Source organism: Manis pentadactyla, chromosome 10 (assembly GCF_030020395.1).
Source record: "Manis pentadactyla isolate mManPen7 chromosome 10, mManPen7.hap1, whole genome shotgun sequence".
In the NCBI taxonomy this organism is placed as follows: domain Eukaryota; kingdom Metazoa; phylum Chordata; class Mammalia; order Pholidota; family Manidae; genus Manis; species Manis pentadactyla.
In genome coordinates this window covers 75,035,296-75,278,989 of record NC_080028.1, presented here as the reverse complement: position 1 = coordinate 75,278,989, position 243,694 = coordinate 75,035,296, and the positions used below count along the sequence as shown (strand labels likewise).

Genomic DNA, 243,694 nt, shown 5'->3' with positions numbered 1-243,694 from the left:
TGGAAACCACCCTGTCCCCTCTGCAGGGTGGACCTTCATGCCTGTGATATCCCTCCCACTTGTGGGTTGCCAGGAGTCGGGGCTGGGGGTTTTGGTTCCTGACCATGTCTCTGCTGCTCCCACCCTTTTCAATATGGCTTTTTTGTTTTATATTGTTAGCTGTGAAGAGCTGTTCTGCTAGTTTTGAGGTTGTTCACAGAATGAGTCGCACTAAGTAGTTGGAGCCTTGCGTGTCCGTGGAAGGAGGGAAGCTCAGGGTCCTCCTGCGCTGCCATCGTTCTGAGTTCCTATGGTGTGCTGGGATGCCTGCTAGCTGGGCTTGAGGGGGCCATGGTGCAGGGGCTGCCCACCTCTAGCCCCTCCTTCACCTGCTGTGGTACAGCCCCAGGTGCCCCCATGTGCCTGAGCCATGACAGATGTGTGTGCTGTATGGGCAAGAGCCAGGTGACCCACCAGCATATTCTATAGAAAAAGGAGTTGAGCCATCTGTCTTTTATAATGCTCTAAGGTGATTTAGGCATCAGTTAGGGAGAGGGAACAGTGGCTTTTACATGGACTCTTCTCACTAAAGGCCCCTCTGAAAGCTACTCGTGCATGTAAACGCTAAGGCACTGCTGCTTGGTGAACAAGATCGGATTTTAATGCTCTGACAATTCCCTTCTTCCTGTCAGAAGAGTCTGGGTAGAGATCAGAGCTGAAACCCATTTGTATATGTGTAAAAATAAAAGCAAAGGAGCTCTTGCTGGACTTGACGTTGGAATGCTGGGGTCAGGTCCTCGTTTGCAGAGGGAGCCTGAGGGCCAGCTCGGTCAGGTGACCCATATCTGGCTGTTTGCTTCGCTTCTTGATGTACTCCAGAGTTTTCACCTAGGAAGAAAAAGAAAAATCAATCTCCTGTCTGGTTTTCTTGGAGCCCAGGATGCCAATGAATTGGCCATACTGTGAGGTTATACTTTCCTCTTAGCAGAGAACAGGTAAAGCCTTTTGAAGGAGAAAGAATAAATCAGCAAAGTCTTCAAATACAACTTTGTAACATCAGACTTGAGTGTGACCAGGAATGACTGCTGTTTATTCAGAGGGAATAAACTTACTATGCAGTGTTCATATATTACACTAATATTGGCTAAAGAAAGTAACCCTGCAGCAGTCTTGAGCCTTTCTAAAAGGGTGACTGAGCCTGAGGTCCAGGCCCTGAGGCTGTGTTGAGGCCAGGCTGGTTAAGGAGCCCTCCAAGCACCTTACCATGGTCCTGGTGTCTGCACAGCCATGCCTCTGTGCCAGATGCCATAGGTTGACGGAGAGCTGGTTGAGCCTGTTGTTGCGCAGGTCCCCGTGGGCCAAGATGCTGTTAAAGAAGGAAAGGCCCAACGAACTCTGGCGTTTCAGGGCCTGAAACAGAAGACAGGTTACTATCTGGCACTGGGGCTCTGGCCGGGTTCAAACACCAGCTCCTCCGTGGTTCTTCTGGTGGGCAAGCTGCTTAACCCCCCAAGTCCCAGCTTCTTCATCTGTAGGAGAATATGGTGGTTCTGGCTCACAGGGGAAATGAGGACTGAATGAAGCAACGCAGACAAAGCCCTCTGCTCTGTGCCTCCATGTGGGCATTACTCATGAAGTGGAAGCAGGAGTGGAAGCAAGTGATACTTTCATGAAACTCGACACTCAACAAGATCTAGGAATGAAACTACCCAGCAGTGATAAGCCTTCCTGTTTCAATCCAAGTGCAACTGACCCTTGAGCAACACAGGTTTGAATTGCATAGGTCCCTCAAACAGATTTTTTTCTTTCAATAAATATACTGGAAAATTTTTTGGAGATTTGTGACAACTTGAATAAACATTCTTATCTCTACTTCTATTAGAAGAATACAGTATAAATACATACACAAACTGCATTAATTGGCCGTTATCAGTAAGGTTTCTGATCAACAGCAGGCTATTGGTAAAGTTTTGGGGGAATTACAACTGTGCAGGGGTGAAAACAAAGGTTAAAATGTGTCTTTCAGATTTGTCCTCAAGCCACCCCAAGCTGTGGTCACACCATGGGTGCTGGTAATAAAGACCAAATGACAGTCCCATGAATAACTCTCCATGCTTGGTGCCCACGCCCAGCTTTTACAAGAGCCATTCTAAGCCACAGCACCCAATCTCTCCTGTTGCTCAGTAACCGGATGAGAGGTACCTGAACAAGAAAGGTCTAAGACGTGACGGTAAAAACGAAAAGGAAAACAAATCTCCAAAAGGCACCAGCAACAGGCCCAGGAGAAGGGACACAAGTACCAAAGGTAAACCAAAGGAGGCAAAGTGAACAGGTGAGCCTGGCCAAGGAGCCAGGTAAGATCCTGTGTATGTGGACCCCGGAGAGCTGATGGTCTAGTCCTTGCTGGATGCTCTTGGTGGACTGTAGAATGTCCCTGCTGCCAGGAGCCTCATGCATCTGCTTTATTCCCCAGCCAGCTAACAGGTATGGAGCCCTCACCATATGCCAGGTGTTAAGGTGAATGGCCTTGAGATAATCCTCGATTATCTGGGTGGGCCCAGTCTAATCATGTGGGCTCCAAAAGACATCTCTCAGGCTGGAGTCAGACAAGTAGCAGAAGAGGAAAGTAGAAGGGGAGATGAGAGAACTCAAAGCATGAGAGGATATGATCCACTGTTGCTGGCTTTCAAGATGGAAGAAAGGAGCTTCTAGGAGTTAAGAACAACACCCAGCCAGCAAGAGAATGGGGTCTTCAGTCCTGCAACTGCATAGAACTGAAGTTTGCCACCACCCAGAATAAGCCCAGTGCCTCCCTGAGTGCCCAGACCGTCAGTACCTGGATTGTGGCCTTGTAAAACCTGGAGCAAAGAACCCAGCCCAGCCAACGGCAACTTCTGACCTACCAAACTGAAATAAATGACGGTTGTTTTAAGCTGCTACGTTTGTGACAATTGGTTAAGGCCACAATAGCAAACTAATGCAGAGGCAAAGCTCAGAAAGCTGCAGGAACCTACTCAAGGACCACAGCTAGGAAGTATAGAGCATGAATTTGAACTCCAGCATCAACTCCAGAACCTATGCTCATACCCACACCTTCCCCTGTCTAGTTCTAGTTTAAACGTGTTCATAGCCAGTGGTTAGCACATGAGGAACCCCAAGTCTGAAGAGGCGAAGAGATCTGTTCTTCACAGCTTGCCGACTGCAGCTGCAGTTCTATCCTGGGAAATGGTCTGATTGGTTTAGACCAAAGCATCATTTTTCTTGCTTTTCTCCACTACTCTAGGCGGACAGAACCGAACTACTAACCATCCATCTATCACTCCAAATACTTCACACGGAGCCTGAGTGCCAGGCTGCTAACCGCTGAACCAACTTATTCACCTTCTCCCAAGAGAGAATTTAAAGTCTTTCAGTGGAGGGAAAAACACACAAAAAAACCCACAAAGCAGCAGCTCTGAGTGTCAGCTAGGTGAGGGTGGCTGAGTGACAATGAAGAGACTCCCCCTCCAAACTGAGCCTGCGTTAGCAACAGCCTGGACCAGATGACAGTCTCAGAAGCAGCTGAGCCAGCGTGGGGTCGTGCTATGCAGTACACAGGCCTACAGGCGCAAGGAGAAAAGATGGCACCTACCTGGCACAGACTCTCGCTGGCACTGCCAGCTTTGGGTTGCCTTCTAATCAGAGGAACTGAGGCAGAGATCACCACTCAGCAGTCAGCCCAGTCTGTGAGCCTTTTGAACTGGGCCTCGTCTGATACCCCAGAGAACAGGAGGGCCCTATTTTCTGCTTAAATCTAGAGGACCAAGCTAAAAGAAAGATTGATTTCAAATCCAACTAAATAAAGACTACTCCCCAGAGAGGCCCTTTAAGTACATTTCATTGAAGTGGCAGAGATTTTTAGAAGTCAGACAAGAAAGACACTATCTAATTGGTATTTCTACATTCTGTATTTCCTCAATAACCATGTTCCCCTAAAATCTCAATCTGCTTGTGTTTTAATTGCACAAGCCCATTAAAAATGAAATCATTAGAGACTGGTCTGAGGGATGAAAAGGCATGCCAGCGAGTATTCACAGACCCAGAAAACCATGCCTATGTTATGAGAGAACCAAATCAGGATCTTGAGACCCCCTCCTCTCTCCGGAGAGGTTTTAAATAGAAAAGAGCTTCTTTTCATTGTCATTTGAGAATTGTCATTTTCAGGAAGCTCCAAGGGTCTGGCATGCATACCCAAACAACTTCATAAAGCTCCTGATTAACACGGCTGGCTCCTTACTGTGGATTCACAGACAGTTCTGGAAGAGAGGCTGCACCAGTGCTGAGAGACACTCAAGACTGGCATGAGGGTTGGGGTTTTCCAACAGCATGAAGCTTTGTTCCTCACCAGTTGGAGAGAAATTTGATCCACTCTTTCCAAGGACCAGACTCTAGAAGATTCCACCTCCAGGGCCCCTAACACTGAATTTCACAATGCATTGTTAAAATGAAGGAAGGACAGCATGTTCTATTTTGCTCGATCCACCCATATTTTTCTAATAACTGTGCATATATGGACATATTTTCAGTGACTGTCCCTGGTATTTATATGAGGTATTCATTCTTCAGAAACATTCCAGCTTTGCTGTTCTTTCAGAATTCTGTTTCGGAGTCATTATCACCATCAACACCCTCTTTCCCCAAGAGAAAAAGAGACATTCATGCTAAATAAAGAGTTCCAAATTATAGTAGCCCCCCCTTATCCATGGGGGGTGAGTTCCAAGAACCCCAGTGGATGCCTAAAATCATGGATATAGTACCAAGTCCTATATATACTGTTTTTTCCTATATATACATACCTATGATAGATTACCAATAACTAATAGGACAATTATACCAATATACTATAAGGTCTCTCTCAAAATATCTTACTGTACTGTCCCCACCCTTGTTCTTGTGATCATGTGAGATGACAAGATGCCTATGTGATAAGAGGAAGCGAGATTACATAGGCATTGTGACAGGCATTGCTGGCCTTCTGGTAAGTCAGGAGGAGGATCATCTTCCAGACTGCAGATAACTGTAATAGAGTTCTCAGCTTTTTCTTGTAAGCTTAGGGTTCTAGGCTATCATCATTTAGGCTGTCTATGGCTATCTCTGATTAAACCCAGCCTGTTGCATCAGAGTGAAGAAATGTATTTTCAAACCACGTGGCAGATTTTTCTTGGCTGCAACTTGTTCAAACAGCAATGCTCTAAGAGGTCTGTATTTTTCCTCTGCCCTTTGGACTGCTGATCTGAAGGCTGGCCCTTCAGGCAGTGCTCCTGAACTTGGCAGAGCCCATCAGGGAATGCAGTCCAGAAAAAATTCCATTCTCTGGCCAGCACCTGCTTGAATACCCTGCGGAGAATAGAAGCCCAGGTATATCATGCACGTATACACCCACAGCTATAAAATATTCTTGTGGTTTTTTGGTTGGGTGGGGAGGGGGAATCAGGGCAATGGTGGTATTGTATACAGTCCTAGAAATAAGTAAAAAACTTAAAATACATCTTGATCTTATTTTTATCTTCAAAGGGTTTGGTGGGGTGGGGTTATAGGAGCAAAACCTAGGAATGAGAGAGAATCCGGGAAGGGGAGAGCGTTGGGCCACTGGGAACCAAGCAGTGTGAAGTCCATCTTAGGTCTGGGCGAGGGGGCTGATGGGGAGGACAGTGAGAGGAAGTGGGTCTGCCCGGATGAGATCGGGAGTGAGCCATCAGGTTGTCTTTACCAGGTGGGAATGCTCAGAGCTTCAAGCAGACAGCTCAGAGTGAAAGGCAAGACTCCCAGGGGGCAATGTGGAGGCTGGAAAAAATCAGGTACCAGCTCTGACTCCTAAGGTTACATTACCAACCTTCCATGCTCCACTCTGACTAGGCACAGGAATCAGCCTCAACACAGTAACAGAGGTGAACATAGATCTGAACAGCCAAACCTGAGACAGAGCCTCTATGATCCATCTGTCAGCCTCATGTTTGGGCTGAAGCTGCCCAGTGGAAAATGGAAGCTGGGGTCAGCGTAACTGCGGAAGAACCAGATAGCTATTTAGATTGGATTATATGGAAATTATATCAAAAAGAGTCATTTAACTATATGGAGAATATGGAAAAACTGCTCTAAAAACACAAAAAGATGCAACATCTGATAAAATAACATTTATTGGGTAAGAGCATGGGTTCTAGAAGACTTCCTTGACCACACTCCATAGCTGCCACTCTCAGAGTCAGTTTTCTCATCTATGAAGTGTTAGGGGGATAACACTGGACTTTGTGAGAATTTAGTGAAATAATACATGCAAAGTTCTCAACACTATACTTATGTATAATAAAGGTTGGAAAACAACTTACTGTTGTGGTTAGACAATAACTAAAAACTTCCTAAAAGATGAGTGGAAAGGTCTTGTGTGCAGAGAGCAACACAGTGGTTAGGAGTTCAGGCTTAGAGATCTGGGTAGAGACCTATCAGCAGAGGAGACCAGGGGCTCTGCACAGTCCTCTCTGAGCCTCTGTTTCCTCTTCTGTCTGGGGAGAGAAAACCAGCACCTGCTCCTCCCCAGGCTGTGGGCAGCGAAAGAGCTACCGTGCAGAGAGAGCAGAGGCTGTGATTTATTCAGCAGCACTGACTGAGTGCTGGCTGTATACCAAGCTCTCTTCAAAGTGTGGGGATGCCGCAGTGAGTGAAAGATGGACCCCAGGGACCATCTCAGACACAGCCAGGTCTCCAACACTCACACCTTGAGGTCCTGGCTCCCCATGGAGCTTACATTCTGGTGGGGAGGCAGGCAACTGACAAACACACAGAGCATTTCAGAGAATGATCAAGTCTGGCAGGGACAATACAGAAGGACACACGAGGGCAGTGGCTACTGGAGACGGAGCCACCAGGGGAACCCCAGGGAGGCACACAGCAGGCAGAGGAAACATCAGGTGCAAAGGCCCAGAGCACTCATAAACGGTTTGCATACAGACACATTACTCATGTGAGCTTCCTTTCCAGAATGAACCGACATTCAAGAACCCCGGACACTTGTGCTCAGAGTGAGCAGTGGGGGCGGGGGACAGGCAAGGGGCACCCACCTCATCTTTGGCCAGGGTTTTCAGATGTTCCAGGATCTGAGCCATCACTGTCTCACACAGTTTGTTGTTTTCAGCCAGAAACTTGGTATCTCCCCCGTAGAGGCTGTCATTGGAGTCAACTGCTGGGACAGACCAACACAGTAAGACATTCCCAAGCCCAGGGCTATCCTAGCTGGGAAGAGGCAGCCTTGTGGCAGGCGGTGTTAGCAGGTGGCAGGAAATCATGGCAGGGAGAATGAAAATGGCCACATTTCCCACTGGGCTTGGGGCCTTGGGCATTACAGAAAATACATGTACCTTCAGGATAGTGTGAGCCAGGGACCAGGGGTATGGAAGTCATGCCCACCCTGGCCCCTGCTGGAGGGGGACAAGAATCACAGTGACCATGAGCTGCTGCCAGTATGGGCTGCCTCCCGTGTGCCAGGCACCAGGCTAAGCGCTTTACATGCATTGCTGCAGTATGTGTGAGGTGATACCACCACCTCCCTGTGATGGCTGGGCAGCCAGGCCGGGAGGTGGTCCCAGCTGGGACCCCAAGCCGGGAAGGCTTTCTCCAAAGCCCAAGCTGTTAAGCTTTGCACCCAGCTGCCTGCCCTGTCACCCCTCCAACCTCCTTCAGATGAACTACCATGTTCTCTACTTGCGAACTTAAATCCCTCTGATGTCTCTTGCCAAAAAGTCCTCCACTCTTTGCTTGGCACCCCCCGTGACAACCACTGCCTAGAGTAAGACCAGCCAACTGCGAAAAGCCCGAGTCTGACCTCCCTGCCTCCTCTTTCCTATCAACTAACCTTTACACAAAGCAAGATCTACTCAGGGTAAGGAAGGAGGGAGACCATATGGTGTGCTGTTCTGTGCTTGGCTTTTTCATGCCGTGATGTACTTGGGCCATTTGCATACCCACATACACAGATCTGCTGCTTTGTGTTAACGGCTGAACAGGATCCCACTGTGCGATGGACCAGGAAGTACTTAGCTGGTCTCTGCTGTGGGTACTTCCGTTGTTTCCTTTCTTTTCTTTCCTGTTTTGTGGAGATGAGGGCCAGGCTGCTGTGAGTCTTAGCGTCAGTAACGAGCCAGCCTCTGCCTTGCCATGGATTCCTTCCCTCCACTCCTTCTGGAGCCTTCCCCCATTTCCCTGCCGCATCCTTTCTTGGCTGCTTTCATCCCAACTCCCAAATGCCAATTTGTATGTGGTTGAGCACAGTCACTCCAACCCGGCATGAACAAGCTGTCTTAGGGGCCTGACTCAGCAGAGAAACCCTTGGAGCACCAGTGGGGCTGAGTGATCATGATGAGCGGAAGTGCAGTGGCAACTCTTGGCTGCTTCGGAGCTGGCAGAGGTCCAGCACTGGTCACTGGCATCTAGGAAACCAGGGGCCACGCGGTGCCTTGGAGGCTGTGGCCATGCTCATGTGGCTGCATGCACATGGTGCTAAGCCACTTGGTGCTTTAGGGGCATTTAATAAACTGGGTCCAATTTAGCTTATCTGCTGGACTAGAACTTGCCATGCTTTTCTCACCCAATTACAGGGCACTCATCAGTAAGTGAGAAGGATGTGGTCTCTCAGGTAACTACAATTCAAAAGAGATGGTATTTATGAGAACATAGCAGGGCCTGTGAACTTGTGTGATGTGAACAAGTGGTGACATCACAAGCAAGGGACACACAGCACACAGTGAAGCTTGCAGGCAGGTGAGGCTCGGAGTGCCACCGTGGACAGTCCCATCATAGTCAAAGCCAGAAGTTACCTGTCAGAAGCAGTCATTGGACCCCTGATGACAAGCTACAGAGCAAGGGGATCACATTCAACAGATGCCCCCAAGACAAGAAAAGCTAAGGTACAATGTGTGGGGACACCCTCTGAGCTTCTAAGAAAGTGACTCGGTTAGGGTTACTGATGGGAAACTGGTAAATACATCAACAGTCAGGGCATCAGAAATACACTACCTGGGCCATAATTTTATGAAAAGAGTTCAAACTTCACTAGTAATCAAACCACAGAGAACTAAAACCACAGACCTTTAAAAAAGAATCACCTATCAGAGCAGCAAAAGTGGAAAACAAGGAGAATACTTGCTTTTATGTAGACTTGGGAAAACGACTGGTGGGAATGCACAGTTTGGAAATAGTGGGGGAAGCCTAAAAAATCCAGTGGCCCCCTCACACACATGAGGAGAGCTATTATTAAACAAAAGGGAAATAATATTAGTGAGGATGTGGAACCCTGAAGCCTTAGGCACTGCTGGTGGAAATATAAAATGGTACAGCTGCTGTAAAAATGGTGGTGGTTCCTAAAAAAGCTAAACGGAATTACCCTATGATCCAGCAATTCCAATGTTAGTTATGAGCCCAAAGGCACGCAAGCAGAGACTCAGACACCTGTACGTGAGTGTTCACAGCAGCATTATCCACAACAGTCAAAAGGTGAGAACAACCCAAATGTCCACTGACAGATGACTGGATAAGCAAAATGTGGATGGAATTATTCATACGATGGAATTTTCAATCATAAAAAGGAATGAAATTCTGATACATGTCACAACATGGATTTATCTTGAAAACATTATAAGCAAGATATGCCAGACACAGAAGGACAAATACTGTGTGATTCTACTTATATGAGGGACTTATAATAGGCAAATTCATACTGAAAGAACAGTGTCCCCAGAGGCTGGGAAGGGGGGAAAGGGAAGTTAGTGTTTACTGGGTCTAGACTTTGGGGTGATGAAAATTCTTCACCACCCCCCAGCTGTTTATTTGAAAAATGTCAAAGATACAGAAAAGCAGGAAAAATAGTATACTGAACACCTATTTCTCATCTAGAATCACCAATTTATACCATTTTGCTACTTCTGTGCAAACTCTCTACCACACACATACACACACACACACATACACACACACTTTTTGGTTTTAGCTGAACCATTTGTGGTCAGGTTACCACAAACATACTGCCTAAGAGTAAGAACAACTGGTCCCCTGCTCTCCTGCTTCTTGGTCCACAGGTAATCTCGAATCCAATTCTGAATTGCCCATTTATGGACACACTTTCAGGGAATTCTTTCCCAGGCCAACTATTTGCTTTGCAATTGCTTGCTGGACACCAGGTTGGTAGTGAAGAGCCCTGGGCCACAGGGGTTGGTCCCAGGATTTCTACAATGGCTCTGCCAGATGTGTTGTGACTGCTATCCACCATGCAGAAGATGAGTTACTCTTTTAAAAGTGGAAGAATCTGATTCAGCTATTCACCACCACCTGATATTGTAGGGCAGCAAAGTACAGCTGGTGAAGGAATTTCTCATGTCTACTGTTGAGGATCAGAATGGCTCCTGGCATAAATTCCCAGTCTTACTCTGGTTGGAATCTATGCTTATTCTAAGTCTAGCACTGGAGAGAGAAAGTCTAGACTGCCCGTGTCCAACCACCCAAGCTGTAGGCTTCCTACCCAGGGAGGCTAGAGGTATGCTCAGAGCAGGCTGCTCACTTGCTTGTGTGCATGAATACCACCCAGCCCATCCTGGGTGAGGGCCAACTCTTGCCAGATTCTGGGCTTAGAAGCTGGGGCCACGGGGAACAAGGCCAAACTGGTGCCTGCACTTAGAGCTCACATCCTCCTGGGAGATGCAGACCAGCCATCAGGCCGTCACTGCAGTGTGTGCTCAATGTCTGCAGCAAGTGGGACGGGGGCCACAGTACCCTAAAATCCAGCTTTGGGATGGAACACTGGAATTAGCGAGACCAGGCAGAGCCCTACGGGTTGAATTCACTAAAGAAAGTGGAAAAAAGGGTCAGGAGGTGGGAAACAAGCTTACATGCTAACACTGGGACAGAGGAAGAGAGGAATTTGAGAATGAAAAAGAAGTTGGGTCAGGCCAGAGCATACAGTGGACCTGAGAGTCCAAGGTGGCTCTCATGATGAGAAATAATCTCCCTGGAAAATAAAAATAGCCCATCCCTGCATCTGTCTGGCCCTGGGGGTCACAACCCCAAATGCCTCAAGGGCCTGGCAGGTGACATGGAAGAGTTGCAGGGGCTACGCTGGCTTCCCAGCAGCATCCCGGGCTGTCCTATTCCAACTAGATATGCTGTTTGCATATTAAATAAACCACCACCATACAGTACTGTCCATCCCTCCCACAGCAAAGCTGCTCATTCCCTCCCAGGCTGGCAGGAAAGCCCTGGAGTTCATACTCCAGGTAATTACAGGACAGTCTCTTATTCATATGGCAAGAAAGCAGCAGATGCATCCTTCAGAAATGCAAAAGAAAATTTGACCTCAGTTTTTCAGAGGTTCTAACCTGTGTCAACACTGTCTAAAAGGCTGCCTAGAATAGAGTAATGGGAAAATGGAAGGAACCCCCAGCCCCCGCACAAGCTTCCTGTAGCCCTGAGCCTCTCTTCTACTAAGACTCTATCTATCTATCTATCTACTCTATTCTACTATCTACTACTATCTACTATCTATCTACTCTATTCTACTATCAGGTCACAATTGTGTGTTGAAGTCTCCTAGAATGAATGCATTGCATTCTATTTCCTCCTTTAGTTCTGTTAATATTTGTTTCAGGTATGTTGGTGCTCCTGTATTGGGTGCATATATATTTATAATGGTTATATCCTCTTGATGGACTGAGCCCTTTATCATTATGTAATGTCCTTCTTTGTCTTTTGTTACTTTCTTTATTTTGAAGTCTGTTTTGTCTGATACCAGAATTGCAACACCTGCTTTCTTCTCTCTGTTGTTTGCTTGAAATATCTTTTTCCATCCCTTGACTTTAAGTCTGTGCGCGTCTTTGGGTTTGAGGTGAGTCTCTTGTAAGCAGCATATGGATGGATCTTGCTTTTTTATCCATTCTATTACTCTGTGTCTTTTGATTGGTGCATTCAGTCCATTTACATTTAGGGTGATTATTGAAAGGTATGAATTTATTGCCATTGCAGGCTTTAAGTTTGTGGTTACCAAAGGTTTAGGGTTAGCTTCTTTACTGTCTTACTGTCTAACTTAACTCGCTTGTTGAGCTATTATAAACACAATCTGATGATTCTTTATTTCTCTCCCTTCTTATTCCTCCTCCTCCCTTCTTCATATGTTGGGTGTTTTGTTGTGTGCTCTTTTTAGGAGTGCTCCCATCTAGAGCAGTCCCTGTAGGATGCCCTGTAGAGGTGGTTTGTGGGAGGCAAATTCCCTCAACTTTTGCTTGTCTGGGAATTGTTTAATCCCTCCTTCATATTTAAATGATATTCGTGCTGGATACAGTAGTCTTGGTTCGAGGCCCTTCTGTTTCATTGCATTAAGTATATCATGCCACTCTCTTCTGGCCTGTAGGGTTTCTGTTGAGAAGTCTGATGATAGCCTGATGGGTTTTCCTTTGTAGGTAACCTTTTTTTTCTCTCTGGCTGCTTGTAATACTTTGTCCTTGTCTTTGATCTTTGCCATTTTAATTATTATGTGTCTTGGTGTTGCCCTCCTTGGATCCCTTGTCATGGGAGTTCTGTGTACCTCTGTGGTCTGAGAGGCCATTTCTTCCCCTAGTTTGGGGAAATTTTCAGCAATTATTTCTTCAAAGACATTTTCTATCCCCTTTTCTCTCTCTACTTCTTCTGGAATACCTATGATTCTTATATTATTCCTTTTAGATTGATCACTCAGCTCTCTTAAAATTCTTTCATTCCTGGAGATCCTTTTATCTCTCTCTGCATCAGCCTCTCTGCGTTCCTGTTCTCTGTTTTCTAGTCCATTAATGGTCTCTTGCATCTCGTCCATTCTGTTTTGAAGTCCTTCCAGAGCTTGTTTTATTTCTGAATTCTCCTTCCTTAGTTCTTGCATATTTCTCTGCAAGTCCATCAGCATGGTTATGACTTTTGTTTTGAATTCTTTTTCAGGTAGACTGGCTAAATCTATCTCCCCAGATTCCTTCTCAGGGGAAGATGTAGCAGATGCCGAAGCTGTCTGGGTTAGTCTTGTCTGGATCATATTTTTTTGCCTTTTCATGTTGACAGGTGCTATTGACTGTCAGCTGGGAGGGCCAAAATTTTCACTTGCTACTGGCCTTTCTTTACTGGGGCAACTGCGACCCCTAGTGGCTTGTGTTGGGTAATTGCGTGTAGAGTGGGTCTTTGTGTCTTGCCTGGCCAGGAGAAATTTCCCTTTCTGTGGGCGGAATTTGTCTCAGGCTGCTTCTCTGCTTTCGCAGCGCCCGGTGGAGTAATGGATGGGGGCCTGCTTGACTGTTTGCCTCCATGAGGGGTCTCAGAGCTGTTGCCCAGGGGGTTAGTGCACCCGGTTTTCCCTGTAATTTCCAGCTGCTGTACTGTGACCTGGGTTGTTTCCGTCAAGCTTTTAAGTCCCTGTCCCTTTAAGACTTTCAAAAAGCCCCCGCTTTTCTTTGTCACAGGGGCATCAGCTTCAGCACCCGCTCAGAGGTCTTACTCCCTGTTCCCCCAGTATCCAGGGCCCCCTGGGCATGTACTGTGTCTGCGCTCTGGCCCGGGTGGCTGGGGCTGGGTGTTCAGCAGTCCTGGGCTCCGTCTCCCTCCCGCTCTGCCTATTGTTCTCCCGCCGGGAGCTGGGGGGAGGGGCGCTCGGGTCCCGCAGTCCGGGGCTTGTATCTTACCCCTTTCACCAGGCGCTGGGTTCTCGCTGGTGTAGCTGCAGTCTGGCCACTGTCCTGCGTCTTCTGGTCTTTCTTTTAGGGCTAGTTGTGTTTGTTGTATTTTCAAAAGTATATATGTTTTTGGGAGGAGATTCCCACTGTCCTACTCACGCCGCCATGTTGGCTCCGCCTCTATCAGGTCACAATTGTGCATCCAGGGTAAACACAGCTGGGCCAAGGAGGAGGAAAAGAAAACCCACCTTCTGTTTTCACCTCTAAAAGCTAGAAAACTAGGCTCCCGCCTGTCAAACATGGTCACCCTCCCTTTGCTAGGCTCTGGCGCCTGCAGTCGGCCCTGGTGTATGGCTTAGACTGAGGATGAGCCAAATCTCCGTGAGGAAGAGAACAGGCGATGGCTTGCAGAGTCACTTCCATGCCAGTATCTGGTCCTACAAAGTTTCTCTGCTGTTTAGAACCCCCAACAAGAGGAAATGAAAATACCAACAAACACAGGAAAGGTGCTCAACCTCTTTAGCCATCAGAGAAGTGCAAATGATGCTCCTCAGAATAGCCACAATGAAAAAGACTGGCCACACCAGGGAACAAATGGAACCCTCTTTCATGTGGGGTGTGAGTGTCACTTGGTATAACCACTTTGGAAAACTGAGGCAGTAACTACCCAAGCTGAACAGAAGCAAATCCTCTGAGCCAGCAAATCCACCCAGAGGCATATACCCAAGAGAAACGTACACCAAGATTATGTACAAGAATGTTCACAGCAGTGCTACCTGTAACGGCCCAGAACTGGAACTGGAAACATGCAAATGTTCATCCGTAAGGGGATGAGTGAACTCTGGTCCACTCACACAATGGAATACTAGACAGCCACACCAAAGGATGAACTACAGCCACACACAGCAACGCAAATGAATCCCACAGACATTAGCAGTGAAAGAAACCAGACCAAAAAATGCTTGCTAAGTGATTCCATTTACATAAAAGTCTCAAATTAGCAAACACATCTGTGATGGTCCAAGTCAGGAAGGTGGTGTGTCTCTGGAGAGGAAAGTGGTGGTGCTGACTGTGAGGGGGCCTGCAAGGGATGCTCATGCACGGGACCTCTGGGAAACTAGTAAGGTGCTATTTCTTGACCTGGCTGGGGGTTACCTGGGTGTGTTCACACTGGGATGATTCACTGAGCTTTATAGTTTATTGTATGTATGTAATATGTTATCCTTTAATTAAAAAATTGTTATTTTGTAATCAAGGAGGCAGCATGCCCCACCATCCAACTTAATTCCACTTCCATCACAAATGGCCACAAGCCCTTGATTTAACCTCAGTGTCTTTCTGAGGTTTCTGAGTATCCCCCTGCTCATATGTAAAATGGGGACATGAATGCCTGTCTTCACTGCAATGCTGTGGGGAGCAGAGGAGAAAGAGGCCATGGAGTCTGGTGTGGTACCTGGACTGCAGCAGGAGCTCAGGTCGAGGGAGCCACATCATCAATATACTAACCAGCCTCCCCAAGTCACATCTCTACTTTTAGCTCCCAATTCCCTCTACAGGAGCCCCTGAGAGCTGAGGTAGAAGGCCATCCCTTAGCACTGCAAATGTATTCTCTGAAATTTCCAAATGCAGAGACAAATTGCTTAAACCCTAAAGTATACAATTACTGGCCCAGCACTTTTTACAATAGGGCTGTTTGTGGAAACCAACAGTGGAAACTGAGGGTCTGACAAGCAGGAGGAAGCTTAGTCCCATGTTATGGGCAAGGACGTAAGAAGGCTGTTCCCAAACTCAGAGCAGCAAATTCACAATGGATGGCAGCACATGGTGTAGCAGGGCCAACTCCTCCCTCCCGAGCACCTGAACCAACGGGTCACTGAGCCTCAGCACCACCTGAAGAACTGGGTAAAAACACCCACGCTAGGGTCCCACTTGAGACTGTGGCTAGGAACAGGCCTGGGGTGAGGCTGATGCCTGTGTGTATTTAACCACTTTTATGAGTGTTTGTCCAAACTTGTGTGATTGTTGCAATGATCATGGATGCTTATTAAAGATAAAATTCTCAGGTCTTTTCTTGGGGACTCCAATTCAGAAGGGACAAGATGTGACCAAGAATCTATTTCTTAAGAGCTGCTCCAGGTAATTCTTTGGGCACATTTAGCAAGACCCCAGACTAGAAGCTGCTGGTAGGTAAAACACAAGAGGGCTTAAATAAAAGAAAATGAAAACATTCACAAAATTCAAGCCCAGTGCAGCTGAGCGGGAAGGGACCCTGCTACCTTTGTCTATGTGGTAGAGGTAGGACTCCTGGCTCATGGCAGATAGGAGGTGCAGGACACAGGTGTAGATGTGGACTTTGTCATCACTACTATCCTCCCAGGTATAGTCCTGGATCACGTTGAGGAGCTCTCGGACAAGAAACAGGACTCCATGTTCGGGATGATCCTAGTGGAAAACCAAAAAAGGATAAGTAATCTTTGATATGAAGGAGGAAAAAAACAATACGCAATAAAACAAAAACACGGGTCCCTCCCTTTAGCAGCTGTAGAGAAATTTAAGTGCCAGCTACTTTACAAAGGCAAGCCCACTCATAAACCTGGTTAAACAAGGACAAATGACCAAATGTTCATCCCACCAATCAGCACGCTCCAGTCGGGGGACACAAGCTTTGAGAGCTTCCCTCTTTAGGTCTGAGGAATGAGAAGGCAAAGATATCTGTCAGCTTAATGGCCTGTTTCCAAAATTAAAATCTTATTCTTACATGCACAGGAGTAAAAAGCCCTCTTCCTCCAAGTATAACAGCAAGATTGCGGGTCTCACAGCAGATCCAACAGCAGAAGCCACCTACCTCGGGTGAGCCCCCATGATCACTGTCACCACCAAAGGCACAGACTTTAAATATAGCCACACTCTTTAGGGCTTTCAGTGATATTAACAGCTAAATTGAGGATGTGCTCTTGGTAGAGGAGAACCCTGAGACAGCCACAGAGTTTGTAAGTGTTCCTCAGATGCTAAACTGAATGAAAAAAGAGAGAAGGACTCAAAAAAGTCGGCAGCTTCAATCACTCCAAAGGCTACCTGCGATTGTGGCTCCCCTCCCTTTACGCTCTCCAAAGGCTTCTCCTCCTGCTGGAATACATGCCCGGCACTCCCTGCTGAGCCGCCCACACAGCTGGCCCTGCACTCACTCTAGCCACACCGTTATGGCTCCTGGGACCAGCAGGGCCACTCAGGGTGCTGCCAGCACACGGAAGGCACACTCAAACAGGTTAGATAAGGATGGCTTTGTGAGGGATTATTTATAAACTCGGGAAGAGTGAAGAGAACTACTGAGGAAAGGGAGGCACCCAGAGGCTGGCAACAGCAGGAAGCTGTTACCACTGTGGCTGCAAGCATGGGGTTGGGAGTGGCATGATTGGACCGGGCAAGACCTACAGCTGGAGCAGCCGCTGCGAGGAGCTGTGGCCTGGGGTGGAGGAACAAAGCCATGGTCAAATCACAGCCCGGTGGGCGTTGGGGAATGACCCCATGCCCTCGGCCAGCCCTCCAGTCCACTGCTGGGACATCCCACTGGCTAAACGAGGAAGCCAAAAGGAAGGAGGCCCAGGTGACACAAACCCCAGAGGCCAGCAGCCCTCACAGATTGGCATGCAAAGGCAGAGAGGATGCTATGGGGGGTGAAGTGGGGAGCGGGGTGGGGAGGCAGTTCACCTGCCAAGGATGTTCTGGCTTCCTGTTCGCTCTGACTGGAATCTTCACCTCCAAGAGTTGGCTGGCCTGGCTCCTTGACCATCTCTGGATCTCATCTTACATGTTAGTTCCTCAGCGAGGCCTTCCCTGATTGTCCATTTGGAATCCCCTCTCCCAGTCTCTCTCTATCACAGATCATCCTCATTTTTTCAGAACAGTTCTCACCATCTGAAGTGCTCCCTCCAGTTATCTCTGGATTTAACCAACCAGTAATCTCTGGGTTTATCTATTTCTCTCTTTCATCCTAGCCTATAACCTCCAGGGGGGCAGGTACTTCATCTGTCGTGTTTGCCAGTAAACTGCCGGAACCACCCTGGGAACACAGTGGGGACGGCGCCCCCTCCACCACACTGCTGGTACGTGGGAGAACCAGGCTCAAGCCCTGGCAGTCTGGCTCCAGAGCAGACATTCTTCACTACAAGTATGCTATTTATATTGCCTCTCTGCAGATGAATTAGGCATGCCTCTGACTTTATGGAGCTGGCTAACTGGGGGAAGGCATATACATGTAGTCAGCTATTTTGAAGACAGGCACAGAGTACAAGAAGTGCTAGAACCACAGTGGGTGGGAATTAACAGCCACCCAATCCAACGTGTGCATATACAGCAGAAATATTTTCAGTGGGTGAGAAGGAGGGTGGAGGCGTATGAGATATTTTGTACAGTTGCTAACATCTACGGAATGGCTGTTAATATACTGGCAAGAAAGACAACACATGATGCTCAGAAGCCTGGATGCCTCAAACTCTACACCTTAAAACTACCCCTGCCATGCTCTGCCTTCCATTTACAGAGCCAATCTCAGCTGGCAACTTACTACTGCCGCCTTTGTTAACAGCTGTTTCTAACTAGGCTATTTTGTTCTGCTATGTGGATGTTCAAAATATATCTTAAAGGATCTGCTTTGGAAAGACACAACAATCTGAATGGTTCCAGTGACATAATTTCAACATAAATGCTTAACTCTCATGGGAGCCCATTGAACACCCTTTCACCAAGGTGAAAGTGGGGGTAACAGAGACATAAAGGTCCACAGTAAGCCATTTCTGTGAGCTTTCGCTCATAACTGAAAAGATGAGAGATTATTTCAACCCTCTGTTATCAGGAAAAAAATTTCCACATGATATCCATGCTTCAGTGGTTGTAACATTTTCTTTTAATTGTACTTTGATGGCTCAGTGCCAGTAACTGAAGCAAAACAAACAGACTTTTCTTTTTAAAGATGAAAAAAAACATCCTGGATCAGTTGGCAGTGTGAGTGGGAAAAGTTCCCCCTGGTGTCCTGGCCATGGCTGCCTCCCAGACAGAGCAAATACTTCTGTGGTGGCTTCCACAGGGCACTTAAAAGAGACTAAAATTTCTCCCCCAGCGCTGGCTGGGGGCCTGGCCTCCGCTATTCACAATACCCCTTTCAGTTTCCAGTTCACAGGAATCCTTCTGTTAAATGTCACTCCTTGGGAGAAGCAGGAATACCCCACAAATGACCAACTGCCCAGGGGGAGCTAAGGTGAGAGGCAGTAGAGAGTGTGCTGAGGACACACATCCCGGCTATCAATTCTGTCTTGGCCACTTACTTAGCTGGTGACCCTGGGTGAGTCACTTCACTGCTCTGGGTCATGGTCTCCTTTGGTGAAAGGGTATTAGTAGGCTTGTTTGGAGTGGGTATTTGTGAACTGCTTGCTGGCTGGCTCATCGTAAGAGGTAACTAAATGTTGGTTAAATAAACAATAGTCCTTTAGAAAAGGAGCCAGAACATGGGAGAGCTGGGAGAAGAGCAGGAAAAGGAAGAAGGGCACTGGGTGGGGGGAATGATGGGCGGGAAGGCAGGAGGCAGATCACCATGGAGATGGGAGGCTTCGGGAACCATCTTACTGTCTGTGGAGCTACCTGGCCCTGAAGGAAGGAGCCAGCCGTTGATCCCACCAGCATAAGCCCCTGATGTCCCTCAGCGTGCCCATGCGATAGTCACCACGGCCCTTTTCCTGCCCCGCCCCTCTCACCTCTAGGCCTTTATCCTTGCTGTCCCCTCCACCCAGAATGCCTCTCCTTCCCCCTCTGTGCTCAGTTAACCACCAGTCTTCCTTTGGCTCTCAGCTCCAGGGGCACTTTCTCAGAGAACTTCCCTGACCTACTTCCCCTCAAACCTGAGGCGTTCAGAGGGCCCTGGGCTTCTTTATGGCACTTTGCACAATTGCAATTAAGTGTATATTTGCTTGGTGTCTATCTACTGAGTGGGAAGACACATTTCTCTTGTTCATGCCTCAATTCCCAGACCAACAGTATTTGCCGAATAGACAGAATGAATGAAGCTTAACACCTGGACATCATTTATGCTTATCATTGGACCTTTCACAAGGATAAGAAGTAGAAAAGACATACCCCTGCTGTGTCCTAGGTGACTAGTGCCAGAAAACTGAAGGTAATAATATTTGCACTGCTCACAAATTTCACCTGACTCAAAATCAGTTAACACTGAACTTGTCCAATCAGTTCTACTCTACTTGTCCTACCAAATGTCAACAGAAGAAATGCATTACAGGCAGGCCACAGGGACATGGCAGGCTCAGTTCCAGACCACTGCAATAACACAAATATCACAACAGAGTGAGTCAAGGGAATTTTTTGGTTTCCCAGTGCATACAAAAGTTATGTTTATCCTATACTGGAGTCTATTAAGTGTATGGTAGCAGTATGCCTAAAAAAACAATGTATAAACCTTAATTTAAAAATATTTTTTTGCTAAAAACTGCTAACCATCATCTGAGCTTTCAGCAAGTCATCCCTGATCATGGATCACCATAACAAATAGAATAGTAATGAAAAAAGTCTGAAATATTGAGGGAAATACCAAATTGTGTCACAGAGACACAAACTGGCCAACTGCTGTAGGAAGAATTTGCTCAGTGCAGGGTTGCCACCTTCAATTTGTAAAAAATGCAGTACCTGTGAAGCACAACAGCGAAGTGCCTATAGTTCAGTTACACAAAGAAGACTGTCCTGCAGTCTACTGAGAGGCTGACTGCGACTAACACCAAAGCAGAAGGCTTCAAAACGCTCCCAAAGGGGCACTGCTTGCTGAGGACAGAGGGCTGCCTGGGAGAATGTTTACTTCTGCATTTATAAGGATGAATAAAGTGGGCTAGGTATTTTATTTGATCAAAAATGGTTTTCAGGGGCTCTCTTGTCCCGTCCTGGCATGAGCCAGGAGCTCTATTCTCTCACTTTATCTCTAAATAAAAGCCTGTACCTTGCTCTCCTACCTTGAGTGTTTGTGAAGCTCATTCTTCGGCTTCGTGAACAAGAAACCCAGCATCATCTTTGGGGGCTCATCAGGGATAACTTCGGAGATATATCCAAATTTCCTTATGTCAACTGCCTTACAGTAAGCTCTCATCAGATCTTTAACCACTGTCATTTAAGCCACAAAACTGCAAATAGTTAATAGAAATGGAACCTGGAATAGAAGTGCCCATCTTCTGAGGCCCTCTCAACTGACCACTGATGGAGACCTAGCTGCACCCCTTACTGCGCCCCCTCTCGGCATGAAGCAGCCAGAGAGGTCATCCCCCTCTTTCCCTAGCAGCAGCTGGGGTCTCTATCTGTAAAGGGAGGAATGAGACAGGGACAGTGGATGTAGTCAGAGTAGGGTGAAGGCCTGCGGAGGGGGCAGGGCGGGGATATTTGCAGTCAGAGCAATGTAACTACATGCAAGGAAACCCCCCTACTAAAACTCTTATGTTAAACATTAAGCTCTAGTATCATTCTTCAGTGAGATCAGTTAATGTTCCCCAGATAAAGAAGAGTAGTAATGTTTTATTATGCTAACCATTTATAATCATGTGTAAGATTCACTTTAGCATACTAAAAGGCCCAGGCCTATGTGCTGTCTTTCCTCCTTCAGATCTGATGAAGTGATTTTACAAACTGGGCAACTAATTTAGCAAGTAAGCCCAGGCATAAACAACACAGTAAAAGGCAAGAAGGATTACACCTTAAAGATAAGATTGCATTTTAATGCCCAAGAAGTTAAGACCTTAAAAATTCTTAACTTACTCTTTAGCAAACAATACCTCGGCCCACCTTGGGGGGCTGAGCAGGTGGCCTTGTTTTATATGCCCCCAGACCAAGATGCTAGTATCTCAGAGAGAAATCATCAGAGGAAGTTGCTTGTGTTAAGTTAATTCTCAATATTCAGAGACCACTTAACAAGTCCATACCCCTAAGCTTTTTCATGTTCTCGAAAAATCCTCAACTGCCTATGAAATCCCCTAGACAACGCACCACTAAGGGCTCTCTTGTCCCCTCCTGGCATGAGCCAGGAGCTCTATTCTCTCCCTTTATTTCTAAATAAAAGCCTGTACCTTGCTCTCCTAAAAAAAAAAAAAAAAATGGTTTTTGGTTTTTTTTTTTGGTATCATTAATCTACAATTATATGAGCAACATTATGTTTACTAGACTCCCCCATCACCAAGACCCCGCCACATACCCCATTACAGTCACTATCCATCAGCATAATAAGATGCTGTAGAATCACTATTTGTCTTCTCTGTGTTGTACAGCCCTCCTGTGCCCCCCCCACATTATACATGCTAATCATAATGCCCCCTTTCTTCCCCCCACCACCACTTATCCCTCCCTTCCCACCCATCCTTCCCAGTCCCTTTCCCTTTGGTAACTGTTAGTCCATTCTTGGGTTCTGTGAGTCTGCTGCTGTTTTGCTCCTTCAGTTTTTTTCTTTGTTCTTTTACTCCACAGATGAGTGAAATCATTTGATACTTGTCTTTCTCTGCCTGGCTTATTTCACTGAGCATAATACCCTCTAACTCCCCATGTTGTTGCAAATGGTAGGATTTGTTTTCTTCTTATGGCTGAATAATATTCCATTGTGTATATGTACCACATCTTCTTTATCCATTCATCTACTGATGGACACTTACGTTGCTTCCATTTCTTGGCTATTATAAATAGTGCTGCGATAAACATAAGGGTGCATATATCTTTTTCAAACTGGGCTCCTGCATTCTTAGGGTAAATTCCTAGGAGTGGAATTCCCGGGTCATTAGTTTTTTCAGGAACCTCCATATTGCTTTCCACAATGGTTGAACTAATTTACATTCCCACCAGCAGTGTAGGAGGGTTCCCCTTTCTCCACAACCTCGCCAACATTTGTTGTTGTTTGTCTTTTGGATGGTGGGCTTACTTTTTTTTAACAAATAAAATGAATCAAAGCTTTTCAAACCCATCTTTTAAAAGCCTTGTACACTGTTAGTGGGAATGCAAAATTGGTGCAGCCACTATGAAAAGCAGTATGGAAGTTCCTAAAAAAATTAAAATCAGAATTACCATATGATCCAGCAATCCGACCTCTGGGTACTTATCCAAAAATAATTAAAATCAGCAACTCCGGGAGTTATTATCAGCACTCCTATGTTCACTGAAGTACTATTCACAATGGCCAAGATGTGGAAACACCCTAAATACCTATGGAGATGAATGGATAAAGAAAAGGTGGTACACACACAATGGGACACCATCCAGCCTTACAAAAAGAAGGAAATGTTGTCATATACAACAACGCAGATGAACCATGAGGACATTAAGTGAAATAAACCAGTCAGAGAAAGACAAATACTGCATGATTCCACTTATATTAGGCATCTAAAATAGCCATGTTCATCATATCAAAGAGTGGAATAGTGGTTTCCCGGAGCAGAGAGAAGGAAAGTTACTAAAGCAGAGAGAGTTACTAATCGATGAGCTTAGAGTTTCAATTAAGCAAGATGGATTAACTCTAGAGACCTGCTGTACAACACTGTGCCTAGTCAACAATACTGTATTATACACTTAAAAATGTGTTAAGAGGATAGATCTCATACTAAATATCCTTACAATAATAAAGTTTTTTAAAGTGTGACATGAAAAGTAACAATTTGAACCAGGTCAAAGTGGGATATGGGATATGGGAGTCCTCTTCACACTATACCTACTTACAGCAGGCATGGCTCACATGTGGCCCTCCTATGGCCTTGAGCTCACTTGGCCCTCAGCCTTGGCTATTCAGACTGAACATCTTCCAGCACCCGCCAAGCCAGTCAGTAGTTACTGATGCTGTATCCCACAGGAGGGCTGGAGGGCTGTTAAGACTCAACCACTGTGAGGCGATCATGCACACTGCAGATGCTTGAGGCTCAGATCACGCAGGGCAGGCTCTGCACTAACACAGAGCTGGGTTCAAATCCCAGCTCTGCTGCTCATCAGCTGTGCAACACTGGGCAAGTTGCACAGCCTCTCCAGCTCTCGGTGTCCGCACAAGACCACTGATTTTGCGGGGCATGCGAGAAGAGTCCTAGACATGGAATTTGACAAAGGGCTCCAACACAGTACAGGGCACCTGGTAAGAAGTCACACACTATAGCTGTTCTTCATTTCATTGTCTTTCCTAAATCCCAGCTAAAGCATGTGCACTGATACGAGGAACAAGAAAATATGCTCAGACCAGGGGACAGTCCCACGAGTGCCTAAGGGGCCAAGAAGGCAACAGCAAGAGGTCAGGGAACTGGACAGAGTACACATGCCCCCCACCCCAGGATGTGCCAGCTGCTCCCAGATGGGGCCAAGGCTAGGGTGGAGAATGCAGGTCCCACATGGCAGAACCTGATTTTTCAAGAGGAACCAAAAGTGTGGGTTTTTCTGTGATCTACCAATTTTTAAACATGGGTATTCATTCCAAATGTTTTCCATCATTACGTGGCCAATAAGCATGTCTAAACACTGGATTCCACCCACTGGTCATCAACTCTGTAACACCAGGGACAGATCTTCTGGTGCACAAAGCACTTTCTTCCATATTGATCATGTCATTCACCTTCACAGTGGCCCTGTGATGTGGGCACTTTGATGGCATTTAGAAAGGCGACAACTGAAGCTCTTTATCAAACTTCCCCAAAGCCACAGGGCTATCAGGTTGTTTGGTCTGGACTGAACACAAGCATAGGTTTTTCATCAAAAATTTTTAACATAAAGAACATCACCATCCCCTTCTGTAGTGCTTCCCATGTGCCAATGTGCTGTTCCAACCATGTATGTGCATTTGCTCACTTAAGCCTCACAACAATCCTGAGATGTAGATACTATAATTTTCCCCATTTTACAGATGAGGAAACTGCAATCCAATAATGTCACACAATTGCTGAAATGGCAGAGCCAGAAGGAGGGGTGCTGGATCCTGCCTCAGGCATCTTGGTCATGATGCCTGAGCCCTTAACGACTAAGTGACACCCCTGGGACTGTCACTAAACCTCAGTATAGCCAGGGCACAGAATGAATGAAAAGTCCACTGAAAAATTCAAACATCTAACTAGAAAACACACAGATATAGATAGAAGATGCCCACACTTTTAGGGCTAAGAATATATATAAAGCAGGTCAAAAACAGACATCACCTACAGCTCTTCTGGGTAAACGTACCGGAACTATTAATAAAGTAGAAAAGAAATTGCAGAGGAATTCCAGAAGGAATGATTCTGACGGACGCATCTTCCCATCGATATTAATCATCTTTGGAACTTCTGGAACAAGGCTTATGGCAGCTTTGAAAAAGGCATCAGCTGCAAGACAGAAGGAAAGTCCGTGTGTGAGAACACTGAACATTCAAGGTCTACTTTCTTCTCCACACACACAGCCTCAGGGCCAGCCCTGAGAGTTACCTGGAAGCAAGGCCTCATTGAGAGGCCCCAACATGGGGGGCAGTCCTAGAAGAAAACCGTAACTGAAACCTTTCTGCAAAATCTGATTCACGTGGTACAACATTTGGTTGAAATGGCATTGCTGTTGCCTCCCATCTCTCCCGTATCCCCCCTTCCTTCTTTGAGCAATTCAACTCAAAGAACCTCAGTCAAATTGGCTTTAGAATAATTATGTGAAGAAACCAAGTGGCAAATTTTTACAGAGAGCCCAGAAATCACAGTCACCCAGGCTGAGGGTTCAACCTGGATTGGTTCCTTGACTCCTCCTACTCACCACCTGAGGAAAACATTGCCATCAGGCCCATGTCACAGACAGGAAATGAGGTGCAGAAGGTGAAGGCATTGGTCCTACAACAGTGTCTGCTGTGTGCAGGAGGTTCCAGAACTGGTGGTGGAGCCGGGGCTCAAACTCTGGTCCACCTGAATCACTCCAGTGCACACCAGATTCATTAAAGAAACAACAACTTAAGTGTCCGGAGGAACATGCGGTGTGCATGTACACACACACACACACACACACAGCTTTAGAAACTTGTGTCTAGGTGATAGTTTCAGTGACTTGTTGAGTTTACTGAATTGGGAAATGAAGGTATTTTTTAAATATGAAATAGTTCATAAAACCAGAAGACTTCAGGGGGAGACGGAGGAAGGAAAGGGAAGAAATGGGGGAATCCAGGGCAGAAGAGGAGGGATAGAGAGAAAAGATGGGAGCAACAGAAGGTCAGAGACTAGGAGGAAGGCTGGGGGAGAGGGGAGGACTGTAGGTGGGGGCTGAGATGGAGAGGGAGTGAGTTCTTTCTAGAATTGCCAAAGTATCAACCACGCGAAAAAGCCTCGAGGTCAGAATAGACAAAACACTGACCTGAGGAATAAAACTTTAAACTACCCAACAAGATCAAATGCTTGAATGGTCCAAATGTACTTCCACTCTGGAACGACTTCTGGTGACACAAAGAGAACAGTACACTGGTATACAGCCTCCCAAATTAAAGCTGGAGCCCCATCCAGCTCACCAGAGGAGCAAATGCAACAAGAAATGCCTACCCTCCTGAGAACAAAGGCTTATCCTTAATGAGAAGAGCATGTGCCTGCAGCTGGAGAGTGCTGTTTTGCCTTCCCCTCCTTCTTCAAAGGAAAGAAAAACACATTACAGAAAGACATTCTTCTCAGAGCTTTCTGCATGGAGTTACCTCTGCTCCAGAAGCTTCCTTCTCAGGCTGTCTCTCGAACTCCGAACGCACCTAGGCAAAACTGTTAAGTGCCAGCTGTGAGCAGGCGCTCTCTAGGACACTGGGAATAAAGTGGGGGCAAGAGCTGATAATGTAAGTGTGGTGCTGAGACCAACCTCACCACATTACTTAACACCTACTTACTGGGAGCCTGTTTTGTGCTTTGGTCTACGGGACAGGAAGCAGCTAACCTGGATCCTGTTGGGCAGAGAGAGACTATAGACAGGGGCTCTGGGAAGACACCTGATACTGGCTCTGGGCGATAAACCTCCAGAGTCAGAGGCTGCTGGGTCTTCTATCTTGGCTACAGAAAGTAGTAAAGGCCACTGTTCATGAGAACCAAGAAACTCCTAGGCTCTGTATTGCATATTCTTACTCCTCACGCAGTACTATGGGGAAGGTACAAGTATTTCCATGCCCAGATAAGGAAATGAGATAAAGAAGTGAGTGGCCTGGTTAAAAGACAGTAAAGACTGAGTTGAGTAGAATTTAAAGGCCATCTCCCACACTGAGCAAGACAATCAGATTTGTGTTTTTAAGGAGAAATACAGGTTTGGAAATCATGTATCTGTTAAGCTTATACCCACATATATAAAGAACTCCCACAACTCAACCACAAAATAATCCGATTTAAAAATGGGCAAGGGACTTTAACAGACATTTCTCCAAAAAAAAATACATAAATGGCCAACAAGCACATGAAAAGATGCTCAAAATCACTAATCATTAGAGAAAAGCAAGTCAAAAGCAAAATGAGGTATCATCTACACCCATTAGGAGGCCACTAGGGGAAAAAACCAAAACAGTCTGTAACAAGTATTAGCAAAGACAGAGAGAAATCAGAATCCTTGTGCACTGCTGATGGGCATCTAATGTGGTACAGCTGATATGGAAACTGGTTTGGTGGGTCCTCAGAAAGTTAAACAAAGATTTACCATCTGACACAGCAATTCCACTTGTGGGTGTATACCCCAAAGAAATGAAAGCAGGGACACGGATACTTGTCCTTGAGTGTTTACGGCACATTATTCACAAGAGCCAAAAGGCGGGAACATCCAGGTAAAAGCAGCAAAATGTGGTCTATCCATACAACATTCATGGGATAAATATCATTCAGCCTTAAAAAGGAAGGAAATTTGGACACAGGCTACAACATGGATGAGCTCTAAAAACATGATAAATGAAATAGGTCAGACAAAGGATAAATGCTATATGGTTCCACTTACATGTGGTAAAGTAGTCAAATTCAGAGAGAGGGAAAGTGGACCAGAGAGGGGGGAATAGAGAGCTATTGTTTAATGGGTCAGAGGTGGATTCAGTTTGGATTGATGGAAAAGTTCTGGAAACAGATAGTGGGGGACAGTTGCATGCCTTTGTGAATACACCTAAAGCCACTGAGTTGTCCACTTAAAAATGGTTATAATGATCCACTCATGATAAATACCTCAACAAAATGGGTATAGAGAGCAAGTACCTCAACATAATTAAAGCCATATATGACAAACCGACAGCCAACATCATACTTAGCGAGAAGCTGAAAGTTTTTCCTCTAAGATCAGGAACAAGACAAGGATGTGCACTCTCCCCACTTTTATTCAACATAGTACTGGAGGTCCTAGCCACTGCAATCAGACAACACAAAGAAGTAAAAGGCATCCGACTGATGAGGCAGAAGTCAAATTGTCACTATTTGCAGATGATATGATACTGTACATAAAAAACCCTAAAGAATTCACTCCCAAACTACTAGAACTAATATCTGAATTCAGCAAAGTTGCAGGATACAGAATTAATACACAGAAATCTGTTGCATTCCTATATACTAATGATGAACTAGAAGAAAGAGAAATCAGGAAAACAATTCCATTCACTACTGCATCAAAAAGAATAAAATACCTGGGAATAAACCTAACCAAGGAGGCGAAAGACCTATACCCTGAAAACTACAAGACACTCATGAGAGAAATTAAAGAAGACCCCAATAAATGGAAATACATCCTGTGCTCATTGAGAGGAAGAATTAATATTGTCAAAATGGCCATCCTGCCTAAAGCAATCTACAGATTCAATGCAATCCCTATCAAAATACCAACAGCATTCTTCAATGAACTGGAACAAATAGTTCTAAAATTCATATGGAACCACAAAAGACCCCAAATAGCCAAAGCGATCCTGAGAAGGAAGAATAAAGCAGGGGGGATCTCGCTTCCCAACTTCAAGCTCTACTACAAAGCCACAGTAATCAAGAGAGTTTGGTACTGGCACAAGAACAGACCCATAGACCAATGGAACAGAATAGAGCGTCAAAATATTAACCCAAGCAATATATGTCAATTAATATACAATAAAGGAGCCATGGACATACAATGGGGAAATGACAGCCTCACAGCTGGTGTTGGCAAAACTGGACAGCTACGTGTAAGAGAATGAAACTGGATTACTGTCTAACTCCATATACAAAAGTAAACTCAAAATGGATCAAAGACCTGAAAATAAGTCATGAAACCATCAACTCTTAGAAGAAAATATAGCCAAACTCTCTTGAATATAAACATGAGCAATTTCTTCATGAACATTATCTCCACGGGCAATGGAAAAAAAGCGAAAATGAACAAGTGGGACTATATCAAGCTGAAAAGCTTCTGTACAGCAAAAGACACCATCAGTAGAACAAAAAGGCATTCTACAGTATGGGAGAATATATTCACAAATGACAGATCCGATAAGGGGTTGACATCCAAAATATATGAAGAGATCACGCACCTTAACAAACAAAAAACAAATAATCCAATTAAAAAATGGGCACAGGATCTGAACAGACACTTCTCCAAAGAAGAAATTCAGATGGCAACAGGCACATGAAAAGATGCTCCACATCGCTAATCATCAGAGAAATGCAAATTAAAACCACAATGAGATATCACCTCACATCAGTTAGGATGGCCACCATCCAAAAGACAAACAACAACAAATGTTGGCGAGGATGTGGAGGAAGGGGAATCCTCCTACACTGCTGGTGGGAATGTAATTTAGTTCAACCATTGTGGAAAGCAGTATGGAGGTTCCTCAAAAAACTAAAAAAAGAAATACCATTTGACCCGGGAATTCCACTCCTAGGAATTTACCCTAAGAATGCAGGAGCCCAGTTTGAAAAAAACATATGCACCTCTATGTTGATTGCAGCACTATTACAATAGCCAAGAAATGGAAGCAATGTAAGTGTCCATCAGTAGATGAATGGATAAAGAAGAGGTGGTACATATACACAATGGAATATTATTCAGCCATAAAAAGAAAACAAATCCTACCATTTGTAACAATATGGGGAGATAGAGGGTATTATGCTCAGCGAAATAAGCCAGGTGGAGAAAGACAAGTACCAAATGATTTCACTCATCTGTGGAGTATAAGAACAAAGCAAAACTGAAGGAACAAAACAGCAGCAGACTCACAGAACCCAAGAATGGACTAACAGTTACCAAAGGGAAAGGGACTGGGGAGGATGGGTGAGAAGGGAGGGATATGGAGAAAAAAGGGCATTACAATTAGCACACATAATGTAGGGGGCAGGCACGGGAAAGCAGTATAGCACAGAGAAGACAAGTAGTGATTCTACAGCATCTTACTACACTGATGGACAGTAACTGTAATGGGGTATATGGTGGGGACTTGATAATGGAGGGAATCTAGTCCCCACAATGTTGCCCATGTGATTTTATATTAATAATACCAAAAAAAGTAATGGTTACAATGGCAACATTTATGTAATTTTTACTTAACCACAATACAAAATAAAGAAACAGAACTGCACCTGCCCCTACAGTTCTACAGGCCGTTTTTCAGTGAAAACATGAAGTCTTTAATGAAATAAGGCAAAGGGCTTCTCTCAGCAGAAACTGAAATGCTCAGAACTTGAAAGACCATTTATTCTATTTATGTATTTGTTACCAAGTGGCCCCAAGAAAAGCGTGCATTATTATTGCTCATTAAAGGGGAAGAAGCTCTGTGCCAAGCGCCCTGCCCCACTCAGTTCCCTTCCTGACGGGGCAGCTAAAGTGAATAGTTATTTAAGGGCCAGGGCAGGCAGTGTTCCAAAGCGTTCTGAAGTAGATTTTAATTTCTATCCTCAGAGGACTTGCCCCACAGATACACGCTTATCTGGGAGACCTCTCGGTTCTGTCCTAGTAGTTAGAACTCAGATCCTACTGTATATAGAAACAGTTTTTCCTCATAGTTCAGAGTTCAGAATAATTATGTCACTATCATGTAACACTTTTCTGGCTATTAAAAGCTATGGAAGATGATTCAAGATAAAATGGATTAGATAGGTTTTCTTTTTAAAGTAGAAAAGGTAGAAACCGAATTCCACTTCATTAAAACTATTATGTTTGTTCCATTGGGGGAAGGAAAAAGCAAGCCTATGCACCAGCTTCCCTTCCCTACACTATGCCTTCCCCCATCTGACTCTTGTGAGGTTTCATGGGACAACCAGGTTTCTTGCCTGATCCCACCTTAAGGAAAACACCACCACCACAAAAGACCCCACTCAGGCCTGGCCAGCCCCACTCCAGAGTTCATACTGCGTGAGGTCCTTCTTCTGGGGGTGCTGACTCCTTCCCAACGCAGCACTGTTGTTGTTTTCCATACAGCGATCAGCATGTCCTTCAGCACTGCCAGGTTCTGGGTGGCACACAAAAACCACCACTGTCCCTGCATTCATAGCAAGAGGGACTGAACTGCTCTGAGTCAACATTTTCCACAACGGCTTTATCGTAACAGTCATCAGAATCTTTGGTAAAAGTACAGGTTCCCATGCCCCCGCACATTGCTAATGGGAATGTAACATGTATGGCCACTTTGCAGACCACTGGGCCAGTTCCTCCAAGTCTACAGGGACGGTATGTACATATATACCTATATGGATAAATCTTGAATCATTACACTAAATGAATCAGTCATAAAAGACCTATAGTGGAGGACTGCATTTATATGGAATAACCAGACTAGGAAAATTCATAGAAACAAGTAGTACACCGGTGGCTGCTGGGAGCTTGGGGGAGGGGAAATGGGGAGTGACTCCTTAAAGGGTCTGCAGTTTCCCTCTGAGGTGAAGAAAATGTTTTAGAACTAGTGATGATGACTGCACAATTGTGTGAACGTCCTAAAAGCCACTGACCTGTACGTTCAATGGAAAGGATGGATTATATGGCACAGAATCAATCATTATCTCAGTAAAGCTGTTATTTAAAAAATATTATGGGTTCCCAGGCTCCACCTTAACTGTTGTACTGATAGAGTTAACATCCTAGATATCTAACTTCTAAAAACTTTTACCTATGACTAGGTAAGAGTTCCATGATTAAAAATTCCAAAGGTAATGCTCTGTTTCATTCCTGCTCCCACCATCTGGTTCCCCTTCCCAGAGGCAAAGAATGCTATCTGTAGCTTCATTTTCAAGTGTAGAGCGGCAACTACATTTTCTTGTTACTGTTTCCTTCTTTTTATGCCAAGTTAACATATAACAGACATCATGCTGCTGCAACTCCCTCCCTGCCTGCCTCCCAGCATGGCTTGGAGTGGATTCCATGACTGCACATAAAGTACATCTTCATTTTTTTTTTATAGCTACTAAGTGGAATCTAGATCATTTGCTTTCTTTTGGGCAGTAAAATACACATGACAAAATTTACCATCTTAACCATTTGGTTAATTTTTTTAAACCAGCTTCTCTAGCGAATTTTGTAATTCAACAGGTTTAAAAACCACTGTCCTATAGGCTGCAGATACAGGCAGAATCTGACTTTTTCACAGTGAATGATGAGCTCTGAACAATTTACTCTCTGGACATTCAGCCAGAAGCAAACAGAAGCAGCCAGCAGCAAAGAGAGTCCACTGGAGTGGGCTGCCTCATCATTCCATTATACGTAGCAGTGAAGAGCTAGGGATGCTTATCAGGCAATTATCAGAGAACTTAGGATCATTTTCCACCTGACACTGCAAGCTCACCTGTGTTTCAATCTGGGCAATTTCAAAGGGTCTGCAGAACACCACAGGAGCACGATATTCCAGAAACCTCTGCAAGGACATGGAGAAATCAAACCCACCCAAAACATAGAGCCACTAAAATTACAGAGTGGTCACCAAAATATATGTCACTAGCAAACCCGGGGAGGAGGGGAGATGTGAATGGAATCTGCAAACAAGAGTTCAGCTGAAGCCACCAGGTAAACTGAGTTTGGATTACCTGTGCTGCCTAGCTACTATAAATAAGTGAGACAATCGGATGAAGGTACCTTTACATCCCCTCCAAGCTCAGTACAAGAAAAACTGAAAACCACGCAAAAATAAGGGACTAGTGAAGGAAATTGCCGCACTGCCACATGGTGGAAATGTGTAGCAAATAAAGACAACAAGGTGCAGCTGTGTACTTTGATGTACAAAGACATATGTTAAGTACAATACCCTATACAGCTGTGTACATACATACGGCAGGATCCTATCTTTGCAAGAGAAAAGTGTATACACTTTTGCAGATGCATAAAAGTGAGGTAAGATAACGCCAAACCATTACGTGTGATATAGGAGAGGTGGCTGAGGGTGAAGGAACCCAGGATCTTTCACATACTGCTAGGTTACTATTTTGGAATTCTAAATTTCTAAAAATTATTTTTCTTTAGCATACAAAGGTAAAATACAAATTGGTTGTAAAATTTCCCATCATAGAAATGCACAAACCGAAAGTGGGGCCATAAGGTTGACAGGTCAAAGGGCCTTTCCAAGGGCCCCCTTCCTACTTTCCCAGAGCAGGGCAGCGGGGGCCGGGAGCAGGGAAGCACCCTACTGCTGGGAGCTCTGGCATCCCTGCCGCTCTGTGGAATATCCACCCTCCTTGCCCACATAAGGTGAGGCATTATGGGTGGTGCACACCTCTGGGGTCTGGGGTGCTGCTCTGCAACCCACAGCCATGTGCTGGGAAGGCTCCTCTCTTCTTAGCCACTCCATGAAGTGAATTGTACTTCAGGGTTCAAGCTCTCCAGGCAACTCCACCCGCATGGATTGTTCTCAAGGATTGAAAAGGTCTCACCACCCTGTGCTCTGAGGCCTCCTCTAGCTCTTGAGGATAAGTCAGGGGCTGGCAGCCTCTCACAGGCCCACCCAAAACCCCACTGCTATTTTGCTCTCTGCACTGAGGCTCTGCTTAGGACTCTGTCCAAACAACAGTGCTCCATATTTTAAGAGACCAAAATATCAGTCAACTGGACAATTGGCAGAAAGCTTCAGAATGCTTGGAATTAAAATTCACGTTGTTCACTGTCTACAAGAGCAAAAAACTGGAAAGAGTCCAAATGTTTTTCAATAGGAATTTGGGAATAAGTGGAAAGGGGGTTGGGGAAATAATTTATAGTCCTTCTAAAAAGAAAACAATGGAACACTGGACAGTCATTACAAAAAACAGGATGGATCTGTATGAAGGAGTGGTGGGGAGAAGGGCCAAAATTCACCAGTAAGTGAAAAAAGCAAACTGGGAACATTGTAGAAGACAGACACAATAGCATTTCCGGGGTGGGGGGAGATGCATGTGTATGTAAGAATATAGATAGATGGGAAGGAAGGTAACAGGTGGGAGAGACAGAGGGCATATGCGAAGGAATATTTTTAAGTGGATATATAAGAGAAACAAATTAAGAAAAATATCCAAACTGTTAACAATGGACATTTTTGGAAGGGAGGAAACAGATTACTGGTGATTTTTATTTGGGGGCTTTTTGCTTTTTTTTAATCTTACATTTCTGCACTGTTAGGATTTTTTCAAATGAGCATGAAGTATATTTATAATAAAAATCAGTTAAGATTTAAAACAACATACAGTTTGTCTGTTTTTCAACAGGAAACACGATAGTAATCCCCCAAACACCCATACACGATAGAATAAACTCCGAATGAACTGTGACCTCTGAGAGTGCGTTCACCCCTTTGTGTCCTTGGCATTGTCAATATGGAATATGATTCAGCACATGAATCTTAAGTGGGAGTCAAGAAGTGATAACTCCAACCACCTTCACAGATAGCTTTTTGTGTTTTAAATAATGCATTAGAGGTCAGGGCTAATGGAAATCTTTACTATTTGTTAGTGTTGCAAATTCCCAGAGTCAAATAAGACCTCAAAAACAGTAACTCCACTCTCAGACAGACCTTCCTTCAGCAGTCATGTGCCCTCCTGGACAACTCAGACGGACAGACAGCTCCTAGCCCAGGAACTCTAGGAAAAGAAACATCACAGTTTCTGAAGACAAAATGTTGCAAGGGGTTGAAAGACTCTTCCCGCCCCTTGCATATACTTTATCATAAGTGAGGTTCTGGCTACAAGAATTTTTCCCTCTCTCAAGTTGTATCAACATCTGTACCAGTCTTCAACATTTTCTAAACATTAAGTGTAGGTTTGCAGTGATGATATCAATATAATGGAAACCACTGTATAAATGCAACATGAGGACATAGCCTACTGCCTCCACCATTATCTGTGTTACAGACAATAGGTTTGTGTCTCCCTCCCCTCACCCCGACCCCTTGCCAGTACTGAAACCTAACCCCCAAGGTGGCCTTAGGAGGTGGAGCCTTGAGGGTGCTTAGGTCACAAGGCTGAAGCTCTGATGAATGGGATTAGTGCCCTGATCAGAGAGGCCCCACAGAGCCCTGTCACCCCTTCCACCAGGTGAGAAAACAGCGAGAAGACATCTGTAAACAAGGAAGTTCTCACCAGACACCAAATCTGCCAGTGGCTTGATCTTGGACTCCCAGCCTCCAGAACAGATGTTTGTTGTCTTAGCCACCCAGTCTCTGATATTTTTGTTACAGCAGGCAGAACTGACTAGGGCAGGGAACCTGTACTGTCACCAAGAGATAGGGGCGCTTTCGGGTAAAAACCCTCCTAAGTCCAAAAGGCCAACTTAGTATCCACAGCTAATTTATCCAGAGATTTATTTATTATCAAACTATGTTTTTATAATAGGACTTGTTATTACAGCAGTTAAGTTTGGGGATTTAAGGGCCACTCTTTTGATAATATATACCAAGAGCAAGATTTAAAGAAACTTGAATGCCTAGGGACAGTTAAATACTTCACTTTTTAATACTTAAGTATTGTCAATGACTGCTAAATCTAACATTGATTTTGCCATTAGAATGTCCTTTCAATTCACTCTGAGTATCAACACTTAATGTGAAAACTCCACTGGGGAAATATAAATAACTTTTTAGCTCCAGCAGCGCCATGGAGGCGCCTGTCTGCTCTCCCTCTTCTGTGTCTGAATTGTCCAGGGCTCTCCACCAAGCCAAGTACACTCAGCCCAGTGTTAGCAGACTCATCTCTGGGACAACTTTGAGGAGGTTATGAAAGGTCTCTTTGTGGATATTAGGCTTGGATTTCCCCAACCAGAAAGGATTAGGCATGTCTTATCTTAATTCTGGTTGTTTCCTAAATAGGTTTATCTAATGTTCATTCTATAATAATTGGTCTCTAGCAACCATATGTACCCAAAGTTAGAAATACAACTTCATACTGTGGTTCAGAGGAACTAACCTAACTTCAGGAAAGCACATGGGAAGACAGAGCATTCGAAGTCAGGTCAGCTCTCTCATTACCTGGATGCTCCTGGGCAAATCACATCACACCTCTGAACCTCAGTTTTCCCCTTTGTCAAAGAACATACTGAATAAAACTAAATAATAATACATACATACAGAATAAAATGAAATTGCTTTGCTAGAAATTCAGTTCCCTCAACAGTTAGGGCCCAAACTATATTCTTAACTTGATCTCCTACTTATTCCTTCCAGATGCACGGTTTTCTCAGCCTCCAGGCCTTTGCTCTATTGCCTCAGCCTAGCATGCCCTCTGCCTCATTTCAGCATATGCAGATCCTCCCTTACCTTCCAGGCTTTTCAATGCCACCTTCTTTATGAAGCATTTTTTCCCCCCACTCTTCTAAGCCAAAGGTCATTTATCTCTCCTCTAAAATTCCCTGGCACACTTTATGAACATCTTGCATGACATTTATCACATGTTGCCTTGTATTAAATGCAAACAGATTCGTGCCCCCTATTAGCATGCAGTCTTTCTCTGAGTGCATTCCTGTTCCAGCACAGTGCTTGGCACAGTGACTTGCACGTAAAAAATGGCCAAGACATTTGGCAGAAAGAAGCAAACTGTAGGTTTCCTAATACAAGGAGTTGAGTGATCTTAAGAGCGAGGCCCACTTCTGCTCCACTTCTGTGGGCTCATCAGTGGCTGCCACCCATCCTGGGGTGGTTCATGCGTGTTCAGATATGAATGTGGGTGACAGGCTTCATGCCATCTGCCCACCTGATAACTGTTCCAACAAAAATAACCAGCTTTGAGGATTAAAGATGGCAGCATGAGAGGAGAGACAAAGGCTTCCTCCTAAAACTGGATACAATTAGAAAATATAGTTGGTGCAACTAATCCTGAGAGAGCAACAGGAAAGAGGACAACGCCAGACTGCACACACCTGGAGAAAAGAGCAGACCTCACCGAACGGGGAAACATACCAGAGCTGTGGCTCCGCGGGACCCGAGCCCCTCCCCCACCCCAGCTCACTGGTGGGAGGAAGAGAAACGGAGCAAGAAGGGAGTGGAAGGCTTGGGACTGCTGAATACCTAGCTCCGGAGATCTGCTCTGGGAGCACAAACCTACATTTTATCGTGCTTTCATCATACTCTTATGATTACGGGGTTGGAAAGCCGGGACAGGCGGAGTTCCTGGGGAAACTGGGATTCTGGCCACTTGTGGAAAGCAGGGATCCATATCCGGCTGCTCTGGGACAAAAGCTTATATCTGTGTGATCGGCCCACTGAGTCAGGCAGTGGAGACAGGCACAGCAACCGGGAAGCGGGGAACAACTCTTTCCTCCCCCCAGGCACCAGTACCGCTCCCCTGTGACCCCCGACATTGCTTCAGGGGCTGAGCAGCACCAGAGGAAAGCTTCTGGACACTAGAGGGCGCCATATACAAACATGAAACGCCAAAGGATCCTGGTCCAGAGTAAAATTATTAATACAACTCCCGAGAAAGATTTAAATGATATGGACCTCGTGAATCTTCCTGAAAGGGAGTTCAAAATAAAAATCATCAACATGCTAATGGAGGTAGGGAAAGACATCCAAGATCTCAGGAATGAATTCAGGTCAGAGATCCAATCATTGAAGAGCACGATGGAGGGTATTAAAAGCAGGTTGTATACTGTGGAGGAGACAATAAATGAAATAGAAACTAGAGAAGAGGAATACAAAGAAGCAAGGCACAGAGAGAAAAAAGGATCTCTAAGAATGAAAGAATATTGAGAGAACTGTGTGACCAATCCAAATGGAACAATATTCGCATTATGAGGATACCAGAAGAAGAAGAGAGAGAGAAAGGGATAGAAAGTGTCTTTGAGGAGGTAATTGCTGAAAACTTCCCCTGTCTGGGGAAGGAGATAGTCTTTGAGGCCATGGAGATCCACAGATCTCCCAACACAAGGGACCCAAGGAAGACAACACCAAGACACATAGTAATTAAAATGGAAAGATCAAGGATAAGGACAGACTGTTAAAAGCAGCCAGAGGCAGAAATAAGATCACATACAAAGGAAAGCCCATCAGGCTAACATCAGACTTCTTAGCAGAAACCTTACAGGCCAGAAGGGAGCGGCACGGTGTATTTAATGCCATGAAGCAGAAGGGCCTGGAACCAAGATTACATTACCCACTTTATCCAGCAAGATTATCATTTAAATTTGAAGGAGGGATTAAAATTTCCAGATAAGCAAAAGCTGAGAGAATTTACCTCCCACAAACCATCTCTACAGTCTATTTTGGAGGGAGTGCTATAGATGGAAGCGTTCCTAAGGCTGAATAGCTGTCACCAGAGGAAATAAAACCACAGTAAAGAAAGTAGAACAGCTAATTACTAAACAAATGCGAAATTAATTAACTATTCCCAAAGTCAATCAAGGGATAGACAAAAAGTACAGAATATGATACCTAATATATAAAGAATGGAGGAAGAAGAAAAAGGAGGAGAACCAAAAGAATCTTTAGATTGTGTTCATAACAGCATATTAAGTGAGTTAAGTTAAGACTCTTAGATAGTAAGGAAATTAACTTTGAACCTTTGGTAACCACGAATCTAAGGCCTGCAATGGCAATAAGTACATACCTATCGATAATCACCCTAAATGTAACTGGACTGAATGCACCAATCAAAAGACACAGAGTCACTAAATGGATAAAAAAACAAGACCCATCTACATGCTGCTTACAAGAGACTCACCTCAAACCCAAAGACATGCACAGACTAAAAGTCAAGGGATGGAAAAAGATATTTCATGCAAACAACAGGGAGAAAAAAGCAGGTGTTGCAGTACTAGTATCAGACAAAATAGACTTCAAAACAAAGAAAGTAACAAGAGCTAAAGAAGGACACTACATAATGATAAAGGGCTCAGTCCAACAAGAGGATATAACCATTCTAAATATATATGCACCCAACACAGGAGCACCAGAATATGTGAAACAAATACTAACAGAACTAAAGGAGGAAATAGAATGCAATGCATTCATTTTAGGAGACTTCAACACAACATTCACTCCAAAGGACATATCCACCAGACAGAAAATAAGTAAGGACACAGAGGCACTGAACAAAACACTAGAACAGATGGACCTAATAGACATCTATAGAACTCTACATCCAAAAGCAACAGGATACACATTCTTCTCAAGTGCACATGGAACATTCTCCAGAATAGACCACATACTAGGCCACAAAAAGAGCCTCAGTAAATTAAAAAAAGACTGAAATTCTACCAACCAACTTGTCAGACCACAAAACTATAAAACTAGAACTAAATTGTACATAGAAAGCAAAAAGGCCCACAAACACACAGAGGCTTAACAACATGCTCCTAAATAATCAATGGATCAATGAACAAATTAAAATAGAGATCAAGCAATACATGGAAACAAACGACAACAACAACACAAAGCCCCAACTTCTGTGGGACGCAGCGAAAGCAGTCTTAAGAGGAAAGTGTATAGCGATCCAGGCATATTTAAAGAAGGAAGAACAAACCCAAATGAATAGTCTAATGGCACAATTATCAAAATTGGGAAAAGAAGAACAAATGAGGCCTAAAGTCAGCAGGAGGAGGGACATAATAAAGATCAGAGAAGAAATAAATAAAATTGAGAAGAATAAAACAATAGAAAAAAATCAATGAAACCAAGAGGTGGTTCTTTGAGAAAATAAACAAAATAGATAAGCCTCTAGCCAGACTCATTAAGAGAAAAAGAGAATCAACACACATCAAAAAAGTCAGAAACGAGAAAGGAAACATCACGACAGACCCCACAGAAATACAAAGAATTATTAGAGACTACTATGAAAACCTATATGCTAAGAAGCTGGAAAACCTACAAGAAATGGACAACTTCCTAGAAAAATACAACCTTCCAAGATTGACCAAGGAAAAAACACAAAATCTAAACAAACCAATTACCAGCAAAGAAATTGAAGTGGTAATCAAAAAACTACCCAAGAACTAAACCCCCAGGCCAGATGGATTTACCTCGGAATTTTATCAGACATACAGAGAAGATATAATATCCATTCTCCTTAAAGTTTTCCAAAAATAGAAGAGAAGGGAATACTCCCAAACTTATTCTATGAAGCCAACATCACCCTCATGCCAAAACCAGGTAACGACCCCCCCAAAAAAGAAAATTACAGACCAATATCCCTGATGAACGTAGATGTAGAAATACTCAACAAAATATTAGAAAACCAAATTCAAAAATATATCAAAAGGATCATACACCATGACCAAGTGGGATTGATCCCAGGGATGCAAGGATGGTACAACATTCAAAAATCCATCAACATCATCCACCACATAAATAAAAAGAAGGACAAAAACCACATAATCATCTCCATAGATGCTGAAAAAGCATTCGACAAAATTCAACATCCACTCATGAAAAAAACTTTCATCAAAATGGGTATACAGGGCAAGTACCTCAACATAATAAAGGCCATATATGATAAACCCACAGCCAACATCATACTGAACAGTGAGAAGCTGAAAGCTTTTCCTCTGAGATCGGGAACAAAACAGGGATGCCCACTCTCCCCACTGTTATTCAACATAGTACTGGAGTTCCTAGCCACAGCAATTAGACAAAACAAAGAAATACAAGGAATCCAAATTGGTAAAGAAGAAGTTAAACTGTCACTATTTGCAGATGACATGATATTGCACATAAAAAACCCTAAAGACTCCACTCCAAAACTACTAGAACTGATATCGGAAGGAATACAGCAAAGTTGCAGGATACAAAATTAACACACAGAAATCTGTGGCTTTCCTATACACCAGCAATGAACTAATAGAAAGAGAAATCAGGAAAACAACTCTATTCACAATTGCATCAAAAAGAATAAAATACTTTGGAATAAACCTAACCAAGGAAGTGAAAGACCCTTACCCTGAAAACTATAAGAGACTCTTAAGAGAAATTAAAGAGGACATTAACAAATGGAAACTCATCCCATGCTCTTGGCTAGGAAGAATTAATATCGTCAAAATGGCCATCCTGCCCAAAGCAATATACAGATTTGATGCAATCCTTATCAAATTACCAACAGCATTCTTCAACGAACTGGAACAAATAGTTCAAAAATTCATATGGAAACACCAAAGACCCTGAATAGCCAAAACAATCCTGAGAAGGAAGAATAAAGTGGGGGGATCTCGCTCCCTAACTTCAAGCTCTACAACAAAGCCACAGTAATCAAGACAGTTTGGTACTGGCACAAGAACAGAGCCACAGACCAGTGGAACAGAATAGAGACTCCAGACATTAACCCAAACATATATGGTCAATTAATATATGATAAAGGAGCCATGGACATACAATGAGGAAATGACAGCCTCTTCAACAGATGGCCCTGGCAAAATTGGACAGCTACATGTAAGAGAATGAAACTGGATCACTGTCTAACCCCATACACAAAAGTAAATTCGAAATGGATCAAAGACCTGAATGTAGGTCATGAAACCATAAAACTCTTAGAAAAAAACATAGGCAAAAATCTCTTGGACATAAACACGAGCGACTTCTTCATGAACATATCTCCCCAGGCAAGGGGAAACAAAAGCAAAAATGAACAAGTGGGACTATATCAAGCTGAAAAGCTTCTGTACAGCAAAGGACACCATCAATAGAACAAAAAGGTACCCTACAGTATGGGAGAACATATTCATAAATGACAGATCCAATAAAGGGTTGACATCCAAAATATATAAAGAGCTCACACACCTCAACAAACAGAAAGCAATAATCCAACTAAAAAATGGGCAGAGGAGCTGAACAGACAGTTCTCCAAAGAAGAAATTCAGATGGCCAACAGACACATGAAAAGATGCTCCACATCACTAGTCATCAGAGAAATGCAAACTAAAACCATAGTGAGATATCACCTCACAGCAGTAAGGATCGCCACCAACCAAAAGACAAACAACAACAAATGTTGGCGAGGTTGTGGAGAAAGGGGAACCCTCCTACACTGCTGGTGGGAATGTAAAGTAGTTCAACCATTGTGGAAAGCAGTATGGAGGTCCCTCAGACAGCTCAAAATAGAAATACCATTTGACCCAGGAATTCCACTTCTAGGAATTTACCCTAAGAATGCAGCAGCCCAGTTTGAAAAAGGCAGATGCACCCCTATGTTTATTGCAGCACTATTTACAATAGCCAAGAAATGGAAGCAACCTAAGTGTCCATCAGTAGATGAATGGATAAAGAAGATGTGGTACATATACACAATGGAATATTATTCAGCCATACGAAGAGAACAAATCCTACCATTTGCTACAACATGGATGGAGCCCATTTCATTCATATGTGGAGTATAAGAACAAAGAAAAACTGAAGGAACAAAACAGCAGCAGAATCACAGAACCCAAGAATGGAGTAACAGTTACCAAAGGGAAAGGGACTGGGGAGGATGGGTGGGAAGGGAGGGATAAGGGCCGAGAAAAAGAAAGGGGGCTTTACAGTTAGCATGTGTAATGTGGGGGGAGAGGGCATAGGGAGGGCTGTGCAACACAGAGAAGACAAGTAGTGACTCTACAGCATCTTATTACGCTGATGGACAGTGACTGTAATGGGGTTTGTGTGGGCAACTTGGTGAAGGGGGGAGTCTAGTAAACATAATGTTCTTCATATAATTGTAGATTAATGATAACAAAATGAATAAAAGAAATAAAATAAAAAGTGAAAAAAAAAAAACCAGCTTTGTTCACAATCACCAGAGAGGCCTCAAGGTTTGAGAAAACAGTCATATCAAACATATTCTTCCAATGGTCTGTCAACCAAACTGGTATGACCTTAAGCATAAACCCCAAAGACTCGGGAAACAGATGGAGGCCATTTTTCTCCATCACAAGACAGTCTTTACCCTCCAGGAGGAGGTTGCAAAGTTGTTTTTCTCTTCCACACTATTGTGCTGGCTGCCTCCATTAGTGGTCACAGTTCCCAGCAGCCAGCCAGCTGCAGCCCTTCCTCCGTGCTTCCTCGTGCTCCTCATGTACCAAACCAGCACAATGGCTTCCTGCAACATGTCCGTGAGCTTTGGCATTTGTTTGAACCTAACCTGTTTTATCTACAAATATGAAAGTCAATTGTTTAAAAACCTACTATAAGGGGGTTTTGATGGGGCTCTTTTCAGAACAGCAAGGCTAGTTAGTAGTTATGTCCATACTGTGAAAAGTCTAATACCATTTTAAATTTATCAATGTTGTTAAGAATGATCAACCATTCTCAGATGGTTACCATTCATTCATTGTTTACTGAGTACCCATGTGGTAGATAACATACCAAGAGACAGGGATGCAACATCCGACAAGACAGGCAGGACCTCATGGAGCTGACACTCTAGTGATGGGTGTCGGGGGAAGCAGACAAGTCTTTACATATTTACTTGTTAGACAGCAATGGTGATAAGGACAATGAGGGTAAAATGCATAGTAAGGATAATATGTCTTACAGGATAACATGACTAACCATTTGGGAGTGAGGAGGTCAAGGATGGTTTTCTTTAAGACACAGCTCATGAGCTAAGCTCTGAGGATGAAGATGCAAAAAAATCAATTAAAAAATGTAGAACTTAAAAGATGGGTGAGAGAATCTATAGGAGGGAAAAGCATTATCATTGATAAGAACACAACCATTCTTTTTTACCACTATTTTGCTTTAATTGCTCCTCCCATTGTTTTATCTTAGGAGAAAATGCAGATCTGTTATTTTCAGGATAATTTAGCAGGTTAACCTTGAAGCAAAGATCAGCTTTTCTGCAGATTTCTCAAGGTTTTGTATATGTGAAATAAGCTGGCTTTTAGAACTCCAGAACCACAGAGCTGTCATGGTACAGTCAGCTTCTAAAACTCCACTGCACACTATTTACTGAACAGCTCCCGCCTGCCAGAAGGCCAAGTTCTCTAAAATCCCCAACCAACAGGCACCACGGCCTTCAACTCCACTTTACAGCTGGGGAAACCAAGACACAAAAAGCCCTTCATCCAAGGGCACCCATCTCGTAAGTGGCAGAGTCAGGACTGGGGCACCGTATCTAGGAGACTTGACAGTCACCATGGCTCAGTGCCTCATCCCCACATCCCGCTGCAGCCAAACAAGCCGTGTAATTTCACACCTCCCCAGTCTCTGCCTTCACCTTTGTAGGTGTCTGCTCTTTCTAGAATGCCGACTGTTCAGTTTCCCCTTCCCACATCCTCCTGATAAATGTATGTTCTTAAGGCCCACCTTAAACATTACTTCCTTTATAAAACACCCTGCTTTCTGAGATTAGAAGCTGCAAAGAGAAAAAAAAAAAAAAAAGATAAAAATAAAGGCAAATAAATCTATTCTTGTTCTGATCTGGTAATATCCTTCCAGAAGGAACCACTGACAGACAAAGGTAAGGAGTTATCTAAGTGAAGTGGCTGGGAAAAAAAGGGGTTAACAGGTACCTCCAGGCCACCTCCAGGTAAGAAGCATGTGACCATACGTGTGCGTCCTTGGCTTCTCCAAAGTGCTGGGGGGTAATGGCTGCCTGCCCGTGGGCTGGCCAAGAGGTCACCCAGCCCCAGGCCTGGCAAAGCCACAGCTTGGGAAAGGAATATAACTGAGGCTGGACCAGGGAGGCCAGAAAATGAATTAGGGGAGGGGATGTTTTATAACCAGCTAGACAGAGGGTGTTTAAGGGAGGTGAACAAAAGTAGCCCATTTCCCTGAGCTTTAATTTATATTTAGCCTTCCCATTCTTAGTAATTGACTGCATTATTTATTTTGGCCAGCAATTGCTTTGTGTGGCTTTCAGAACAATAATAGGCTTTTAAGGTTTAGGCCACAGCATTAGCAACTCGAGTAAAACTCATCAGGTAAATTATTAAACATGAAGTAGACGCCACAGTCCTGTTCTCCCTGCAGTAGCTTCAAGTGTGGGGTGAAGCAGATGAAGTGGCCAGGGCTCTAACCCCGAGGGCACCACCTGTCCACATGCCATTTACTGGGCTGTTCTAATAACACTTATCTCTCAGTGGACCGAGGGCATCACAAGAGGGAAAAAGCCCCACCCAGCTCTCCTTAGAGAGTTCTTTGGAGCAGCAAGTCCCTGGTGCTAGGAGAGCCCTTACTTAGTTTGAGAATTTTTAAAATTATTTTTATAATATGAATATAGCATGAAACCCTATACGGCGTCCAGTCCTAATAAGCTTGCCAGGGATGTGGAACACCAAGGTCATGGTCCTGAGTTTATAAAGTTGGCAGAAGAAAGATGTAGCCTTCCAGAGCCTCCAGTGACAGTTTGGAGCTGTTATCTGCAGTTCACAAACTGTTCCTAATGGTTCAGGTGACACCAAACTCAGGGGTGCCCATGTGGGTCTTCTATCCCTGAACTTTTTAAGAGGGAACCACTGTATAATAAGATTCTCAATTTCTAACAGCAATCTAATTGAATTAATTAATCTAATCTTCACTTTGCATAGCATCAGGCTTTTTGGTGGTGGCTGTTAATTTTTGTTTTACTTTGTTTTTTGCTAACCCATCATCTATCTTCAACAAAGCAGGTACCAGGAGGAAGTTCCACATTCACCAGCCTACAGTGAGGACAGATGCCTGCTTTTGGGGGCCCTGCACTCCTAGTGGGGAGAGGGGATGTCCAGGCAGTAAATAAACACACAGTATGAAAACGTCAGATAGTGAGTGTCATGATGGTCATGAGTCAGGTGGTGCAGAGCATGACAGCTGGGGAGATGCATTAGCCAGAGGGGACAGCAAAGGCCCCACTAAAGGGGTGAGGCTTGATTCTCATCTCTTGTCTGTTGTTTACCAAAAAAAGCAAATATCTGGGGAAGATCATCCTAGGAAGAGGGAACAGCAAGTGCAAAGTCTCTGAATCAGAATACAGCTTAGTATGTGCAAGAAACAGAAAAAAGCCGATATGGCTAAGTGTGGTACCCCCTGAAGACAGAAGGCAGGCAAGCACCGCATCATGTGGGGACTTACAGGCAAGGATCTGGCTTAGTTACAAATGTGCTGGGAAGCTACTGGCGTCCCCAGGACTCAAAAATTATACTAAGCCTCAAAGGTTCTTGTGCCACAATTATGTTTGAAGATCTTGGTGCCCAGAGCTGCCCCGGATGAATCAAGGTACAGATGAACACACCAGGACTGCCACATAAAGGGCTAAGAGAACAGGGGATGCTCACTCTCCAAGCACCCCAGAGTACTTGTCCCACCTATGGCAGCGAGCAGTGCATCTGTAACCCAGGCAAACACTGTGGTATCAGGTGGGGAGACCATCACTGCAAACACCAGCCCACCTCATACAGGGCTGCAGGACCCCCAAATGATGCACTTCAGCTTCCCAACTGTTGGCACCATGGATTCTGTCTGTCACAGTGTAAGAGGGCCTGGCCTTGACTCAGACAGCTCAGGGGCTGAGAGCTGGCTCAGTGACCCCACGTGGGCTACTTAGCCACTCCCTGCCTCAGTTTTCTCACCTGAGAAATGAGGCACAACCACAGGGCTGGCCTTGGATGGCTGCTGGGAGGATGGAATGAGGCCCTATGGGCAAAGGCCTCCCTGAGTAACAAAGGCCCCAGAAATGCTACCAGGACCTCTTTTCTCCTCACGCTACAGCCTGATATAACCTTGCTGCCAAGGCTCTGCGGCACACACCTTCCCAGGAGGTGACAAGGCTGTTCGTGGCAAACACTTGCGACTCAAAACACTGCATGGGGGCTTCTCTTGGCTAGAGTGCAGAGCAGGCCAGTGTAGCAGGGAGCTAGTGCCCCAGAAGGAGTGCTCAGTCAATGACAGATGGAAATAAAGGGGGAGTGGCCTGTCCTCCCTGTCCCTCAGGTGACATAACACCAAGGCATTTGCCACCCCCTCCCAGAGGTCCCCAGCAGGGATGCATATCAGCTGCCTACAGCAGTACCCTCTACCAGCATACCCTCTGGTGGCTCCCGTCCCTTACTAGTCTCACCTCCCCATCTCCCCCCTGACACTCAGGGGATCGCCTCCCAAACAAACTACATGCACACTTCTTTGCATCCAGGGATGCCTCCTATGCCTGGTAGAGAAATGGGTCTTGAGCAGAATTTTTATCCCGAACAGCAAGCTGTACAGAGTATTCATTCTACATTTACTAGATTTTACTCATGTGCCTCTGGAGTTTTAAACGAACACCAACAAAAAGAAACATGAATCTGCTCTAATGAATGATGAAGGAGCCTGAACTTTAAAATTCTCTAAGCACGCTTAGTCTGGCAGTGTCTGAGCTGCCTGAGCTGGCCTGTCTGAGACAGATTTAAGAAGATCCTTACAGGAAAACAGCCACACTGTGTAATCTGCCTGATTTTATAAATGTGTGTGTGTCCAGTATGCTTCCTACTAAAGAAACAGACTTAAAGCTCATCATTTATTGATCAATTCTTTTTTTTCTTTCCTCCTTAAAGGCATCACACACACACACACACACACACACACACACACACTGGCTGTCCTGAGCGGCCGGGCAGTGAAGCAGAGCAGGGGGAGGTGCTGAGAAGAGAGGCACTTACCTTGGGACAGGCACTGGTTGGCCAAGGCAACCTGACCGGAATGCAAGTAGAGATTGAGGCGGGTGAAGATTCCGGCCAGGGAGGGAATGGTAATGAAGCAGTAGGCGACGCAGGCCTGGAAGAAAAGGGAGAAATGCAGCAGGTTACATCGGCAGTGCCACCATGGTGGGTCAAGACTATTTCACCCATCATGTATTTTCAAGTGAAAAACACTTAAAATGATTAACTTCCCACTCTGAGCTCCAGTTCTGCCCTCTTGCCTCTGCTGTATCTGACTATGGGGGGAGGAGGAAGAGAAGGAACAGGTGAGGATCATATGATGTACGAGAAATAAATGCTCACCCACCATTGCAGGAGGTAAATAGGTAATACCTAATATTGGTTAAAAAAGCAGCCTTTAAACCTATTACTTAAAAATATGGAGATAATTAGAAAAAGAAATTGCTAAAAAGGAGTCTGAAGTGGTGGCTCTAAGCAAAGAAGTTTCAGGAGAGAAAGGGTAGGCCTGGGTGCTTAGGTTTCACTGTCATCTTTTTGCTCCAATTTCATTTTTAAAAACATGGATAGGAATTGCTTTGATAAATTTTGAGTAGCATACTCCAATTTTTTTTTTCTAAGACAAAATCGAGAACTTAACAAGGTGGAGGAAAAGGTATTAGGCCCTCCAGCTACAGGCACAGGCTATACAGAAAATTCAGCTGGCAGATGAAACTGCAAGTCCTTCTCTCACCCACCTCCCTGTAATGCATACCAAAGTTCAGACTCTTTTGATCATTTCTTTTCAAAACATTGAGAAAATTGGTCAGTCCATAGATATTCAAGGAGAAATTAATCTGGAAAATCAGTACTGAACCACCCTTATGACACACCTGTCATTTTCTGGAAATAGCAATTTAGAAACTTGCAAATGAATGAACCCACTGGAGTTCAAAGTCTGTTGAGTTTTATCTTTAGAACATACCCGGACAAATGCAGCCGTCTTTCTGGAGTGATTTCCTTTCATTACTTTTCTTGTTTCCATTGCCAACCGGTTTACACTCTGGATTTGTTGATAAATAAAGAAATGGTCATAACATGATGGCTGACTCAAATTAATGTCTTTCATAGAGATTTGGACATTGACTGCATGCAAGTCTAAGAACAAGCTAAGTGGGACCAAGACTGGCCAGCACTGGACACTGAAATGCTGAAGGAGTCATTGGGCCTGATTCAATCTCAGCCTGTACAAACAGCTCCAAGAGACAGAACAAAAGGCACTCAGAGTTAATCATGCCTACCAACCGGCATTAGAAATGATCACTTTCTGGTTTAATGAACACCCAGGGTTCACTTAACTCCATTTCCAGAAATCCCACACACTAAGCTTAAGGTCTCAGAGATCTTAAGAGAAACCTCCAAATCAGAGAGCAGACTGTACAATCCAGCTATGCTAAGCTAACAACAACATTCAACAATAACTGTAAGAATTAAGAACAGGAATAGCAGCTGTCACACCATCAGTTACAGCCCACCTGGTGCTGTTCTATGAGCTGTACATTCATTAGGTCATTAAATCCTCACAACCCTACAAGGTGCCTTCTATTATCTCCCTCGACTCCACATTTCAGTCTTAAGTTTAATAATGCTACTAAACACTATCACCTGATCAACAACCAACAAATATATAAAAGGGTAGCTCCTTCAATTTACATGAAGCAAATAAGGAGCCTTAAGAGAATCTGTCCTAATATGGAAAGTTTGGACCTATGGCTCCCAAACCATGTACCAAGACACCCCAGGGTGTTGCAGCAAACCCACAGGGACACCATGATTTTTTTTTTTGGTTTGTTTTTTTTAGGAAAACACAGTGATGCTCAGCTGTCGAATGCTGTGCAAAGCACCAATGTGAGACCAGACTGCATTACAGTCCCTGCAGTGACATCTTATCTTTGCAAAGCTGGGTTTTCAGCAGCTACTGTGATAAAAGACAAGTACTGTAGAAAAATCAGCATGGAAAAAATAATTGGTATGAACCAGGAAATAAGGGCAGTGGTGTCCAATCTAGTTCTAAGGTTTGAGACATTGTTGTAGTGCCCAATGGGTACACACACTTCACTAGTAAGTAATTATGGCTAAGAGTGAAATAAAAATATGTTCTTTTTCTTTCAGTTTATATATATTGTTGTTTCAAAGGGCTATTGCATGTTAGAGCAAAAATACATTGTCTGAGCCCGACTCCTTAATAGACAGAACTGTTATTTGTGTCATTTGGCCTGAGTGCACCATGAAAACTCATTGAAAGAAGCCACAATTCCAAGGTGGAAGTCTGGCCAGGCAATAAGGAGCTCTGGGTTAGCACTTCTGTAACTATCAGCACGACTGACTTTGCTGTTGGCGCACAGGAAATCAGAGTATGCAAATCTCACAGAAAAAGAGGTCAATAAAAAGCATCCAAAGCCTTAAGCAAAGCTCTGGATTTTATTACTTTGAGAAACCACCTTCCATACCCTGAAGAAAAGGGGCAATATGGGGCCAGAAGAATTCCAGATTAAAATTGGCATCTGGCATATAATCAATGAATACTGAGAGAACAAACAAATGAACGAAAATCCTTACGTGAATCAGCTGCACCAGAACAGGTTCCAGATTGCAAAACATTGACCTGGCCTCAACATAAAAACTCAGCTGTTGTTCAAAGTCACGGCCAAAAGAAACCTAGAGACAAGGGGAAAGAGGCTGACAATGTTCTCTCTGGGCATTGGTGAGCACACAATTGAGAAGGTTGTTCCTGAGCTTTGTGCGGTGGCAAAGGTGCTATGATTACAAGTCACCAAAAATCCCACAAATGTGAATGGGTGGAAATTTTTCATAGCTACGCAAGCCGACACACACACACACACACTGGATTATATGCTAACCCAGCATATAACAAACAGTACTAGTACCACCTCATCTTTATGACATGGGCATTGGAGGAGAAAATAAAAAGACCAAAGGGTATAAAACAGAATCTCAAAATGTAAATAGGATTCCCCAGGCTAGAAGGAAACCACTAGGAAAGAAATAATGGAATTTTGTTTATCAGCTGTGGCTTTTTCACAGAATATCAGTGTGATTATTGGGAGACATCTGTCAGAGGGAGCTCCCTAAAAAGAGCCACACCTCTCTGCTTCCTGATGGGGATTCCAAACTCAGCAGTTTGCTGGTGGCTGCTGGAGCCACAGTTGGAACTTTCTCCAGCAATAAAAAATCCCCTCTTCTCCTATTCCTTTAAATTTATGAACAGCTGGTTAGTATGACAAGCTTTACTGCTACGGCGATCATTTTTGCCCAGAGGAAGTTTAGTATTCTCTTTACAGTTCTCAGGTTTCACAGCTTATTTCCTCTTATTCTTTTCCATTAAAACTCAGTGGCTTTCAGACAAAACCATAAAAAGACAATTTTTATCATCAGCATATAAATCAAGGGCACAGGAGAGTCACCTGGTAAAAGCTATAGGTACATTTCCTAACTTGGGAATTGCAAAGCTAATCCTGAATGTGCATCAAAATTGATTTTACCAGAATCAGGGGGACAGTTAAGTTGACCCCGCTGGTGTATGAGTCATATTTTCAAGGTCATGTAATTTAATTTTGACCAGCTTTTATCTTGACATTTCTATTAAAACAATGGATAATGGCAGCAGCGTTGGTATTTTAGTTCTGTGCACCAAGAATTAAGGCAAAGGTTGCTCTGCTCGTATGGAATGGTGGCTGTTCCCCAAAGAGGCTGTCAGTCCCTTCCTCTCTGCCTGTCCTCTCCCAACATCCCTGTGGATTCTCCCCATCCTGAGGAGTCTACTTTCCATCCCCTCCAAGGGGGTGGCCCTGTGACTTGCTCTGACCAACAGAATTCAGCAGGGTGCAGTGCTGGTCACTGTGTGGTCCGAATCTCTGCCTCTTAAAAGGCCCCACAGCCTCTGTTCGTGCCACCGCCACCTAAGAGCTCGGCTGAGAAGACAGGGGGGTGAGAGAACAGTGGAGAGCAACAGGTCAGGTGAGAAATGAGGCACTGCAGCTGACAGCCCGAGCCCAGACCCTAGACATTGAGTGAGGCGGGCTTGGATCCTCCTGCCCCACCAGCCACCATCACATAGAGCAGTGTGGTGAACCGCCAACCCACAGAATTATAAGGATTAAAAACGCTGTTATTTAAAGCCTAAAAACCAAGTTTTGGGGGTAGTTGTTAAGCAACAATGAGTAAGCATAATGGATGGTGAGCGGACTTTGGTATTCTGCCCCCGACCCCAGCATCCTTTCCACCACCTGGTGAGCAGCACGCTGGGTGCTTCACAGAGTCCCTTCTCTCACGCCCGGCCCATGTGATCCGAGCTACCTGGGGGTGCGTATGTCTCCCAGGCCTGGCCTATTGGTATGTTTGTTCCCAAACAACAGCAGACCATTCAAGGATGAGCGGATGACCCAAATTAATCCAGAAACTCAGTCCCAGGACGTTCCTACTGGGCTGTAGAACCGGAAGGAATGGAGCCTGGAGCTCTCGCGGGGAGGGAGCCTGCCTGGGAGCATGCCAGGAGGACAGAGCCAGAGCCAAGGACACACACAGGCCCTGAGACACTCCAGAGTCCTCAAGTCCAGCTGCTGCTTTGCAGCACTCCATCCCTGGACCTCTTGTCCTGTGAGCCAGTGGGTCCCTAACCTCCCCCTTCAGCCAGTTGTGTCTGGCTCTCTCTGCTCCCTGGGAGGTGCTGGCTAATGTAAGATGTTTTCTCATTTCATCTCATCTTAATAAAAATGAAAAGCACCAGGAACATAACGTTAACTACTTTTGCCAGAAAAAGGATAAACAATTACATCACATTTCCAAGCCCACTGAAATTTCTTTCCCAATACTTACCATTTTTATAAATCCATTAATCAAATAGGCCAGCATTCTTTTCTCATCCTCAAGCGTGAGTGCACTAAAATCAATAATTGTATATAATTAACACTGAAATAATAAATGAAAGTTTCTAAAGAAAAAAAATACAGAAGAAGTTAAGCAATTTAATAGGTAAGAACATTCTGCATTTTCTAGATTAAAAAAACTCCCCAACAGTTTTTTGGATAAACATATGTAATCCAAAGTAACAATTTAAATGTGTTTTTCATCTCTCTCAAAAGATGCTGTTCTCAAGATACATTTATTAACAGCAAAAGAAGGTAACTTCCTCTCCTTTGGAACTGGGGTAGCAAAGCCCAACTTCAAATTTTGTGCTTTAGAGAAAGTTTGTTCAACATTACAAAAAATCTCAAGCATGCAGCAAAGCTGAAAAAATTTCACAGTGCACACCCATAGACCCACCACCAAGGTCCTACCATTATCATTTTACAATATTTGCTCTCTCACATAATTATCCATTCCCCTCTCCATCCACCAATCCATCTTACTTTGGGGATGCATCTTTACGTGAACCACAGATCTTAGTTGCCTCTATTTAACAGCAACTTTAACACAAATATAAATAAGAAAATGTCAAGTCTTCATAGTTCTGATTATACATGTGAAGGCTTATAAATAGTTCCTCAAATGTATTTTGTCTTAAATTCTAACAATGCAGAGGAGAAAACAAGAACCAAGGCTTTTGTCTTGTTGGTGTGTTCTAGAGGAAAGCTAGTATTAGTAAGACCATCCTGTCCTCCCATATGCAATGTCCCTTTCAATTCTCTAACACTTCCCAGCTCCTTTTTTAGCTAGGTATGGCCATTTGACAGTTTTGGCCAAGAAGAAGTAAATGCAAGCAATGTATAAGCCTTCCAAGTTTTGTCCCTAAAAGAAAACTCCTGTCCTCCAATGTCACACAGGCTGTAGTAGACACAGTCAAGGTAAGCGAGCCTCCACTGGGAAGCCAAGGACAACACCCTTGGGAGACAGTAGAGCAGTAAGACAGAAGGAACACAGGTCCTTGGCTGATGTTCCAAAGCACAACTACCCTCACCCCTACTTTATGGTCTCACACTTTTAGCAAGAAAGAAATAAACTTCTGTTTCATTTAAGCTAAAACCCAATATCCTACAAATAAAACCACCTTTCAGGATGTATTTCGTGCCTTTATTTCTGTTTTTATCCAGCCGAAGTCTATCAGCTCCATTATGAAAAGTTTTGATATTTTCATTTTTATCACTACCCATGAAGTTGACAGCACAAAGTCATGAACATAAAGATTCTAAAATTCAGAGAAAAAAAACAGAAGAGAAATACAATCCATCTTGTTGATGGTTAAGTTCCAAAACAATTTTCTCAATTCTTCTAACATTTTCCAATTGAATCAAGCTGCTGTGTTTAAAAATACTTTGGGGACTAAAATTTTAGCCACAAATAAGCAGGGATTGTTTCAAACACAGTAAAATGGAAGAAAACAAACAGAAAGCAAAGGAGTGATAATTTGACCTTTGACCTAAAGGTAAGGCCTATGGACAGGTCAGAGCCTCAAGTATACAACAAAGGAAGTCCTTCATGTAAGGAATACAAGCAATTTCATTTGAATTTCAAATAATTGGCTAATAATAAGGAAGACATTTAAAGGCTGTGTTACTGGATGAGTGAACTTGTCATTACACTATCTGCTGCTCTCAAATCTCTAGGAGACATGGAGTTTGAGTTCACTTGCATGAAGCCAGCCTTTTTCTCCCGACAGAAATCCCCCTGTGAAAACATCTACCATCTCATTTTCTCAGGAAGATTACCCTCAGCCTTCCTCCTCTCCTGGATTGGAATGTCCTCATTAGGAAGAACCTTAACAGACCCCATAAAATAATATTATTCACAGTGGCATCGTAAAGCAGCAATTCCCTAATGTACTATTTATTATATGGCATTAAGACCCAATCCATGTTATGTTTCAGCCTGAGGCCGTGACTTACTTCACAGAGTCATGCATGGTCTTGCAAACATGCAAAAGGGCATTCAGAATGACAGGGTCCTTGGTGGGCTCTTGCTGATGCCTGGGAGACATTGAAACATAATGGTAACATCACATCTGCCAAGAGCAATGAAAGCGTGGATTCAGTTCTCACTTACTGCACATACTTGAGAAGCAGAAAATTATCCCACTGGCATGGAGCAAGGCCACGCTCATGTAATGGGGCAATGTTCTGGTTTTCTCTTAGTTCTTCTTTGAGTAACGTGTTGGTTCTTCTATACAAACTTCTAACTGCAAAATCACACTGAAGCTGCCACATTTCCTCAGCCGGGCAAAGGGCAAACCTGTTTTTGTACTATGTTTCTTGAACCCTCTAAAGCTGTCCACAACCTGTCTATGACTTGTGTTAAGTGCCAGGCAAAATTATTTACTTGGTTTTTCAAATACCATAAAAGGACAAACTCCTATAACAAATCTGTATATAAGTAAAGTAGGCATATTTGTTCTAAGCATATGGAATTAATCTAGGAAGACAACACAGAAAGCTTAAGACATGTATTCAAGCAACATCTAGCTCTATTTTCCAAACTCTGGTTGTTTGAGTTCTCTTAACTTTCCTTTTGTATAATATCTATATATTTAATATATAAAGTGACTTTAACTTTTTAAGTTTAACCCTGTCCTAAAAAAAAAAACACATGAAATCACCAAACCAGTTATGTTATCTAATATACTTTAAAATAAACATACAGCTTTTAAAATAAAAATAAAAATATCTCCATGTACCACCTAAAATAATTTCACATACCACCCACAATACCAGTTTGGGGAAATACAGATTAAATCAAGGAAATGAAAGGAACCAAATTTGAAAACTGAACACAAATCTAAACACTAAAGATGGAAACCTTCCTAGCTCTAGTACCTTGGTAAGTATGGCTTTGTTTTCATCTCTTAAAATGTTGTTTCTAAGTAGTTCATCAATAGATTGCTCCTTCTAAAAGCAGATCAGAGTAAAATGTAAGTGGTGGCCAGGCTCCTGATTTGTCTTCTTGAGCACAATTACAAACTTTTATCATGACTGCTCCTTTTAATGTGGTTTTCCTCTCAATGTTATTTTAGATGTGATATACATACACATCATTAAGCTTCAAAGTACATAAATTGATTTCTTATCAACAGCTTTCATAAAGGCATCGGGAATCAAAGCTTCTGATTACATCACGTTACACTTACTTGATAAAAACTTCCATGATACATTTGCAAACCTCCACCCGCACACTCTCTTTTTGGAACATGTCCAGAAATGGCAGAAATTTTTCCTAAAAATGAAAAAGAGCACTCTGCATGCAAGCAATTTACACAAGTTACTGGAAGGAATCTGTGGATCACTTTTTCTTTGAAGGTCAAAAACAGAAGAAGTTGTTCATCTCTCTGAGACAGGTCCGATGAGAACTCCCTGAAAGCAGGGAGAGGAACCTGAGGTTTTTAAAACCTGTCCGTAACTAAAACAATGTATATGCAACCTGGTTATATGAATCAGGGCTGGGGCCAGTGAACATTCTGTCAAAACTTTGGGGAAACCTTAAGATGACCAAGTAATAAAATGCAGGGCAGTCTTTGGTCTTTTTATGATTGTATTGATGAGCAGAGAAAGTTCCACCACCTCTTCCAGCATCGGTTTTCTCGTCTGTAAAGTGGGAATAACAACGGCTCCGCTTCCCAGTGGCACTGTGCCAAGTGTATGAGCTATGCCTGTGAAGTTCCAGCCCAGCCCTTGGAGGATGGCAAGTGTCCAATAAATAACAGCATCTCTTATTAAATAAGCAAAAAACCAACCAGAGTCCTGTGCATGTACATCAATGGAAATGGGAAGGGAGAAGAGTGTCACTACACATGGAATCATCTAGATCTGCCCTCGCAGCATTATTTACATTTTTGAGGGAAACATAAGAAATCTCAACTCTGTAAGACACTGAGACAGGTATTAGAGCTTGATACACTTCACAGTTCCAATGTTAGATTGCTTGTGTGATAAAAAGCAGCTGTCATGTGAAAATCATTGCAGAAGAGGAGACAAGGAAGGGGATGCCCAGTTTGAGTACAAGGTTTCAGAGGTTGTGTGGAGCCCAGCAGACGCACACATCCCGTTAATAGGTAATGAATGAAATAAAGAGAATATTTTTCTTTTAGTTTGTGTGCATTATTTTTTCAAAGGCTGATTAAGTTGCTATGCCATAAATACTTAAATTATTTCAACCTAACTACTCTATAAAAGGAACTGCTAAGTATTTCTTTTGACCTAGGGCACCATGAAAAAATAACTGAGACACTAAGGGAATCTGACTCAGACACAAATTTCCAAAGATAACTAAGGAATACTACTTACCACTGAGAAAAGAACTGAGAAATCATGGAAGTGGGCAATCACTTTTTTAATTATTGATTGAAGCTGCAAAACACAACAAAACGCACATGTTATTTGATAAAACTTGGCTATTTTTAAAAAGGCAGCCCTCTTTCATAACCTGAAATTTACACTTACTATAAGGGAAACTCAGATTGCTCAAGGAATGGGGGATTACTGGGTTAGGTTAGGCCCTGTCTCAGGCTGCATTTGCCCATCTTCTTCTCTGTAGTCTTGGGGAAGCAACTTCTTAGTCTTATCTTCCTTTTCTGTAAAACGGAGAGCAAAAGATGTCTTGCTCACTGTGAGGATTAAATGGGATGGTACGTGTAAAGTGCTTAGAGTAGTGCCTACCTTTCAGAAAGCTCTCCATTAAAGTCAGCAGTGAATATTCAAGGAGGTGGGCAAACCTCTATAAAGGGCCATACATGCATCACAACTACTCACTCTGCTACTGTTGAAAGCAGCCTAGAAAAGAGGCTGCATTAAACTAATAGGCATGGCTGGGTTCCAGTATTACGATTCACAAAAACAGGTGGTGGGCTACCTATGGCCTGTGGGCTGTAGTATACAGACCCCTATTCTAGCCCATGATGGCCCTGTTCTTGACTACTTCTGAGAGCACTGGACTAAGTGTGCCAGTGGGACTGAAGGCCACATCATCACCTGAGGACGGCGGCACAGTCTGTGATATCTGCCCCAGGTGCCCAGGTCCTGCTGTCAACACCCCTCGCCCTGAGATGTGCACAGTCCTGTAGACAGGGCCTTTGTGCAGAAGAACCAAGTAGCTTGCTTCTTCTAAATAAAAAAGAAGTGCCTGCCCCTGGTTACTGACAAATACTTTGTTTATACTAAAAACATTGCTGTCTAAATCATCTGCAAAGAAATCACTCATGGTCTAAAAAGAGAAAATATTAAGAATGAGCCCCATTTCATAATTAAGTAGCTTATGAGGTCAGTTAAGTAAAAGACCAGTTAAGTTAAGGACTTCAAATCTTCATGACAAACAATACTCCAGGCTGAGCATTATAAGATACTGCAATATCTTTAAAACAGTTAAATATTTAACTATAGTTAAATAGTTCCTGAAACCTTATCCAGAGCAACTAATCCCTTCAGAAAAAGAAATTTTTGAATACTTAATACAGTTACACACAATGCATTTTCTGATGTAAAGAGTTTTTTCCCTTCAACATTTCATTTTTAAAATGCTAGAACAAAGAAAATTCAAAGACTACATATATCAAATACATTTACTCAACACTTAGGTTCTACAATGACTAACACTTCGGTACATCTGTTTCATCTCCTTGCCCATCCATCCAATGGTAGAATTCGTAAACACACAATCGGTACACCTTTTTTAACGTTTTATTTTGAAATACTTTCAGACTTGTAGAAAACCTGAAAGAACTGTAGAAAATTCCTATATTCTCTTTACCCAAATTCACCAACTCTTAATATTTTGCCAAATTTGCTTTTTCACACTTTTTACCTAGGACATTTTTTTCTGAACCATATGAAAGTAGACTGCATGTATCATGCCCCTCACTTCTTAACGCTTCATTTGTTATTTCTTAAGAATAATCACAGCCTCTGACATTTCCACTTTACTGTTACCAAATTTAGGAAAGTTAACCCTGATGTTATTATAATACTTAATCTATCATCTGTATTCCAATCTCATCAACTGCCTCAATACGTCCTCTAGAGCATTATTTTTCCTCTCTTCAGTACAGAATTCAGCCCAGGGTCATGCACTGCATTTCATTTTCATTGCTCTTTAGTCTGTGTTAATTTGGAACAGTTCTTAGCCTCTCTCATTAAAGATAATGCTATTTTGGAAAAATATAGGCCAATTACTTTACAGGATCTCCTTGGTTTGGGCATGAATGATGTTTCCTCAAGCCTCAGTCATGACTCAGTTGAATGCTACACAGACAGATGATGCTGTGACTTTCACAGAGCACCCTAGATCTGCAGGCACATGATATCCACTTGCTCCTCACTGGGGATAGGAATTTTAATTAGCAGATCAGTAACTGTCTGAAATTCTTATAAGAATATGGAACTAATTTTCTTATCCTAACTGAAGCTGGAAACTGGTCACAGGTTCTAAGTGCCTGCATATCATCTTATTAAATAAAAATAAAATAATGGAAAGAGCACATGGAGCCCAGACAGCTGGGGAAGTAATGCCCACTTCACTTCCGCCATCTTATTAAATAAAAAATAAAAAATAAAAAAGTTTAGTTACTTTACGGTAAGGGAACCTGAGCTGGATTCTGTATTGAAGGGAAAAAGAATCCATTCTCAAGGACAAAACTGGAATATGGGCTATGGAGTAGATAATAGTAAAATATTAAATTCCCTGAATTTGATAACTAAACTATGGTTATGTAGGAGAATATCTTTGTTCTTAGGAAATACTCATTGAATTCTTCATAGGCAAAGTGACATGAAGTATGCAACTTATTCTCCAATGATTCAGAAAAAGACTTACTTACATATATGTGCACATGTGTGTGTATACACATAATGATAATGATAAAGCAAACACAGGAAACTTTAGCACTGGTGAATCTACGGAAAGAGTAACAGGAGTTCTCTAAGCTACTCTTTCAACTTTCCAATAAGCTTGATATTAATTCCAATAAAAAGTTAGTTTAACTAAATGACAGACACTTTACTTATTGTGCCAAGCAATCATGCCACGACTTCCCATATCCCGTCTCATTTAGTTCCCACAACCACTCCAAGGGGACTGTCATTACTCCCATTTTTCAGGCGAGAAAGCTGAGACTCAACAAGGTCAAGGAACTGAGGACACAGCAGAGCTAGGAATCCCAGCCAGGATTATCTCACTTCCCAGCCTGACTCATGCAACATGCCTATTTATTTCAACAGAATAAAATTCTAACCGTGTGGAAACAAGAAAGGCAAAAACCTGTTACCTCAGGGTAGGAGTCTTCAAATGCACGATCTGGAGTCATGTGCTTGATGACATCAGCCAAAACGGTATTCACCTCTCGTTTCTAAGGGAGGAAAATAAATCCAACGTGTACTAGATGCTGACAGGCAGCTGCTGCCCACATTTCTGGGGGAAAGGACTAATGTTTTTGGAACGTACCACACACCTTTCAGGAACTGGTTTCAAACATGCTGAAGACAATAAAAAGGGAGAAATCCCACCTGTATCCTAGCCCAAAGGCAGCTGCATCTGCACCAACACCGAGTCAGCATCACAGCATTCTTCTTGAAGGCTCTGGGCATTACAGGGTCCCTGCCTTCCTGAGTGCTGGCACAATTGGCTATGCCGCTTTCTGTCTGCCTGTCCCAGGCCCCCCGACATGCTGCAGAGGCCCGAGCCAGGCATCATGGGAAGAGCACATGGAGCCCCGACAGCTGGGGAACAAATGCGCACTTCACTTTCGCCATGTGTATCGAGGGCCTGGTTTTATACAGCACGACCTAAGAATGGTTTGTATATTCAAACCAAAAGAACTAAGTGAGATTCAAATTTCAGTGTGCATGAAGTGAATTAGAACATAGCCATGCTCACTTACATATTGTCATGGCTGTTTTCATGCTACAATGGCTGAGTGTCCTACTTGTGATAATAGGTGCTTGTTCACCCTCTCCTTTAACGCTCATTTACTCCCCGGCATGGACATCAATAACCCCACTTTACAGATTAGGAAGTGGAGGCTCAGAGAAGTTAAGTGACTTAGCTAGGATCACAGCAGCTAAGAAAAAAATCTAACGATGGCACCAGTAGGAACCAAATCCCCTTGGAGAAACAGCTGATTCCAACTCTGGGATTAAAATATGCCAGGGAGGCTGCAACATTTTATATCAGAAGCAAGGAAGGCATCACAGACTATGGAGAGCATGTCAGAAAGACTCAGGACCCAACTTGGAAAGGCACCCACTAGACAAAGATGGGACAACTGGGAACTGGTAAGAATAAGGTAATTCAAATATGTTTAAATCCATGAATTCCTAAAGATACCAACAGCAGTGACTGCTCACTGGTCATCTCTGGGACACTGGGAATTGAACCATTATTCTAAAACTAGTAAATAACAGGGACAAAACCCAGCATCAATCCTGCCTTCTTTATGTACAAACCATGCTTCAGGGTAATCAAACATCTGACATGAGTTTCTCTTTATACAAGTATTCCAGCTAATAAATAAAGAGGAAATGATAGCAATTCCAAACATCACCATTTGGGTACCCCTGCCCACCCATGAGATGCCACAACCTTCAGTGGCTGCCCATGTCATAGAGACACAATCAGATACTGTGAGCCTTGCAGGAGAAGCACCACACCACCACTTACAGTGGCTAAAAACCCAATCTACAGCTGATTAAGCCTCCAGAACTAACTGCCAATTGACAGGAAATACGGAAGGCAGAAGGACATGCTGAACATCACCACAGGGAAGCAAATGGCCAATCCAGACTGGGCACCCTTACAGGACAAAGGACCCAATTTCTGCAACAAATAAATTACAGAGGGACAAAAAAAAAAAGAAGGGGATGGGGAGGGGAAGAGAGAGAGAACTTATAAACTAAAAGAACCCCAAGAGTCTACTGCAATGCATGGGTTCCTATTTATCCTGATTGAACAAATAAACTGTAACAAAATTATGAGGCACTTGGAGCACTCTGATTGATTTTTAATTATATTAAAAGCATTAATTTTTTTGATTAGGAGAATGTATGGGGACTTTGTTTCAGAAAAGGGTATTCTCATATTTGACAGATATGTGCTGAAACACTAACAGATGAAAAACAATGTCTGAGATTTGCTTCAGAACAATCCAGGGGTAGGGAAAAGGGGTAAGGATGTGAAACAAGATTTGTCATAAGCTGATCATTTCCAGGTGATGACAACAAGGGAGATCACGCTTGAAATTTCCATACTAAACCATAAAACAAAAATTGGACAAAAGAAATATTATCAACAGAGTGACATTGACATCATGGTCAAAATGAGGAAAAACCAACTTTGGTGGTTACCTTCCATTTCCAAAGGCTGGAAGCTATGACTGGTGGGGGCAGGGGGAGGCATACAGCGGACTTCTACAGTGGGTGGGGGCAGTTGTTTCCTGCTTCATCATCTGGGCCATGATCAGACAGTGTTATTTTGTCAAGATTCATTAAGCAACAAATTTAAAATATATGTACACTATTTCTTTCTTCTGTATGTATGCTATACTTTTATTTTTAACAGTTGATCAAAATAAGCACTTTAGCAACAGGATTTGAACCCAGTTCTTCCTGCTTATATGGTCTCCACTACTTGGCAAATTCAGTATTTCTCATACTGGGGTTCTAGTCTGGACACAAGGAAAGAAGTGCCTGTTTGTTTAGAAAAAATTACATGCAAGGGAAATGTGCTTGGGAAATGCTGCTTACCAGACCCCCATGGAATGTCACAAGGCACTTAGCATGTAAGCATCTAAGGTGTCCTATAGTGAAAAAACTGCTTAACTTTGTATCATGCAGCATTTCTCAAATTTACATAAGAGCATGGAATACTTTTGCTATAGGCCACCTATTAATGCCCCATCACACTATATTACAAAGGATGAAATTTTTACAAATTAAGGACAACTGCCATTCGAAATGCCTCAGTGCCTAAGCTAGCCTTATTCACTATTATAAACATGAATAAATAACAATATGACTCTTTCAAAAACAATGCTACAGCCACACATACCGTGAAATGCTTGCAGGTGTACTCTACCCACACCTCGGCACAGTTAATGTAGTCCTAGGAGAAAAAGAAAGTGTCTTTATAGTGAGACCACCACAGCTGACCTTGTGGCAAGAGCTCATCATGTACAAACCCCTTCAAGGGCTTTGAAAGTTAAGAGAGTTGACAAGTGACAGGGATTTCAAGAGTGGTTGATCTACAGAAAAGCCTGGACCACTGATGTATTTTACCCTGAGAAGCGACTTACAGTAAAACACAAGTAGCTTGAAACGAATCAAATTTTCACTCCAGAACTGCTACTTAGGCCAAGACAGAAGTCTGGGAGGCTCTCAGGGCAGCAGAGAAAACAGTGGGGAGTCCTCGCCACACTTGAGCAAAGAAACCAATTTTGCTTGGTTTAAGCTTTGCTTAAAATGATTTTTGCATGTTTCTGAGAAAAAACCGGCTTCCTGCCTTTAAAAAATAAACCATTTGTCCAAGAGAGGGGTGATGTATATGCTGTAAAAAGGTTAAGGAAGCACTGAAGGAGTTAGTAAGAAATTATGCAGTAGAGTCAAGAAGAGGGTGCACGGGGAGACAATGAGTTGGCTCCGAAGTGCCAATAACCAAGTGAGTAAGGCCACCTGTCTGGAAAAACACTCAAATGGGAAAAAAATGGTCAAAGAAAAATTTGACCTGCAAGTTTATCTCTTCTGTGCTGACACTTTAAGGAAAAGAAAGAAGTGGGAGGGAAGAAAGCTTATCTCATTCACACAAGGAAAGCCAGGACCCTTAGGAGGTTGGACTGGAATGCTGAGAAGGTGGGCTTAAGGAGGTGAGTGTGAGTTAAACACTGAACAGCTTCTGACGCAAGGTTGCTTTGAAGCACTGATGTATGGGCACCAGGGCCCAGAGGTTTTGACTTATATACCCTAAATAAGCTGTTTTAGCTAACATCAGAGTTAGGTTAAACAGCGAACTCCAACAGCTGAAGCTTAACGAACATTTTGCTAAACTTAACCTAGGTATACAATCTAGTAAATCAGTTTTTGATTTTTCTAAATTACATCACTATTCTCAATACACTATGGTAAATGCGGTGATTAGCAAGGGGTTTATAACTAAGCTCACTCTAATATCTCCTTTTCGATAAATGACTGTATCAAATGCTACATATCCATACTCAATCATTCGCTATGCTAGACTGAATGTTTGTGTCCCTCAATATGTGTATGTTGAAACCCTCACCCCCAGTGTGACGGTATCAGAAGGTGGGGCCTTTGGGGGGTGATTAGGTCATAAGGGCAGGGCCTTCCTGAGTGGGATTAGTGCCCTGATAAAAGGGACCCCAGAGAACTCTCTCCCTGTCCACCATGTAAAGAGAAGCTGGCAGTCTGCAACCTGGAGGACCCTCACTCAGAATCTAACCAGGCTGGTCCCCAGATCTCAGACTTGCAGCCTCCAGAACTGGGAGAAATAAATGCCTGTTCTTTACAAGCTACCTGGTCTGTGGTTTTCTGTTGTAGCAGCCTGAACTGACTAACACTGCCAGTATGGTGAAGTGTGCCCAGCTGGTCTTCCAGCTACAAAGACAGGCAAGGCCATTTACCTAGTGGCAGCCACACAAACTGCTGGTATGCTGCCTACAAGGATGGGGAGGCGTGAAAGCCAAACTTAAAATATCATGGCTCTCTCTGCATGCTTTACAGCAACTAGTATCAATTGGTCCACCTTCCCAAAACTTCCTGCATATGAAGCATGGAGAGAAAGAGGCTTTGGCTATCTCCTTCAAGGGCTAGAACCTGGAATTCCCTTTCACCAATTCCTGGCTTGACTGCTGATCTTCAACTTAGGAATATCTTACTAAATTGGTATTTTCAAATCCAAATACTATAAGACTGCTGCATTTTGGATGCTGTTTGCAAAGTTATAGGTCTTTTCAAGTTTCAAATATTTGTAATTTTACATTTTGAGTGCAGCTTGAAGCTTTAAGAATTAGACATAATTGGGATGCAGACATCAAAGAAATACATCTTTAGAGCTAATAATTCTGTATTATAGGATGACAAATCATACAGTTAAAAGAAGTAAATTTAAAAACAGAGGTATGATTATAATTCTGTATTATAGGATAACAAATCATACAGTTAAAAGAAGTAAATTTAAAAACAGGTATGATTAGTTGAAAGGTAATTTTTTTTTTTTAAGAAAGAGTATACTATATAACTTGGACAAAAAGCAGTCAATCTAAGATCTAAATGGCCACCCACCTGTGGATTCTTCAATTTAGTGATAACTTTCCAAGCTTCATTGAGGATCTGAAGTCGATCAGCCTCAGGAGGATCAGCCAAGGCCAAGTTCAACCCCAGTGAGCGAAAAAGGAAATGCTAACAAACATATCAAATTATTAGGATCCTGGAGATTTAAAGCGTAGTAACTGAGGCTTAAAGGCAGGAGGCTGTAACATTTAGCTCATCTCAGGGTTAATCTGCCAAGAACCTCTTTCTGAAGTTCGACCAACAGGCCTAAGCAAGACAGACCGAGCAGCTCAAAATAAAGAGCTGGCTCTGTGGATTCATTTTATTTGTGGACCATACTAGTTTGCTGGATAAAGCTTTTCATAAATAATGAGTGAAGATACATTTTTTAAAGACATAAAACAAGTCTTTCCTAATATTTCGTTGTGAGCAAATGAGATAGATGTAGGACTCACAGAGGCCTGACTGGGAGCACTTACATGTGTCTGACAATCCCAATAGCCAACTCACCTTCCAATCATGTTCTCAGGAACAGAGCCTTCACTTGTAATTCTGTGGGCCCAAGCTGCCCCCAACACCAGACTCTCCCTTGAGATCTATCACATAAACACTGCCTGCTTGTCCTCCCATGGAGCATTCAGTCAGGAGCCTACCTTGGGGAAACCGGACTCATCACACTCTTTAATCATGGCAATGAAATCCACGGACCTCGTGGCAATGAACTCGGCCCGGAAAGCGGACATCACGGAATTCAACAGCAAGGCGCTACAAGACACACACGCCCTACGTCAGCAGAGCTGCCCCTTAATGAAAATCACTTTGATTTTAGGATGTGTGTTGCTGCCAAGGATGACTGACAGCTCTTTAATGGTAAAGTTGAAAGGAAAAAAAAAAAGACTGGCAGCAAACGGCAACCTCTAGAGGCTAAAGCAGTGTTTTGTGCATATCTGAAACTCAATAAATGTTCAATTGACTGGATGAATAGGGGGAATGGATGAGTGGATGGATGGCTGTCTGGCTGGATCGATGGGCAGGTAATTCAGCAAGCAAATCAAATCCATTTAAACAGAAGTAAACAGACTTCAATAGGCCTGGTGTGCTAATAAAACTAAACACTAAGTAACAAAATTGATCTAAGCTACAAATATATATCCACACCTTTCATGAGAAGGACTGTTCTGGGATTAGGGACACAGTGATTTAGGAACATCTACCACCAGAAGGAGAGCAGAGAGGAAACCTCATATGCCCAAATGACAGGAAAATGGAGCTCTTCCTGGCCCTACCACTTACCACAGCCACATGGGCAAATGACTATAATTAAACCCATTGTACAGATGAGGAGACTGAGGCACAGAGAGGTCAGGTGAGTGACCCAAGTTCACAAAGCTAGGTAGAAGTAAAGCTAGGCATTGGGCCCAGGCAATCAGACTCTAGGTTCCTGACCTCCATGTCACCCTGCCTCTCTGTTGGCCTTCTTGCCCACACAGGTATGCCAACTCCACTTGCAAACTCATGCTCTAAGAACTGTAACATACTTACTTGTTTCCTAGTTTTTTGCATCTCTCCATCATCTCAGTTAGCAGAGTCTAATAAAAAGAACAACAATAAAAATCATCAGGTTGGACAATCTAAGGCAACATTTCTCACAAAGAGATTTCCAAAGTAATAAACTCTAAAATAAATGTAGCCACATGCTCATTTCCATAAGTCTCAGTGCCTGGCAAAGATGGAGGAGAAAAAAAATTCACTTTCGGGGAATGTAGTGTAATGGCTAAAAGCTGAGCCCTGAAGTCAGGCACCCTCAGGTTCAAGTCTAGTCTTACCAACCCCACAGTGAGACCTCTGGCCAGTCACTGATGTCGCTAAGCCTGGGTTTCCTTGTCCTCAGGCAGGGCACGCAAGTAGTACCATTCTCTCGGCAGGGTGACTACAGGAGGAGGAGGCACCTGTGACAGTGAGGACCACTCCCCACCTCTACTACCACATCCCTCCCCATTTCATGAGGTGCCTGTGGATTCTCAGTAAAATACACACACATGGGACCAAGGCTTGTGCCTGCCAGTCATGGTGAGAAGCACTTTGCACTCATGATCTCAACTCTCATGACCACCCATGAGGCAGGCTCTCTGTTCTCCCACTTCACAGACGAGAAACTGAATCACAGAATCGTGACATGCTTTCACCAAGATCATACAGCTGGGACCGCAGGCCAGCCAGGACCCAGGCGGTCTGGCATCAAAGGCTGTACTCTTCACATTTTCTCTCCATGAATTTTGAAGCATTTTCTTCCCTCAAAGAGAAGTGAATGTTTTAGTCATTGAAATACTGTTAATGGCTTTAGAGCTATTCTTAAGAAATTATGTATCCTTAAAAGAGTTTCTGTTGTCAAAAAATCAATGGAAGAAGGTCAATGGCTTTGGGGAGGTTTAGAATGACACAGACAAGGTCAGCCCTAGGACAAAAGAGCAGCCTGGATGCACCTGCACCAGCCCCTGTGCTAACACTTTACATACCTTTCCTCACTGACTCTTCACAATAGTCTTGCGAGCCCCACATAATCCCCACTTTGCAGACAAGGAAGCCAAAGCTAGACAGGCTAAGCCACTTCCTAACTAAGGGGCCAAAATGAGATTTGTGTCTTAGTCTAGTCCCAAAGTGGAAAAGCACAGTGGGTTTTCTTTGCACAATTCCAGCCTGCTAGCTGTGTCCCTCTGTGTCCTAGGTTTTGCCTTAACAATTAAGATGATAGCTGACTGGAGAGTCTGTTGATACTCCCAGCCCCAGAACCTCGATTTTACTCAGACTGCTGTCTCTTCCCCAGAGATCCTAGGTCGGGTCCTGCTATAGACCAAATTACACACGCCCCTGCCCCCAGATTCCTATGTTGAAGCCCTTCCCCCCAGTGTGACAGGGCTTTTAAGGAGGTAATTAATGGTAAATGAGGTCTTAAGAGTGGGCCCCTAATCCAATTGGACTGGTATCCTTATAGAAGAGGAAGAGGCACCAGGAGTTCGCATAGGCACTCAGAAAAGACCGAGTGAGGACACAGGGACGGGACAACTGTCTGCAAGCCAAGGGGAAACGCCTCCCAGAAACCAACCCTGCTGGCGCTCTGACATTGGACTTCCAGCCTCCAGAACTCTAAGAAAATTAACTTCTGTTGTTTAAGCGACCCCAGTCAGTTATGGCAGCCTGCTACGGTCTGAATGGCATCTAACTCTCAAGGTGAACAGATCAGGAGGGTGAAGCTTTCATGAATGGGACTAATGTCCTGATAAAAGTGGCCCAAGGAAGCTCCCTGGTCTCTTCTGCCATTAGGAGACAGCCACCTATGAACAGGAAGTGGGCCCAGTCCAGACCCTAAATCTGCTGGCATGAGATGGTGGCTTCGAGGAAAATTTTCCTTGTTCTTAAACAGGAACCCAAGGAATCTGAACACCCCACCTGAACCCCATCCCATCTTTCTGAGTCTGAATGGAGCCATGTCTGGACATAACGCCTGCAATGGCTGCAGCCACTCTGCTACTATCCAGGGATAGCAGAGCAGAGAAACAGACAGAAACCACCTGGCCCAGAACCTACACTTACTGTGGGAGAGAATATACTGAATTGTTTTTGTAGGGCTGGTCAGGTGTTTGATCCTTACAGCCAGAAGCATACCAACTGATGACAAAATTGCCAGTGTCACAAATGACTTCCCTAACTCGCTCATGGGGTATTTATATTTGGAAAGCCATTCTTGAAGACCAATATCAAAGTGGTTTCTGGAAAATGCTGAGAAAGAGATAGTCTGTATAATTATCACACTGACACACACACAATCGCTCATTCAACACCCACTTATGGAGCAATTTTAACACACTAGCTGCTATTCTAGGCACTGGGGACACAGCAGTGAGGATATCAGACAGAAATCCATGCCCTTGTGTGGATCATTCTTTCTCTTATGTGTGCACACATGCACACACACACACACGAATGACACATCCTAGCACACACTTCTGAAAAGATGAACTAGGGCAAATGCTAACATATGGGCAAAACATTCTGGCCATTAAGATACAACAAATGCCTAAAAAGTTCTTTTTCATGGGAGACGAATGCACTGAAAATGCATCCAAGAACATAACTTGAAAAAAAAAAAGCTCTGTTGTCATATAGGAATATAGAAATACCCGTTAAGGGTCCAGGAAGCCAAATGATATGGATCTTAGGCATGTCTGTTAGAGGGTATTAAATTTTTTTTTTTCCTGAGAGGTGACAGGATTGATTATCTTCGGCAAGAACAAGATGAACAACAGTCTCAACCAGACTGAGATAGAAATAAGCCTGCTGGCTGACATAAACCACTGAAGAGCTTTCAGCTCAGCATATCATTTTGCAGACACATCAGAACTTGAAGATTCAGGAGGCCCCTACATCTCATATATTTATATATTTGTTTTTATGAAAATTATAAAAATAAGAAATGCTCATGGACAAAAATTCAAACAGTATCATTGTGCATTAAGTTAAGTGTCAATGCCTTTCCTCCCAACTCCCACTTCTAGGGATTGCCAGTGTCAACATTTTGGTGTTTATCTTTCTAGATGGCTGTCTACACCCTGTGAATATATAGCTCTTGTTGTAAAGGCCTGGTTTGTTTTTCATTGTTTTACAAAAGTAGATCATCTTATACCTATCAAGCTGTAACTTGCCTTTTTTACTCAAGGATCTAGCATGGGCCTCCATCTTCTCATGTCAGCACACACAAATCTACCTCGTTCTTTTGAATAGGAAATCCATGCTCTGAATATAACAATACTGTTCAAACTGCCCCTAGTTGACTAGTTGATGGATTTTAAAAAATGTTTTATTTTGAATCAATTATAGACTCACAAGAAATTATAAAAATAGCAGAGCGATCCTGAGTACCTATCACCCGGCTCCCCCTCAATGATGACACCTTACCTAACCACAGTGGGCTAGCAAAGCCAGGGAACTGACATTGGTATAATACAGGTAAGCAGACTATTTCACCAGGTTTTACATGTGTTCTTTATTATTGGGGGGGAACTATGTTTTTGTGACATTTCATTAACATATATAGATTTGTACAGCCACCATCATATTAAAAACTACTGGATTTTTAAGGTTATCTTCAGATTAGGGTTACTTAACCCACTTCAAAAGTACAGGAAAAGAAAAAAAGAGTTGGGCCAACACCACATTCCTGTTTTCTAAGCTGAGATGAACTCATGCACAGGTCAGAGCGCTCACAGATTTGTACCTGCTGTTTTACTAAGTAACCTACCAATCAGTGTTCAAAGACACTGCTTAAAAAAAAAGAGAGAATTAAGTAATATGCATATCATATTTTCCTTCTTAGTTTTCTAAATGAAGCAAACATGTAAAGGTGGGCAGAATCATAAACTAATCCAACATCGCTTTCCCCCAATCCAGAGTTAATATGCTCAAGTATCAGAGAAACAGAATATTTCAATATGAATAAAAAGAAAGTTTATACCCTAGGCATTAATAGGAGAAATTTTTAATTTTTCAAATTATTTTTCTTTCACTAAGGATTTTTCTCAGTTTGAAAGAACAAACATATTAACACACCTCTATGCTTAAGAGGGAACGGCCAAGGCTAGTCTTAGTTTGGGATCATTAACCTAATCACATTTTAGAATGATTAAAGTACAATTTATAGTATGACCATTGGATAACAGTCCCATGAGTCAGTTTGTTAATGCCTTTAAGTCTCACCTCCATTAATGAAGTTATCTAGAAAGAAAGAGTTTGGGAGTTGAGAGAATAAATCTGGTTGCTTAGAACAAAATGGCTACATGGCTTCAAACACACAGTGCGTTACTCTGCAAGTCATAAGCCTCAGGTGCCTCATCTATAAAATGTGAACAACAGTAGTTCCCAGCCTACAGAACTTGTGAGTGAATTAAGACAGCCCAAGTTAGCAGGGTGAGCCTCAGAAACAGGTCGTTGCGTTAAGAGCTCAAACACAAACAAATCTGACTCATCTCCCTCAACAATTCTCATCTACAAAACAAAAACACAGAGCGAGAGTGACAGTGGAGGGAAATATTAACAAGGAAATGCACCAAGACGTTAACACTGACCAGGTACGGACAGCTAGGATCCAAGGGCGATTTTTCTCCTTTTCACCTTCCTATCTTCTCCAAATTCTTTCAGATGAATATTATTTTTACTAATACACGTTTCTGACTATGAGATTCTCTCCTATCCTGTCTCTTGCTTTTTCCACAGTTGCCAACCAGTTCTCCTCCCTCGAATCCACCTGGTATGCAGAAGCTTGATCTTCAAACACTTTTTTCAAATCATTCCACCAATCAAAAGTCTTCAAGAGCTGCCTGATCCCCATGTATGCTCTTCACTCTCTGCAGCCTGGCCCAGCCTGGCCGGATCCACTCCTGGCCAGCCTAATTCGCCTATTTCTCACTCTTTTCCAGTATTGCCAGGCTCATTATGTCTCTCACCTGCCTCTTTTCTGCAGGGACAGGTCCCGTCCCTTCCTCCACTGCCTCCTGCTCGTCTCCTGGCCTTCAAGTCAGCCCAGGTTCCCATCTGCTTCAATGACCAAATGTAACAGTAACAGTTACCCCGTTTGTCTGGTGCCCACTGCACAACTGCCCTTGGCCATGCATGGACATGCATCATCAGTCACTTCATAACAGCCCTTCTAGAAGGGTTCTGTTTTAGCTCCATTTTACAGCTCATAAAACGGAGGCACAAAGAAGTCAAGTAGCCCAAGGCAACACAGCCACAGTTTGAACGCAGGTCTGCCCACCTGCCCACCCCAGCCTCTGATACCCTTTCCTCTCCCCTCCTTCAATATGTACACCACACAGCTTTGCAAGGGACCACATGGGATTCCGTATCAGACAAGACTTGACACTGATGCCAGGGGCAGGCCTTTTTCCCTTCTCCATCTCCCACACTGCCCCCACACAAACAAAACACTGCTGAAATGATGAGAAGCTGATCCAGGGATTTGTTTTCACTGCCCCAAAGCAGGTTTTATGAAATGGTTGCTTTTTTCTGGGCAGAATGTGCCTGGGGCATAAACCTGATTTTACTAGCTATAATTTCATTTTCATTGTGTAAAGGAAAAACAACTCAGTCTTAAAACAACAGCAAAAAAACCTCTTTGAATAACCACTCCTTTGTTTTGGATTTCGGATTTCAATTTCTATTTCAAATTTCAAGTATTTGTAGCTGAGGGCATTTCTCCTTTCCCTTGTCTCCCTTGCCTGTCCTGTACGCTGAAGCCGAACTAGACACCTCCGTGCAGGAGGTGCCCTTTTAGGGCCACATGAGACTCTCACTCCCCAGTGGGCACACCGCAGCTGCTCAGAGAGTGTTCAGGCATCACCATGGCGCACACATTTTCACCACCACCTTCCACACTGACACTGATTCTTCTACATTTTTTAAATGATAATTTAATGAGCCACTGCAAGTTCCTTATTTAAGTGCCCCAAGAATCAGAGTTTGTTATTATTCAGGTGACCTAATTTTTAAAATCACTTCTAGCGCAATGATTTCCTAGAGTTTCATTAGGAAATTCTATTCCCAGGAAAGCTCTATTCTCAGCTTCTGCCATCCTTTGAGATTACTGGGGCTTAAAATAAAAGGAAGAATGCCTTATGACATGTACCTTGTGTTTTAATCTGATTTTGCCTTCATTAAAATGGGGGAAAAAACAAGCGTTCTCATTTCCAAACACATCAATCCTGCTCGTATGTTCCAGCACTCAGCTGAATAGGTAGGGCAGCTCCCTTTCTGCAGCCAAGCCCATGGTGCCTCTTCCCAGGGACCTAGAGAGCGTGTGGTTGCTAAGACTGCTGACTATCACAGTGAATGGCCAGCACATTTTCAAACAATCTTATGTTTATGCTGGCTTGATTTAAAATCAATTTACTTCATGGTAAAAAATTCATCTGAAAGACAAGATGTCCCTATTTTTTCCTCATACATTAGGATTTGGAAAAATAAAAACACAAGGAGTGCATTACATTGGCTGAAAAGTTAAAAAACAGGCCAAGAAAAACGACATGATCTAAACCTCAGCCTCCGGTGATATCTGGACACATCTCCTTCCCAATTCTCTCATGCAGATATGAGAATCCTGCTGGCAACCCTAACGACACAGCAAACATCCAAGCACTTTGCACGCAGCACTCGACTAAGCACTGTAAGTGGATCGCCTTGTCTGATCCACGCAATAGACTAGAAACCAGGAACTCTTATTGCCTCCATTTCAAAGATGAAGAAAAAAGGCTTAAGGTGGTTTGGGACAAGTGACTTGACCTCTCCTTTATCCTGACAGCCATAAGCAGCAGCAGAGCTGAGATTCACACTGAGCACCCAACTCCAGGGACCACACTTGAACACCAGGCCACACTAGCACTTAGGACACACACTAGCTTGGTGTGTAACATTTTTTCACTGACCAATCAATTGTGAATATCCTTAGGCCAGCATGTACAGAGCTCCAGCATGGGGCTCCATCTTTTTAAAGAGCCTTTTTCTTGGCCCCAACACTCCACTGAATGCATATACCATGACTTAACCCATCCCCTGTCTCACGGTTGTCTCTGATGTTGCATCAGCATGCATGAACCAGCACATATGCTGGTCCATACCAGTGTGGGTTGTGGTCTTCTTGAAAGTGGATTTGCTTCATCAAAGTCATGTCCTTTTGAGGGCTGTCAATATGTGTCTGCAGCTTCTGGGAAAAGGCATATTTGAATTTTCTTTGTACTATGTATCCTTGTTTTGGATTTCCTTTCCAAAGAATCAATTCTGAACCATCAATGAAAAGACAAGGGAAACTGTATCAACCAGTTACTACAACCATCTGAACTGGTGTGCTATTGACACTTTCAGTCTTGGGAGAGAAAAAGAGTATTTTGCCATGATTTTGACTTCACTTTAATTCCTGACAATGCTTCAATTGGACAAAAAGACAAAAAACTCCTATAAAAACAATTACCTGAGTTTTGCTTTCATTCTATAAAATGGAGAAAATATTACCTGCTCTCCCAACTTCATAAGATTATTATGAACCCCAAAGGGGCATATAAAGGTTAGTCAGGAAGCAGTGAGGCCCATTGGCCCCAGAGTCAGATTCCATGGGTTTGTGTCCAGTCACCACCACCTTCTAGCTGTGTGACCTCACAAAGGTATTTGACCTCTCTGAGCCTCCTCATCTCCCTCCCAGAGTTGCTGAACAAGACAACCTAGGAAAAGTGTTGAGTATAAAACCAGCCACACACAGCCCTCTCTAACGACCAGCTACCATTGGTGTTGATGTAGCTGTTATGAACAGCCCTGTTTCCATTACAAAGCACACTGGTGTAGAGGGCATTGCAACACAAGATGGAGGAGAGAGGAGCCCTAGCTTGCTTCCTCTGTATGAACTTCATACTGAAGCCACCAGGCAATTACCTCAGGGGCATGGTAGGAAATGCACTGGAAGATCCAGTCCATGGCAGGTGAGTACAAGGGCAGGTAGGATGGAAGCTCCACTCCCTGGACCACCAGCTGGTTCTGGACCGTATCCCCATGAATCTACAGGAGACCAAATAAACACTTAGAAAAGGACAGGAAAGTCACAGAATAAATAAAGGGGGTGTAACACACAGACCACGCATACTTGTAAGCATTTGGATGATCCCAAGAGAAATAGCCTGGTTTCTCAGGTTTTTTTTTTTTTAAACTAGAAAAAACACACAGAAAGTTTCCCATGTTACCAAGCTGAACTGTTTGGGAATGGGCGCTGTGCAAAGAAGTAACCTGATCTAAGTGGAGCCAGCAGATGCTAAGAAGAAAAGCTAATCAACTGGAGACGTTTCCTGTTAACACATGCATATTAATTCTCTCTGCTTGTGCAGAGCAATCAACACATTTTAATTGTAACAGAGGCGAGTGTCATTTTCTGAGGTTTGCACATTTAGAGAGCTTTAAGGCATCTCAACTTGGAAAGCCAACCGAGTCTTGTGAATTCGTGATCATGTAAATGTTATTATCAATTAGCTCATCAGATAGTGGCTTCTTACCTGTTTGAATGTGAGGAGGAAGTCAAAAAAGTTCTTATTTAGACTTTCTTTGAGATGGGGAGCCACTTCCATGCCCACCTGCAGCCAAACAGAAGAAACTACCTTAACTTATGGGCAAACATGTTGCAAATAATACATACAGTGTGATGCCGTTTTGTAAATTAAAACTATACACACAGATATGTATATATGCACAGAGCCCAGAAAGTTAGTTTCTTTTAGCTTATTGGTTTTCTTATTCAATAAGCATACATTGCCTTTATAAGAAAAGCCATAGAAGCTATTTTTAATGAAAAAAGAACATTTGCAGTAATCATCTTTGTTATTTCCCAAAGGTAATGAATTTATTTCTAAACACATGACCGAGAGAACAAATCAATATAGCACTAAGAGGGAATGTACTCTCAAGATCGTGTATAGTGTTCTCTTCCTCTCTAAAAAATGATAAACACATGTGGCTCTATTTATTAAATGAAGCAAAAAGATTCTGCTACGTAAGAGAGTCAGCTGGGACTTCACTGTTGCATCGTTAAAATATATGGATTCATTCTCTGCTGGGCAGTTATGGAAGCAGACATAAATTTTAATACATTCTAAGCAATTTTTTTGTAACACAAGCATGAAGCGTAACACCATTATCCATTGACTTCTGCGTTCAATGTTTAAAAAACAGATGGTTAACATTTCCAGCTGAAAAAATTGGCATCATAGAGAATGTGGCCAGGGCCTTGGGGCTGCATGGAAAAGTGAATGTATAAGCTACAGAAGGGAGCTCATGTGTCCAAAACAAAGTGTCATGCTGTTCCTTAAACTGAGCCCCTCAGATACCCCTCAATTCCAAATTGCTGCTTTCATACAAAAACCACTTTGTAATAAGGTTAGTGGCTTGTCTAGGACCTGGTTTCTTCAAATGGGAACAGATTTCTGCCACTCACCTGCCCCCCTACTCAGAGGTCATGAAGATTAATGATAGTTATGTTTTTCAGAGGCTGTGAACAATTCATTTGAGAATTAGGTGAGATCCACCAGGGATTTAAATTCCAAGGGCAGCTCTATGGCTCTTGGTGATGTTTTCAAGGACAAGCACATGGACAAAAAATTACTCACAACAAATGTCAGATTCAGTTCTACTGTGTTCAGATCCTATTGTCTTTCCTTCCACTTAATCATATTGTAGAAAGGCAATAATTATCTGTTAGGCGACAGCAAAGAACGGCCTAGTGGACAAGCAGTGGGGATGAGCTGAAGGGGCCGTGACTTACAAGAGGAGTTAATCATACTTTCCTTTAATATACAGCTTTGAGCTCCCCCACACCCTGCCCACTCACTGCTTCTGTGTTTTGTTTATCTCTTCCCATCAGGCCAAATGAGCAGCCTGGAAATCTGCTTGGGTCTGGAAGATTTCTACCCAGAGTAGCGAGGATATAGTGGCTCATGATTTCCATCTGCTGTTTCTGCCTGCCTGGCACCCATTCCCTATTTCTGGTATCAGCAAACAGGGTTTGTGTTTGGAGAATCAAACCTTCCTCTCTGACCATGAAGCTTGTGGAGGATCCCGATCCACCCTGTGCTGACATCCGCCCCGTGCTGAGATCCAGGCTTCAGAAGCAGGCACAACTCATCCCATGGCCAGTCATCTGGCTCTCGCTGGTCAAGTGACCCAAGATGGTCCACTGAGAATCAGATCTGAGACGCTGGCTGGCCCTACTGAGGAAAAGGTACTCTTTCCATTGTGGTTCCTAAGTTGGGAGGATAGAGGCCTGGAACTGTCATGGGCCACCAACTAAGAAGAGCAAGCCACACATGAAGTCAACCCAGAGGAAAGCAGAGCTGAGTGATGAGGGAGAAGCTCTTGAAGCCCTGATGACCCACACTGGCACTGCCCCTAGACTCTCCAGATGTACAAGTCAGTATATTCCCCTTTTGCTTAAAGCAGTATGAACTGGGTTTCTGCCACTTGCATCTGGAAGAACCCTTCAACGCACAAGCTGTCTCTTACTCTTCTTATGTCAAAGGCTTTTAGCAACTACCCAACCAGAGGGGTTGCTGCACTGCCTGGGTTAACAAAAATGATCTCAACAGATCAGTGCACCTCATCACCAGCCTTCTGGGGATGCTCTGTAGCTGCTCTTCACTGTCACTGAGTTTTAAAGTTGCATATGCCATGCAAAGGCATTTTATATGCCATAAACATAATCTTTTCCCTAACTTGTGTAAATTACTTCCAACTTTAAAACTGAACAGGTTGGCAAGGAATGGGTATCTCTCCCCACACCCCATCCCGACCTTTTTTTGATTTCTCTTTAGTAACAGGAATCATCTTCCTAAGATACACAGTGCCCTAAATCTTTAATACTCTATTATTCAACCAATGTCAAGGTGAGTTTGAATAATTTTGTTAAGATCTACAAGGAGAAAGACAGTGGAGCGCTAATATGCAAATGACAATATCCTTGCATCTCCCATAGGGTCCAGCAGTGTTCTGTGCACAGTAGGTCCTCAGCAAATGTTGACTTTGAAAGAGTATTCAAGCTTTAATATATTCCGAAGTTGAAGCTTGAGGAAACATACTTGATACTTCTATATGAAAAAATCCATCCCAAGTTTTCAAGCAGATGGCAACGCATACACCCCATGGCTTCTCTTACAAAGCAAGAGTAGGTTGCCCTGAAATGGAAGGCTTTTTCTTTCTTTCTCAGTATCAGAGAGAAGACCTATAAAGTGCCCTTCACAAAGATGTCCACTATTCACTCTGAAGGCAATGACTGACTTCTTTGCAACACTCGACACCACATGGCTTCTTTCATTTGCTAGATGTCATGTACAAGAAGTTAATCAAAGGCTACCAGTTCTTGTCTCCTGATTTAAAAATATGAATCATCACTAGTGAGGAATGGAAGGAATCTGTAGCTTTGTTCTCAAGGAGGCTGCAGTTCATCAGAACCCTACAGACCAGGGCAGTACACCCTTTTTTACAGGTAAATGACACTAACGGGACTTGCAGGAAGGACTCCCAGTGAGGGCAAAGCCCCCACATTGAGCTGAAGCAAAAGAGTTGTGAACTCTCCAGGAATTGCATTTTCGTAAGTGAAAAAATATTTTTAAGTAGAAGGAGTACTTTAAAGGAGAAAGAAGCTAATGATCTACAATCAGGATCACCTTTACCCATTAGAGCAGCTGCAGACAGGCCTGCAGCCCCCCGCAGCCTGGGTACACAGACCCTGATGCCTGGCATCCCAGAGTACTTCTCCTGCCAGGTGGCCCTCACCAACTCGCACTCTGAGCCACCTCTTTTAATATGGGAATGGAGAAACTAATAACACAAATTCGAGACAAAGGGGATGCATGTTTCAAGTCAATGAAAAACAACCTATCAGCTGAAAGGCCTTGGAGGCCTCCTTCCCAGCAAGAACTGAGAAACAATTAATTCTGAAAACCAGTTCATTTGTAAGAAGGTGACCTCAAACACCCCCTAATTGGAGTTATAGTAAGTGGGTCTACTTTAAAATTAATTTTTGAAATAAATCTACAGCTTTGTTTGGGGTGGAAGAGCTGTGTCCTAAAATTAGCAGCTGAATAAAATCCTTCTTCTGGTGACTTGTGAGGTGGCAGGAATGGAGAAGCCTCTGTGGCCACTTAAGGAGACAGAAAACAGCCCCATGTGCCAGAACACAACCTCTCGACATGGCCTACCCGGCACAGATAGGCCCTGGCATACACCGACACCAGCGGGTCTCCGATCCCTCGAATCATGCATGTCAGTCGAGGCAGACATTCTGAAATTCCCCTGTTAGAAACAAAAAGGGTAGCATTACAAACCCAGGTGAGAACCTCCTGTTCTATTTTTTTAAACAAATAGAAAGCCAAAATTCCTAAACTTGGAGGGGGGAAATGTTTCAGGAGCAACCCAAGGCCAAAGATTGCATTTTCTAAGAAAGTGTAACAACAGTCTCTCTTGATAACAATTCATTGATCCAATGGTTTCTTTCATCTTTATCATTTGCTCAGTACTGAGGTCTAACCTTTACTTTTTTCTTGCTTGAGGTCATATTTATTTGCTATTAAACAGTTTTTATACCCCAGTTGTTTTCCAAGGGCTGGTTACCCCTAGATCTTCTCCATATCCTTGCCATGGCTTTTCCCTTTGTCCTGGGCTCCACTGCTGCCAAGCATCCGACTCCCGGTACCTTGGGCTGGCATCAGCCACCGCCCCACCCCCGCCCCCCAACAGTGTGTTTTATTTCTATAAATAAATAGGTTGTGATTTATTTCTCTCTCCTGTGACATGGAACTTCCCTCTGCCTCAGGCATTATCCTCCCCCAATCAAAGAGACAAAATACCCTTCTTCAGCATCAATGTTATCCCCCCAAACTACTCCAGGCATCCCTAAATCCAAACTGAACCCATTTGGTACACATTCTAAATCCAATCAAACTACTTTTCTGTGGAGCACCATCATCAGCCCCTGGCTTCAGGGAGTTTATTATCTATTTGCTGTCCAACACGACTTGGCATTATATAAGGTCTGCAGAAAGCAGATCTGGTTTCCCCAAGCTCTGTAAACTACTCTCAAAACAATGCCCAAGGTGACCCCGAGTGGCATGGTGCTCAGCAGCCGAGGCTTTTTCTTCTGATTATCATCATAATCTCCAACAGCAGCAGCACACACTGAGGGCAGCCCACTGTGTGCTAGGCACTGCTCTCAGGACTGCGCGTGCAACTCAGTGGACCCTCAAAGTCCTATTTTTTGGGCCTTGTTCGCAGAGGAATAGACTGAGGGCCAGAGATGCTAAATAACTTGCTTAAGACCACACATTAGTAATGGCCAAGCCCAGGTTCTTCCATGAATTGTTCAACCAAGCTCTCCCAGCTTGAGTTTTCTTCTCTGAAAATTAGGGAATCTCTACTTCATTAGGTTTTAATTTGGATTAAATGAGAAACTGCATAGAAGGTGCTTAGCACCAGATCTGCTACATGCTAAGTACTCAATGAGTGATAGCCGCTGTTTGCAATTAGTGTGAATGTGTGTGTTTGATTTTTTGGAAATGTTATGGTTCTAGACATTTAAGGAGGGTCTTACATTTTGGAGAGGAACTTGTTACACTTCAGGATGGATGCTTCCACATAACTACAAAAACATTCTGTTAAGGAAGGCATTTTCCAGATGGCCTGTTCCCTACTAGGAAAAGACTAAACCATTCATGACCAGAACTAGGTATATCTTGAGCAGAGGGAGCCACGATGATTCTCAACAGTCCAGAGAATTATGTTAGCTAGTGGCTTGTGTTCTATATTTCCTTTTCAAGGTTTCATACTTATTTAAAATAAATTTTGGAAAATGTTACATGCTGATTCATGGTTGTATGCTGAAATTTAAACTGGGTTTTGGGCATTTCCAATCAAGACTTTATGGGGAAAGAATGAACTTTAGATAACAGATTCAATTTGTGTTTAAGTAAAAAATTCTCTGTTCTTCAATACTGGCATTTCTGCAGAAATGCTTGACCCTGTTCCTTTCAAGTTCTTGGAACCAGAGGAAACACATAAAGTTGAAGCATTTTAATTGAAAAAATTAATGTGGGAATGTTCCTCAAGGAAACAAAAGCCTGGCACATAGCATCATATTCAAAGTAAAATAACAGAAACCTTTGGAGACAGCAAGAGTCCACAGGCTTCTGTAACGTGACTGGCCCTGTAGTCTACGCTAGCAACCGTAACAGGGCCAAATTTCTAACAGGAATTTCAGGGCATCTCATCACATGGATTCTATTAACAGTGTGGCTCTTTTGGCCTATCTTTAAAATCATCAGACAAAAAAAAAGGATACAATCTTGGAATGAGTTCCCTGATGGAAGCAATCTTGAAAAACCAATTTAAGCATGTTTCTTTGGCCGTGTCATTTACATTCTCTGGAGAGAAGTGATCTGTAATACAAAAACAATAGCCATCAGCCCTCCTAATTCTTGGGATCTGTTACAGCTGCTGTGAATCCTGGGGTAGGAAAATAACAGAGCAGAATAAGAGGTGTGGTACACAGTCCTTCTCCTGCAAATATTATTAGACAATAATAGATGACAATGATAGCTTACACACAGAGGACTTCCAAGCGCCAGGTGCTGTTTGGAGTGCTGTCACTCACCTCACCTAATCAGGTGAGATATCAGCTCACCTAATTGCACAATAGCCCTCTGAGGTGTGCACTTTTATTATACTCTTTAACAGATGTGTAGATCAAGGCACAGAGAAGTTTAGTAACTTGCCCAGAGTACACAGTAAGCAAGTGTAAGAGTTAGAATTCAACTCCACAGTCTGGTTCAACAGTCTACATTCTTAGCCACTGCCTCTAATCATCCAGAGGTTCTTGGCATACCCACCAGAAACTATGATGACATTGCTGAGAATTCCAGAATTTAATTACTTCAGAAACCTGCAAATGTAACATCAAATGTGATCGAAGCTCATGCTCTAAGTACCACATGGGCCAGACCTGAAAGCAAAGCAAAGCAAGGTCCTGAGGTGAGACAGCAGCCAGAGGTTGGCTGCCAGCTCAACACTGCCTCCAAGCCTTTAAGTCACCTTGTGGCAAAACTGCCAGTTTCCCCCATTATCTGTTCTCTTCCTCTGTAATAGACCTCTTGCTTTTCTGCTGGGCATTTCGTGTCCTTGCACCTAGGTGTGGCCACGTGACCAAGTTCTGGTCCCAGGATATAAAAAGAAGTACAGCTTCCGGGAAAGTTCTTTAGGTAAAGAGGCTTGGCCTCCTTGACTCCTTCTTCCTTCCTGCTGGCTGGAATGCAGATACTAAGGCTGGATGGAACCTCTGTAACCACCTTGAAACATGAGAGCAACAAGACAGAAGACAGGATCCCTGGCACCACAAGCTGGCTGCCCCACTGGCCCTGACATTCCTTCCTGTTATTTTGAGTTTTCTAGCACTGACACTCAAGCCTAATCTTGACATACATCCTAAGGAATGGGAAGAGAATAAGGAAAAATGGAAAAAAAACTCAAAACAAAAAACTCAACACCACCAAGAAGGCCACTGCTGAACTCTCAAATAGAAAACATTTTACCTGAGTTCTGAACCACCCCCAAGCCCACCACTGGATGTGTCTTCTACTTACAGTGTTCAATCAAAAGGGGAGGATTATTTAAGATAGCAAATGAATGTTAACTCGTCACTTTTTGTCCCTGATTCTGCTTTTTGCTACTTGGTGGTATACGATTAAGATGATCAAAATTCCTATGGAATCAGCAAAGAGATAAACCTCTAGGCACTTCATTAGCAGAGAACAGTCCTTCACCACAACTGCAGACATTTTGGAACTGCAATCGCAAGTGTTTATTTTTGGATGTTCTGGCAAACTTGAACCATTCAAGAATTATTCACTTGCCATTTTCAAGGGGAAGAGAAATTACCATTTCCCTTTGCTGGACTGAACCCATGCACTTAAAGTAACTTTCAAGTCCCAAAAGATGTAGACAGGAACAGATAGGGGTTATTCTTAAATTCATTTGTCAACCTTGCCTTGTGCAACAGGGAGGGGTGAGACTAATTTCCCTTCAGATGGCTGACTCATGGGACCTGAAACCCAAAAGCGAAAGGAAGTCTCTGAGGTCTTCTAATAAAACCCATCACTTAACAGTTAAGGGAAGAGAGGTTCAGAAGAGAGCTGGAAGTCATACTAAAGGCAAGCTGCCCTGCATATATACCCACTGTAAGCTACACAATCGTCTACATACACCAAAGCAAGGCGTTGAGCTTTCCTTCCAGCTCAAGAGAGAAGTTAGGAAAAGAACTATGCTATGCAGAACTTTAAAATCTTAAAGCTAACTAAACAATATACCCCTTTACTTCATTTGCTCAATACAAATGTTTTAAGAACCAACTAAAGGAGGGAGAAGCCAAGATGGTGGTGTGAGTAGTTCAGCGGAAATCTCCTCCCAAAAAACATATATATTTTTGAAAATACAACAAATACAACTATTCCTAAAAGAGAGACCAGTGGATACAGTACAACAGCCAGGCTACACCTACATCTGTGAGAAATGAGCATCACACGAAGGGGGTAAGACCCAAGCTGTGGCCCGGCAGGACCCAAGCGCCCCCCCTCACCCCAGGCCCCAGGCAGGAATAAAGGAGTCAGAGTGGGCAGGGAGTGAAAGCCCAGGACTATTAAACAACCAGCTTTAGTAATCCACGCAGGGATCGCAGACACACAGTGCACGGTGTGCTGGATATTAGAGAAACGGAAAAGCGCAACCTGCTCCCCTGGGACAAAAGAAAAGCGAGTGCTTTTTGAAAGTCTTAAAGGGACAGGGACCTCACAGCTGGATGGAATCGTCCCGGCACACTCAGTCCAGCAGCTGGGAATCCCGGGGAACATTAGAAACCTAACTGCCTGGGCAGCAGTGCAGCCCTGAAGCCCCTCATGGTGATAAGCAGCCTCCAGTCGTTCCCCTGGCTGGCGCAAACTGTGACACACCAGCCCAGTAGTGTGAGAGAGGCTGCGCGCGCCCGCAGTGGGGAGCAGCCACGCATGCCGGCGGCGGCGGTGCCAGAGGGGCCTGGAAGTGGCCCGTGTGAGCAGGTGGCGGCAGCAGCCAAGCGACCCGGTAGCGGCATGCACAATCCTGAGGTGGCGGCGGCCGAGGGGCCTGAGAGAGGCCCATGTGAGCTGGCGGTGGAGGCAGGCAAGCGGCCCGGGAGCAGCCGCACCCCAAGCAGCCACCCAGAATCTTCTCCCAGCGCACAGCCGCCCGGGCCAGACCCAAGGCCGCTGCCACTCCCCGCAGGGCTCTGGGCTACCCTGACAAAGACCCCGCCCACTGCAGCTTTGGGGGTTAACCTGGAGGCTGCTCCAGGAGTGCCGGTAACTGACACAGGCAGTGGAGAAGGGCAAGGTGATTAGCAAGCAGGAAAGGACATTGTTCTCCCAGCTGACACATGCACTACCTGCCTACAGCTACCTCTATCATCATGAAAAGGCGGAAGAATTTGGTCCAGTCCAGAATTACCCAGACAACCCCTGAGAGAGGGCCTGGGGAGATAGATATAACCAATCTCCCCGAGAAAGAATTCAAAATAAAGGTCATAACCATGCAGATGAATCTGCAGAGAAATATGCAAGAGTTAAAGTATAAAGTTTGGAGGGAGAATACAGATACGAAACAATCTCTGGAAGGACTTAAGAGCAGACTGGATGAGGTGCAAGAGGCCATTAATGGAATAGAAATCAGAGAACAGGAACACAGAGAAGCTGAGGCAGAGAGAGATAAAAGGATCTCCAGGAATGAAAGAATATTAACAGAACTGTGTGACCAATCCAAACGGAACAATATTGGCATTATAGGGGTACCAGAAAAAGAAGAGAGAGAAAAAGGGATAGAAAGTGTCTTTGAAGAAATAATTGCTGAAACTTCCCAAAACTTGGTGAGGAAATACTCTCTCAGACCATGGAGGCGCACAGAACTCCCAAAGCAAGGGACCCAAGGAGGACAACACCAAGACATATAATAATTAAAATGGCAAAGATCAAAGACAAAGACAGAGTATTAAAGGCAGCCAGAGAGAGAAAAAAGGTCACCTACAAAGGAAAACCCATTAGGCTACCATCAGACTTCTCAACAGAAACCATACAGGCCAGAAGAGAAAGGCATGACATATTTAATGCAATGAAACAGAAGGGTCTTGAACCAAGAATACTGTATCCAGCATGATTATCATTTAAACATGAAGGAGGGATTAAACAATTCCCAGACAAGCAAAAGTTGAGGGAATTTGCCTCCCACAAACCACCTATACAGGGTATTTTAGAGGGACTGCTCTAGATGGGAGCACACGTAAGGCTAAATAGATGTCACCAGAGAAAACAAAATCACACCAAAGAAAGCAGACCAACCAAATACTACCTAAAGGCAAAAAATAAAATCAACTACTCACAAAAGCAGTCAAACGAAACACAAAAGAACACAGAATAAAATACCTAACATATAAATAATGGAGGAGGAGGAATAAGAAGGGAGAGAAGTAAAGAATCAGCAGGCTGTGCTTATAATAGCTTAATAAGCGAGTTGGGTTAGACAGTTAGATAGTAAAGAAGCTACCCTTGAACCTTTGGTAACCACAAATCTAAAGCGTGCAATGGCAATAAGTACATATCTTTCAATAATCACCCTAAATGTAAATGGACTGAATCACCAATCAAATGACACAGAGTAATAGAATAGATAAAAAAGCAAGACCCATCTATATATTGCTTATAAGAGACTCACCTCAAACCAAAACACATACACAGACTAAAAGTCAAGGGATGGAAAAGATATTTCATGCAAACAATAGGGAGAAAAAAGGAGGTGTAGCAGTACTGGTATAAGACAAAATAGACTTCGAAACAAAGAAAGTAACAAGAGATAAAGGAGAACATTACATTACGATAAAGGGGTCAGTCCAACAAGAAGATATAACCATTATAAATATATATGCACCCAATACAGGAGCACCAACATATGTGAAACAAATACTAACAGAATTAAAGGAGGACATAGAATGCAATGCATTCATTCTAGGAGACTTCAACACACCACTCACTCCAGAGGACAGATCCACCAGACAGAAAATAAGTAAGGACACAGAGGCACTGAACAACACACTAGAACACATGGACTTAACAGACATCTACAGAACTGTACACCTAAAAGCAGCAGGACAGACATTCCTCTCAAGTGCACATGGAACATTCTCCAGAATAGACCACATACTAGGCCACAAAAAGAGCCTCAGTAAATTCCAAAAGATTGAAATTCTACCAACCAACTTCTCAGACCACAAAGGCATAAAACTAGAAATTAATTGTACAAAGAAAACAAAAAGGCTCACAAACACATGGAGGCTTAACAACATGCTTCTAAATAATCAATGGATCAATGACCAAATTAAAACAGAGATCAAGCAATATATGGAGACAAATGACAAAAACAGCATAAAGCCCCAACTTCTGTGGGACACAGTAAAGGCAGTTCTAAGAGGAAAGTATATAGCAATCCAGGCCTATCTAAAGAAGGAAGAACATTCCCAAATGAATAGTCTAAAGACACAATCACTGAAACTGGAAAAAGGAGAACAAATGAGGCCTAAAGTCAGCAGAAAGAGGGACATAATAAAGATCAGAGAAGAAATAAAGTTGAGAACAAAAAATAATAGAAAAAAAAATCAATGAAACCAAGAGCTGGTTCTTTGAAAAAATGAACAAAACAGATAAGCCCCTAGCCAGACTTATAAAAGAAAAAGAGAATCTACACACATCAACAGAATCAGAAACAAGAAAGGAAAAATCATGACAGACCCCACAGAAATACAAAAAATTATTAGAGAATATTACGAAAATCTATATACTAACTAGCTGGAAAACCCAGAAGAAATGGACAACTTCCTAGAAAAATACAACCTTCCAAGACCAAGGAAGAAACAAAAAATCTAAACAGACCAATTACCAGCAAAGAAATTGAAGCGGTAATCAAAAAACTACCCAAGAACAAAACTCCTGGGCCAGATGGATTCACCGCTGAATTTTATCAGACATATAGAGAAGACATAATACCCATTCTCCTTTAAGTTTTCCAAAAAATAGAAGAGGAGGGAATACTTCTAAAGTCATTCTATGAAGCCAGCATCACTCTGATACCAAAACCAGGCAAAGACCCCACAAAAGAAAATCATAGACCAATATCCCTGATGAACATAGATGCAAAAATACTCAACAAAATATTAGCAAACTGAATTCAAAAATACATCAAGAGGATCATACACCATGACCAAGTGGGATTCATCCCAGGGATGCAAGGATGGTACAACATTCGAAAATCCATCAACATCATCCACCACATCAACAAAAAGAAGGACAGAAACCACATGATCATTTCCATAGATGCTGAAAAAGAATTTGACAAAATTCAACATCCATTCATGATAAAAACTCTCAACAAAATGGGTATAGAGGGCAAGTACCTCAACATAGGCCAGATATGACAAACCCACAGCCAACATCATACTTAACAGCGAGAAGGTGAAAGCTTTTCCTCTAAGATCAGGAACAAGACAGGGATGCCCACTCTCCCCACTGTCATTCAATATAATACTGGAGGTCCTAGCCACGGCAATTAGACAAAACAAAGAAATACAAGGAATCCAGATTGTTAAAGAGGAAGTCAAACTGTCACTATTTGCAGATGACATGATACTATACATAAAAAAACCCTAAAGCCTCCATTTCAAAACTACTAGAATATCTGAATTCAGCAAAGTTGCAGGAAACAAAATTAATACACAGAAATCTGTGGCTTTCCTATACACTAACAATGAATTAACAGAAAGAGAAATCAGGAAAACAATTCCATTCACAATTGCATCAAAAAGAATAAAATACCTAGAAATAAACCTAACCAAGGAAGCGAAAGACCTATACCCTGAAAACTACAAGACACTCTTGAGAGAAATTAAAGAGGACACTAACAAATGGAAACTCATCCCATGCTCTTGGCTAGGAAGAATTAATATTGTTAAAATGGCCATCCTGCCTAAAGCAATCTATAGATTCAATACAATGTCTATCAAAATACCAACTACATTCTTCAATGAACTGGAACAAATAATTTTAAATTCATATTGAATCATAAAAAAAAACCGAATAGCCAAAAAGCAATCCTGAGAAGGAAGAATAAAGTGCGGGGGATCTCGCTTCCCAACTTCAAGCTCTACTACAAAGTCACAGTAATCAAGACAATTTGGTACTGGCACAAGAAAAGACCCACAGACCAGTGGAACGGAATAAAGAGTCCAGATATTAAACCAAACATATACGGTCAATTAACGTATGATAAAGGAGCCATGGACATACAATGGGGAAATGACAGCCTCTTCAACAGCTGGTGTTGGCAAAACTCGACAGCTACATGTAAGAGAATGAAACTGGATCATTGTCTAACCCCATACACAAAAGTAAATTCGAAATGGATCAAACACCTGAATGTAGGTCATGAAACCATAAAACTCTTAGAAAAAAACATAGGCAAAAATCTCTTGGACATAAACATGAGCCACTTCTTCATGAACATATCTCCCCGGGCAAGGGAAACAAAAGCAAAAATGAACAAGTGGGACTATATCAAGCTGCAAAGCTTCTGTACAGCAAAGGTCACCACCAAGAGAACAAAAGGACATCCTACAGTATGGGAGAATATATTCATAAATGACAGATTTGACAAAGGGTTGACATCCAAAATATATAAAGAGCTCATGCACCTCAACAAACAAAAAGCAAAAAATCCAATTAAAAAATGAGCAGCAGAACTGAATAGATGGTTCTCCAAAGATGAAATTCAGATGGCTAACAGACACATGAGAAGATGCTCCACATCGCTGGTCATCAGAGAAATACAAATTAAAACCACAATGAGATATCACCTCACACCAGTAAGGATCGCCACCATCCAAAAGACAAACAACAACAAATGTTGGTGAGGTTGTGGAGAAAGGGGAATCCTCCTACACTGCTGGTGGGAATGTAAACTAGTTCAACCATTCTGGAAAACAGTACGGAGGTTCCTCAAAAAACTCAAAATATAAATGCCATTTGACCCAGGAATTCCACTCCTAGGAATTTACCCTAAGAATGCAGCAGCCCAGTTTGAAAAAGACATATGCACCCCTATGTTTATCGCAGCACTATTTACAATAGCCAAGAAATGGAGGCAACCTAAGTGTCCATCAGTAGATGAATGGATAAAGAAGATGTGGCACATATACACAACGGAATATTATTCAGCCATAAGAAAAAACAAATCCTACCATTTGCAACAACATGGATGGAGCTAGTGGGTATTATGCTCAGTGAAATAGGCCAGGCAGAGAAAGACAAGTATCAAATGATTTCACTCATCTGTGGAGTATAAGAACAAAGAAAAAAACCAAAGGAACAAAACAGTAGCAGACTCACAGAACCCTAGAATGGACTAACAGTTACCAAAGGGAAAGGGATTGGGGAGAATGGGTGGGAAGGGAGGGATAAGGGGAAAAAAAGGGGCATTAGTATTGCAGACTTAAACTAGGGGGGAGCATGGGGAAGGCTGCACAACACACAGAAGACAAGTAGTGATTCTATAGCATCTTACTACGCTGATGGACAGTGACTATAATGGGGTATGTGGGGGGGACTTAACCATGGGGGGGTCTAGTAAACATAATGTTGCTCATGTAATTGTGTAGATTAATGATATCAAAATTATAAAAAAATTAAGTATTAGAATACAGAATGAATTAAGGGGAGTGGTTTCTAGAGAAGGGTAGCTAGAGAAGGCTCCTGTCAAGCTGGCGTTGTAACTGAGCCCTGAATTTCAAAAAGGATCCAGCAATGTTTAGATACGGAGGAAACGTTTTCCATGAAGAAGAAATATCAAGGGCAAGGGCCCTGAGGTATGGGTGACCTCTGGCATGGTTAAAGTGGAGGAAAGCAAGCCAATGTGGTGAGCAGCAAGGGGAGAAGTGGGCATCACATACCAGGTCACACAGGGTTGCAGCCTTGGCAAAGAGTATGAGAGTTTTTCTCAGTACAATGGAAACTCCTTGAAGGATTCTGAGCAGAGGAATGACATGACATGACACGATTTATCCCTTGGCACTTGGCTGCTACATGGAGAATGAACTCAGAATTTGGAAATTAATTCCGAAGAGACATTGCTGTAATGAAGAGCAGAGATTTCTTCCTTCTAGTTCTCATTTATTTTTCTTCTCTGTGCTTCTTTTTCCAATCCTGAACTTCCGTGGGTATTTTAGGAGGGGGTAGGAGACCCATGAGTCTAGTTCTCTTTCATCTGCCAAGTCTCTACCCTAGCTGAGAGGTCTCTTTACAGAATAGTGTTTATAGGGGTGCCACATCATCTTAAGAGGTGCCTGAAGGCCAGGTCAGGTAAGGACACTGCTGAATCAGATGCAGCCTAATCAGCCATGGGGAAAATAAAGATGGGAGGGCCCACAGCTTATGATGAGAACCCCCCATACAATAAACCCAAACTATTTCTCCCAAGATAGAAATAGTTATTTCATCCCTTGGAGTGGATGATATCTTTACATATGTACTAAATTAAGAGATGTCAGAAAAAATTACCACATCCAGTAGTATGTACTTCCCATGACCCAAAGGACACCAGTATGTTTCTAAATGCATAAGAGCTATGCTTTAGTTAAAATTCCTGAAGGTGAAGGGCTCCAAAATTAAATTCACCCATCAGAACTTGATTCAGATAGAAAGAATAAGCACACACATGCCACCAGAGGTGGCAGAATTCTGCACAGATTTCAAAAGCTTTCTTCACAATTACTGTTAAGAGTCATTCCCAAGATCATGGACTTTGGGAAAAAGGCTTCCCCACTCCCTTTCAGGTTCCTGGAACCAGGGAACACATGTAGGTGAAGATTTTAACCGAAAGGGGGAAAAAAAATGAAGAAATTATTTTCAAGAGAACAAAAGCCTGATTTGTGTTGCTCAAGGTCAAAAACAGGTATTGGGGAAGGAAGAATTTTAGTGCTAAAAGTGCTAATTAATATATTTGGACAAGGACTAGAATAGGAAAATAGCCTTTTATCTTGACTTTTTATAGTTTAGGATGAGTTATTAGTAATTTTTCCCTTTTATAGTTTAGGAAGGGTTACTAGTAATTTTTCCTTAATTGTCTCTAAAATGTTGTTTGTATAGTTAGTGAACATGGGGAGCAAGGAAAATTATTGCAGTAATGTAAACTCAAATGCCTCTGGAGGCCAGGTAGGTAATGTGCATATTTTTAAGTGGTTAGGTATTGAACAATAGGAAGGAGTAGAACCTGTATCAAGCAGCATTTTAAAAAACACTGTTGAGGCCGAAGAAAACACCTATTTGGGTTTAATCCTGCCTATAGGCTAAGCGTTCACTGCTGTTGGCATAGCACATGAAGTACAAGTTGGTGAGTATAAATTAAATAAATGTACCCCGATTTCCCAAATTCTTAAGCTGACAGAGAGGTCTTTTCCATTTCTTACTCAGACTGGTCTCCTGCCTACCTTTCCTGGCTGCCTCCTTAATCTTGAAAAATCCAGGATGTGGGAGATGTTAAAAACAACACAGGTATGATGTGGTGCAGGGGAGTGTCCAGAGCAGTACCACCCAGTAGAAGTATCATGTGAGCCACGTTCAGAGAATGTAAAACAGGTGAAATTTTAGTAATATACTTCATTCAACCCAATTCATCCAAAGTATCACTTCAACAGGTAATCAGTATTAAAAAAAATTTTAATGAGGTATTTCATGGTCTTTTATTTGCATTAACCCTCTGACACCCAGTGTATTTTTTACTACTCACAGCACGTCACTTGGGACTGAACAGATCACAAGTGCTCAAAAGCCCTGTGTGATTGGTGGCCGCTGACGCAAGGTCAGCACCCAGAAAGAGCACATTAGTTAGGCTCTCACTAGCACACAGCAGGGCTGAGGGCAAGTCCCTGAGTCTTCCACACTGGGTCTGCCCCTCTCTGATGAGACGAGATGGTTCCTAAGAATTCCTCTCTCCCTGAAGGTCTGAAGAGTTCTGTCACTTTCTGGGAAATAAGTATATTATATAGTTTAAAAAATATAGATAGATAACTAGATGGATGTAGGAAAGAAGGAAAAAATGAATGAGCAGAGGTAGAATTATGGGTTCTTGTTGCTGATGCCATCACCTGGCCAGGAACAGGAGGGGGAACGGATGTGGAGGGAGCTTGCTGTACCTCGCACAGCTGAGAACATTTCCTTGGAGCAGTGCTAGGAACTGGAAGAGGGGTTAAAAGGAAAGGGAAGTTGCTGCTGAAAGTTTCATGTTGCCAGACACATCATCACCATTTATATGACAGAGAAATTCATAACTGAGTTGCCCCATTACAACTTCCTGAGAATTTTTAATTGATTGGCAATACACTTAAGGCAAACATCTTTTGGGCATGGATTGTAGATTCAAAGCATCTGTTATTATTGGTTTATTTGACATTGTTCTTTAACATAGATAAAGTTGTTTTTCAAGAGTAATTTGCTTCTTAGGAGAGATATGTGGGAAAAATATTAAAATGTCAAGCAGCAGAGGAATTTCAGTTGGCATAAAAATTCAGCTGAATTTAACTATAATACCTTTTCATTTTCGTGGATTCATATTACCTCCCAAATTTCTAGCCAGGCCATTTGAAAACCTAATGTTTTTAAAAGACTGAGATAATCAGAGATCTATAAAGGTGTTTCTTTTTACTTTTAATACATACACATCCCCCAATGAAAAACAACCTCCTATCAGATCTCAATAAATCATGACTTGATATAAACGTTCTAGTCCTGAGTGTAGGGTGGAATGAAACTGGTAGTAGAGCTATGACATTACCTGGTAAGACGCTGCGGTTATCCACACACATAGAAAAGATACGCTCATACACAAGCCTTCCTGGGGAGAAAAGGACATGTGGTGTTAGCATCTCACCTTTCAGGAGCAAACACTAAATAAACGTTTGTTAATTAGGGACACAGATGGTGTTTCCCAGAGATGCTTAAACTTGTGGTAGTATGCTACCACCTAGTGGGACAAATTTTAAACTACATTTCTTTGGTTTTTAATAAAAAGAGGGCACCTTTACTTTGAAAGGCAGGAAAGTGATCTTTCTCTCCTTAGAAACTTACCTGAAACTTACAACCAAAGGGGCCTCAGGAGCCTGCACTCACTCAGAGGAGACTGGTGCACAGTGCACATTATATTTTAAGCCAGAGGCTGCAGACGGGAGCTCACGGGCAGAATTTAGCCAGTGATCCATTTGTTTGATCCAGAACACAAGGGCCCAAGAGTGTTTCCACATTTTTTTAAGTTGGTTGCCAAGAGGTAAAAACTTTCATTCACATGGAAAATCCAATTTCCTGCTTCTTCACATAAGATGTGCCAAAAATGGCCCATATCCCTTTAGAATAAAAATGAGCTACAAGACAGTATAGTACCTGCACTGAGATATGACATATATACTACCCACTGGGCCACAGTCTCCACCACTCCCTATTGTCTCTTGCCAACAGCCTGCTTCACTCATTTATGGTACCTGCCTCAAAGCAACAGAATTGGAGATTCAACTAGAATGCAAGTTCTACGAGGGCAGAGAGTCATTGTTTTGTTCACTGACATATCCCCACTACCCAGATCTGGATGCTCAATATTCATTATATGAATAGATGAACATATTTTGGGTTGTGTGGGTCCCAGGTCACTGGTGCAACTACTTAACTCTGCTGTTATAGCCCAAAAGCAGTCAGGCAATATATAAATAAGTGGATTTGGTGGTGTTCTAATAAAACTTTATTTACAAAAATAAAGTGGGTATTGTGGACACTTGGTCTACAGACCAACCCCTAATCTGGCACAGAAAGCTTTATTTATTCTGTGTGTTTTGGAAAATGCTATTAATATTCAAGGGATAAAAATTAGTTTATCCAATTTCTGGACTGTCCCAAATCATCTTTAATGCCAAATGCATCTCCCTGTACTCATGTTTTTGTTCTTTTTCCATAACTCCTTCATTCAGGGCAGCAAAGAACCATACACCTTATCCATACATGGCAAAAGAGACGGAAAAGTTATAAGGACCATTTTGGCTCAAAGAACTTGAGGTCAGAAGACATCATCAAGAAATGACACAATGCTGGGATCAAGTGCAGGAAGCCAGCCAAGCTCAAGAGTCATCTAGGTGCCTTGCCCATTGTAGACTTACATTACAACCACCTGAAGACACTTGTTGAAAATGTACATTCCTGGGGCCCACCTCAGAGCTAGTGAAAAACAGTATTCTGGAGGGTAAGGAATAGGTGATGAATTTTGAATGACTTTGCTAGGGAATTCAAATGCAAGAACCATGCTTAAACAGAAGAATCAGTGATTCAGGCAGACACCATGGGTCTCTGAGCTAAAACCTGCCTGGGTGGGGGAGTCTCTAAAAACAGTGACAAATCTCCCTCCCCTCCCTCTAAACCAGTGCTTCTTAACCTTGGCTGAACACTCAGAGCGCCTGGGACACTTGAAAATATGCTGATGCCTGCACCTGTCCTCAGAGGTTTGTACGTAAGTGGTCCAGGGCACAGCTTAATCACTGGGAGTGCTTTTAAACACCGTGTGAGTATTTAAAACTCACAGGTTAATTTAACCTGCCCTGGAGTGCAGCCAAGGATAAGAAGCAGTTCTTCACACCAGCAGTTCAATTTAGAAGCTCCCAGAAAGCCTCAGAGAACAAACTTCAGTTCTCAAAGCCACCTGCCTTTTTCCTCCTGGCAAGTAAGTTAAGTGCTCTGCTTACCTGTGGCCATGGGCGCCCTGAGGGAGCCACACCTGGTGCCATGAGCACAGAACCCAGCACGGAACTGCACACAATTCTAACTCAGGCCATCATGCAGCAAGCCAAGATTCTCACCTCCCATGGTGCATGGACTGGACTTAAGAGCAGGAAACGCCTTTATTTCCTCCACAAAACACTTATCATCACACTAAAACCACAAGCAACTCTTATATTTCACCTTCACATGGCTTTATGAAAGCCTTTAACTACAAAATCATTTTGGCCAAACAAGTTTGGTACCAATCTTTTTTTCCTTTGTTAAGTTAGTGGACAGTTGTCTTGAGGAAGAACACCTGATCCTAGATTTGTTTCCTTTTTGATTCACTTTATAAATCAAGAACACTAAAGTGGTAATTGCATTTTCTGAGTACTTACTTTGTGCCAAGCACTGTTCAAAGCTGTTTACACCAATCCTGTCAGCCAGTTCTTAGAAGAGGAAAAACATTATATGCTTTCTATACATGTTTTCATTAATTTTCTTCAGAAACCCCCACAGGCCTTCCTATCATGCTCATTTTACAGGTGAAGAAACTGAGACTCAAGTGCACACAACTCTGGAGGAAGAGAGGCCGGCATGAGATGCAGGCAGAGACCCCAGAGCCCAGCCCTGTGCTCAGCCCCTCTAGTGAAATCCCAACTAAAGTCTAGCACATGCGTCATGCCGCAGATGCCCGGGGCCATGTCCCACATCCCTGCCCAGCGAGATGCTCCAATCCTTGGCCAGCCACTCAGCAACCACTAACCACCTGTCCCTCTACCAACCAGCCCTCCCTACAGAGCAGAGTCATGTCAATATGTGAGAGATGGGCCTCAGCACTCGGAGGCTCCACACCAGTAAGGCAGACATCCACTCTGTTTTTAAGGTGAAAACTGCTCATTTGGTAATGCCCACAACATAACAAAGTCTTCCTGAGCAGCTGCAGATGCAGGCTACCTCACAAGTCCTGAGGAATATTATTTCCAGCAGATCAGACAAGGGCACCACTGGGAACTGTTGGAAGTGAGGGAGAGAGAGGCTGACAGCAGATACTTCACCTGCACGTTTGGTTTTGAACAGGAAACACATTCCCACATTTCAACACTCAGAAAGGCTGCAGAAGGTACTGAGTGAAATTTCTGGGCCCATCCCCATCCATCTCACTGCCCCCACCATCCTCTGAAGGTTCCCACTGAACTTCTTTTAATGCTTGTTTAGGTAAATAAACCTGGATATGAAGTATTCTAATTTTTTCCTTCTCTCTTATATAAAATGGAACATACTCCATAGCTGTTCTGCACCTGGACTTGTTCATGTGGTGATCTGCCCTGGAGAGCTTTCCATGTGGGAACCCAGGGCACGTCCTCATTCTCATGGGCCTCCTAGTCCTCCAGCATATAAAGGTACCACCATCTATTTACCTGGTCCCCTACTGATGGTCACTCAGGTTGTTTCCAATCGTTTGCTATGACAAATGGCATGGATTCCCAGAGGTAAGGTTGCTGGGTCAAAGGTATGCACATCTGTAATTTTCATAGAGAGCAACACTCCCCCCAGAAGCCAATTAGAAGAAAAATAAAACAGGTGCTTTGCAGACTGAACTCAGTTTGAGCCCCAGCTCTGCAGCTCACTGCCCTTGTGACCTCAGGCAAGCCATTTCCTTTGCCTATGCCTCAGGTTTCCATCTGTGAAATGGGTATATTACAGATCTGACCTTGTAACACTGTTAGGAAGATGAGGAGACTTCATGTCTCTAAAGCACCTAGAAGAAAATCAGGCCCAAGAGTATTATCTCTGTTATTCTCAACTCCCAGCCCAGCTAACTTCTAGGATACAGCAAGGATGGCAGGCACCTGCACTATACCCTGACTGCTTAGCTAGCGGACACCAGCAGATGGCTGCCCAAAAGTATTACAAGGTTAATGTCTGGATCTGGCCAGGCTTGCAGGTTAGAAACTGAATCCATTGGTGTCCCCCAGCTAGCCTCACTCAGGGATGCTGACTCACGCAAAAGAAACTTGCAAGAGGCTGGGAGTGAAGGCAGAAGGCCAATGTGTTGATTCACGAGGAGAAACAGGACAGCTGGGGGAAACAGACACAGCCACTGACCTCACTCCCTCTGATGTCCTTGCTCCCAGAGGTGATTTGTGTATGAGGATGAGTCAAGGCCCAAGGGCTGCATACCTGATGTCTATTCTGGATCCCTTCTCATCTCCACTGCCTGCCTGGATCCAAGCCACCCTCACTCTTCACTTGAAGCACTACAGTGGTCTCCTAACTGTGCTCCCTGCCCTGCCCTTGCTCTACAATCTAGTCTCAGCAAAGAAGCCAGAGGGAGCCATTAAAATTCAAATCGGATCAGGTCCCTTCTCTGCTTAACACCCCTAGTGACTCCCCATGTCCTCAGGGTCAGTGTCCATGTCCTTCTAATGGCCTACAAGCCCTGCCAGGATTGTTGGCCATCTCAGCTCCTCTGTCACCACCAATACCCCAGTTACTGCACTCCAGCCACCCAGCCTCTCAATTACCTAAATCTGCCAGGCACGCCCCCACCCCAGGGCCTTTGCACCGGCTATTCCTGGGCCTGACATGGCCCTATCCTCCTGCTCCCACAGGGCATGTGGTTCACCTCTCTCATCCTCCACATATTTGGCTCATGTAGCAACTTCTCAGTGAGGCCTGCTCTGACCACCCTGTTTCAAACTGTACTGTCTCCCCTACCCAGTGTCAACATACCTCAATTTCCCTCATAATCCTGCTGTTTCAATTTTTCCTCCGGGGCACTTATCATCATCTAACACAACCGGGTTTACTTGTTGGTTCTGAATATCCTTTTTTACTAGGACATAAGCCCACAGAGGCAGGGATTTTTATCTCTTATTTGCTGACACATCCTAGTACCCAGTGGAGTGCCTGGGTCATCAGAACCTAATAGGCCCACATTTCAGCTAGGACATCACTCCTTGTGGCCCAATTAGCCCCTCTCCTCCAGCAAAGGCATCACCTTCTTTCTTTTGGGTGACCCAGGCCTGGTTCATGTGCATATTTCACCCCCCAGATACCATGAGTGGCTCAGGGACTGACATGTGATCCAAGCCAGGCCAATGAGATGAAATAAGGGGACTTTGATTGGAATGCCTGGAAAAATGAAGTTATTTCCTTCTCCTGAGACTATCAGCAGCAAAGCTGTTAGAACCTGAGGACACCTTGTGGAGTTTGAGACTGAAGAAAACCCAAGGGAAAGGACTAGAAAATGCAAAGGTCCTAAAGACACTGAGTTCCTGAATCTAGAAACTACCCTTAGACTTGCCAACATAAGCCAATAAAGACCCCCCAACCCTTTCTTCAAAGCTAGAGTGAGTTAGGTTTTCTATCACTTGTTCTAGCTAATGCATGCAGGTCGCGGTCTCCTGTGAATTAAATGGTTGTCTTAATTCTCTTAAATGCCTTGACTGATATTTTGTTTTCTGACATAATAAAAATTCCTATGCGTTCAAGACAAGACTTGCAGGACTGGGAGCCCATGAGTCCCTCCTTGGCAAGAATGGAAATGTCTCCATTCCAATCTCCTTTGTGTTCAGCCCTCAGAAGTCGACCCTGTTTGCTAGCTCTCATGGGACAACTTGCCACTGAGTATCACGTACGATTCACAGGACTGCTAATGGCATGGTGTTCTAGCCAATGACCACTACCAAGAAGCACAGAGGCCTGTTTCCCCAGAAGGACTCCAGGTTATTCTCTTCAGTCTACATCTCTCCGCTGGGAGCCCAAAATTCTGCTGTGGGGTGGAGCATGGGACGAGGGGCAGCCATGATGGTGGAGGAAACCTCGTTAGAGCTGCTGGTGCCACCCAGGTGGGAGAGGACTGTGGCTTGGACCAAGGTCTTAACAGTGAAGACACAGAAAATTATGGACATAGTGGGGAGAGATTTTGGGAGGCTGAACTGAAGAACCTGGTGAAGGACTGGACATAGGGCATAGAGGAGACATGGCACTTAGTTTTGCAGCATGGGCAATAGGGCGTATGGTGCTGCCATTGCCCATGTCAGAAACCCACTGTGGGGAAAGGGCTGGGAGGAGATGCCAACCAAGTTCAGTTCTGGCAAAGTGAGTTCCGCATGCCATGAGATGGTAATGGACCCAAGCTGGTTCTCCCCAGCTTCACTCACTCACTTTGCCAGCCTATCAAAAGATTAGGAAACACTTCATACAAGGTTCTTTCTAAACCAGAAGGGTCTTGTTAATGAGATGTGGTGAAATGGGGTAGTCTGGTCTCCTTCATGATTCACCTAATCACTTAAACCAGAACAAACCTAATGTGAAACGACTCTACTATCCAACTTCTGGCAAAACAAACGTGTTTCCGAGATCTAAGATGAACAGGATTAGTACTTACCAAATGTATCAAGTATGTCGGTGATAAGGACAAATTTGCTTGGGTAGAACTGAATAACACTTGTGTCTGAAAGAAGTTTTGAACACTAGAAAAAGAGAAAAGAAAATTCACATTGCATGTCTGCCTTGGTTGGAACACTCCAGGCCTGGAAAAATAACAACTTCTACAAACAAGTACAGGTGCTCACCCCATGCCAAGCCCCGTGCTAGACACAAATAAGATGATGATAAGCAAAACCACCATCCTTCCGACAAAGGGAGCCAGACTCTGCTCACAGCAGCGCCTCCTAAGGAAAAACTACCGGTTCCCTCCAGGGAAACTACAGGATTGAGAAACCTCATCCAGAAGGGTCTCTGCTCACACACTGAACTAGTAGGATCAGCACTCCAGTCACCAAAGGAAGCTGACATCTCTCCCGTCAGAGTCCTCGCGATGACTCGATCTCTGTTCCAACTGCTTTTCGGCATGGTTTCCTCTGGTTTATTTCAGGATGGTCTTGATTTCTTAAATATTGTTTTCTAGGAAATGACTCCATAAGTAAATCTCTAGGGTTTATTAAGCTAGCATTTATTATTTATACTCACTCCCTATGTCCTTCTAAAAGGAAATATGACAAGCTTTGCAGAGTACCTGTTTCTTCTCGGAACTATGATCTTCAACCCGAGGAACATTTTGGCTTTGCAAGGTATCACTCAATCCCTGTGTTATCTACCACTCATGCCAGAGGGCCAGAAACACGTTCAGGCCTCTTAACAGAAAACTGCAGCTACCCAATGGGACCCCAAATACCCCAGATTAAGTCCTTGTTATAACCAGAAACAAAAAATCTGTTTTGATTTTGAAGACCTAAATGTAATGCCCTAAAGTCTTTACAAATTCAAAAGTCAGCATAAGGAACTAAATAACTGCACATTTTATCATTCCAACGACGGCTGACCCTCAGACAGAAAAATGTCACTGAAAAACAAAAATATCGGGACACTTAGAAAGGGTCTTCTAGTATGCATTTCCAACATGCAGGGAATGGTTACAATGTTTATAGTATCAAGAGGTAGGTTGCCCTTATTGAAAAAACAACAATGTCTACAAACAAGTACAGGTGTTTTCAGTTTAGTGTTGTTACTCAGTATATAAATTGTTAGATTCACCAAGTTTCTCCTTAACATTACATGCCTAAAAGTAAATAACACGTGGAATTTGTGAACAGGCCTCTTACAGCCCAGATGTTATGGGGGTAGGAGTGCAGAGGGGGTAGGGGAAGGTAAGCTGTTAAAACAATGGTGTTGACACCAAATGTGGCATTTGGATGTGCGGAGAACTTCATTTCCTGAGGCCTCAGCTTCGGGTGCTTCATAGGCCCTTTATGAGAGCTCCAACTCAAACAATTACCCCAGGAGATTTTAAGGCTTGGAAAAAGCAAACAACTCAGAATCCTAGAGACAGTTTACAATACACATCTCCTGGTTCCTACCCAGAGCCCCTCAGAGATGAGTTACTGGCCACTGGTGAGGTGACAGAGACAGAATTCAAACAGAAGATTTCAAATGAAACACAGCTGGGGCTGCTTCCTAACAACTGTGTATTTTTCTCCCAAGCTGGTACCAGAGAACATGCATTCTATTCAAGGATAATAGGAAGCAGGATTTTTTAAATCCAAAATTAAGGTCATAATAGTGTTATACTTTGAAGTTCCCTTTTAAAAATCACTTTTGATTCCAGATTTTTAAACCTTTGGTGCAGTTTCTTAAATAACAATCAGGTGCCCCAGGGTATATGTTAAAAACATAGATTCCTGCTCCAAGCAAAACCTACTGGTCAAAACCTCCAGCCGAGGCACCAGGGAATAAGTATTTTTAACTAGAGCTCCAGGTGACTGCTACACACAGAAATAAGCCCAGGATACACTGGGCAGGTGACATCCACAATCCATAGCACATTCTGCATGGACTAAGCATTCTACAGACCAAGTGTTTGCAGCTTCCGGATCATCTGGGGAGCTTTGAAAAATAATGCCACCTGGGTCTCATCCCCAGGGACTCTGATTAAGCTGGTCTAGGGTGCAACTTGAACTCAGGATTTTTTAAGGCTTCCAAGTGATTTTAATGTACAGCCAAGGTTGAGAATCACTGTGACAAACATTTCCTGAACAACTGACTGATAAATTACCCTGCCTGGAATACTTGGTATGGAAATTATTAACATTGCTGGAAAAATACTAAAAGGGTGTTTTTGGTTTGTTTCCAAACCAAATAATGATTTATCCACTGTAAACTCACTATTGTCAAATTAGCAATATTCTAGAACAATGCTAGCAGTTTCTTAAGTTAGGATTAAAATATATATATTTGAATAACCAAAGCAAATGGATAAATAAAAAGACAACCTATGGCTGAGTACTAAGAAAGGATGGATGGAAGGAAGAAAGGAAGCAGACTAATCAGAGAACAACCACTACTCAGAATTTATGAAAAAAAAAAAAATCCTAAAAATCGTAAGAAAAATACAAATAACGTAATGGAGAAATGACCTAAGGGAATCAACAAAAGGCATTTTACAGAAAAGGAAACCCCAGTGACCAATAAACATGTGAAAAGATATTCAATCTTCTTATAATCAGGGAATTGCAAATGAAAACCACGATAAAATATGATCTTATTACCTCCTAAATTGGAAGAATTGGAATAGACAGCCTGCTCATACCAAATGCTGGTAGGCAGCTGAACAGTACAGACGTCCTTACTCCTTGCTACTCCAAGTGTGTGCTGGCACGGTCACTGGGGGACCAGCTGGCATGAGGCTCACACCCTGCACCCGGCAATCCTATTCTTAGGTATGGGCCTTTTTCTAGACAGAGGCCAGAAGACTGTGTAACAGTGTTCACTGCAACATAATTCATAATTATGAAAGAAGAAAAAGAAAAGGAAAGAACCAGATAATGATTTATCCACTGTAAACTCACTATTGTCAAGATAGCAAATCTCTCCTCTTGAGCTGCAGGGGCAACACAATCCCTATAAAAATCCTTAAGAGGTTTGGGGGCTTTAGGTGGAGGGGGCAGTGAGGGGGTAGAAACTGACAAGCTAATCCTAAAAGCCATGTGGAAATGCAAAGGACCCAGAATTGCCAAAACAATTTTGAAGAAGGATAAATCAAAACCTTGCACTAACCAGTTTTAAGACTTACCGTAAAGCTAGAGTAATCAAGACAGTGTGGATGAGGCACGACCTTGGATGAGGCAGAGTTCTTAGATATAACTCCAAAAGCATGAGCCAAAAAAAGACAAAACTGATAAACTGGACTTTATTCAAATTAAGAACTCCAATTATTTCAAATGATACCATTATGAAAATACAGACACACCACAGGTTAGGAGAAAATACCTGTAGATCAAATATTTGACAAAGAACTTGTATCAAGCATATATAAAGAATTGTTACAACTCAACAAGAAGATAACCTGATTCTAAAAATGGGCAAGTCTTGCATAGACATTTCACTAACAAAGACATAAAAATGGCCACCAACATATGAAAAGATGTTCAACATCATTTGTCTGTAAGGATATACAAATTAAAACCACAATGAGATACTACTTCAAACCTACTAGGACGGCTATAATCAAGACAGCCAATAATACGTGTTGGAAAAAATGTAGAACTATAACCCTCATATACTGATGGTGGGAACACCAGTGGTGCAGACACTTTGGAAAGCCATTTGGCCATTTCCAGAAAAATTAAACATAAACCTAACATATGTCTCAGAAATTCCACTCCAAGGAATCTACCGAAGAGAAATGAAAAGGGATGTCTATAGAAAGACTTGCATGAAAATGTTCATAGGAGCACCATTCATAACGGCCAGAGTGTAAACAACCCACATGTCCATCAGCTTGTTATAAGGTAAGTAAAATGTGGTTATCCATACCCTGGAATACTATTCAGTAGTGTAAAGGTATGAAGTACTGATCTTACCACATGATCCCATGTACATGGAATGTTCAGGAAAGGCAAATTTATAGTCAGTAAACAGACCAGTGGTTTTCTGGTGTTGGAAGTGGCAGTGGGGTCTGACTAGACAGGCTTGAGTCAACCTGGGGAGTGGGTCATGAAAATGTTCTAAAACTAGATTGTGTAATAGTTACATGACTCAATTGTATGTACACGTTTCAATGGTGCATTTTAGGGAATGTAAAATATATCTTAATGAAGTACAGGAAACAAATAACCTTATAAGGTTATTTGGCAAATAAGGTGAATTGTGCTCATTGCCCCATACTCTGTACCTTGGCTATCTTTTTTGGGTAAAGAAGGCAGTCTTCTAAGCATTGAAAGTAAAAGTTATTATTAACAAGATGTGGAGTTAATTAAACACTTTCGTGCTTATTTTCTTTGAGAAGACACAAATCAAATCTCCAGATGTAAAATTCTTAGAAGTCAAAGCTCTATACTACAATACTCTATGGAGGGGTGTTGCCAATAAAAATATTTTGAGGAAGTGCTCACTCCATATTTTCTCACTTGAGAGTCTCAGCAAGCAACCCCATCATGTGCTTCCAGAATGAGAGGATCCTTCTTCAGAGGTATTTACTTTGTAAATGAACAACAGTGGCTGAAGGCAAACAGGCTCTGTCATGAAGCACTAAGAAAAATAGCACCTGCCATACACAGTGTCATCTTAAAAGACTTCAAGTACCCAGTATAAAGACTCCCAAACTATCCTAACCCTCTCTCCAGAGAAAACAGGTGAAAAAACACATGTCACATTGCCAAGACATTGAACAAGAATGAGATCTGTCCTTTTGAACTAATATGGTTGCTCAGAATTCTTTATTCATTCTGCTTTGAAAATCCTAATGCATGTATTATTCCTTTCACAGTATACTTCTGAGCATGCTTTGCCAAGACACAACCATCTTATGGGTCAAGAAACAGAATAAACTCTTTTCCTTACAGAACTTACTCTGTGATCCAAGAGTTGTCACGGGTCAACAAATTCATCAACAAAGAGGATTCTACTAATGTGCCTCTCCTGTCATAAACATGCTTTCTTTTGTCACACAATTATGCAGAATATGACTCCAAAATGCATGTATCGGGGACACACAACCATTAGTCCCAAAGATACAAAGAAAATCTGTTTAAGGAAACCCAAAAGACAGTTGGTCAGTCTCTAGTCTATGCAAATCATAAATGTGTCAGGGGCTGTACCAGAGCCAACCATGTACAACCAATGGGGTTTCAGTAATTCTGTAACCCAGGGTGAATTTCCTGGAATCGTGCAATGCACAACCTGTGCAGCTGTACACAGAGGCCCTGGGATTAGCCATCTCCCTTCATCTTCTAATATGATTAGAAACACAGATTCATAATCACGGCCTTTCCCAGAAAGTATGTGAAAATGGAACAGATGAAAAAAATTGGGTAACGCCCTGAAGACAGGCCTCTGAAAACCAATTCTCTACATGCCAGCTTTATATAGGAAATTCTGGAAAAAAAAAATCACTAGATCTGACCTGGATGACTATTTTTAGAGCCTTCACTTTCTGGTCAGAGGCCCAGGCATCTTTCAGTGACTGGTTGAGCTCCTCTATGCGGTTCACATAATCCTGTTGAGTCAAATTCAACAGTTCCTTTTGGGATCCCTGTGGGCAAAAAGTGGGAAGACGTAAATGCAAAAGGAAAATCATTGTCTGACCATCAACCCCATGAACAATATTGAGTACTGGCTGAGCTTCAGTCTCTAAGTTTTCCTCATGCCCCCAACTAGGATTGATAGTTTTTGTCTTGTGATCAAAAAGGTTGAGTTTTCTGGAAAGATGGGCAGAGTCCAGGGACTGAGAAATGGCCTGAGAGGCAAGTCAGACCTAAGTCAACTCCCAGCTTAGCCACTTTCAGCTGCATGATTCTGGGTGAGCTGCCTTCCTCCCTGAGCCTCACCTGTGAACAGTGGTAACAGGACTTACGGTTACAGGATTTACTTTATTCTATGAATAAAGTATTCTACCATGTGCAAGGCATGGTACACCAGATGCTTGAGATACAAAGGTGAGTAAAAAGGCATTAGGTACAGAAGATGGGATGGACATTAATACAAACTGAGGTAAATGCTCGGGAGGAAACAATTCTATGAGGACACACATCACAGTTCACTGCTTCATGTAACATTAAGGAAGAAAAAGTGCTGATCACTGACACGCACCGAGAGCCCAATTTGGGGGATATTCAAATGTGGGCGGAAAGGTTCATCTTAGAATGCAAGAAATATGGAATACAAAGGAATGGACTTAAAATGGGTTATCACGAATGGTTTCCTGGAGGAAGTGATACTGGAGACAAAAGCTAGGTGGAGCACAGGTGTCAATTAGGCAAGGGGGAAGTGGCGCTAACTAGAGCAGGAAGAGTATTCGGGACAGAGAGCAGACCACGGCAAAAACCCACACAGAAGTCAGCAAGATCATCACATAGACAGAATAACAATATATACATAAAGACAGCAGAGCCCTTGGCACACAGCACAGGCTCATTCATTCTTGGCTATTGTCAAGATGTTGTTTTCACAGCTCACAGAAATGAGGGCCATGCTAACACATACAAGGAGGCCAGGAACTAAATCTCTTTTCTATGAACATGCTCTGGGATCCAAAGTGAAGAAATACAAGTAGAAATACAAGTAGAAGGTTAAGGGAATTTAGACTGATCCCAGCTAGTCACACAAACTGTGAAACAGGGTCCTCCCTGATCCTTTAAGGTAGGAGAAGCGAGGTGACAGTTTGCACAAATGGGCTGTGCTCAGAGTGGCTTATGTCTCTTCTGGGCTGAGGCAGTCAAAAGTGACCATTTCTTGGCTCTGCAGCCAAGCTAAGGCCTCTAGACTCAAGATAATGATGGTGACAGCAGCTAACACTTACAGAGCATGTAACATCTGTGGTCTAAGCACTTCATACACATTAACTCTTTTAGTCCCTGTAGCAATCCTAAGAGACACAGACTAGGTAGCACCCCCATTTTACAGGTAAGTAAATTGAGGCACAGAGCTGTTAAGCACCTTGCCCCAAATCACAGAATTACCAAATGGTAGAGCTGGGATTCAAATCTAGGCAGTTTGACTCCAGCTTACCTTCTTACCCACCACTCTATGCTGCCTCTCTGAACTATAATCCAGAAGGTGCAATCTCACCTATCTCAAGGGGCCAGTAATGTTTATGCATCAATTGGGACAGTGAGGGCTGTGCAACCTCAGTGGTGCCTGCCCTGGGTAAAGGTAAGAATTTATTCTACTATTTATTCTTCAATCAGGTAGAATTCAAGACAAGCCAGAAATCTGGATCCCTATGTTAAATGTAGTTTTTAAGAGTTGGTAAATGAGACATGTTTTTTAAAAGCAAATTCAGGCCAATTAAGATTCCTGTGGGTCATGTCCAGCCAGCACAGCAGCTGTGTGCAGCCTCTGCAGCAAAGTATGACGGGTATACCAGGCAAGGTGGCACCCCAGGGAGATGGCTCTGGTTGGCTCGTACAGTGGCCCCTGTCCCCAGACAACCCAGCTTTGCTCAGGCATTGTGGTGAGAAAAGATGCCTTCAGAACACCAGCCCGAGGCAGGCTCCTGCAAGCCTGGCCAAGTGCACCACTGGCATCTGTCCGTGCATCAGTTGGTGCCCCAGGAGGACCGAGCACAATACGCTGCTCAAGAATTAATCAAACAGCAGCCATAGAGATTGATGTCACGTGGAAGAAGAAACACAAATGTCAACCCTCCCTGCATTCAGAAAACAACTTGCTCACCTCCTCAAAGTCATCCAGCTCCTCCAGCCTGGTCCGAACCTTCTCCGACATTGCGGGTGTGGCACTCCCAGCTTTGCCTAAACACAATGAATTCAAGTGACACAGGTGGCTTTCCTCTGTCACCAACGCCCCAAAGGAAGGCATCTTTCACTCTGCACTTCATCATGAATACAGAGAACATGGAACAATTTTCTTACAGAAAACTCTGACGTTTTGAAAGCAACATCCTTATATAACCAAAGTTCCACTGGAAGCTTTTCGGTTTAGAAGCTGCCCTAGGAGCTCAGGAGTTCAGCCTCAAAAAAGTTTGATATTTACAAACTTTCCACTGCACTGTTTATTCCTAAAGAAAGGTGATCTGGATAAGGATGCCAAAAATCCCTCATTTAATTGTTTTCCACAAAAGGCTTTCTCAAAACAAAAGGCCCGTAAGACACTGCAGAACTGTTGTATGCTTATGCTAGCGAAACAATGATCTCCCTCTCTGCCCAGAGGTAGAAACAGTAGGGCTTCAAAGCCTTCCCTTCAAGCAAACAGGACTAGCTGTGCCTGCTTCCATCACCTGTCAACGCAATTCCTTCCACGTGCAGCGACTGGTGGAGAGAGACGAAAGAAAGGACTCCTGGCTGTGGGCCAGCCACAGGGCAAAGCTGGCTGTTCAGCTGGCTGTTGCTCTCCTGAGTCTCCAATTTCAGACCCTTTGCCCCATCTTATGGGGCTTCTGTCATAGAGTCTGAGGTCCCCTACTGTGCTCAGCCTCAGGAACTAAAGTGTATTCTTTCAAGCGCTGGTTTCTTGGCTTTGGCATTAACCCACAGCCCTCTCTGGGACCAGCAAAGAGCAGGGTACAATTAGACAATTACTGAACACCCAGTAAAGTTAAGAAGTTGCCAATGTTTTTTTTTACCTTGTTTCTGCTTTTTCAAAACTTCACTTTCAAATACATGTAGAACAGTGCATATATGTATTTTTTTTAATTAAAGCATCATTGATATACAATCATGATGGTTTCAAATACACAACACAGTGGTTCAGCATTCACTCATATTATCAAGTCCTCACCCCCTCCACTGAGGTCATTGTCTATCAACATGTATGTACATTTTAACAGATAATTATAAACTTAGGAACTACCACCCTACTGTTTCACACATTCACTACCAACTTTAGTTCATGACATTGACGTGTGATGTAACACAGAACTATAGGGCACCCAGTTTCACTGCTGCTAGTATTTCCCACTGTGTGAATCACTACAATCCTTTTTTATTTTCCTGTCGCTGGATGTCTGGCTGTTTCCTGGCTGGGGCTACTGTGAAGAATGTCTCTGTGAACATTTCTGTGCATGTCTCCTGCTTCTCCAACTTGTACAGTTATCACAGGTGAGTTAACATGCAGATTCTGATTTTCAGGCGCTCTGAAAAGCCTGACGCTCTGCATTTCTAATGAGCTCCCAGGTGATGTCACTGTTCCTGGTCCTTGGAGACCACACTTTAAGAAACACGGATTTGGGCAGAGTTGGAAAAAATGCTTTCTATAAAAGGGCCAGATATAAATATTTTAGGTTTTATGAATCAAGGTCTCTATACTACTTCACTCTAGCATTATAGCACAGAAGCAGCCACAAACAATGTGTAAACAAATTGGCATGGCTGTGCTCCAATAAAACTTTATTTACAAAATCGAACAGTGAGCCAGATTTGGCCTACAGGACATAATCTGCCATATTTCTGATCTAGGGTATATCCTAGTAATGGAACTGCTGGGTCAAAGGGTTGGCCCACCTTCAGGTTTAGTAGATAATGCAAAAGTGCTATGGTTGTATCATTTTACAGTACCACCGGCAGCTTAAGAGAGTTCCTGTTGCTCTACAATCTCACCAGCAAGTGATTATCGGCACTTTTTGCAGTGGTATAACGTAGTTTTTATGGTTTGGTGTCAACGTTATGTCCCTAACAGCGGTGCTCATTCTCTGATTTCCTATGTGCTGTCTCAGTCTGCAGGGAAGTGGGGGACAACTACAGCTGCTGCACCAGCGACTGGCACACAGGCCACAGCTGCGCTCATCTGCACCCCAGTGGTATACGACCTACCTCAGTCACTTCAGAATCACCTGGAGCTTCTGCAAGGAATTCCTGGGTCCCATTCCTAGGATTAGTTTAACAGATAGAGTGGGACCCAGTGGTATTTGTATAAAAGGTATAGAATTGTTCTTCAGGTGACCCTCCTGCACAGCTAGTTTGAGACACTCTGGTCCAGAGCTTCTGGCCCTGAGTCTTGGCAGAAGAAATTGAGAACTGCTGTGTTCAGGCACAAGTGGCTGTGAGGCCTGCCTGACTCCCCTCCCCAGTGTATCTGTTCTCACAAGGAATAAAGAAGGCAAAGGATGGATCTCTAAAAAGAGGAATTACAACTGTCCCCCAATTGGCAAGGAGGCACTTAGAGGGGAGACTATTGCTCTGTAACCTGAAAACCAAGCACTGAGCTTGTTTTACTCCTAGTAACCTCTTTAGTCTTTTTTTTTCATTCATTATCTAAGTATGTATTTCAATTCTACTAAGTCTACACATCATCGAGGAAATAACAGCTTCAACTGAAGTAAACATCAAGATTGGATACTATACGTTTTCCTTGTAAAATTATATTAAAGGAATGGAAAAATTCCCCATCAAAACAATAAAAACTCACCTTTTTCAGATCCCACGAACAGATTCTGCGCAGGCAAAAAAAAAAAACAAAAAACATGCTAGTATTTTTTAAAACTTACTGGATTCTGTAACAAAAAATCTTGTAACATACTTAAATTATTCAAGTAGCATCAAGATGATACAATCCATCATTTTCTAACAAAGCCATTTACTGATCCAAATAAAAAACACAAATGTTTATGCCAAGGAGGAATATATAGCTCACCGGAAACTACTGGTGATTCAAATTTCTGCACAGCTCAGGACTCTCAAAAGTGAGCCAAGATGTAGCAAAATTTTGAGGACAATGAGGGTCACATGACAGCATTTAGCTGACTCTAAATCAGGGTTTCATAACCTGGTACAACTGACCTACGGGGCTTGAAGATTCTGTCACTGGGGGCCATCCTGTACACTGAAGGATGCTGAGTAGCACCCCTGGTCCCTATCCACTAGATGCCAGTAGCCACTCCACAGCTGTGACAACCAAAATCATCTCCAGACATTGTTGTATGTCCCCCAAAGGGTAAAATTACTCCTGGTTGAGAATCACACTCTAAATTAACTCAGTGCATTCAGAGAATAAGAAAAAATTTAATAGTCCAGCAATTCTGCCTGTTTTGCCCCGTACACCCCTGGGAGAAAGGGGGAGAGGAGAGGCTGTGGCAGAGCCCTCCTGGCTGCCTTCCGAGCTCACCCCTTCCTCTGCGCTCACAGCCCCGACTTCTGATAGTACCACGTCATGTTTCCCAGCTTCCCTCGCATTGGTGGAGGGGGACTCTGGAAGTCGCCAGAGGTGAGAGAAGGAGCATCCTACCTTCCCCATTCTTGCTAACAACCTGGACATGAGGTGACACTGACCCTGGCAGAGCAGCAAGACAGAAGGAGCCAGGTCCTTGATGCCTGTGGAGCTGCCATACCACCCCTGGGCTACCCACCTCTGACTTCCTTTCAGTGGCAAGAGAGATAAGTGTCACCTAAATTATGTCACAGGTAATGGTATCACCATCAGGTAGGGCTCCAGTCCTAAGCAACTGAGCCTGGTCCTCAGGAACACAGGCACTCACCTGCCTTCCCGAGTTGGTCTCAGCTCCCCTGAGCCTTTAGTTCCCTAAGCAACTTTCCAAGTAGACGGTGAGCCCCCTTGTCTTTCATGTATGTCCCTGGGCACGAGCCAGTGACTTCACCTAGCAGCACCCTGGGAAACCATGAACTTTCTGCCCTGGAAGAAGCTGGCTGAGTGGGACTCACTGAGCAACAGGACAAAATAAACCATCTCCAGGGCGCTCTCCTCACGTCATAATTCAAACTCCCCAGAATCAGGATGCCTGTGCAATTCTTTCTCTGACCTGTGCTACATCCCTGATTCCAAGAAACCAGTCGGCATGTTTCCTCCCAACTAACACTGGCAGTGAACGTGAGACTTACAAGGCTCGGGAGCTGCACTTCCACAATAGTAATGCTATGATGTATAAGAAATATGGATTTGTCTTCCCTGCTCCCAGCGGAGCTCCTAAATCCCTGGGAATTTCCTGTGATGAGGACAAGTTGTCTTTTATTATGTTAACAAGGTGACTCTGGACCCGCACTAAAGGGTGGGGACTGGGTGCCAGTGAAGCCAACCATGTGACTAAAGGGTCTGAATTTTCAGTCCCACCCCCAATGGGGAGAGGAGGGACTGGAGGTAGAGTCCAACAGTGAATGGTCAGTGATTCAATCAACCAGGCCTAGGTAATGAAGCCTCCATAAAAACCCAATCTCAGAGAGCTCCCAGACAGGGATACCAGAAAGCATCCACGTGCCACCATTCTGGACCCCAAAATCCACAGGGACAAGAGCTCCTTTGTTTGGGACCTCACTTTACATGTCTTTTCATCTGGCTGTTGAGTCCTATCATCCTTTGTAATAAGCTGACCATCTAGTGAGTAAACTGGTTTCCTGAGTTCTGTGAGCTGCTCTAGCAAATTAATTGATCTGACAGGGTGGTGAGAAATTCCGATCTGCAGTCAGTCAGAAGCATGGGTAACAACCTCGTCTTGTGACTGGCCATGAAGAGGAGAGCAGTTCTCTGGGCCTGAGCCTGCAACCTGTGGGATCTGATGCCATCTCCAGGTAGACAGGGTCAGACTTGATTTGAACTGTAGGACACCCGGCTGGTGTCGGGGAATTGCTTGGTGGGGCAGAAAAACCCGCACCTTGGAATGGGGTGCAGATCAAAATAACAAAAAGAAATTGACAACTGAATCTGAAGTAGCCCCTGGAGGAAAGTGTCCTATACTCACAATAGACAGCTTTTCTGTGGTGGTGTAGCAGGCGAGAATTTCTCCGCGTTTGCTGGCCCAAGGCTCAAAGTCGGACCCCACGATGGAACTATCATCTCTGTCACGTTTCTTTCTGGAGCTGTCCTAAGGAGAGGCAAGACAATCTCTTCAGCAGCAGCAGCATTTGGATCTTTAAAAAAAGAAGTACCAGCAAATAGGGTGACCACAGTATTGTACACTTGAAATTTGCTAGGAGAGGAAAACTTAAATGTTCTCATAAAAAAAAAAGGTAAATGTATGAGGTGATGGCTGTGCTAATTAACTCAACAGAGAGAAATCCTTTCCATTCACAAGGTACAGGTATGTCAAATCGAAACACCATACACTTTATCTTACAATTTTGTCAATTATACCTCAGTAAAGCTAAAAAGATAAAAGTATACAGGGGAGCCTCCTACACTGTTGGTGGGAGTGTGGACTGTGCAGCCACTATGAACGGCAGTAAGAAAGTTCCTCAGAAACCTAAAAATAGAAATACCATACAACTCAGTAACTCCACTTTTAGGAATCTACCCAAACAAAATCCCTAATTCAAAAAGACATATGCACCCCTATGTATATTGCCACATTTTTTACAATAGCCAAGAAATGGAAGCAACCTAAGTGTCATCAATAGATGAATGGATGAAGAAGAGGTAGCACATATACACAATGGAATATCATTCAGCCATAAAAAAGAAAGAAACCCTGCCATTTGCAACAACATGGATGGACCTAGAGGGGATTATGCTCAGTGAAATAAGCCAGGAAGAGAAAGATAAATACCATATGATTTCACTTATTTGTAGAACCTAAAAACAAAACAAAACAAAATGGATAAAATAGCAATATACTCAGACACTGAGAAGTGACTGGTGGTTACCGGGGGGGATAAAAGGGCACAGAAATCTCAATCATAATATAAGTTGGTCACAGGGGTGATAGTACAGCAAAGGGAATACAGTCAATGATTCTGTAATATCTTCCTATATTGACAGATAGTAAGTGCACTAGTTGGGGTGAGGATTTAATAATGTGAGTAACTGGTAAACCACTGTGTTGTATACTTACATATCAACTACACTTCAATAAAAAAAAAATCAAATCAAATAAATAAAAGTATAAGCAGAAGGCAGACAGTCCCTCCCTGCAGAATAGAACAGACCTGCCTAAAGGTTTACTATGATAAAATGTTCAGGCCAATTCATATTCAGGCCAATAAACATCAAAAAATGTCCAAACTCATTATGAATTAAGGAAAGGCAAACTCAAAGAGACCATATTCAGTGACCAAAATGGCAAAGGGTTAAAATGACAGATAGTATCCAGTTGGCAAAGATGCAAAGAGACGGGCACTCTGGAATATTGCTGGTGGGAGTATAAACTGGCAAAACCTTTTTGGAGAACAATTTGGCAGTAGCCATCAAAACCTGAAATATACACTGCCTTAACCCAGTAATGCACTTCTAAGAAGTTACCCTGCAGAAATGCTTGCACGTGTGCACCAAGATATATGTACATTCAAGGGCCAATACATCACTGTCTACACCAGCAAATACCAGAAACAGTCTACGTCTACAATGGAAACAGAATGGTGAATTAAAAGTAGGGACACATTCTTCAGGATATGACACAGCCATTCTAAATAAGAAGGTGATTCTATGTGTACTAATATGGGAAGCTCTCCAAGACATATTGTCAAATTAAAAAATATATATATTAATATACAATTTATGTTAAAAAAATACACAGATTAATGCAATGCGAGCACAGAATGACAGCTAAGAGTGTGCATTCTGAAGTCAGATCAGTTGGGTTTGAATTTCAGCTTGGGTGTTACTTAACATCTTCCTCCACATGTGCCTCTTTAGCTGAGGATTCTCATGTGTCTCTGAGAAGGCTGTATGGCAACTAATCTGGATGCACTTAGAAATCACCTGCCACACAGTAAGCTGATACTACTATTAATGTTCTTTATATGAGTACATGTGTCAATGCTCAGAAATTGCTGTCATATGTATCTATGAAAATACAAAGTTATAGAAAATACAGAATGGACCACCTCCAGGCTGGCAAGCAGAAGGAGGGAAGACTTCATCTTCAGTGTTTGACATGAAAAACTAGTGAATTACATGTGATTACATAAGAATAATCCAAAAGAAATAATTATAAAAAGAGAGAAATTAAAACCAAGAGTCAATTTTAAAATGCTTGAAAAAAGAGAGGAAATGTTTAGAGGATCTGTCACAGCCTCTCTCTGGCAGGGGCTGCACCCTGTGGACGTCTGGACTATCTCAACTATGACAACCAGAATGCATCCCTGGGTGACGTGTGTAATTTAAAAACAAATAAATGAAAACCTCCACCCCAGTACCCACTGGATGGCCACCCACTGTAGCGACCACCGTGGCTGCAGGGTCAGCAGTGGCTGCAAACATGGACAGGGGGTCGGTCCCATCCAGGACGCTGCTCAGTGGGTCCACCATGGAGCTGGAGGACGAGGAGGACGTGGAGGAGGTGCTTCCCTTCCGGCTCACTCTCTTCGTCTTTGACTCCGTGACCTTCAGAGAAATTTGTGGAGGTCAAATGGAAATCTCTGACTTTTCCCAGTGAAGCACTGAAACAGGTTACCCCTCATCCCCATGAGCTACACCAACCAGTCCTTTGCAGCAGGGACACTTATTTTTTGTGACAAGCTAACATGATTCAGAATCCCAACTGTTGAGGAAGGGAAGGTGGAGTCAGGAGGGAAGAGACAGGGCCATGGCGATTTAGAAGGTGGTAATGTAATCACATTCCTATAGGGCCTTCTTGCTCAAAGTATGGCCCCTGGACAAGCAGCAGCCGTATCACCTGGGAGCTCAGCAAAAATGCACATCTCAAGTTCTGCCTCTGATCCAATACATCAGAATTTGCATCTCAACAAGATTAGCAGGTATCTGTAAGGCAGCAATAGGCTAGGTGGCATAATGAACCAGGTTACCAAAAATCCCAGGGTCATCCTACTTTGAGGACAATCCCAGTGGTTCTGTACACTACAATGCAGGGAATGCCCAGAAGATCCCCAGAAAGGAAGGACATCTCTTCCTTTTGGTATTAGAGAATGAAAACATCCTTCCTTTTGGAGAACTTCTCCCAAAGACACGTGCTGGTGCATGTGCTGAGGCATAGGGGGAATATGGAGGGTGATGTCCTATCTTTCTTCCACTGGACCCATCTCTTCCCAGTTTTAGAGATGACCAGACCAGGGATGAACCGCTGAGCTAAGAGGATCCAACAAGAGTTTCTGCTGGAAATTTACAAGTGGTGCCCAGGAGGACTAGTTAGGTTCCACTGCTTTTTAAATGAGGAAGCTTTGAAAGTCCGGAGGCCAGCAGCTGAGGGACAGTGAGGGACACTTTGGACATGTGTCCATAGGGAAGCAGAGAAAACCAATCTCTTCACAGAGAGAGGATAGGATGGAGCAGAATGAAGGAGTGTTGGATAAAAGGGCATCTTTCCCCTGGTCCCTAGAAAGAAGACCCTAGAACATCCATCATTCAGGATCTTCCGGATCACAGTTGACTTTATGCTAATGAGATGATCCAGCAAGGGCACTGGTCACAAGACCAACTACGTGATTAGAGGGCCCTTGAGCCAGGTAAGGTCAGTCTGACCTCAAGGGAGGGGAGGGAAGGCTGTAGATCAAGTTCAGTCACATATCGCAGGACTCAACCAATCATGCCTATGGAATGAAACCTCAATAAAAAGTCTGGACACTGAAGCTCAGTGGAGCTTCCTAGATTGTGAACACATGAAGTGCTAGGAGGTGGTGTGCCCTGATTCCATAGGCAGAGGGCATGGGAGCTATATGTTCAAGACCTTCGCCCTATGTGTCTCTTGTCCCATCATCATTTGTGTCCTTTATAAGAAAACCGTAAGCGTAAGTATAGAACTTCTCTGAGTTCTGTGACTTGTTCTAGCAAATTATTAAACCTGAGGGGGGTCTCAGGAAACCCTTGGACTTTTAATCAGTTTTTCAGAGGGTGCTCTGGGGACCCCTAAACTTGTGGCTGGTGTCTGGAGTGAGGGCAGTCCTATTGAAGACTTTACCCTAAACCTGAAGGGTCTCACACTAACCCCAGGTGATTGAGTGAAGTGCCTCCCATGGATGCACATTTATTGTTTTCGTCTGCCTGGCACCTACTCCTTCACCTCCCAACTCTCAGCTCCCACAGGCCCAGTGGGGTAGACTCTGCTTATGGTCCCAAGGTGGGCACTAGGCCCAAACCAATCAGTGAGCATATTCTATGCTCCATCACAGAGTTGGTTCAAGGAGTGAAATAACATGACTGAGCAAACAAAAACTGCTGGAGAAAAGACTCCCCCTGTTGTGCTGTTGCTAAGCCATTAGGATGTGAGCTTGCAGCTGCTGCAGTTAGTCTGTTTCCACGTGCTGGGGGAGTTCCTGAGAAGGATTCAGCTCACCGGTGGGTTAGCTACAGCTGCAGGAGCCCATGTGCACTTAAGAGGTCCTGGGAGGCCGAAGCTCAGTGTCGTGACTTCTTGCTTTATGTAATCACATGTGTATGTTCTCAGGTTCTCTGTCACTAAGAAACTTATTTTCCTTGCTCTCCACTGGCATCTGCCTTCCTCCTCTCCACCCATGATGGCAGCCGCATTTCCCCTACTACGTGCTAATAAAAGTGCCAACCCAGAAGAGAAGGGCCATCTACATCTCCTGCCTGCTTTTTGTTTTGTTTTTTTAAATAAATTTACAGATAGACTAAGAGGCCATTTAGAACAACACCGTATACTGGTAATTAATGACTCTGAATATTCCAAGTAGGCAAATTAAGAAGATTTATAATGTTCATACCTCCAAATCAGGAACAAAGGCATCTCACACTCACGACAACCTCACTAATAGAAGAAAGGGGAGAATAAAAATGATGGGAAGGCCAACGTCTCAAAAAATGGGGGCAGGCAACAGTGGTTGACTTAAATATGCAACAGCAGCTACCACTGGCAAAATGGAAAAGACCCAGGAATATTGTCTGATTTTATGAAATACGAGTATTGTTTAGAGAGGACATTGACAAAACTTACAGTTATGGGTTTAAGTGGGTGATAGTCCCCAAACTCCAATGGTACAGCTTCCAACCGGCATGATGCAAATTCAGCTTTGTAGTTCCTGTGTCTGGAATGCCTGAGAAACAGCAAAACCCAGAAACCAATTAACTGATGGAGCAATTAACTGATGGAGATACGTAATACACTGAAAACTTTGCTGAGACTTCTTCGATGATGATGTAGTTTATTACAGAAAAGTGTTTCCACCAAGACCAAAAAGAAATGCTAAATAAATTCTTTTAGATATCAGTTTGAAGGTATGAGGAGCTGCCGAGGCACGGAAGACCTGCAAGGCCAGATGCCAGGACAGACGGAAGCTCAGGGAGGTGAAGCCAGTTTCCTCACCCAGCCTTCTCTGTTATTGGCCAGTTGGAGGAAAGGGGACCCTTTTAAGAAGTGGCAAAGAGTTTGGCTGAATCCTGTTCACATCCTGGTGTTTGTGGAAGGGAGAATTTGTGAACAGTGAAATTGGGTATCTGGTTGAGGAAATTTCTAAGCAAAGTGTTGAACAGGCTCAGCCTCTCCTGAATTCTTAAAGTGCAAGAGACAAATGACTTATTATAGACAGAATGGCTGGTAAAGAACACAACATTTTAAAACTTGTTAAATTCTCAAAGAGCACAGGAAGCTGGCAATGTTTCCCTGACCTCCAAATTTCTTGAATTCATCCCATATCTCCACACCACCAATCCTGTCCCCATTCACAGCTTCATGATTTAATATTTTGTGTCATGCAATATTTTAGTCAGCTTTACTCAGTAAACCTCGCTAACCCAGAAACCTAACTCAGGGCAAGAGAACTGAGAACCCATTTGACTTCATTTCTATCCCTTTCTAAATAAATTTCACATTGAGAGCTGGAAAGGAGGTTACTTAACAATACAGACTAGCCTCTACTTTTTCCTTTTTAAGGGAAAACCCCTACCACAGCATATTGCTTAGTCCCTCTACATCACATTTACAAAACAGTCTTAACATATGGTCTTCATCTTCTAAAAATATTGCAGTTGAAGTCACCTATACTCCTCCAAACTCCCTTTGATATGCTGTCAGCCAATCCTTGACTTACAAAACAAATCCCCCAAGAATTGGAATAACAGTCATCAACAGCCACAACAGAGTTTTAAAAAATCAAATTACATTTTCTTCTTTTCAGGTCACTCTAAACTTTAATCAACAGAATTTTGAAAGGTTCATTTCACAGAATGAGTAGAAATGGAATCTGACCTGCTCGGTTGAAAATGTGTTTTTCCATTCCTGTAATGATTATGAACAAATCAAGTGACTGAGAAAGGCACTGTATCAAAAGAGCAGTGTGACGTGGTATTTAACAATCAAATAATAATTCTCATTTATTAAATACCAGGATTCAGACCAAGCCCTTTACCTCGACTTGCTCATTCAACCAACCCTGTGGAGCAAGCACTACGCACATGCCCATTTTCAGATGGAGAAGCTGAGGCTGTTAGATGGCTGGTAATTTGTAATAGACCAAGTTGCTCTGTTCCAGCAGCAGGCGACAGAGACAGATGTAAACAGAGGCACCCCAACTCTAATTCAATTGTTGAGCAGATCATCTACAGATCATCTTCAGAACTTGAAAAATTAAGCAACTAGCTACTTCTATTTTCTTAAGGACCAAGTTTCGAAAAAAAATTTTTTTTTAAGTTAGAGGGCAGGGAAACTCTTTGGAAAAAAAAACAGTACTGCCTCTGGAAAAACCTTAAAAAAAATGAATAACGTTTACCCTTCCTGAAAGTCCATTTCCAACCACTGTAGTATTCTGATCTTCCTCTCACTTTTTGTTAGTTCCTCAAATTTGCTCTCTGCTCCTTAGGGTTTCTTGCAGTTTGAAGCCTTGAAGCATTTTCTTTAACACCTGGGTCTTTAGTAAGATGAACAACGACCTCTACTGGGCATTTTCTCAAAAATCTTTACCTTCCTTTTTCCTGCTAACATAGCTGAGGTAGTAGCTGGTAAAAATCCCCCCAACCCCAGCTCCTAGCATGCCAAAGGCTAGTTGGCTCCTTGGCAGCTGTCACAGAAAAAAAAAGGCTAACATCTCATACCTCTACTCCTGGCTGGGTCTAGCTCCTGACTACTCAAAGTGTGGTCCACAGATCACTAGCAAGGTGAACATCACGTAGGGAGTGTTTGAAATAACCCTGACCTATAAAATCAGGACCTGAATTTTAACAAAACTCCCAGGTGATTTTTATGCACATTAAAGGTTGACAATGCCCCATTTAAAGATTATTTACATCTGATAATCTGCATGCATAGAAATTCCATTACCAGTTATTAAATCAATCTCCTTATACAGGAAATGCCAAAATCCATTAAATGATTTTTGTCAACTATTTTAATTTTCAAGTGATTTTTTAAAATTACTAATCACATAATCTGGCCACATAGTTTTTTCTACCACAATCACAATATACTTTCCCCCTCAAGAGACTAAAAAGATGTAGAAATTCTGACCCCAAAGGGTGGCGCTTTAAAGAGGATAAATGGGAAATGTGATTCAGGGTGTACTGGATGTCTCATATGTTAGGCCAGGCCAAAATATATGAGCTAACAAAAAGGGGTTGGAGGGGGGAAAAGAGGTATTCTGGGAAGGCCCATGACAATTCAAGGCCGCTTGGGACACCCCTGCAATCTGGAAACTTCACCCCAAGACCTAGATTAGAGGCCCAACTGATAATGATGAAGATCATAGGCTCTGGGCTCCAAGCCTTAGGGTTCCTTGCAGGTTGTATGACTTTAAGTAAACTGTTTCATCTCTCCGCCTCTATTTGGTCACCTGAAAAATGGGGTCGTTACAAGGATTAAATGAGATGTTGCACTTAAGCACTTAGCGTGGTGTCTGGCACACAAATGAAAAGGCTCAATAAATGTCAAATTTAATGTCACAAACACATTTCTCCTTAGTAGGCCTTCTCCGTTTCGTCATTTGTTCCATAACTATTACTGGGCACTCACTACCTGTCAAGCACCATGCCAAGCACAGAGATGGCTAAAACTCAATCTCTTTAACTTTTAAGGAGCAAACAAGTCTTAGCGGGGAAACTGAAAGGTAAATGCAGGTTACCACACAGGACTGTCTGGAGTGCAGCTGGATTAGGAACTTGGGGAGACCCCAGCTTGCTAAGAGGTTTATGGCACCTCCCCCTGTTTGTAATTTAAAGTAAAAACACCAAAGGTAAAAATGTACTGGGAGGTGGAAATGAAAACAGCATCTTCCTGGATTTTCTGATTACAAAATTCCATATTTCACTGAAGCCAGATGCTTCTCATGGTTTTTTGGTGTTTAAGCTCTAATGAATCCCTAAAAGGAGTTTCACATGACTAGGTCAAAGGAAACTCAGGGCATGGAAGAGTTGAGGGGCATCCAATCCTGAGCTGGTGGATCGAGTCTTTCAAAGACCCAAGAGAAAGCCAGGTGAAGGAAATAAGACAGCAGTTTACCAAGCATAAAACCAGAAGGCTCTATCTGATGGTTTCTAGGGTCTAGGACTGTATATTTCCTTCTCTCACTCATTCAGTGTAAACCACATCACTTGGAAAGTCAGGTCAGACAATATCCCTTTCTGAGATTAGGGGATGTCTTGCCAATGGGTTTCAGCCCAGGGCAAGTTCACTATGGATTCAATGTGACCAAAGAAAATGACAGCAAAACATTCTTGGGGTGAAAGGGTTATACCCAAGTTTATTTCCAGGTGGCAGGTCAGTCACTAGAATCTCATTCACTCAGAGCAAGTCTGCAGCCAGCAAACCGGTCTCTGCCTCTGGGCCCCTCTGTCTGCACAGCCATCCTCTGGGCATCTCTTCACAGTCGTCCCGTACAGCCATCCTCTGGGCCTCTGTCTTCGGTGCTGCCACCACTCCAGCCTCTGCTCTGCTCTCCCGCAGCCTTGTGGCCCTGCCACTGTGCGTGCCCAGAGCACTGGGCGGAGCTCTTTATATATAGAGAGAGAGAGTCAACAGCCATGTATTGCCCACAGGTGTGCAGTGAGCTAGTCAACCAGGGCCAGGTGAGAATCCTGGCCACAGGAAGTCTCATTTTATCCACACTCCACCCCTTCAGGATTCTTTCCTCTCAGTCGATGGGCCCTTAGTCCTCTGCAATAGTCCCTGTGCAAGGAAGCTCGAACATTGTTCTCCAGCATCTCCAGCAAAAAGTCTTGCAGGCACACAGGCCGGACTCGTGGCTCTGTCTCTGACCTCTGCCTCTTTGGTCTTAATGACTGGAACTGCCGCTCTGGGTTCAGCTGTTGCCATAGCTCTAGTAAGATCCTATTGGACTTTCCATCTAATTTCCTTCCATCTGCTCCTGCCTGTATTAAATCAACCCACATCTGGGTCCTCGTAACCTTCATAGGGCCCTGTAAATTCTTGCAAGTAACAGGTCTTCTTTCCAGATTCTCGTTGCTTCTGCCTCTCCTAAGTCTGCTTCTGTACGTGTCACCTCGCTTATGGGCTGCCCTAAGTGAGGGGAAAGAATGGCTACTAGAGACCCAAAGAGGGATGTGGGAGCCATTAGAAGTACAATATTTCTCATCCCAGTAGTGAAAATCTCTTTATCTGGGTTATAATTCTCTGGACTATAGATGTCATTTCTTATGCCTAGCTCTTGCAGCAACTGCTGGAGTTCAGCATATGTCTGCCATCTAACAGGAGAGGATGGCAGATCACCGATTGGGCCACACAGCATGAAGTGCGGCCATAAGCCAATAGAGAAGGGAGTGACTCCCTGGGGTCTGATGTGCATTTTGTAATCACTGCCTCATGGCAGGCTGCACGGTCAGGGAAGACAGCTTCCCATCTCTGATCCCGACAGAACAATTCCATCCACCCCTAAGTCCCACAGATGCAGAAGCCAAGCTGATATTGACTCCAAAGGCTTCTGCCTAAACCGGGATCCCAAATCCACCAGCTCAGCCTCAGTATGGGAGCCAAGCACAGAGTGCTCCATGACCTGGGGAGGGGGCTGCTCCTCTCCTTGGGGAACTTTCAGCTGCTGGGTCTTTATTCTCTCTACAACCACTGGGCGTGCTTTCAATACAGGAGGCGCCAGTGCCTCTGGCACCACCCCTTCATCCTTCTCCAGCTCCTCCATTTCTGGGGCTGATGGCATCTTTCTCTCCACTCCAAGTGCCTCCTGTGCTACACTGCCACACAACAATGCCAGTTCAGTCTTCAGAAGGTCTCTTACCTTCAGGTCAATGCTTCGCAGCTGACATTCTCATGCCACCTCCGCCTGTGCTTCCCTCAGGAGTTCATCTTTTTCCTTGATGGCCTCTTCCTTCTTCAGAACACCTGGCAGCGCTGCCGTCTCGTCTCCAGTGACACCTTGCTGCCAGCACTCTTGTGCTGTCTCCTCCCGCATCAAGGCCATCTCCTTCCTCAGGGCATCCACAGAAGTCTGCAGCTCGTGCTCTCGTGCCAACTCCTCCCTTATCAATACCATTTCACTCCTCAGGGCATCCACAGAAGTCTGCAGCTCATGTTCTCATGCCGCCTCTTGCATCAATGCCATTTCCCTCCTCAGGGAATCTACTAGTATTGCAGCTCACGTTTTCACGCCGCCATTTCTTGGGTCTCCTCTGTAGACCTTTTTAAGACTATGAGAAGCAGCCAACCCCCAGTCCCTACTGCCTCCCGGGCACTCTGCTTCTCAAAGGATCTGCTTACTATATCAGGAGCCACCCCTACTGCCTCAAGGTGTCACCTCCACTTGCCTCCAGTCCTGGGGTGAGGCCCAGTTCTCTAAGAGGCAAGCCACCTCAGACCACATACCCATTGGGGGACGATCCACTGTTTCCCTATCACAGCGGCAGCCTGCTGAAGTACCCCTCCCATAAGGGCAGCTTGTCTTTTTCCTTGGTCAACAGTGAACCCTGCCAACTTTCGCCAATTGTCTTGCCAATGAGTTTCAGCCCAGGGCAAGTTCGCTATGGATTCAGTGTGACCAGAGAAAATGACAAGAAAACGTTCTTGGGTTGAAAGGGTTATCCCCAAGTTTATTTCGAGGTGGCAGGTCGGTCACTAGAATCCCATTCACTCAGAACGAGTCTGCAGCCAGCAAGCAGGTCTCTGCCTCTGGGCCCCTCTGTCTGCACAGTCATCCTCTGGGCCTCTCTGCACAGCCATCCCGCACAGCCGTCCTCTGGGCCTCTGTCCTCGGCACTGCCACCACTCCAGCCTCTGCTCTGCTCTCCTGAAGCCTTGCAGCCCTGCCACCGTGTCGTGCCCAGAGCACTGGGTGGAGCTCTTTTTATAGGGTCAACAGCCACGTGTTGCCCACAAGTGTGCAGTGAGCTGGTCAACCAGGGCCAGGTGAGAATCCTGGCCACAGGAACTCTCATTTTATCCACAGGGGAGAGCTCCCATTCCCAGTTAAGGCCACCATCACCATCACAACTTGTTCAGGTTCTTCACACACTCATAACACCCCGTGGAGGCGAGGCACCAGTCCCTCCTAGAGTGACCTCGGCCACAGGAGCCCTGACGGGCCTGGGTTTCCATCCTCCACGGCCTAAATTAAGTCTCTCTATGCAGGTTTCCCGAGCCCCCAGGGGGAGTTGCGCCTCAAGCTAATATCTTCTTTGGACATCCTTCTGGTCTGTGTCTGCAACCTGGGGCCAAGGGGTACGTCTGAAGGCTTGGCATCCTCAGCGCCCAGCGCAGGGCCCTGCACAACTAGGGTGAATGGCGGCCGTTTCATAGGTAAGAAAAGCACGTCCCGTCTATGGGGGGCGAGTAGCTCAAGGAAAGGACCGGCGCCGTCAGACTCAGAGCTGAGCCCAGCATTCTCTGCAGCCACCGCACCCAGAACCCGCAGCAACTTCCCTGGGAAAGCGGACGCCGGGAGCGTGAGTTCTCAGGGAACGAGCAGAAAGGCGGGCGTGGGATGCGCGGGGTCGAACGGCAGGGAGAGAGCCGAGCCCCAACGCGTCCCGCTGCGGGGGGCTCCGCAGGACCGGGCGGCGGCCGGGGCCTCTGTGGTCAGGACGGCGGCGGGGCGGGGGGCTCCACCGGCACCCAGCGGAGAGCGCAGCTCACACTCACACCCCCGAACACTCACGCTCGCAGAGACACACCCGAAGACCGCAGGCCGCCCTCCCCGAAATCGGACTGCCGCTTCTTCCTTACCAAGGAAAGACAGCCATCTTTCCAGTCACATGACCGCTTGTTCTGGGGCCGCCGGCTCGTGCTGCGGCTCACATCCGCCCCGTCTCTTCCGCCATGATTGTGAGGGGCACTCGCCCCGCAGGGTCCAGGCTGTGCCGTTCGGGGCGCCATGATTGTGAGGGGCAGGCGCCCGTTTACAGACCGGGCTGCGCCGTCAGCGGCGCCAGGACCATAAGCGGCAGCGACGGCTCCCGGGAGGCGCGCAGGGGCTGTGAGGGTTCGTTGGCTGCCTGGCCCACCTGCGCCCCTGGGGGTGGAGAGGAGTCCTGACACCCGCCGAGCGAAGAAGCCAACCGCCTCTGGCGGTGGGAAAACGATCCGTGGTTCAAACTGCAAGTGGTTTTATGACTGATCAGCTGTTAGGCGTGCATAAGCCACGCCCCTTCCCCCAGCTACCCCTCCTTGCTGTGCACCGAGGAAGTTCAGACACCTGCAGTCTGCAAGGGCTGCCCTAGAACTAAACCACATGGGGAAACTGGGGCTTTCACCACACTTGGCAGAGCTGTACGTTTCTATGATGGTGGATATCCGTTTCAACCACAGAACTTGGGCTCTAGTGTTTCCTGTGCTTTAAAAAAAAAAAATCAGGATATTTTCCCAAGAGCCGTTTACTAAATGCTTGCTGTGTGCGTCAGGCACTGTGTTGAGCACTTTGCATTCACTCTTCATTCACTCCTCACTGCAAACCTCTGAAATACCAACGTCACTTGTTAAGAAGAAACTGAAGGTGAACTGCCTGCTAATAAAGTGCTCCAACTGGGCTATACCTGAGGCCAAGCGAGAGTGACTAGTACTAGTTTAACCCCTCTTAGTTAATCTCAAGGCAGGATCTGTTCCTCGCTTTGTTACCCTTTTCAATTGTCTTTTCTGACAGAGGTCAGAAATCCACATTCTCCTTCCTCTGATGAGATACGTAATCCAGCATACTGGATCCCACTTTCTACACCTGTGAAATTAGGCTACTTCTTATTTCAAGGTGAAGGGAGATGATTTAAAAATGCCTAACAAATGGTCCCAGCACTCAGTTGAAGCTGTACATAATTAGGCTGGCAAAAGAATCGTATTGTACCTTCTGTGATCTTCGTGTTTTTAGGGCTTTTCTCTCCATGGCAGCCTACCAGGCAGACCATCTATAAAGCAGTGCTTCTCACGTTTGAATGTGCAGACTCGCCTGGGGATCCTGTTAAATGCAGGTTCTGATTCAGGTCTGGAGCAGAGTCTGGGCTTCTGCATTTCTAACAAGTTCCCCAGGTGGCACTGTTGCTGGTCCCTTTGGATGCAAAAGGAAATGCGGTAATAGAGCAGAGCAGCATCATGTGCTCCTAGGCATATTCAACGATACTCACTAATCCAAACTCCTCTATTATCTCACATACATCAAACACATAATGGTGCTCAATCCACGTGTTAAAACTCATGGCAGGTATGAATAAGGGATTTTCCCCATTGGCTGAAAAGCAAAGCCATGGTTCAGCTGGCAACTTTGTCAACCACCTGAAGAAATTGAAGAATCGAGGGCCATAGAAAAAAATGACCAAAAAAGGAAGAGACAGATTAAATACATCAGTGAAAGGTAGTATTCTACTGTCAAGTATATTTTTGGTTGGGTAATTTTTGCCCTCAGCGCTGTCTTTAGAACTTGATCACGGATGAGATTTCACTGTACCATATTCCAACTTGATTGGCTGTGTTCAACAACTGTCTACTTTGTTTTTTAAAATTCGTATAACCTGCCCACTATGGTCCCTTAGAGATAAAGCATTCCAATACCATTTGCTTGTTTTTTCATAACTATTACTGTTAATGGGGGTTGGGGGGATTTTTTCATGGGACAGTTGACACCTGACAGAAAAAAAGATCATCTCCATCTCCAGAATGGGTCCTTGTTTTCATCTCAGTATGAGTAATTACAGATTCCAGACATATCCACTATTCCCAACATATAAAATGAACAAGAGGGGAAGGGTGGCCACAGGAAAAGTGAGGGACTCTTCCCATACTGCCTTGAAGATGGTCAAATGCAGTCTGTCCTCAATAAGATGAAAATGAGGAAACTTTTACTATGCTCACCTCTGATGATTAGGTAGTAACAATAGCTGGATCCTAAAAGTGCAAATTAACAGCTTTGATGTGAGCTTCAACTGTAGGATACTCTCCCACTTGCTCCTTAGCAGGCTTCTAGCTCTTAGAAGCTAAGACACTACCAGTCTTAATGAACTTTTTGCCATCTGAGAAGTCCAATTCATGCAAAATCAAATGCTGTACTAAGCAGTGGGTATAGGTAACATATTAAATAGTGGGATATGCCTTTCATGGGACTTTTCATTGTAAAAAATTGTATTACTTTGAAGAATTGAGAATGTATGCTCTCAAAATGAATGTTTTGATGAGATAATTTGCAATATCTATCTAATGGTCCTTTTCTTGGACCATTAAAAAAAGATCAAACTAGATTTCCTTTAAGATGAAAAGTTTATTTTGATTTTTGCCTAGAAGCAAAACTGATGAAAATTAAAGTATAAAAATAAATACAATTTACATTAGTAGACATTCCACTCAAAATAAAAATAAAAATAATGTATATAAATAAAAATCCATTAAAAGCACAAAACAATGGCACTTATATGAGGAAAGCTGTGAACATTAAAAAGGATGTGAAATACATAAGCTTTTATCTTCAAAGTAAAAAACACAAGTTTCTCATCCTTAATCTAAAACTAGTTTACCTTCCTCCAAAACACACTATTTGTTTTATTTAGCTAATTTGCATTAATGTACACAACACAAAACTTTTAGCATCTATCTTTCTTATTGGAAAAACCCACAATGATAGGGTAAGCTGTATCCTGAGTTTTCAGAATGATAAAGTACAATTTATCGTATTAAGAAGATAACTTGATATACTTTGCCTACAAACAAAAAATTGGTAACTCAGATATTGTTGACTATCTTTCAATTTTCTGGTTCACTCATTCAATAAATGATAGATCTCAGTAAAGAAAATCAAGTTTACACCTGAGTAAACTTTCTGTCTATAGCTTGGAGTAAAAGTTAAATTTTAAATAGAACTGAAAATCAGAGAAAACAATCTTTATCTTCACATTCTTAAAAGGATATTAAGAATATATATAGTCTGCATTTTCAAAATATCTTTTTAAAATTCAAGTTAGAAAGATTAAACATACACCATCCCAATTTTATATGAGAAGCACAAAGCCCTTTTTGGAAATGGTATGATAAACTAACAGTGGTATTCTCTTTCATAAAATCCTGCTCTTGGTGACATCCTTTTGGTTTCCATTTTAAATGAATGTTAATGATGAAAAACTTTAAACATCAGTGCCTCTTAAGTATATGCAGAATTTCAACTAGACAATATTACTATCCCATCTGAAAATCTGAAATTATTATATTATATAGCCCTTTATTCTCTCCTAAATCAAGCATGCTAGCAAAAGCAGACTGTGAAGGAACAAAATGCACAGACTACATAGAAAATACAACTACATGCAAAATGTTACTCTGTTTTCAGAAATGGGTGTAATAATGCACTCCTAAGGGATAACTACATTCAAGAAGATTGTGCTGTCTTCCCTAAATTTTTGCCCTCCACAAAGGTTTTACAATTTAGTAGAAATACTTCTAAGACTATTGGGGTAACATAAATTCAACCTAATATTTCTGTAAGACAACCAGTTGTTGAGAGGAATGTGCACTTGTGAACAAAAGGGTGACCCTAGTCACTTCTGTGGTAAATTTTAGGTGGACCACCATCAGCAGGCAAGAGTCTTATCCTATGAAGTTATCCTGTAAGTTCAAGAATATGAAGACTGAGGGGTCAGAGTTTTTCAAAGTTACAAAACTGAGGGAAAATATTCTTCTGCAATAATTTTCCCTTGAATAGAACAGTATCTACTTAACCAAATTCAGCAATCAGTATGCAGTCATGAATGAAATTTGTATTTCAGAAATTTACTAATCATACCTTTTCAATATTTTAGAAATAAACCCAAATGTCCTTTAAGTTTACAAAAGGGCTCTCAGCAGATCTGGGTACGCACAAAAAAACTTATGTTTGTACAGGTGAAACACAGAGATGAAGCAACTACTAACTACTAATTTGTCTTCACCTAAACCTAATATTAAGAGGAAAATGGGGATGTAGGGAAGGAATCAGCCAGACTGACCAAATTATCCAGGTAATTGCTCAGTGTCACTTCGCTTGTGCAAATAGAGTTCAGGGTTAAATAAAAAGTCTTGGGCAGGGAAAAAAATATAGATGAAACTCTTCCCCCTTTTATCCTAATGAATGTTGTCTTCTTAAATTGTCGCAACATTTGGCCGCTTTCTTTGGATTTTTCCTGTATATACTCCTAAAAATAGAGCAAAACTAGTATTATTTCTCAATATTAGTTCTTCTAAATACCATTAAGTGCTTACTATGTACCAGGCACTGAGCTAAGCAATATACATTATCATATTTAATCCTTATATAAAATAATTCTGAGGTAGATATTGTTACTACTATTTTAAGAATAACAGAACTGAGAAAAGAAAAGCCACTTGCCTAAGTAACAAAGCTTGAAGTAGAGACCCTGAGAACCCAATTCCACTTGATTTGTTGTTACTTAACCATTTTGCATTAGTACCTCCTACTCTGCTTTAATTAGTGGTTTTGAATTTCACTAGAGTCAAGCTCAAAACATCACATGAGCAAATATATCTTAAAACATATTATGAGATCAGAGACTGCAATTTAGTTTGTAAAAATGATAAACAACTTTAAGTGCTTGGCAGCATACTTTAACACCTTAGAATTCTACTTTAGTCTAAGAGTATAACATTCTATCATCACAATAAAAATGAGTTTTCCATACTTTGCTTAATAATTAGTTTATTCTCCAGATAGATCAAAATTAAGCATAATTTAAAATTTGTTTGAAACATAATCCAGGCCATTAAAAATCTAAGCAAGAAAGATACCCCGTATAGGAGTGACTATAGATTCCTGTGTTGAATTTATAGTTAGAATTTTAATCAGTCATAGCCCAAATTTTCAGTTTATGTAAAAGAATAAAAAATTCTTTAGTGTTTTTCAGTTGTCTAAATATGCACACATGTATAAATAGATCTTTAGAAAATACAGGGAAGAAAATCTGCATTTGTTAAGATGTATATTAAATGTACATGTTAATTCAAAGGTTAAATTCATTTGTATTAATAATTAAGTTGCAAGGCAATTAAACCACAGTAGTTGTAAATACCAAATTTCTTTGTACATTATGAACTGTGTGAGTTTATACAAATTCATCCTTTATACTGTTGAGTATTACTGAATAGAAATAGTAGTTGCTCTCTATTTTGCTCACAGGTTCACAAGTGACAAATAGTGGAGATGAAATGCATGAGAAAAGAACATGAAGAGTCACTGTGGCAAATAATGTTAGATAAAACAATGCTAATTCCTCAATGATCTGTCAACTAGCTTGAATTTATCACAAAATATAACCCATGGGAAAAACAAACTGAAAATGTCTTAAAATTTCACATAACTTCACAAGCAACACTTCTGAAGTTCTTCCAAACAGTTATCTTTCAAACAAACTGATTCTATCTCTGCAATAAGCAGTATCTTCAACCATGTAATCAATCCCTCTAAAACAACTCCACTGACTGTCACTCAGTGACTTCCAAAAGATGACCTTTTAAATTATCCTCTGTATATGCAACATCATGAATTAAATTCAATATATACATGTAAAAAGCTCAGCAGTCATTTCAAAGTTGTGATCAATATCTCTTTCCCTCTTATGTGAACAAATGGCGATAACATGAAAGGATTTCTTATGTTGCTTGTTCCCTCCTAATATGGAGGCAATCAGTAATAAAAGCTCTAAAATGTCTGATGGTCTGTTAATGAGAAGATTAGAATTGATTGAAGATTTAATCTTCATTGCCCAGTGATTAATTTAGGTGTCTTTTAAATGTTTAGAAAGTAGTATAGTTAAAGCATTTTGAAAGTATTTTTAATGGGTCATATAATTTTTGGTGAGCTTATCATAAAGATACCTAAAAATATTAAAACATTAACTTAAGAGTTTTGCATTACCTTAGCATCGAATTTGTCTTCTTGCCACCATAAACAGAATTTAAAATCTGTTTTTAGTTTAGCCCTTAAATACTCCTCAAATAATGAACATAAAGACAGGCTCAGCTCAAGCTTCTTACTGAGCACAAGGTTACAAAAATTGAAACAAAATGTACCCCCTCCCACCTGGCATATTCACATGTGATCTTGTGGTCAGGAGGAGAAAATTTTCATCCCCTTCTGTGCAGAAATAAATATTGCTGGGTGACACACCTCCCCAAAGCTGAACAGATAAATGCACAGATTTAGACATCAGATTATTACATTTTACTCATTTGTAAAAAGGTTTCTGAATTAAGCAGGTATAACTCTGCAAATCTTCCTGATTAAAAAAGATATAGTATTTCCATGGAATTATTACAGAAGTCAAAATTGGAACCACAGTTTTACTAAGGTCTCCTGATTGCCACAACGTACTAACACAAATGACCACTGGTAGGAATGACTGTGAATATGCCAAAATTATGGTGGCAAGGAAAGACGATATAGTCCACTTGTGTGGCCTGCATCACGGGGCAGCTTGCACACTTTCTTCTCTTGAATGGGCTTCAGGAACTCATTTGCTACACACCTGACACAGGCGCTCTGTTAGGCACTCTGCTCTGTGAAGACTTCTGTCTATTTTGCACAACCCCCTTCACTGATGCCTTAGGGGTTCTAATTAAATATAAAAAAATTAATAAGTCACTTGCATTAAGATCTTAATGTTCAACATTCAAAGAAAGCAACCATACTGTGTCAACTATTCAAAGTACAAATAAGCTTGAAAGAATCTAAGTCTCATATGTGTGCATGCTAAAGAAGCTACATACACACTTTTGCTTCAGCAGATTATAATCATGGCTTAGCGTTGGATAATCACTCTGGTGGTGCTAAACTTACTAAATGATGTTTACAATATTTAATGAGCAAAGTGGTATGAAATGAAAATTAAAAACATGCCAACATAAGAATGACAAAATATAATACACAACAGTACACCAAGGGTTATCTTTGAGCACAAAATTTTAAAAGCTCTTCCTAATGCTATAAAAAATACCATGTTTGAAAAGTAGTTATCCTTTATGTAAAGAGCACTAAATTATTTTTCCCTTTCAAAGCATATCTTGATTTGAGCATTTTTTAACACCCAGGTGTATGGCATTCTTACCCTTGTCTACTAAGTAGCCTATGAACAGGTGCATTCTGTCCTTGATTTGGTTGAAGGACTCTGTTGACAAAGTAAATCAAAAATTAATTCAAAAGGATAAATTCCATTTTTCCCCCATTTTCTTTCAATAGATGAAAGATTATTAACAGTGAGGTGGAAGTCATCTAATCAATGATATGGCCAGTAAAATACCACAAAACAAATCAAATTGACTAAAGCATATTAATATGGTGCCTATATTTTGTTCACTAAGAGCCCAAACCTTAAGTTTTTATCAGGAAAGACAAGTCCAACACAAGTACTAATCCTTGTGCTTTTAGGTAATTTCTCTATATACTTTACAAAAGCCTACTTTTCCTTTCAAACATGTAAGAGTTTGAGTAAGAGTAGACAACAGGTTAGAAATACCGGCTTTCTAAGGTTTTTAAATAAGTATCATAGACTTCCTGGACTGTGGACTGATCTAAAGACATATGGGGCTCAAATTTCTGCCAGAGGTAACATATCCAACAGAAAGCTGCAGGAACATCTGGTCTGAAATGTGACCAGGTACATGACCAGGTGTTAATATGGATCCTGGCCCTTCAATCTCCAACTCAGCAGGGAATGTTCTACTGATGTAAAATAGAACAAAACCAATGAAAAGCAAGCTCAGGATTTATAAAATTTTCCTTAAAAATAAAAACACAGCCCCTCACTAAGTGGTTTTTCTCACCTTGTTTCAGAAGGATTTTGTTTAACCAGAAATTTCTTATTTGGCATTCCCATTTCTGCAGCTCTAACACAATAAAAAAATAAGGACACACAAACAATGTATTTAGAAAGGGGGGATCAACATGCTTATAAAAGTGATACAGGATGACAGAAACAAAACATCACTTAAGAGTTGATATACTCCTGAAATACCTGTACTATGTACTAATGACTAATTTCAAGAAAGAAGACTTTCAGTAAGATAGCTATTAGGATATTGTTTCCATTAAATTTCTCTCCCATGAAGTCTCTAGAATAATAGAAAAAGAATATATTTAAAAGATGTAAAATTAACATTGACTATTATTTTTGAGATTGGCTATCAATTTCACATGTTGGACACGGACAAACTTAGTAGTTTATACTTTTATCTAAAGATGAAATCAAATTTTACCACTTGATTATAATACTCTATATAAAAAAGGGATTTCTATTAGCTCAGCCATAGAAAAGTGAACTGTTCTTTATTTCTAATTTGAATATACAAATAGACTAATAGATGATTAAAATTAATTGGTTCGATAATTAAATTAATGTGACATGACATGGAAGAATCTTACTTCATGTACTTCTTCCTATCAAGAGACTTCTGTGTTGCAGCCGAAAGAGCCACTCGTGGACTTTTCATTTTATCCTTTAAAATATAAACATAAAGCTTAACTGGTACCACTAATACCACTAAATTGTAGTTCAGGATCTTCTCAAACTGCATAGAAAAATTCTTTCTTTCTGGAATTTTGAACTTCAACTTAGCCTGTCTTAATAACTGAAACAGTTGATTTTTTGAATTAAATAATTAAGATTATTTTTTCCAACGAAATAAAAATTCTGCCTTTTCTTTCATCAACCACATTAGTATCACTGATTCAAACCACAGACCTCCAACACTCTGATATATTTCAAATAATTTGGAGCCTGTTTTCTAACCCCAATTTCCAAAAAAGGAAAAATCCACATGACAGTTGCAAGGACATTAAATCAGGAGCAGATGACAGTTTTTCATAAGCTATCCAAGCAACATTCAAAGTTTCAACTCCAAAATCCAAACACAAAATATGCAATTCTTTCACCAATTTCTTTTAAATCTGTCTATAGGTTTAAATGTTACTGGTAACCCTGGAAATTACTGGTGCTTAAGAATTGTAGGAAGGGTGCTGAAGTCGATAGAAAATGGTATTTAGCATTTCCACAAACCCAGAAGAATCTCATTGTGAAAAAGATATATAGTTCTCTGCCCTTGGTTTCTGCTAATATTTGGTATTTGATCCCAGTTTCTAACATAGTTCCTAAAACCCCTGTTGATTACAAGGGATGGTAGTAGCATCTTTTACTCCAATATTTGGTCTTTGACCTTGTTCCCGATACAGAACCCCTAAATCCCTTGTAATTTCCTGAATGACAGGAGCATCTGTCATTCTTATGAGGCAATTTCTCGAGGGCTATGTGGGGGTGCTCATCAGAAAGACCAAGCATGATTATTAGAAGGTTGGACTTTCAGCCTCTCCCCCTCATTCTTCCGAGACAAGAGAGGGGCTAGAGACTGAGTTAGTAACTACATGACGAAGCCTTCATAAAAATCCCTAAAGTATGGAGTTCAGAGAACTTCTGGGTTAGGGAACATATCCAAATGACAGGAAGATGACACATCCCAACTCCATGGGGACAGAAAAGCTCCTGCTGTCAGAACCTTTCCAGTCTTTGCCCTATACATCTCTTCATCTGGCTGTCCATCTATATCCTTTATTATATAATAAACCAGTATGTATAAGTGTTTCCCTGAGTACTATGAGCCATTACAGAAAAGTATCAAACCCAGAGACTGGGTCATAGGAACGCCGATTGGTCAAAAGTACAGGTGACAACCTGGGACTTCTGAATGGTGTCTGAAGTGGGGGCCGTCTGAACTGCCTCCTTACTCAGAGCATCAGAACTGAATTATAGGACACCCTGCTGGTGTGGGAGAACTGGTCAGTATGGGGGGAAAAAAACATGCGTATGGTGTCAGAAGTATTTTGTGAGTATAGAAGAAACAGAGTTTTTCTTTTTCACTCATTCATTAAAAAATCATATTAACATACCATCTGCCTGAGCATTTTCTCTTTGCGAACTTCTCGATCATGATGTAGAATAGACATTCTTTCAGCTGCATCCATTACAAAGAATATGTCATGAATACCATACAGGGCAGCTCGCAACTAGGTTCAAAAGAAGAAAATATTAGGCCCATTTAGAAAGATGAGGTTAGAGTTCAGATATATTACATGGACTTTTATTTACAGAAAATTTTAAAGTTTTAATTGAAACCTATTTCCAGTGGTTAAATGAAGGGATAGAAATGTAAATTTCCACTTCCTTAAAAGCCTTCAGGGCGCCTCTGCGCATTTACCTGAGCTAACACCCTTTCCTGAAGGGAAGCATCTTGTGCTGAAACAACTCCTCTCTTTAATGGTGCTTCTGACTGAAAACTTCTTATGAATTCCATAGTGTCCTGAAAGAAGAAATGCTCCTTCAAAAACCATTTTTCTAGAAAGATTCATGATCACTGGAGTTTCCTTTTGTTCTTTTTCGCAGGCAATCCAAGACTACTAAGAACATAAAACTATCACAGAAGTCAAACAGCACTCAATTTAAAGTGGGACAAAAATACACAAACTACTTCATTTACCTATTTAAAAATTACCTGAATGAGATTAATAATCAGATTTCTAAAATTGCCTATATTACAGTGACTAAAAAAACCTAATTTGCCAACTCTAGCTGTCACATGATTGACCAAACTGGAGACAAAAGTGAAATACAAATGACTGACAACAACCTCCTTACTTTAACAGTCTGTCGAAGTTGTTTCAGCTTATCCGTCTGCATAAGCCTACGAGTAAGAAATCCTTTTGCCACTGCAGTTATTTTGTTAAATTTTGCTTGTACTTCCGAACTGAAAACCTAAAAGAAGCAGACAGACACAATGTTTTAAGTATTTGAGCATTATGCTCAAGATTCTTTTTCTTTATTTAATACACTGAACTAAAATCTTCTATATATATATGCCCTGTATAGTTTCACCTCTAATAAAAGCTAAGCTACTTGAAGAATGGCAAAAATATTCACGTTCATTTGTAAAACTTAAAACAATGTACCTCTTTAAAAAATAGACAGGCAGAAGATGGACATACATGTACCATTAAGTTTGCCCACCTGAGGCCATTTAGTTTTGGCCCTTCCAAAAGGCCTTGTTACTGAGAGTTTGGTCAAGCCACTATGTGATCCCCAGAGGTAGAACGGTGCTTCATTTGCAGAACCAAAGCTATGTTGTATGGAGGAATTTGTGAAACCTACAGAAATACACATATAGTAACATACTTGATGTCATATAACGAGAATATGCAGAACATACAAATAAACACTTGACACTCATTAAGAAATACAACTGCCTCTGAAACTGATCCACATGCAGATTTAAAATATTTATGGACTTTAAACTTATACACCCAGGTGGATCTTTTCAACACAAACAGAATTTCAGGATAACAAGATGTGAAGATAAGCTCTTACAGAGACTGGGGAATTAGATGTAATTCAAGATCACTTGGGAGACAGCTGTGCTCATTTAAAGCATATCACCTGCTGCATGATGAACAAAGGCTGGGCTCTGAGTCAAATTTCCTGATACTTCCCTTGCTAACTTTTCTCATGAACACCTGCTCACCCAGTCTTTGATCTGCTATCATTTCATTTTTCACTAGTTACTAAGCAGCTGGCAAATAGCAATGGGCTGGACATGGAATTACTTGAAGGAGCTACAATTTTAAAGTGTGCCAGATAAAACATCTTACTATAGGATAATTTTTTCAAATGGGAAAATATTTTAAAATATTTACCAGAACTATGTGAATTTGAAGTGTGGAGTGAGTCCACTTGAGACAGCATTGTTTCTAACAAACCAGAGTCACTGATTTTTCTCCATTCTAACTCTACCACATTATTAATGTCCAATTCAGAGGCTTCAGCTGCATTCACCTTCTTCTCTTTTAACATTTTCTCCTGTTCTTCTATTTCCTGTAGATTAACAGTTCTTTTTAATTACAGTCCAAAAGTATTTTAGGCTCACCTAAAAGCAGATGCAATTACCAGAAAATTGTTTATTTAAATTTTCCCCCCTCAACTAAGATTGACAATTGATTTTAAGATATGATATATTAACTATAATAATCTTAAAACAAGTGTCCCTCCTCTTACAATATAATCTAAGTGAATGTATATTTCATCTTTCATCTATTTATAAAATACCTTTAAAGAAATTCAGATAGCCAACAGGCACATGAAAAGATGCTCCACGTTGCTAATTATCAGGAACATGTCAATTAAAACCACAATGAGATATCACCTCACACCAGTTAGGATGGCCAACATCGAAAAGACTAGGAACAACAAATACTGGCGAGGATGTGGAGAAAGGGGAACCCTCCTACACTGCTGGTGGGAATGTAAACTAGTTCAACCATTGTGGAAAGCAATATGGAGGTTCCTCAAAAAACTAAAAATAAAATTACCATTTGACCCGAGAACTCCACTCCTAAAAATTTACCCAAAGAAAACAACTTCTCAGATTCAAAAAGACATATGCACCCCTATGTTTATCGCAGCACTATTTACAATAGCTAAGATATGGAAGCAACCTAAGTGTCCATCAGTAGATGAATGGACAAAGAAGATGTGGTACATATACACAATGGAATACTACTCAGCCCTTAGAAACAAAACCTACCATTTGCAAAAACATGGATGGAGCTAGAGGATATTATACTCAGTGAAATAAATCAGGCAGAGAAAGACAAATACCAAATGATTTCCCTCATTTGTGGAGTATAGTAACAAAGCTAAACTGAAGGAACAAAATAGCAGGAGACTCACAGACTCCAAGAAGGGACTAGTGATTACCAAAGGGGGGGTGGAGGGAGGGCAGGTAGGGAGGGAGAAGGGGATTGTGGGGTATCATGATTGGTGCACATGATGTGTAGGGGGTCATGGGGAAGACAGTGTAGCTCAGAGAAGACAAATAGGGACTCTGTGGCATCTTACTACATTGATGGACAGTGACTGCAATGGGGTTTGGGGGGGCATTCGATAGTAAGGGTGAATGTAATAACCACATTATTTTTCTTGTGAAACCTTCATAAGAGTGTATATCAATGATGCCTTAATAAAAAATAAATTTAAAAAAATACCTTTAAAAAATATTAAAAGTTTTGAATCAAGGATTCATTGAAGTATCTTTTTGGTAAATTATGCTTTATTTTTAGACATGGATCTAAACAGTTAATCTCACAGATAGGCATTAAAAATATTATCCATGTGTCAAAATCAACAGCCCCTTCAAGTTAAGATACGCAGGGAAAAAAAAAATGCAAGTACTTATACATGACCAAAGTTCATAGATTCCTGACTAAACCTCACTTCCCAGCCCCATAGTTCTACATTCTAATTCCTCACCTTTTGCAGTCTTTCTTGCTCCCTTTCCTGCTCAGCTATGAGTAGTGATAACTGCTGGGCATGCTGTTCTTCTAGTCTCTTCCTCATTTCTTCAAAAGCTAACATCTTGCTTTTCAATATATCCCCACCTTCTGAAAAGAAAAGAAATGTGTCCCCTCAAATTTAGGAAATTTACTAGTATCTGGTATTTATACCATCAGTTTAAATTATGCCTCTGACATACGCTTCCTGGATCTGACATAATGTAATCAACATACAGCCAGGTCCCCACTTCGAACCACTCCTCACATTTCAAGCTACCAAGCAAAGACCTTATCTCAGCACCCTTACCCACTCACTCAACAGATCCCAACATGATCAGAACCAACAGAGGCAAGACTGTGTGTCAGTCAAAATTCTCCTTTCTCCAGCTAACTTCCAGATGGTTCCCATCTGCATCTCACCTCCATTCACTCGTTTGACTCCTGCCCTTCTCCAGGATCTCTGGTATTGTAGCTTGTAGGTTTGATTTGCTTTGATTTTTTAAAATACATGTTCCTTTGATAGTGTTAAAGCTTCTTAGCTTGAGGCTCCAAGAAGAGTGGATATTAAAATTCCAGATGTTTGAATTACTAAAAAATTTATTAAATCATTATGACTATGCAACTTACTGAATGAAAAGTGGTGAGACACTTTGAAATGCTGAATACCAAGTATTACACAGATGTATCACATAAATATTTGTGGATTCATTATAATTCAACTAAATTCAATCACTCTTTTCAAATATACAGTGATTTTTCCTGAAAATAAACATATTCTATTTATTCTATCTGCTACGGTATTCTCATAATTTGTTCCTAAATACATTTATCAGCCACAACAATTTGCATTTGTTCACATGCAATTTTTCATAGGCAAAAAGGACTGGAAAAGCAGAATTATAACTTTCAGCAAAAAAAAGGAAAAGTCCCTCAGCAAAACCACTCGATTAAACAGCAGGAGGCCATTCAGCTCTATTTTAAAAACTATAAATGAGTGCCAGTCCAGGGTTTCCCTCTGTAGAGGTACACCAAGCTGGGTCAGCTATTAGTACACTGCACTTGCCCACTCTGACAGCAGCCTGTCACTGCTACGGTTGGCCTCATCTCACATGTTCTTACGAAAGGACTGCCCAAACTACCACTTGGCTGCTTTTCAGTACTCCTGGTATTCACTGAGACAGCCTCTAGCCAGCCACACCATCTACTTGGACAATCTGAGCTGGCTCCACAGGGATCAACTGTTGTTTTTATCAGAGTTCTTATAAAGCTGCACAGGCTTTAAGTGGCCTACCCTATTTTTCCTACAAAACCTGTTATTTTTAATTTGCAACTTTACAGAATGTGTTTTTTTTTTCCCCAGGAAGATATATATCACATTAGAGCTCAAAAGTCTATGACTAAGAACTTAATTTCTTGATTTACAAGTCTTCTGTATCAGTGATGAAGAATTATGAACCATGACAAAATAAAGAGTAATGAGGAAAGACATTTTTAACAAGTTTCTGTTAATATAATATTAGATGCAACAAAACAAACTTCAAATAATTTTTATCAATAAAGATTCTATTCTTGAAACACCACTCACATAGACTTGTGATATTTTTTTAAATTCACTGTGGAAGTGTTTATGAAGGGCTGACTAAATGAAGTTCTCATTACAAATGAAACAGCAAACTGATAAAACTATTAGAAACCACAGACCAAAAGGAAGACATCATAGCAATACACTGAGATTAAAACTGAGTGATGGGCCATGCAGGAACTTCTTCCTCCAGTCATTAACAATAGTCTCTACCTAAACAACTGGGAAAGATTCATAATTTAAATAAGAAAATCCTTTAAAAAACCTACCAGACACCAATCAACTGTAGCTAAGGCATGTTCTCTGATAAATGAAATTAAGTACCCTGATGAACAGATGAAAACTATCATTTTGCAGAATGTCAATTAAAAGTATTAACTAAAGAGGCCATTTGCATAGCAGATATAAAACACTTCAAAGTTTGCTCACCTTTGGAATCACTTTCTAACATTTTGTTCTTATTGATGTAGACAGATCCCCTAGGATATCTTTTTTCCGGCAAATGTGGCCTTTCCTGTTCAGCTATTCCAGTTGTTATGACATGAGGGCAGTTTTCTTTTTGCAAACTATCAATATCTAAATCAAGTCTCCGTTTAACTTTCTCAAAACTGTTATCCAAAACTTGTTCATTTCCACAGGTCACTGTAGGGGTGTCCATCAGCTGTCTGGTATTCTGGTTTTGCCTCAGTAAGGGAGATGGGTTTTTTACATCATAAGACTTATTCAGTTCCATCTGTGAATTGCGGTTTTTCTCTAGCGCACTGGTTGACTTGAATCCACTCACGGTTCCAAAGTTTTGACTAGCTGCACACTGACTGGTGGCGTATGGCTCATGCAATCTTGGCATTGCAGTATGTGTACTGTCCATTTTGTGTGGTCCTCTCCCATCAGATGTTAACTGACCTTCCACGATAGCAAGTCCGTGAATAACTTTATTTTCTAATGGACTTCCTGAAGATTGACAAACTTGATTTGATTTAGCTAAAACAATTTCCTGTATGGTTTCCGATGTGTTTTTGCTGGCATAAACCTTGCTTGAACAAACTGCTAAATCAACTGGTAACTTTGGCACGGTTTCAGGTGTATTTGTTTTTTCATCAGTATTCTGAACTAAGTCTACTGTCTGTTCTTTTCCTTTAGGACTTAATTCATAGGCATTTATTGGGTTATTTATAAGTATATGACATGCTGATGATGGCCTAGAATGTTTTCGATGCATTTTAGGACTCAGGCTTGGCTCTGGACTAGGTAATTTGGCATATGAAGCAGTAAGACTTTTGATAACATTATTTTCAGTAACAGAAGTGGGAATGACTTTAAAATCAGATTCAGGATCTGTAACAGTGGGGTGGCCAGTTCGTATAGGTATGTCCACTTTAGAAAAGCTACTTAAACCTGATGTATTCATGCTGCTTGCTTGAATGGAAGCACCTTGGAGAAGAACATTTGATTTATTAAGGCTTGGTTTGTCAGGAATAACTGAACCACAGTGTTTGCCTGTCAACTGGGCCTTCTTTACATAGTCGGTCACTTTAACAGCATCATTTTCTTTGTCTGAATGACTCTCATTAATACTCCTCTTTGCACTACTTCTCAGACCACGTCTAGAATGTTCTCTTTCTATATATTCCTTTGACTTTTTCATCAGGTTCTGAAGACTTATTATGTAGGGATCCGGAGTAACTTTTTCCGAGAGTGATGGGTCCTGTTCATCACTTCTTGGGAAGAGATCATCAGAAATAAGAGCCTCTTGCGGGGTTGCTGAGGTCTTTAGAGAAGCTTCGTTTTCTGTGTGGCTAATACCTGAACTCTCACATTGCTTCAGATCATTAAATTCTTCTGAGTCCCTAGCTAAGTCTACACCATTATATTTAAATTCATCCTCATTATTCAACGGCAACATTCCAGTTACATTTTCAAACTTTGCTAAAGTAGAGTGTTCAGTAGAGCTTGGCAAGATATTTGGAAATGTAGCAGGAACATTCAAGTTTCTGACTTCTGAATTAGAATAAACTGTTTCAGTCTCCCATGGATCAAAATCATTGGCATTAGGTGCTTTTCTAACCTGAAAAAGAAAATTTAAAAATTAGAATTTCCTCACTGCACAAAAGCCTTTAATTTCATTGCTTTCTATAATAAAATTGAAGATTCAGAGTTCATATATTTGAAAACACAAATAAAAATTAAAATGACCTTTTTCTATGGTACCCTATATCACATGGAACTCAAATTACTATAAGAAACATCTGTTGGTCATCCTGGCCTATTTATTATTAAAGGAAAAAGGAAATGATCTAATCTGATACATATATGTACATATGTGCACGTGTATACATACATATAATATATTCATATTTCCATGTGTGATTTAATCTTGGAATAGAAGCATTTCCTTAACTTTCTACTGGTTGTATGTTATTAGTGTCACCAAGTGTTCTGCTTATGAGGGCTACCATCTAAGGGTAATGAGGTAATGATGTACAAGAGAAAGAGCAAGTAATTAAATTTCTCACATGAATGATTCCCTCTTTAACAAAGACTAACTTGCCCAGGATACTGATTAAGCAAAAATAATTCAATAATAAGACTCCTGCCTCCTACATGCTTACTCAAAATTTAACTGAAGTCCTTGATGAGGCAAATTTGTAGTACATGACAGATCAGCCTTGTAGCTTAAATAACTTACAAATAAGAAAAATTTCAACTTAAAACCCAATTCATTAAAGCAAATTTCAATTTGGTTAACTGGTGGTATTATTTAAAACAGCAACCCATTGAGCTTTAGGACAAGCAAAATAAGTAAAAAATTTGATAGATTAAGATGAGAATTGTATAGATGAGATCCAACAGAAAAAAATAAAATTACATTCTGTATCTAAATAATTCAACTTTGCAAAAAGAAAGTTAACTAGGATATTTCTAAAGATTATACAAGCATATATTAAACTGGCAGATATTATTATATTATCATATGAATACAGACTCCAGATTCCTGAATTAATAAAGATTTCTAGGCTGTTTTGTATGTGTTTTCTTCCCCAGACCATATGGCACTCCTGTTTTACCTTACAAATCCCAAGACATGTAATGGTTTCCAGGTACTAAGCAATAAACAGTACAACAAGGTATACTTAGTCACAATCTCAGGACCAAAATACAACTGAAGGGGTACAGATTCACGAAATCTATGAACACATTCACAGGTTCAAGTAAAATAAACTATTTTGTTAAAATATCTCATATTTCACATCTGTGATAGTAAGCAGCTTTGTTTCTGTCAACACCACTAAAATGAGTCTTTTATTAGACGATTTAAATAACAACAAAAATTATCATAGAGTAGTAGGTTTTATGGGTAGAAAAGAACTTAGAAATCTATTTGTTTTATGTAACATTTCTCTATCTGCATAATTCATTATTCTACAGTTCAGCATTGTAAATGTTCTATTAAACAGAGCAAGTTTTCAGACTCAATAATAATCTCATTAGTAGTATATTGGTACATTACTCAGTGGACCAAGAATGGTATGCCACTTCGGTTTTAACAACAGAAAATAACTAATAAATCAAAAACCCACCCAAATTGTGTTACACATTATGTTTCTTGAACTTATATAAGCAGTAATTATAATTTGAAAATTAAAATTTACTACCTACAGAGAAATGAGGTAGCAGATAGTGGGAAATATCCTAAGATTCAGTGTACATGTATCATCTAGTATAAATTACACAAAGCACAAACCCCTAATATTATGAAAAACAACACATAACCAGCAAAACAGGACGATATGTCAGAAATTATTTGTTCAATCTAATTCATTTAATTTTCTTTTTAGTATGAAATGATTCAGGCTTTAAAACAAATTGTTTATACAAATTTAAATGAAACTAAATAAAAATAATTGTAAAAGGCATGGATGTGTTGTTTAAACGGTTTCAAATTGGATCTAAGATACATCTAGGCAATTCTATTTATCTAATCTAAATTGTATTTGTGAATCTAAGAACAGAATTTTCACCAAGAAAAATTGGAGGCAGTTATTTACTTTAGCAGAGAATAAGAATAAGGTCATTGAGTCAATAGTTTGATTAGTTTAGAGTAAACTACAATGGCCAATTCTATCATTCTGTCACTGAGAATTCAATGTTTTTAGAGTCATAAGACACAGACAATAAGCAATTATATTCAGTGTATGACTCCACTGTCTGAGTACCCTCTGACTCAAGTACTAGGCATCAGTAACAAGCAAGTGAACTTTCTTTGGAGTAACTGAAATGGAATATCACAAATTATAAAGCTTCTCTAACATAAGTATATTATTTAAAAATTAATTAGTAAGTACAGACATACTTCTAAAAAATTATCACAAGTTTACCTTGTTATTTCTTATAATTTATGAACTTTCTTTGGACTAACTGAAACAGAATATCACAAATTATGAAGTTCCTCTAACATAACAGTAAAGTATATTATTTAAAGATTAATTAGCTAGTAAGTGCAAACATACTTTTAAGAAGTTATCATTGTTTACCTTGTGATTTCTTATGATTGAAAAGAGCTTAAAATACACACCTGAACATTTTCAAGAATCTCCTGGACACGAGTCAGTAAAGCTTTCTTCTTATTAACCTGCTTTCTTGCTTCTACATCAAGTGCTTTCTGCTTTTCTTGTTGCATTTCCTTTCTTTTCTCAATGTTAAGCTGCAAAATATCATAAACATGTAATTATTTCTCACAAACATAAAAATATCGTAAAATCAAACCCATGTGCAACAGGTAAAACCACAGGGAAAGAAATCTGAACAGTGATTGGGGTAATGATTAGGATGGGGCATGCAAAAGCTTTTTGGGGCAGTGAAAATGTTCCTTGTGGGTGTGAGTCATACAATGTATGCCATATATCAAAACTCATAGAACTTTAATGCTTTAGGTCTGTGCACTTTACTGTATGCCAATTATTCTCAATTAAAAGAAAGTTAAAGGAAAAAAAAACACCAAAAACCTGTTCATTTATCAAATGCTCTAAAATGAGAGAGAAATTAGCTCTTTTGGCCATTGTGGGGCTTGTCATTTGGGAGTATCTTACTTCACTGGGTCACATTCTTCAATTTCTCATCTTCTAATCAGTGTACACTTTACCTCTTTGCTACCTCCTGAAAATGTCTAAAGGTTTAATGATAAAAGAAACACATAAGGTTTTATTTGCCTACAAAAATCAAGTGCATTGCACCCTCCAATAAAAATACAATGTACCTAAAAAAATTGAAGGCTTCTAAGCATTATATCTTTTTATAGTGCATTTAAATATTAAGTCATGGGAAGTTTAGTTTTATCACTGTGTTAAGAAGTCAAAACTGATTTTAGACTTATAAAAATAGAAACTGTCATAAAAAATTATTCCAAAGTTACAGTAGTCATCTATCAAATACAACATAAAAATATGCATTGAATCCATAAACATCAGATCTTGCTTATAAATAACTGATGGAGTCATAGAGTGTATAAGGCTCAGACAGACATTTTGGCCCACATTAAGCTAATCAAGCAATAGGTCAAGTGGTTGATAAAAATGCTTAAACATTTTTTCTATTTGCATGGTAACAAAGAATCATCCCACAATCTACTTGCTAACCAAAAAGTAGAGAATATATACCTTTAAAGAATCATCTGGCAGTCACCACTGTAAAGGCAAGGGTTCGAATGAAACTCATAGCGTGATAGCTAGCCATTATGTAGCTTCTGATTTAACTTGATATGCAATACATGGAATCATCTCCAAAGAACTCTTGCCAAAAATGTTTAACCTGACTCTAATCAAACTTTTAATTTCCAGTTTATAGGAAATACAGGGACTAGAAGACAAATTAAATATAAACGTAAGTAAACAACTAGAAAAATCCAAAACATAAGCATTCTATAAGACAACTGGTCTGTTCTCTTTCAAAATTCACTATAATAAAAAAAAATTCTTTTAAGTTAGAGGGACTGTACTAGAGAAAAAGAGATTTTAAAACTATAACAAGCAAATACTATTTGTAAACTCTGACTGGATCCAGATTAGAAAAAAGTAGTTTTAACAGACATTTGGAACACAAATAGAAAAAATTAAATATGAACAGAACATTAGCTGCTACTAAAATTATTATTAATCTCCTTAAGGTGTGATAATGAATGACATTGGGGTTTTACGTAGGAAAATATCCTTATTTTTAGAATATGTATTTTTAGAAAATTTTTAGGGGAGAAGTGTTACACACCTGCAATTTTCAAATGGCTCAGCAATAGAACAAAAACTATGTAGGCATATATACACATATACATATACATAAAATCACACGCAATAAAGCAAAGATGACAATATGTAAAAAATAGTTGAGTCTAGATGGTAGACATATGGGTGGTCATTGTCCTATCCTTTCTTACCTTTTTGTATGTTTGAAAATTTCATTACAAAAAGTTGGCAGAAGATATTGATCTTTTAATTCCCACAATAAAAAAATTTTTTTGAACTATCTTTCAGTTGTATTTTCTGATTTGAAAAAATGTCACAACACATATTTTAAAAATATTCAATCAGTATCAAAGTGTATACAGTGAAAAAGTGTGTCTTTCGTCTCATCCTATATTCCCTTACCCTTTCTTAGAGAAAGAATGTAATATCCTTTAAAAACTCAAATTGTTAATATACATTGATTATCTCCTCTCCAGGTAGTGTTCTAAGTGTTCTACATGATTAGTTCATTTATCCTCAAAATAGCTCTAGGAAATAGGCACTATTTTTATCCTCATTTCACAAATAAAGAAAATGGACCTGCACACAACAGGTGAGTGGCAGAGCTACGATAAACCCAGGCCAGAAGGCTCCAAGAGCTGGGATTTTAACTGCTACATTACACTGCTTCTGAGAGCACACTGTGTGGTGATTTATAACAGACTGTGATGATCCTTCCATGCCTGCATAATCGGGTCTACTGTACTCATTTTAATGGCATGTATGAGAGTCTATAAAATGGACCACAGTTAAAGTAATCCACTACTGATGGACATTTAGAATGTTCACTGATCTTTTGTTATTTTGAACAATAAATAAATGCTACTATAACCTTGTACATATTTCTTCAGGCACATAGATAATTGTAAGAGATTACCAAAAATGGAATTGCTGAGTCAAAGGTTATATACACTTACATCATGATAAGCACTACCAAACTGCTCACCCAAAAATAAAATCAACTCATTCTCTCAGCAAAAGTGAAGCCTAAGTACGTTTGCCCTACAACCTAAGAAACAGATCTTTGCCAGTGTAGCAGGTAAAAACCGCTAACTAGTTTGTTTAGTTATGAATAAGAGTTAGGCATCTTTTTGATGTTTATAAGAATTTCTTTGTTTCTCTTTTTATTTCCTTAGTGGTTCACTATAGAAAAAAGCATCATTTAAAAATCAAAGAATGTTTACCAGTGGAGAAAGCACAGCCACTCCATGGAAGCTAATAAGTGAAATGCTTTCAGGCTGGACAGGTAGAAAGCAATCTGTGGATAGTGATGTTTCTTGGATGCTGGCAAGACTTTTCTCACAAAACTTCTCATATTCCTCCATTTTCCCACAATCACACTACAAGAAAGAAAAACGTCATTTTCAATGTGCTGAGAAAAATATATCTTAATTATTCGGCAAATTTTGGAGAGCTCTAAAACATCCCTAGAATTCATAGTTTCTAGAACTGGCCTCTCCAGAATTTTTTCACTTGTCAGGAATTAATTCTTTGAGTATAGGTAAGCACTTCAAGTTAAGCCCTGCTTCATATATTAAGTACTTCCGAATATTTCTACCTTAAGTCAATCTTTAAATGTCATTAGTTTAGAAAAACCTCACCAGTAAAACCTTTATCAAGGAAACAAAGTTCTATACCACTCTATTAACGTTAGATTATAAAGTAGAATATTTTCTTTGGCAGAATTTGTCTACACAAGAAACACTAAATCATACAAAGGTAGAAATGCTTTGGTAGCCAAAAAAAAAAGACATGGGGCTATTTAAAAAAAAGATGATATTTACTTTTAAAAATCCTTTTTCTATCAAAGTCTATTACTTTCATATCTTAAAAAATATATTTGACTCCATGGTCACTAGGCAAATCAGAGAAGGAAAACAGAAAACCTATTGTCTCTCACATTAATTCTATTTTGTTGTTGAAAATTAGAATCACCACCAAACTACTTAAACAATCAGCCCAGTAATTTCACAATTTCTGGAAAACTGTGATGGTGGTCATGAAAATGCAAGGTAACCAGGAAGGATTCGCCACTATCCATTTATCTAGCAAAGAATTAAGTATTTGATTGCCTGTTTCCATAGCATTATATCTGGCATAGTTTCCTTTAAATAAGAGAGAATAAAAAGAGAGACATCATTGTATTTGTGACCAACAAGAATATTAACTATGAGAACAGAAAAATACTATAATGTTCCTTTAAGTGTTCATTTTAAAACAATAAACAAAAAAAGGCCTCATTTTTTCAGTCTGGATTTCAACCCTTAACATAACAACATTATGTTACCTTAACAACCAAAATATGCAAAAACTAAGATGTAAAAGAAATTCAAATTACCCCACTTCTACTAAAATATTCCAACATTTTTAACACAACCCATGCATCCAGCAGTACAGGGAATGTAAACAGATTACTTGTACAATAATATATACATATAACGTAATATACTTCCTCTGGATACACAAGCAAAGCCTAAAATTCTATTTTAAAGGTCTGGGAAAACTTAAGGAAATTAAATATTTTTATGGCAAGTTTTATTTTTCCTTCAACACCATCATATAGACATGACCCATTGCTTCAAAGTTAAATTCACATCCCTTAAAAAGGACACACAGTCACACATACTGCAGATGTACAGTAATAGACTATTCTTACAGCATCATTTATAGCCTATGAAAATGCATTAAACATCCAAACACAAGGGCTACTACAGCTGCTTATGGGAATTACAAAATGCTCCTAGAGCATGACTGAATATCCTTCAGTGTCAGCTTGGATGTGCCCTCCTTGGAGAGGCCGTCCCTGACTATCCCATCCAAATTAACCCTGTGTCAGTCACTATTGAAGGGCCCCCACTCATAAGATGGCGAACCTCCTGCTTCTCTTCCGGGTCCTCGGTTCCCGCCAGCGCCACCTGAAGCCCAATCACCCCTCGCCCCCCTAATCCCAGCACCTAGCCAATAGCCACCAGCCCCATAGAAGTGACACCACAATCACCCCATGCCCCTTCCTATATAACCCAGCACCTTTCCCTAATAAAGGGAATTCTCCGGTGAATTACTGCTCTGTGTCGCTCCTTTCCTTTCATTGGTGCCGAAACCCGGGAGACGGGACACCCCAACTGGGCCCCGTCTTCCCCCGACACCAGCAGGAGCTTGCCCTCGTCCTCTTTTTCCAGCGCTGGCTCCTCACACTCACCACTCCTCTTTGGACTTTGAGTAAGTTTTCCCCCGGAGTGGGCCGCTCTTCCCCGACGAGGAGGGAACTCTCCCCGCCTCAGGCCTTCACGGCTGCGGCGGACCCTCAGGCCCCTCCTCCAACAGCCATAAACGAGGTGACTCCTTTGCGGATGAGAACGCTCCCTTCCCTCCTCCTTCCGTTCCTTCCGCCAAAAATTCCTTCCGCCGAAAATTCCTAGTACTAGGTACCTCGGACTCCGGCACTCTGCCTTCTTAGAGAAGCCTGGGTGACGACCCACACTTCCTAAGAAACCGACTCGTATACGAGTTTCCGCAGACCCCCAAGGATCACCGGGGACGCCCTTTGTCTCCTTGCGGTCTGTTCCCAGTCCGAGGATCCCCGTTCGTCTTCCCCTGTTTGTCTCCTTCTCTGTCCTTTAGCCATGGGAGCCTCCTCATCCCTCCCTGGAAGTTCACCTCTTGAATGCCTGCTCAAGCATCTAGCCACCCTCTCCCTGACACCTGATATAAAACCAAAACTTCTCCGTAAATACTGCTCCCAAGATTGGCCGACATACCCCCTAGACAATAACAACCAATGGCCCACAGGGGGAACTCTTGATCCTGACATCACTCGCGATCTCTTTAACTACTGCCAGTGCCTGAAAAAATGGAAGGAGATTCCCTATACCGCAGCTTTCCGCCTCCTCCTCCCGCCCCCCTCGCAGCCGCAGCCTCCTCCTCCCCCCGCATCCCCCCAAGTTCTCCTAGCCTGCAAGCCGTCTATCGCAGAAGCCTCCCGCCCACTCCCTTCCCCCTCCTCTCCAACAACCCCTCCCCCTTCCTCCACCACCATCTCCTCCCCCACCTCACCCCCCTGCAGATCAAGCCTGAGCCTTTCAGCCCCACTTCGGGAGGTAGCAAGATCCAAAAGCATCATGCGCGTTCACGTCCCTTTCTCCTTAGGAGATTTAGCCCAACTTGAGAAACGCCTAAGTTCCTTTTCCACTGATCCCACGACATATATCAGGGAGTTTCAATGGACCCTCCAGTCATACAGCCTCACACATCATGACATTTTCATGCTCCTGGCCAATACCCTCCTTCCTGAAGAGCGTAGACGAGTTTGGGACTTAGCCCAAACGTACGCCACCGAAACCCACAGGACTGACCCCACCTATCCCCCTGGCCCCACCGCTGTCCCCGAACAAGACCCACACTGGGATTATAACACCGCCGTGAGTCTCCGCTCTCGAGATATTTTCGCCTCCTGCTTAATAGCAGGTCTGAAAAAGGCAGCTCGTAAAGTAGTCGATTTTCAAAAGCTCCAAGACATAATTCAAAGGACGGAAGAGCCTCCCTCTGAGTTCTCAGACAGACTCACTCAAGCCCTATTACAGTATACCAGCCTGGACCCAGAAATGCCTGATGGGAGACATGTCCTTACGACATACTTCCTAGTTCAAAGCTACCCCGACACTAAAGCTAAACTCAAAAAGTTAGAACAGGGCCCTGCTACCCCACAGACTGAGATCCTAACAGTGGCCTTTAAAGTCTTCCATAACCGGGAGGAGGAGAAAGAACGCCGTAAACAAAAGGCTGATCGGGCCAATTTCCAAATGTTAGCCCAGCTGATAAAACCACAACCTGGGCACCCTTCTACAAACAAGCCCCCCCCAGGAGCTTGTTTCAAGTGCGGACAAGAGGGACATTAGTCAAGGGCATGCCCCTCCCTCAGATCTCCTACGATCCCATGCCCCAGATGCCACAAAAAGGGCCACTGGGGGTCTGATTGCCCAGCCACCCGAAGGGGAGGCTGGACGAACAACCCCCATCCTAAGCCCACCGCTGTGGGGCTGGCAGAAGAAGATTGACGGGGCCCAGGGGCTTCTCGCCCGACCATTTCCATCACCAAACAGGAGCCCAGGGTTACTTTAATAGTAGACGGTCACCCCATCTCCTTCCTCCTAGATACAGGAGCCACCTTCTCAGTCTTGCGAGAATACCGGGGCCCTACCACGCCTGCCATTACTCCTATAGTCGGGGTAGGAAGTAAACAGATTTTCCCATTAAAACCCTCCCCCCTTTTATACACAATCCAAGACAATCCCATACCTTTCTCCCACTCCTTCCTAGTTATGCCCGTGTCCCATCCCTTTACTAGGACGGGACATCCTTTCTCTCCTCCATGTTTCCATAACTATATCCACTCCCACAGCCCCCAGTACTCCCTTTCTGATGGCCCTCATAGCCGACGACCCCCCTCTACCCAATGAAAGCTCCAGTTCCGCCCTCATACACCCTGTAAATCCCAAAGTTTGAGACATTACAAGCCCCTCCGTGGCTCTATGTCCTCCTGCCTCTATCAAATTACATGACCCCTCTTAGTATATCTGTCAGGCCCAATACCCCCTAACCACTTCAGCCCTCATAGGCCTCCAACCCATCATTCAAGATCTTTTAAACAAAAATTACCTTAGACCCACGCACTCCCCATTTAATACCCCCATATTAGCTGTTAAAAAAACCAACAGATCTTTCCGCCTCGTTCAAGACCTTTGCCTCATCAACACGGCCATTGTCCCTATCCATCCCTTAGTCCCAAATCCGTACACCCTTTTATCGCAGATCCCTGCCTCGGCCTCCCACTTCTCAGTTCTAGATCTCAAGGACGCATTTTTTTCTCTCTCTCTAGACCCCGCCTCCCAAGATTTTTTTGCCTTCACCTGGACAGACCCATACACAAGACATTCTGAACAACTCACTTGGACAGTTTTGCCACAAGGCTTCCGAGATAGTCCCCATATTTTTGGACAGGTCCTAGCTCAGGACCTCAAACAGTTTCGTCATGATCACTCCGAGTCCACCTTATTACAATACGTGGACAATCTTCTACTCTGCAGTCCCTCCTAAGAACAGTCTCAACTTGACACTGCCTCCCTACTTAACCTTCTAGCTTCCAGAAGTTACCGGGTATCCCCTGTCAAAGCTCAAATCTCTTCCCCTTCTGTCACTTACTTCGGATTTCTTCTATCTCACTCAACTTCTATTTCTTCTATCTCAAAGAAAGTCCATTACCTTAGACAGAAAACGGCTCCTCTCTGACCTGCCCGTTCCCAAAACCAAGACAGAAATCCTTTCCTTTCTAAGCCTGTCTGAGTATTTTAGAGCGTAGATCCCTAACTTCTCCCTGTTAGCAAGACCCCTATACGACCTCAGCAAGGGCCCCCCTGAAGAACCATTATCCTCCTCACCCCGACACTCCTTCATTAAGCTCCATCGAGCCCTTGTGGAAGCCCCAGCTCTCCATCTTCCTGATTTGTCGAAGCCCTTCTCATTATACATTCATGAGAGGTCCAGTCAAGCTCTAGGAGTCCTAAGCCAATATTATGGCCCATCCTTTGCCCCAGTAGCTTATCTTTCCAAGCAATTAGACCCCACAGTTCAGGGATAAGCCCCCTGCCTACGGGCATTAGCCTCTGGACAGCTCTTGCAGAAGAAAGCTCATAAACTGACATTCGGGGCGCCCCTTACCATTCTGTCCCCACATCACCTAAAGGATCTCTTAACCTACAAAAGTTTACAGACTCTCCCTCCCTCCAGACTCCTGACCTTACTGTCCTCTTTCCTCCAAAATCCCGTTCACCCCCTTTGCCATCCATACCCGAATCATGACTTTTTCCTCCTTTACTGCTCCCTCGCTCTCTCTCGCTTTTTTTCCTCATTCCTATTGTCTTCCCTGCCACCCCAGCCTCCTTTGTATGGCAATTCAAAGTCAGACAGACTTACACACAGCATCAAACAAAAATTACTGCCCTCATTGCCACATGAGACTGCCCTCTGAAAGGCTGCTCCGAGCCTTTATACCTCCACTTTCCTCCCTCCACCGAAGTGTTCACTAGCAGCTACCTTTATTCTCCCTACCTCTGCTTCCTCTATGACCAAAAGCAAGCCTGTTGCAGGCGATGGCCAAACACCTACGGGGATGTCCCTACTGGTCTTGCGCCATTCACTACATGAGTAACTCCCAGTACCCACAGTATTACTCCTCCAACCCATTCTCTTCAATACTAACAAACCCCTTCCTTACCTGGCTGTGGCCCATTGCAGGCCCTATAATAATCATTCTCCTCGCCTGTCTCTTCTTGCCTTGTAAAGTTTATCAAATCCCAAGTTGGTAAAATCTCTAATCAAACTTCCAACCAGCTTTTACTCAAGAACTACCAGCTTTTAGCCACAGAAGATCCCTCACCCTCATGTAACCTCCTCACCACACGCTGAGATGGACCCCTCTCTCCGCTGGAAACTGTTCCTGGAAACAATGGCCGCAGACACCTAGCTTCTAGCACCCGGATCCTCTTAGCACCATTAGAATCAACAAGTCCTCGACCTATGGTTACAGGGAACCTTCATTGATTTCCAACCTGAAGAAGTCCACTTCTACTCGTCCTTACTGTGGGGAGTCCTATCAACCCTTTCCTCCCAGTCCTCAAGCCCTCACTCCCTTCTCCGCCCCCGTTCAGCAGGAAGCAGTCAGAAAGAAAGCAACGTCCACAACCCCATAGAGGAGAAAGGGGGGGAATGAAGGGCCCCCACCCATAAGATGGCGAACCTCCTGCTTCTCTTCCGAGTCCTCGGTTCCCGCCAGCACCACCTGAAGCCCAATCACCCCTCGCCCCCCTAATCCCAGCACGTAGCCAATAGCCACCAGCCCCGTAGAAGTGACACCACAATCACCCCATGCCCCTTCCTATATAACCCAGCACCTTTCCCTAATAAAGCGGAATTCTCCAGTGAATTGCTGCTGTGTGTCGCTCCTTTCCTTTCAACTATCATATTACCTTGCTGTTTCCCCATTTTCACAGCACTCACCACTATCTGAAATTATCTTGTTTATTTCCTTGATTTTTGTATGTCTTCCTCCACCAAAACGTAAGCTCCATAAGCACAGGTACCTTCTCCGGCTTGTTCACCACTGAATCCTCGTCGCTTAGAACAGTGTCAGCACACACTAGACACTTGATAAAAATATTAAATAAATGAATTAGGGTAATTAGCTCAAGTAATAATGTCCCAGGAGAAAAAAGAAGAGTGGGCTTTAGAGCAAAGAAGCTAGCAAGGAAGAATGAATTTAGAGAACGGCAGGTGGAAGGATTACCGTTCTCAGGGGAACCCGGGAACTCTGAACCATTTAAAAAGTAAGCATCCAAATCCTATATGATTAAGCAAGTGGGCACTTCGTTTGTCACACCACAATTACCTCTGTCAGCAGTGGTATTTTTGAAAGGAGACTTGACTACAAGGCTACTCCAACCACAAACCTACTGCCCCGTACTTTACCATCAGGCATTACTGGTCCACTGGAATTAATAATTTGTCAAGCTGCATCAGGTTCAGACATGCCTTGTCTTCTCCATATGTACCATGACTTTTTCCAAGTGAGTCTTTCTGCAAACCGCACAGACTCATGGCCCTGCTACCTCCTCCTGACCAGTGCTCTACCAGAAGTGTTGCTGAAGGCAATGGTGAAAGTAACAGAACACATCTTGCCTTGTTTTCAGATCCTAGCTGGTTGTTTACCCATCAGGCCTCCCAAAGGCACAAAAGTCTTGTAGCAACAATAAAAGGGAAGGTTTCTTATTCAGGCACATACCAGCTGAATGTTCTCGGCAATTCACTTACCATTTCTATGCCTCAGTTTCCTCATCCATACAATAGGGATAATCAGAGTATTTGTCTCAAAGAGATTCTGTGAGGATTCAATGAATTAATACGTCTGGCTATTAGCACACACTGTGAACATGCAGAAAGCATCAATAAAGGGGGGCTGCTTTTATTATGAAGATGGTAATGACCATGACTTTTTTTTTAATCACTAGATTATGAACTGAAGAGCAACCAAAGTACTTAGTTCCTGGTAACATTCAAATTTCGCTGTTTCCAAACCTTCCCCATCAATCAGTCTCTAGGTGCCTGCTATTTGTCTAAACGGTGCTAGGGAACTGGGATTATATACAGACAAAAGCGAAGAGTGGGAACCAGGTAGAAGCATGAGGGGCAATCAAGAGAATTTGCTTTACTATCCTCGAAGTAAAATACTGTGCTTATTCCCCGGAGCAGCAAAGGGATAGTAAACAGCGCTTCTAGAGCCTTTGGTTGCGGTAACTGGGGTTCAGAAATGGCCAATGCATAAACCCTGAGGACGCCTCTCTCGTCAGCATCGTGGGAAGGGAAAAAAACGGCCCAAACAGTTTTTACCAACAAGAGGTGCTTCCCCGGTGTGGCCCCAATTTATTTACCCGGGACCCTGTGCCCTCACCTGGGCGCCCCACGCCCACCTCCTCCGGCTCTTCTGATAAGGATCCATCCCGCGGGCCCACCAGGCAGTGCCAGCTTCCGAGCATCACCTCCCCGCCCGCTGTCGGCGGCCCCGCGGGCAAACGCCTCCTACACCCGGAGGCTTTCCTCCGCTGGAAGCCTGGGAGCCCAGCACCTGCGCTCAGGTTCCGTACGAGCCCGCGCTCGGCTCTCAGGGCGCCAACTGCGCCTCCCGCGGTCGCCTCGAAGCCGGGACCCGCTGAGGATCCAGCCCTTTCCTCACGCACACACCTGAGCTCCCACTGCCCCGTCAGCTTTCCTCCCCTCGACCCGGCCTTGTCGGGAAGCAAACGGCTCAATTGGTACCGACAGAGCGCAGCTGGGTCCGCCGCCGCCTTCGCCTTCTCCTCCCCGCCATATTACGGGTCTCAAGCGGCAACGCGAGCTCCAGGCAACCACCGCCGCCGCCGCCGCCCAGACTCCACCTCTCCGAATCCGCACTTCCGGTGGCTGCTTCCCCGGCCGTTGGAACGGTTAGCCTTCAGAAAACTACAATACCCGAGGTGCATTGCGCCCTGGCCCAGGAATGGAAGTCGTAGGACTTACCGGAAGCACGAATGCACGCTGGGAAACGTAGTGCTCACTTCAGGTTAGCGTCTCTAAAATTAAAATTTATCTCATTGGGTCTAAAGTCCCCTGAAGTATTCCTTGAAATTGCTGCTGTTTATCTGTATAGATAACCTCTCTGTGTGGTCGTTGCAAAACATACAACATCCACCAAAAGTTTTTCTCTGTAAATGAAAAATTGCCAAATCCTAGATGCCAACTTTTGCAAATCAGTGGAAAAAGAATGTCCAAGAAAGAAAGGTAACAGACTCAAGATGGCCTAAAGCTCCGAATGTTTTACCGAAGTTCTGTATCTAAAATGTTAACTGGCTTCCGAAATATGATGTAGTGGCCCTTTTCCATTTCCTGACTGTCTCTACCTTCTGCCTCTCTTACTGATGCCTCCTTCCCGTGCCTTTTTTTGCATATGTAAAATGAGACTTTTAAAAGTGCCGAACAGAAACAATTCTTGCCCAGTGCCTGGTACATATGCCCCACCCACTGTTAGCCCTTAGAAGAAGGAGAAATAAGGTAAGGAGGAGGCGTGGCAAAGGCCACTGCTTAAAACTGGGATGGCTTGATGTCAGTCCTGACTCTGCCATTAACTGCTCAACTCACTTCACCACTCCTGGCCTCATTTTCCTCATCCATAAAATAAGGGAAATCATTACAATTCCTTCCAGCTTCACAATTCGAGTGTGCCTCTTTTCCTATGCTCTTTAATTCCCTCAGAACCCGAAAAATCCTAAAGTCAACTGCATTCAGTCTCCTAAGATAATAATGCATACCCCCTGACACTGGTGTGAGAACAAATGAGACAATGCACAAAGCGGTTGCAGCACAGAACCTGGAACATGGTAAGTATTGTATGTTAGCTGTACTCTCTAACACTACTGTTTCCTCCCCAAAAGAGTGGCAGCTGCACGAGAGCAGTGACCCTGTCTGTCCAGTTCATTGCCACGTCCTGAGCACATGGACTAGTGCTTGCACATCTTGAATTGAATAAACAGTCAAAGCGTCCTGCCCCTTCAAGGCTCCCTGAGCAATTTCCTTGAGGGCAGAAAGGAGTCACTAAAATCCCTTCCAGTCCTACAACTGTACGACGGCTCTTGGATCCCTGCCTTTCTCTACTATCAAAGTCAAGGTCGAAGTCCCAACCCCAGAAGAATCCAGAGCTACCTTGGAACACGAGCCTGGGGCCTAGGCCCGCCTCCGTTGCTATGGCAGCTGCCCCGCCCCCCGAGCTCTGGCGATCCCCGACCCTGATTGGCTGGATCCATAGCTCCCGCTTCGGCTGTGGCCGCCGCCGCCGCCATTGTGCGGCGCTGGTTCCCCATAAAGGGTGCCGGCTTCGGCGTGTACTTTGGGCTCTCGCCCTCGCTTCTCGCCTTGCTGTCCGGGGAGCCCGGCGGGTCCGGGCCTCCCGTTCGTGCCGGTGCGGGCGCCGGCATGTGGCTGTGGGAGGAACAGGGGGGCCTCCTGGGCCCCTTCTCGTTCCTCCTGCTGCTGCAGCTGCTGGTGACGCGCAGCCCCTTCAATGCCTGCCTCTTCACGGGCAGCCTCTACCTCCTGCTGCGTGTCTTCAGTTTTGAGCCTGTGCCCTCTCGCAGGGCCCTGCAAGTGCTCAAGCCCCGGGACCGCGTTTCCGCCATCGCCCACCGCGGCGGCAGCCACGACGCCCCCGAGAACACTCTGGCGGCTATTCGGCAGGTGAGCCTCCCACGCGTCACGTCCCTCGGCCCCTCCTGGGAGCTTGGACTTAATGCTTGCCCTCACGGAGGTTCCCCAGGCTTGCCATGATAGCTTTCGCAATTCCCCAGCCGTTCACTAGGAATACATGCAAGTGGCCCTCAATCCCTGAGGAGAATCTCCCGACTTCAGGTAGAGAAGACAGCGAATACCTATTTGCTATGTGTCAGGCACGGAGGATACAGTCATGAACACAGAAGAGGTCCCTTTCAGAGAGCTTGCATTGGACTTGGGGAGACAGGCCTTAAGCAAGCAAACACAATAAATGGGATACTTGAAGAGAGCGAAAAGTGCAGTGAAGAAATAGAGTAATGGGATAGGGAATGACGGGGGAGAGGAGTTGTGCTTGTGCTATTTTAGATAGTCTGAGAAATCCTCTAGAAAGAAGTGGCTTTTCAACTGCAACTGGGGTTATGAGGAGCCAGCCATGGATCTAGGGGGAAAGTGTTCCAGGAAAAGAGAACAGGAAGTGCAAAGATCCTGAGGTGGGAATGATGTTGGAATATTCAGGTAACAGCAGGCAGCATGTGGTCTGACTTAAAGGAACAGAAGGAAGGCTTGTGAATGCAGGAAATGTGGCCATGCCAAGTAGAGTCTTGGTCAGTGGTTGAGTTAATTCTAAATGGGCCACATTCATAGGAGGTGTCTTTGCTTGTTCTCCAAATAATCCAGGTCATCGCCTTATCACCGTTCCCTCCAAACACACACATGTTCACACCCAGATGACCCTGGCAGCTGAATCAATCAATTTCTGCCTCTCCTTTTCTCAAAGTTCTCCTAAGACTCTTGATCCCTCCAAGCTTCTAGCAGTCTTTTGACTTCATAACAATGACAGCTTACGTAGTAAGACAGCTTTTCAGTTGTCTAGGCACTTTTGCATCTGTGGAAGTATGTCTGACCCTCATATTTGAGACATTAACACTGAATGGTAAGAAAACACACACAGCTCCTTCTAGAATTCAGCCTCCTGATTCCAAGCCCCAAGGCTCTTTGTCATAGATTAGTATATGTTTAAGGATATAAAAATGTGGACTGACTGTCGTTTCTTTGTCCAGCTAGGGACAGAGAGTATTGTGTAATGAGCAAGTTACTTCGGCTCTCTTGGCCCAGTCAGAGCTGTGACACCGGTGTGGCAAGCGAGGCACCCTAGGTAGGGCACCTCTTCACTCTAGTTCCAGCCCTCACCTCCGTTTCCCTATCTATAAAATGGGAATATTGGTCTTCACCTAATAGGCTGTGATTCAGTGAGGTAGTAGTCCACATAAAGTGGTTGGCCCATGGTAAGACATCTACAAAAATATAAGCTGTTTAGGTCAAGAATGTAAGGATGGCTTTATTCTATAAAATCATCTCAGTGTAAAGGTTAAAAAGTCTGAAAAAGAAGGGCGTCAGGAAGGCAGCTTTTAATTTAGAGGACAGCGCCTGACTGTGTGTGTTTATAAACCAAGTTAAATTAAACTTCTCTCATACTTTTCTCCCCTTGGCTTTTTGTGATAGAAGAGAGACTGAGCAGGTTTTCTAGCTTTCTGTTTAGAAACAAATCTAAAGATGCTGAAGGATGTAGTTTACATTCTAAACTTAAAGTCACAGAGGTCTGATCAAGTAACATAGCTACACAGGAAGTGGAATTGTCATGAAAAGAAAGATGTAATCACTATAGGAAAAAATGAATAATTGTCATTGGCTTCCATTTCAATTTACCTTTATGTAAGTTGCCTTTAAAGTATAACTCAACATTAATTGAGCACAGAAGGTATTTATAAATATTTATCAATAACTGGGTGGTTTGGGCAGGAACTTGTTTGACTGGATATGTCATATTAGGTAAGGAAGTATGTATGTGAAATATGCATACAGCGTTTCATATCCTATTGTATTGCAAGAGAATTATACCTAAATTCCATTCGTGTTTTGTATGTTTAGGTTGAGCATGTCTTTAATAGACCTCATAAAGATAAGTAAACATTGTGCCAAGTTGATGCCTAATCTTACGAGGAAATGAGATGTAATAATTCATCTTTTTAGACTGTAAGGTTATTATCAGTGAACTTTTAAGCTGCTGAATACGGGCTACAGAGGACAAGGTCAAGTCCTCCCTCTTTACTTCAAAAGAAATATATCAGTTTTTTCCACCAAAGTTTGTTTTTTGTCTTGTTCTTCCTCTCTTTGCATGTTTGCAGCTCATAGTTTATATTCTTAAACATTTTGCTATATAAAATATCCGTTAAGACATTCTGGTAGTGAAAAAATTTCTGGTAGATTATAAAATAAATATAGAAGGAAATACTTGAGAGATATGAAATGAATGTATTCAAAAACAGGTACACAGTTATAAACAGTGACAGAAGAATGGAATTATACCCACAGTTCATTCTCCACACAGGGGCCAGAGTGCACATTATATCCTGCCTGCCTTTATTTGAAACCCTCCAGTGGTTCTCTATTGGAATTAGATACAATCTAAACACCTTCTATCTTGTCCCTCTCTCACAGCCCTGCAGTCTGTGTTCCAGCCACCCTGGGTGGCATTTTGGCTTCATATAATAGAGACTCTGACTTCACATATTTTAAACAATAAGGCAACTCACTATCTCCCACAAGAAGAGGTATGGGTGGGAGAGGAGACTTTTAAGATGGTTTATTCAACTGTTCAGTTTGTGATCATGGAGGATTCAGATTCTGTTAATCTATCTGCTCTGCCATCAGCTGCTTAATTACTAGCCTTGATTATAGTTGCCAGGTGGCCATTGTGGCCCCAAACATCACAATATTACACACCATCCAGTCTCAAGAGAAGACTCCAGCCTCTTCCACTTGTCTTCCCAGAAGCCACACACACACACTGATTGACAATAGTCCACTTACTCTGAGCACGGGAGGAAGCTGAACAATGGGGCAAGAACAGGTCTCTACGGCAGGGAAGAAAAGGGAACCAGATTTGGGGAGGCAGTCAACATTTTGAGGCTCCCTCCTACCTTGTGGCCTTTTTATTATACTTCCTGTTTCATCTTAAAAAATTCTTTCCCCCACATCCTCCTATGGTTGACTTCCTGTTATCACTTAAGGTCTTAGCTCAAATGTCATAATTTTAGAGAGGCCTTCCCTGGCTGCCTTGTCTAGTGACCCCCCCTTCCTTTACTTCCACATTACCTTCTATTTTCTCTTTCAAAACATTTTTCACTATCATAATTTGTATGTAACATATTTGTAATCTGTTTCTCCCCACTGAAATGTAAAATCCTCATCTTTCTTGCTTGCCACTCTCTCCTCACTGCTTACAGCAGTGCCTGATGCATATTAGGCACTTGATAAATATTTGTTGGAAGGATTGTGATATATAAATAGCTGATAAGCCCATGAGAAAAGGTATTCAGCATTATCAGCCATCAGGGAAATACAAACCAAAACCACAAAGAAATACCATGTCGTAACCTCTCAGATGGCTATAATCAAAAAGACAGACAGTAACAGGTGTTGGCAAAGATGTGGAAGAATTGGAACCTTCATACACTGCTGGTGGGAAAACAGGATGGCAGTTCCTCAAAAGACTAAACACGGACTTACCATATGATCCAGCAATTCCACTCCTAGCTCTATATCTAAAAGCATTGAAAACATGCATCATGCAAAATCTTGTATAGGAATGTTCATAGTATTATTCATAATAGACATAATAGAAATATCCAGCTGATGAATGGATAAATAAAATATAGATGCGGAGGAGCCAAGATAGTGGCATGAGTAGGGCAGCAGAAATCTCCCAAAACCATATATATTTTTGAAAATACAAAAATACAACTATTCCTAAAAGAGAGGCCAGAAGATACAGTACAACAGTCAGGCTACATCTACATCTGCGAGAACCCAGCGCCTCATGAAGGGGGTAAGATACAAGCCGCGGCCTGGCAGGACCCGAGTGCATTCCCCACCCCAGCCCACTAGTGGGAGGAGAAGAGTCGGAGCAGGGAGGGAGTGGGAGCCCAGGACTGCTAAATACCCAGCCCTTGTCATCTGCACCAGAGCACAGACACACAGTGCATGGTGTGCTGGATATTAGGCAAACGGAACAATAAAACCTGCAAGCAGGTCCCCGTAGCCGGCACCTCTGGGACAAAAGAAAAGCAAGTGCTTTTTGAAACTCTTAAAGGGACAGGGACTCCACAGCTGGACAGAATTGTCCCAGCACACTCAGCCCAGCAACTGGGAATCCCGAGGAATTTTAGGCACCCAAGCCCCATGGGAGACAATGCAGTTCTGAAGCCCCTCACAGCAATAAACAGTCTCCCGTCTATTCCCTGTCCTGCGCAGCCCCACCAAAGCAGGGGAGCAGCTGGAGAGCGGCGGCACCCACAGTGGACACCCAGAGCCTCCTCCGCAGCCACCCGGGCCAGACTCAGAGGCCCTGCCAGTGCACGGCAGCCCAGCACAGACAGAGGAAGCTGAGACAGGGTGCAAAGGGTCGCTGTTCTCACAGGAGAGCACACCTGGCGTGCCTGCCTCTCCCCACTGGGCACTGGGCTGCCCCGATGGCTGCCCCGCCAGCAGCAGCTCAGGAAATAAAACCAGAAGCTGCTCCCCATGTGTGGGTAACCGGCACAGGCAGCGGAGAAGGGCAAGGTACAGGAAGGGACATTATTTTGTCAGCCGACACATGCCAACTGCCTACGACTACCTCTGTCACCATGAAAAGGCAGAAGAATTTGATCCAGTCCAGAGTTACCCAGACAACCCCCAAGAGGGAGCCTGGAGAGACAGATTTAACCAGTCTTCCTGAAAAAGAATTCAAAACAAAGGTCATAACCATGCTGATGGACCTGCAGAGAAATATGCAAGAGCTAAAGGATCAAGTTAGGAGGGAGAATACAGAAATAAAACAATCTCTGGAAGGACTTAAGAACAGAGTGGATGACGTGCAAGAGGCCATTAATGGAATAGAGATCAGAGAACAGGAACACAGAGAAGCTGAGGCAGACAGATAAAAGGCTCTCCAGGAATGAAAGAATATTAAGAGAACTGTGTGACCAAGCCAAACAGAACAATATTCACATTATACGGTACCAGAAGAAGAAGAAGAGAGAGAAAAAGGAATAGAAAGTGTCTTTGAAGAAATAATTGCTGAAAACTTCCCCAGACTGGGGGAGGAAATAGTCTCTCAGAACATGGAAGCCCACAGATCTCCCAACACAAGGGACCCAAGGAGGACAACACCAACACATATAATAATTAAAATGGCAAAGATCAAGGACAAGGACAGAGTATTAAAGGCAGCCACAGAGAGAAAAAAGGTCACCTACAAAGGAAAACCCATCAGGCCATCATCAGACTTCTCAACAGTAACCTTACAGGCCAGAAGAGAATGGCATGATATATTTAATGCAATGAAACAGAAGGGCCTTGAACCAAGAATACTGTATCCAGCATGATTATCATTTAAATATGAAGGAGGGATTAAACAATTCCCAGACAAGCAAAAGTTGAGGGAATTTACCTCCCACAAACCACCTCTACAGGGCATCTTACAGGGACTGCTCTAGATGGAAACACTCTTAAGGCTAAATAGATGTTACCAGAGAAAATAAAACCACACCAAAGAAAGCAGACAAACCAAATACTAACTAAAGGCAAAAAATAAAATCAGCTACTCACAAAAGCAGTCAAAGGAAACATAAAAGAGTACAAAATAAAACACCTAACATATAAATAATGGAGGAGGAGGAATAAGAAGGGAGAGAAATAAAAAATCATCAGACTGTGTTTATAATACCTTAATAACCAAGTTAAGTTAGATAGTAAAGAAGCTACCCTTTAACCTTTGGTAACCACAAATCTAAAGCCTGCAGTGGCAATAAGTACATATCTTTCAATAATCACCCTAAATGTAAATGGACTGAATGTACCAATCAAAAGACAGAGTAATAGAATGGATAAAAAACCAAGACCCATCTATATGCTGCTTAGAAGAGACTCACCTCAAACTCAAAGACATGCACAGACTAAAAGTCAAGGGATGGAATAAGATATTTCATGCAAACAACAAAGAGAAAAAAGCAGGTATTGCAGTACTAGTATCAGACAAAATAGACTTCAAAACAAAGAAAGTAAGAGATAAAGAAGGAAACTACATAATGATAAAGGGGTCAGTCCAACAAGAGGGTATAACCATTATAAATATATATGCACCCAATACAGGAGCACCAACATATGTGAAACAAATACTAACAGAATTAAAGGAGGAAATAGAATGCAATGCATTCATTTTAGGAGACTTCAACACACCACTCATTCCAAAGGACAGATCCACCAGACAGAAAATAAGTAAGGACACAGAGGCACTGAACAACACACTAGAAGAGATGGACCTAACAGACATCTACAGAACTCTACATCCAAAAGCAGCAGGATACACATTCTTCTCAAGGGCACATGGAACATTCTCCAGAATAGACCACATACTAGGCCACAAAAAGAGCCTCAGTAAATTCAAAAAGATTGAAATTCTACCAACCAACTTCTCAGACCACAAAGGCATAAAACTAGAAATTAATTGTACAAAGAAAACAAAAAGGCTCACAAACACATGGAGGCTTAACAACATGCTCCTAAATAATCAGAGAATCAGTGACCAAATTAAAATAGAGATCAAGCAATATATGGAGACAAATGACAATAACAGCACAAAGCCCCAACTTCAGTGGGATGCAGTGAAGGCAGTTCTAAGAGGAAAGTATATAGCAATCCAGGCCTATTAAGAGAAGGAAGAACAAGCCCAAATGAATAGTCTAAAGTCAAAATTATCAGAATTGCAATCACTATCAAATTACCAACAGGATTCTTCAACGAACTGAAACAAATAATTCTAAAATTCATATGGAACTATAAAAGACCCAATAGCCAAAGCAATCCTGAGAAGGAAGAATAAAGTGTGGGGGATCTCGCTTCCCAACTTCAAGCTCTACTACAAAGCCACAGTAATTGTCTTGACAATTTGGTACTGGCACAAGAAAAGACCCACAGACCAGTGGAACAGGATAGAGAATCCAGATATCTACCCAAACATATATGGTCAATTAATATACAATAAAGTAGCCATGGACATACAATGGGGAAATGACAGCCTCTTCAACAGCTGGTGTTGGCAAAACTGGACAGCTACATGTAAGAGAATGAAACTGGATCACTGTCTAACCCCATACACAAAAGTAAATTCAAAATGGATCAAAGACCTGGATGTAAATCATGAAACCATAAAACTCTTAGAAAAAAACATAGGCAAAAATCTCTTGGACATAAACATGAGCAACCTCTTCATGAACATATCTCCCCGGGCAAGGGAAACAAAAGCAAAAATGAACAAGTCAGACTATATCAAGTTGAAAAGCTTCTGTACAGCAAAGGACACCACCAATAGAACAAAAAGGCATCCTACAGTATGGGAGAATATATTCATAAATGACAGATCCGATAAAGGGTTGACATCCAAAATATATAAAGAGCTCACACACCTCAACAAACAAAAAGCAAATAATCCAATTAAAAAATGGACAGAGGAGCTGAACAGACTGTGCTCCAAAGTAGAAGTTCAGATGGCCAACAGACACATGAAAAGATGCTCCACATCGCTAGTCCTCAGAGAAATGCAAATTAAAACCACAATGAGATATCACCTCACTCCAGTAAGGATAGCCACCATCCAAAAGACAAACAACAACAAATGTTGGCGGGTTGTGGAGAAGGGGGGGTACCCTCTTACACTGCTAGTGGGAATGTAAACTAGTTCAACCATTGTGGAAAGCAGTATGGAGGTTCCTCAAAAAGCTCAAATAGAAATACCATTTGACCCAGGAATTCCACTTCTAGGAATTTACCCTAAGAATGCAGCAGCCCAGTTTGAAAAAGACATATGCATCCCTATGTTTATCGCAGCAGTATTTACAATAGCCAAGAAATGGAAGCAACCTAAGTGTCCATCAGTAGATGAATGGATAAAGAAGAGGTGGTACATATACACAATGCAATATTATTCAGCCATAAGAAGAAAACAGATCCCACCATTTGCAACAACATGGATGGAGCTAGAAGTTATTATGCTCAGTGAAATAAGCCAGGCAGAGAAAGACAAGTACCAAATGATTTCACTCATATGTGGAGTATAAGAACAAAGAAAAAACTGAAGGAACAAAACAGCAGCAGACTCACAGAACTGAAGAATAGACTAACAGTTACCAAAGGGTAAGGGACTGGGGAGGATGGGTGGGAAGGGAGGGATGGGGTGTGGGAAAGAAAGGGGGCCTTACGATCAGTATGTATAACGTGGTGGGGACCACGGGGAGGGCTGTGCAGCACAGAGAAGACAAGTAGTGATTCTGCAGCATCTTACTATGCTGATGGACAGTGACTGTAATGGGGTTTGTGGGGGGCGCTTGGTGATTGGGGTAGTCTAGTAAACATAATGTTCCTCATGTAATTGTAGATTAATGATACCAAAAAAAAAAAAGATAGATACACACAGTGGAATATTATTCAGCAAGAAAAGGGAATGGAGTCCTAACGTGTTACATGTATGCACATTTAAAATACTGTGCTCAGTCGAGAAGCTAGTCACAGAAGACTGCATATTATACAAATTGTATTAAATAAAATTTTGAGAATATGCAAATCTGCAGAGAAAGGAGCAAATGAGTAGTTGCTAAGTACAGGAGGGTTAGAGGGAGAAATGGAGAATGACTGCTGATAGGTACAGGATTTCTTTTTTGGGCTGATGAAAACATTCCAAAATTGACTGTCTTGGTGGTTATACAACCCTTGTGAGTGTAGTAACCATTGAATCGTATGCTTCAAATGGGTGAACTGCATGGTATGTGAATAGTACTGAAAGCTAAAAAAAACAAGTAGAAAAGAAAGATGTGATTCTGAACTTGGTGAGGTTGAAAATCTCTGCAAAAAAACTGCGCTATTCTGTGTTCTGGTAGTGGAATCTATGGTTTTCATTGTCAACTGACACTTAACTTTCTGTGTGTTAAGATATAGGGGTGGATTTTAAAAGAAACTTCTCAGTGAACATTTAAAAAGCCACATAAATACAATTAATTTGTTAAAGCACACCTTTTTAAATCAAGTTTATCAAAACATAATTTACTTGCAGTAAAAGACACATTTTCAGTGTACAGTTTGATGAGTTTTTTTCTGACACATGTATACACAGCTTACCCACCACCTCAGTCCATTTCCATCACCGCAGAAAGCTCTTTGTGCTCTTTGAAGTTACTCCCACTGCCTCTGCCCCAAGGAAACCATTTATCTAATCTCTACTACTGCACTAAACTATACGATTCTGTTGCCAAAATATTATTATAGTTTCAAACATTTTAAATAAAATAAAATTTTAATAAAAATGCAGTATTTATGTAAACTAGTTCATTTGAAATTTGTATGTTTAGAAGAAAATATAATACAGCTTCTAAATATATATTATTTACTGAGAATTTATTTCTCTAAATAAATGAAAAGATTAGTACACATATGTGAATTAGAACTGGGGTACATCTTTTTGCCTCTATAAAGAGAATAACATAAAAGTATTGATAAAGAAAGCTGAAGGCAGTTATTAGAAGATGTGGTCCAAGAACTCTAATATGTGGTCCTTTTCCTGAGCTTTTGTTTTTGGCTTTTTTAACTACTCAGGAAAGACAATAAAGTAACTCATTAGGTCTAGTATTCTTGCTAAAATACAGTGTCTCACCGTAAGTACTTTTTGTGTAGCCAAATAAAGGTGGCCCTCTTTAATAAAAATGTAATTGAACCTAATTATAGTGCCGGCATCAAGAAATAAGGGTAACATTTGTATTACAGTGAGAGATGCATTATGAATACTGAAAATGTGGTCTTGTTTTATGTTATAAAATGTATAACCTACGTTGATTTACCAGGGCATTATTCTGTCTTTAAGGAAAAGACATGCCTTTTAATCTTATTTAAAAAATACACCTTTTGACAGTATAGATGTAAGCATTACTGTAATGACTTTTGCACTGAGACAGTGTTTTTCTAGTCATCATAGCTTACATTGAGTGCCAATTCTGAGCCAGGCACCAAGCTTGGTAATTTACATGCATTACTTCTAAAGCCTCACAACAAATCTAAGGGTCACTAGAGAAATATCTTAAAAATGATGAAACTGAGACTAGACAATAGTAACTAACTAGGTGACACAGCCAGTGAGTGATGGAATTGGGATTTTTAGAGGGGGAAACCTCAGTCATATACGTGAAAATCCAACTTTGAAGCTTAGAGGAAAAGATAGTTGTATCTTTGTAAGTGAGGTAGGGAAGGCTTTAATTAAGGTAGAAAAATCTCCAACCCATAAAGGACATGATTGATAAATTTGATTGTATTACAATTTTAAATGTGTTAAAAAGAACACAGTTAAAAACAATGGCTAACATTTATTGAATGCTTACTGTGCACTGTGTTACTATGCACTATGAATGTTACTCTACTAGTACAGTGCTCTGTGTTGTTCACAGGTACTTGAGGGCGTCGTAAATATATAAAGAGCTATAAGGGAATCACATGGGAATGATGCACATTGACTTTAAGATGGCAGTTACCTCTGGAGAGGAAGCCGGGAGAGGTTTAGCTTCATCTGTAGTGTCAGTAGTAAAGTAGTCGTAGTTAGGAGTGCAGCCTCTACGGCATCCTAGTTTGTGTAACCCAGAGCAAGTTCTTAAGTCTCTCTCAGTTTCCTCATCTGAAAATGAGCATATTAATAGCACCTACCAAAGGGTGGTGAGAATCAAAGGAGCTAATACATGTAAAGCAGTTAATGCCTAACAAACAGAAAGGGCACAATAAATGCTAGCTGTTACATTTTACAGCAGCAAGAGACTGCAACAAATATGGCAAAATAATGTGTTGTCTTTTTTGCTGTATACTACTATGTATGTTTTCATAATTTTGAAAATTTTAAATTTAAAATCTTGATCATAATGAACGTATTGCATCTTTCTAGTGACACAGAAGCCAAGGAAGCAAACATTGAATAGTGTGTATCTCAGTGGAGTGAGGCCCATGAAATTTTAATGGATGAGTTCTCTTTTTAGATAAATTGTAGTTTACCTTATCAAGCTTACCAACTTGTTGGCCAACAGCCATGTTGCTCACATAAACAAAATATAGTGTGCTCTCAAAGCAGGCTTGGTGTTTCTCCTATAGAGAGTGGAGTTAAACCAAAAACTGACTCATCTTGTTTATACCAGAGCAGTGCAATATCCAGCTAGTCAATAAGATACTGTACCAAACAGGATGTAGATAAACAGTGGAATTTGTCTAAGTGTTTGTAATTTTAAGCCACTAATGTCCCAGGTAGTTAAAGAAAGCAGAGAACACTTAAGCTCCAGAAGCATCCCATCTGTGAATGGGAGAGTGGGGAAACTGAAGTTTTTGAGGAATCCATAAGTATAAAAGTTGAAGTAAGGGTAACATCCATGAAAAATGCAAACAGGGCCAGTTGCTATTTGGTACAGGAAAGAAAAGGAATTGGTAAAGCAGCTGCCTACTTAGCCAGCCCTGCTGTCAGTCTTGAGTGTTGAAATTGCAAAATGTTGTCTGTGGCCACTTGACATCGATATTGTTGATGTTTTTGTTAAGGCAGCTAAGAATGGGGCAACAGGTGTGGAACTGGACATTGAGTTTACTTCTGATGGGATTCCCGTCTTAATGCACGATAACACAGTAGATAGGACGACTGATGGCACTGGTCGGCTGTGTGATTTGACATTTGAACAAATTAGAAGGCTTAATCCTGCAGCAAATCACAGATTAAGGTAAGTGGTTTATTGTCAGCTTCAAGTACCTTTCACCTTTGTTGGTGATCACAGAAAGACACAGCACTTCCTAATTACATCTTCTGCTCCAAGAGAGTTGTTTTGTTGTGTTTTGTTTTGCATTGTATACAGGTTTCCCAGGTAATGAGCAGGTGCCAGGAACAACAGAAATATGGCATGGATGTTTTTCATCTTTTCCCACTGAGGCCAAATTTGGCCTCAGGATTATTCTCAAGATGAATCTCTGTCTAGTCACTACCATGACAATTACTTTGTACTGTCATATAATTTATACTACCGCTGCCCTTTAAACAACATGGGTTTTGACTGCAAGTCCACTTTATGCAGACTTTTTCCAATGAACATACTGGAAATTTTTTTGGAGATTTGCAACAGTTTGAAAAAATATTTTCATTTCACTAGCTTGCTTTATTGCAAGAATGCAGTGTATAATACTTATAAAATATGTGTTAATCGACTATTTATGTTATTGGTAAGCCTTCTGGTCAACAGTAGGCTATTAAGTTTTGGGGGAGTCAGAAATTATGTGTGGATTTTTGATGGCACAGAAAGGTCAGCACTCCTAACCCTGTATTACTCAGGGTCAACTGTATGTATCAGAGCTAGTCCTATAAGGTGTTCCCCTTGAGGATAAACAGTCCACATCAATCGAGTCTTACCTTTAATTTGGTCTGAAACGTGTGACCACAGATCTCATACTTGACACCAGTAACAACTATAAACACCTCGCCACTGAGTAATATGCTTTGGAATGTGGTTATTTAAATCTCTTTCCTCTTGACTTTTTTGTAATACTCAAAATTGCATGCTCACTGTTAATCATATTGGATCAGTTCTCTAGACAACAATCAATATTCCTTGAGTATGAAATATTCAACCCAGTGATTAAATTAAATAGTCCTCCTTGAAAGACAATTCAGACTTTATTTTCCTAGGATCTGAAGGAAATTAGAAGTCAACCAAAGGAAAAAATACTTTACTTTAGAAGGAATATTGATAACACTTGAAAGATCTGAGTCCAGGCTGCTGGAATTGCTTTTTACTGGCATCAGGTATTCATTGCTCTACTGTATGCAGGGGAAAGGCTGGCTGTAATGTTACAGTGACACTTCAGAGTCAACACTTAAAGCAAAAAATGCTTAGGGTCAGCATCCCCTTACAATTTTTTAAGAAGACATAATATTGGAGTCAGTGTACCATCTTAATGTCTTTAACACAACCAGTCTTTGTTTCACAACTGGAACAGGTTGTGTTTTCTATGCTAAACACCAAGTAAAGTAACTGACTTGTGCTTAGGAAACATGTTGTAAGAAAAATAGGTGGGTTTTTTTTCCTAGAATTCCCCTCAATTTGGTGAGATGCTTATCCTGAGAGGGGGGCATGGAAACTAAGACTGGCCAAGAGAATTAACAAATTATTATACCTCATCTCTCTCCCAGGGAATAGGCATTGAGCAGAATGGCTGGCAGAACTGCCTGTACTATTTAAGTTATCTTTCTCTTTTTTTCAAACCAAGATCTTACAGTTGGAATAATATAGTTGAATAAGCATAAGTTAAATCATGAAGGGTGAAATTTCATTAGGTAAGATTAGCTGATTTCTTATGTGTCAGGCATTTTCCTTTTGTCAGAAAACTATGTATTAGAAAATTATTTAATTTAAACAGTTGCATTTAAATGCACAACAATGCAGTTAACAGATTTTTGTATTCCTAGAAATTTTTCCTGCATGGGGTTCTATTAGAGCAATTACCATCTTATAATTAAATCTCTGAGTTCTCAAAGGTGGCTTATGCTCTGCCCTTTGGTGACTAGAGCTACTAATATTATAAACCCAGTGATTTCCTATGATTTTTTTTGTTGCTGCTGTTTTTTATCAAGAATATCTGTAATGTCGTTCAAGCACATGTAGTAAATTATCCTCGGCCGTTTGATATGGTTGAAAGGAGGAAGGTGGGGGATGCTCTTTTTCCTTTTGGTTGGGAGACATTTGTCAAATGTCAATTCCACTAAACTTTTCTCTTTCTCTTTTTCCAACAATGTATTATTCCTTTCCCCTCTCTTACAGGAATGATTTTCCTGATGAAAAGATCCCTACCCTGAGAGAAGCAGTTGCAGAGTGCCTAACCCATAAACTCACCATCTTCTTTGATGTCAAGGGCCATGCAAATATGGTACAGTTTATACCATAGACTTCCAAAATTAACTATATATTTTGTAATTTATTCTTATTTTTACAAATTATAATTTATTTGCTTAATGGAATCCACATCTTTAAGGAAAAAGTAAATTATGGAATGTTTTTAACCTTTGATGGAACCTTTTAACAACTCCTGATATTCTAGCACAAAATAGAAGAGTCAGATTTCTTATATGCATAAAGCATTTACAAAAGATACTAAATAAACTAAAGAAGAGGCAATTCTAAAACAAACCACTCAAGTAACTTCATACAAAGGAATTCAGGAGGTAGATACAAGGTCATTTGCAGCTGGCTGATAAGTTATGCGTCTTGGATTGACAACTATAGACTGAATTTAAAGAGAGCTCCTATATTTAAAGCTTCTGATGGCTAATAGGATGTTTATCTTTTACACTGATTGATCCTTTCTATATGATTTCTGTCCCTTCTGTATAATTTCATTGTCTTATGATTTGAACAGTTACACTTTTATCAGAAAATTACTATAACTTTTTCAACTATGTATGATACCTCTAAATAAAATTTTGCTTAAACTTTAAAACATAATGCTTTTACTCATAAAAACATATTATTGCAATGGAAATCAATGTGCAAATATGATTCAGATTACATTTGTTCTCTTATAACTAGCTTTTAAGTACAAGTACTTTTTTCTGCATTTGGACAACTTGGGTATTTTCCCCTTGGCAATAGTTATAATCAGTAATGGCCATCTACTGGTTGGAAATTCTGATTATGTCAATTTTTTTTTTTATTAATCCTGGGATGTAGTTGAAACCAATTATTTAAACCTGACAATAACTTCAGTATAGTATATATTCTAACTTCAGCACAGTAAACTCCTATTTTCAAAGAAAGAGGACGGTGCTCTGGCCCACTTATTATTCTGGTACTGATAGTTGAATACATCTAGATTCTCCACTTGGCCTGCATCAGAATCACCAGGAATACCTATTAAAATACAGATTCCTGGGCCATAGCCCTTAAAGATGAAATTCTGAAAATTACTAGGGTGGTAAGGTCAAGGAACATGTTTTTAATGAGCACCTTGGGTTTTGTTGATGATGTGGCCCATGTTTGGGGACCCTGATAGGTGCTATATTTTGCCCACAGTATGCTGACCTTCATGCTTATTCTTAGAATAAGGGGGAGAAGAAGAAGAAGAAGAATTTTTTTTAACATCCAGCTAATTGATCTTTCCAGTTGGTTGCTTACAGGTGGTTTGAGTAACAGTGGGTAGAACACAGTGATCTAACTCACCAAAATGTATGGTAAAGGTACAGGAGTTGGCAGTGAATTGGAGACAGTAGAGCACAGGAGCCAAGTTGTGGGCTTTGGAGCCAACAGACCATGATTAAGCTGTGTCACTTACTACAGTGTAATGTTCACCTTGGTAAGCTCCACTGTCCTCATGGGCAAAATGGGAGCAATGAAAGAAACTAACACACAGGATTGTTGTGAGAATTAAATAAATAATTATTTAGGTAAAGAGTTACATATAGGACATATGTTAGTTAAAACAGCAAAAAAAAAAACTTTGGCTCTCTAGCTGACACTATTACATTAGTTAAGGGGAAGCATGACTGATTTCTGTGTTCTTTTTCTTGTTTGGAATGCATTTTGTTGCTTATATTTGGTTATGGGTTATATGTGATTTCTAAAAATTAGTGGTATTTCAAGAATTATGATGTAGTGACATTACATTCCATCTAATGTCTGGTCAACTCTGTTGTTGGCTGCTGTTGATGCTCAGTGGCCAAATCTGTTAATTCACTAGATATTACAAATGTCAGTATTTGGATTCTGTTATTCCTTTGTCATTCATTAGCTAGACTACTACAAAAAGAAACTTCTGGTGAGAGTTGGGAGACTTCCGGTTCTTCTCAGTTCCTCCCTTGTCCCATTGCTTCTGCTTCTGCCTGTTGGTGATGGATAACTCAGTCCCCTGGACTGAGAAATCTACCCTTTGTGGTTCCCAGCTGGTGGCTCATGCTTCAGCTAGGAAAGGCACAGGGCGATAGAGCTGTGTGGTATAAAAAGACTTTTCCTAGTGGCTAAAGATTTTTAAATTTTGCTTTCAGCCTCCACTGGCCTATAGTCTGCTTTACTTTTGTCAAAAATATGACAAAAGGGGTGAGCCCCTCAACAAAATAATAAAGCAGTAATACCCAACTTCTTTATCTGCTACAGATGAGAGTTTAAAATGTATAGCAATGGATAATGGAATCTCCTTTCAACACCACCATATATTAGTAAACTTCTGACTTGTTCAGTAGGCTTGTACTTAATATATAGTAGTTTTTGGCTTGGACTGTTACATTTTAATAGATTTTAAATATATGAATCTCTGTTTTACAGGCTACTGATGCTCTAAAGAAAATATATATGGAGTTTCCTCAACTATACAATAATAGTATTGTCTGTTCTTTCTTGCCAGAAGTTATCTATAAGGTAAAATTCAGGGTTTTTGTTGTAGATCATATTATATTAGTTGGTGGTGATAAAAGCAATGGCCAAGTAAGCATAAGATAGATGTCTGTTAAATTGAAGAATCAGTTAAGAAACACCTCTTTTATTTACCAAGAGAATATACTCATATCTCATTTAAAAATGCTGTGTTCCTTCTTTTATGTTGTTTATAGTTTCATTCAGATTACTTTATAAACAAGCTCAGAAGGAAAAGAATTATGTAGCCCTATGTCTCACTAAGTAACAGGAGAACATACTTTTAAAAAAAAACTCCTGTTATGGAGAATTTAAAATATGCATAAAAGTATATAGTACAGTGAGCTCCCCTTTAACCACAATCCAGCTTGTTTCCTCCATATGCCCACTTATCCTCCCCAGTGTTAATTTTTGAAGCAAATCCCAGACATCATATTATTTTATCCATAAAAATTGTTAAGTATCTTCAAGAAGTAACTTTTTTTTAAATATAGCCGCAAGACCATATCCCATCTAAACTGTTATTAAGTCCTTAAGATCATCAAATATCTAGTCAGTATATAGATTTTCATATATCTTATAAGTATAAATGGCTTTTTGTTTGTTTTTTTACAAATTATTAATTTGAATCAGGACCCAAATGACTATGTTGTAATTTTAAATCTTAAAACCTGCAAGTTCTCTTTCCCCCCCCCGGGATTCACTGAAGAAGCCAGGTTGTTTTGTAGAGTTTACCCAAGTATGGACTTTGCTAATTATGCCATGATACAGTTTAACACATTCTTCTCTGTGTATTTCCCATAAAAGGGTAGTGAAAGCTAAAGGCTTGATCAGATTAGGTTTCAATTATTCTTGGCAAGATAATTTCATAGGTGAGGGTATTTTTCCACCAAGAGGCACATAACGTCCGCTTGACTCTTGCTCTTATTGTTAGCAGCTGCTCTTTGATGCCAATGGCCAGTTTTATCACTTTACTAGGGGTTGCAATTTGTTAATATTTGAATCCTATCATTTCTTCTTCATGTATTAACTAAAATACTTTTGTAAAAGGAAACTCTTGTCTACTACTTAGTTACCCAATAGGCAAATAAATGCTTAATCTTTCCTTTTAAACCAGTTTCCAAAATAATGAGTTGGTTCTGTAGCATTCTTAACAGTGACCAACAGAGTATACATTTAAAATTTCACAGTAAGGGTGGTACCTCTCCAGATATAAACTATTATTGAGATGAACAGGGTCACAGGGCTTTCAGACATTTGGACCGGTGTTTCCCAAACGTACTTGACCACAGAGGCTTTTTAAATGTATGATCCATTCTCCAAAGAAGCAAAGAGCACTGACCGAAAGAATTCCATCCAAGTCTCCTTGTTTCTCCTTTGCTCTCTCCTCATCCCCTGCCCACACTTCTGTTATCTCTTCTCATTTCCTTCTCACCCCACTTACCCACCCCCACAACTCTTTTTCAGCCATTTTCTCAAGAAAAGATAAAAAGCTAAACAGCCTACCTTGAGATGACCTCGATTCCATCTTCATAAGTTCTTATTATTTATCTCTGGCCAAAATTTCAATCAATATCCAATTGAAGGTTTTTTATCATAACATTATTAAATTTTGACCCTAAGATTATAACTTTCCCATATTACAGATCGGATTGCAGTACTATCAGGATTGTGAAGTATTCTTATTTTATTGTATATTAAATGCTTTACATCCCTCACATCATTTTTTTCAAAAGGCCTATGTCTACTTACTTTGTAGACATGAGGGGCCAGGTCCCAACCACGACCACCTCATTCAGAATCAGTACATTGGCTAAATCTAAAGAACAAATAAGAGGTATTGGATTTAAGATAATTATTTTACTTTCCGAAATTCCTTTTCAGATGAGACAAATAGATCAGAACGTAGTAACGGCTTTAACTCACAGACCTTGGAGCCTTAGCCATACAGGAGATGGGAAACCGCGCTATGATACTTTCTGGAAACACTCCGTGTTTGTGGTACTGGACATTTTGCTCGATTGGAGCATGCATAATATCCTGTGGTACCTGTGTGGAGTTTCAGCTTTCCTCATGCAAAAGGATTTTGTATCCCCGTAAGTTGGAAGGTTTTTTATCCTCTCCAGACAGTTCCTAAATGATGTTCCTGGACAGGAAGGATTAACAGGGGACAACCTGGACTGCCCACTTGCAAAGCCCACTGGGCCTTTAAGTTGGGATACCACTGGCTTTGTAGGTTGGAAAAGATCGGGCATATTCCACTGGTTCCAGAACAAGTTGATAAAATATTCTCGGGTTTTAGTACATTTTAAAGAAAAAATACACCTGCCACAATGTAATGAGAGAGAGACCACATGTCACTGTGAATGGCTCCCTTTGAAAACCGACATAGACTCCAGGGCAGAGCCACGGTGAAGACATCCTGTGGGCATCTACCTCACCCCTCCCATCCTTCCTCCCGCTTCCCCTGTACATGTCAGGCTTGCTCCATCGCTTCCAGGAAACTCTATTCCCTAACCTGCTGGCCATCTCTGAATCCTTATTTTGGCAATTTTATAGCTGTGTGTGTCAGCTGATTAGAGTTGTAAGTTTCATATTATTTCAGGCAGGCACGCATCCCACTCAAAAAGTACTTGGTGTATACCTAAAATATTGCAAGGTACTGTATTAAGCTGAAAATGCTGTGGTAAAGGAACAGCCATTGCCTGCCCTCATGGAGTTTATAGTCAAGTGGAAGATACAGATGCTGATCAGAAATCCCACATGAGATTACAACTGAAACTGCAGGAGATGACAGTGTACATGTACTGTGTAACTTGGCTAGTCAGGGAAAATATCCCCAAGGAAGTCACAACTAAACTAAGAGCTGAAGGGTGAGTAGGAATTGGGGTGGGGGGAGGAGGAGAGCCAAGTCAGGGAAAACCCCACAAAGTTGGGACAGGAAGGAGCCTGGTTCTTTCAAGGAAATCCGTATTCTGCAGCACAAAAAAGAAAGGGGAATGGGTGTGAGATGAGGCTGAAGAGACAGGAGGGGCTAAGCTAGGTACTGCCTCCAGTACAACTTTTTGGGGTTGTGTGTGGGCGAGCCCTTGGCGAGCCACTGAAGTGTTGTAAGCTGGAACAACATGGAGGAGGAGGTGCTCATGCTGGGTGCTGAAACAGTCCCTCTAATTGCAGCGCAGAGGCCAGTGAAGAGGTTCATTTTGAGCACTATTAGTACTCCATGAATTCCATACTTAGTGACCATTACAGATTCCTGGGACACTTGGTCATTATTCTAACAGGATTGGCTTTTCCTCCTTCTCCAGGCACTATGTGAAGAAGTGGTCAGCTAAAGGCATTCAGGTTGTTGCTTGGACTGTTAATACCTTTGATGAAAAAAGTTACTACGAATCACACCTTGGTTCCAGTTACATCACCGACAGCATGTTGGAAGACTGCGCATCTCAGTTTTAGACTTATCCCCAGGGATGAAACATGGGTAGAGAAACTACCTGCTGGCCTTATGCAGGGAGATCCAAATACCCTTTGTGCTAGCCCAAGCCCCAGGGGATCAGGTGGCTCTCACAAACAGTAGTCCGTCATTGCATTTTCATCTGAACCAAAGTAAAACCTGGTGTTACCACCATGCTCCATGGAATGCCTGAGTTCAACACTATTGCTCTTGAAAATCTGGGTCTGCAAAAAGGCCTCACAGCTTTTAATGAGAGAGAGACCACAGATGGTCTCTCTCTGAGCTGAGGCATACATGGAGACCCAGGGAGGATGAGCACAGATTGAGTTGTGCAGTTTGGGGGTGCACATGCAAACGCATGGGAAATGCATGATCACTCAGAGTTGGTATTTTAAAACTTGACACACTTATGTAATTATTTAAAATATTTGTATTCAGCTGTTATCAATGTACTGTAGATGTCAAACTTGTAACCGTACTAATGAAATCATTAAAAGGAGCAGTAAGGGAAAACTGCGTACCAAGCATCGTATCCTAAGACATGGGCATTTAGGAAAGCTGCTCTCTGCAGTCCAGAGACAGGGCAACAGGCCTTGGTGAGGCTTCGATGTGAAGCAATGGAAACTGTAGGGATGTCTTGATGCCTGTTTGAGGGTTTATGGTATCTTGAAGTAAGAGCTACAAACCACTAGGGGGAAGACTTGCACTCTTTCAAGCAACACCACTACAGGTGCTCACAGACGTTTATAACTGGAAGAAACTTCCAAGAACATCTAGCTGTACCCTCATTTCACAAGAAAACTAAAATCTGTGGAAGAGAAGAGTCCTCAGAAGGGACACAGCTTATGACATAGCAGAGCCTGATCTCATAGTAACTAAAATTTCTTACTTGTCTGGAATTTCAGTGGTTTAACATGCATTATCTTAACCTTCACAAAAATCTTAGGTGTTATTCTTTTTGCCAGTGAGGAAACTGAGGCATCTCAGATTTAAAGTCATTACCTAAGGTCTCAAATTCTCTAGTGCAGTTGGCATTCAAAACCAAGTTAGTCTGACTCCAGAGACCCTGCTCCTAAACCATCTGCCCTGTCTGCCTTTACAGTGTAGAGCCCTTAATTCCCAGCTAGTGCTGTTTTTTAAAAATTGGAAAGCTCGCTCTATCTAGTCTCCACTCCTCTCACCTTTCAGCCCCATCTTCAGCCTTGATCTCAGGCCAACAATTTTGTCATGACTTGCCTCCTGAGTCTCAATGAGTCACCAATTTACTTGGCAGCAGCCAGACCACCAGGCCACACAGCTAGATGGATGGCAGTGAGAAGCAAGCTGATTTTTGCTACAGTTGGTGCGTGGCAGGGCACAACAGATGGAGTTCGGGACAGTTTCAGTCAACGTTTACAGAGAACTTCTTTTGAATTTTAACATTAACAAAGGGACAAAGGTTTATTCAGTGAATCGAACAAATTCCTAAACTGCATGTACTTTCATGCCATGTTACAACTAGAGTGATAAGCAGAAAGCGACCAAAGAAAATATCTGTGGACTGATTCCCCCTTTTGGCGCAACTTCAGAGACAGCAGCTGATGGAAGGAATTCTCTGGGGGGTGGTACTGAGTAACAGCATCCCTTCTGTTGTATGTAGACCTCTTGAAAGCCAGGAGTTTCTGTCTCTGGCCCTTTGTCCCAAATCTATATTGCTCTTCAATCAGTCAGGCCCAAATAAAGATTTAGATCCTGTGGCAATGAGGTATAGGCCTTGAAGAAGGGAGAATTTGGATGAAGAAAGGTGTGAGTACTATAACGTACTTGGAAAGCTTAGTAGAGGAGTTAGAAACACAGAGTTTGGGATCAGAGAAAGCTACAACTGATTTCCTGATCAGCACCTTACTAGCTCCATGACCTTTGTACAAGTTACTTAATTCATCTGTAAAATAGGGACAGTATTAGTACCACTCCTGGGAAGGTAGGATTGTGATTAAGTGAAAGTGCAGGTAAAATGCTTGTTAATAACTAACACTTTAAAAAAAAACTATTGACTGCCTATCATATACTAGACACTGTTTAAAATGCTTTTCGTGTGCTTACTTGGCAATACCACCATAAGGTAGGTACCACTGTAATCCCATTTTACAGAAAAGGACACCAGAGCACAGGGAAGCTAAGTAACTTGCCTAAAGTCACACAACAGTAACAGGTTGAGGACTTGGGCCCAGGTGATGAAAGTCCAGAGCCCATACTCTAAAGCCCTGCTTATGATTGTGTCCCACCCATAGCAACGACTCAGTGATGAGAAACATCATAGTCATTCCCTATACCTAGCACAGTGGCTGTCACATAGTAGGTGCTCAATAAATGGTGAAGGAATGAGTTATGGGATATCCAAGTGGAAACTTCCTTAAGGGAACAAAGTACAGACCTAGAGTGAGATAAAAATTTGGGAATGTAGATAAATGATTCAGGATTTAGCAACATTAAGGGGCCATCCAAAACCATGATAGATTCAGGATTTAGCAACATTAAAGGGCCATCCAAAACCATGATAGATAGCATGCTTTCAAAGAAAGAGTACAGATAAAATTCATATCCTCTGCTATTCACTGATCTGCCCCTCTGCTGTCAAGCTGCTAGAGACATAACAGAAGGGCTACCTCAAAAGGCAGAAGAAATCCACTACTTCATTTGGTTGAACAATACTCATTTTCTTATTTGTTGATCAGTGCCTGTGATAGGCAGAAAGTCAGGCAGGAGCAGGATGGCAAGAGGGTGGGGCCCACCAAGACTTGGGGAGTTAATCAGATAAAGCCAGAGATAACACACAGAGTTAAATGAAGCCACAAGGACCAGAGTGACCAGCAGGGTACAGACACTTCCCAGATGAGAGACCTCAGAGCACAGCCACTCCCCAGATGACAAAACCAGGTGAAAAAAGCGCAGCCCATGTCTTCGGTTCTCCAATCAGATAAAGTTCCCAATGCCAAAGAATGTCAATCAAGGACTTTGCCTGGCCAAAAGCCCCATGAAAGAAGCCTCGCGATAGGCCGTCAGGGCTGTCTGACACTAGGTCAGGGGCCCACTCTGTTTCAGAGCTTATGTAATAAAACTTGCTTTGCTTTCTTGACATTGGTTTCACATTTCACTCTATCTGAATCTGAATTCCCTGCAACTCCAAACCGATTCACACCCAACATCTGCAATCCTGTTTTGATAGGAATTTCACCAAGACATAAATTGTCTATTTTTATTATATGCAAAACTTCTAACTAAAATTATACCTACCACTTTGTAAAGTGGGAATAGTGCTTCAACAGAAGAGTAAAACACCACTTTGAGGACAAGGAAGACTGAGTGGATATTCGAAACATCCATTCCAACCTTCTTATGCATGGAGTGGTGGTTACTGTAGGGTGAGGTCATTTGCTTTCTTTGGTCAAACATACTAACATACTGAAGATTAATGACCGTGTGTGTTCTATTATCAAACTTTAAATTATGCTCAGTCTAACAATCAGGAGAACACCAAGTATTAAGAAGAGGCTGGGTATCAGCTAGGGACAAAGATTCTCAAAGAATGCTGTCCTTTGAGACATTTATTCAACATCATTAGTGGTGTAACTGCACAGGTAGCCCCCTTTTAATGAAGCCCCTCAGACTTCTCATTAAGAAAGAGAAACCCCAATCCCTCAATTTGGACCCAGAGTGTGGGAATTAAACTGAGTAATCAGCTATTAAAGCAAATGGGAGTTTGCAAACTAAGGTAAAGCAAGCTACACAGACCCAGGAGCCTGAGTTCCTCCTCAAGGCTATAAACTGTTGACTCCTGTGTCCTTGCAGGAATTCAGACCCCCACCAGATGGGCGACTTCCCGACAACAAGCACCTCAGACCCCAGACTGGGTGAGCCAGAAGACTGATAACTAGGATTCCTAAAACAATCCCCTGTCCCCTTACCACTGACCAGTCAGAAGGAGGAGCATGAGCTGTTTACACACCCTGCCACCCTCTCCCTTAATTGTGCCTTTTAAAACCCTTGCTTGTAAGCCAATGGCAAGTTTGGGACCTTGGGCATTAGCCTCCAGTTCTCCTTGCTTGGTGCACTGCAATGACCACCCTCTTTTCTTACTGCATCCTGATGTCAGTGTTTGGTTTGCTGTGTGCCAGGCAGCAGGCCCAAGTTTGTTTTGGCAACAGTGGGAACTTGTTAGAAATGAGAATTCTCAGGGCACATCCCAGAACTACTGAATCTGAAACTCTGGGTGGGGCTCAGGATATGGTTTACCAAGCCTCCCAGGTGGTTCTGTTTGAGTCGGAGAATCACTGATGGAGCAAAAATCCAAAGCCCTCAATTCTGCCCCTGCCTATGTACAAGACCTCAAGTGACAAATCCTTTAACCTGTGTGTGCTTCAATTTCCATCATCTGTCAAATAGAGATCATAATATTTGCACTAATTGCCTTCAAGTGATAATGTTAGGAGATTCACGTGAAAAAAAAAAGGAAGTGTTTTGAAAAATGTGTTAACAGCATATTTTTACAAAGATAAAATAAGGAAAAAAATAAGGAGATGCTCTTAAACCACACTTCTCAGGGCATGGTCCTTAGAGCTATAGTGCTAGACAGAAATGCAGACTCTCAGGCCCCATCCCCAACCTTACAAATCAGAATCTGCTTTATAACACGGCCCCAGGTGATACTAAAGGGGACCAGCCCTGTGCAGACAGCAACTCCACAGGTATAAGGCAGTACTCTTACTGGGCAGGTCAGTCGTGAGCAAAGCAGAGGGCCCCTCTGCTCCACCCCTAACCTCCCCTCCACTGTCTATCTCATGGTTGGTCAGACTCTCAAAACTATGAAAAAATTCCAACTTTGAGAATTCAGGAAGGTAATTAAGTGCTACCATACTGAGAGACAATTCCTATTAATGAGCTGACTTCTCATCACCCACCCTCAATTCAAAGCATATGGAGACAGGTCAGTCATATGCCATTTTATAATTGAACTTCACACAAAACCATTTCATGGCCTCCTAAGAAATGAACTGCAGTAAAACAACAAATTTGACTGGATCTATACTGTTGGAACTCAACCAAGAATTAGGAGAAGTGCAAATTGTAGCGCTCCAAAATCTTACAACCACAGACTATTTACTGTTAAAAGAACATATGGTGGACAATATCCACCATATCATAGATAAGTTTTCACAAATGCCTAAGGTGCCTAACTGGTTTTCTTGGTTTCACTGGAGATGGCTGGTAATTACAGGTATGCTTTGGTTACATAACTGTACTCCTATTATGTTAATGTGTGCGCACAATTTAATTAGTAGTTTAAAACCTATCCATGCTGAAGTTACTCTACAAGAAGATATGTCAAAGAAATAATCAATCTTCCCATGTTTTCTTCCGCCTGCTACTTTTATAGCTTTTCTTCTTCCTACCTAATTACAACCCTTAAATAGAATTCGTGCCACATGTCGAATTTACCGAGTATCATAATTCTTCCAAGTGGTAAAGACACCTCAAGACAAATGCTGGGCATAGAAGCCACAGGGCATAAATATGCAAAGAAGTAAAAAGCTAACCTTTTCAAACAATAAGGATTCTCTCTCACTTACCAACTTAACATTTCCCTGTATGGCCCCGGAAGATGACTGGTTAGCCAGAGACGGGTAAGATTCCTCAAGGGAGGAACAACCTAAGACAGACACAGTCGCAGGGGGCCATCAGGTGAGAAAATGGGGATCAGCAGAGGTGAGGCTTAGAACCTCACCCCCCCTGTTCTGAGAGAAATCTTCTGCATACATGGATGTTTTATTGCCCTTGTCTAGCTCGGATTAACACATAGTCTACAGGCACACACCTGATCATCTACATTTGCTCTCTTACAACACTAAACTATGTTTTCTACCTTTATCTCGTATCTACCTACCACTTCAGCATTTTATTAAAAATAATAATAAGAGAGAAATGTGGTATCCACATATAAATCAAGTATAAAAATCAAATGAATATTCATATTTGAACTGTTTATAGTTCATAATGCATGAACAAAACCAAAAGTTTCTGTGATGACTGCCCTTGTACTGTTCACTATGTAACTTATTCACTATGTAAGAATTTGTACTCCATGTAAGAACTTGTTCGTTATGCATCAGAAGATTGGAGACTGACGAAAATTAGGCTTGGGGTGGATTAATGATTGTGCATTGAGTATTGACCCCCCTATACAGAATTTTATTGTTGTTAACAACTATTTGATCAATAAATATGAGAGATGCCCTCACAAAAAAAAAAATAGCTTTGTCAATTTTGGCTTTATGTATTTTGAAGATGTATTATTAAAAGCATATAAATTTTTAAAAAAAAATGAACTGCAGCCACTTAAGGATCAGCTCCTGCACAAATTCAAGAGGCTATCCTTTTTTTATACTTAAACTATGGGGCTTATCCAGCTTTCAAGTGACTGTTGGAAAGCATATGTTAACTTCTATCATTTGAAACTAATTAAAATAAGGGCTGGAAGAGGAGGATGAGGAACGTCCCCTATTTTGATGCATTATTCTGAGCTCACCATTTGCATATTTAATAAGTGCCTCAGGTGGTTTTATGGTCAGGCAAGTTTGGGAAGAACTACATGGTTCCCTTATCCTAGGGAGATGCATAAGGAACCCTGTATAACCGTGTTTTTGTCCTATATGTACATACCCATGATAAAGTTTAATTTATAAACTAGGCACAGTAAGAGATTAACAACCGTAATAAAATAGAAGGATTATGTAATAAAATAGGAGAATAAAGTAAATAATAGAAGAGTAACAATATACTGTAATAAAAGTTACATGAATATAGTCTCTCTCAAAATATCTTATTGTACTGTACTTACCCTTCCTCTTGTGATGACGAGAGATGATAAAATGCCTACGTGATGGAAGGAAGTGGGGTGAATGATGCAGCACTTGACATAGCATTAGGCTACTGTGTACCTTCTAATGATTCGTCGGAAGGAGGATCATCTGCTTCTCCTGGACTGCGGGTCACTGAAACCGCAGAAAGCGAAACTGCCGATAAGGGGGTCTACCAGCTCAGTAGTTCTCAGCCCTGGCTTCCTGCTGAAACCATTAGAGAGCTTTAAAAAAAAAAGTACAGATGCCTGATTTAGTTAGTCTTGAGTGGGGTCTGGGTCTGGCTGTTGCTGGCCATTTGCCCGCATGATTCTGAGTGTCGCCAGCACTGAGAACCCTGCTGCCTAATGAGAGGCCCTGACAGGACTGGGGGATTGGGGGGAGGTGTCAGTCCCTGTTATGGCCTGAATTATGTTGATCCAAAATCCATATGCTGAAGTCTGAACCCACAGTACCTCAGAATGTCACCATATTTGGGGACACAGCCTTCAAGCAGGTGAGCAAGTCGAAGACACCCACTCTGACTGGTGTCTTTATGAGAGGAAGGAACATAGACACACGAAGGTATCCCAGGAGGAATGACCACCTGAGGGCACATGGGAAGGGGACCACCCTGCAAGCAAAGAGAGAGGCCCCAGAACAAAACCTAAACTGTGGACACCAACATCTGGATCTTGGACTTCTAGCCTCTAGGGCTGTGACAAAATTAATTTGTACTGTTTAAGCCACCCAGTTTACAGTATTGTGTTATGGCAGCCCAAGCAAACTATTACATCCCCTATCTCAAGACCAAGTGTTAAATTAAGAGCATCCTCATGTCTAAATGTGTGTGTGAGACCTACAGACTAGAACTTTCTACTGTGTTTATACCTCCAGAGAAGCAGGGCTGTGTGGAGGTGGAGACGACATGGAGGGGAATGGAGAAGCATTCCAGATATAAGCCCTTAGCATGTGGTAAGTACGCTACAGTGATACCCTCAGAGAGCGTTCCCATTTCAGTAGAGAAACCAAAGAAGCACAGGCAGCATTAAGGTGACACAGAGGGAAAAATCCTACAAACATCAACCCAGCAGGCTGCCTTCACTGACCCCAGCAAGTTAAGTCTCCCGTGGTCCCTGGGCTGCTTCTTCACAGCACCTATCACAATTAGAATTAATTTTTGGTTCATTATTAAGTTTCTGTCTACATTAACATGCTGGACAGTAAGGGCAGTTTACTGTCCTTGAGAGCAGAGACTGTCTTGAGTTGTTCACCACCACTTGGCACGTATTTGTTGAATGAATGAATGAATGTTACCAGCAACCACTAGCTAAGATGATACCAAAAGAAAATAATACAGGTGATGAAATGAATGAATCAGTGAATGAAAAAGTGAATCAATGAGCACTGATTGGATGCATATGTTTCAAATGTGTAATAAATGCTTCCAAAATTTAGTTCTATTGGATTTCATGCCAGTGATTACTTAAGAGGAGATCTCTCCCTCGGAGTACTTTGGTAATTGCACCTTTCTGATGGGCTCTTCAGGTTTAAGAATGTGCATTGTGAATCATTTGGCAAATCTGTAAAAGAATGCTAAATATATATGTGTATGCATGTACGCACGCACACACACACACATTCACTTCACACAAACATACATACGTATCTATTTCATACATCACCACTAGTCTCATGTTTGACTCAACATGAGACTTTGGTCATATATAAAACCTCCCAAGGGCAGAGTCCCAGTCCACACACCCGCAACCCTAGATCAATCCCCAGGGCCCATGTACACTCAATATGCAATAAAGTCATATGAGACCTCTGAGTAATGGGGATGTTTTAGTTCAAAGTCATGAACAAAGGCAGGTCCCACAATTCAGAGGCTTCACATCCCTGAGTAAGGATCACATTTTTATTCGGGCTGGACCACTTGTCTTAGCACCAGTTTCCAAACCTTTGCCAGGTCTGGAAGATCTGGAAGGAGAGATTGCTAAGGACCAATAATTCATATGCACATCTCTTGAAGGTTGAATACATTATTCCCAGGTTATTTCTTTCCAGGTTTTTGTGAACTAGGTTAAATACTGCAACAGTCTTAATTAGAAAATCCCAAATCTTGTATCTTGAAAAGTCAGCAATCTGGGTATAAAAAAACCAACAAGGCATGGTCAATTTTACTTCCGTGTTTACACCATGGTCTGTTCCCACTCCTGGCTGAGGGCTGGAATCCCCCTTCTGGGAAGGTCCAGAAGGCTCCAGGGTCATGGAAGCTGTTCCGTCTTTCCTTTCTGTCCTTATTGGATTGGTGTCTGGCTACCACAGTCATCATCAAGCGTTTGGATTGCCTTCTTGAACTGACCGCCTAAATCGCAGGTCTGGGTTTGACACAGAAAAGAGAGGTTAGCCCAGACACACACTTCCCCATCTCTACAACAGAAAGACCAAATTGGCCTTCAAGATCCCACAGCTGCTCAGGCTTCCTTGCCTCCTCCTTTAAAGTTTCTTCAGTTCTCCCCCTTGAACTCCCACTGCTGGGTGCCATCAGTAAATGCTATCCCACAATGACGAGTGGGCGCTTTGTTTCCTCGGCAGCATTCGTTCCCCTTCTGGCATCAGCCACAGATCTTCTCTGGGAAGCCACCCTTCCCCATTCTTCCTCCCTATGGTCTGTAGGGTTGCACACCTCATCTATCTACAGAGAGGCCTGTGACTCGAATCTGGGCAAGAAATCATCCTGTTTTCATGGCCACAGCAATTGGTTAATGCATGGGCACATCACCCAGTCAGACCCGAGAGACATAATGAGAATTCTGGGTCTCTCGCTGTTTCCCACCAGACTGGAATCTGAGAAAATACTAGAAGCTGACAAAGCCTTTTTGCAATTATGAGGAAGAGCATCTTTGAAGAAAGGAGCTAACATGAGAAAGAACTGAACAGGAAGAAACCAAGTTCTGGCGACATACCGAAAACTCCAGCTTCTGAAAACACCTAAAACACAAATTATTCTTAGATTTTCTGCTGAAGCTAGTTTGGGTCAGTTCTTATAATTGAAAGAGTAAGTGGTACATGAGCATATCTGACCCTCTGTCTGGAGATATATCATCTGGATAAACTAGGTCTTCTTCAACATCTGTTCAAATACTCACTATGAGTAGCATCATGTTCCCTGACATGCAAAGGGTCTGGTTGCTGAAAAAGAAGAAAACAGGCAGGCTCATCACCGGAAAAGAATGTAGACCCTGGGTCCTGTCGCATAGTTGGTAAGACTTGTGAGCCCCCACCGGATTATGACCAAGGATGAGTCCTAGAAACATGGAACATGTTCTGCTTTGTAGGGACAGAGATTTCATTCATTCATTCATTTTACAGATATTTACTGAGCATCTACAATATGCCAGGTAATATATTAGGACCTAGAGCTACAAGGGTACAGACTTGATCCCTGCCTTCATAGGATTTAGAGTTGGACCTTTAGATCCCTTACCTACATTGTGCTGACAGTATTAATTCACACAAATAGTAAATGACAAGTGGTGGTCTCTTCTGACAAGACCCAAACCTATAAAACTAGTGGCATTGGAATGAAGGTGGGTTTACTCTTTGTTTGTATACTCCAGGATACCAAGGAAGCCAGGAAGTGCTTCAGACTTAGGGCAGAGTCTCAGGCATCTCTTGGTAGGAATAAAATTGGTAAAATCTTCATGATATGGCAAAATCTATTAACATTATCGTGTTCATGCCCTGTGGCCAAAATACTCACATAAAATAATTATAACAAAAATGTTTCATTACATACAGTTTTTAGTATTAAAAAAGAAAAAACCTGGAAAGAAGCCAAATGTCCAAATTGTACAGTTTGAAACAATGTCCAAGATATAGTACTTAGTGGGGAGGGACGGGAAGTTATGACACCATGTGTATAGCACATCGTCACTTTTATAATAAATACAAAAACAAAACGTTAGTAGATGCATGTATGTTTGCAGAAGCCTAGGGGAAAAGATATGGAAGACTACACTGAACCATTAGTACAGTGGAGAGAGATTTCAGGGCACTCTTCATCTCAGTGGGATATACCTCTGCATGACTGGGTTCTAGAAAAGACATGTGCAGCTCCGTGAGGGCCTTTGTGATGTTCACACAAAAACCAGGGACCTAGAGCAAGGCCAAGCATGGCAAGTGTTCAGTAATGAATATTATCTGTTAAATTAAAAAATACAGAAATGTTTAAACATAGCAAGTGAAGTGTCCCTGAGTGATTCTAGTTCTGTGATGCACTTTTCATAGGGGGGCAAATCTGTGTCACGTGGATCCCAAGGCAGCCTCCAGCCTCACCTCCACGCCTCTCCTTTCTGATGTGCATGAGCTGGCGTTTGCTCTCTTCTCCATATCCTGCAACTTGGTCAGTTTTTCTATCAGGAACATTTTATCTTTGCCCTCCTGCCGAGAAGGAAAACAAAAATTTATGGAGGATGGATGATGGTGTGAAATTGAGAAGCAAACGATGGAACAGAGGTTGATTTTTAGGCAGGTAGGGCCCCAGTTGTTGCATGGAGACTGCTGCCATGTTTCCTCTTGATGAAAGAGAAGAAATATTTCACAGCAGTGTTATTAACCCATAGCCTTCCTGAACTGTAATATTTTCCTCTAAAGCAATTCTCCTGGCAGGCTTGCATAGCAGCCTCCTCAAGCCTGCTGCTGGAAGCAGCATACATGCCGTTGTCTGAAGGCCCGGGACAAAGGGCCTGTTATGTCCCCCTTTTTGGCTGCCTTCTGCCTGAGAACCCTGTCTGGACTCCCAGCATTACCAGAGTCTGCCCTGACTCCCTTTTAAGATGATGCATCCAAATTATCCCTAACCCTAGTATCCATAAATATGCCCTTGTTGGAAATAGGGTCTTTGCAGATGTAATAAAAAGAAGGATTTGGGGATGAGATCATTCTAGATGAGGATGAACCTAAATCCAATGACAAGTCCTTAGAAGAAGAGGAGAAACAGACACACAGAGAACAGCCTTTGTAAAGCTGGAGGCAGAAGAGATAGGAGCTATGAAGCCCCAAGCCAAGAAGAGCCAAGCTCAGCCAGAAGCTCGGATGCAGGCATGGAACAGACCCTCCCTTGGAACTTCAGAAGGAACCAACCCGGCCAACCCTGATTTGGGACTTATAGCCTCCAGAACTGCGAGACAATAAATTTCTGTTGTTGTAAGTCACCAAGTTTGTGGTAATTTGTTACGGCAGCCCTAAGAAATGAAAACCCTAGGGCACCAGCTCATCGTTTTGAAAGCTGGTAAATAAAGGGAAAGAATCATGCATTTATTTTGCCTTTCCTCTATGACCTGTATTTCAAGGTAACCAAACACTGAATGAGCAAAAACTTTCTATAGAAGAATTCCAGCTGATATATGTTGATGAAATTCTAGAATTAGAATCACTATTGGTAGTCCCTTCTAGGCGATACTCATCAAAGGCTGCTGAATCCATTAGGCAAAAGGCTGATGAGGAGCTTTGTGATGTCTGGGTCAAGCTAACAGAGCATGGACCACTGAACTCTCCTAATAAAAGACATTTTAGGTCTCAAGGTGATTCCATAGCATCATCTATGAAATATTCTGGCTAAAAAGTTGAATCTGAATCTAATCAGGCCTCCAAATCTCATCACCAGTTTCCAGGAAATGAAAAGAGAAACATGTTAAAACCACCGCAGGGCTGCCAATCAGATCTATCCAGAATGTGGGGACTACTATAAGACAAACAGCTTGGTTTCTTCATCAATAAATGGCAGGAGAAGAGAGCAGGGGGTGAACAGTTATAGATAAAAAAAGAAACATTAAGTGATGTATTGACCAAATGCTGTATGTGGCACTTTTTCAAATCCTGATTTGGACAACCATACAACAAAAAGACATTTCATGGGATGATTGGGAAAATTTGATCATTGACGGGATTTGAGATGATAGTAAGGAATCCCTAAGTTTTCCTTTAGGTGTGATGATGGCACTGTGGTTATGTTTTTAAAAAGTCTGTATCACTTAGGCATATAGAAGTTTTTATGGATAAAATGGTACATAGTCTAGTATTTGTTTTAAAATAATCCAGAGATTTGTGAAGGGGCAGTGCAGATGAAATAAGCATGAAAATGTTGATGGTTGTTGGCACCGGGTGGTGGGCAGGTGGTGGGGGTTCACTGTTCATTTGGAAGTTTCCATTATAAATTGTTTAAAAAGTAGGGGGAAAGAAGAGAGGGGTCCAACAGGACTTACATTAATGATCTGTTCATGGAGCAGTCTGATCATGATCTTCCTTCCCTCTGTGATCTGCCAGTAAAGATAGGTGATGATTCTGCAAGAGAAGGAAAGAATGGCAGACATTAGTGCCAATGTTTCGCAGGCTCCAAACTAACTGGGGGCAAAGGAATGGACACATTTGCTTGCAAACAGATCTTGACCCAGCAGTGTTCCTGCAAAGGTGGGTGCCGGTGAGTTACAGGTGAAACACATGAGAACAATGGTTCTCAACCTGGCTGCACACGGAATCACCAGAGACGTGGAAAAAAGACTCATGCCACGGCCCCTCCTCAGATCAACTAATTGAGCTTCTCTGGGCATGGGGCCAGACATCAGTATTTTAAAAAATAAACATGATTCTAATGTGCAGCTAGAATTTGTGAATCTGGATGGTGTTGTTCAAACTTCAGGGTGGTACAGATTTCCTGGAAATTTGTTAAAATCCAGCTGATCCTGCAGGACTGGGGTAGGACCTGAGAGTCTGCATTTGTAACAAGCTCCCCAATGAATTAGAAGATTGATGGAGCAAGGCACTAGGAGAACTCACCGTTTTAAGGAGGCCAGTGGCAACCCAGTTTGGGGAAGGGAGGGCCTGAGCAGGAGCCAGGAGACTCGGGTCTATCTCCTCTCTCCTTAACAGGCTCTGCAGCCTGGAACCTGTCTCTGCAGGTCACCCATCTCTCTAAGCCTTGCCACTTCCATCTGGAAAACTGAGGAGTTGCCCTACAGTCGACATCAGCTGGCTCCACCAGTCTGTGTTTGGGACCTGGGTCTCTATATGAGGAGCTGCAATCTTAAACGCCATCAGGGCTGGGCTTCTGAAGAGGGAGAGCGTCAGTTTCATTCAGACGACTGCATCGGCCAACTGTTTATGCAAGAGCATAAGCCCGGTCTGGGCAGATCTTCTGCTTTTTCACAAGAAGTCAGAAATAGATCTCTTTTTATTTGAAAACAAAAGCACCCTCTCCTACTCATCAATAATGCTCAACCCCTTTTAACATAAACAGTCTCAGAAAGAATCACGTGTTATTTTCCTAAGCATCCTCAAATCCAGTTTTTTTAGTTTTGTTTTCATGTTGTTTCCTAAGAGGGGGCAGAAGTATTGCTTTCTTCATAAAACAGGCACACATGCACACACAAACGAGAACAAGAAGATATTAAATAACTTCCTAAAAAGTCCAAGGGCAGAGTCAGGATCATGCCAAACACTAAGCTATGCAGTAGCCCTTTGCCTTCCAAGCGAACATCCCTAGGACAGTCCGCAGTTCGTGTTAATGAAGTGTTTTCCCCAGTAGCTTCCTAAGGAGCCCCACTTACAACACAATGAGGGTAAGGATGAAAAAAAAGTGCACACTTCCAATGAGGTTCTGGTAGATCCAAACAACCCACAGGTAGCTGGGCCTTTTGCTTAGGGTGTCAATCCAGCTGTAGATGGAGTGAATGAAGAAGGGCAGACCTCGAAATGGGCCACAGTTCGCTGAAGGTTTCAATCTGGTAAAACAAGGGACAGAAAAAATCTCCCATGTGAGAATCAGGATTAGTTTATTCTATAATCGGTGTCCTTTCTGGGCTCTGGATCTGGAACCAGTGATTCTTGCCCCACCCACACTCTGCTCCCAAAGGAAACCTACTCGCTCATAGCCTCAGCTGCTATGTGTTATACTCATGGCCAGCACTTGGAGGACTGGCTCTCAGACTGAGGTATCATCTGATCCAACGGGAGCCAGTCCAAAGAGCATGCAATGACCTCTGTGGTATCCTGGCTCAAAGTAATGAACGAGGTGATCAGGTTCTGTTTCATGGGAACTTGAACTAAAAAATACAAAGAGGGAACCTGTCATCTATGGAAGCTGAAGTTGCAGTAATGGTGCCACATGCAGTCAGCAGTATGAACAAGCAGAAACTAGAGAGAAACAAGGAACGGGTTCTAAAGAGAGAGAAAAGAGTAGGTGTAGAGAGAGAAGCAAGGGTATCATGAAACAGTAGCCTGCTCTAAGCCACTTGGGTTCCTGATGGCTCCAGTTCCACACACTTCTACACATATCCCTCCCTCCCTCTCTCCCTCCTTCCCTCCCTCCATCCATTCCTTCCATTTCATTCCATTCCTTCCATTTCATTCATCCATTCTTTCCATTTCCTTCCTTCCTTCCTTCCATTTCATTCAATTCCTTCCATTTCATTCAATTCCTTCCATTTCATTCATTCATTCAATTCCTTCCATTACATTTGATTCATCCATTCCTTCCATTTCATTCAATTCTTCCATTTCATTGAACTCATTCCAATTCACTCACTCATTCCATTTCATTCAAATCCTTCCATTTGATTCCTTCCATTTCATTCATTCAGTCATTCCATTTCATTCATTCCTTCCATTCATTCATTCATTCATTCTACAAAGGTTTATTACACTTGTACCAGGCATTGTGCGACACTAAGCCCTGGGGATTCCACAGTAAACAGACAGACATGGTCCCTGCCCTCTCAGGTTTACATTTTAGTGGAAAAGATGCACAACCAAAGATGGATAATTATGCAGCTAAAGATTCAAAGGAAGGCACTTCTGATTGTGAACTGTGGAACGAAGACAAGAAACTGCTCTGAGAGAAGAGGTAGCACTGACAGTAGACCAGGATGGTCACGAAATCAGGTCTTGGAGATGACTTCTGAGTGAGAAGCAGAGGCTGGAAAGAAGGCCACCAAACTAATGGAGTGGGGAGAGCATTTCAAGCCAAGGACCCCACCTGGTGTGGGGAGGGGCTCTCAGGGCCCCAGGAATGGAGCAAGAGCTGTGGCCCTTGGGTAGGAAGGAGCCACAGGGGGTGTGGCTGAAGTGGTAGGAGGGAGCCAGCTCACACAGGGCCTTTCGGTTCACTTTGCTGAAGCTCAGTCCTTGCTGTGGAGAACCGGCCTCTCCCCACTCTAGGCAGCGTCAGTATTTCCAGGGAGAGAGGAATCTGTGGTCACCGTGACTGTGAGCACCAATGGTGGTGGCCAAGCTAGGCTATGCCTCCTCCCTTGGTTGCAGTGTCTGCTTGTCACCAAGGGAACTGGGGCAGCACTGTATTAAGTATGTCTTTTTACTGTGATGTTGACACTTTCCCTCTGTCAAGCTCTCACACTCTTGAGCCACTAATTCACCTGCTCTAATCGCCCAAGGCCAGGTACCAGACAAGCCCAGACAGCCTCTACATCCCAGAGTTCACTGAAATTATTCAAATTAGTCAGTCCTACGCCTGCTTACCTTGCCTCACTGGTTCCTTCCCAGGGAAACCACAAAAAAGGCTCTTACTCACATTTGCTCCTCACTCCCTCTGCCTCCTGCCCAAACCCAGTGCTTCCCCATGCGGCTCCCTATGGTGCGGTCTCCCTGCTTCTGTTCTGATCTAGGAGTATAACGGGGTATCTTTTTCATGGAAGTTGTCTCTGATCTACTGGTCTTGCTGTACCTGGATGATAATAAAACTGCAGAAATGGTTTATTCTAGAATTAGAGTGTCCTTTCTGGGCTCTGGACCTGGAATGTAATAAAATAATAAATACCTTTTAAAACACTTACGCACCCCATCTTAAAACCTCACCACAAGGCAGCCATGTCCTACCTCCAGATGGTGATGGCCAGAGTACACAGGACCCCGGTGAAGGATGGGAAAAAGAGCAAGAAGATGAAGAAAGTCATCATCTGTGAGGCCCGCCAGGCTTTGCTTGGAGGCTGAAAATTCATTATCAGGCTGATCTGAAGAAAGAGTGACAGCCACCCACCATGTGTGGCCCAAAGAGCAGATGAGGGGCCCAGCCATGCACCACCTCCTGATCCCTCCCCACCCCCTCCCCAACCCCCAATGCCAGCCACCACGAGGTCACACTTGACTCTCAGCAAAGCAAACTGGTTCCAACTTCAGACTGACTCACATTTTTGACGTAAAACATGATGAAAAGAGTAATCATTTGGATAAAGGGCAGCAGAGGGCAGAAGAAGGTTCCAATCCTATGAGGGAGACAGAGTGAGTGTCAGAGGTCAGGGAAACATGGAGACACAGAGTGGGGAGTGGGGAGTGGGGGCAGAGCAGATTTGGGGTGTGGAAGGGACACATGGTGCTGTGGGCTGAATCATGTCCCTACAAAATTCATATGCCGGAGTCCTAACCACCAGGACCACAGAATGTGACTGTATTTAGAAACAGAGCCTTTTCAAGAGGTGATTGGGATACAATAAGGTCACTAGGGTGGTTCCTCACCCAATCTGACTGGCATCCTTAAAAGAAGAGAAGAGGACACAGATATACCAGAGGGAAGGCCACGTGGGGACCCAGGGAGAAGACAGCCATCTACAGGCTAAGGACAGAGGCCTCAGGAAAAAGCAACCTTGCCCACACCTTGATCTTGAGCTTCTAGGCCCTAGAATCGTGAGAACATAAATGTGTGTTGTTTAAGCCCCCAGGTCTGCTTTGGCCACCCTAACGATGAACACAGAGGAAGACTGCTTCCACCTCTGCAAACCAGGGAAATCCCGCCAGACCCAGTGTCCTCAGCGGCTCTCTTCCCAGACCTGGAAAAGAGATTGTGAAGGGCCCCACCCGCACAGCCAGATGGCCTTCAGCAAGCCCTGCCCCAGCTGTCCCACATGGGGGGCATGGGCCCCTCCCTCTCCAGGGCACTGAGATCCTGCAGCGGCAGGCACTGGACTGCACGGAGTCACAAATGAGGATATTTCCTCTTCAACCCCTCAGTGCTCCTGAGTGCCAAAAGAAGAAAACATCAGTTTGGTGCTAAAATGTCTTTGATGCCTAACTCTTGCCAACCTCCCAATTTTTTAAAAAAAGGAGCAGACTTAAGATTGAGAGCCTTGGCAGACAGCAGCATCTAGCTAGAATTTAACAACTGTGACATTATTGATTTTATTTTTCAAGTTACTCGCAATTTCTGCCAATAACACTGGTTTTACACTGATGATTGTAAAATAGATTCCTTTGAACATGTATTAAATACCAAAAAAAGGCAAACAATTTAAAAGATAGTATTAAGTAGAAAACAACACAGGCGATGTGTGGCATGCCCACCAATCAGCAGGCTGGTGTGCTGAAGTTCGAGAGGCACTTTCCTCTCCTCTTCTCTGCCTCCACCCCTGACGTGCACTCCTTTTCTGTCATTATGTTACCTCCTTTCAAAGCTCACCATCAAAGGCAATATTCTCCTAAACCCTACGGGAGGTTAAATCTTAAATTGCCACAGTGGAAAGAAAAGGAATATGAGTTTGAAATTGTGCTTATTTACAATATGTTAACAAAAACTTTAAAGGCCCAGTAATAATAATGGCCATCTTTGAATGTAACTTTTCCCTTGCTGCTAACATTTCCTTTTGGAAGGTTCATCAAACAGTCAGTGGCATGAGGACTCAGGGTTCAAAAACCTGGCCGAAGTAAGCACTCGGTACAGGGAGCTTTAGGATTATTACCTTAGATGATGTATACACATTAGTTATTAAAAAAACAAAAAGCGTAAGAGTGCTCATACATACCATATTAACTAGCAATTCCCCTTCTGGATATATATGTAAAAGAACTGAAAGCAGGGTCTCAAAGAGATATTTGCACACCCACTCTCATAGCAGCATTATTCACAAGAGCCGAGAAGTAGAGGCAACCCAGCTGTCTATCCATGGATGAAAGGACAGACAAAAATGTGGTATACAGATTAACAGAATATCATTTAGCCTTAGAAAGTAAGGAAATACTGATACATGCCACAACATGGATGCACCTAAGAACACTATACTAAGGGAAATAAGGGTTTATTTGTCTCAAACAGACAAACACTATACGATTACACTTATATGAGGTATCTAGAATAAACCCAGAGAAACAGAAAGTAGACTGGTGGTCACCAGGGGCTGGGGGAGGGGGAAATTAGCAGTTGTTTAATGGGTACAGAGCTTTAGTTTTACAAGAGGGAAAAGAGTTCTGGAGACCTGTGCACAACAATGTACACCACTGAACTGTACATTAAGAAATGGTTGAGATGGCAAATAATATGTATTTTTTTTCACCACAATTTGAAAAAAAGAGTGCTCATAAGGGGAACAACAGCCATAATATCAAAATCCCCACTTAGGAAACATTTCTGAGTCAGGTTCTCATAAGTACTTAGCATGTAGGTTTCACATTAAATCCTCACCTACACTCTTTGAAGTAGGTAAGTGAGAAAGCAGGCCAGGTCATAAGGAAACTAACGGCACAAGGGCAAAGGGAAATGGGAAACCGATGTTGGGGAAACAATAGACCAAAGTGAGAACTGTGGCAAGCCGGAAATGCTCATCCCAGCTCAAGGCCCAGCCAACTGTTACCATGCTGGGAGATGGTCTACGTCGTTCCTTTTTTTTTTGGCAAGAAGTGAGAAATTTTAAATTTTATGTGATTTTTACATATTGGTGGTTAATTCATATTTTTAGAGGAAGTGCTGTGTGGGACAAGCAGAACACACCTGTAGGCTGGATATGATCTAGGGGCCTTGAGGGCCTCAAGGTTGGGATCCCTGCTCTGTGTTGATTCTTGCCTGAAGTCCTCAAGGCCTCATAAAGGGAGAGAACAGTCCGCGACATAAAACATGGTTCTCAGGTTGGCTGGATTTGCTATCATCCATGCAGCTTTGAGAACAACAGATTCTGGGGCTCTCCACAGCTGTGCAGGAACCACTGGGCAGAAAGAAGATTCTCAAAACTTACCACACGAGAGTTTGTGGATAAATCAGCTCTAGGACGTTCCTGGCAATGTCAAACTCCTGTAGGCCACGGCTCATGACAAACCGCATCCCAATGATTCTGTGAAAACGTACTGAGTTTAGTACCCAAACCATCAACTCCCTCCTTCAAAAGATTCCTTACAATCAACACAGGAGACCCTCACCAATTTGAAATAAAGCCATAAACTCCCTTGCAAATTTTTCACAAGTTCCGAGTATAAGCATTGGAAAATGGAATTAGCAGAATGCATTCAAATGGGGGTACCACTAAGTTAAAAAATGCTAGAGATTAAATTATCCCACCTATTAGTTAAATACCTAATTAATTATAAGTCAATGATAGATATTATTTAAACCATCCCATCTATTATCTCGTGTGTATAATCCTTTGCTTGCTAAAATTTTTTTCAGGGACCAGCACCTCTCAACCCAAATAATCTGAAAAACCTGTCAGTTTTTGGTTACTGCTATCAAATTAATAGTGTTTCTGTTTTCTAAATCCACAAGGAAAAAATCAAGATCTCTGTTTTCTCAGAGGAAATGTGAGACCACTCTGTATTCTTCATACAGTGGAGCTGCCAGTAAAAAATTACTGTCAAAAAAACACTTTCTCACCTTTATGTCCAGACCCAGGACAGAGGCTGGAATAAAGTAGAGCTTGGGCAGCCTGAGGAAATCTGACATTCCCTCTACCTCTGGGGAAAGAATCAGCCTTATGATTCATATCACTATTACTAGGGCAGCTTGCAGAACTATGTAAATGTCTAATAAGGAATGAGATGATCATCATGTTATTAAAAAATAAACAAATAAATAAAGAGGACAACACATAGACCAATGACAACACTGCCTTAATTCTATATATCTGGGTCTAAAATAAAAGTTCGTACATTAATTCAATTCAGTTAGATGAATCAAGAGATAAACCTGTATGCAGTGGCATGGAAAGATGCCAAAGCATAGTGATAAGATGAACAATCCACAATGATTTTGCAGTGTGACCCCATTTTTGTCTTTGACAGTTATATAGTGTATATGGGATACACACACACACACACATACAAAGCAGTATGTGCGTAGAAAAATCTGGAGGGATATACACTATAATATTAAAATTATCTACAGTATTGAAGATCTCAAATGGCTCTCAGTTTCTGCATTTTATTTCTAGAACTTTTTTTTTTTTTGAAGAGAAGATTGTAAAGGGCTAACTGAACCAAATGGACTTTGACAACAAGACTATCAGGTCAAAGTGAAACTTCAGATAATTCAAAAGAAATCAATATCCTAAGGGACAACAGGCAGACTTAAAACAATGTTAAAGCATGTAAGGGACCCATACTTCCTGCTTAGCCAAGATCATGGCTCTGGTTACAACCTCAGGTACTAATTACTTAAGACGGACAAATACCTCCTCAGGAACTCCCCCAGGAAGGAATCAGCTAAAGAGAACACGAAATCCATCAGAAGGAGCCGGTATATTTCCTGGCCAATGAGGGTTTCCCAACACTGAAAGGTTAAACAAGAATCAGGATGTGGGAAGGGGCTGTTGTCTCTCCTCAATTCTGTTCCTGGCAACCTGGACTCATTAGGACAAGGCTGGTGGCTCAGTCTGTCCCTGTAAACCCAGGAAAGCAGACACACTCTAGGCAGAAACTCACCATTTGCCTGTTGGTTTTCAAGGATGTTTATCCCTTTCTGTGCTCCCCCCTTTCCCTATTAAGGCTTGCTCTCTACACATACCCAAATGTTCCCTTCTCACTATCTCTCCTCTTAAAACTTTTCATCTCTATCCTGTACCCTCTGGATTCCACATCTCAGCTAGTGAGAGCAGACGGTGTCGATGACTCATAATGCCTCCACTCTTTTTGCTTATTAACCTTATGAAAAATCAATTAATAGCTGCTTGACTAGGAAAGTGGCCTAGAGATTTAGCAGGCTGGCATAAACTAGAAGGCTGAATTAGTTTATGAAACAATTCCCACTGAAGGAAGTCAGTGCTATTTTGAGCAGATGGACTAGGAGCTTTTAGGTTTGGTTAAAGAGGAGAGCGAAGTTTTGGGTGCATGGCCAAAGGATGGATGGATAAATGGACGGATAGACAGGTGGATGGAATGGATAAATGGATGGACACAAGGACAGAAGGGTAACATGACACCTGATCTAATTTCATGAGCAGAACCTCTTAAGAAACTTGCAACTCAATTCCTTCCTGGTGGTCAAAGTTCATGAAAGCAAACATAAGGCAGAACAGCATGGAAATCTTACCTCTTCGCCAGCCAGGGCCACAATGTTGAGCCAATAGTAACAAAGAATTCCAATGATGGATATTTTCAGAAAGATGTTTCTAAGTAACAGAAGAGGAAACAAATGTCATTACCCTCCAGGGCAGTCAGGAATGCTGTTTGCTAATATTTCTTTTTGGGCACGACTGAAATTCCCGCCCTGCCCTGTGGTTGGAACGGGGCTCTATGGCTAGTTCTGCTAGATGAGCCGTGAGCCGAAGTGATGTGTGTCATTTTGTGTCATTTCTAGGCTGGAGCACTTAAATGCCCCTGAGACTTTCCAGAACTCATTGTCTTCCCTTTGGAAAGGCCATCAGCAATATTTAAGACGGTTGTTGCTCTCTCAGCCTGGATCCCTGCATGACTGACACAAGCAAACCTTCCTCGCCAACCCCCAATGGACATGTAGCATGAGCAAGAAAGAGACCTTGGTGTCTTAAGGCCCTGAGATCCGGGGGAGGGGAGATGTTGGTCACTGCAGTGGAACCTAATTGATTTTGACTGATATACCCTCCTTTGGTGCATGACCAAACTATTTGATTTCATTTCTCATTGTAATAAATGTATGTACTTTCATTAGGTACTGACCATGGACAGTACATTGTGCTAAGAATTTTACTGAATCATCCCTTTTAATTTTTACAATTCTATCATCAGGCAGATAATATTTTATACCTATTTTACTGATGAGGAAACTGAAGCTCAGAGAGATGGAATAATGTGTCCAAGGTCATGCAGCTTGTCAGAGGTATGACAAAGATTCAAACTGAGGGACATCTGACTTCAGTGTCTGAGCTCTTAAACCCAGTCACTCTGCCTAAATTGCTACCTGCTGGTTTTAATAAGGCTTCGGCATCTGTGTGCCAAAAATCATGTGCCACTAGACCAGTGATTCTCAAAGTGTGGTTGTCCCAGACCAGCAGCATTAGCATCATCTATAACTTGCTAGAAAGGTGAATTTTCAGGCTCTGCTCCAGATTCACTGACTCAGAAACCTTGGGGATAAAGCCAAGCAATCCCTCCAGGTAACTCTGGTGCATGCTGAAGGTTGAGAACCATTGTGTTACCTTCAAAGATCCGTGAAGGAAAGGAACAGGATCTGTCTTTTCCAATGCCAGATCCCCAACTTCCTTCCCACCCAGCACCTATCCCAAAGTAGACCTCCAATATTTACGAGATCAATAGTATTCTTTTGTTGCAGTGTGGCTCCAGATTAAACTTGAAAACATACTCTTCCAGGCTGAGAAAAGCTTCTCTTGGTTGAAAAAGAATTGTGTATTTCTGAGCTTTCCCATTTCCTCTTTATGTAGAGAAAATTTTGAACATTTTGTGAAGCAATACAAATGGCTAATGTATCTTAAAGGACAATTAACTTCTCTAGTGATCAGGAAGATGCAAACTAAATAACAAAGCGATTGGTTCGAAATGGCACGCTGAGCATACATGGCCGCTACCCCACCATCCAAATTCTACTGAAATCATAGAAATGTTAAAAGCTAAAAGGTAACAAAAGCAATGGAAAACAAGTCAAGTCATCATGAACAGACCAGTAATCTGGAGGAATTTATGGAATACAGAAAGAAGAAATAAAGGATAGAAAGACAGAAAGATGAAAGGGGCTTGGATGGAGAAATAAAACTGGAGAAAATCCCAGCTTAAAACAAATTCAGCAGAGGACAGCCTCAGATGGTGGTAGTTACAGGGATCCCTGGAGCTAAGAACTGAAGCCAAGCACAGGGTTTGGGTCACATGGAATTTCTCCTCCCACTCCTGTGTGGCCTTGCTCACTTCCACCCGCTGATACGATGGGTCTAGGAAGGGCAGCTGGGTGATTATTTGACCACAACAGATACCAGAAAAATCTTAGAGCAATACCTGGGGACTTTGGAAGACATTAGTCAGGATAGAGTCTTTGGCCCATCCAAACCCTCATTAAAGTAGAAAAGATACGTTGGAACATGGAAGTCCTTAGAAATTTGGCCATCCCCAGACCTACTCCAACATAATTTATCTTCTGTTAATAATAAAGAGGAAAAATAAGGTTGTAAGTAGAATACATCTAGCAACTACTGGTGAGCAACGAAGCCAGTGAAACTTATTGTTAATGAATATGTTTTTTAAAAACTCTCTTAACACCACTGAATTATATACTTAAAAATGGTAAAAATGGAAAATTTCATTTTTTTTAATTTAAAAAATTCCAATTGTTTCTAACCATGGAAAAGAGGCATCTAGTGGTATAGGGTGGGTAGAAGAAAGGCTTGCTAGGGCTTTTTCTTCAGGAAAATAATACATGCATAGATTAACTAAACATTGATCTAAAGAGGGGGTCAGCAAACTTTTTACGTTAAGGGCCAGACAGTAAATATTTTCAACATCATGGGCTATACAGTCTGTGTCACAACTACTTAACTTTGTTATAGCTGGAGGGCAGCCGCAGACAATAAGTCAACAAATGGGTGTGGTCATGTTCCAATAAAACTTAATTGATAAAAAAATGGGAGGCAGGCTGGGCCTTCAGGCTGTAGTTCCCCAAATCCTGACCTAAAACCTGGATGTGTGTGTGTGTGTGTGTAAATATCCTTGTCATAAATTTAACAGTAACAAAAATGTGTAAGATCTGTATGAACAAAATATAAACATAGATGTGGTATCTGGAGGAAGAGCATTCCAGAAAGAGGAATGGCCTGGGCAAAGGTCCAAAGGTGAGTATGCAGTTTGGCATGTTTGTAAACAGTCAGCTGGGAGAGGGGGCATTCAGCTAGGGGGAGAGGGGTAGAAAATGAGGTTGGAGAGCTCATCAGGAGCCAGATCTGAGAGGCAATGAGCTCTGGAATCGATCAGTAAAGAAACTCAATCTGCACTGTACAGCTTCTTATTAAAAACGCCATAACCAGGAACTGGTCAGGGAACTAGCCAGGAAAAAGCAGTAAGAACTAAATTTGCGTAGTGTTCTGCATTTTTAAAATCAAAACCCTGGAGTTGCCTGTAGCACATACAACGCTTCTGTGGGAATCACAAAAGACACTCCCCTTCCAGCCAATGAATTGCCAGAAGCACTTGGATGGGTAATTATAAAAAGGCATCTCTTCCTCCCAGCTGATGCAGTGCATAACAGGTCTCACAGTGTGACTAATGAGAACACTGGATAATTTCAGTCCCCATGTAACAACTCACCAAGAACTTCTGTGCAGTGCACAACCCACACATCTGTACATCCCAGAGAACTATGTTAATCCTCAGCATTACTTTGAGCAAAAGGCAGATGTCTTTAACTATATTCTCAGAGATCTTCAGATTTGATGGCTATTAATCCATACCATATAAACATTTTACTCTTGAAATTCTTTCGGGAAGACAGAACTTTGCTACTAAGCAGAACTCTTTCTAGCTCCCACCCCATCTCCCTCCATGGAAATGGAGGCTGGTGCTGTGTGTGACAAACACACCTACCGGATGAGGAGGATGTAGACTTCGTGCCGTGGCATCTCATACCGCTCCACAAGCCTGAGCATGGAGTACAAGCGTGGCACAGCCAGGTTGATGCAGGACACAACAAAAGGCAGTAACAGCACTGCCCCAGGGTTCCTGTGGCTCTTCAGGAACTGCAAAGGATAGAGGGAGAGAATCGAGATGCCAAGCGTGCACTGGACTCCTCTCTGCTTCACTCAGAAGACCCCCTCTGCCCCCTGGAAAACTGCAGAAGTAGCCCCTCTGAGTTGCTGTCATGCTACTGGTTACTGAGCACTTAAGCTATGCCAAGCGTTACCCACATGATGGCACTTAATCCCCACTGCAGCCCAGCAGGTAGTTCTTAACGGATTTATCTGACTGGCAAACTGAGACTCAGAGAGGCAAAGATGCTTGCCCAGGATCACCAAGCCAAGAAGTGGAAGATCTGAACCCAGGTCTATCTGACTTGGGGGCATGACACACACAGCTGTTCTGTGACTATCCTACCTTACCAAGAGGCCTGGGGCAATGAGAATGTGCTTCCTGGCTCGTGGAGCAAGAGCTTGAGTCTGCTGCACCACAGCACAGGGTTTGGGTCACGTGGAATTTCTCCTCTCAGTCCCGCATGGCCCTGCTCACTTTTACCAGGCTCTGCATGCCCTTGGGGGCTGAATTAAGGGGAACAGCAGCCTCTGCTAACCCATGCCACACCTTTGTATGAGGTCCAGAGAGGTACACCTCCTTCACGTGAGTACTGCACCCTCGGTTTTGTTCCGAGTGGAGCCCAAGCTCTCGGCCAGGTGTCCTTGGAGTAAGGGACTCTAGTGGACTCATCTGACATCCCATATTGCCCTCCCCCAGGCTTGATGCTGCCTCCATCTATCTCTGGATGGGTTTGAAAGCACCACTTGCACACTTTTGGCAGTATCTTTGGATCCTGGATAACCTGGGTTTAAGTGCTGCCTCCCTCCCCTGCTTATAAGCTGCAGGGTCTGAGCCTCTTTTCCCCACCTGTACAGTGGGGGGATGACCACATAACCCACAGAGGCAAGGATATAATGAGACCAAACAAGGCAAGGCCTGGCCCCTAAGCAGCACAGCTGCTGCACCGTTCACACACAACTGCAGCTGCATGTGAACAGTGGGCCCTGGAGCTGTGCAAAAGGTTCATCCTGCCAGGCAGAGAGCAGATGCCCCAATAACAAGAATGATTCTTTTCTGCTTCCTCACCTCTTAGTCACCCTCCTTCACCTCAGGTGGGCCTGGAGAAAACTCCTGGATGAAGACGGAACTGAGAGATCTTATTTATGCCTAACAGCTGCCCAGCCACAGTTCCTACCCTAGGTAGGCATTGTCAAGCCGATAAAGACTGTGACTCAATTTCCCCTCTTTGAGGGCACGCCTGCATACGTTTAGTGACAAGTGCTTAGGTTTGTATAATCCCATGCCCATTTTCTTTCTGGCTTCTCCTTCACTTATTCATCCATTTGGTTGAGTGCCTTCTTTGTACCAGGTATTGGGTCAGGAGCCTGGCTATGGTCTTTTGAAGACACAGATGCATAAGCAGGTATGTGTGACAAGTGCACAGGGAAAACTTGCAGAGTCAGGGGCACCTGACTCAGCCTAGTTAGAGCAGTGGTGGTTGTGGAAGAAGGCTTCCTGGAGGAAGTGACATCCATGCAGAGGTCTAGAAAAGGAGGAGGAATTTGGCAGACAAAGGGAAGTAGGAGAGGTCAGGTACAAAATGAACTTCATGTTTCCCACCCAGAGACGAGGAAAAGCATGGTGTGTTCAGGGAACTACGGATGCACTAATTAGTGTTGCTGGTGTAGGATATGGGTGGTTGTGGGGTGTTGAGGCTAAAGATGTGGACAGGGGTCAGAGCATGAAAGATCAATCAGTCATGCCACAGAGAACAGATGTTATATTCAGGGTAATGGGAAGCCACTGAAGAAAATGACATAATCAGACCAATTGTACCATAATTCTAGAGGTCAGCAAAACTGGCTACATTTGGCACCATTTTCCAGAGGAGAAAGCTGAAACCTACAGAAAAACAGTACTTTGCCCGGCCATCCAGCTAATTAGTCTCAAAGTTCGTATCATAAAAAAGAAAAAAATTAATGTTCCTTCATCACCACAGTACCAGAAACTGAACACAAACCTTTCTCCAGCCCTGACCACACACCTACAAAGCCAGGTATGATCACCCCCATTTTACAGGGGAGGAATCCAGAGCTCAGAAAGGTGAAATCACTTGCCAAAGTCCATCAGATCACAACTCTTATTGAGGCTACTCAGTGCCAGAGCCTGTGGGAGGCATTAGGGATGTAATAAGAAATGAGGAAACCAGAGCTCAATCTCAGGTCTGCAGCTGAAGGTCCCATCTCTCCCCTAGCCCAGGGCTGCTCACTCTGACATGTGCACGCTTCTCTGCTGGGACGTTGTTAGGATGCAGATTCTGAGTCCATGGCCAGGAGTCAAAAGACTGTAGCCAGGCTCCTGAGTCCATAGATCCAAGATTCTGCAGTTTTTAACATGTTTCCAGCAGATGCCAATGCTGCTGGCCACAGACCCCAGTTTGAATAGCAGGCTCAACACCTCTCTCCCATTCCGGCATTTGGTCCCTTCACCAGGTTTTCTGTGCTCTGAATCCCGGTGCATCTGCCTCTCTGGTTACCTCTGAGTTGTTCTCAGCCAGGTAATAAACAGCTACGCAGCAGGCAGCAGCGACTCCGGTAGAGATGATCCAGGCTGCCAGGTGGGCAGACAAGCGAGTCAGCCGCTGATTGAGCATTAACTTGACATTCTCCTGACAGATTTCTGACAGGTTCTCCTATAAACACAAAGAAATCAAGTTGGCCTACAGACCCCTTTCCAGTGTTTGCAAAGACCCCACCACCCCCACCAGGTGAATACTCACGGCTCCTAAAGACACACCCCATCCCAGATCTACAGGTGATAGAGAAGGGAAAGTTCACGAGGAACACAGAATATGGGAAATCTGTGGGAAAATCTCATATGGGCCAAGAACTGCCATCAAGTGCCTCTTACAACTTAGAGAAAAGATGGGACCAACAAATTGGGGCTGTGTTCTTGAGGAAAGTACGTTGAGGTCATGGAACTTTCTTGAAGAATAAGGCTGGGTATCTCCACCAAGAAAGTTAACGGTGGCGACCCTCTTATCAAAGCCCCTTTGTTTACAAATTCTGCTTGCTTTCTTTTTAGTAACTTTTTGCTGTAGACTGGGGTTTCTCAGTCTCAGCATGACTGAAGTTTTCAGTCAGCAATTCTGTGTCACAGCAGCTGTCCTGTGAACCGCAAGATATTCAGCAGTATCCCTGGCTTCTACACACGAGACACGAGTAGGATCCCACTCCAACTGTAATTAACAGCCAAAAAGTCTCCAGACATTGCCATATGTCCTCGGAGGGGAAAAAGTGCCCTAAGTTGAAAACCACTGGATGAAATTTTAAACTTGTAACTGGGAGGTCAAGAAGTATTTACATTTAACATTTTTATATAAATCTCCCTCCTGTAAGTTTGTACCAATCATAAAGCCACCATGTCATATGAAAATGTCATTTCCCTACTCCATCACCAACACCAGGCATTATACATTTTTTAAGTTTTTTGTGTTTTGTTTTTTGGTTTTTGTGGGGTTTTTTTTTTTTTTTTTTGGCTGATCTTATGGGCAATAACAAAATAACAACACTGTTACTTTAAGAAAGGCTACAGACAAACAGAAGGAGAGAAGAATGGCCACGGGAAGGTGTGTGAAGCAAGCTTGCCTTACCCTTATCTCAGTACTAAGATTCTTCTGTTTCAGCTTTACAGCTCTTTCATGAGTGACAGTGAAGTCCCAGCAAAAAATAAGTTTAGCAGTCCCTCTGGAGTAAATGCGGGGGTTAATGAAGTTGTCCCGGAAATATCTGGCCATGCTAGGGAGGGGAGAAACCAAAATACCCAAGAGTTACTAGGACAGGCACTGGGGAGTGCATGATTTGAAACAAAGGAAGGTCCTATGACCAATGGCAAAAGGCACCATGGAAGTGTCAGCCCTAAGTCCTGGAATAGTGCAACACAAACATAATGGTTGAGAGCGCTGGCTCTGGGATCTGACAGCCTGGTTTCCAGTCTTGGATTCCCAGCTAGGGAATCCTTATCATTTCAAATGCTCTGAGCCTCTGTTTCCAAATCTCTATTAGGGGGATAATACTAGTACTCACTTCACAGAGTTATGAAGGTGTATTTGCTTCCTCTTGCTGTTGTAACAAATTACCCCAAACTTAGTGGCTTAAAACACACATGTATTCTCTTCCTAGAGGTCAGAAATCAGAAAATGAGTCTAAAATCAAGGTGTCAGATGAGTTCTATTCCTTCAAGAAGCTTTGGGGGAGATTCTGTTTGTCTGCCTTTTCAGCTTCTAGAGGTCGCCCACATTTCTGGGTTTGTGGCCCCTTCCATCTTCAAAACCAGCAAAGGAGCATCTTCTACTCTGTCTCTGACTTTGACCCTCCTGCCTCCCACTTAAAAGGACCCTTCTGATTACAGTGGCCCATTTTAAGATCTTTAAGGTAATCATATTTGCAAAGTTCCATTTGCCATTTAAGGTAACATATTCCCAGGTTCTGAGGATTAGACTAGGACACCTTTGGGAGGTGGGGGGCATTACTCAGTCTGCCATAGAAGTCAGTGTAGCACTTAAGCAGCAAGCACTTGATAGAGAAGAACGCTGCTATTATTATGGAGATGTAGGCAGGCCTCAGTGAAATCAGGCCCAGGAAGCACATAGCACAGAGCCTGGCACTTTAAAAAATGCTGAGTGAACTGGAGCTCCCTTTCCAAACGTTGCTACCACAGAGTAACAGCCGCTTAAGAGACATCTTCTAGTTTGACAGGACAAAATGAAATCTCACTTTACTTTTAATTATTGTGCTGGCCGTAAGGTTGATATGGGCTGAGTCATATCCTCTAAACATTCATATGTTGACGTTCTAACCCCCAGACCCACGAAAGTGACTGTATTTGGAGACAGGTTCAAGTTAAAATGAGATCATCAGGGTGGACTGTAATCCACTCTGCCCACTGTAACCCACTGGTGTCCTTATAAGAAGGGGAAATTAGGACCCAGAATACCACGTGAGGACACAGCGAGATGGCAGCCATCTACAAGCCAAGGAGAGTTCTCAGAAGAAACCAATACTGTCAACACCGCCATCTGGGACTCCAGCCTCCAGAACTTGAGAAAATTAATTTGTTTGAGTCCCCCAGTCTGTGGTACTTTGTTACAGAAGACCTAGTAAACTAATACAAAGGTTGAACATCTGGACCTCCTTTTGACAATTATCCCTCCGTGTCTTCTGTCCCTATAACTGCTTGTGTCACAGCATCCTTATTTTCAGACTGACCAATTTCTTTAAAAACATGACCAGACAACAATAGAAAGTCAACATTGCAGAGAAACTGGTTCCTGGGTGACTTTCGAGTCTCTTGAATTTTGCCTAAATCTAAAAAGACTTTAGAATCAGGAAGCAGACAATCCATACCTGAATAGCAAACTGAAAAAGCAGATGATCAAACAGGCTCCGATGGTGAAGAGGTAGGCCAGCTGCATGTTGTAGGATGCCCCACTGTTCCCGTGCCGGATCGTGGAATTGGTGTAAAAGCCATAGTACATCACTGTGTCCCTAAAGTAACCCTGAGAGGAACAATTAATCCCAGGTTAAGTGCACCTCTCAGAAAATGATGAATGACTATGGTCAGCACAATGGACCACTTCCATATGCAAGAAACTTGTACCAGTTTAGACATTTTGCCAGGAAGGGGCACACAAGGCCACTGAAGTCTAGACAGCTTGTTGCTTGGCTCTTAGAGTTGAAAAGGAATCTCAAACCAATGTAACTTTATAATGGAGGGACCCAGTGACCAAGCAAAGCATGACTGAAGGCTGGACAACCAGTCATTCATACACCTCTGTTATCTATTACATACTTTGGTCAAACATGGTTCATATGAAGTAAATCAAGCCTTTACGTCTAAATTTCAATTTTTAGGAACTACAAGGCCAGAGGAACAAATTAGAGACACCACAAGGAAACAACCAATTTCAGAAGGTAGGACATTGGAACCTACATAATAACTGGCCTAGTTTCTGCAACAAGTGAGCAATGAAAGACATTTTGGGGACATTTGGAAAAATTCAATTATGGCCTGGATTTCAGACAATATTAATTTTGAATTTTGTTAGGTGTAATAATAGCATAGTGACTGCATGAAAGCACCCTTATTTTTCAGAGATGCATGCTGAAGAAATTTGGAGTGAAATATCCTAATGTCTGTAATTTACTATAAAATGCTTCCAAAAATAGTAACATAAAACAAATATGGCAAAATGTTAACAATTTTAAAATCCATGTTGTGGGCATAAGGGTGTTTATTACTATTTATTTCCTGGATGTTCCAAATTTTTCATAGTAAACTGTTTCATATATGCAAATATACAGAATATACACAGTAGTGAGACAAAAACGAAGGAGAAATTTACACAATAATTTCATTTTAACGCATCTACCCCAAGGCAAAAAATGTTAACAGAAAAACAAAAAGGTTGGAATGGAAGAGTCTTACTTTGAACATTCTACTGCAAGAGTAAGCAACCTTTTTTCTTTTTCTGCTAGATAATATCTAGTAACTATCTTTGGCTTGGCAGGCCAACATGGCAGCTGCAGCAAGGACTCCACCTGTCACCTAAGCAGGGAAGCAGCACAGGCACATACACAAAGGCATGTGGCCATGTCCTAAAAGAACTTTCTTTAGGGGCACAAATTTTAATTTCATATAATTGTTGTATTTTCAAAATGCTATCCTTCTTTTGATTTTTCTTTCAACCATTTAAAAATGTAGAAACCCATCTTAGTTTGCAGGCTGTACAAAAGTAGGTAGCAGACCAGATTTAGGTATAGGCCCTGAGCTGTAGTGTATCAATCTTTCATCTACAGAATCTCAATGGCAGAAATCCCTTCTAGAAGATGAACTCACAAGGGGCTGTATGCTGAAATAAATTATGGTTGCTGGTAAAAAAGAATAATGTGGATCTTTATAGAAGCTCAGGATAAATAAAATTTTGAAATAAAATTTCAAAGCAAGACTTGTAGTATCCTATCCCCTTTTTATTTAAAAAGAAAATGTTTACTTCTGTATCTACCTATATAGGTATGTATGTGTTTATCTATCTATGTCTAGGAAGAAAAACTGTAGACAAAGATAACACTCTGAACTGGGGTGCTAGACAAGGGAAGAAGGGTAAAATGAACTTTAAGTTCCTTCTTTTTTATAGCAGGCATTTTTCAAAAGGAGTATGTATTTTGTAGAAAAGAAAAGGCAGACCTATGAACATCAATACGAGGTGTTCACCACATATTATGTGAAAGAAGGTTGTTATAGGCAGCACATACAAGTAACTTATTTTTAGTAAAAAAAAAAAGGATGCATATGTACATGCATTTGTGTGTCTATATGTGTACAGGGAAGGATTCTGAACATGACTGTTAACATCGTTACCTCTGGAGACAGAAATTCTACTATGTTGTATATATGTTACTTTTGGGGAAAAAAATAAAACCATTTTAAACACCCACTTTCCCTCTCAGTTGACTCCCAGGTCAAATGAGAGGTCTGGAAAGGTGACTAGAGAGTTAGGCCCCTGGGTTTCCCAGGTGGTGACCTCTGGGTGGGGGAAATGGAGAACTTACCGCCCCAGTGAAAAATTCCAATCCGGTGAACTGGAGGGTGTTCTCTTCGGCCACAGTAAACTGAGGGATTATAATGAAGCTGAAGGTCACAATGAAGGAGAAAATGTTGAACTGCAAAAGCCACCTCAGAAAGTTGAAATAGGAGAGGACGCTGGTTCCGAACTTGCCTCCAATGACCTTAAGCGTCTTCTGCCAAAAGCTGATAGAACTGAGCAGTTCCGACAGGCTGTTTTTAGATCGCCGGTATGCCTGGGTACAGACACAAAGCGTATGGCTTGACATTCCTTCAACAAGTATTTATTGAGCAGGTCCCATAAGAGCAAAGAAGACCACTGTCTCTACAGCATGATGAAGTGGGAGGCACTGTGCTAAATGTGTCTGCGAGCATTACCTCACTGAATCTGCAGGACCACTTGCTACGGGGAGTGATATTTTTACCTTCCCAGGTTTGCTGCTCAAGGTGACACTCACAGTGGCTAACCTACCCCAGTAACTCAGCCAGTCTCTTAGACACTGGCATGCTGGCCTGGTTTCCCCACGCCTAGATGGACCCAGATCTATGGCTTTCCATGAAACAGCCCTGAATTCTGGTTCCTATCATTCCCACCCTGCCACTCCCTGTTCTTGCCTTCTTGTGCCCATTTTACTGACTGCAGTAAAGGCTGACTTACCAGGGAAATGGAGTTCAGACACTGAGCACAGCAGCAGAGCTCAAGGATGCGATGGGACTGCTTCCTTTTCTCTTTGTCAACTATTTTCCTGAGGGGAAGGGCAGGAAAGAGTGAGAGGTTTACTCCCCAAATACTTACTGAGTGCCTACAACATGCCAGGCAAGGTCCCAGGTAGTCAGATAAAGAAACTGATTTGCTTGGTTCATGGAGCTGACTTCCAAGTTGGAAGAGAAAGACAATAAATAATGAAGTATAATAATAAGCTAGGGAAACTATATAGTACATTAGAAGGTGATATGTACTATGGGAAAGGAGATGGGAAATACTGGGGCAGGGACCCCCTTACAATTTGGAATAGCGCAATGGCTGAGCAAGGGCTTGAAAGGGGGAGGGGTTGGTCTTATGGATGACAGATTGCCCTGTGCAGGGGTAAGAGCCCACCTGAAGCGCAAGGACACAGGAAATGAGCAGGGAGAAAGGAGGAAGGTGTGGTTGCTAACTGTGGGGATTGGTCAGAGGGGAGATCCTGTATGTCCTTGAGTGATTATCAAGTGGGGGAGATTTTGCCCTACAGGGGCAATGTCTGGAGGTTTTTCCGGTTGTCAGTCTACTGGAAGGGAAGAGGGTGCTACTGACATCTAGTGGGCAGAGGCCGGGACACTGTCAAACCCCTAACACTGAACTGGACAGCTGTCCCACCAGCAACAGAGAGCGTTGCAGCCCCAAACGTCAGGCGGGCTGAGGCTAGGAAGTGCTGCTGTCAAGTCTCTGGGGCCATCATACGGCCCTTTCTCCCTGAGAGGGAGCAGAATAGGGTGTGAAATGGAAGTTTTCACAACGACCCAGGCGCAGTTGCTCTCTACCTTCTCACAAACTCATCACATCTACTTTGGTTCTTTCCTGGCTTCCTCTGTTTCATCCCAAACGCCACCCCTACATCACCATCTCCCAAGGCTCAGCCCACCTGTGCCCCCTGCTCTGCCGAAGGGGCTATGTCACTCCTTGTCCTCTGCAGCAACCTCCTCCAGTTTGATTTGGCCTGATTCTTTCTGCCATTTATAAGTTACTCATTGACCAATCCATCTCCCCCGCCAGACTTTGAAAGTTACCTTTGCAACCTCAGAATAACTGCATCACTGAATTACTTATTAGCAACAGTTGCACCCATTCTTCTAGTTTCTGCCAAGTATTACAAACAGCAAAAAGCAAAAGGAAACGGCCGAGGAACAGTAAATGTAAAGTTTGAAGGCAAAAACAGCCCTCACTCTTGTGTTTGAATTTCTGGGCTTAGAAAGCTCCTCAGGTTTTTTTTTTTGGTTTGGGTTTTTCTTGGTTCTTTTTAATAAACTCTATTTTTGAGTACTTTGAAATTTACAGAAAAGTTGCAAAAACAGTACAGAAAATTCCCATATACCACTCACCATTTTCCCATTACCATCCTGCATTTCCACGGTAGGTTGATCAGAACTAAGAAACCAACATTGGTTTCTACTGTAACCTCAACACTAGACTATTTCGATGTTGCTGGCTTTTCCATACCCGTGTGCATTTTCTGTTACAGGATCCCATCCCACATTCATTTAGTTGTCACATCTCCTCAGAATCCTCTACTCTGTGCCCATTTCTCAGACTTCCCTTGTTTCTGATGACTTTGACCATTTTGAGTGCTGGTCAGGTATTTTGTAGAACGTCCCTCAGTCGGGGTTTTCCTTAATTTTCCTCTGGTTAGATTTGGGTTACAGGTTTTCAGAGAGTTGCACAGAGGAACCGCGTCCTTCTGGTCACACATCTCTGGGGTGCTAACCTTGATCACCTGTCTGAGGCAGAGCTAGCCGGGCTTTGCCACTGGAAAGTTGCTTTCCCCTCCATTCCATGCTCTACTCTTTGGAAGGAGGTCACTAAGCACAACCCACACCCTAAGCCAGAGGAGAAAAGGGTGCCTATGCAGACTGTTTGGAATTCTGCAAGAAGACCGTCTCTTCTCTTACATTCACCTATTTCTTATATTTCTGATATGGGCAACAGTAGAAGACTGACATTTGCATAAAATCTGGGAAAAAGGAAAAGCTTGTGATCTGTACCTAAGATTCCTTTTCTCTTCCATGGTCCTTGGCTGATTCCTGATGGCTTTAATTCTGTCTCTAGATGTCATGGGGATCAAAGATGCAATTAACTTTTGTCCTGCAGAAGAAAATAAACAGAATTTGATTTTTCTTTCCTTTATCAGAATATTAGCATTTTAAAATATGGTGCTGAAGTTAGAGCATGTTTTTATAAGAACACAAGGAAAGAATATATGGACTCAGTGATCCCAAAGGTCACAAACAAATAAGACAATGACAGGCGTGTGGGTTAAACCTCAAAGCCAAAGCAAATAATAATGTTTGCATGCAATTCCCATTCAGTGTTTTCCTTTTTGTGGGACAAGAAACATTTACTGAAGCCAAGCCAACAAGATCCTCTGCACGTTTGGTCAGCCTCGTTCTCCTTGCCCAGCTTTAACATCCTGCCTTGGTTTCTCTTGCCACCCCCTGCACTCTGCGCCAAGAGCCTTCTTTATATTGCTTGACTTACTGCTCTTCCACCCCCTGGACAGCATTCCCCCTCTTCTCCCATTAATTCACATTTCTGGTCAGCATGGCAGACACTGTTGGTCGCCTACCCCAAAGCCACCTCTCCTTTATAATAGCATCTCAGTTTACTTTAGGAATCTACCCTTCTCTCCCATGGCCCTGAAATTCTGATAGTGGGATCCCTATCAGGCACCGGAGGCAGGTCCAAGCCAGTCCTGGCAGTCCTGTCCCGCTGCAGGTGACTGATTTGGGCATGCCCACATGGCAAGATGTTGGCTAAGGTTCTGTTAGGGACAGTCTTCTGAGCAGCCTCACCGTAAAGGTTTCTTCCTTCTCAAAAAAGGAAAACTCAAAGAATAAGCAAAAGACAGATTTCTTCCTCTGGATGTTGTTGTGCCTGCATGTGACACCTGGAGCTGCTGTCACCGTCCTGTAACAGTGAGGAAGCCGGCTGAGGGCTGGATGGGGTGGCACAGGGAGCAGGCTGGCTTGCTAGTGACTTTATTAAGCTGGAACTCCTCATTTTAATGACTTAATTGAGGTGAAAGGGGACTGACTCCCCAGGAGATGGCCACCAAATCACTCCACTGAGGATGAGGAATTGTTCTCTCCAGAGAGGGAAGAAAGAGGAGCAGACAGAGAGGAAGAAAAGATAAGGGAGGAAGAGAGTAAAACACAGAGATGCAGGGAGACAGCAGCTAAAGAGGAGACACTCCAATCTTCAGTAAAGGGTCTAAACCCACAAAATGCTTTGGTGTAAATAGATTTTCCTCTTATCTTAGAATCACTTGGAAATAATCTGGACTTTATACCTGGAACACTATGGGATGAAACAGAAAGAGCATCCAAGAAGCCAAACTATGTCTGGCCTCAGGAGCCAAGAGGCAGAAAGGTCTTGGCTGAGACCTGATTCCAGAGCAGACTTGCCAGTAAGAGGCATCCCATGTTGCCACATCCAGAGTCAGGAGGAACTGGACCAAAGCAGGGTGGTGGTTAAGGTGTCACGCTTGGGAAGCAGGCAGACCTGCATTTGGGTCCCTGATCATTTCATTCCCCTGAGCCTCAGTTTCCTCATCAAACAAAAGGAAGTAACAAACATGCCCGCCTCAAAGTAGGGGGAGTAAATGAAACTAAACTCAGTGGATAACAAAAAGGAAGTGCTTAGCAGAGCACCAGGCACAGGAAATGAGCTTGATCAAGACAGACTCTTTTTAGGTGTTAGATGCTCTCAAAGTGACCCCTTCCTTAGCCCCCAGCATCCTCAGGTCATCTACCAAACCTTTAACCTACTTAACATCTTAAAACTAAAAAACCCTGCAAGTGGGAGGTCTTTCCTGCTCCTTTCTTAACTCCTTCCCCAGTCTTACTACCTTGAATCTTTTCATGTGAAGTACAAGGAGCATCTATGCCCATGCTTTTTGGATTATGGTGAATCTGAGAAAACGATTCATTCAAAGATGTTGAAAACTGCAACCACAGCCTGCTCTTTTTGTCATTCTGGCTGCGGAAAATCGGAGAGCCTATCACATCGATGTCAGAAATGGATGAGACCATGCTGAAGCTTGAATTCACCAGTGTCTTTTCTGGAATAATCTGACTTGAGGAAGGGTGGCTTGGGACCCCAGATGGAACATTCTCAACCTCGATGATGATTTCATTCACTCCGTCATCAGACAGCATCTCTCTCTTCCCCCAAGCCTTGTTCTCCACTGGGGTGGGCTTCCAAAGACCTCATACAGCTGTCACACTCACGTAGCTGGGAACCGCTGGGAAAAGTGATGACAATCACAAAGGGATGCCCCATTCACATTTCTTAAAATGCCAGGATGAGATCACCAAAGCCAGCCCCACACAAATCGTAACTTAACTCCTGATATCTACGCCAAGGGGTCTCCTCGTGAAGAGGTGCGTTTTCCTGTAGAGACTTCTGCCTTGGTAGCTAGATAAGAAATCAGAAACAGAATCCTTCACTAAAGACAATGGGAGTCTAGAAACAGAAGGCAGAGAATCTTCTAAATGACTCATAATCAAAGGGTAAGGTTTTCTTTTTTAATTAGGTGCCTCTGGCCTAAAACCACATATGAATTTTATATTTATAGTTTTATATGCCTATATAAATGCAGATGGGTTTATAGTAATATAATGATTATTCCCTGACTGCCTTGGGTGGTCAACACTCATTGGCCTATTTGTCTGCCTCCCAATACCCATTCTCCAATTTTCTCATACCAGCAGAAGCCTCCATTCCTGTGCAGGCACCATGCTCATTTAAAATCCTCCCAGTTTACTTTTTGGCTAAGATGGGCCTGTGACCTGATTTGGCCCAGTGAGACATGTGGCTTCCAGGAATGCCCTTTAAAGGTGACGGTTTGCTGGGCTGCATCTTCTGCCCTTCACCTTTCCTCCTCCTTGCTGATCAGAGATCACCATTTTGAAAACAAGAGCACATTCGCTTGCCAAGGATGGTGGAGGAAGAAGCTACAGAAAGGGCCTCAGTCCTGGACAGCATTGTGGGCAGGGTTGTCACATAAACTCTGGACTCCCTTCCTCCACACTCCTTGTTACATGAGAAAAACAAATCCTTTTATTGCTAAGCCACCATCCGGTGTCAGTGACAGGCACCGGAACACAATTCCTAACTGATAGACCTGATTTGCATTATCAACTCATGCAAATTGTTTATGTAATAGTTGGAGAAACTGAGGCCCAGAGGAAGGAACTGAGCCCCCTCCTCATCGCACACTCATTAAATGGCAGGATTGGACGAGTGCTTTACTCCTCCCCACCAATGATAATTAACAGTAATAACACCTGCCGTTGCTGAAGGCCAACTACTCTAAATAGAGTATATCATTTAATTTTCATAATCATCCTATGGAGGAAGTCCTGTACTAAACCCCTTTTGATAGCTAAGAAAACTAAGGCCCAAGGAGGTAATTTGCCTAAGGTCACAAAACCAGCAATTGGCAGAGCTGAGGGACAAACCCAGGTTTGTCTGTCTGGCCTCTTAATCACTTCACCCTGGCCCCTTCCTGTAACAAGACACTGATGGAGCATTCATTCGTTCACAAATGAATGAATATTTATGAGTACCTGCTACATGGCAGGTTCTTCCCAGGTGCATAACCTAATCCAACAAAGTGACACTTCATCAGGACACTGTCCACCAATTAATTCTATATGCCTTGAGAATCAGAACCAACACAAAGCAAAATGATAAAGAAAGCCAGGTTCACCTTTAGGTCCTCTATTTCTTTACTTCTTTCTGCCTTTGAGGGACTTTTCTTTTACCAGATGCCCCAAACCTTGTGCCAGCTAGATAGAGCAGTCTGCCGAATTCAAAGGCATTTCCTGTCCCCCGTAGTTAGACATTCTCTGTTGTAGTGGGAACCAACTGGAGAGTGAGATCTTTTATATCCTCTGGTTTTTCCTCCCAGGTAGCAATACCTAGCCCTGGTGGAAGATAACACCTCCTCAGAGACGCTCTTATCACATAGGCTAGGAGGCCAAAAGGTGAGAGAGTTTTAAGTATGGGTCCCTCAGTTTGCATTATTCTGTTGAGAACCTGTCGGTTTATTCCTTGCTCAGATGTGCTTCTAGGTTCTAGCATTCTCTGGTCTCTCTCCTCTGCTGCTTCCTTTCTGTTTCTCAGTCTCTGCCTCTGGTCAGACTTTCATCACTGTACATGGTGATTCTTGCAGAGCTTCCTGATTTCAGAGCCTCCCGCCTTTCACCAGTCCAACTGCTCCTACACGCCAACCTCGTAATAATTATACAATTATTCAGAAAAATTTTGAAAAATGCATCTGCTCCCTGGTGGGCATGTGACCCAGTCTTCTTTCCTATGGTAAAAATGGTCCATGTGTAGGCATGTGCCCCAAACAAGGCTGGACAGTCTTTCTTCAGTATTGGCTGACAGACCCAGGGAGAGGGAAAGACTTTTAATGAGGTCTCTCTGCTGAGGATGGGTATCAGGACTTGCTGTAGGTCATGTTCCCTGGCCTGTGGAAAAGGCCTGCCTGTGGCAGATATAAAGGAGGTGAAGTTTAATGAGAAGCTGAGTCAAGCAGAGATGAGAAACAGATGGAGATAAGGAGAATCCAGGGGGCACTGAGTGTCTGGCTTGAGAATCAGAGGCCCTTGTTCCTGTGACTCATTCAACAAATTAATTCAAAAAATACCTCAACACATATATGTGCCAAGCACTTTACTAGGTGCTGGAAGATGATTCTACCCTCAATCCATTGTTTCTCCCTTATCTCCCCACCTGATAAACCAATAAATTCACATTGGGTCCGTATGAGTTGGGTTTCTGTCACATGCACCCAGAGAACCCTAATGAAGACACCTTGACATCCAGAAGAGGAAAAGCTCTGTGTCTCTAAAAGAAAACCCTGTTACAATAAATTAAGCAAGTACTGCATCAGTTACCATCCTGAGGCCAAGAGGAAATGGCAGTGTCTGCACTACGTGAGCACGTTCCTTCTCCCAGGTTGACCATGTGGTCACCATCCATTAAAGCCTTACCTTGGGGTGACTTGTGCCAATCACATCCAGACAATGGTGGGTTTCTATAAGCTGGGCTGGGGCTACTCTCACCCACAAAAGCAGGGTTCACTGGAATGAAGAGGCAGGAGACATCACCAATTCACCCACCACACCAGACATTACTGAACAAATAATGGTCAGTAAAACTGAGACCTTGACCTTGAGGTTCTAACAATCAAATGATTAAGCACTTGGGTGCAAACCAGGACACAATTACAAAAGCAACATTGATAAATACAAACATCCTCAAACAATGGTTTTCATTTAGGTATAAGCTGTGATGAAAAATAATTGTTACCCTGAGACCCAGGGCACACCTACACATTTATAACTAAAAAACAAGTCACACAAAACAATTCTTTGCTTGACTACATAAAAGGCACTTTGATATATTCTTATTCTTTTCCATTCTTTTCTATTCATTTTTAAGAATTTCACATTCATTAATGGGTTACAATTCAAGAGTTTGAAGCTACTTGTCTAGGGGACTGGGAGACATAGGTGGAGCACAGAGGGTTTTTAGAGCAGAGAAAATCCTCTGTAAAACAGCATAGTGGTGGATACATGTTATTAGACATTTATCCAAACCCACAGAATGTACAGCACCAAGAGTGAACTTGTATGTAAACTGGCTTCATTTGAGGTGTTTACGATGGCTATGATGTGTCAACACAGCTTCACTGATCGTAACAAATGTATCTCTGGTAGAGGATGTTGATAGTGGGGGAGGCTATGATCATGTTGGGGCCAGGAGGAAATGGGAAATCTCTGTATCTGCCCCTCAATTTTACTGTGGGTCTGAAACTGCTGTAAAATTTTTAAGAAAAAATATAACTTGTCTAGATGATTACAGAGGCTCCTTCTAGTTCTAGCCTTTTATGATAATGCATAAATTAATTTAAAATATAGCACGATTTTCTTAGTGACAGAGTCCACTTTCAGCATCAACATGACAGGGTCACATTTCAGTATTTTTTTTCAATCCATGGTAAACATTAAAGCCTGAACTCAACTGAGAAAATGGAGCACATGTTGATAGGAACAGTGCACGAAATTCCATGGCAGGAGGTTCTGGAATTTCTTGCTGGGGATCAGTTCCCACCCTTGTTACTGGCTGGATGTCCTCGGCCTGTTACTTAACCTCTCTCAACTTCAATATATTAGTCTCTAAAACAGGAATGGGACCTTCACATACAGTTTGCTAAGGGAACTGAATCAGTTAATACATGTAAAGTGCTTAAAGCAATCCTGGAACATAGTAAACTCTTAATATACATTAATCACTGTAGTAGATGAAGGGTTGTTCAGCAAATATTACACCATCCCCATCTTGAACACTTCCACTAAAGGTGGCCTTCATCAGGCAACTTGCTTTAATTAATGGAACACAGCAGGAGTGACAGGGTGCCAGCTACAAGTCTAGTCCTTAGAGACATCCTGTGCTTCTGCTCATTTCAAGCACCTCCACTTTATGCTATGTGATAGTAACATCCCAGGTGGTTCCCTGTTTCAAGAAGAAGGACCCCAGACCTAAACAGAACCTGTGACCTGGAGTCAAGCACAGCCAAACTCAGCTGAATTCAGTCAAAACTCCCAGCAAATCTGCAGATGTGTGAGTAGGAAATGAGTGTGTGTTTATTGTACAACAGTGAGGTTTTTGGAATTCTTTGTTATGCAGCATTACTGTGGCAATAGCTAGCTGACACATCCCTTACAATTGTTGCTATTAGTTCAGTTAGCACTGCTTAGTCATCTACTATGTGACAGGCACGGTGACACTAGGAAAATCACCTAGTGCCTCTGAGGATCCACAGATAAAGACAGGTTCTTCTTAAGGAAAGCACAGCCTATCAGGTATAGTGAAGCACTGGACAAGTCATTGCCAAGGGCTATAACCTTGGTCCTTCAAAGGAGCCCAGGGAAGGAAGTCACACTTGACTGACTACTTTTCTGTGTGTTCTATGGAGCTTGCTTTGCTCCATAGAAACTATCTGTTTGCATTTGCCCTAATCCCATCCAGCAGTAATTCAGGGTAAGTAAGAGGTTGGGCTTTGGCTCAGAGAGATTGGATTCTGATCCTGGCTCTTTTGATTTAGTAGCTGAGTGATCTTGGACATGTTTCTCTTTGAGCCTCAGTTTTCCCATCTATAAGTAGGGAGAGCATGAGCAGCTGTCTGAATGGTGGTTGTGCAGATTGAACAAGACAATAACAGTAGAGTGCTTGGCAGAGCCTCCGGGGAATAGGAAACACTCAAAATCTGCTCAGCATTATTAGGTCTGCTTGCCCTGGGCAGTGTTTCTCAATCTTTTTTCCATTACTGATGAGCTGTGTCACCTACTCATTTAAGCTTTAAGTACCCTGAGGACAGACCTTCCTCTTACTCCTACTGCCTCCCAGTAGGATCCAAATATGTAACTGTTGAGTGTCTGAACACCTTTAGGAGGTGAGGTGCTAAATTGTGCTAAGCTGCCATCTGTAGCTGTACAAACTGAACCTAACCCATCAGAGATTTTGTCTGCCCTGGTTGGTGTGTTTTATTTTAATTAAAAAACTAAATTTTTTTGAGCATATAACAAGGCTTCACAGGCACACACACACACAAGAACATATTTCTTGCTTCTTTAGAGAAATCTGAGGCTCTAGCTACACTGAGCCCACATTCGTGCACAACTGAAATGGGCCAAACCTGAACATCAGCCCCTTGTGTAGGCACAGAGCATGCATGCCCCTATTCTCCACAACCTCTACTGTGCTTTGATAACTGATGATATCATTTGTCTTCTCTAGACCCTGAGTGTTCAACCTTTGCAAGTGGGTGCTCAAAAGGAGACGGATAAACCGATTCTGTTGCTGGCACTCGTTAATGATTGCCCCTTTAATTTTACTTTTTTCCCAGGATATGACCCTCCTTTTAACAAACGCTTACCATAGCCATTGCCAGGAGTACCTGACACAGAGTAGCCATATGGATTCGCCTTCTCCATGGATTTCATTTCAATGCTTTCACGGTAATCTTCATTCTCTCCCCTAAGGATGCCCAAAGGGTCATCATCCCCATGCTGGCATGAGTGCTGGACTGAAGATGTTCTACTAAGCACCCTGAAATCCCAAAATGATGATTTAATATGCATCCAGTAGCATAAGGATAGTCATCCATCCATGTGTTCAGTCATTCATTCCACAAATGCTGACTGAATGCCAGCCATGTGTTAGTCATGGGCGAGAGGGTGATAACGCAAAGATAAAGTCACTGGGTTTCTACTCTCAAGTAATTCTTGATAGCATCTGGTAGAGCTTCTTAGACATAGCCATAAGCAACTTATTACAAGTAGCAACTCATGAGTATCAGAAGACAGGCCCAAGGAGTTCAGAAGAAAGAGAAAAGAATTCTGGCTGGGAGTTTAGGGGGAAATTTACATTACATTACATGTAGTTACATTACAATGGAAAATAGACACCCAAGCTGGGATGAGAGGGATAAATTTATACATAAAGAGTGAGGAGTAGAGCATCCCAAGGATGTAGAACAGCATAAATAAAGGTGTGAGACCAGAAGGAGCTAATATATAAAAGAAATGCTATGAAAATCAACTAACCTGGAGCAATGGTTCTCAATTTCATGTACACACGGATTCCCAGGCCCCACCCCCAGACAATTAAATCAGAAGCTCTGGAAGTTACGCCCAGGCATATGCATTGTTTTTATAGTTCTCCAGGTAATCAGGTAATTCTAAGGCTCAGCCAACATCAAGAAGCACTGACCTAGAGCTTAGTGTGCAGTAGGGAAGGGAGAGAGAGGGGGTAGGAGGTCGGGCAGGTTGGGCTTTGGCTGGCATCTTGCATCAGCCCAGTGCATCTTCATTCTTAAATGTCCTCATAAGTGAAGTGGCACAAAGGCTATAGAGAACCATGAAAGATGAGAAACAAAGGAGAGACAGGGTCAATGGTGTATTCTGGAATGATGGATCAGGAGGCACTGGGGGATAAGACCAAGGAGGACATTTTGACCTGATCTTGTTAACCCTCCTGTTTAGGTCCTAAACACATGTGACCCTGCACCACACCCCAAATTCCATATCTTTGTTCCTAGAGATAAACACAAGCCATTAGCTTTTGTTAAATTTGTAAGCATTACTAGTAGAACAGTACATGCAAAATAGACTCAGATTGGTCAAATTTTCACAGTAAAATTTGTTATAGGCCCAGGAAGTTACAGATTAAAATTAACCTGACTAAAGAATCACATCTTGTTGGTAATATGAACATTGAAAAACTTAACCCAGGAAAAATTTGGTAAGCCACCCAAACTGACATTGTCGATGTCCAGAACTGTACCTAGTAAAATTTGTCAATGACCAAAAATTGATGGAGGATTAAAATCTTTTCAACAAAACTGAGATCTACAGAATCTGAACAAGGAAAATTGGACTTAATTTTTTTAACAGCCTTAAAGGAATAACAACAATAGCAAAAAGCATATTCGATAAAATTTGATGAAAACAACAATGCAGAAGATCAATGAGCCAAATCTTAAGTGTGAAAGTGATCGATTTTGACAACAATAATTTCAGTAAAATAAAAATGAAATTGGAAGAAATTCAGGAGTAGCTCAACCATCTTGTATTTTTTTTTAATTGAGGAATTAAATTGACTTCATGAAGTTAGATCTTTAAAAGATCTTCTTGATTAAAATACATTCTTATTGATATAATTCTAGTTAAAACGTTGGGTTCATAACTATCAAGTCTTAACCTAACCTCACTAGCAAAGTAGCAGGGTCAAACAGTGGGGATATAAATGTCTGGGCAGGGATTGGATAGGAAGAGATAGGAGACTGATGAGGATATGTAACCAAGTAAAAGGTGATGAAAGATTATGTTCAGGTAAGGGCTTGAAGCCTCAGGCTGAGAATCCATGGACCAGCTGAGGTGTACAGGTAGTTCCACCACAACTTCAGGTCATGGAAACCATAATACTAACCCAAACAACGCCAGCCAGGTTCCACTGACTTGATGATCTAGCACTCAGCCCCCATCCCCAATGGAGGAAGATGTCTGCACTTACTCCTTGGTCATTTCCGAGGTCTCAGGAGGGCCATAATCACGACCATCTTCGGCATCTGGGTAATCAGGCTTCCTCCCAAAGTTTGGAGAGTTCTCATAGTCCTCAGCACCCGGATAGTCTGGTTCTCCAAAAAAGTTTGGGGAGCTAGACTGATTCTTAGTACCTGGATAATCAGGCTCTCCCAGAGTGTCTATGTATGGATTGATTCTGGAACCAGTATATTCTGGATTCCTTCTGGAGCCTGGATGGTTGGGACTGGCTCTGGGGCCAGGACGGTGAGAATTCCCTTGAGCTCCAGGGTAGTCTGGTTCTCCCAAGGAGCCAGGGTAATCTGGATTTGCTCTGGAGCCTGCATTGTTTCCACTGCTTCTGGAATGAGCAAAGTCAGAGTTTTGCTGAGATTCAGAGTACTCTGGCTGTCTAGCTGAGCCTTGATGGTATGCATAGCTCCAAGACCCAGAATAATCTGGCTCTGGCAGAGATTTGGGATAGCCTGAACTTCTGGAGCCTGCAGAGTATGGATTGCTCCTGGTGCTAGGGTAGTCTGGATGACTCTGGGATCCAGGATAATCTGGTTCTTCTAGAGATGCAGGATAGTCTGGATTTGTTCTAGAATCTGCAGAGAATGGTGTGCTCCTGGTGTGCTGGTAGTCTGAGTTGCTCCAAGGACCTGAAGAATCTGGGTAATCCTGAGTTCTCATATAGCCCCATGTACGGTTCTGAGACCCTGAATAGTCAGGATAATCTGGATCTTCCTCATACCCATTATTCCTGTAGGCAGACATACTGGTACAGATTCTTCACCCTGGAGTGTTAAAATGTTTCTGCATTTGTAGTTATTCAAGTATCTTCTTTTTTTATCTGAAAAACAAGAAGGAAGGAAAAGGTCAGATATTTTTTCTTTTCTTCCCTGCTGGTTATCTTCCAGAATCTCTTCTTTCTTTCATAATTGGGTACATAACTGCCCAGGATAAAGCCTCCTGTGCATATAGGTGTAGCCATGAGAGGTCAATGGGATGTGAGCAGAAGTGATTTTTACAACTTCCACGTTGTGCTGTTAAAGGGAAGTATCCCTCCCTTTCTCAGTCTTCTTACTTCCTGTGGGCTGGAATATGGAAATGATGGTGCCGAGCACACAAAGACAGCATGCACCCTGGGCCTCTCAGCACAACAGAAGGCAGAAGTCTGGGGTGCTGATGACTTCACATGTCAGTGCACGCCTATCAGCTTGAGCTTTTATGTAAAAAAGAAATAAACTTTTATCTTGTGTAAACCACTGCTTTCTGGGTCTCTGAAACATGTGGCCAAACTTCTACCTGACCAATGCATTCTCTTGGTTGTGGGGCAGGGAAGCAATGAACCAAAAGGACTGGAAGGAACATGGACTTTTTGAGCACTTTGATTGCATTTGTGGTTCTAGGGTTCAAAGCATAAATTAGTATGAGTCACAAAGGAATGGGTGACGAATGACTAGAGGATTTGGGTAAGGAGATAGTTGCTACCATCCCCTCAAGTTTGAAATTATGATTTTTTGAGTTTTATGAGCTCTGATCTATAGACACAGCATACTGTCAAATCAGAAATAATGGGGTTTTAATGTAAGTGTGCTGGACATCCATTGTTTCTATTTGCCTATTATCCATTTTCCCTTCTTTTAGCATCAATACCCTAATTTTCATCTGGGCAGCTCTCCCATCCCGGCCCAAGGATGGTCATATGACCCAGTTCTGGCCAATCAGTGTCCACCATGCCCCTGGCCTCAGGGTTTGGTTCAACAATGGGCACATAATCCCCATCAGCCCTCCAGGTCCTTGACTAGACTAACTGGGAAAGAGGTGCTCTTTTTTGACTAGGTGGTTATGGTGACGGAATGTAATCCTCTGTAGGAATAGAGAAGAAAATAATGAGAGAAGACTTTAAAGGAAGAATCAATAGGGTTTGTGGACTGACCTGATAGGGGAAGGGCAAAAGGTAAGAAAAGGCAAAAACAGCTCCCCACTTTCAAACCAGCATAATTAGATGAGTGGTGATATCTTTAAAAGAAGGAAATAGACTATTTTTAAAGCTCAGCTAATATTTATAAGTTTATCTCTATGCAAACAAAAAGATTTAGACTTTCTGTTGAGTAATCAGAGCTAAAGAATTAACCTTCTGCCATCACCTGTAGTCTTAGAAGTTTCATTTGCCAACTCATATTTCTCAGCACAGCAGAAGTGGATTTTTCATTATTTTGTCCCTGCCCAGCATCATTTTTCTATTTGTGGTAACATTTTTGCTTGAGTGACACCTACCTCTTCCCCTCTCTCAGACCATGCAGGCCAGGTGTGGGCATATGACCCAATCAGAATTATTTTCTTTGTGGCCACAGTGATTGAGTCAGGGTACCTAACCTAGTCAGAGCCAATGAGATTCAATTCTGGTAGCTTTGTCAGAAATGTTGGGAAAAGAGAAGCTCTCTCTTTCAGCTGGCTTTAGTTAGTTATAAACATGAAGCTGCCAGTAGTCACCAGTAGACCCTGCCTGAGAGTGAGGCCAAAAGGGAAGAGAACAGAACCAAGAGAGAAATAGAAAGCAGAATCAAATGCTGATGACATCGAACTAAGTACCTAAATCCAGTCATGCCTGAAGGCAGCTGACCACTGGATACTTCAGTCATGACATTTCCTTTTGACTTAAGTTATTTTGAGTTGGGTTTCTGTCATTTGCAAATGAGAGAATTCTGACTAGTATATTGCATTTTACAAATGTTTAATCACACTTCCAAGAAATTACATGCCTTCTAAATCTGTTAACTGTAGATTCCCTACTTGATCTTGCAAGGTTCTTGGTTTGAATGGGTGATCATATCAACCTTGTAATTATCATTCAGCTGGGCCAGGAACGTACAGAAGATAAATAACATCCTACAATCTTGATGAAGTCACATTCAGGCTATTATCTAGACCTCTGCTTCCTCTTAGCTTTCCTAGACTTAAGCCAGCCAAATCAAGGCAAGCCGCTCAAAGCTCTGTTCTGCAGCTGGCAAAGTGATCTCACAAAACATAGGGAGTCATTAAGGGTAGTCAGGCCAAGCTTTGCATGCAATGACAAATAAACTGGAAACCCCAAATTCCAGCCACAGGGGATGAGCCAGATGAGTGACAGCATATCTGCATTATGGAACAGCATGGAGTTACAAAAAAGAATGCTTTGGATCTACATGTACTAGCAGAAGGTGACCAGCTATGTATGTCTCTTCTTTCTCATCTTTTCCCATCTCCTGTCCCAGACCCAGGCTAGAATTATGAATAGCCAGGCACATATGCAAGAGGGAAATGCTGGCTCAAATGCCTTCTTGTTTTAATAACTTAAAAAAAAATGGACTACAAAAATGACAGGTTTAGCCTCAGTTAAACCAGGTTTTCTCATTCTCAGCACTATTGGCAGTTGAGGCTGTAGAAGTCTTCATTGTGGGGGGGCTGTCCTGTGCCCTGTAGGATGTTCTGCAGCATCCAAGGCCTCCACCCACTAGGTGCCAGGGGCATCTCCCCCAATTTGTGACAACGAGAAATGTCCCAGGCATTGCCAAGTGTTCTCCGGGGGCAAAAATCACCACTCTCACCACCTCACCCCTACATTCAAGAATGACTGAGTTAAACGGACATCAACAGGGGAAGATCTACAAGGGCTTTTCCAACTCTCCAAGTCAATGATGTAAAGAAAAATTAAAGAAAAAAAGAAAAAGGAAGCAAAGCAGAGGGGAGACTTTTTCACTAAAGAGAAAGGAATGGACATTTTCAGTGAAAGTGAAATTTAAGGTAAGGAGTGAAATGGGAAAAGTAAGACAACGTGTGCTTCTAAGACATACTAACTTCTACTACCTACTCTGAGCCAGGCAGCAAGGGAATAATGTACATGCATACTCTCCCTTAATCCCTTGTTTCTGGGGATCTCTTAAAACTCCTATTTTACAAATGAGGAAACTGAGGCTGAGGTGGACTCAGTAACTTCTCTGAGTTCTCATAGATAGTCAGCGGGGACAGGGAGTTGAACATACATCTCTTAACTGTTATATTTGACCACCTTCCATGTCGACTGACTTCTTCACGTTTTAATCTACTTAATTACTTACATATTTTCAACAATCAGTGAAGATTGCTCAAGCAGGGAGGGAAATACGGGCAGAGTTTTTTCCCCTATTAAAGATAGAACATAAAAACACCACCACTGTGGTCAAGGCAAAAGGAAGCCTTCTTTGTAGAAAGGAAAACAGTGAGCTGAGCAAAGTGAGGCAAGAATTGGCATAAGGACAGACATATAGACCAATGGGATAGGATAGAGAGTCAGAAATAAACCCTCATATATAGGGTCAAATGGTATTCAACAAGGGTGCTAAAACCATTCAATGGGGGTAAGGACAGCCTTTTCAACAAATGTTGCTGGGGAAACTAGATATACCCATATGCAAAAGGATGAAGTTGGACCTTTACCTTATACCACATACAAAAATTAACTCAAAATAGACTAAAGTCCCAAAAGATCTAAAACTATAAAACTCTTAGAAAACATAGGGAGAAAGCCTCATAACATTGGATTTAGCAATGATTTCTCAGATAATGACACCAAAAGCACAGGTAACAAAAGTAAAAATAGGTAAACAGGACTACATCAAAATGAAACACTTCTATGCATCAAAGAACATAACTAAAAGAGTGAAAAGGCACCTGTGGAATGGGAGAAAATATATGAAAATCATATATCTGATAAGGGGTAAATACTTAAAATATATAAAGAAATACTACAACTCAACAACAAAAACAGCAAAGTAAAATAAATTTTTTAATGGGCAAAGGACTTGAAAAGACATTTCTCCCAAGAAGGTATACAAATGACCAACAAGCATCTGAGAATATGTTCAACAGAGTCAATCATAGGAGAAATAAATCAAAACCACAATGGAATATCACATTGTATCCATCAGGAGGGTCACCATCATAAAAAAGAACAAAATAACAAGTGTTGGAAGGGATCTGGAGAAATTGCAGGCCTTGCACACTCTTGGTAGGAATGTAAAGTAGTGCAGCTGCTATGAAAAACAGTACGGCAGTTCCTTAAAAATTAAAAATATAATTACCATATGATTCAGCAATTCCACTTCTGGGTACATGTCCAAAAGGATTGAAAACAGGGTCTGAAAGAGATATATATGCACCCATATTCATAGCAGTATTATTCATAAGAGCCAAAGGTAGAAGCAACCCAAGAATCCATCAGTGGATGAATGGATGAACCAAATGTGAGCTATCCCTCCAGTAGAATATTACTCAGCCTTAAAAAAGGAAGGAGATTCTGACACATGCTACAATATCAGTGAATCTTGAGGACAATATGCTAAGTGAAATAAGCCAGTCACAAAAAGACAAATACTCTATGACTCTAGATATATGAGTTATCTAAAATAATCAAACTCATACAAATACAAAGCAGAAAAGCAGATACCAGGGGCTGGGAGGAGAGGGAAACGGAGTTGTTAGTTTTTGTTTAACAAGCATAGAATTTCAGTTTTGCAAGATGAAGTTCTGGAGATTGGTTGCACAACACTGTAAATGTATTTAACAATAGCAGGCACTTAAAAATGGTTAAGATGACATATTTAATGTTACATGTATTTTATCCCAATTTTCCCCCCCAAAAAAGGAGGCAAGAATTTTTTCAAATCACAATCATATCAAAGTGAAAACCAGTTAAAAAAAAAAGTAAAACACTAAAGCACTCTGTCTGAGGGGAAATGGAAGAGAAAAGGCTAGAATAAGTGACTGTGAGAATGCTTTTTTCCCCAATCCCCAAATAAGCTATGAAAGCTTTAAAATAAATCAAAATTAGCTGCCAAGCATATTGGTTTTTTTGAACTGTGCCATTTACTGAAAGCCTCAGAACAAGCACAGTAAAATCATTGTTGAAATGTTTAACTTAACATTCATTACAGCCATAAAATAAACTTGAAAAAACAATAGCCCTGGACATCTTTCCAACCACACCTGCACCTGACCAAGACAGCCGACAAATGCAAGCTTCCAACCTACCTCCTCTATCATGGTGCCAGGAAACAAAACCTGGGGGTGTAAAGGACATTCCCTTGCTTATACAGAGGAATGCATTTCCCCGGGGCTCCAGAAAAACTAGACGCTAGAGCACAGCTTAAAAAAAAAAAAGACTCAATAATTCCCCTACCTCCACCCCAACCTGTTCAATGGCTTTTCTAAATTCCTTAATATACTTTGAGAAGTATTCCATGAGCTGATCCCTGCCTTCCTTTCCCCTTGTTCATCATTCTGTAAATTAGGGATGGACACACTTTTTCCTAAAGGATCAGATAGAAAATATTTTAAGCCTTGCAGGCCATACAGACTCTGAAGCAACTCCTGAACTCTGCCATTATAGCAGGAAAACAGCCCTAGGCCATATGTAATGGAGTAAGTGTGTCTTCCAATTTATGGACACCAAAATTTGAACGTCATATAATTTTCATATTTCATGAGCCATTCTTCTTCTTTTGATTTTTTTCAACAATTTAAAAATGCAAAACCATTCTTAGTTTGAGGGCTGCATCTGAACTGGGATGGGGGACATAGTTTACCCAGCCCTGCATTAACACACTGGCCCCCATTTTCCTGGGCCATGGACTTTGCACATGCTGTTCCCTCTTCCCACAATGTTTCCTCTTCTTGTTGGCTTGGCTAACTCCTCATCCTTAAGGGGTATCAGCTTAAATGCTGCTTTCACAGAAAGGTCTCCTTTATTCCTCCACACCCAAGTAGTTCCCCTTGAGTCTCCATCATAGCATCCTGACCTTTTCATAATTACAACCGTAACAGTTTATAATTATATATTAACTTTGTACACATATCATTCAATATTTGTCCTCTATTAGACTGAAAGGCAGGGGTTTTTCGATTTTGCTCACTATATCCCCAGCATTTAGTACCATGACTGGCCCACAGGAGGCACTCAATTAATATTTGTTGAATGAATGAATGCGTGAATCAATGTTGTCCCACAGAGTTCTCACTCATTGCATCCATCACCTGGAATCCATCGGGGTGGTGGCACCTTCAGCCAGTAGGACTGGAAACAAACCCACAGTGGGATCAGCTGGATTACTCTGGGGGAGAGAGGAAAGCTGGGGGAAGGGTTCTCTCAAACCAGCACATCTTGCACCTGGGTCCATTTTGGACACAAATGCATCCCATTTATAAATTGAGGGTTGTGTATCAGTTCAGGGGCTCGGGCTCTGAAAGGGTCATTTCCCTCATGGAAAATAACAAGGATTCTCCCCAAGGTTGTTCCTTCCTTTTTAATTCCCATTCAATATATTAAATTAACAACTAGGTAAAGTCTCTGTTGGTGCTAATGAGTCTTTGACACCTCTCTGAATTTGACAGTTTCCTTTTCAACAAAGATGGAGCAAAGCTCCAAATTCAGAACCTTCATGAGGCCACAGTTTATGATTAGAATTTAACTATTTTATTTTTTAAATTAACTTACAATTAAAATATTTTTGGTGTATAGTCCTGTGAATTTCGGCAACTAGGATGTAGACCAGTTTCATTACACCAAATGCCCTTGTATGCCCCTCTTGCTATCAACTTCTCCTCCCACCATTTCCCCACCACTGATCTATTCTCCATCCCTATAGTTTGCCTTTTCCAAAATGTCATAGAAATGAAATCACACGGAATGTAGCCCTTTGAGACTGGCTTCTTTTGCTCAGCATAAGTTAGCTAGAATTTAGTAACATGGTTTGGTTTTCCCTGAATGTAGTATGTGTATAAATATACAGTCGCCTATGTTTACAAGCAAGTGGTAGAAGTTTTCCATTTATAAAAGTGACATAAGTTTACTTATAAGATAATTCTTTTAGGTAAAAAGAACAGATAGATATTAGTATACATGGTAAGAGGAAGGGCAAAATTTATGAAAGTGGAATGCAAATAACTAAATTTTAGAAAACAATGGTCTCATAAAAATATAATATTGCATACCTGCTTCTCCCTCCCACCCCCTACACACACCAGTCTGTAATTCTAAGAATTACTGAAAGGGAAGAAAAAAGAGTCTAAAAAGAAGAAATGGCTCATTCCCAGGCATCCCATTTCAACCAAACTTTCATCATCACAGTTCTTTACAAGCTTCTATACCTTTCTCAGGCACCTGATCTTGGAAAGACAATTCTATCCCAAAGAATGAAGGCCACCACCAGACCGCAAGTGGTTGCCCAGACACCAGGCCACCCAACACCCAAACACAGCCACATTTCAGCAAACACAGCCACATTTCAGCAGAGACGTAGATATTGTTTGTTTGGGAGTGTTTCATTGTTCTCTACGGGCTTGCCCCGATAGCTTATGATTACTTTGACTGTCATCACCATGCCACTGCAAACAAATGCTTCAGAATGCCTTATCAACAGTGTGTAACGTTCAGAACAAGGAAATAATGACAGCTTAAACAGTCTCTTAAAAGCATGTGTGAACAAAACTGTCATTCACCCATTTAACAAAACCTTCCGGCAACTGAATGCTTGTTAGTGCACACCCCACGGGGCTTTTCAGAGATTGTTTCTGGCTTTGACCCAGGTACATGCATTGCCATACATCTGGACCCTTCAGAAAATAAGGTCTGTGTTTGTCTATCCAAGCTATGAATAGGAGGGTGAAAATATGAATAGACCAAAATGAGTATGTCTTCCTCTTCTCTATTTATGTTTTCCCCCACAAAAGAATTTACTAAATTTTTGAGACATTTATTTAATTTCTGAAGAAAAATAATGATGTTTCATGACTGCAAAAAGAATGTGAAATTTACAACTTGTTAAACATTTGAGAAAGAGCCTGCACATTGAGCAAAAACTTTTATCTCACAAAGGGCATCACCTGGACATGCCAAAAATGCATCCAAAGAATGATCTAGAACACTGCATTTACCACGGAGGTAGCAAATGCTCCCAATAACACCAAATGAAGAGGGTTCTAATATATTTTTAAAGTAAGAACTGGGAATCTTGGGAGGATAGGGTTGGCAAATGCCACCACTTAATCTCCACAAGGAAAATTCAAGAAAAGCTAAAATGGTGTGATTCTCTTATTTACATGGATGTTTGGGAGCCCTTCACATCTCATTACGCTGTTTAAGACACCCCCCCACCTTTACTATAATTCTTTCTTGGTGGGAAATCTCCAGCCCAGACCCTTACCAGGAGTCTCACCCTGACTATAACCCTAAACCCTCCCCATGCAAATCACATTTTGTGACAAGACTTTCTCTCTTGTGTATGACTGCCCCCAAAGCAGGGAAAGCCCATAGGCCCCGAGATATAAAGCCGGCTGATGTAACTGAAGCGCATGACCACGTTTGCATTCAGGTGCCAATGCTCTGTTTGAAGAGAAGGATGGTGGTTGGCTTTTATTCTAGTCTAGAAAGAAAGTGATGGAAGCCGTGTGTCTCAACCAATGCAATTTTCTCCTCATAGCATATTTCACGATATCTAGAGACATTCTGGGTTGTCACCATTTGGGGCAAGGGCTGGCGATATTGGCATCTATTAGTTAGAGGCCAAGGGGCTGCTAAATACCCTACATTGTACAGGACAAGCCTCCCCACAACAGAGAATTATCTGGTCCCAAATTCAATAGTACCAAAGTTGAGAAACCCTAATCTAGAGGAGACCACCTAGGGCAACAGAACTTTCTATAATGACAGATCTGAGTCATTCTATACCTCACAGTCCAACATAGCAGCCACTAGCCACCTGTATCTACTGAACACTTAAAATGGGGCTTGTGCAACTGAAAAACTGAATTTTTAATTTTGTTTAATTTTAATGCATATTGCTGTAAGTGGCTATGGGGCTACCAGAGTTCAGTAGAAGTTTGGGCACCAAAGGAAACCCAGCAACTGACGCTTTGCTGATGAGTGCAGGGAGCAGTAAGTAGAAATGCCCGGGGGAGTCACTTGGGGGCTTGCTGAAGAGGGCCCCATAGATCAGCGGTGACCAACCTGTCCCAGCTTACCCAGAACTTTCTATGTCTTAGCACTGGAAGTTCCATCTCCTGGGAACCTGTCAGCCCTGGGAGAACCACCCTAGCTCAGGTCTCATTCCCAAAAGTTCTGATTCAGCGGATCTGGGGTGAGACCTGGCGATTTGCCTTCTTATTGGGTTTCCCAAGATATTTTCCTATGTCCCAAGGATTGAGAAACCGCAGGTCAGCCAGCTGATGGGGGCTGCAAGGAGCAGGCGGAGAGGTGGAAGGAAATGAGTGGATTTGGGTGTGGCTTGTGGCTTGTGCCTTGGCAGGTCTGCACCTTCTTGCCTGGCTGGACTGGCCCAGCCCACCCCAGAGGAAGGAGGAGCTCTCTCTGGGAAATCATGAAGTTCCTCACAGCTCTCCCACCCACGGAGACCTGCTAGGAGGAGTGGGCAGCTCTGCTCCCTAAGGAAGGAACAGGAACCCCACTTCCTGGAGACCCATCCCCTTCCCTCTCCCCATTGTCAACATGCTCAGAATCCTGCCAGGAGCGGTGAAACATGATAAACCTCAATGCGCCCTGTGGCTAGGGAGCTGCCACTTTCTCTACCACTGGGTCTCAGAAAGGCGGGAGGGGATAGTAAAAGCAAGCTGAGCTTTATCCACATTCTGTGATTCTGGGTCTGTGTCAAGCCTCCCTCTTTATGAAGAAAAAAGAGCCCCCTTCTGGATCCTCCTCTGGGACTGGAAGCTTAGTTCTTAGACTAATTCAGATGCCTACAATAGAATAGTCCTTATTGTGCGTACTTACATATTATATAACGCAACCTAAGTATTATTGTTCTGGATTTGCCAACAGGAAAACAGGCGCAGAAACCAGTGATAACAAAATGACTCATATGTATGTGCCAGACACTGTTATGAGACCCTGACAGGTATTAGTTCATTAAATCCTTACCATAGCATTAGCAATAGATGCTATTGTGATCCTTATTTTACTGAGAAGGATAGATACTGAGGCACAGAGAGGTTAAGCAATCTGGCCAGGAAATAATCAGTAAGGGGTAGAATACAGTATGATAAACACATCTTACTCTCAGGGAAGCAAATTCTCTTTTTCAACTCCTTTGTTCAACATTTACATCTTGAATTCAGCCATCCTTTTGCCCATGCTGAGTAGGCATGATGGTGTCAGAAGTTTCTAGATGCAGGGCTATTCACAGCAAGGCCAGGAGGAGGGTGAAGGAGGTACTTGTCTGGGACAGGCATTTATGGGGGTACCAAAAATCCTCCATAAATCAAGTAAATATTTTAATGCAGTATTTTTTAAAACAGTAAAGGATGCAAAAATACATGATGATCAAAATATCAACATTTTCAATAGAGACAGGATCAGGATTACTGATGAGTGCTTTTGTTCCAGTTTGGCTTCATTTTATAGCAATTCACAAGGCAGGACTCTGCAATCCAGGTGTTCCTGTGTGTCACCCCAGGAATGACACTTCTGGGGGCAAATAACACCGTCTTCCTGGCCATCACCACTTACCTCTTCTCATGTGAGGACCTTTCCTATGATTACACAGTTTACGAGTCAAGTCTCTGCCACAGGAGAAAATTCCACTTCTCCTTGGGAAAGCCACAATTTTGCATTTATTAGAGGTGCTAATACACAAAAGGTTGAGGACAGAAACTAGGGGCCTCCAAGTCTTCTTGTGAATTATAGATTGGATTTTATTTTATTCTTTTAAGTGATACCCACCCAGATTCAAATGCCATAGCAAATGGAATTTATTTGTTCTGGCATCTGTAAAAATATATAAATCTTACTTGGTCTCTTATTTCTTTCACCATGAATAAGGAGTGTCCTTTTAGAAATGACCCTACCTAATGATTAGCATTCCAACAGCCAGGGTTTATCTCTGGGAACATTGAACCATAAGTGGCTGGAAATAACCTGAGCAGTAATTGAGTCCAACTTCCTGGCACCCCATTCTGGGAACTCTTGGCAACTGTAATCTATCAAGTGATTCACTGAACTTACAGCAATATGTTTTGTACCTTGAACTTGAACTTGCCTCCTTGGGGAGAGGACCCTTCCTGGCAAAACATGATTGTAAACCCCACTTTCTTGACATCCATCTCCACTGAGCTCCTCTTCCCCTCTCCATGCTGAAGGAATCAAACAACACATTAATAAGCATAAAGACAGCACCATTTCTTGAGCACGTACTCCAGGCACGGTGCTATGCCCTTCACATGCCATTAGCAATTAAATCCTCAAAGAGCCTTATGGAGAGATCGTAACATCCCCAACTATAGATGGATTACATAGCTGCCCAGAGAGATTAAGTAATTGCCCAGGTCACACAGCTGAACAGAGGCAGAATGAAATTGAAACCTGTCCCTCTCTGAACTTTGCTCATCAACAACATTGTTTTCAGAGGAAGAAGAAAACGACAGGAAGGGAGAGGAGTTAGAGGTAACATTTATTGAGTGCTCCCAGAACATCGTATTTTCTCACTAGTCCTGATAGCCACGCGTGGAGGTGGGAGTGCTTAGCTACTACCCATTTTACCAGACAAGCAAACTAAGGCTGTAACGGTATAATAACTCACCCACAGTCTCATAGGTAGGACCCAGGAAAGCCCAGACAGCTCTAGAGTTTGCTGAGGTAACACAGTCCCTTGCCTCCCATTTCCCCATAGTCATTCTTTCCTTGAATAAATATTTATTGTGCATTTATTCTGTACCTGGCATATCAGATACATGTGTCATAAGCTGCAGGACAGCCCCAGTTTCTGCCTCCTCCCATGACACGATCCTAAGTCTTCCCCATCATTTCTGTGACCCCACGCCTCCTTCAAAGCACCTCTCTTACCTTCTCCCCCTCCCATAGGAACATGCAGGCCCTTCCTCTCCACTCCACAGATGCTGGGTCCTCTTTGTTTTGCTAACCCATGAGGCCCATCCTTTTCAGCCTTAAGCCCAGCCCTCCTTGCTCTCCAGACACACGACAGGGCCAGGCCACCCGGCTCCTGGAGAGGGGATGTTTGCCAGCTTGTGACACTTTTATGCCACAGTGTTTATCATTTCTCCCCTCGCCGGCCAGCAAATAACTTAGACTTACCCAGTTAAAACACAGATCAGTCCTTGACGCCAAACATCACAGTTGCACCACGGATTGAAAGAAGCTCTAAACTTGGAGCCCGAATTGTGTATTTCTTTCTTACTGAATCCTAGCCCCTCCCTCTCATCAATGTCCTTTCGGCATCGGTGCAATAAAAAGATCAAAGTCCTTTTTATAGTTTATTTTATTTCTTGGATACCATAAGGAAGTAAGGGTTGATTTTTCATTTTTACCCCAGAGAGTGAGATGAAGTGGAGAGACTTCCTTTTGGTTTAGTCAACAAAGCTTTCTTCTGGAACAAGATGCTCCGCTAGACATCCTCAGGCCCTGGCCACTTTGTTCTGCAGATTCATCCCTTCAGGCAATATTCAGACTTTACAGGCTTAACTCCATAATTAGGATGCCATGTCCCTTCCTGTGGTAAAGGACAGGCAGTGTGGAACCAGCCCACCTTTTACAACAGGCTGACTTGAATCAAATCCTGACTCTAGTACCTTTCTGAACCTTAATTTCCACCCCCACCCATTCCACTTCCATATCTACAAAATGGGGACAATATCCTCTACCTCCTCAGAGTGTTGGTGAGAGCCAAATGGGCTAAACTTCAAGAAAGTTTGGATCATTTTACTACTCAGATTATTTCCAGACACTTAAGACTCAAGTTCCCAAAGAGAAACTCCAGCTGCTGGAATGGTAATCCTCAACACTGTTTTCTGGGGAAGGAGACTCCATTCAAACAGAAAGAAAAAGAAAAAAATAGATGATCCAGGACTGGATAAGATTTCCATATTCTTACAGATGCCAGAACAAATTAATTTCATTTTCTATGGCATTTGAATCTGGGTGGGTATCATTTAAAATAATAAAAGAATTAGAGAATACTATGAAAAATTATATGCCAACAAACTGGATAACCTAGAAGAAATGGACAACTTCTGAACAGACCAATTACCAGCAATGAAATTGAATTGGTAATCAAAAAACTACCTAAGAACAAAACCCCTGGATCAGATGGCTTCACTGCTGAATTTTATCAAATGGTTAGTGAAGACCTAATACCCATCCTCCTTAAACTTTTCCAAAAAATAGAAGAGGAGGGAATACTTCCAAACTCATCCTATGAGGCCAACATCACTGTAATATCAAAACCAGGCAAAGATACCACAAAAAAAGAAAATTACAGACCAATATCCCTGATGGACAGAGATGCAAAAATACTCCACAAAATATTAGCAAATTGAATTCAAAAATACATAAAAAATTCATCCATCATGATCAAGTAGGATTTATTCCAGGGATGCAAGGATGGTACAATATTCAAAAATCCATCAACATCATCTACCACATTAACAAAAAGAAGAACAAAAACCACATGATCATCTCCATAGATGCTGAAAAAGCATTTGACAAAATTCAACACCCATTCATGAAAAAACTCTCAACAAAATGGGTATAGAGGGCAAGTACCTCAACATAATAAAGGCCATATATGACAAACCCACAGCCAACATCATACTTAACAGTGAGGAGCTGAAAGCTTTTCCTCTAAGATTGGGAACAAGAAAAGGATGCGCACTCTCCCCACTTTTATTCAACATAGTTCTGGAGGTCCTAGCCATGGCAATCAGACAGCACAAAGAAATAAAAGGCATCCAGGTTGGTAAGGAAGAAGTTAAACTGCCACTGTTTGCAGATATTGTACACAAAAAACCCTAAAGAATCCACTCCAAAACTACTAGAACTAATACCTGAATTCAGAAAAGTTGCAGGATACAAAATTAATACACAGAAATCTGTTGCATTCCTATACACTAACGATGAACTAGCAGAAAGAGAAATCAGGAAAACAATTCCATTCAAAATTGCATCAAAAGAATAAAATACCTAGGAATAAACCTAACCAAGGAAGTGAAAGACCTATACCATGAAAACTACACAACACTCATGAGAGAAATTAAAGAAGATACCAATAAATAGAAACACATTCTGTGATCATGGATAGGAATCAAAATGGCCATCCTGCCTAAAGTAATCTACAGATTCAATGCAGTCCCTAACAAAATACCAATGGCATTCTTTAAGGAACTAGAGCAAATAGATAAAAAATTCATATGGAACCACAAAAGACCCCAAATAGCCAAAGCAATCCTGAGAAGGGAGAATAAAGCTGGGGGGATTATGCTCCCCAACTTCAAGCTCTACTACAAAGCCACAGTAATCAAGACAATTTGGTACTGGCACAAGACAGACCCATAGATCAATGAAACAGAATAGAGAGCCCTGATATAAACCCAAGCATATATGGTCAATTAATATACAGTAAAGGAGCCATGTATATACAACAGAGAAATGACAGCCTCTTCAACAGATGGTGTTGGCAAAACTGGACAGGTACATTCAAGAGAATGAAACTGGATTATTGTCTATTCCCATACACAAAAGTAAACTCGAAATGGATCAAAGACCTGAATGTAAGTCATGAAACCATATAACTCTTAGAAGAAAACATAGGCAAAAATCTCTTGAATATAAACATAAGCAACTTTTTCCTGAATGCATCTCCTCAGGCAAGGGAAACAAAAGCAAAAATGAACACACAGGACTACATCAAACTAAAAAGCTTCTGTACAGTAAAGGACACCATCAAAAGAACAAAAATGCATCCTACAAAATGGGAAAATATATTTGTAAATGACATATCCGATAAGGAGTTGACATCTAAAATATATAAAGAGCTCACATGCCTCAACACCCAAAAAGCAAATAACCTGATTAAAAAATGGGCAGAGGATTTGAACAAAGAAATTGAGATGGCCAACAGGCACGTGAGAAGATGCTCCAGATCGTTAATCATCAGAGAAATGCAAACTTAAAACCACAATGAGATATCACCTCACACCAGTTAGGATGGCCAACATCGAAAAGACAAGGAACAACAAATGCTGGCAAGGATGTGGAGAAATGGGAACCCTCCTACACTGGTGGTGGGAATGTAAATTCATTCAACCATTGTGGAAAGTTCCTCAAAAAACTAAAAATAGAAATACCATTTGACCCAGGAATTCCACTCCTAGGAATTTACCCAAAGAAAACAACTTCTCAGATTCAAAAAGACATATGCACCCCTATGTTTATTGCAGCACTATTTACAATAGCCAAGATATGGAAACAACCAAAGTGTCCATCAGCAGATGAATTGATAAAGAAGATGTGGTACATATACATAATAGAATACTATTCAGCCATAAGAAACAAACAAATCCTACCATTTGAAACAACATGGATGAAGCTGGAGGGTATTATGCTCAGTGAAATAAGCCAGGCGGAGAAAGACAAATGACAAATGATTTATCTCATTTGTGGAGTATAGCAATAGAGCAAAACTGAAGGAACAAAATAGCAAGACTCAGACTCCAAGAAGGGACTAGCAGTTACCAAAGGGGAGGGGTGGGGTACGGTGGGTGGGGAGGGAGGGAGAAGGGGATTGAGGAGTATTATGATTGGCACACACCGTGTTAGGAGGGATCATGGGGAAGACAGTGTAGCACAGAGAAGACAAGCAGTGACTCTGTGGCATCTTACTCCACTGATGGACAGTGACTTCAATGGGGTAGGGGGGGTCTTAATAATATGGGTGAACGTAGTAACCACATTGTTTTCCATGTGAAACCTTCATAAGAGTGTATATCAATGATACCTTAATTTTAAAAATAGATGAAAAAAAACCAAAAGAATAAAAGAAAGTCCTATCTCTATAATTCACAAGAATAATTGTAGGCCCCTAGTTTCTGTTCTCAACCTTTTGTGTATTAGCACCTCCAATAAATGCAAAATCATGGCTTTCCTGAGGAGAGGTGGAATTTTCCCCTGTGGCAGAGACTTTACTTGAAAACTGTGTAATCACAGGAAAGGTTCTAAAATGAGAAGAGGTAGGTGGTGATCACCAGGAAGACAGTGTTATTTGCCCCCAGAACTGTCATTCCCCAGGAACAGTGTGACGCACAGGAACACATGGATTGCAGAGTCCTGCTTGTCAATCAGTAGAGAGCTATTAAAAAACAAAACTCAATCAAATAAATCTGAAGATCTAATTGGCTTTATTAGGTAATTCATGAATCTGGCAGCATGCCCTCTAGCAAGCAGAGACATGCTCTAAGTAGTTGTAAAAAATTGAGGTTTCTATAGGCAAGAAGGTGGGGCAAGAAGTTATTAGCCAAAGAAAAGAAGGGATGATTCAGGCCAGGTCACCTTCCCTTTGGGCAACGAGCGGGGGTCTTTTCATGCAGATGACCTCAACTTCTTTTGGGAAGGGAGGAATGTGACAGATGACCTCATCGGTGAAGACCAGAAATTTCTGATTGACTGTTAAAAGGTCACATTTCTGGAATAGGCTGAAACTGTACCTATATCTTGGTTTGGGGAGCAAATGACTCCATATGGGTTTATTTCTTTTTTTTAACAGAGGGGAGCCAAATTGGAGTCCAGGGCAAAAGGGCAAATCAGTCACTCTTTGTAGGTATAAGTCAAGGTTTCGCAGCCTCAACACTACTGACATTTGGGTCAGATAATGCTCTGTTGAGAGGGTGGTGCTAAGTATTGTGGCTGTTTAGAAGCATCCCTGGCTTCTATATGTAAGATGCCAGTAAGACAATCCCCATCACCAACTCTGCAAGCTGTAAGAACCAAAATGTCTCCAGGAATGGACAGCGTCATCTTGGTAGAAATCCCACCCAGTTGAGAACCCCTGGTGTGAATGACATCACGTTCCATGAACTTTGCATCTCCTGACTCCCCATTGCACAAGACAAGGAAATTAAATTACTCAGCATCTTCCTCTAGTAAAGTTTTTCTCCTCTTTCAGTTTCCCCACTATACCATATTCTTCCACATTTTGTTTTTGACACATATTTCTGCCCTATGAACTGTAATGATATGCTTCTTAAGCTTTGTCTGCACATGGACTGCAAATTGGTAAGAGGGGTTGCTTCTGGAGTGAGGCATTGGGTGGCTGGGAATAGATACAGGGAAAAAGGTTTTTCAATATTTGTTTAGACACCTTTTGTCTATTATACAATGTAGAAATGTAACATTCAAAACATATATTAAAATTTAATAATTTTCTGCTATGAATTGAACAGTGTGGATAGCATGGTTTCATTTTTGTTAAAGACAAATACAAATAATCTGTAGTAGTATACCTGTGGGGGAGGAGGAAAATCCTAAAGGAAAATACATGAAACTAAACTATGAATCCAAGGGATGAAATTAGAGAGTTTCTCACCTCCTATGCAAATGTTTTTATAAGGCATAAAATTTTTTAAATAGCTTGTATATGTATAACACTTGTGATTGGATAAAACAATGGGAAGCGTAAAAGAACTATTTCCAAGGTCACTGGGGAACCCATAAAGTTTGGAAGTGAGGCAGAGGAAGAACCTTCCATGCAGCAGCTGCTGGGGGCCCCAGACACAGGAAGCAGGACCCTGGATAGGCACCCATGAGCAAATGAATGGGGGGCATGGGAAGAGAGGCATGAATTAAGAAGGTGGCAGTGGAAATTGAAATAATTGGGCAGTAGCAAGAAAAGAAAGGATAGCTCTCTATCATTAGGCAGTTTATTAATTTCCCTGAGCCTCAGTTTCTTTGGCTGTAAATGGAGATAAATACAACAAATAAAAAGGCTAACATTTATCATTATGTTGTTCTTATCACTATATATATGTTGATATTTAATCCTTACAGTAGCCCTATGAGTTAGGTATATTACAATCATCCCACTCTACAGATGAGTCATTTGAAGCACAGAGAGGTTAAATAACTTGGCCCAATATCACACAGCTAGGAAGTGGCAGAGGCAGGACTGGAACCTAGACTGGCTGTTGAGCCCTGGTTCCATAGACCACTAGAGCTGGGACAGAGTAGGCAGAACAAATGTTAATGACTCTTATTATGTCAAAAGGCTAGGATCCCTATCCCATCAAGTTCCATATCAAAGGAGGGTGTTTCCTAAACAGAGAGCACAATGCCCTCCCCATCACATGCCAGTCTCCCTGGAAACTGCCCTGGCACTTTCCCTATCAAACACAAGACTCTCCAAGGATGTGATAGGTAGATATCCCTGTAAGGAGATGCTTGATAAGAAAGGGCCCAAGAAATGGGCATTTTTATTTAATCCTCCTTGGAAAGGGTTTTATCTGCACAGCAATAGATCCTAAGGCCAGGAATAGAAAGATGCATCAAGCATCAAATGATATGAGCAACAATAGCTGCCGTGTATTACGTGCCGGACACTGTGCTAAATGCTTTCTACACGTGAGTTCAGATCATCCTTCCAACAACCCTATGAGGTCCTATTATTGTACCCATTCTACAGATCAGGGACCTGAGGCCCAGAAGGCAACTTAACAAAGTTCCAGAATTGGGAATTAGTCAAAGACCATATCTGAATCCAGTTCTAGCTAGAACAACCACTATGTAACTCTTCTCACTGAAATCCTCCTCCCCAAAGCCTCATCTGCTGCAATGGGGACTTTGTGCCCTCTTTGTATAACAAAAGGGTCCTCCTGACAGCCTCCCTGTACTAAACAGAGAGTAGGATCCCGGTGACACACCTCCCTCTACACTGAGCATGAGGGGGCTTCTCAGGAATGTTCTAGATTGCAAACAGGGACCTGGTTCTGTGGACTACACAGAAGGCGGGAAAGCTCCTTAGTAGTCACTATCTCCCCCTGCTTCCACTGTCTCCCCAGACTCCTCTAAATGGACACTCCTGCTGTGCCACCCCCTCCACTCTCACAGTTAGCACTCATGGCATTCATGGTAGCCAGTATTGCTGGAGTACCTGCTGCTGTCAGGCATTGTTCTGGCTGCTTTATCTTTATTTAATCCAGACAGAAACCATATGGGGTGATTCACATTATTGTCCCCATTTTGCAGATGAGGAAACTGAGACACAGAAGAGTTAATGTCTGTCACATTCATTCTACTAATTGGTGATGGAACCTGGAAGGAACAACAAGGCCACACAGGCTTTATGATGGAACAGTCCCAGGTTCAAATGTTGACTCCTCTACCAACCACTTATGCAATGTCTGGCAGATTACCTAACCTCGCTGAACCTCAGTCCCTTCTTCAGTAGCATGGCACTTGCAAGGACTGATGTAAGGATAAAAAGTAAGATGTGGTCTTTACTCATGCAACAAGTATTTATTAAGCATATACTATGTGCCAAGCACTGGGAATGTAACTGCAAACAAAACAGAAAAAAAAACCCTACCCTTGTGGCGCACACTCTAGTAGGGCCGCATGTA

At 42.4% G+C, this 243,694-nt stretch overlaps 4 protein-coding genes and 1 long non-coding RNA gene across 25 annotated transcripts; 2 read left to right on the top strand and 3 right to left on the bottom strand.

Moving 5' to 3' along the window:
- Positions 1-617: 617 nt before the first annotated feature.
- Positions 618-124,327, bottom strand: VPS35L (VPS35 endosomal protein sorting factor like). 11 transcript variants are annotated; one of them, XM_036917061.2, is made up of 31 exons: positions 123,749-124,238; positions 116,570-116,669; positions 113,842-114,042; positions 111,464-111,586; positions 109,183-109,207; positions 106,495-106,571; positions 104,225-104,353; positions 98,711-98,795; positions 92,354-92,413; positions 80,748-80,844; positions 80,001-80,048; positions 78,613-78,706; positions 74,920-74,997; positions 74,309-74,431; positions 66,380-66,426; positions 65,491-65,602; positions 64,850-64,966; positions 62,604-62,657; positions 59,827-59,907; positions 56,855-56,917; positions 55,702-55,787; positions 54,467-54,547; positions 52,461-52,524; positions 50,184-50,282; positions 48,550-48,627; positions 47,589-47,703; positions 24,897-25,036; positions 15,959-16,124; positions 7,074-7,195; positions 1,243-1,389; positions 618-867 (listed from the first exon to the last, which is right to left on the bottom strand). In XM_036917061.2, the coding sequence occupies exons 1-31, from the start codon at positions 123,763-123,765 to the stop codon at positions 769-771; spliced, it is 2,928 nt and encodes a 975-aa protein (XP_036772956.2). In that variant the 5' UTR covers positions 123,766-124,238; the 3' UTR covers positions 618-768. The 11 variants fall into 11 exon arrangements, 9 of the variants coding, with proteins under 9 accessions (XP_036772956.2, XP_036772961.2, XP_036772959.2 ...); XM_036917066.2 differs by having other exon boundaries at positions 113,887-114,042; positions 123,749-124,237; XM_036917064.2 differs by having other exon boundaries at positions 113,875-114,042; positions 123,749-124,236.
- On the top strand, positions 29,741-50,164 carry LOC118928132 (uncharacterized). Its single transcript, XR_005031126.2, has 3 exons — positions 29,741-32,627; positions 45,585-45,686; positions 48,696-50,164. It is a non-coding gene; the product is annotated as an uncharacterized LOC118928132 (long non-coding RNA).
- Positions 124,328-126,228: 1,901 nt separating the features above from the next.
- Positions 126,229-155,208, bottom strand: CCP110 (centriolar coiled-coil protein 110). Of its 8 annotated transcripts, none has more exons than XM_036917075.2 (16): positions 146,387-146,523; positions 144,585-144,783; positions 144,018-144,094; positions 143,504-143,632; positions 139,360-140,995; positions 137,326-137,456; positions 135,714-135,891; positions 135,031-135,167; positions 134,662-134,778; positions 134,225-134,326; positions 133,917-134,033; positions 132,399-132,472; positions 131,801-131,863; positions 131,086-131,145; positions 130,507-130,592; positions 126,229-128,160 (listed from the first exon to the last, which is right to left on the bottom strand). In XM_036917075.2, the coding sequence occupies exons 4-16, from the start codon at positions 143,606-143,608 to the stop codon at positions 128,108-128,110; spliced, it is 2,859 nt and encodes a 952-aa protein (XP_036772970.2). In that variant the 5' UTR covers positions 143,609-143,632; positions 144,018-144,094; positions 144,585-144,783; positions 146,387-146,523; the 3' UTR covers positions 126,229-128,107. The 8 variants fall into 8 exon arrangements, with proteins under 8 accessions (XP_036772970.2, XP_036772969.2, XP_036772967.2 ...); XM_036917070.2 differs by lacking the exons at positions 144,018-144,094; positions 144,585-144,783 and adding exons at positions 153,255-153,400; positions 154,992-155,207 and having other exon boundaries at positions 126,230-128,160; positions 146,387-146,542; XM_036917071.2 differs by lacking the exons at positions 144,018-144,094; positions 144,585-144,783 and adding exons at positions 153,255-153,400; positions 154,702-154,985 and having other exon boundaries at positions 126,230-128,160; positions 146,387-146,542.
- Positions 155,209-156,600: 1,392 nt separating this feature from the next.
- On the top strand, positions 156,601-177,498 carry GDE1 (glycerophosphodiester phosphodiesterase 1). 2 transcript variants are annotated; one of them, XM_036917078.2, is made up of 6 exons: positions 156,601-157,016; positions 168,702-168,877; positions 170,966-171,071; positions 173,459-173,551; positions 175,430-175,641; positions 176,854-177,498. In XM_036917078.2, the coding sequence occupies exons 1-6, from the start codon at positions 156,756-156,758 to the stop codon at positions 176,999-177,001; spliced, it is 996 nt and encodes a 331-aa protein (XP_036772973.1). In that variant the 5' UTR covers positions 156,601-156,755; the 3' UTR covers positions 177,002-177,498. The 2 variants fall into 2 exon arrangements, with proteins under 2 accessions (XP_036772973.1, XP_036772975.1); XM_036917080.2 differs by having other exon boundaries at positions 156,852-157,016; positions 168,706-168,877.
- Positions 177,499-185,639: 8,141 nt separating this feature from the next.
- TMC5 (transmembrane channel like 5) lies at positions 185,640-236,490 on the bottom strand. Of its 3 annotated transcripts, XM_036917081.2 has the most exons (21): positions 236,381-236,489; positions 223,254-224,114; positions 221,116-221,288; positions 218,168-218,257; positions 213,149-213,248; positions 211,068-211,155; positions 210,397-210,645; positions 208,192-208,343; positions 206,439-206,583; positions 205,323-205,478; positions 202,643-202,794; positions 199,173-199,251; positions 198,316-198,413; positions 196,888-196,983; positions 194,079-194,154; positions 193,769-193,902; positions 191,485-191,658; positions 190,144-190,222; positions 188,216-188,320; positions 187,027-187,069; positions 185,640-186,255 (listed from the first exon to the last, which is right to left on the bottom strand). In XM_036917081.2, exons 2-21 carry the CDS (start codon positions 224,036-224,038, stop codon positions 186,209-186,211), a joined length of 3,021 nt encoding a protein of 1,006 aa, XP_036772976.2. In that variant the 5' UTR covers positions 224,039-224,114; positions 236,381-236,489; the 3' UTR covers positions 185,640-186,208. The 3 variants fall into 3 exon arrangements, with proteins under 3 accessions (XP_036772976.2, XP_036772980.2, XP_036772979.2); XM_036917084.2 differs by lacking the exons at positions 185,640-186,255; positions 187,027-187,069 and having other exon boundaries at positions 188,215-188,320; positions 191,522-191,658; positions 236,381-236,490; XM_036917085.2 differs by lacking the exons at positions 218,168-218,257; positions 221,116-221,288; positions 223,254-224,114; positions 236,381-236,489 and adding an exon at positions 215,011-215,557.
- Positions 236,491-243,694: the final 7,204 nt, after the last annotated feature.

Coding starts and splice junctions, on each gene's coding strand:
- VPS35L (XM_036917061.2), bottom strand. Junction 64,967..65,490: donor ATGAGTCCGGTTTCCCCAAG/GTAGGCTCCTGA, acceptor TATGTTTGTTAG/CATTTCCTTTTTCGCTCACT. Junction 50,283..52,460: donor TTAATGGATTTATAAAAATG/GTAAGTATTGGG, acceptor CCTTGTCTCTAG/GTTTCTTTTGGCCGTGACTT.
- CCP110 (XM_036917072.2), bottom strand. CDS start 146,527: ATGGAGGAATATGAGAAGTTTTGTGAGAAAAGTCTTGCCAGCATCCAA. Junction 135,892..137,325: donor AGCAAGAAAGACTGCAAAAG/GTGAGGAATTAG, acceptor GTTAATCTACAG/GAAATAGAAGAACAGGAGAA. Junction 130,593..131,085: donor AGGCTACTTAGTAGACAAGG/GTAAGAATGCCA, acceptor ATATTTAATTAG/AACCCCTAAGGCATCAGTGA.
- GDE1 (XM_036917078.2), top strand. CDS start 156,756: ATGTGGCTGTGGGAGGAACAGGGGGGCCTCCTGGGCCCCTTCTCGTTC. Junction 171,072..173,458: donor TCAAGGGCCATGCAAATATG/GTACAGTTTATA, acceptor TCTGTTTTACAG/GCTACTGATGCTCTAAAGAA. Junction 175,642..176,853: donor CAAAAGGATTTTGTATCCCC/GTAAGTTGGAAG, acceptor CTCCTTCTCCAG/GCACTATGTGAAGAAGTGGT.
- TMC5 (XM_036917081.2), bottom strand. CDS start 224,038: ATGTCTGCCTACAGGAATAATGGGTATGAGGAAGATCCAGATTATCCT. Junction 196,984..198,315: donor CTGGGGGAGTTCCTGAGGAG/GTATTTGTCCGT, acceptor ACGTTTTCACAG/AATCATTGGGATGCGGTTTG. Junction 188,321..190,143: donor TCCATGAACAGATCATTAAT/GTAAGTCCTGTT, acceptor CCTTCTCGGCAG/GAGGGCAAAGATAAAATGTT.